Below are 269,132 nucleotides of genomic sequence, written 5' to 3' on the forward strand. Positions count from 1 at the left end.
CGGAAGGTTTATGTATATTGCCTATTAGAGCACAGATGATTTAACAACCTTATCATAGCCTAGAGGGGGGTTTATTATATAATTGATACTGTGCTATTGCTGGATATATGACCCCGCTGCGCAGCAGCCCAGGTCCCACGGCAAGACCAACAGACAGACCGCAATGGTGCAAAAATGATGGTCGCTGAGCGAGCAGCGCAATGTTCCATCTCCGATCCGTATGGGTCTGCCAGAGCCGCGGGCAGAGAGGGTATCACAGCGTCCAGCTTTGGCTCCGGGCTGGCTCTGCTAGGACCAGCACCAGGATGCAGCATCAGGGAGCTGCTCCAGACAGACAGATGGACACCCTGGCAAGGACCCCACACCATCCATGGGATCTGCACCCTACCACAGCAGCACAGCTCCCAGTGCCCCTTCACCATGCTCTCACGCCGCCCTCCTGCCACGGGCGAGGCGAAAAGGCCCTGCAAAGCCAACCCAAATCGCAGCTCAGCGGCACTCGGTGCCGAATAACCCCATGCCCTCGCCACCGCCGGCCCCCTGAACCAGCCCTTGCCTGTGTCCTGGCCGGGAAACCGGTCGGAAAATGAAAATTAAGTTGCCCTAACCAGCAAAAATACTGCAGCGAGGCTGATTATTTTAGGTGATAGCTCCAGCCAAGCAGAACCAGGACTGGGCTGTCCCCCGCCTTCAAGCAGCACCCACTGTTCTCTCACCTCTTGCTAGCGTGTTTCCTGCCGTCACCTGGCCCCAGCGATTTCTGGGATGGTTTTTGCAATTAATCCCCAGCTGGGTGGAATGAGAAAGGGGCCAATATCGTGCCCAAACGGCCCCACCAGCACCCAACATCGTGCCCCAGCTCCCCACCAGCACCCAGCAGGAAGGATACGGGGTGATCGGTACAAGGCGCTGCATGCAAGGGTAGCTAGAAAAGGGCTTTATTTTCTTACAGGCTCCATTATTTCAGTGTAAAGCTTTTTTTTCCCCCCACTGTGGCTTCTTGCATGCAAGAAGCCATAGGGAAGCCCTTCCCTGGGAAAGCCGCTGCTCTCGGGGGGATTTTGCAGGGTGGCTGGCTGGCACAGAGCTCTGCCTGTGGAGGGGGGGAATGGGGAAACGCTCCGAGATGCTGCACTAGAAAGTGGAGCTATTTTTTAATTTTTTATTTTTTCGGTTTTGCACTACCTTACGGCTTTATGAGAACTCGAGGGAGTCTTTCAGTGTGGAGCGTTTTCATTAAGGAACAAGAATCCTGTTTTCTTACAGATCTTCCTCATCACCAAAACCCAAAGGGAAGAAAGAAAATTATTACCCAGGAGACGGTGAAAACAGGTCTTCCTAAATATATGTTTCTCAGCTTGCTGCTCCTTGCAAAGGCTGCAAACAGCAGGGACAAGCCCCTGGGTCCTTTGCAGAAAAGACGGGGTGAAGGCTGTGGTGCCTGGCCAGGGTCTGCTGCCCAGAGCAGCATCTTTGGCTCTTTCTGAGCCAGAAAATGAGATTTTGTACATGGGAAAAGGCCCACAATCTCTATAAGCCATCCCTGCAACACACATCTTCACATTTCCTAATTGCCTTTTTGCAGAGGTTATTATTGAGTAATGCCTATTTTGTTGAAAAATTGCACCATAAACAGCCAACGGGGAAGGAAATAAATAATTGCTAATAAATGTCAAAGTAGATTAGCAAACCAGAAAGGCCAAGAAAGAACAGCTTTTTTTTTTTTTGGCTTGGAAAATAACTGCGGGGTTCTTGCAAAGATTGTATTTAATGAAAACTATTCCAGTACCTTGCAGGGGAGTTAATGCTTTGTCATTTCCTCAGACTGGGTTAAAATGCTGTCTGAATCCTCCACAGTCTGTAGCAAGCCTGGAAAATAACCTTTTCTTCTGTAAGACAAGGAAAAGAAGTAAAAAACTGATGGATTTCTTCTGAGCACACTGGGAGCTCAGAGTACTGGATGCAAAGGGCTCTACCAGGCTCCAGCGCTGGGAAATTTGGGAAATTTGGGGGGTTTATTAGATCTCCAGAGTCTGAAATTACATAAAATAATCTGCATCTCACTGACGTTTAGCAAAAAATATGCCTCCAGGTCCCTTCAAAGCAAAGCAAAGCTGGGGAAAATAGAATTTAAAGCCTTAAATAAACTGTAGAATCATATATAAATAAAGATCAAAATAAGAAAAAATCAAGTAATAAAGATGAAAATGCTGTTACTTCACAGGCGGTCAGTGTTTGGGAGTTTTCTGCACCTCTGACACCCCGGGCTGTGCATCCCCAGCCCGGCCCTTTCTGGAAGGAGATGCAACGTTTGATTTGGCCAACACAACCCTTCAGCTGCCCCTTTGATTTAAAGACTCATTAACATCGGCGCAAAGCTGTGCTTTCCAGAATGGCTGCTGAGAGCAATAAAAGTGACTTATGGAGAAGCGGAAAGGGGGAAAGAGAGGAGAAACCCCACTCAATTCTACTCGTGGACCTGCCAGCACAACCCCGCTCTCCTTCCCAGGGTGTTGCCCTTGCTGAGAGAGGGCTGGTGCCTCCGATTTCTGCAATGACCTCGGCTTTCAAAGTTCAGAAAGTTGCTGGGTTTTTTGACAGTACACAAAGAAATGGCTCAACATGAGCTACTTCAGCACAAATCCCGGGCAATTTTTTTTTTCCTTTTCATTTTCTCCTCTTTACTCAGCAGAAACCCATATTTCCTTGCTCTTGTATTGAAGAAATAAAAACCTCAAGAGCATAGAGGATGCAGAAATTAATAGCTAACCCTTCTCTTATTCCTCGTAGCTCCCCTAACTACTGCCAGCTCAACTTGTGGTTGAGATTACAGTGATAAATCACAAGCTGCTCTTTGAAATAACAGCTCTGATTTCACCCAGCGCAAAGAAGGAGAAGGACCGGCGGGTTGTGCAAGGTGGGGGGACGGGGCTGCGATGGGCTCCCCTGGGCTCGGTGGCAGGTCAGGGGGACCCGGACAGGACCACACACCTTCAGGCATGGCACTAGCTCGTGGTTCACGTCTAAAAACATCAGAGAGAGTTTTCCCCCTGCCCCAGCTGCCGTCCTTATAAAAGGCTGGAGGGCGTGAGCGTTGTCTCAGGGCAGGATGGGGCTCAGCCGATTTGTACGGGTGCTATCAGGCGTGCATGGAATTACAGGGGAATGCTGGGCTGGATGCAAGCCCAGACCTGCTACATGAATCGAGGGGGACGAACCCCCAGGTTTTCATCCCCAAGAGGAGATTTGTCGGTACAGCACGGGTTGAGCACCTCTGGTCCCCAAGAAGGCGGCCCCTTGCCTGGGTGGTGACCCCAAAGAGCAAACACAGGCGATGCACAGAGGTGATGGTGATGCCTCACTACATCCACACACAAGAGCTACCAGGCTCCCACATTTCTCCTGCTGAGCCTCCTCGAGCAAAAATAAGCCCTTCAAGACGCTCAGCTCTTCCGTTACCCCAGACCAAGTTTCACCTTATGCTTCGGGATCTTCTGAAACTCACACCGCACCCCTATTTTTAGCCCGTCCTCTCGGTCCCAGCTGCTCTGGCTGTGAGACCCTTGCAGGACGCCTGCGGCCAGGCAGTATTTTTAGGTATTTTTAGCCGTGTCCATCTGCGATGGGCTGGGTGAAGGCGCGTGTGGTTTGAGCATCTGCAAGCGAGACCGGCCGGGCAGGAGGAGGAGAAACGGCTCCAGGGCTTTTTGGCCGTGGCCAGGGGGGAAATGTGGAAGTGGCTCCTCGATCCTGGGGTCGGGGAGGGTTAAATAAAGAAAAGAGCCGCTATGGCCGGTGTGTCTTTTTGGGTGCAGCTGAGACCGAGCTCGCCAGTGGGATGTGGCTATGTAGGAGGGGGAGCGACAGAGCAGCCCTGTGCCCAGACCCATCCGTGCAAAGCCCTAACGGGGCAGAGCGTGAGGATAAGGGGAGGCTTCTCCTCTTTGGTATCACCCGCGTGTCTCATCCTGCACCTCCCGGCTCTGCCACAGAAACCTCAGCATCGCTGTTGCATTGCCCAAGCCCTGATGCAACCCGGGGTGCTGGGGCTCACCCCCCCATCTTTGCTCTCCCAGGAGGCACCCATGGGAGATGCACAACCCTGCAGAGCCGATGGCCCCAACGCTTCCCCTTTCTCGGAATACAGCATGATGTTTCTCCAAAAACAACAGCAACAACAACAACAAAAAAAAAAACCAAAAAAGCAATGCTGGAACTTTTACTTTTTTTGTGCCTTTTTAGGTGAGTTTTGCTACTTTTTGGGTGGGATTTGGGAAGTTGCCACAGGTTTGGTAGCTTTCGACTTCGTGTTTTCACTTTTTAAAGTCTGCTGCGGTGACTAATATCTGCCTGCCTCTATCACATTACCTTGCCCTGGAAATACCCACCAGTACACGGAAAATTAAAAAAAAAACATCTCCAAAGGAGTCTCTCATTTCCCTGAAGGTCTCACCAGAGTCCCCAGGGGCCAGTGGGGGCCAGGAGTCCACGGGGTGGGTGAGAGGCAGCCCTTGCCCTGCCTCTGGTGTTGGCGGGGACCTGAGCGGCTTCTCCAGAGGTGGTGGCCAAGGCCGGGGTGATGCCTCCAGGCATGGACCTAAGCTTTGACCACCTAACTTCGCCGATGCTTCTTTCCCTTCACCCAAACCTCCATAGGGACGTGGAGCTGCCCGGGACTTCAGCCCTCACCGGGCGATGTGGGTTGCAGCCCAGCATCACCTTCACCGACGTCAACACAGGGGATGCCCATGAGGTCTTTGGTGGAGTCTCCACTCCCAGACTGGTCACCCAGAGCTGCCCAGGCTGAGGCCTGGCGTTTGCACCGTCTCTGCCGGCCATTACCCCATGGACATCACCCCATGCCGTATCACGCGGCGTCTGAGCCTGCCGTGACCCCAGGCTTTCATACCGCTCCATGCCGCGACGGCTGCTCTTCCCCTTGCCCTCTTCTGCACACTTCCTAGCCCAACAAGAGCGTGTGCTTGTCTTCAAAGCTCAAGGCTCAGGATTTATAAATAAAAGAAATAAATAAGGTCTTTTTCTGTTCAAAATTAGCCCCTGGCAGACAATATGTACGCGCAGTGAGAGACTCGGTTTCCTGTCTGTTTGTCGAGGCTCCTAACAAGCTTCCTCTGTATAACAAACCCGGCCGGAGGGCGGAAAGGGTAAGGACCGAACTGAAACGTGTACAGTGGGATTGCACAACATCCCTGGCCACCGGCAGTCTCTGGGGTTCGTAATCCGGGAGATCTGGGAGGCTGGGGGTGCAATGTCCCTTCTGCACCCACCTACCCAGGGTACTTTACGATCCCCAGCAAGCCATCGCCTGCAAGCATCGGCATGGGACTGTGCCGGGGAGGCGCACGCTCCGTCCCGAAATAGTTCTTCGGATCCACAAATGAGTCATTTGATTTCTTGACCAAAAATATCTTCCTTCTTGACACATGGGTCTTAGTAGGAAGAGCTGGACGCCGTCTGCGCTGGGCGTCGTTCAGCGACGCTGCCTCAGGAGCTGCAGGCAGCGCCGGCAGATCCGTAGCCTGGAGGATGTTTGGGAGGATAATCCCTGCCGGGAGTGTGGGAAGAGCAAAGCCAGCGCCGAGAATGATGACGCAGCGTTGTTCTTGCGGTATTTCTGGCCCAGCCAGAAGTGGGAAGTATCAGAAATCTCATGAGACACAGCCTGGCCTTGTGAGATTTCCAGCTATTTTGCAAACACACACACACACACACCCCCCCAAGGCCTGGATTTGTCTCTGACCTGGTTTTCTCCCTCTTTTTATTGCTTACCCCTGTCAAACTCCTCCTTTCGCCCTAAGGGGATGCTTGCCTGGACGCCCAGCTCTGACTCACCACCCTGGTGCAGGTACAAGGACCGGGCAGGAGCAAAAGACTTAATGCGCCATCCCACCCTGTAACCTCCTGCACCAAAAAACGGTGAAAAAAAAAAAAGGACGAGGAGTCCAACAGCATTAATAACAGCAGCAAAAAGGAAATAGATCTCTCATTCACTGGCATACTCAATACGGCAGGAAAAACCCTCCTCCCCAGCCCTGCAGCTTGTCTGGCTCAGTATTTATTGAATAAGCAAAGTGTGGGATGCAAGGGAAGCTCCTTCATTAACTCCTAACTCTATTAAGCACATAGATGGGTGCTGCTCTCCCCAAACTCATCTCCCATACCCGTGCCTGGCAAGTTGGAGCTGCAGGAACGTGGGACGCAGCCACCCGCAGCATCCCAGGGTCGGGCCAAGGGAATCCACGCTCCCAGCAAGCAGCATCGCAGCTGGAATACTGGCTCCCCTCTATCAGAGCGTTGTTATTTCCTTCAGGCCCAAAGAGCGACATTTCAGCAAACTGCCTTTTTGAGTTTTGTTAGGGATGGGTAGAGTTTGAAAATTGCAGAATTAAGAGAAATCAGAGAAGAAAAGTTCACTTTTCGTTCTGGATTCCAAATGGGCAAAGATACATGAACCCTTTGATCGCTCGTAGCGTGCATCCAACAGGAGGGCACGTCCTGGAGGCGATACCCAGTTTCCCTTTTTAATATCTCCTTCGCCACCCATCTCACCCGTGCAAACAGGGGTGCTATTCATGCAGACGGACGGATGAGGCTGCAAACACTTGATTTCCTCCCCAGCTACATTTTTGCCACTTCTTCTGAGCAATCCAGCCCTCAACGGGGGAGAGACGATGACAAAAAAGCAGCCCTAATCCCAGCAGCATTAAGCAACCAGCCCGCTTGGGGTGCGAGGCAATTATTTTGCCAGCGTTCCCGCTGCGTGCAATGGCATGGAGCGAGCTACAGCGTTCCCTCGAAACTGGGGACATACGGAGCCACCCGCTAAGGAGTTTTGCAGCAAGCCAATGCATCGCACCCCGATGCCCAGGCTATCCTTTGCTGATCTCTCTTCTCAGAGCTTCTCTAACTCCCCTGGGAGGAGAGGGACCCGCAGCCGGGCACCGCAACGGGTGCAGCTTGGCACAGCCCATGCATTGCACCAACGCAACCAAGTGGGGACAATTTATCCAGCCGGTCCTGGAGAGGTCCCCAGAGCCCCTGGGGTCCCCGGGGTGCCCTTATCACTTGGCAATGGCCATCGGACACTTAATTGCTGTGAAATTCTTTTGAGGTTACCCCCAGGGAGAGGGTGAGCTGCTGCCGGCAGAGCCCCAAAACCAGGCAGCTTCTCAGGAGGAGGGAGATCTCCGGGCTGCAGGCAGGGCTGAGCAAGCGAGATGGGGGTCCCTTTGGTGTCCCATGCATGGAGCCCCAGGAGGGGCACAGCACGTGCGGGAGCCCAGCGCACGCCGGGGCCAAGGGACGCTGCCGGCTTCCTGAGCAGAGGGCTCGCAGGTGCTTCCTCGCCGTCACACTGCCTGCGACGCTGGGAGCCCCTCGAAGCCCACAGCAACTCAGCAGCCAGAAATAACAGCGGGACAGGTATGAGCTGCGAGCATCAGCGTCGGGCTGGGCGACAGCCTGGGGAAAGAAGGAGGAGCGGTCTCTTTGCACAGCGAGCCCTGGGCGTTTGCAGCTCTGTTTCCTAAGGCAGGGGATGCATGCGATGGCATCTGTGCATCTGCCTCCACGCCTCAGCTCTACCTGATTTCAGCAGCCTCAGAAATGCTCAATTCCTGCAAACCTCCTGGAAATAGCAAATATAACAGTAGAGGTGATGAAGAGGAGGCCGAAGCACATGCTCAACCCCATTACTAGACACCAGAGAATCCACCCATGAGGAAAAGAGGCTTGACAGCTCGCAGGGCTTTTTGCCCTCTGAGGTCTCACTGCCAGCCCTGAGAAAGACAAAGCAAATGGTGAGGGGGGGTTTGGGTCGAGCCAGGCGCTGACAGGAAAGCGGCTCACGCCCGACTTCTCGCTCGATGAGATGTAAATGAGCCCCAAGGCTGCCAGCCTGGGACCAACCCCGTCACTGTCAGTCACCAGGTCTCATCGAGTCACTTTTTCTGCCAGAATTTTCAGGAGGAAATTCTGATTTTTAAAGCAGGGGCATTTCCAGGCTCAGCATCCCACGGAAGGAAACCAAAGAGCTGAACTCTCGATAAGAGCAGCGTGATGCAGATTAAGTAATTCCCGGCAGAGGCCAAAGTCCAAATTCAGACCCAAGGCTCTGTTTGTCATCAGAGGGAATGGATCTCATCCAAGGGATGAAGCTTATTCCAGCAGGAAAAGTCCTCCCTGCCTCTTTAGGGAGCTTCGGTTGAGCAAAATAAATATTTATTTGGTGAATTTTGCTTTTCTGTGCACATGCTTTTTGTGCACCAGAGCTCGTTTGCTTCATTTTTACCTATTTGCTTTTCAAAATTTGGTCTTAAGCCAGCCTCCCTCTTTAAGTCAAGGTACAGGAGGAGACTGTAACAAAAGCACACAATAAATAGCTGCAGAAAGGGCAGGGGATGGCGAGGCATTTTCGCAGCTCGTTTCAGTGAAACTCAAGGTTTTGCCAGCGTATAAAACTGAGAGCAGCTCTCGGTATCAGGGGGAAGGGGCTGGGGATTTTTTTTTGCAGCTTTGTGGATTTTCAAAGCCGAAGCACTCGTCTTTCATAGGCAACAGGGCTATTTCAGAGCCAGCTGAAATAGCTGCACCTGCAGCCTCAGAAGCTGAACCAGGCTCCCCTGCATGTGATGGAAAGATGCTGGGTTTGGGGAGAATTGGGTCTGTCCCAAATCCACCCCGAGAAAAGCTGGTTGAACATACAGGGCAGCGGGTCTGGCCGAGAGCGGCTCTGACCCCACCAGCCTCCTCTTCTGGGCAAAAAAATAATAAAATGGCTAAAATTGATGAAAAGTAAGGAATAGGAGAGATATGATTGACTCACAAATATTTCTCGTCTCAAGAAAAAACAGAGGTGTGCTAAAGTCAGCTCAGACTGGGGTCACAGGTAGAGCAACGGGTCCACGGGCCACCATGGGCACGATTCCCGGAAAGGCAGGATTATCACGTTGTGCCCAGCTGATGGCTCAGGCTGGCTGTGAACATTTACAGCATGCCAATAAAAGAGAAAACAAACGTTACGACTCATTCCCGTCCTCCTATTTTCAGATCTGGCCCTGTCCTGAACATCACATCACCTCTCTGGCAAGATCTCAGCATCTATCAGTGATGGCCACGCAAATCAAGAGTGAATTATTAAATTCACCCAGCTCATTTCCAGCCTTACCTCTGCCGATCGTCCTCCGCGGATGATAAGGCATGTCATAACTCGAGGATCGGGTCGCAATGCATCGACTTGTGCTGAATGATTCCTGGTTGTTTGGAGATGAATGAAATCATGGTGGTTCAAGGAAATAAGCGGCACGAACGGCCCCGGATGATTCAGCCTTCGGCAAATAAACCTCCACACACAGGCAAGGCTTTTGTCGGTCCTGCACTTGAGGTTGATGCTGCTGTGCAAAAATGCTCCCTAGGCTGCAGTCACTGGTTCTAGCATTTCTAGCATTTCTCACTTTAGAAATAGGCTGCTATAAACTATATCAGTCTCATAAAAATTAGGGTGAAATCCTCTGTTTTCCACTATCATGCTTAAGTGTTTCAACTACTCGAGAGTCAAAGTTAGGAGGGAGGAAAAGAAAAGACTCGGCAGCTCATGCAGCGACGAATACAGCAACCTCCTTTCCTCCAGCAGCTCTAACATGCTGTCACTTTACTACAAATATGAAATAATTTCTGAGCAAGGCAAAACCAAGGCAAGGTTTTGCTTTCACACTCCTGCTTTCACGACAAGGGCTGCAAACCTGCAGCGTTAGACCCCTACATTGAAATACAGTTTCAGACTCACGGCAAAAAGAGCTCCAGGCTAGGATGGGCACTAGCAAACCAGCCCAGACAGAGACTTGCCTGCCTGCTACTCAAAACCCTCCTGTAATGACATCTCTTGGCTTTGTGGCTCATCCTCAGGGTGAGAAGAAGCTTCACCCAGAAAGGCTGAAAGGGGGAAAATAGAGAAGATGGGCTCCTCCATTCACAACCACCCTGGAGCACATCTTCCAGTGCTTTTCCTAAACATCCCAAACCATCGTCCTCCTTGAAAACCACTTTCCCCTGCACCATCACTACTATATATTTCATCAGAGGACAGACCCCCCAGGCAGAAAGGCTGCACAGCCAGAGAAAGGGGTTTCCAGGGGGTGGCCGATAGCTGTCCCGGAAGGCTTGCACCGATCCTGCCCTGCTCCACGCCACGGCTCAGCTGGGGCTCGATGTTTCTCCTGGGGGAGTTGCATACCGTGACTTTGACTGCCCGGCACGGCAACCTGTAAAGCCCCTTGGTTTCTCACAACCCACGGCGAGGCTATAATTATACCAGAATTTCCAGTCTCTTGTAAAGATCGAGAGTTTCCCACATCCACCCCAAGGGCAGAGCCATACAGGCTGGGCACAACAGGTTCATTTTCCCCCCCGTGCTTAGCCTGACCCTGGCCTCCTGCCTCGTCTCAGCCCCATGAAAGGAGACCCAGCCGTGGCCAGGAAAGAGGAACCGAGGCAGTGCCGTGCACCAGAGATGCTCTCGGGCTCATCAGGAGGAACCCAGGAGATTCCCCCTTTTCCAGGAGCGACCAGCACCATATCCTGCCCGATGGGGATAATCCCCTCTCTCCTCTCCCCTCTTCTCTCCATAGAGTCCACCTCTTGGCCATCACTTTGTAGGGGCTGGCCACCACAGCCATGAGCGGGTTAAGGGCATTAAAGACATCCATGGAGAAGAGCTGTGCTGGGGGCTAGGATCCACCACGTTGCAGGCACAGCCTGTGGTCCAGGCTGTCCCTCAGCCACTGGTTTTTGGGTTCAGCACAGCAAGATTCATCTGCCAGGTTTGCTCCTTCATCTCCCAGAGATCAACTGACTGATATTGGGTGTAAGACCTGGACTGGGTGGATGTTTGGTGGGCCTTGGTATGGCAGATGTTCACCCTTCTCTGTTGACTTCCTTCCACCAGCTCCTCCTTCGCTGCATCAGTAATGAATCTTTCCCTCCATCCACCCTCGTCCCTCAATTTCCCCCACCTTTTCGATCTCCTGCTTGGTGGTGAACACCACAGCCCACCTTCCCCAGCTTCCCAACCATGAGACTCCTTCTTCCAGGCTTTCCTTGCCCTTGCTGGTGACACCATGAGGAAACATTTTCCATTGCCTTTTTCTTCCTTGCATGAAGTGCAATCAAGTCATCCCTTCCCTTCTCCACCTGAAAACTCACTGCCCCAGAGACAGAGCTGCAAGGCTTTGCCCATCTCTTTGTGGAGCGGGTCTCCTCCAGAGCTCAGTGGCACCCCGGGGAAGGACGGGAGGTCGCAGTGGTGGTGAGCATTTAGGAGCAAACAGAGAAAACCCCAGAGCAGGAACTTGGGTAGAAGCAGCAAAGCAAACCGGCAAATTCTAAACATTCAGGATTTTTACAAAAGAGCTGTCCAGACCCTCCTCCAAAATAAAAACAGGCTATTTTTTCTGGGCCAGAGGTGTAGAAACATTCCCTAGACTGATCCCTCTCTCTATTTTCTAGCCATGCTCGCTGGGAAGACCAACCTGCAGACACACTGCCTTTTGCGCCCTGCGGATGTGTCCATGAGCCAGATTTATCTCAGGGAGAAGTGGTTACTTCTCAAGAGAAATACAGAACAGAAAGGTCCAGGCGAGGGAATCACTTGTTTTGAACAAACGTGCTGCTTCCACATACCTCAGTCCCCCCACCCCACGCCTCCCCCGGGGGCTGCAGCGCCCGGCTGATGGGGACCTGCTCTGCCATTGCTGTGCAAAAAATGGGGAAACGCTGATTTTGGTAGGAACCTCACCGGGAGCCTCAAGTTTCGGGTCCCAGGGTGGATTTGCACGGCGTTGTCCTAAGGTGCAAGGTCAGGCCAGGGAATGGGGCTGTTTGGTGTGGGAGGAGACCGGGGTTGAACGAGGAGAAGGGCATCCTTGGATTAACCAGTGGAGGTGACCTTGCTGGCATGGAGAGACCAAGGTGATGTTTGGTGGCCTCGACACGGCCACTGCAGCATGGCATGGATCGAGAGCTGGCTCTGGTGCACCGAGGCTTCTGATGTCAAGGAAATGTGTGTTTGCTTTATGGCCTCGGTGAGCAAAGAGGTTATTACTGAATTACAACTCCAGTTTCTGAGCTGGAGCTCAGCACCAAGCTAAGAGGTAGACGCAACCCCCGATCACAGCCAGATCCAAGCGCCACGTTCAGATCAGCTGGAGGCCGCCCGGTGACTGCTGTTTAAGGGACATCACTGACCTCACCCTCCAGCTGGGTGAGAGAAATTGCTCCACACACCTCTCCCTGGCCAAATACAACAGCCCTGCAAGCATCTGCACGGCACAGCTGCCTCTCACGGCACTCGCCTTGTGGGCAAGGGCAAACAGGAGACGTCCTGTCCACACGCTTTGCTCTCCAGTGCAATGGAGACTGTCACTGCCATCTGCTCTCCCTCAGCCTTGAGTTACAAGATACAGGCTACGTTTTTTTTCTTAAGGCAGCTGAGCTCACAGTTTGGCTCAGCAACACTCAGTCTTGCAGTAGAAAACAGCAGATAAGTGAAAGCAGTGCAGGATTCGTGGCAGCAGCTCCCACACCCGTGCACCGCCCTCCAGCACCTCTTCTTGGCTCATTGCAGTGGAGATGCAGGAGATGAACTGGGGCAAAACCCCCTTTGAAGCCCATCAGAAGAAGAACCAGGAACTGTAGCATGCTGGTGATCGATATTATTGAAATCCACAGCCTACTTGCTCCACAATTCAAAATCACGTTATCATTTGCGGTTCCCTGTCAAACATCCAGCACAAGTAAGGAAGCTTTACGAAAGCCATGTAAATTATCCTCTTAGCGAGAACTGGAGCAACGAACACCCAGCTACTCTCACACGTTGAGGGGAAAAAAGAAAGAAAAGGAATGTTTCTCCAACTGGGAGCATTTTTTTAATCGCTACATTACATCGCACATTTGTGCAACAGCCTGAAATACCCTTTTTCTTCTTCCCATTTTCATGAGCATTTTAGGGCTGAGTTGATTTCTTCCATGTTACTCTTCCGAAGAGCAGCAGAGGCCCAGGTTACCTGGTATCTGAGCGACTTGTGACTCACACAAAAAGCTATGTGACTGTATTTTATGGTTCCAGCCACTTCGATGCATCAGGGTGTCTGCGTTATCGCAAGCAAATCGCATGCACCAAAAATAGGCTCAGAGCAGGACACAACATCTAGGTGCATGCAAACTCAGGGGGAAGGGAGGGGATTTCAGCCTGGACCTTGGTTTCACAGACTTGGTCTCACAATAAACCCAAAGGTCTGACAAAACAAAACAAGTGTTGCCGTATTTCTTCTCGTCTCTGTGCATTTTTGCAGCTGTGGCTTGGGTGGAGCCTGTTTTCATGACCTTGTATCTGGTGTTACGACAAAGGCTTACAGGAGGAAGAGGTAATCTGTCAAAAATGGATTCGGAAAAATAAGTGGCTGTCATGCTTGCTGGAGTTTGGGATCTCCTTTCCTCTGCGTGAGACCTTCCTGCAGCCAAGTCTAGCTTGAGGGAGTCGGCAGGCTGGCTGCCTCTCCAGGCTCAGATCCTGCAGCTTCAGCCTCCTCGCCCTCGGCTCTTCCCACTGCCTCCTCTCCCTTCTTCTCAGACAGCCCTGACAGAGCTGAGATGCCCAGAGCTAATGAGATGCCTTCAGATCATCCCTTCCCTCCCATTCCCTGCACAGGTCTGAGTTTATGAGAAGTGTGGTCTGATGCATGACCCAAGTCCCACCAGCCACGTAGGGTGACCATCCAAAGCAAGCCTGAGTTGGACATCTCACATAACGCCAGGTTGAGCACTGAGCAGTCACACCTCAAACAACGGTGTAAGTCCTTCGAGCTCCACCAAAGACAACTCTAGGTGGGTTGTTCTGCCAGGATTCCTTCACAAGGCATCACTGAGGTGTCCTTGGTGTTGAGCCCAACCAAGGGGATGCAAACCCCTTGGAGAGGGAGATACAAGCCCCCATGCAGATCTCCTGCCTTCCTGAGAGCAGGGAGATGTCCTGCCGCTGGTGACCATGCGAAGGAGGGTGCTTCCCATATTACAACACGCTCACAGGAAGAGCCCAGAGATGCTCGTCGTGGACAGGCTGCTGTGCTGAAATGAGGCATTGAGCAATCAAACCAGTTGGAAACCCTGGTGTCTAGAAATAAAAAGTGACTGTTTGTTTTCTAACGCCTATAGGGGCCGGTGGGGGCCCACGGCAAGCAGCAGCAGGTTGGAGGAAGCAGCTGTAGCTGGTTTATGTTGTATTCCTGAGCAGTTCAACTGTGAGCTGGGACCTGCGATTGAATTGTGGTCGTCTCTCTGCACAGAGCACTTGGCCTCCAGAGCTGGATGGAGATGGCTGCAGAGCTTTTCCTGCTTCTCCAGATTGAGATGGGCTAAATCTCAGGAGCTTTAGCTGAACTGGAGCTCTGGATCCAAACCTCACCTTCCTTCTCCCCAGTCCAGCAAGCCTGTTCTCCACGCAGGAGATTTGTCACCAAGTATCTCCTCACACTGTATTTCAAGCATGTAGGAGGGATGGGTAGAACCTGGTTGTCCTCATAGACACTCGATTCTGCTCCTGAAGCCACATGCAGTGGTCCTTTTTGCATCTGTTGAAGGGCACATCATGGGAAACTACTGAAGCACATTAAGGAACAAGACTGATAACGCTGCAGGATATAACCAGGCTCATTTTCTCCCAAGGAAAATGCTTCCCCATGGCACAACTGCCTTCCAGCCATGACAAATCTCAGAGGTAAGGTTGGCTTTGAACCCAAATAACACCCCAAGTCAGTCAGTAAAACATCAGGTGGGGGCTGCAGTGTTTATCAAGTCCTTTGCAGCACCCAGAAATCAAAGCGCTCCAGTGTACACCATGGAGTAGATGTCTTTATGTTGGAAGACCTTAGAGAAGGCGTCAATAGAAAATTCCCCCACGTTGTCTGCCCTGGCCGATATGAGGATTGGGTAAGCACACTGCTGCTTCCCAAACACACTTGAGGAGAACCATCTATCTCCTGCAAGAAAAGGTCAGTCTTCCTCCATGGAAACCAAGCTACTCTCTCCTTCTCATGTGAAATTTTCACCCTGCCCTTCTGCTCCCGAAGGCAGGAGTTTAGCATGGGCATCTCCCAGAAAGTTCCTTCCCATGTCCACAGGGATTGCAGGCTTCTCTGGAGGAGCAGCAGGACCCGGTACCTGGGCTGGCCTTCCCGAGAAGCAAGGAAATATTTCCACATCAGGTGGGAGTTTGATGGCATCACTGCTCCAACTCAAACACATGCTCAAGGTGTAGGAAACCACATTTGGACAAGCAGCAAGCATTTTGGGGAGGACAGCCTTTGAGCTTCTCATTCATGCTACCCACAGTCCTGCTGCACCGGTGAGGATCATTCATTGGAGTGGATGTAGCCTGTGCCATGGATGTTGTATGTCCCTAATCCATCCCCCCAGGATCTGGGGACAGGACCCTCAGCTGAAGACATGGGCCACTGTTGGGACTTGCCAACAGATGAGCCATTGACGAAGAAGAGCCGACACCAGGCGCTGAGGTTTCACTTCAGTGAGGACATAGAGAAGAACCCAAGTGAACAGAAACCAATGAAAGTATTTGAGTCCCCAGTCACCCAAAACCGCTAAGATTTGGCGCAGCTGCACCAAGCAGCTCACTGGAGCTGCCAGGGGCCAGGCGAGGTGCAGGAGCTGCCTCCGGACACCACCAGCGCCCGCTCCCCAGCCGGGGCGGTGGGGATGGCAGTGCCCTGCCAGCCTGGCCAAGAGGTTTGCAGGAAAAGTATGAGGTGTGCAGAAATTCCTCCTGGCTTTTACAAAGGCCACTGTGAGTCTGGGCCAGAGCATCCCTTAGTGCAATCTGGCACGGTTACCTCGAAACCTGCTCCTGTCTGCTGGAGCATCTGGTCCTTTGTGAGTGACCATCAGCCTTGGAGGCCTCTCTCGTGTTGGGTTTTGGGGGCATGACAGAGCTGGGGAAGTCCAGCTTGGGCCAGGCATTAGGCACAAACCCAACTGTGAGTCCTACCTGAGCCCTGAGCCAAAAGGGGACCCCTGCCTACAGTCACGCACCCCACCGCATTATCCTTCTTGCATCCCACCTCTGCCATAAGACCCTGTCCCACAGTTTCCTTCCCAGTCCCTCCACACCCACCAGTTGTCCCCTCTTGGACATGACTTGGAAGCCTTTCAGGTCAGGAGCCATGCTGCTGGTTTTATGGAGCGAGGCGGAGCACAGTCCCAAACCAAGCTCTGGGCTCTGAGGCATGATGGTAACACTAAAAATAAACAGTGCAGCCTGGTCCAACAAAAGGTGCCTCTGCTCCCCACCGCTCTTCTGCGGTCTTGGGGTGGAAATTGAAAGAGCCCTGAATACGTAGCAGGTGGCTCCAGGCGAGCACAAGATGGTGGTTTCTGAGGAAGGACTTGCACCAGGACATCTGGGGAAACCGCAAGTGGTGTTTATGGCGTCCCAGCCTGCAGCCCATCATGTGTTTCACAAGTGGGCACGTGTTGTTCCAGCATAGACCGCAGCGGGTGCCTTGCTCCCACCTCTCCGCCACCAGCTCCCCCCACCAGGCACCTCACCCACGGGGAGGTGAGTCTTCCTCACGCTCTGAGGGAGCAGAAAGGACAGGGTTAAACCCCATGGGGAACACCGCAATGGCCCTCAGGAGGAGCAGGGAGAAGCTGGAGATGAATCCTGACGGTACACCTACAAGGTGCAATCCCCACATCTGTGACCGAGCATCCCATAAGAGCTTAGAGGAGTTGGGGACTTTATTGCGCTTAGGATCCTGGTGCATCCTCAAAAACCTTGGTCTGCAGGCCATCTCTGCTCACCAGCACCAAAGCCACACGCTGTAATGCCTGCGAGGGATGTGGACAAGGGCGCAGGCAGGACTACGAGCATCCCACCAAGACGGTTGGGGCATGGAGAACAACTTAGCCACAGAGTAGGGTGCTCATAGCATAAATAGCTTGGGATGCAGGGCCTCCCTTAACCCTAATGTATAAACACAAAGTTTCAGCTGGGTTTCCCATCTCAGAGCACTTTTTGGGTGCTCTAAGTTGTGTGTTGTCCGCTGTGCACCCACAGCTCTTTGGGACAGAGGCTGTAATTGCTTACCCTGGAGGGATGCAGGGGAGCCAGCTTCAAGTCCCACAGGAGCTGAAAGCTTAATTATTTTAGGATGGTTTCATTGGGAAGGCTGAGTTGCTCACCCCAAAATAGCTAGCAATCCTGCAGACAGAACAATCTCCTGGCAGAGGTGAGCTGTGGTCAACTCACCCCAGGTCAGGGTCCTTACATCTCAACTGTGCCCTGACCACACACTCATGCTTGGGAAGGTCCCTATCATTAACAAAGGTAGAGCAGCAAAAAAGGGCTGATCTGCTTTGATATGCAAGCAGGGAGGACAGCTTTGCATCCATCTCCTCAGCATCTCCTAAGGAGACTCAGCCTCCAGCTGCCTGGATCTCCAAGCATCCCCTTCACAAGGGCCTACATCCCCCAGTAGCTGGGGTACCAGAGTCACCCCGTGAAGGCTGGTGCTTCCCTGCCTGCACCCCTTGGCAGGGCTGACCCAGAGCACATGGCAGGGCATGCTATGGGGAAGGAGCTGGTGATGTTTGTCCTTCACAGGGGGCAAGGTGACAGATCAAACACAGTCTTCACACCCTTCCAGAACCTCTTGAGGTGCTGCCCCAAACACAGGCTTGCAGTGAAGATGCTCAGCTTCCCCTTGCTGCAAAATTGACTTCATTTGACCAAGGCAGATACTCCCTTTTTTCCCTTGGTTCTCCCCAAACACCACCCACCACCTTCACTAGACCAGGCCCCATGAGAAAGGTGGATGGAGAAGACAGTGGGGGAAGGCTCCACCAGGCAGTAAGGGGGGAAGGACAAGAGTATGCCTTTGAGCAGGACCATAAATAACTGCTCCACATCCCATGACCTTGGAGCATCCCAGCCCAGGTCAGAGAGCAAAGGACACCCAGGTCAGTGCAGTGGCAGATGGGCAGGGACCTATCTTCACGCTCCCTGGCACGAAGGCCCTACAAGTGGGGCCTTTTTCCTCCCTCCATTGCATTACAGCATTTTGGCTCGTTCCTCTCCTGCCCCTGAGATGAAACCAGGTCGTTCCAGAGCAGGAGGGAGGCAACAGCAGAGGCTTAACACACCCCACCACAGGGAAGACCGGGGCAGGAGCAAGACAGAGATACCAGGTTCTCCCCACCAGAAATATGACACACCCCACTCATTGCAAACAAAAACCACATTGCAAAAGAAATACAAAATATAGCACTTTAATTGCAGGAAGATAAAAAAACATTACAAAAAATTTAATAAACCTCAGGCATAAAATAAATAGGCAGCTTAGTAGCACGCACACATGTGCAGTCCTAGTTTGTCAGCTGCAAGGCACAAGCCCCATGCCCAAGCAGCTCCCCGGTGCTGGGTGCACGCACAAAGCATGTTAATGAGGATTTACACATGGATGCTGCTGCCTGGTCACGCTTGGGAGAGACCGACACATGCGTTTGGGAGGGTGAAGCGAACCTATTCACACTATGCTGCAATCTTTAAAATTAAAGATATTATATATTTATATAAACTCTGTCTCTAGTTAGGAAAAATTAAGATTCCTAAATTCTTATATTCAACATTTACATATATAACCTCTGCACTGGTTTCCAAGTTTCAAAATACTTTGGTAAATAGCCATATAAACCTGATAGCAAAAATAAAGAGGAATTTGAGAAGGTTCTCCTTGGAAGGCATACCCTGTCCTCCATCAGCAGGACTCTTTGGGGAAAAAAACCTGATTTCTGGGAAGAATTTCCTACATTGGAGCATTTTAAGGCTTTTCCAAGAGTCACCTCCTACCAAATGGCTCTCAGCAAGGTCCCAGTTGCAGCCTGCTGGGGCAGGTAGTTATAGCTATTGATTTTCAGTTCTGCTTGACTGGCCATGAACAAAGGCAACACAAAGCACTCCCAGCCCTCACCTTCCTGCACAGCTCAGACACTCCCTCCTCCCCCTGCCATCAGCTATAGACAACGGTACCAGGACTACCCTGCTTGGTACAAAAGTCATTTTTAATCACTAAAGTGTCTGCAGGACAGACACTGAACATCTGACCTACTTTCTCATGGCAATTTTGACTGCTGTATTTATACAGACTCTGGACTGGAAACAGCAAAGAACAAAAACCAACTTTCCAAAATGGGAATTTAAGCACTAATGGGACCAAACTGGGTCTAGATCAACCCAAACCGCCATGCTACATCTGCAGAGAAGGAGGCTCAGACAGCAATCTGTTGGTTTTCTCTGAAGAGTGGCCGCTGGTGCGTTGCACAGATGTCCTGGAAGATCCTGTACACCTGGTCATGCTGTGTCTCATCAGCTATGGGCAGCATGGGGCCACTGCTGCAGGTCTTCCCAGCCTCCTCCACCACCTGCCTCACACACAGCTGCTCCACCTACGCAAAAAGAAGAGTCATGAAGACACTGAATGAAGAGGAGCCTCTTTGGGCATCTCCTACTGCTGCCATCCACCCCCACCATCCCAGGCAGCAGGGTATGGGGTGGCAGAGACACAGCAGAGCAGCTGTGCCCAACAGACCCAGGTGGCCAGGTCCAGCCAGGCCAACAGGTCCAAATCCACAAGCCACCTTGGCAAAGCACCTGTAGGAAAAAAGGAGCAGTCAGAAGAGCTCCTCTCCCAGCAGAGCTACAGGGAGATGAGGACAGCCTGGGGGATGTCCCAGCACATGCAGAGTGATCCTCTGGTCCAGACACCCAAGGCAAGAAGAGGTGACCAGGTCAGAAAGTTGTGCAGACTCTGAACTTGTAAAATCCCCTCCAGGACCTCACAGATTTGGTGGGTCTCTGCTTGCTCAAGGGAGGATGCAACACCCTCCCTGTACCCTCCAAGCCATGTCCCTGCTGCAGCCTTGTTGGCCCAAGGGGGTCCCACACCGGGTGCAGGCTCCAGAAACACACTCTGCATTGCCCCAAGGCCTTCAGATCCCAGAACTGCTTCAGCTTCTCCAGGGAGAAGTTTCTGGCCAGAGCCATGGGGACTGCCCCTCTTATCCCATCACCTCCTTCACCCTCCCAAGGGTTTCCCAGCCCCACTGCTGTCCACCACAGTTGTTCACCACATCTGTTGGCTGCTCAGCTTAAGGGTGTCCCTTAACTCAACCATTCCAGGGATTTATTCCCTCATTCCCCACAGGGGAAGGCAGAGGTCCCAGTGCCAAGAGGCAGGAACAGGAGGAAGAGAACAGGTTTCCTAGCGGTTTAGAACAGCTTTTGCCATTTGGAAGCTTTGTTTGCAAACATGATCTACCCAGATCTAACAAGCAACAGCCCAAGCACCTCTCAGGAGACTGTGGATAAGCCAATACTCATGCCACACTTGCCACCTGACCAATGCAGGCACCCCAATGGTCTGTGGCTCCAAGGGTTGAAGCTAGAGCCCTGCTTGTGGAGGAAAAAGGGGGGAAATTCAGCAGCAGAGCTCCAAAGGGTAGCCCTCCATACCTGGACAAGGACGAGTTTACACCGCAGGGGCACGGCATCCGGGAACTCCTCTCCGAAGCACAGCATGACTCTGCTGTCCGGGAAGCGGCCCTGGTTATTGTAAAACTGCTGCAGCTCTGCAAGGAGAGGGGAACAGTTGGAAGCTGCCTGTTGCAAGCTGCTAGCCTTTGCTACACAGCTTCAGGACCAAGCACTCTGCCATGGAAGAGAGCTGTGGGCTCGAAAGAAGCCAAGTTTGCTGTGCAAAGCCTCCAACCAGGAGGAGTTTGCTAGCGACACAAAACACCAGGTTATTCCTTCCTAGAGCTAGTAGCATCAGCTACTCATCCAGAGCACTTAGGTAACCCATCAGTGATGGACAGCGATTACTCCAAAGTGCTCCAAGGCCAAGGGCTCCACCCTTTCAACCCCACCAAGTGGATGGAGAGGGAAATGCTCCTACAAACCTCTGAAGAACAAGTTGGTGTCAAATATCTTCACCACCTCATCCCGGTCCAGTTTGTTGGGCCTGTCCTTGTAGACCATGGTGTTCCCGCTCCAGAAGACCCTGCCCTGGCACAGCCTCTTGATGAAGATGCCCTGCTTGTTGCTGTGCAGCAGGACACCCCTCTCCAGGTGCCCAAAGAGCTTCCTGGTGATCTGCTTCTGGCGGTCATTCTGGATGGCATCAGCTGAGGGGAACTGCACGTGCTCCAGGGCATCTGGGGCGTACAGCTTCTCGCCGTGGCTGGAGGGCTGGCTGAGCGAGATCCGGCAGCCCTCGGTGCATGAGGTGGTGATGTGGCCCACCAGCCTCCCACCGTAGTAGAAGCTGATCACCATCTGGGAGTAACCTGGGAGGGGATGGACACATATACCAGCCATCAGGTGAAGACAAGCCCTGCCTGCTCATCACTGCAATGCCCAAACTCTGTGAGAGCAGCAAAATTTCCTGGGAGCAAGTCTCATTTGAAGGAGATGACCTCCTACTTGCTAGAGGACATCTCCTCCAGCACTCAGCCTGGTAGCAGCGCTGATCAGCAAGCGAGAGCTCCCAATACTGAACCCCTTCCTCCTGCCTTTGCTCCACACCTCCCTTGCTGCAGGCAGATCTCCCCATGCTAAAGGCACGGCTGATGCCAGCATCCCAGGGCAGCCCCCCCCACGCCAGGGCCGTGGCCACAGGACAACAGGCAGGATACGTCCCTGCTCAGCGTGCAAACCCTGTGGATACTCAGGAGGGCACGGGACCTCCCAAAGGCAGAGCAAAGCCTTCCCCAAGGTAGGGAGGGGAGTCAGAGCCACCTTCTGCCACCGCACACACAAGGCCAAGCCCCAGAGAGGCTTTTGATGGCCACAGTCCACAACCAAGCAAGGAAGCTGCCTTACCCGAATGATGCTGCTCGTAGCCCGAGTACCCGTTCATCAGGGGCAACGCTGTGGGCAGAGAAAGCAGAATTGTGCCTGCGTGCCCAGCTCCCAAACCCCAACCCCCCCCTCTCCCCTCCACCAGCCCCCCAGTTTCCTCTCCCAGGCACATCAGGCTTCCCAGCTCCCACACGGGAGATGCCAGCCAATACTCCCAGGGGGATTTATTCTTGTGCAATGCACACTCTTGAGTGCCTGCTACCAACCACAGTGCTCATAATTAGTACTTTAAACATTCTTAATAAGGAAAATACAACTGTTGTCCATTACCCATTGCTGTACAGTAAGTTTTTTCTGCCCCAGATAAAAAGCTCAGTCCTGTTAAACACCGCACACGCGGTCAGCTACTTACCAGGGCTGGGCTGCTGCACCCACCAGTCAGGTATCAGGGGGTTTCTGCAGGTCTCCTGGGGGGGTGAGGGGCTTCTCTTGATGATCCCCAGGTATTCATCTACACTGGGGGGCTGTGCGAGACCAGACAGCAAGATCAGAGCAGGTTTGATGCCTTGGGCAGCCACTGCCCTGCCCAGAGGCACTGGCAGTGCTCAGAGAAGGTCCAAGTGTCAATGCCAACAGGATGCCAATGAACTTTTTTGGTTAGAAAGAGCAAGTTTGGCATTCCCCAGGCTGTACGCTCAAATAACACCCTCAAGAGTCACTGAGCAGAAGCAGGCCAAGGTGATGCAGCCAAGAAGGGGAACAGAGCTGCAAAACAGTCTCCATCCCCCAGCAAAAGGTCTCACCCACTCGGATGAAAATCAAAAGCGCAAACCATTCATCAGCAACCGTGTCCCAGTGCTGGCTCACATCAATGAGCTGCGAAACCCAGCATCACTCGCCAGGCCCATTCCCAAAGCCTTGCAGACTGAATTTTAGGAAGGCAACACTTTATTGGGCAACTGCCCGCCATCCGTCCACCTCCAGCCAAGGCAACCTGCAGCCACGGTGAGGGCTTACCTCTTTAATGAGGTCATCGATCGCAGAGGAACTGCAGTCCATCTCTGTGACATCAGTCAGGCTGCTCCCGTTGGCAATGCCCGCTTTGCCTGGAAGGAGGGGCCAGGATGCAGTGAGTACACCCACCCCCCTGCCACAGCTCATCTCACCGCTGGGTTTTAGAAACCCTTCACCCTGTGAAAGTTATGAAACCGAGAACCACAGCACAGCCGAGCCATGTAACAGCACCTCAGGGGGGCTTACAGCCCCCTCCAGCTCCACCCAGACCTGCTTTTGAGGACCAAAAAACCAGTTTGCAACCCATTGCCCCAGTGCACAGTGACCAGCAACAAGGCAAATCAAAAATCTGGCCGGTAGCTGAGACAGAGCTAGAGCAGAGGGTTGGGTTTTTTTTCTGAGCACCCCAGAGACTGGGGCTGCTGCTGCTTCTCCTTTTTCCGCCAGCCGCCCCGAGCACAGTCGTGCTGCCGGTGGGAACCTGCAATGCCATTTGCATAGTGGCAGCGTGCCCCCCGTGTGAAAGCGGCTAGAGGAGACCGAGATGCTAAAGGCAGATTTCCTGACAACAAGATATTTTTTCCGCAAATTTTTTACTTTTTTTAAAAAAAAAGGAAAAAAGCACGCACACACCTAACCACAAATAGAGATATACTTAGCATGACCTGCACCACACCAGACATCGCAGCAGCAACTGCTCTCTGCGAAATTACTGCTACTCTAATCACTGCTGGCAAGAAAGACGGGATTTATTGCAGCTCCCTGCCATCCGCCCACAGCAGGCACTGAGAGGACAATGGGTTGGGACTCAAGTGCCCCCCCCAAATGGGGAAGGATTTTGGATTGCCCCCTACAACATCCTTATGGGATGGAAGGTCATGCAACACTGCAGTTATCCCCCATTTCCTAAGCAGCTATTTAGGGAGGTAGAAAAAAAAAAGCAGCCTGTCCTTCCTCCTCCCCGCCACCGCAGTGACACAGGGGACATCTTCTGCAAAGCAGGACAAGCAAAGCACCACAGCACAAGAGCAGCATCTGGCCAGGAAGCTCTGCTCAGATGTAGGTCAGCAGCACAAGCCGGTGGTTACTCGCAGGACCGACCCGCACCTGGGGGTCAGTCCCTTATCAGGGCACTTACATTTCTGTTCCTCCTCCGGCACGATCCTGTAGACCTTGTAGGGCTCAGAGATGTCCAGCTGGGACCTATCTGTCACCTCCTCAAAGTCGGGGCTCTTGTTCAAGGCACAGCGCAGTCGTGTCTTCCATGTGGCCGGCTCTGCTTTGTCACCTTCTTTGAACTTGCCTTTGAAAACAGCCCAGGCCTAAAACAAAGCAATAAAAAAAAAATTCCTCCATGTGAGCTCCCCAAATTTCCTCAACCCCCAGGGCAAAAGAGCTGGGGCTGCAGAGAGTATTTTGCTCTCCCCGCCCCTCTGCCCCTTGCACCCTCTCAACCATCCCACGCGTATTCGCCGTTTCGCTCCTAGACTGCAGACACGTGCACAGCCACCGCACGTGGGGACGGGCATCTGCATGCAGAGCAGCACCACCTGCTCCAGGAAGGGCTGCAGCACCCAGGTTTTAAAAAGCAGAGGTCAAGATCATAATATGTGGCTTCATCTCTGCACTGACAGGTCAGGAGCTGCTGGGGATGGGAGGAATCACTGCTGAAGCAGTGGTGTTCCTAATGACCTGGTAACACCTCAAAAAAAAATATCAAAGTAAGCCTCATTTTCCAGCTCCTGACTAATAAGTGAAAGCTAGTTTTTTTTAAGATCAGAACATCATTTCTGCTTTTGGTGGGAGAATACGTTTTTACCACTGAAGGGAGATTGCAAAATATGTATTATTTTTTACATATATTTACTTTATAGATTTTTATATATTTTCAGATGGCTGAATTCAATGCCATCCTCATAACCCAGCGCTCCCAAACCAGCCACTAACTAGCTGTTACTGCCCTGAAAGTGAACTCACTCACCGGTACAGATATTTGGAATTGGGGACAGAGGGAAGGGAATTCCTGGGGAAGAGCCTGACCTTTTTGGCTCGGGATGGAATTTTCCAGTTTTTCCCCCAAAACTGGGAATCCCCCATTCAGTGAAATTCAAAACTTCCTTCCCTTCTGCAAAGTCTTTTTTTTTTTTTTGTAAATCCAGCTTTTATCAAGAATAGCCTGATAAGTTTAGAGCAGGTCAAAAGGAACATGTCAAGCTCCTTCTCATGTCAGATCAGGATTCAAACATGCTGAAAACAAACATAAACCTGGCAGCAGCATTTGGCAGAGGGGAACAAATACCCCCCAAAAGAGCCTGTGAGACCAATCGTGGGGTGAAGCATCTCCTTCAGGGGTTAGAGATGCAAAACCCACAGACAGCATGGACATCTCCCCCCAGTGGGACTGTCAGCAAGGAAAAAACCAGCATCACTGAGCTCAGGAACCATGGAAAAAAGGCATTAACCATCTGTCCCTACCTTGAAAATAGAGGCATCCACCTCCTGGTTGTAGTCCTGCTTCCCGGCGTGTTTCCACGGGATGCGAAACATGGTTTTCTCCTCATTCTCCCAGATGAGCCCAGGGTACAGCTCGCTGTCGATCTGCTCGATAAGCCATTGCCGGAGCCGCCGCCCACCGTTGCGGTCACACATCCTGGATGGAGCGAGAGGTCCAAGCCCCGTTAGCTCCCCCAGCACAGGCCCACCATAATTGGGGTACGAGGGATTGTGCCGTGCTCTGGTTTGCCACTTGCACAGCTGGTAGCAGCACTGCCTGCAGGGACAAGCAGCTTTCGGTGGCTCTGCAAGTCCCACGTGCCAACATCTGTACATTAAAATGCCCCCCTGCTTCTTTTACAATGAAAAAAATCAAGGCAATTTCCTCTGAATTGCTACAAATTCCTCCTCCAGCTCTATCAAAGCTCTGCTCACAGAAACAGGCTGACTTGGTGCCCTGCTTACTCCTTTTTTTGCTGAGGGATAAGTCACATAGGAAGCAGACAGACAGGGATTAAAGCATCCAGTTGTGCTGTCACCTGAGCAAGTGACACTGGGACAGGCGACCTTCAGTGTCTGCAGGAAAAAGGAGCCAAGTGCTGTCCCCAGGTGGTCTCGGCACAAGGGTCTGCCCCGGAGGAGACGGCAGCCCCTCTTGGTGGGCACTGCTTATTTGGGGAACAGGCACTGGTTCCAGGAAGCACCCAGAGTCACCGCAGCGATGGGGCCACACAACTCACCCTCTCAAACAGAGGACCGATGTGTGGAAGGAGCAGGGTGAAGTCAAGCCACCCTTGCTGGGGACCTCAGGTCATTTTTAACTAAAACCGCTATGTGACTTCATGGAGGACCCAGGAGAAAGCTTCTCCCACCCAGCTGGAAGCAAAGTGCCAGGCTGAACCCTCCCGGCATCCCTTATCACCCCCATGGCCACCTCTGTGGCAAGACCTGCAGGGACTTCAGGAGTTGGTGGCCTTGCAGAAGTGACCAGCAGGTCCAGGATCAGCCCTCCTCCAAATTTTACAGGACTGCCACTGCCTCTCCCTCATTCTTTTTTTATTTACTGCCCCAGGGGAAGGTTTTGGGGAGAAGCCAAGGATGCTCCCAGCACAGCCCGAGAACTGGTGGTCCCTGCTTTGCCACTCACACCAGCTCAGTGCCACCAACTTCTGTCCCTTCTCCATTGCCCTACTGCTGCACAGTAGGACACACAGACCTCCCTGCCCATCTGCAGCACAGCCTCTGTTTTTAGGGGTGGCAACAGCTAACTCCACCAGCCAAAACAACACCAAGGGCACAGCTCTGGATCCCAGCTGCCCCTCCAGAGCTGGACACCCCAAAGCACGTGCCACAGCTCATCCCCAGAGGGACGCAGGGACACACAGCCTCTCCACGGGCTCCCGCACCAAACACCTTGCACCTGAGTTACGCCAAGATGAAGAGCTTCAGAAATGCTTTTGCAATGGGACTCTCTACATCAGCCTGTTTTCTAGAAAGCTTGTTCCCTTCACTGGCAGAGGCCAGAGCTCCGTTTCCCCTCCACAAAAGGCTGAGCAATCCCTTCAGGCTGCCACTAGCGACAGGAGCCAGCAGATACAGGACACGGCCAAGGAGCCCCTTCCCTTGCAGCGAGCTGTGCCCCGGCCCGCGCCAGGAGGGACAAGCAGCCGGAGAACTCGGCTGGCAGAGGGAGCACTGCTCCATCACCCCGCAGCCCATCACCCTCCCCACCCCAGCTCCGAGCCGCCACCACCAAGCTCTCCCCACCCCATCCATCCCGGGCTCTGCCGCGAAGCAAGGCGGGCAGCACCTCCCACCACCGCTCAGCATCAACCGGGCTCAGCCCTTACGCCCCCGCACGCACGGGGCCGTGGGTACCGGCCTGGGTTCAGCCCGTGCCCCCAAGACCCCACAACCCCCGTCCCCGCAGGCAGCGCTGGGGCCGGGGCGGCCGCTGCTGGTGCTGGTGCTGGTACCGGTACCTGCCCCGCGCTCCGCTCCGCGCCGCTGCCCGCACCGCCCACCGCGCCCGCCTTTTATAGAGGCACGGGAGGGCGGGCCCGCCAACGCCCACGGCCCCGCGCCTCCCCACCAATAGCCGGCAGCCCCCCATGCCCGCTCCGCCCAATGGGGGAGCAGTCTCTGTCTCCCGCCGCCCAATGGGGAGCCGCCCAGTGGGGCACGCGCGGCCGGCGGTGCTTTCTCTGAAGCGCGCACGCCTTTCCGAGAAATCAGCCGGCGGGGGCGTGGCCGGGGCGGGGGCGGGGGAAAAGGGCGTGGCCGAGGGCGTGGCCGGGAGGGAACCGCCCAGGCGGGTCCCTGCCGGGCCGGAGCGTCCCGGGCGCTGCCCCGTGTGCGATCGTCTGCGGCGCCGGCCGGGCCGTCCCGGGCTGAGCTCCGCCTCCCAAGATCGGTTCCCCCCCAGTCCCAGACCAGTCTCCCCAGTCCCAGATCGGTCCACCCTCAGACCCAGACCAGTCTCCCCAGTCCCAGACTGGGTCCATCACCAGTCCCTGACCAGTCTCCCCAGTCCCAGATCAGTCCATCCCCAGTCGCAGATTGGTCCAGACCCAGACCAGTCTCCCCAGTCCCAGATCAGTCCATCCCCCATCCCAGACCAGTCTCCCCAGTCCCAGATCGGTCCATCCCCAGACCCAGACCAGTCTCCCCAGTCCTAGATTAGTGTCCCCAGTCCCAGACTGGTCCATCTCTAGTCCCAGACCAGTGTCCCCAGTCCCAGATCAGTCCATCCCCAGTCCCCAACCAGTCTCCCTGGTCCCAGATCAGTCCACCCTCAATCCCAGACCAGTCTTCCCAGTCCTAGACCAGTCTTCCCAGTCCCAGATCAGTCCATCCCCAGTCCCAGACCAGTGTCCCCAGTCCCAGATTGGTCCAGCCCCAGACCAGTCCATCCCTGGGCAGTTTCCAGTTCCCTCCCAGATCAACACCTGGTGCCGGATCAGTCCCTCCCTTGCTGCCCCCAGCCGGGACCGGTGCCCCGGCTGTGCCCAGCAATCCCAGTCCAGCCCAGATGCACCCAGCCAGGGCCGCTGGCCGTAGCAGAGTGTAAGGGACCATCTGCAGCCTGACTTCAGGGGGGCTTTTGGGGATTACCAGATTACACACACATTTCTTGGAAGAAAACCATAATTACTCCCGTGTGGGTAGTACAGAGAAATGGGAAATGTATGGAGCTGCACAGATGGTATAATAAAAATAATGATCTAAGGTACACAACCTTTACTGTCATTTATAATAAATAATGGCTGTAATAGCCCTTGTTTTTAAACACCCGACTGATCCTAATCAGATCCCCCCTTGAGATTTGGGGAGAGGCAAAAACATCTTTCGCAATCAGATATCGTTAGGAGGGTTATTTCTCTTTTTTTACCAAGAAATAAGTTAAGCTTTGCAGGGGGGATTTGCATCACCGACCCCCACGGCACCCGTCCTGCCTCCCCGCGCCAGCTGGAGACCCCCTCGGTAAAAAATTGTTTCTTTTGTAAAAGTTCTGCGAAATTCCGGATATTTTAAAGGGGCTTCGTATAATCAAGCCCCTCATCCCCTCTGGAGCCCAAGGAGCTGGAGACCAATTGCGACCCTGCTGCCAGCAGGGTGATTCCAACACCTCTGGCTTCGTTTTGGCTCCACAACTTCATGGGCAGCCTGGCAAGGCAAAATCTCAATTCCCTGGGGCGAGGGGGATCCCAACAGCAGGAGGATAAAATAAAAAAACCCTTAAAATGGGTTTTTCACCCGCTCACGGTGCTGGCAGCAGCGGGCTGGAAGGGAACGAGATGCCCTGCAGCCGGGCCAGCAGCTGGCAAGGGAAAATGCAAAACACACCCTGGGGCAGGCAGCACAGCCGGGAATTTCTTGCAAACTATTTCCCTGCATGCGAGCAACATCCTGGGAAGCTCATTCGCACTTCAGCAGAGCGATTTGCCCCGCGCCAGAGGCACCGGGCTTTCGGGAGGGCTGATGTGGTGCGGGAGAGCTGAGCAGCAAAGTGTGCAGAGCTCTTAGCAATGTAGAAAGAAGTGGAAATCAGCCCAGTTTTACCCGCTTCAGGGCTTGCCTTCCAGTGCCCAGAAGTCCTAAAGCCACCACAGGTCCCACTGATGTAGGCCGGAGTGGAAAAATACATATATTTGCCTGGGACACCCCTCAAATTTGGGGGAAATTGGGCTTAGGAGATGCTATTTGGGCAGCGGTTGTTCTGTGATGCCAGGCATGGGCGATGCTGCAGCTTACGAGGAGCATCCCCAAAATCAGGGGGATTTTTCTAGGGGTGACAGCCGCTTTGGTGCCACAGTTCCTTGGGGAATGTTTGAGTCCCGGGATGCCCGGTCGTGGGACAGGAAGGGCTGGCGCAGGTGGCAGGATGGTAGCACTCCACGGAGGTTATCACACCTACTGCAAATCTAATCTCTGCTTATCACATACCTCCAATGACTTCCTATTAACACCAGAAACCAACTTTCTTCTCTTTTTTTCCTGTGCACAAGTTCCATTTTTCTGCTTCCTAAAATGATAACGGAGATATTAAATACAATATCAACCTGGTTTGCTCAACTTCCCTTCAGGCCACTCCATCAACAGCATTTATGGTCCTTGATCTCATTAATTGCTCGGGGCTCTTTCCCACACAGTGTGCGCTGCAGGTACAAACCGTGGTGTACCTCCGTGTAGAATAACAGACAGCAGAGACCCTTTTTCCAATGTAAAAAGACAGGGGAAAGCCCCCATAATTTTTCTCCCAGAATCCTATACGTTATGGCCAAACATTGAGTCTTTAAAACTTTTAATTTTGCTGGTGGTTCTCATCATGAAAATAGGAAACAGGGCACAGCGACGGAGTGGTCATGTCAGTCCATCCCTCCATTCCCACCAGGAACACCGCAAATCAAGACCAGCCATCCTCATAGTTTTAATCACTCTCCTCTTTATTAGGAGTTGAGCGAGTCACCCCCAGCGCAGTCGCACTCGGAGTACCCAGAAATTTTCATTAAGGGAATTCCTAGAAATATTTTAAGGGCTTTTTCTTTTTCTCAGAATGGGTTGCAGAACAGATATTTTTGAGAAGCCAAGCAAGGTATTTGTAGTAAAAGGCCAAGCTGGCGTGGAAGATTTGAAGGTTTAAATGTAGAAGGACTGTGTCGATGGGATGGAACCCGCCTTGTAGGATGGATGAGGGGAGTCCTGGCAAAGGAAGCCCATGCTTTGGAAACACACCGTACAAGTTGGGGATGAAAAAGGGACACAGTCACGGTCTTTCAATATTAAAAAGGCTGTTGGAGAGGGACAGCACTAAATTGGTCTGTGGGTCGACTGAGTCCAATCAAGCAATTGGCTTCTTTTGCAACCAGGGACATTCTGATCGGGCAGCAGGGGAAACCCAAAACCGCTCCGGCTCCAGGGATGGAGGCGGTGGGGACAAGCAGCCTCCGGCACCACTGGATTTTCCCCCTCCCTGGAGGGGTGGGTTAAGAAAAATGCCAGAGAGACATCTGCTAAGGCCAGGCTGGACCAGGAAAGTCCAAGCACGGCAAGGGGCATCTGCAGCCCCGGGAGCAGCTCAGCCTCCAGCCACTCTCCCCATCCCACGGGGTCACAGCCGGGCTTGGCAGCACACCCACGCCCCAGGACCCATCCCTCCCTCCTCGGGGCAGCCTCGCAGGCTGCACCAGCCCCCAGCTTCACTGCAAAGCAGAAGACAAAGTGGCCTCTCCCCATCTCATCCTGCTCTGGCTTTCCAAGGTCTGCGTTGGCATAGCCGTGCCCTGCCGGAGGACCGCAGGGTACTGTGCTGCTGGAGAGAGGGACGGGGCTTGCTGCTGCTACGGGTGATGGAAAAGTGGCTGCGACCCACTGGGGAATGGGGGAACGGGACAGAGCAAGACACTGTCATCAATTAACCGGCTTGCCCAGAGGTATACACGGAGCCGGCAGCCAAGGGGACTGTCTGCGAGTCCTGACCCCCCACCCCCCCAACCCTTGAGCCCACAGCCGAGGCCAGCACTGGCTGCTTGCTGCCCTAGACCTGAACCCTCCCGCAGGCATTTGGCAAAGGGAATACAGAGTTTTCCAAGCCCCAAGGCCAATGTCTGCCTTCGAGCAGCCAGCTGCTTATCTGTTCATCCACCTGCTTCTGCCGGTGCCACCTGCGTGGCAGGGGAGCGGGTAGGTGGGAGCTGGAGAGCGGAGCCAGGAGCTCTCCCTGCTCCCCAGCTGCTGCTCCTTCTGCCTCTGCTCCTGCTGGGCCAGCAAGCACTGCAGCTCCTCCTGGTCCTTGAACGGGTTCCTGCCATAGTCGCGGCGGATCCAGGCGCGATACTGCCAGGACAAAGCCAAAAGAGGTTGTCAGGGTCACTGGGGGCTGAGACATCCCCAGCTCGAGAGCTGGGGCTCGCAACAGCCCCGGTGGAAAGCAGCAAAGCCAAGCGGGGCCAACACCCGCTGCATCCCAGCCACAGCCTCAGATGAGGCCGGGGGATCCCCAGCCACAGCCAGCAAGCAGAAAGGTCCCAGTTTCGCAGGAGCTCGCACGCCACGTGACGTGACCGCGTCGTACGAGAGATGCAACGGTTCCTCCTGATCGAGAGCGCTCCCCGCATCCCCAGCCTGGCACAGATGGACCCGGAGAGCTGGCAGCGTCCTCAGCTTCTCACGCGGGCTGCAGCCGGGACAGCAGCTTTGTTTACTTTTCATTGCCAAAAAGCTGCTGCTGCTCCTTGTGTGCCCGAAATTCCTGTAAGAAAAGCTTCCCCACGCTTTTCTCCCCGCCGTGGCCGCGCGGGGACAAGCTGCACTCGCTGCCGCAAGCTGCACGGCCAAGTCGGCTCTTGCATGCCGAGGCAGGGTTGTTTGCAGAGCGTCTCGCTCGCCGCCGGGCTGTTGGGGGGTGCCCCTCATCCCCCCCATCGCTGCAGCCAGTTGCGAAGGCTGCTCCGGCGGCAGGAGCGTGCCGGTGGCCGGGGGCCAGCTGGCAGCAGGCTGAGGTCTGGAGGTGGCTGGGAAGCGAGAGACGGTCCGCAGAAATGCTTCCCGCTACTGCTGGGATGAGAAACAGCCAGACAGGCCCAGACTGCGGCTCCTGAGAGCGTGGGCAGGAACGGGCAGCTCTGCCAGGACCCGCCGTGGCAGCTGCCCGGTGCTCGTGGGGAGCAGGCAGGGCTCGGCCATCTTCCTAATAGCTGGGAACCAGCTGCTCCAGCAAGCAGGACTTACTGGGAAGGGTGGTAAGAGCATGCCCAGCAACACTAAACACCTTACAAAAAGGATGGAGGGCACGGAGCGGGGAATGCGAAGGCTGCAGGTGCAAAGGGTCCTGCAGGGATGCAGGGCAGCGGGACAGGCAGCTCAGCCCTGTCCTGCCAGGGCTGCCGCAGGCCTGGGGACCACAAACCACAAGAGGATTAAGTCTGAGACTGACCCTGGGGGCATCCCCCGCTCCTGCAGCCAGGGAAAGTCAGCTCGGGCAGGGGGGATTTCCACCGGGAATGTCTGGATTTCCCAAATCAACTCCCTTGACAGCGGACTCACCACGGCTGCTGTGCGCTTGCAGTCTGCAAGCAACAAGACCTCTTGGTCAGGGTGGACCCCGAGAACCAAGCCTGATTTCCTTGCTAGAAAACAACCTCTGGGAAGTGAGTCCCAAAGGATTTGGGACAGGATTTGGGACAACCATCCATGCCAGCTGCTGATGGGGGCAACATCCCTCCCATGCAAGAGGGATCCCTTCCAGAGGGATGAAGCTACGTGGGAAGACCAGCCTGGGCACCGAGGCTCGGCACCCACCAAGGCTCGGCACCCACCGCCCAGCCTCAGAGCTGGCTCCCACCATCCAGCGAAGGAGGGAAGGAGCCAGTGGGAGGCCAGGGGAAGCACCCTGCTGCTGCTGCCAGGCGTTTCCCTTTAAAGCTAGAGCAAGAAGTGGTTACAGCCTGTTTCCTCCAGTGCTGACCACTAACCCACTGCCCTCCTCCTCTCTCCTGGGGCCAGGAGCACCCATCCCATCTGGGACAGCACCTGGGGGGGGAAAGGCAGCCTGGCCACGGTGTGCCAGCACCACGGGGGGACCTTGGGGCAGGGGGGGATGGGTCCATCACCCAAACGCCCATCTGTGCCCTCTCTCACATCCATGCTGTCTTCTCCGTGCTCGCTTACTTCCTTTTCTAACCTTACCCATCATCCTGCTGCTGCTCTTGGTCCCTTCCTTCCTTCTTTATCCATCTAGCCCCCATAAACACCATTTGCCAGCTCGAAACCACAGCTGCACGCTCAAGGCGTGGTTCCTGCGGCGAGGGGCCGGCTGGGCAGGCCCAGAGAGCATCTTCCCCATTTCTACCTCCCGGGATCCCATCTGAGGTCCCTGCTCCGGATGGAGGAAACCGAGGCACGGAGGGATGCTCACCCACAGCCCTAGGGAGGAGGTCCCCAGGAGATCCCCAGAAGGACTGACCTGTTCCTCGCAGGTTTTAACCAACAAGAAACGAGGCTTTTCCTCCTGAGCAGCCTGCCCAGACCTTATCCATGTCTGCTCCCAAGCACTGGATTTCCAAATTGCTGCCTGCCGGGATGACAGCTGGGCTAAGTGGGGAAATTTAACCTCTTTTCTACCCTCAGCAAAAGCTGAAGCTCAGGTCACGATAACCTTGCTCCTGCATCGTACCTACACAGACAGAAAACCACCCCAAAGCCACAAACGGGAACAAGGTGTGACATCCCAGAGCCAAGGTAAGCAAGCCAACTGCTGCTTGCCATGAAGCAAGGCACAGGACCCACGCGGCATTGGGTCCCACGGGCTCCTGGCCACGCAGGTGAACGCCTACGGTGCCCACCACCCCACGAGACACCCAGCCATCCGCTCCGGCTAACCTGCCCGTGCTGCCTGCAAGTCCCTTCCTCTTGCAAAGGCGGAGGGCGCAGGGGTGAGCTTGGAGCAGGGCATCGCTGGTCAGGTTGGAGCATCCATTCTGTCTCTTCCCCCTCTTCAAATGCAGCTGCGGGTGAGTAATGCCAGAGCTCTCCCACTCCAGGACCCAGCCTTTGCCCCCGGGGCCGTGCTAGCAGCAGTCCACCCATGTGGGCCATCTGCAGGTTCCCTCCCCGATGCTGCGATCGTGGGGAACACAGGGCGTTCCAAGTAAAAGGCAGCTCTTGCTAAACCCTGCGGCTCAGAAAAGCACATCCAAGTGCCTCTGCCCTTGGCTCTGCCTTTGGTATTTTCAGGGAAATGCTTGCAAAGCCTCCGGCAAAACTTCGAGGTGACGAAAAAGCAGCATCTAAGGGAAAGGGAAGAAAGTCCAGCGTCTGCTGAGCCCAGCCTGGATTTTGGGGAGCAGGAGGAATAGGTCGGATGGAGCGGGGCGCACAGCAAGCCCCACCTCACTGTCTGTGCTGGGACGTGGCCAGAGCATGGGAAGGGTTAGGGAGAGCTGGCCCGGCCGGGGGAAGCCCTGCAGGGAATCTCCAGCACCGCGGGTGTTTTGTAATCCCTTGGACCATTTTCTGCCCTCCTCCGCGGATGTTTTTTGCAAGCCAGCGATAAGAGGGCAGGACTGCGTCCCTCATGTGACAGTGGCTGCCGACTCCCTCCAGCACTCAGGGAAAGGAACTCGGTGGCGGGGAAGGGGCTGACATTTGGGCCAATGTCACATGCTGTCCCTGCCTCTCTCCTGGGAGGACAGAAATCCCCTTGAACCAGTTGGTGTGGCTGGAGGGACCGCCGGGTCTGCACCGCCGTTTGCCGCGGGGCCGTCGCACGATGCCCGTGGCTACAGCGGATGCGGGGGGGCTTTGCCTCCAGGGATGGGACCAAGTTTAGGGGTGACATGGGCTGCAAGATGCCTTGTACATGTCAAGTTGCGGGTTGCTCTTTCCTTGCAGAGATCCAGCTGTGGCCCGTGTGCTCTCCTGGGGCAGGTTTGGACCCCGGTCCTTCTCCGCAGAGCCCAGTGCTGGGCAGAGGAGCAGGGTCCAGCGTGGGATGCTGGAGGACAGCCAGCGAGCCGGGTGGGAGCTGTGCTTTTAAAGGCCTTTCCCTTTCCTTTTGAAGGCTTTCCGGGTCAAAAGTGCAGCTCTGATCTCTGCAACTAGTGCTCTCCCGAGTAAACATGCCGCTGTCGCTCCCAGCTGCCAGCATCCAGCTCGGCTCAACTACAACAACATCCCTCCCTTGCATGGGACAGGAACGACCCATCCAGGGCTTCTGCTCTCCTAAAACCTGCTGCTCCACGTTATCTGGGGAGAATTTCTCCATCAACACTTGCCTCTGTCGCCTGCCTCTAAAAGCAGAGGACTTGCTGTCAGAGGAAGCCCTGCCAGATCCAAGCACGCCCAGACATCCCGACGCTGCTCACAAGAGCCTTCCTCCCTCTCCTCTCCCCCTTTCCGCCTCCGGCTGCGCTGCATTCCCAGGAACCGGCCCCGTGCCCTTCCCAGGGCTCCTGGGGGACTTGATGCTCGCCTGTCCCTCCCACTGTGTCCTAGCTGAACTCTCAAGAAAAGCACTGGGGTTTTAAAGAGCTTTTTTAAGTGCCCTCACATAATGTCTAGGCACTTCTTTTTTTTTATTCTTTTTTTTTTTTTTTCTTTTGCATGCAAAACCCAAAATCCCCAGGTAATAAATAGCATGCACAAAAGCCAGCTCAGGCAAAACAGCTGGCTCCTGCAGTGAGCTGCATGCAAAAGAGCCATGCCTGCTTGCAAACGCCACAGACACATATATAAGGGGATGTCGGCACGGGACGTACCTCCTGTAGCAAAGTCGCCTCGTACTCCTGCAGCTGCTGCTGGAAGCCAAAGTTGGGGCTGACGTAGGACCGCACGGCCTTGGTGGCGGCCAGGCAGCCCTCCCAGCCGAGCTCGGTCACCGTCATGAGGTAAGCCACCAGGATGGTGGTGCTGCGGGAGACCCCAGCCAGGCTGGCACGGCACAAGGGAGCAGCGTCAGGGAGAGGTATTCCCGCTACGGAGGCTGGTGCGGCCCCGCAGCAAGGGACACCCATGGGATGCATCTTCCCATGGGCACCCCCTCTCGCTGGGGTGCTAGCAGGTTCCCCGGCCGTGGGTTGGGTGGGGGTAAGGAGCTGCATGGGCAGGGAGCCACTGCCGGTGGCCCCGGGCAGGTGGCTTCCCCCTGTCCCCTCCTCTAGCTTGTCCCACCTCTTTGGATGCTCAGGTTTTCAGTGCAAGGACCACCCATCCCCATGGGCCTCGGCAGTGGAGACCTTCCCCTGTCACCCTCCTGCTGTTCCTTGTCTTCTCCTCTTCTTCCACCCCACCACAAGTGACATTCGACGTTGAGGACACTTCTTGGGAGCCCATCCCCACCTCCCACAGGACTGATGCGAACCGAGGACGCGAGGCGGTGACAGCAGCTCTCACCAATGGATGAGGCAGCCTCCCCCACTGAGCCGGCACTCGTGGATGAACTTGATGCACTCCTTAAAATGCTGCAGCCTGCAAGGAGAGAGTCAGGGAAGTGAGGATGGGAGGGCTGCCCACCCCTGCGAGGCACCTGGCCGCACCAGCAGCAGCAGTTGTATGTCCCCTGCCAGGACTTCCCACCACCCTGGGCCACCGGCGTGTGGAGGGAGCAGAGATCCTTCCTCTGCCAGGCAAAGGCAGAGGGGCTGATCTCCATCTGCCAGGAAGGAAATGACCTAAGAGACTTTCCGGGGTATTTCCTTCTTCCCAAGGCATCGGGATGGGAGCAAGCAATGCCATCAGCCAAACCAGCTCAGGGAGGACCCCAGGGAGACGGCCTCCAGGGCAAGGTGTCACCTTGTGCCCAAGGAACATGCACATCTCCACGTCAGAGGTTGTCCTGAGCCATCGGCTCACCCCTAATTCCCAAAGGATGCCAAAAACACACGGTTCCCTCCAAGGGAAAGATGCCGGTGGGGAAGAAGGCAGGGAGAAGGTGGCTCCCAAGGCGTTTTGCCTGCAGGTCCCAAAATGGTGCAACTCCCTTCCCTTCCTCACCCCAAGCAGCCTCTCCGGCCCCTTCCCACCCAAGGGAGGGCACAGAGAGGTGCCCGTGCCAGGGAGGTAGGGCTGCCAGCGACAAAGCAGCCTTGTCCCTGGATAGCTGCCTGCATTCCTGAAAGCATAACCGGTAACTGCTGGCAAGGCAGAGGGAGCACATTAACCCTAACCAGCAAGTTTCGCAGCAAAACGTGGCAGGTCGGGGAGCCAGGGCTTTCTGGCAGCTCAGCTGCAACGTGCTATGGTGCTTCTCTCCTTCTGAGCTGGATGCTCAGCAATATGAGCAGCACCCATCTTTTTGAAGGCATGGAGACCTAGAAAACAGGATGAATAACTCCATATGTACTGATGAGATAGAGGTAGGTGTTCGTGGGAGGGTTATACAGGCTCCGGTGAGACGCATCCCTCCTGCTCATCACCGCATGGGATGCTGGAAGCCACTGCCAATCCCTCTCAAAGACAACAGGCATCTCGCAGAGCCCACGCCGAGCCAGGTATTCAGCTCCTCAGCACGTGTTTGCTGCCCATCCCTGCTCGCCCTCACGGTCCCACCAATCCCTGGGGGAGTGTTAAGGCAGAAAACCTGGTTCTGGGTAACTTGGGCTGCTGGCGGACTCCCTGACCATACAGCCCCAGCTTTTTCGGGAGGAGGAGAAGAAGGTCCCCTTGGTGCAGCCGAGCCAGAGCCGCCCAGCAGCGAGTGCGGGAGCCAGCAGTGCCTCTGCCCCGGCGCCGGACTTCCTCTGCCTCCGCGTGATGGGGTGGGCGTGCGCCGGCACAGCCTTCCTGATTTCTCAGAAGCCAAGGCGCAAGCTACTGCAGAGTTATTCTCCCCATGCCCCTCGCCGAGGGCTCGCTCCCAGCGCATCCTCCGCCGAGACCCCTCCAGGGCTCAGAGCTGGCTTCCCTGCGGGGGCAAGGCAGAACCCTCCAAAATCTCCCCCATCCGTGCTAGCCCGTGGGAGGGGTTGCTCTTCACCCTGCCCTGGGTGGACAGGGCTCTGGTGCCTTCTAAGAAACCAGCCAAGGACGTATTCAAAAATAGCAGGGGGTTCTGGTGCCCAAGAAGAGGAGGAGAGATGGGGGAGTCTCTGAAGATGTGGTCATACTAAAAATATTGAGCCTCTCAGCCCTGAAAGGGAATGTAAGTCCATTGCTCCTCGTGGGCTGCAGATGTGCCTCCTCCTTGACCACTGTAGCAAACAGAGCATCACCCTTTGGGGGACCTTTCCCTGCCTAAAACTTATCCCGGGGGATTTCTCCTCGTCCGACTTATCTTCGCAGAGCAGACAGCATCCCCAGGGCCTGCACGTGTTGCCTACACAGGTCCAAGCTCTCCAGATCCCAGTCCTCCACTTCAGCCCCTTGGCTGGGACCAGCAGGGATGCACCTTGCTCGCAAGGACACGATGCTTTTTCCTCCAGCTCCCTTGGCACGCTTGCCGCTAGCCTCCAGCCCGCTCCACGCACACAGCATCACTCTCCCAGCCCATCCCAGAGGGAGGCAGGTGAGCGCTTCAGCCACCCCATCCATCCTCACCCAGTCCCCGGGGTTTTTTTCCCCACGTGGGCAGGCAGAGGAAAGCTCTCCCCATGCTTTTCCAGCCTCGAAGCATGGGATCGGGGCATGCAGCCTGGTAATGTTGAGAGCCACTGAGGTCCTGAGTCACAAGCATCTCCTCTGCAGGACACGAAGTTCACCAGGGTTGTGAAATCCGAGGCATAAAATGACAAGCAGAAAATAGTTCCTTGAATAAGTCTTCCTTCCGGCAGCCAGTCTTATCCCCCCCCCCCCCCCCCCCTTTTTTTTTCCCTTTTGGTAGACATGCCACAAATGCAGAGATATGAGAGAAGAGAAAAAATAACAACCAAAAAACCCTGGTCTTGCTGAGGCAGGGCTTTCTTGTAAAGCTTCTCTTTCCGCTCAGCGGGAGCGTGAGCAAGCAGAATCACACCCCCAGGCACGGCTGCTCCCAAGGGTGCTGGAAAACCAACACCTCCACAAACAGGCTTCACTCCGGTCACTGTGCATCAAGTTTCGATCCTTTTTAGGGTTTGGTTGGTGAGAAAAATCCCTCGGAGTCACCCGTTTTCTGGTTGCACAGATGGTTTATGGATGCCCGTCGCCCAAAGCAGCAGCGGGGTGCTGCGACCACCCCAGTGCCAGCAGTGCCTGTGCCCGCCGCACCCCAGCACCGCATCCCATGAAAGCCCGGGCCTTCCTTGCAGCACCTCTCGCCAACTTCATCTCGAGAACGTCACTAAAGGACTTAGGAGTATCTATGCTTTGTGGGGAAAAAAATATTAATTTTAATAAATATTTTATTTCTCTTTCCAAGGAGAATGTCTGGAAGATCGACACAAACAATTCTCTTTCTAAACCAATAAAAAATGCTCCAGTTTTCAACCCTGCCCAGTAGAATAATTCTGAAATTTGACAGAAAATTAAATTTACGGACTGCAAACACGCACAGAAACAGGTTTTAAGCCCTACAAATGCTATTTACCGCCTGAGAATGAACCACAGCTTTTGCCAAGCTCAGCAATGATACCAAGTTTTTGCAGCATGAATGAACTGAACGTTCATTCTGCAGAATCTGAACTTTTATTGACCGACAGCGACCAACACACGATGCTGGGAGGCAAAAGGATGGCAAATGACTTACAGGTTTTGACTGGATGAATCCGAGGCTGAGATACAGAGATAGGTCATGTCCTGCAATGCAAAGATGGTTGCAATAATGAGATACCTCCGAGAAACACAAAATCCCCCATTTCTCTCTTTTCCCTCTCCCCAGCTGACTCTTAGGTGAGGGGAAAGCCGCAGTCTGCTTTCGGGTACCATCGCTCCGCTCCCCATGGGTAGGGAGAAACATGAAGGGTCGCATCCATCCCACCCTGGGGTATTTCCCCCCCATTTCAGCCCAGAGGAGAGGCCAGGCTGCGGGGAACCGCTACGATGCTCAGGAGCCCCCCAAAACTGAGGCACCCCTTCACCGGGGCCCCGACCGGCGAGCCCCGTCAGGAAGACATGTGCGAACACGCACTGATGAAGTCAGTCTCATCAATGAGTTATTTCCTCCCGGTCCTTTTAATACACAACAAATCATCCTGCCGCATGTTGGCGTAGGTCAGATTACTTTCTTTGAAACATCGCTTCCTCGAACCTCCCTGTTCTGCGCTAAAATTAGATCCTTTTCATCTGAGGTTTTGGTTGTGTTGTGTTTTTTTTTCCTCCCTTTTTTCTTCTTAGTGAAATGGGTGGAAATCCTGCCAGCCAGAGCTGAAACGGCCGAACACCAGGGACTGCCCCATCTCCATCAGCTCCCTGTGGCATCGCTGCCAAAAGGACTCCCCTGGGCTGATGCAGCCCAAACCCATGGGCCACCCTCGCTTCTCTCCACTGCAGGGCAAACCGGGAGGCTGGAAAAAGCCGATCATTTAAGGAGGGAAGGGGCAGAGCGGGACAGGCACGGGGATCTTTCTGTGCTGGAAAGACCCACGTTGCAAGGATGAGCACGGGCGGGCTTTCCCGTGCATCTCCTCTCCATCCCATCCATCCTCTCCAGCCCCATCCCGTGCTCGCCCCTGCCGTCCCACGGCTTCTCGCAGGATGGGGACAAGGTGCCGCAGCAATGTGCCACTTGCCGGCTCCCCATGGCTGCCAGCTGGCTGCTCTCCACCCAGGGAGAAGCTGCCGGAGAGGCCGGGGCGGGGGGGGAGAAAACCAGAGCCAGCGGGTTCCTCATCCACGCCCCTGGCCAAACCACGGCTCCCCGGCATGCAGGGGATGGTGGGTGCAGGCAGGAGCTTGGTGGGTGGAAGGGGACCATGCATCAGGCAGGGGCACGGGGACCAGCAAGCAAACGCCGACAGGTTTGGTGAGATGAGCCACGATGGGCTGCGGCTTCCCAAAACCTGGCTGTGCCCTGCCATGCCTGGCACCAGCACGACCTCCCCGCAGCGAGGAGAGCCACCGTTGCCATCAAAGCCACCGTGCCAACCAGCGGAGCAGCCGAAACGACCCCGCTCCTCCCCAAACCCCGACCCACACCCCGATCCTGGATTAACTGCTGGGCTCGCAGCGGCTTCCCCTTCCCCACAGGGCTGGGTGCCCCCATCCCGCCTCGGAGAGCTGGGCCACGCATGGGAACGGCGCTGGGGTTTGCGGTTCCCAACCCAGGGCCGTGATTGACACATTGCTCAACCCACCATGCCTTCCCGGTTCCCCTTTCCACCAGCCCGGCGGCTTGCTCCGTGTTGTAAGCTCGCCGTGCGGTTTGCTACCCGTCTGGCCATGCTCCGAGCCCCACCAGCTGCCCCTTCTCCAGCCACGAGCCGTTTCTTTGCACCAATTTTATGTGGCCTCCTTCCTTCTCTCTCTCCCCGCTTCACGTTACTCAATGCTTTAGCGGGTGAAAAGGCTCGAGCTGGTGTTTTGCTGGGGCTCCCAGCCATCGTGGCCCCAAAGGACGAGGGGTTCTGGCAGTCCCCTTCACCTTCCGCAGCATCCCGGGATTTGGGAGCCGGCAGCGGGTCCGACACCGGGACGAAGTCGCATGTGGCCGTCCGCCACGACGTGAGCAGTGTGGCCAGAGTATCCCCACACACGGGGCTGCTCCTCCTCCTCCTCCTGCTGCTGCAGGCTCCAGCCGGCCCACGGGTCCGTGCGGGCAGGATTTGTGCACTGGAACCTCTGGCATCAACCCACCGGGCACCTCCCTCCTGCCTCAGTTTCCCCCACCCACAGCCCGAGGGGTCCGTAGCGCTCCGGGGTCCGCGGGTGGGGGATGGCGGGGGGGCGGGCAGGCAAAGCCAGGGCGGCCCGGGACCCCCTGTCCTGGGGGTTGTTGGGGTGTCCGGGTCCCGCTGTGGCCCCGCTCCCGCTCGGGGCGGGACGCGGCCCCGGCGCCGCCATCCGCGGGGATCCGCCGCCCTCTCGCGGTTCTCCCCGCGGCAGCACCGGGCGCCCCGCCGGGTCCCGGCCCCGCCAGCGCTAGGCTTTTCACCCTAAAAACCATCGAGGGGGTGGCCGTGCCCCCCAAAATACCCCTTTCCCCCTGCCCCCCTCCGAAAGCCAGCGCTGAGCCTCTTTGGGGGCAATTCAGCATCGCACGGTGCAAATTGGTGCAAATCCGGCATTGCTGCTCCCCTCTCTGCCCCACGCCGGGAGAAGAGCGTGTGTCCCGTCTGCACCTTCCCAGCCCCTGCTCCCCCGGGATGGTCCCCCAAGTCCCCCACCCGGGCACCCACCTCCAGCACCGGCGCGGCACTGCTGTGGACGGAGAGGATGTGCGTCACCCCGTTCCTCAGCAGGTTTTCCCGGTCCTCAGAGTCTGGAAGCAGGAGCGGTACGTGAGTCGCCTGCCCTCCTGGGAGATCTGCTGAATCAAGCACCCACCAGCAACCCTTATCCATCACCCCCGGCCCCTCGACCCCCGTGCCAGCCCCTGCCCGCTGCCTCTCACCCCGCACAATGCAGGGAAGGAGACCAGGCATCGCCATGCGCTTCCTTCATAGCAAAATCCCCCTCGGATGCACTGGGTATTCAAGCAGGCTCCTAAAACCACCCCCAGAATCAGAAATTATACTGCTAATTTGGAAAAGGCGGTTGTGTCTTTGCTGTTGGGTGAAAGCCAAGCTTCGCCCTACTCCTCACGGGGCCAGAGGCCCCAGCAAGAAAGCCAGGCGTTGGCCCGCTGTAAATACTGTCTCAGCAAACGTGGGGAGGTTTCCAGCCATATCAGGGGCTCCCTGGTGCTCCTGCATGGCTGGTGACCGCCACTCCCCACAGATGTCCCTTTCCCGGGCTAGAGGTGCATGGGGCCACTTGCAATTGGGATGGGGCTTCTGGGGGGCTTTGGATCTCTGGAAGATGCTGAGGTCCCCAGTCGGGAGCAGGAGAGGGGCTCCTCCAGCCCTGCCAGCTGCCCAGGGATCCCACAGCAAGACCTGCGGAGGTGGAGCAGAGAAAGGCACTCACCGCGGATGTTCCCGAGGTAGAGGCCTTTGACAACCTGGGAGGTGACAAAAAGGAGAGAGATTTCAGACGGCGCCGGGAACAACGTGCATCCGACGTGGCGGGAGCAACAAGCTGCGTGCCTGGTACCAGCAGGGCCAGGGCATCCGGCAGCAAACTCCCGAGGCAACGATAGAGCAAGCACCTAATCAGTGAATCATCTTCATTAACGAACATCAGAGGCTGAGCCCACTCAAACCACCAGCCCAAACCCCTGCAGGAGCGCAGAGCTCAGGAAAACTCAGCACATAAATGGAGGGGGCTTGCATTTGGTCCTATTGCTATGGGAAAGGCAGTGCTGGGGGCTGGATTCCCCAGACATCTCGGCCCACCCCAGCCTCCTCCTTCAAGGTGGGGCTCCAGCAGGGACCCCCCATCGCCCTGGCTCCCGGAGGCAGGCCAGCTTGCTGGGGCTCGGGCTTATTTTGCTATTCTACAGCAACCACCTCTTGCAAATAGTTTCAAAGGTTGCCTCTGCCAGCCAGGGATAGACGGGCAAAGGCATAGGCTATTTATAATACTTTTTCTGGCCAGGATGTTGCAGTAAGTGCCATCAAGTATACAAATTTGGTCTCCAACTCACTGCTGCAGGGTTATGAAGAAGAAAAAGGGGCAGCTCAGAGTATTTACAGGGTGTAAGAGCCTGCCAGAGCGGTTTCCAGGAGCACCGAAAGGAAGAGCTGGTTCCCAAATGGACTCTTTTGCACCCATCTGGCAGAAGACGCCTGGTTTGAGATGCTGTAGGAAGGGTTTTCAACAGCGCTGGGTCACATCCAGCTCACCTCTACCATTCAGCTGAACCCCAGCCCGCTTCTGGGGTGCGAACACCTGGATTCAGCAAACATCTGCCTTCAGCACAGCAAAGCTGTTACCACTAGAAGGGGGACGCCGAGACCCGCATCTTATCAAGTCAAAGCCGGATCCTGCAACACAAATGTGTCTGCACCAACCCAGCCCCCGGCAAAGGCAGCCCGGGCTCCCCAAGAGGGTTTGGTGGCACCAGGGAGGCTGTAAAAGTCACTTTGCAGGTCAGGCTGCATCTGCAGGGGGTGAAACCCTGGTGTTAAATCACACCAGAGCTGTGCAAAGAGAGTTTGCCCTGGTCTGGTCTCTCCGTTGTTGTCCCAGAGTCTAATTTTAAACTGGATAACACACATACCGAGCAGTTATTTAAGGATACAAACAGAAATCAATCCCCTCTGCCAGCCCTGGCGTTCAGCTGAGCAACAAGCAGCAGTAAAACCCCACTTCCCCCTTCGCAGCACATGGCTGCCAGGCACAGATACGTCCCGGGGGTGGCAAGGGGAGGAAATTTCCCCACAGGGACCTGAGGATTTTAATGCCATGGCCTCACCTTCCAAGGGACGAGCATCTAAAGCCAGCTGTTACTTTTCTAACACCCGCAGGCACTTAGCTGATGACCTCAGATATAAACCCAGGGATCCCTGTTTGCTTTCTTAATTCCCCTTCTCAACTGCGTGAAGTTTCAAAGGGGAATGAGAAAAGGAAGATGCAAACGGTTGTATTTAGGGCATCATGGCGGTCTGGGAACAAGCATCCCCGTGGGCTGCAGGAGAAAGGTTCTGCCCAAGGAGGACATGCTGGCCACCATCCCACTGGCCCCCCAGTACCTTGCTCATTCCACTCCCCATGGTTTTTCTCTCCCCAGGGTCAGGCTTCAGGTAGCTTCTTGTTCTCCAAGGCTATCTGCAAATAAGCACCCAAAAGTCTCAGATGGAGAGACCTGCCCCCCTCCAAAAGTGCATCCCGCTGCCACGAGCAGGAGGAAGGGGAACATGCGTCAGGAGGGGAGCGTGCAGACCCCCAGTAAATTCAGCTCGCTTACCGGCGGCAGGCTGCTCCGGCAGGTGAAGCGGACCGAGGAGAGTGGCTGGTGCCGGGCAGGGGAGGATGAAATAAGGATCCGGGGCCATGGCAAGGCTCAGGTTTCTCTCCCGGGCTCCCTGGGGCTTTCGCAGCCTTTTGGGGAGGGCGAAGAGGAGGACGCTTGGGAGGAACGACTCCCTCGTCCCAGCGATGCTCACCGGGGTTCATTCTGGGATGCTACGGGCTGGCACAAGCCCTGCACTCAGCAGGATTTCTCTCCCAGTCATGTTAATTCCTCCCAGTCACAGGAACGAGAGCAGAATTCAGAATAAGGCACTTACCTCGAAAAACAGAGCATGGCACGAGCGATGTGCAGCTAATGGAGCGTTGAGGATAAGCCCATCTCCCCCTCCCTCCAGCAAGGGAGATAAGAGGAGCTGTAAAGCAGCGCTGCAATTCCAGCACATGCTCCAAAACATCAATTTTCGAAGCAGATACACCTGGCAGCTCACCAGCCCCCTCCCCGATCAGCGCTATCAGCCTGCCAGAGGCACGAGCTATACGAAGAGCAGAGAAAAGCCAACCGCGAGCATAGCGAAAACCCCGCAGCCATCGCCAGGCTGCGATTCTGTCATCCTTGTAACATCCTTTTCAGCACCCCAGAGACAAACATTTCACCTAAGGGATCTTTCAGATGCAGGAAGGCGAGCTCATCGCTTAACTCCCACCAAATCGTCTCACCTTAAAAACCTTCCCCAAATTCCTCTGACTGGAAGGGAAAGGCTGGCCAGCCCCAGCACACAGGGCCGTCACAAGTAGCTGAGACTCCCCAAGCTTTCCACCACAGCTGCTAAATACAGACATGGATTGAAACCCGACAGTCCTGTAATCAGGAAAAGAGCAAACCAAAGTTGAAACTTGTTTTAGTAGTTTTTGTCTTCAGAGGGGTGTTTTTAAACCGAAGGCAGAAGTTTGCCTGCAGAAAGCCTGGGGGACACACCAGGAGATAGCTGCAGGGAGAAATTCAGCAGCTACAAGCAGAGCAAAGCCGAGGCACCAGCTTTTGTAGCTCAGGCCCCGAAAACGTTAAACCGCGAGCCAGAACTCATTCAGCCCACTGCATTTAAAAGCTCCAAGATGCTCCCACTACAGGCGGCATTTCTTCCCCTCCTCCAGCTGCAGCGATCCCCTCTGAACAGTCACCTCACGCAAGAGGCAAGGCATGAAACACACTTTGGGGTTTCATCTAAGCCTACTCTTGGCTGAACTAGATCTACTGATTCTCCCTCTTCCTCGCTCGAGTCTGCACGGGATACTGGAGCGAGGTCTGCAGCCTGCCCGTGCTGTTGAGAACACGTTCCCTTCACAAGGAGGACAGACAGATGGAGCAGCGTCGATCCCCGTCACACAACCTGCGCAGTTCGGTCGCGCCGCTGCCTTTTGGAGCGCCGACGTGCTATTTTTGGAGTGGTTATGGGCCGCCGAGCCTCCGCAGGAGCTGGGATCTGCTTACCTTACATGTAGCTCCGACCTCTGCACAGCGGGACTGCTGGCTGTGCCCCAGAAACATTCCCTTTAACCGATTAACACTGTCGATACACTACCCATGACAAGACTATCTGGGAAAGCCTTGCCCCTCATCCTGCACTGCAGATTACCATCACAACAAACACATGTGAAGACCAATAAAAGGAAACTTTCAAGTTAACCAGACATTTATTAGCATCTATGTAGGTGGAGAGGTTGTTCCAGTACATAAGCAACGAGGTCACACACAGGTGATGGAATCATTTCATATTCAAGCAGAGCAGGGTTCCACTGAGTTGCTTTATTTCTTCCATTCGTTCTTCTCAAAATCCCACTGGGAAGAGATGCCCTCCACGGGATTAACCCGCATGTCCAACATTCTCTTCGTCTGCATCGACAGCCACTCGTCAGAGAAGGTGTGCGGAATAGGGCCGTACACTGCAATTCAACAGCAGGCGGAATTACATGGCGATACAAAATCGGCAAGTTGTGAAACTTGTACCTTCGGTTCCCAACGAAAAGCTTCTCCCCCTCCCCGAAGCCATCAGTGCCGATCACATGCACGCCATCGTCTGTTCAAACCTACACCCCCTACATCCAATTTCTGAAGCATTCAGCTCAGACCAGATTCCCGCATTGATTCTCTAGCCGTTTCGTTCATCTGCACGAAGACAACAGCCTTCTCCTGCTTTCACCGCGAGCAGATGAAGCCTCAAGGTGGAGAGCAGCTCATTTAACTGCGTGCTCTGCCTCACGGCAGCTGGAGGGCTCCCTCGAGGTAGGATCGTCAGCTGGGAAGGAAGCCAAACATGGCAGAAACCCAAATGTTTCCTACCAAGGCTGCAATAAGCTTTTGCGATAGCGGATTTCACACGGAGGGGAAGCTCTGGGATCGTTAGTGTACGACAGCCCTTTCCCCTCCCTTTCCTCTCCTCCCACCAAAGCTCTCTCCACCACCTTCACCTTTCTACAAGTCAGCTTCCTGAACATTTAGGCCACGTACCCGCTGATCTCCACGAAGTTACAACTCCAGAATTGAGTTTTCAGAGACTAACAACCAGCAACTGCCAGGAGGTCACGGGAACGGCTGTTCGATACGCCATTCTGACCCCCCGGAGCAGTTTACAGAGAATTCTCTGATTTCCCACCAGGTATCAATTGATCTTGCTCTTCATTTAAGAGTTAACGCTGTATGGCATTTACTTACTATAATGTTTCTGCCAAATGAGGATGAGACCAGTTACACCAAGAAAGAACAGTACTCCACCGAGGACGGTCTTCCATTCGTTTGTTCCTCTGTTCATTTCTGCGTAGCTCTCGTTAAATTTGATACGATACACTGAAAAAAAAAAGTTAAAAGCATCAAATCATTTCTTTTACTTTTCCTGTGACTTGCAGGCAACACGCCGCTCTCCAGAGAGAGGTGACCCAAAGCCTAAAGCTGACCGAAAGGGAAAGGATGTTAAAAATGCTGCTGAATTAGCTGGCCTCTCCCACACCAAGACCAAGGCACTTGTGCCAAAGTAAATGAGTGGTGTTTCACCATCCCCGCATGTGTTTCACCCCCCAGCAGGTCAGCGTTAAGTCTCCATTTTATAGATTACTATAAATTTGTGCAAAAGTTGCGTTATAGGCCTGACAGAAGGAGAAATCGCCTGCCTTCCCTCCAATTCCCAGCACGGTTATTGACCGTAGAGCTTCCTAGCACAAATAACATCAACGGGAACGCTTGTATCGCAAAAGGCTTCTCTCAGCTTTGCCACTAAGGCCCACAAGATTTTGAAGTTCCAACCAGAGTGCTTATGAATATTTGAGCAGTTCCCAAAGGAGTTTTAAAGCTTCTCGCTGTGACACGGGTGGACACAGTGCCGTTCGCAGGTCAGATTCTCATTTGCGTACCATGGCGGCAGTTAGAAAAGATGATGCGGTTTTATTTGCAAGTCGAAACACCTGCTCAGTACTTTAATTGGCTGAAATTCGGTAATGCTGAGGTCATTAACATTCAAACACACAGGGTTCGTTTCACTCAGCTAGACTAACAATTGCATATTGTTATAATGAAGAGATTTTTTTCTGGCTTGTTGATGGCAGATGGGAATCAAGAAACAAATATAATTGTTATTTGTTTTCTGGAAGAGGAAGAAATTGCTGAACTTGACCTCAGGGACCTAACAGACACCAGGGCAGGTGCTTCTAACTTTTTGAAAGAGCACCAAGGATCCCAGGAACACAAACCGCTGATCTCCACTTGCATACACACAAGGAGCTCCGTCGTAATTAACAAAGCTCCTTCTGGGCTCACGGCTCTGCTGGCAGAGCCGTTAGAAAGAGCAGGGTTTAACAGCTGCCTCAACAGTCTTTCTAGTAAAAGTTGTCAATAACGAACGCGCAACAGATCAGACCGCACCGTATCTAGCTGTAGGGTTAACTTAAAGCCCCCGCTACCTACGTTCAACTTTCTCATCAACAGACAGAGCGGTCCAAGACGCCTTTTCCTTCTCTTTCAGCGCCTTCTGCTGAGCAGAGAGATCCCTTACAAAGGCCACTTCAGGCAGGGGAACGTCACGACGGTCGACATAGGCTGGGAGGCTGAAATCCTCTGCTTTGACAACACCAGCTGCACGTGGGAACAGAAGAGACACCCGTTCAAGCTTCCGACTCCTGCACAAGCCTCTCTTACGGGTTACAATACAAAAAAACCAACAGCTCAGTCAAAAAGGCGATGACAGTTAAGGAATCCTGGGGGGAAAGAGACTTCCAGATGAAGCATTCATCAGGGAGGAAGAGGGAGAAGAAAGAGTGCTTAAAGTGGGTGCTATTTTAAGAGCGTAAGAATAAAGCAGAAGAGGGATCTACATAAAAGGTAATATCCAAAATTACTTTATTAATGTCCCAGCCACCTCTTGTTTCCAGCTGTCACACTGATCGCCTCCTCTACCAAATACCTAGAAGCCCTCTACGCTTTTTCCATCCCAGTTTCTGCCTGGCCCTGGGCTCCCGCCTCCTCCCCAGCGGCAGTCAGCCCTGCCCGCACCTCCGCAATGCCGCCTGCTGGCACGGGCTGCCCAGACAGCTCTCCTGCCAGCAGGCAAGGCACCAGCCTCGCAACCCCCCTCTATCCCAATTCTTCCCTTACCCAAACCAACAGCTTTTTGTGTTCTTCCTCTAAAGCGCTTGTTTTATCGTCCTTACTAAAAAACCAAAGCAGCTGCCACCTACCATGTCCGTGCGCTCTCAGGCAGATGGAGGTGGAAATGGCTCTCTTCCCAATGAGGCTGAATGCCCTTGAAGCCAACATCCTGTTGGGACAAAACAACAGCGTCAAGCGAAGCCATCGAACGTACAAAGGTGAAATAACACCATTTTCTATTTGTCTATAAAAAAGAAAAGCCGGCCTAGAGGTTTCCTGCCCCTTCTCTGAAGGGCAGCACATCGCTGCCAAACGGCTCCGGGCTTTTCAGGGATATTCCCCGCTAGAGCTACGCGGATGAGTCTTCCTCTCCCACTTTTTCCCCGCAGCCTCCTGTATTGGAACTCAAAGACATTCCCTTGTTCGAGTCAGCTTGGGATGCTTTCACGCAGTAACAAATCGTTACTGGGCGCCAGCCAGGAGCTCCAGGCGAGCCGAGTCTAGACACATCTCACATCCACCGAAGAAACGCTCCAGCAGCGAACAACACCGACACGTCCGAGGGAAGGGCAAGCACCCAGCTAACGGTTTCTCCCACAGAGCCGTGCGCCCGCGCAAGGGCTCGCTGGCAGCGGCGCATCTGCTCCAGCACACGGGTTTCTCACAGGCCCCTGATCTCAGCTAAAAACCCTGGTCTCAGCTAAAGACCCCACGACCCCCCCGCGAGGGGAGCGCGGAGCCCGCGGCCCACGCCTGACCTCGGCGTGGGGCTCAGGGCGCAGGGCGGCGCCCCCCCCACTGTGTCACCCCCAGCGGTGACGCCTCACACCCGCCCGACGTGACGCGACACCGGCGATATGACGCCGCACCAGCAGGGAGCGGCGCCAAGACCCCTTCAAGGGGAGGGCGAGGCCGCAGCGCTCCCCCCCTCCAACCCGGGCTGCCCCGGCCGCCCGCCCGCCCGCCGCTCCCCGGGGCGGGTGGGTGTGGCGGGGAAGGGCCCGCCCTGCCAGCGGCGGGGGACGGGCAGCCCCGGTACCCCCCTCCCGGCCCCCGCTGCCCGCCGCGGCCCGACGACCTGGCGACCGTCCTCTACGCCGGGCTGCGACCGGAAGGAGCCGCCGAGCGGAAGCGCGGTGCACGCTGGGACACGGGGGCGAGCGAGAAGCCGCAAAGGAGCGGCCCCTGCCCGCGGGGCTGACGGGATGCGGGCGGACCGTCTCCTCGCTTTTTACGACAGCGCCGGCGGCGCTCGGCGGCGTTTGGCGACACTTGGCGGCGGGCGGCCTGAGGGGAGGCGGCGGGGCCGGGAGCGGGGCCGGTGCGCGGCGGCGGCGGCCGCGGGGCTGTCTGCCGTGGCAGGATGAAGCTGACCACGCAAGCCTACTGCAAGATGGTGCTGCACGGCGCCAAGTACCCGCACTGCGCCGTGAACGGGTTGCTGGTGGCCGAGCGGCCGTCGGGGGCCCCGCGCCGCGATCAGGCCGGGCCCCCCTCGCTCTTCGTCGACTGCATCCCGCTCTTCCACGGCACCCTGGCCCTGGCGCCTATGCTGGAGGTGGCCCTCACCCTGGTAAGGGCCTAGGCCTGGGAGCGCGGGGCTGGCGTGCGGGGCGGGGTGGTGGTCCCCGTGTCCTGGCTGAGCGCGGGGGGTGCGGCCGGGGCGAGGAAGGGCTGGTGCCCAGGGGACGTGGGGCGCTGGGGTCATTGCAACGTGTAGCTCTGCGCTAGCGGCAGACAAATCCGTGGGGTGAGCGGAGTGTTTCTAGAGTGGAAAACCCCCCGAGGCCCATCCGCTGTACGGCTTTCTGCTGGTGAAGCAGAAGGAAACTACAGAGCCTCGTAGTTTTGTCCAATTACTTTTTCAGTGCAGAGAAACTGCTATTTATATTGGTGTCATTATCCCCAAATAACTCCCAGAGGGAATGTCCTTATTCTACAGCAGAAAGAGCTTTTCCCAGTTTACCTTTAAGGCACTTCAAAGCGGCGTCAGCTAATTGGTAAAGGACATGCTTGCCTCCAAGTGAGAGGGTATAGATGCATATAAGTATTTATTTCTTAAGTTATTTTGGTGTGCTTTCCCCATTTATGGAAGCTATTAGCCTAAATAGGAAAAAAAATGAAGTCTCTTCATACCACAGGTCTGGCTTGGGTTTGAAATCTCACTTGGTGTATTGCAAGCTCGCTGTTGGTTAGTTAACCGTGGGATAGCCGGGGGCAGCCAAGCACTCCCCATTACGATATCCCGTACCTCGCCCGCCGCCGTGGAAGAGCAGTGAGTCATTGTGGGATAATCCGTTTTCCCCTCTCTCCTCACATAGGCAGGATGAGAACGGTGTCGGGACCGTAGGGCCGGCGCTTTCCAGTCTCAACCCCCTGGTCTTGAAAACTGGGAGCCATCCTGCATTGGGCCATGACTCCCGTCTGCCTGGTATCTGGGGAGAGTCCCTCTGTCAAAACTAGAAGACAGAGGGAGCGAAACATGGTTGGATTTTATAGCAGCAGGGAGTCAGGGTGAGCTGGCGCAAATCTGAAGGCAAAGAAGTGCTTTGGCACCTTCACGGTAGCCATAGCCTTAGTGCCTAGTGAAGTATAGAATAACATGTGTAATATATTTAAAATATACGTAGGGTTTGTCCTCAAATCAGGATGAGATGTCTTTCTACAGGGTCGGTGGCAGTGAATTTTCGTGAACTTTAGGCCTTCGGTGCAGTTTTCTGGTGTAGATCTTGCTACAGGATCAGATTATTAGGAAATAAATCCTGTTTCTTGCAACATCTGAAATATCTTGCCACGTTTGCAGTAAGCAAATCATTATGGAACCAAAGAAATGGCACGGTCTTACATATTTGCTCTTGGTTTTTGATACAAAAAGTTAAAGATCAGAAACCCCTGGGATTTCCCACATTAATTAGGACTTGCTAAGACATATTCTGGTTTGCAGTCACATTTGATGACTCCTGTGACACTTGGCAGCTTTAAAACACAGCCTTTGACAAGAGCCCGAGGCCTTTTGCTCTCTTTTTTTTTTTTGTTTGAACAAAGGCGAAGGTGTCAATAAATACTGGCACAGTAGCTATGAAAATTGGATTTTATTGTTTTAATGTTTAAAAGGAGGGCGTTCTCGCCTGTTCTGTACAATATAACGCCTGGTCACTGAATAAATCAGCAAGATTAGCGTGGTTGAAACTCGATGTTTGTAGTGAAGCGCCTCTGTTTTTAAAGGATTTTGAAGCTTGGGCAGGTTTTGATGGGATCTGTTTCTCTTCCAGTTCAATTACTGCTGATTCTTGGTCAAACCTGTGGCCTGATCACATGTGTGAGGGTTTTCTAGAACCAGCCCCATGAGTTTCACCTCCTCTTCTCTGACCTGAGTTATCCTAGAACATCAAATGGGAGCAATAGTCTCCAGATTTTACTCTGCAGAAATAGAGGGTACGCTTTCAAACGGACTTGTCCATGTGATGACTTCTAAAAATTGCGAGCGGTGCTTTAGCAGCGGCCTAGGTACAAGGAATCAACAAAATTAGATTTTTATTAAACACACAGCAGTGCGTGAAGGTTTGTAGCTCTGGAGGAGAGAGCAGAAGCGCGTGCATTTAATTTGCACTTTGGCTTGTTGATTTGAAATCCCTTTCAAAAACAGAGTCATTAAAGAAAAGTGAATTAAGTTTCACATGGGCTTTTTTTTTTTTTTAATTTCTCAGCTAATTGATGTGGTTTTGCAACCGCATCTTCTCAAAAAAAAAAAAAAAAAACCCCAACAAAAAACCAAAAACCAAGCAGCACTTCCCCCTCCGTTCGCACGGCTGGCTCCCCACCGCCCGGAGCAGCGGTCAGCTGGCAGCAGGTTACAGCCTTTCTCCTCCCTGGGCTCTTCTAAACCCCCCTGCCACCCCCCTTTGGTGGGCGCAGCTCCTCTTCTGGAAGCAGATCGGAGGGCAGGCCGCTTTGGATTTTTCAGGGGTGACACACGCCGTGTGGAAGCAAGACGCAATGTGTCCCTCGTTGGCTTGTCCTCGTCAGGGCCGGACATGACTCAAAATATCAGGGGCTAATTGATGCTAAGGCTACCTGTGGTGACAGTGCCGCGGTTAGAGAGTGTTTAGAAATTGGAGGTGGAAACAGCTTTAATTCCAAAAAGATTTTCTTTTTCCTTTTTTTTTTTTTTTATGGAAGCAGTTTTTAATTACCACTTAGGGAACTGAGAACTTAAAAATCATACTCTCTCTTTTTTTTTTTTAAGACCATTTTCGGTACACAACAAAAATTGATTTAGAACTAAGGGTTTTAATTTTTAAATTGATGGACTTTTATTATTATTATTATTAATTTTAGTGTCTGGGCTTCTGGCTTTAATGCCAAGCTTTCAAGCCACTAACAATTCAAACCCTAGTCCTAAGCCTTCAAAATGGGTTTGTAATTGAAACAGCAGTTGGCCCTCAGCTATAGCAGGGCTACACAGCTTGCTTTTTTTTTTAATCGCGTAAATCCATGTCATCCCTTGTAGAGGAGGGATTATTCACATGGCTTTTTTTGTTTGTTTGTGTATGCACTCTAATACTATAATTATTGCTAAAAATGAGATTGATTTGACTTACAAGATGTGACAGGTCAGCATCAGATGTATTTTTGGACTCCGCTTTAATATAGCTGTTGAGGTTTTTTTGATGCATGCTCTCTAGGGACTGCAAAGGAACATTCTAGCTGCTTTCTCCACTTCTGTCTTTCAGGGCTCTGTATTATGCTGACTTGATATCCTCACTTATAAAGAGAAATATCATATATATATGTATTTTCAAAGCAAGACAGACTCAGCAGGAGGAATTCAGATCCAGCACAAAGCAGAAAGAACAGCAGTGTGCGCATGCTGAAACTGCACTTATAAAAAACCAAAACTACGTCAACTTTCGTACTTGTGTGACTCAAAAGTTGTGTAAATCATATGCAAATAAATGCATATGTTTCAGTATTTACATACAGATGTTAAATAAGGAGGAGTGGCCCGGTGTGACCATGTCTATAACAGAGATGAGAGAATTTATGCCAATAGTTCTTTATCAAGCCCTTATCTTGTGGCTGAGCTGGAGAGTATTTTTAGTTCAGTTTTGATTGAAAGATTTTAAAGAGTGGAGAATCCACCCACGTTGTTTGATAAGTTGCTCCGGTGGTTAGTTACCCTTGCAGGTGAACTCTCAAAGAAAAACAATTTTATCACAAAAACCTTTTTGTAACGGAGTGGGTTGGAAAAATGGGAAGTGGGACAACCTTCTTCTGCCTCGCATTTACCTTTCACATCAAGCTTTATTTGCTAGTTCAGGTAAAAAATGCTTCCACTTTAGCCTAGAAATGTTACATTAGAAATAAAATCCACAAGCTCTTTTTGAAAAGACAGTACAGTCACACATCCACATGGTGAATGTCTTCTAACATCTCTGTCTCAAATGAACACTAACAGAAAAGAGCCAGAAATGGCAATAGGTAGGACTGAGACTCCTCTCCCAGGCAGCATTGCTGAAGCTCTTTACAAGTCCTGTCATTCGAATTTAGGCCAGGCTTTGAGTGAGGTGACTTCTTGCTCTTTTGCTCCATTTGGTTAATGATTTCCATCATTCTCCAAATGTTCAATTTGGCTTCTCTGTTCTAATGAAATTAGCCAAACTCTGTGTGTGAGTGCGCACATAAATATATATAATTATGTGCGTATTTAAAGAAACAATTGGCAAAGATATTGTAATGCTTCAGTTGCCATTTTATTTGCAGGACAGACATGAGATTTCTTTAGTTCTGTGGGGTTTTTTTCTTTTTTTTTTCCTGGGCTTAATTGTTCCAATTACTTTTTCAGATTGACTCTTGGTGCAAAGAGAATAGCTACGTGATAGCTGGATATTACCAGGCAAATGAACGCGTGAAAGATGCCAGGTGTGTTGGTGCAATATTTCCTTCTGTTTGCTCTTTTATGTTGTACTTTGTACTCTGCCAACAAAAATCATCGACATAAATCGTGCGTGTTGATTAACTTTGACAACTGTCATCTGGTTTCACATTGTCTTTGCGGTGCTGGTGGATATGGCCTTTGTTCAGGTGCAGAAACCCCAGTCTTTCCAGAATCGCTCCTCTTTAGTGGATACTATAAAAGGCCAGTATTTGAACGACTGCCAACCAGTTTAATTACGGTTGTCAGGGAAATAGCCAAAATTTGCAGGCGCGTTTGCTTGTGCAGTACGTATCTTGTAAACTCAAATGACTCCGAGTATCTTTTGGAAAGACTTTCAGAAGTGACCTAATTCTTACTGAACTACTTAATTGTCTCCGAGTTTTACTGAAGCATTTTCTTACGTGTAAAGGGACACTCATGAAATGGAAGGTGATGTTAGTCAAGCAGAGATATCTTTTTTCACTTATTTTCCCCAGGATTAGTAATTTTTTTTCCCTGCTAGCTAACTCAAATTACTCCATAACCAATAAGGGGGCCTTCCTGTGGAGCCACAATATAGTTTTAGATACATGTATCAAATATTTTCCCTGTATCTATTAGACAAATCCAGTGTCAGGACTAATGAGAGTACATCATACTTGCATTTAAAATAAGTATGAACAGCTTGTTTAAAGTATTATGCTATGTCCCAGTTCTTTTGTTAATGTATATCCTTCAGTCTCAAGTATGTTTTTCAAGTAATACTTGTGACTGCTAAGGTATCTAACAGGGATGAGGGCACTATTTGTCCTTTCTTTACAAGGGAGATAAATCTGCTGGAGACATTTTTAAGATACAGTTTGCCTGTTCTATGTGAGGTTTGAAAGAATATCACAGGCTTGGTTGTTTTTTTTTTTAAACTCCGATTTCATTTCTGAAGATAACTGGCACCATGTAGGGACTGTCATCTTTGAAACATGGTAAAGGTTTTCCTTTAAAAGATTATGTGATTTTGGTAGAGAAGCTGGGCAGTGAGTGGGTTCAAATGCAGACCGGGGAGCAAACGCGGTTTCTTTTTTAAATGCCTGCCAGGGCAAAGGTGGCTGCGGTCTTTGGTCTGGTGGAAGAAAGTAGGAGGCCGCAAAATGTTGATTCCACATAAAGTCAGCAGCGAGCATTTTGCTGTTCAAAAATCCATTGCCTAAGCATAGCTAAGATACGGATCATGGGCTGAAGAGAGGAGCTGGGGTTTTCTTGGCCTTCTGACTTCAATCAAGTGTAGCATCAGCTTGATATCTTGTTCCTGTTTGTAAGCACGCAGTGTAATTTTCACATCTCTTTAAGCATATTTCCTGCTGCTTTCAGCTGAAATGTCATGGTTCAAATAACACAGTTACTTTTACCTTCTGCTGCAGTCCAAACCAGGTTGCGGAAAAGGTGGCCTCCAGAATTGCAGAGGGCTTTAACGATACAGCACTCATAATGGTAAATTACTTCATTTCCCCTCCCCGCTTCTTTCTGTATTGTTAATGTTATGACTGTGGTGTTGGACTAGACATTTAAATGCTGTTCTCTGGATCTTTTAATAGTGAAGTAACTATTTTTCTCTTTCCTTCCAAATGCTCTGGGGAAGAGATGCAATGACCTGTAGCCAGTGAAGTTCTTAGTAAGTCTGCAGAGAGACTGCAGTTAGCTCTCTGCCATCTCAAAGGAAGTGGAGGCTGCCTCTGCTTGCGAGGCTTGAGTGAAGGCAGCGTATTCATGACTTCAGGCTCCCTTCTGTGACTTAAACTCTTGTCTCACATGAAGCAAAGGATGCTTTGCCTCCTTGCCACAGTGGCAAAGGATGTTGGCAGTTTAAACGTGTCAAATTTGGCTTATTTGAAGGTAGGACAGCGGGCGAGTTAGTGTAAGGTGCCCTGTTTGTAAAAACTGACTTTTTTTTAATTTCATCTCTTTACTTGGGATCTTGAGGAGGAGACTAAGGTAGTGTTTTTCTGTTGCACAACAGGTTGATAACACCAAGTTTACAATGGAGTGCGTAGAGCCTGCCATTCATGTGTACGAGCTTCATGAGAACAAGTGGAGGTGCAAGGACCCGCACGTGTGAGTAAACTTCAGAGTTTATTTGTGTTCGGGTAGTAAGGAAAAACAGGTTACCTCATTAAGGGCAAAACTTTGATTGTGATGAGTGATACTGTAAGGGCGGTGGGTGTAGATGACAGTGCTTTTAAAGCTGTTTTTTGCTGTTGTGAGAGAGAACAGCCGGCTTCCGCAGCCAGGCAGTGGTATGACCACCGTGACCACGTTGCAGAGAGCGTGGCTTAATTTCCAGAGTAGAAGAGGTGGTGGAGATTTTCTTTGTGATTACTTCTAATTCCTGGTTATTTTACATCCTAGTGATTTTTGTGAAGATTGGACCGAAGCCCAGAGAATCGCTGCCTCTCTCTTGGACAGCAAGTCCTACGAGACGCTTGTAGATTTTGATAATCACCTGGATGATATCCGGAACGACTGGACAAACCCAGAGATCAACAAAGCTGTCCTCCACCTGTGTTAGAGGGGTTTCTACTGACTAATTTACGGGCATTCCCACTATGTACTGAAGAGAGAAAAATGCTATTTTTGAATGTAAATAGAACAACATTCAGTACCTTGTGTGGAAACCCGACTGATTAAAAAGGAGTGGCATGTCACATTGCAAAGACTGATGTGTCCGTAAGCCGTTGAATCTTTTTTGTGAGATTCCTTGGAAGAACTGCAAACTGTCGCTTACAGCACACCTTCCCCGTTGTAGTGAATGTTGCTATTCCTTCGAAACCAGAACTACTTCTGCTTGTCCCTACTGTTCATATTACAAAGTTTTGACTAAGCTTTTCTAATCTTTAGAGAGATTACTTTTTAACGATTTATGGAAATAACTTTCAAAAAAATCAGTCTTGTCCTCAGATGAGAAATTTTAAGATCAAATACATAAAATGTAAGGTTAACGGTTTATTTTGTCCTGGTTTGGAAATGTCATTCTGTCGGCACAGTAAAATGCGAACTGCTGAGGACGATGTACCGTGCTCATGTGTCACCTGTTTTGCAGTGGTTTAGCATGACACAGCTGCAGAGAACCTGTTAAAGCAGTATTCCCAAATGCTACGTGATTCCTGCTCTCCGTGGGCATACAACCACAGTTATTGCTTGAAAATGTTAAACCCAAGGTAAAAACAAATATTCACGTCATGATTTGTAAAAAGGACTGGAAGCGCGTTAATGAGTTTGAATGACAGTTCTAAAACAGTTCGAGTCCACAAAAGAAGAGGAGAGTGAAATACCGTATTAATTTTATGCAGTCTTTTGGGGGTTTATAAACAGATCTCATTTTCAACTGGTTCATACACTGTCCATTTAAGTAGGTCTAAAATGTATCCCTCCAAGTTGAAGGCAAAGTGATGTGAGTACATCGAATCAAGGAGCCTAGAGGTAGTCTTGTTCAGCTTCTGTCTGTCTTTCTAATTAGCATTTGTTTCTAAGAATAAGTTTACTGGACGATGAAGCTTTATATGAGACTCGTACGGTTCTTCGTAAGTCTTGTTGCCTTACTCGGCATGGTTGTTTGTCAAACTGTAGTTAGACATGGCCTCAACCTGCAATGGTTTCTCTAGATTTCGTTCTCTTCCTACCCAAAAACGTTTTTACAAGGAAGATCCAAATGTCCACCAAATGATCGGTCTCTCTCCAAGTTCCTGCTTTTTCCTTAGTGTTCTTATTTTAAAACATGAGGGGTGAGATTGTCAAAACCTCTTGGTCTACTTCTGCTTCTGTTTAAATAAGTACAGGTTTTCCTCTTGGTCTTAGTGAGAGACGGGATAAGGCTAAAATCCTGTTCTGAAGTAGCGAATAGAACCAGGATGCCTCCGGTCAGGTCCAGCTGTGGAGTTCCCTGCAGTTCAGATTCCACAAAGCCACGAGGCGAGGTCTGAGGTTCAGCTCCCTGTCCGAGGAGGAGATGAAGATTTGAACGGTTCGGTTTGTCTCCCTGCTATGCAGTAGTAAGGTGTGATGGGCATTACGAAAGGGATGGGCACTTAGTCAATAGCCTTTCCTAGAGCGTGAGCCAGATATGCTTGCAGGAAAGGAAAATGTTTTAACTTGTTCGATGAAAACTTGTATCTAGCTCACAAGCAGGGAGATAAACACGTTCCAGTGGCTGTTTTACTACACATCCACGGCTGTGTGAAAAGATATCTTGGAAACGGCAATGCTCTGGCAACGTATGTTCAGAGTAGACTCTACAAATCGCACACGCTGCAGGAAGAGGACTGTTTTCTTACTTTGTACAAACGCCTCGTGAAATCTAACCTATTGTTACAGAGGCAGATGTTATCTTAGCAAGACACGTTATGTTAGTTATGCGAGATTGTCAGCCAACACTGCCGTATAAGCTGGTATGTCTCCTGAGCCACAGGAAACGTATGTCTTATTCTTTGTAACTAGATGTCATAATCAAGCTTTGATCATATATATGCTAATACACTCTAATCTCTCCTTGCAGGTACTCCCTCCCCCTCACCCTCATAAGACAAAGCAAAATGTATATCATCAGTCTGTAACCTGATGGAAAAGCTCCCCGTGACTAACGTTGAGACATGTTGCTGGAAGGGGAGCAGCTTTTAATGCTTGTCTTTCCCTTTTTTTATCATCTTCTGTTTGTTTTTAAATGAGGTCCTCTGAGTGTTTTGCCATCAGCAGAAGCCCAGGCTGGCTTTAAGCAAAGAGGACAAGCGCTTCGGTGCTCAGATCTTATCTCACCTGTCCTATTTGCATTGAAGGCTGGACAAAAGGCAGCAATTTCATAAAGGCAAGGCAGCCCGCAGCCAGGGTGGCTGTTGTGAAAGAATGAGGAAACTGCCAGGCTCAGCGAAGGCTGCGTTCCCCTTTCCTGCTGATGTACCAAGCCTACCTGCAGGAGCAAATGCTGGTTTCCTGGCTGGTGGATCAGCTGGATTCATCAGAGGAATTCAAGGTAACTCCTTTTAAAACTTCTGGGGGAGAAATCTTGGGGAAGGCATCTGCTTCTCCGTTGCTGGAGTCCTTGTGATAGCTGGGAAGACAACACTGGGCATGGGTGTCTTACTCGTTTTGTTTTGTTAGCAATTAATTACATGCAGGGTTATTTATTCCTTCCCCCTGTATTCACTGAGATTTGGAGATTTGGCGTTTGCCTGCCCAGATGTTTAACTCCCAGCTCTTTACCTCATCCGTAGGACCTCAGGCACTTGGAAATGCAACGTTATTCCCATGTGGGATTCTTTTTTCCACTCTCAACCCCAATATTTCAAAGCAGTAATAAAGAGACCGTGCAAGTATCTGAAAATACCAGTACAAAGTGCTGGGGTTTCTGAGTGGGAGGACGCAAACTACTTTTTGCTGGATCCACGTGAGCGCTCACCTTGAATCCTTTAGTCACAAGGGGGAGAACGAAGAGCCTTGAGCATGTGTTGCTTCGAGCGCCCATTCGGTTTGAAATTAAGGGTCGGAGTGACCTGAGACCCAGACAGCCACAAGGCCTGTCCCCGGGTGTGCCACCAGCTGATGGCCCAGGGCACTTCCAGCCGTGGTCAAAAACTCCACGTACAGATCCAGCTTGAGAAACCCAGAAGGGAGCAGAGAGTATGGGGGGGCCTGTAGGCATTATTTTCACCGAGAAAGGAGACTGCCTTAAAATTGCTCGAAGAATCGGTGGCTGGTTGGGGCTAGATGCCCGTCGGGAATGGCCTCTGCTCCTCCTGGCTTGTGCGGCGTCATGAGTGGGAAGAGCAGGTGGGTGGCAAGAGCCAAGGGCTGTCTTTGATCAGCTGCTTGTGCACACAAGTGAGATACCTGTTCCCAAGGAATGTACTGGTGCCGAATTGTCTCTGAGCTCATTGCTCTTTGAGGGCTTTGGGGTTGTTTTTCTTCATTCAGCAAGTGAAGCAGTCTGCCGCTGGAGTTTTTCCCCCTTCCCCCCTCCCATCTGCCGGCTGAGCTGCTCATGGGACGTTCCCTAGCCTATGTCAGCATGAAAACGAGCAAAGACCTACCACATAACCTGTTTCAGCTCATTAGAGCTGACGTGGGTGCGGGAAGCAGACGAGCGGTTCAGCTGGCAGGATGGAGGAGCCGCAACCTCTTCGCCTGGCACAGCTGGAGCCGGGGGCAGACAGATGTGCAGAGCCCAGCCCCGCTCTGCACGGCGCTGTGGAGATGCAGCGTGAGAGATGGCCCCCTGCCCCACAAGAATTTCTTATCTAAGTGGCAGAGAAGCACGCCGAGGAGGGGTGACGGTGACAGATGCAGGAAGCAAACCCGGGTCTCTCTGCTCCCTGGCTAGAGGCCTAATCGCTGCACTCTGCTGCTGCTGCTATTTGTAAAACGTCTTGAGATGCTCGGGTGGAGGGCATTACCGATACGGAAAGAGCACGCGAATGCTAATGGAGGAGGCTGTTAGCGGGCTGGACTTGCGGTTGACTGCAGCTTGGAAAATGGCCTCAAGGGGAAATGCGCTCAGCGTGCATTTGTGAGCTGCGCTTCTAGTTTGTGTTTGAATTCAGCTCCTGGAGCGGAGCTGGGTCGCCCGCCCTTGCCTGTAGGAGCTGTAGTGAGCTGGTCAGGATCAGGCACACCGGGCTGGGCAAGCTGCTTCCTTCCCGTCCTGCCCAGGCTCCGTTAATCCCGAGTCGAGTTAAACATCTCAACGCATCGTACTCCTGCACTGCAAACTCTCGTTTGCTTTACCCATCGCCCTGCAACCAGCCCTCCCGCAGCAGGCAGTGATTTCACTGTGCCAAAGTATCCGCTGAGGACTTTATTGATTTTTTTTTTTTCAGTCGCTTTTAGACCACATTTTCACCCAGCCTTCTCATCCAAAAGTACACCCTAGCTGCATATTTTCCTTTGGTTTTCAGCCGTCGCCCTGTGAAAGGCGGCAGACGCGGATTTGGAGAGGACGGAGGCAGGTTGCTGGCTGGGGTTTCCAATAACAGGACCACGCAAAAGGTGAAAGCGGTCCGTGCTCCTGCGTGGCTGTGCGGCAAGCTTGGCACTTTGCAATCTGCCAGAGCCGTGATGAGGCAGACAGGGAACTCTGCTCTTAAAAATACCGGGTAGGTGGTCTGGGTGTAACGGGTAACTCCTTGAGTGCTTCCAGGCATCGCCGCACCGGCTGCAGCGTGGCAGCACTTTAGCTGGATGCGGGCAGGACCAGTGCCAGGGATGTCCCCGGTCTGCGCAGCATCAGCCCACGAGGGCCACGAGAAACAACGCAGCCCTTCCTAGAAATGCGCTCCGGAGCTTAAAAGATGGACCTAATTGAAAAAATGTATTGAGGTTGTACCAGGAGATAAAAGGGAAAGCTGGGCCGAGATTAACCCGGAGCTCAGCGAGCCAAGAAGCGCGGCAGCCGTGGCCAGGTCCCTAAGCCAATTCCCAGCCACGGCCTCCCAGCCACCCGCTGAATCCATGCCCGGCAGGGAGGTGGTTTGCTCTGGATGCAGGTCTGGCAGGAGAGCCCAGCACGCTCTGGTTTTGTGCTTCAGGTACGTGCTCGCTTTCCGCTTTGCTTCCTACCCCCCGCCACAGCAGCTCCTGGCTCGCTCGGGAAGGCTGCTGCCACGGCCCGCTGGATTTTCTTCGGGGGTGTTTTCTGCCTGCACGGTTCCTGCCGGTTGTTCGGTCTGTTGGTCCTGCCAAGAGCCTGTGCTTGGGGAATGCTGGAGCTGCTCCAGTTTCCCCAGAGCCTGCATCTTCAGCTGCTTCCTCGTGACATCCTCCTCCTTCCCACGCCTGGCATCCCCTCTGGGTACCGCTCGCCTGCCCTGCGAGCTTCCCCCGGCCGGGGGCTCTGGGAGGGGGTTTCTGTTCCCCTCCCAGCACCTACTGCCTTGTTGCCACCTCCAGCTTCAGCAAGTCCTATGCAGTGGCCCTGCAGCCCTCTCCTAGGGCAATTTCCGAGCCAGGCTGGGACCAGCCCTTTCCCCTGCTTGGGCCAGAAGAGAGCTGGGGCAGAAGCGGGGAGCAGGCGTCCTCGTTGCTGTTTGTACGGAGCCAGGGTGACGTGTTGCCTGCGTTAGCAGACCCTGGGACTCTGTGACCCAGAAAGCTGCTTCTCATCCCTCCTTTCTAAAACAAGCCCAGCTGGTGTTTGCAGGAGCAGCTCCTTCGAAGGGAGCCAGCAGAGCAGCTCCGTGGCAGGCTCTCCGGGCTCTGCTCCGCCAGGCTCTCCAGCTGAAGCTTTTCTTGTGGCCGGTGTTTGCAAAACACATCCCTCTCCCTGTGGTTCTTCTGGCGCCTGGGAAGCCATGAGCTCACCCGGCCCTTCCCCTTCCAGTGAAGTTATGAGTTTGCCCTCCATCCTCACCCCCTCGTCGGTGCTTCAGCCCCCTCCACCCTCCTCTGCACCCAGGCAGGATGGGGCCGGTGGGTTGGGGATTGCTGAGCCCGGGGAGAGGAGCAGCCCGGCTGCCAGAGGGCCACGGCCAGAACTGGAAACAGTCACCGGCCACATCAGAGGACCACCCGGGGCAGTTGCCTGGGCTGGAGAGACAAGTCTTCACCTGGAGAGGTCAGCCAGCTCCATACCAACCCACCAGAGAAGCTTTATGAGCCCACCCTCTCCTTCCCCCTGGCCTGCTGGCTCTCGGGGGGGTTTGGCCAGTTGCCCTGATGTGATGCTTAGCGTGCCGCAGCCCCGGCCCCCCCCGTGGGCAGTGGGAGCTCCTGGGAGGGACCCGGAGCAGAGGCAGGCTGCGTGAGGGTCTCGTGGTGCCTGGGGAAAGGGGATGTCTGGCCCATGGGGCTGCTCCCGTCCTCAGGACTCAGATCTGCTTAACGCTGGTCAGCCGGGGGCTTTCTCCAGTAGTGAACAGGGCTCCACGCCGGAGGGTCTCCAGGCCATACCCAGCCACCTCGAGGTGGCCAAACCCCCCCATCAACTTGCCCAAGGGTGTCTTTGCTTCCCAGCCCGCAGGGAGAAGAGGAAGGGGTGTGCGACGCTGTGTTTGTGCCTCTCGGGTATCGCCACACCGGCTGGAGCAGTGCAGCAGCCCGCAGAGCTAACCACAGTTATTTTAGCAAGCTGATGTTTATGTTTACCTCCCTGCTGCAGCGAGCCATCGCTCTCAGCCGCTCACGGTTTTAGCAACTGTGCTGCTCCAGGCCAGGCTAATTCCAGCCCTCTTGGGTTTGGGGCTGTTTGTTCTCGCCCAGCAGCAGCAAACGGGCAGTTTTGGAGAGAGGCATCAAATGTGGAGGGGGGATTTCCACAGCTTAGCCTGGATTTGTGCTGCAGCGTCAGGGCTGCGGTGAGGGGTCCCTGGCTCTGGGGGATGCTGCACGCACCGAGGTTGGGATGGGATCCGGAAAGACCGGGCTTGCCAGGCTTTGGCTCAGAGCTTGTCCTCCAGCTCTTGGAGTCTGAAGCTGAACAGGCAAAAAAACCACATGAACCGGTTCATTTGTCTGTTTTTCTGGGGCAAAACTGGAGCCACAAGTTGGAAACATCTCTGCCCTGGCCCCAGCGTCCCGGACCGGTGCCTGCAGCCGAGGCGGCAGCCTTTCCCCTGTGCTGCCTGCCTGGCTCTTGAGTTTGAAACTTCGCAATAACTCACTTATTTGAGAAACTGCAGGAGCCAGATGGGGGAGGAGATCTGCCCTTTCCACATTTGTGATTTTCACCAAGCACGGCAGGACCAGGCCAGCAGAAACTGGAGCAAAACCACCCGTTTTGTCCCTTCCCCGCTCTCCTTTATGCCCATCCCAGCGGGGCTTGGTCTCGCGCGTGGGGCTCTGATCTCGCCGGAGACCTCCCAAGCTCCTGGGATCAGCTTGCTCCAATCTCCAGGCGCAGTTCAAAGCTTTTCCTTCGTTCCTGCCTGCAGCCGCGGGGTGTTTAATGTGCGGCCAGCATTACCCGCACGCTGGCGCCCTGGATGTGAACCACCGCTTTTCAGCTCTGTCTGAAAAGAAGCCGTCTCGGGGCCTCGCCTCCTAATTGTGGAGGAGGTGAACATGAAAAAGCCTCCGGCTGCTTTTAATGCAGGCAAAGGCGGCTGCTCCGGAGGCAGAGCCTTCGCCTGGGCATCCTCGCAGCGGGGTGGTACCCGACCCGGAGCTCTCATCCTGGGGGTGGTGAGAAATACTCTGCCTGGTGCTGTTCCTGCTGCCGGGCTGGTTTTTGGGCTGGCAGGTCGGATGGGAGGGGGGCAAAGAGCCTTTCTGGAAGCTGGGTAAGGTGAAGATGCTCCCAGAGGCTGGGAGTGTCGCTGCTCTCTGGACATCAGGACCTCGGGGTGCTGATGGGTCCTGCCAGAGCTGGGTGTGGTACCCTCGTATCAAACCAGTACTTGCCTTTCTAGGCACTTGGTAGCCCGGCTGACTGCTTGTAGGGATGCTCGGTGGTCCAGTGGCTTCAGCTGCAGGTGAGGGGCACTCCTGCTCCTCTCTCCCTCAGCACCGGGCTGGATTGTGCAGCGGGGTGAGAGTAAAGCAGCATTTCCTCATCACCCAAGGGCTTTGCTGGGCTTGGATGGTGCTGGAGGGGGGGGGATGGATGGGAGGAGCCGGGACTCCACTAACCTGATTAACCAGGTTAGAAACCAACCTTGCAAAAACCCAAGCCGTCTCGCCGCAACCTCCTCCCACCCTCCCAGGGCACGGCTGGTCCTGAGTGGGAACCCCCCACCCAGCCTCGCGTCCCCGCTCCCCTCCTGCATCCGAGAGCAGCCAGGCACGGTGGGGAGGTGGGATGCAACGGCGGGCATTGTGCCTCCGGCTCCCAGGACCGGGTAAGTGTCACCCCTTCAGAGCACCGCGGCCGGCTTCGGTCCCGCTCCCCCTCCCCGGCGCACCCCCAGCCCCGCACGCCGGCTGAGCATCCCCCTCCGCCGCAGCTCTGCCGCCTGGGCAGCACGGCCGCCGCTCTAGTGACTCTTGCGATGAGCGTCTGGGGGTTTTTGGAGCGTGAACTCGTTGGGAATGCAAATGCTTCTTGGCCTGGTGCCGGCACAGGAGCAAAGTTGAAACCCCAGCACCAACCACCAGAAATCCTGCTGAAACGCTGATGGCGGGGGGATTTCTCTGCCCGCGCATCTTTGGTGCTGGTGTTTGGCCGTGGCAGGGACACGGGACTAAGAGCTAGCGGTGGTGGGGAGGGGGCTGCTGTGTCCTGCAAGGGCTTGGCCACAGGGGTCTGGTCCCAGAGGAGACCCCCCCCTGCACCGTGAGGCTGGGTGTCCCCTGCACAGCCCTCCTCCAGCCCCGAGCGGCTGGGGTGGCTGGTAGTGTGAGCTACGGGCAGGTGCCAAAAACCAAAGAACTCGCCTCCAAACGGGTTTCTTGATATTTGGGCAGCCGCCGCGATAGCTGCAAAGTGGGGGCCCGAGGGGGGCTCCGCTCCCAGCCCACGGCTCCCCAGCCACAGGGGTGTCACAAGTCAGGGTGCCTGTGGGGAGCTGATAAAAAAATTGCAGAATTAAAACCAGCGAGGGCAAGTTCCCGCTTCCCCTTGCCGGCTGCTGCCGGCCCACCTCAGGGCTGCTTGGAAAGACGAAGTAAAGCCACGGCAGAGGTCAGGCAGGGGGAGTGGAGGGTTTGCTTGGCTCTCTGCCGGCCCCAGAGCTCGGAAGAGCCAAAATGAGTCACTGACCCTCATCCCAATAAGCTTTTCCCAGCAGCTGTGGGCAGGAGGGATGCAGATTTCCCAGTAAAGGGATTTTTGCCCAGAATAATTTTCAGCATCTTAAAAAAAAGTGATGTCCTGCAACTGGAGTCATCCACCCGAAAGCTCTCGGGGCACCAGGGGTGCCCAAACAGAGCAAAACCATCCCCGGCAGCGCATCCCCGACTGCCACCGGCTGCTCCGGCTCAGCCCCGAGGGAGGCAGCCCCGGGTGCGATGCTGCAGCTGAGCATCCCTCTATTTCCTGCGCGTGGGCTCGGGGTTTTCTCTGACAGCGCCGGTTGCCTTCCTAAATAACAACCTGATTCCTCCTGCTCACGACCTTCTCACCTGCAACTGTTTGCAGCACTGACCCCGGCAGCGCAGAAGCCGGGAGGGGACTCCTCACCCAGCCACAGGCTCCTTCGCCACCCTCCCAAAAAGTTCCTCCTGAAACTCGGCGGCCGAGATTGAGTCACTAAAGCACCGTGACATCACTAGCGGTTTTTGCTACCGAGCAGCCGTGCTTCCTGTTATGCTCAGGCACCCGGGCGCCTATATGTATATATATGTTACACGCACGCATAGGTGCGTGCTTTTAGCGAGCAATCAGTGTTCACTCTCCTTCCTCCCGCCATCGGTTCCCGCAACCCTCGCCTCTCTTTTGCAGCGCCAGTGGCGAGGACCGGCGGCGGGGCTGGAGAGCTGGGTCCCGCTAAGAGGATGAAAACATGGGGCTCAAGTTATCCTGCCTGAAAGGTAGGTTTGGGTGGGCGTTGGGGTTTCTCTTGCTCCGTGAAGGCATCTTGGGGATGGTTGAACATGGAGGAGGTTTAGGTATTTCTGCCTTGGGCAGGACTGGTGTGGTTTGGCGTCCTGGTGGCGTTTAAGCGAGTCCCACGGGGTGACCCGTTGCTCATGCATCACCCCAGAGCTGCTTTCCCCGTCCCTATGGAAATATAAGGGTCCAGTCCTGCGCTTGCTCCTGCATCCTTTGCTCCGAGCATCCTTGGGCTGATGGCATCCCTCAAGAAATTAAGTGGGGGTTTCCTCAGAGGTGGGAAAGAGCCAGCTCGGTGTACGGAAAGGTTGCTCAGGGATGCACGGGATGGGATGTTCAGGGTACCCGGCTCCCGGCCTCCGGGCTGACCCTGAGCATCCTTCATCCTTTGTTGCTCTGCTCCCCCAAGGGATATTCCAAGACAGGAGCTTTCTATCCTGCTGCTTTCTCTGAAACTTTAATTTTCTTAATGGAGTTAGGCTGGGGATGGCGGCAGCGATGTCTGCAGAGAGAGGAAAGCAGGAGCTTTTAACGCTCCTGGCCTCGCTGCGTTGGGTCAGCTGGATATCGCATCTCCCATTAGCTCTGCATCCCAGCGCTGACCCCTGAGCAGCTCGTATTAATCATCCTTGGGGTCATTAGGGATGGGAGCTAACGAGCATCCCTCTCTAAGATGCAGAGCTGCTTCTTCCCCGGCTTTTCCCAAGCACAAACCCTATGTGAGATGCTGGCTGTGATGGGCAGGGCTTTGGATGCGTCACCCAAAAATGAGCTCGGCGCCCATGTGCCCTCTTCCCGTGTCCGGGATGCTGCGGGTGGGGCTGGTGGCGTGGGGTCTGGGGGATTTGAGGGTCCCACAGACCCCCCCCAGCCCAGCATGGGGTGACTGAAGAGGGGAAACTGAGGCAGCTAGGGAGTCCACATCCTGCCCTAAATCCCCAAATCCAGGGTGGAGTCCCAAAATATCCCCCCGCACCTCCAGACCTCTCTGATGAGCTTGGAGTCTGCAATAAAAGAAAAGATGCACGCACACACCCCCCCGGCTTTTTGAGCTCCTTTACGTAAGGCAGGGCTTTATCCTTAATTAAAAAGAGATTAAAAATATCAGTGTCTGTCCCCTCCGGGCATTTTCCTGCTTGGGAAGAGCTGAAACCTCCCTGGCTGCCGCCTGCGCCGCGCAGGGCTTTTCTCCTGATTAAAAAGGCAGATTAAAGCGATCTGCTCCCCGGGGGGGCTGGCAGGCTGTCGGGGGGGCTGCGGTATCCGCCTCTATCAAACACCCCAAAATCCAGGGTGGGGAGGAGGTGGGAGGCTGCACCTGGATGCTGGGGGGGGGGGGGGTGGGGGGAAACGGCTGTGGATTCTCTGTTGGCTCGTAAGGGGTTGAGCCGGACACGGAGGAGGGCGGGGGGGGGGGATGCTGCAGCCCCACTCCTGATCTTCTCCTTCCCTTGGTGTGTCCCCCCCCCCAATTTCTGCAGGCTTGAAGACGTGCGTGAGCAGCGGGAACGGCAGCGACAGGACCGCGGCAGCGTCCCCAGGCGAGAAGCACCTGCACGTGCCCTCCATCATCGTCACGCCACCCACGCCCACGGGGACCACGCTGTCCCGCGAGGCCCGGCGGACGGGGGGACCGCCGCCGTGCAGCCAGTGCTGAGCGTGGGGACGGGACGGGGGGGGACACCGGCACGGCGGGATCTGTCCCCGCTCTACCGCGATGGAGCCACAGCCACCGGGATGCGAATTGGCCGGATCCAGCACCCCGGGAGGTCCCCGGGGACACGCGGGGCACCCACCACACGGGTGGGTTCGGACACCGGTGACTGGTTTTTCTCTCTTTTCCTAAAAATACCGGGGAGGGGGTGGCATGGCGCAGCTCCTTCCCGGTGAATAAAGCCCCCCGGGGCTCCGAACCCCCCCCCGGTTTGTCACCCGCCACCTCCCTCGGGCCGGGTCGGTGGAGCGATGGGTGGGCTGTTCCCTCAAAAACACCCCAAAGCTGACCCTGTGCCGGACTGGGGGGGGGGGCAAAAGTGGGGTACACCCCACCAGCCCCGCACCCGGATTGAAGAAGCTGGTTGCAAACAGCACGGGAAAAATGAACTCGGCGTCGTCTACAACCCACCCTCACGGCCCCACCGCGTCGGCCGCATCCCGGGGAGGGAGCCGGGGGCGATGCTTCCCGGGGAGCGGCAGCACCAGGAGCCGGCGGGAGAGGCGGGAGTGTGAAAGCAGATGGAAATTTAATTTTTTAATGACAGCAGCAGATGGCAAAAGACACGCAAGTGGAGTCGCAGCATGGCGGAGCCGTTTTGTAAAGCGACCGGCGGAGCTGCGGCGTGTGCCGGCGGCACGGCGGGGGCCGCTCGGTGAACGGGCGGAGGGGGGCGGTGGGACCCTCCTCCCGCAGCCCCCGGTGGGGGTGGGCAGGGGGGTGCCCAGGGGTCGGCCCCCCGCCCCAGCGCAGGGGTGCCCCTGGGGCAATCCTCAGCCCAAAAGTTGGGGTTGCTCCCATGGGTGGCCTGGGGCTGAGCCCCGGGCGGTTGGGGAGGGGGATTGGGGAGAGCTGGCAGCGTCTGGGGGCTTTCTGTTCCCACGGTGACCCGCAAGCCGGGCTGCAGCCCCCCGAATCGCCCGGAGCGGCGGGTACCAGCGGCTTCGGCTGCTCGGCTGGGCTGAACGTGAGCGGGTGGTGGGATGGAGAGATGGAGGGAGGGATGGAGAGATGGAGGGATGGAGAGATGGAGGGATGGATAGATGGAGGGAGGGATGGAGAGATGGAGGGATGGAGGGAGAGATTGAGGGAGAGATGGAGGGATGGAGAGATGGAGGGAGGGAGAGATGGAGGGAGGGATGGAGGGAGGGAGAGATGGAGAGATGGAGGGAGGGATGGAGGGATGGAGGGAGAGATTGAGGGAGAGATGGAGGGAGGGAGGGAGGGGGGGGGGGAGGGAGGGATGGAGGGAGAGATTGAGGGAGAGATGGAGGGATGGAGAGATGGAGGGAGGGAGGGAGGAAGGGAGGGATGGATGGAGAGATGGAGGGATGGAGGGAGAGATGGAGGGGGATGGAGAGATGGAGGGAGGAAGGGAGGGACGGATGGAGGGATGGAGGGAGGGATGATGTGGTGCATGGACAGCCAGCAAGATGAGAGCTGATTGCTGCTCTGAGGCATGGATGAGGGGGCGGAGGATGGATGGATGGAGGCCTGGCTGGGTGGGTGGGTGGGTGTGGGTATAGATGGAGCGATGGATGGGTGGATGAACGGGTGGAGCCGTGGGTGGGTGGGTGAGTGGATCGATGGGTGGGTGGATGAAGGCAGGGATGGATGGATGGATGGATGGTCTGATGAATGGAGGGAAGGGACGGGTGGGTGACGGCGGGTGCCCGAGCATGGGTGGCTGCACAGGGACAACTGCACTGACGGACGGACAGAGGGACAGACAGATGGCTGCCGCTGCTCCGTGCGCAGCAGGCAGGATGCACAGGCGGGGCCGGGCCAGGGCACCCCGCGCTCCGGGCAGGCCCTGGACACGCACCCACGGCCGCGGGGGCCCCACGCGTGTCCCGGCGGGGCGCTGCCCCTCCCGGCCGCCAGGGGGCGGCAGTGGCGGGCGCCGCGCACATGCGCAGAGCGTGAGGGCGGGGGCGCCGCGGGCCCCGCGGCGCCCGGCAACAAGTGCTGAGCGCTGATTGGCCGAGCGCCGCCGGAGGGCGCCGGGATTGGTCCCTCTGCGACCGAGCCAGACCTGGCCGCGGGGCCGGAGCAGGAGCGCGGCGCCAGTAGGACAGCCAATCAGAAAAGGGTGCGCCATGGTAACCAATGGCCGGCCAGGGCCTCCCGCGAGAAGCCAATCAGCGTGCTCCGAGCTGCGCCAGACCCCGCCCCCAAGCGGAGACCGCGAAAACGCACCCGGCGGCGGGAAGCGGGGCGCTGTGGGCGGGGCCTCGCCGCTGCGCAGCCAATGGGGAGGGCGGGCACGCGGCGGGCCCGATGCCGGTTCCGGTTCCGGTTCGGTCCCGGTGCCGGTTCGGTGCCGGCCCGGCTCCCTCATCGCCGCCGCCCCCATGGAGCCGGCCGAGGCGGAGTTCCTGGCCGAGAAGGAGCTGGTGACGATCGTGCCCAACTTCAGCCTCGACCGGATCCACCTCATCGGGGTCGGCGGGGCCGGGGGTGGGGACAGGCCCTGGGGGCTTGGGGGCTGGGGGCCAGGGCCTGGAGGGCAGGGCCTGGGGAGCTGGGGGACAGGCCCTGGGGGCTGGGGGACAGGGCCTGGGGGACTTGGGGACAGGGGCTGAAGGGCTTGGGGACAGGGCCGGGGGCCAGGGCCTGTGTGGGGACTTGGGGGGCAAGGGCTGGGGGCTTGGGGACAGGGGCTGGAGGGCAGGGTCTGGGGGGACTTGGGGGCAAGGGCTGGGGGCTTGGGGACAGGGTTTGGGGGTCAGGAGCTGGGGTGCTTGGGGGACAGAGCCTGGGGAGGTTGAGGATGGGGTCTGGGGGGTTGGGGACAGGGCTTGGGGGCAGGAGGAGGGGGTTGGGTCTGGAGGATTGGGATTGAGGGGCAGGAGTGGGGAGATTGGGGGATAGGGGCTGAGGGGACTGGGGGGCTGGGGCGTTTGGGAACAGGGAGAGGGGCTGGGGGGCATGGGGAAGGAGCTGCAGGGATTGGGGGGCTGCTGTGATGGGGGAATTAAGGGATTGGGGGACAGGGGCAGAGAGGGGGGAGCAGGTTGGGAGGGGGGCAGGGCAGCCCCCCCAGAGGTTTGGGAGGGGACAGTGCTGTCCCCCACCTCTCTGGTGCCTTCACCCCTCACACCTGAGCCTTGGCTGAGGGCTGGGGGCGGTGACCGGCTGCCCTGGGTGCTGAGCCCCCAGCTCGGTGCCAGGATCTGCTGTGCTGGTGGGGCGAGCTGTGCTGCGCTGCCACGTGCCTCTGAAAGCGCCTCGGCCTGAGCCCGGGGGGCTGCGTTTCCAGGATAGATGTAATTTCTGGCTATAACTTCTGTGAGACGCTTTGAAATAGAAAATGCACTGGAAACGTTAGTTATTACTTCTCAAGGAAGAGGAGGAAGAGTCTGAGAGCGAGAATTATGGAAGTGAGAGGAGGAAATTCAGATGCTGTTTGACTCAGGCTTTTCAAAATCCCCGGGAAGCTCATGCTCTCTAGAGATGGCCGAGGCAGACGAGTACTGCGGTGTCCTGGCCCTCGCTGCTGCCTTGCTCTCATCTTCAATTCATCTTCCAGGGAGATCTGGGTCCTTTCAATCCTGGCTTGCCAGTGGAAGTGCCTGTCTGGTTGGCCATTAATCTGAAGCAGAGGCAGAAGTGTCGGCTGATTCCTCCGGAATGGATGGACGTTGGTAAGGATGGCGGCTTCGGCCCTGGGCTTCAGTGGGTGCAGCAGAAACACGAAATAAAAAAAAAAATCTCTGGTTTTCACCATTAGTGGGAAGCTTAACTCAACAAACACAAAGTAACTCTGAGAGAAGGATCTAATCTTTCACCACTGGAATTCTTTATATTTACAGGAGATGTAATCTTCCCAGTTAAGTCAGGTATTTAACTTCTCTTCCTCTGGTGAGGAGGAAGAACAAGGGTTAGATTGAATCCCCAGCCCTGACACTCATCAGCAGCGGCCGCTGGTCTTTCCGAGCAGCACTTGCATCTCTCGCAAGGCTTGTTCAGAAAGAGCTTTGGGGACCTCGGATGACACTCTGTGAGGAGGGAGACCTTGGAGAGCATATATGTGTGTTAATCACCGGTTCATTCACTCCATGAAATCATTTTCCTCGAGGGCCTCAGAAATGGGAGGTCGTCTTGCTCTCTAAAAAGTGAGAATCGTGGCACCCTCCCTTTTGTTGTCTCAAGGGAAACTGAGAAAGAGGAGAAATAAACACTAATGGAGCTGCAGTAAGAGAGAGACCTGCACCAAGCAATCCTGCTTTATTCATTCAAGGGCATAAACACTAATTAGCGCAAGTGCTTTGTGGGTGAAGGGACCGTCTCCCGACAGGCAATCCCTTTGGGGATCAAGCTGGTGTAGATCCGGCCTCCCAGCATGGTGTGCTAAGCGCAGCTTCGATGTCCCTGTCAGCATCCTTGTGTGCTTCGTTACAGAAACTTTTTTCTGTCCGCACGTTGATTCAAGCTTGGACATAGAGTCGGTCCTACAGAAATAGTGTGTGGGTTTTCCTGGGGGGTAAAAATGTGCCAGGAGCATCGAAGGTCTGGCAGTGCCTGACCATTCCTGGTTGTATTTTAGAAAAACTGGAGGAAATCCGGGACCAGGAACGTAAAGAGGACACCTTCACTCCGATGCCCAGTCCCTATTATATGGAACTCACAAAGCTGCTGTTAAACTAGTAAGTAGGAAATGTATTGTAACAGTTTCCGCCCGAGTACATGCTTGCATAGACAATTTTTCAAGCTTTCGTTGGCAGCAACCCCAGAGGGCGGTGGGAAAGTGAGAGTTAATGGAGGTTTATTTCACAGCTTGCCAAGATCTCGTTGCAGCAGTTTTCTCATGGTAACTTTGCATTTCAGTAACTTGGGGATTGCTTGTTCTGCAGCCTGATAATTGGGGCTGTGCCGCTTTATTGAGCGGCAGCTAAGCGTAGAGGCCTTGAGGATCAGCAACACGTTCCATGGCTGCAATCTGTTCAGCAGCCTAAACCCTCCAGGCTTCTTCCTTGGCTCTCCTTCAGGAGGAAAGCTCCTCTTTCCTCGGCCTGAGAAGCAGGAGACCAGGGATATTCCAAGTCTGAACTCCTGCCTGCTGAGGCGTTTCACTTGTAAAATGTGCTGGCTGGTATTTTTCTCAGTGCGGGCTCTTCTGACTTTAAGCCCTCGATTACGGCGGGGTGGTCATTTAAGCACTGGCTTTTCCTCTGGAGATGACGCTCTTGGCGTGCGGCTCCTTCCCTCACGCTAGAATAACCCCGACAGCTCTGTCCGTGTGAATTGATCTGATCTCTCAAGGTCCTTATGGCAGCGCTGAATTGCCTTAATGGGAGGATGTGGCACAACTCGTACAGTCCTTTCAACTTAATACTCTCTGGTAGAGCCATGAGAGCACAGAGCTGGGGCTCTAATCGCAGCCGAGTCCTTCCAATTCCCTGGCTGCCTGTGACTTTGGCCAGGTTATTGGCCCTCTGTGTACCTCGTACCAGCTGGGCAATTAAAGAGCAGAAGGATTCTAGTGAGAACCAGATGCTGCATCAGAGCTGAGCATTCCTGGGTAAATAAACTATCCCAAAAATCCCAGCAGCAGAAGTACCAGGCTGGATTTTAATGTTGAGTTGCAGGTTTTTTCTCTATAGCAAACTGCTCTGCTTATGCCTCAGAGGACTGAAGAACTGCCAACATTACTTACGCCAGCGACATAACGTACGAGTCCCTCGCAGCCTGTTCTGATCTGCTCTCTCCTCCTCTAGTGCCTCAGACAACATCCCCAAAGCCGATGAGATTCGAACGCTGGTGAAGGATACCTGGGACACCCGGATAGCCAAGCTGCGGCTGTCTGCGGACAGCTTCGTCAGGCAGCAGGAGGCTCACGCCAAGGTGCGGCGGGGACGTGCGGGGAGAGGTTTGCCAGCTCTGTGCTGGGAGGATTCCAGATGCCGTGCGATTGTGTGGGCTTGTGACTGATGAGAGCTGCTCGGGAAAATGCTGGTTGGGGCATGTTTTTCCTGGGCTGTGGGTATGTCAGTTGGGAGCTAAAGCCATATGCTGAAACCTCGCTTTATGGGCGGGTTGCAGCTCCCCGTGCGTTATGGAAACAGTGTTCTCGTTGCTCGTGCGCTTCTCTTGACCTGGGGTGGCAGCTGGGCCAGTCCCTTGGGGTGTCACCGAAGGAAAGGCGTGTGCTGCAGAGCTGCTTTCCAAGTTCCTTGTCCTCTGCTGCAGCAGGGCTGTTTCCTCACATTCTGCTATTTTCTCTTTCAGCTGGATAATTTAACCTTGATGGAGATCAACACAACCGGGACTTTCCTTACTCAAGCCTTAGATCATATGTACAAGCTCCGGACTAACCTTCAGCCTGGCGAGAGTGCCCACTCCCAGGATTTCTGAGGTACTAGCCCTCAAACCTCCCAGGAGAGGGCAGTGGAAGGGAGCAGGCTCCGCTCCTCGCTCCTGGACCTTCATCCACCTCCCTGCACAGATCTCCCGAAGCCACCCAAGCCTCGTGTCCCCTCAGTTGCGTGCAACCCCTCCTCGGCAGTAGCTGCACGCAGGCAGGGCTTCCCCTTCTGCGTGCGCGCAGGCAGGGGAGAGAGCAGGCGGCCTCGCAGCCGGACAGGAATCGCTCCAGAGCTGCCGGTGGCACGGGAGCATCCCTGCACGGTAGCTCCTACGCGCTCCCTCTTCGCAGAGGTCGGCCTCTCTCGGGTTCAGAGATCTGCTTGGTGCAGGTGGTGGCTTGCCAGCGCTAGGCTGCTGTCTAATGATGTCAGGCGGATCTCTCCGCCCTGGAGAGCGTGGGTGTACTTCATAGAGGGAACTTCTGAGGGCAGCACAGGCCACACACTGGCTTGAAAGCAATAAATTTCTAGGCGGTGCTTCGCCATGAATTTTCTCAGAGCCTTGAAAAGAGGGAAGATGTGCCGGCAATGAGAGGTGTCTGCTACTCTGCTGGGGAGATCAGCTGGGAAGCAGATCCATCTGCTCTTTGGAGAAGGACAAAAGAAAATGGCTTTCCCTCTCCAAAGCCAGGCTGTCTTGTAAATCATACGTCTGCCTTTTTATTTTTTATTTTTAAATCTGAAACTGTGTGTGTATAAAAAATAATAATAAAAAATTACTGCAGCTGAGTGAACGGCATAAAATTAGTCTCTGTGTTTTGTCGCACGCCGTGCATCAAGCGTACATGGGTTAAACAATGCTTGGAAAAACCCGCAGCTCTCCTCCTTTGGCTCTGGCCCCGTTCCCCTGCGGCAGAGCGACAGGCGAGGGCAGGATCCTCGCCGGCGTCGGGCTGCGTTGATGGCAGATGTAATTATTTCGGGCGAGGGGGAAATGCCGGCTCGAACCCAAGGGCGGCAAGCCGCGAGCGGTGCCCTTCCCGGAGCATCTGGGCCAGCCTCCGCGCAGCTCCTGCCTGCCATCTGTGCCCTGCCTGCCTCGGCCGCTTCCCCCGGCGCTGCCCGCAGGCAAAGGGCTCGGACAAGGTGAGGATGGCAGGAGCTGCCCCCGGGGAGGCTGGGGGATGCTCAGAGCAGGGCTGCTTTCCCATCGCCGCTGGGGGAGAAAGAATCCTTTGCCATCGTTGTGGAAGCGTTTATTTTTTTTTTTTTGGATGTTTTCAGAAATTACAGCAATATATTCATAAATACCTAATTACTACATTCGACAAATAATATATTACATTACAATTAATTCAAACAAGTACACTTAGAACATGTTTAGGGTTTGTTTTTGTTTTTTTTTTTCTCCTTTTTGGGTTTTTTTTGTTTTGTTTTCTTTCACAGCATCTAAACGGCCCCCAGCGGGCTCTGCCTTGCCTTTCCCTCCTCGCAGCCCTCCCAGGCTCTGGTGCAGCTGCTCCAGCGATTCCGCACGGGGTACGTACAAACAGACACGACCGCTCGCCACGGCCCCGGGGGGGAATAATTCTGAGAAATCGGTCCAAAATATGTTATTACAGGCTGGTGAGGGGGGAAAGTCTCGGCACAGGAGCTGCTACGAAGCGAGGCTACGTCCCAGCCAGGCTCCTGCCCACGGCCTCACCGTGGCACGGCGGCAGCAAGGGATAAATTGCCGATGATTTTCCATCCCCAGCTTCTTCCCCCGCCCCCAGCACACGGGAAGGGAGAAAGCGAGTCGAGCAGCAAGCGTTATTTTGCCGTGTTAAAATTCATTGTGAAGCCTGGAGTTGGCAGCGGCTAGGCCAGAGGCTGGCGATGCAATTGGGGATTTAAAAAAGATTAAACTAATTTCTGTCACAAGGGCATTTTGCTTTTTAATCTTGCACGGCTTTTTTTTTTTTGGTGAAGCCAATGGGAGACTGGGGAGCGGGAGGGGTAGGGGAGGGGGTTAATGCTTTCTTTGCGAGTGCAACAAGGGAATTTAAAGCAGAAAGCAGAGGTCACCTTTTCCCGTAGATGTGAGCTTGTCTCGTGTGCGAATTAAAAAAAATGAATAAATAATTTAAAATTTTTTTTAAAAAAAAAAAGCCTCCCCGAGGAGTTGGGGCACACGATGATTAGAAAGTGGCTAAAAACGGCACCGCGTGGTGCCAAGCCAGAACCTGCCTTCGCGTTTCACCGCGGTCCTGCCGGCAGCGAGCCGCAGGCAGCTCCTGCCCGCCAGCGGGCTCGAGGTACGGGTGGGAAGAGCTCGACCCGGCTTGTCCCCGTAGTGCCACCAACCCCGTGCCAAGCCGCGGACCCCACGGGCAGACCCCGGCTCCCCCTGCCCAAACTGCCTTAGCGCCGCTCTGATTGTCTCGGTATTTTGGGGGGGACAAGGACACCCCAGTGCCACCCGTCCCCAAACCCTCCAGCCCTCTCGGCGCGATTGCTTTGTATTTCTGATTTGGCAGACGGAGCCTGCGCAAGGCTGAGAAACCGCCCGGCACCGCAACACCCACAGCTGCCCAGAGGGACCAGAAAAAGACCCAGAAACCAAAGAAAAAGGGTAAAAAAACCCAAAAACTGGAACAAAACAGGAGGTTGAGGGCGGTGGAAGGGCTCGGCTCCGGGTTCCCGAGGGACTGGTGGTGGGACAGCACCTGCCCCGCTGGAAAAGGGGATTTATTTTTCCTGTTTTTAAATTCTTTTAAAACACTTCAATATCTTTTCTGTCCTGACCAGCAGCAGTACAAACACTAAAAGCAAGTTAATCCTTTTGCTAAAAAGGAAAGAAAATAAAAAAGGGGAGGGAGAAGGGCAGGAAGGAAAAGAAAAGGAAAAAAAAAAAGCAGAAACATATTAAAAAAAAAGGCAAGCTTTTTATAACAATAATTAAAGTAATAAAAACATACAAAACTTTTTTTTTTTTAATATATATACACAGTACAAGGCTGAAGCACCTTTTTTTTTTTTTTTTGACTCTTAAATCGCAAAACCACGGTGACTGGCTCCAACAAGATAACCCCGCCGGGGCCCACCGCCAGCGCGTGTCTGTGCCCCTTCCCCGCCAAACAGGAACAAAAAGGTACCTTCAACCAGTTTATTGACTTTATTGTTTTATAGCGAAGTGCATTTCCAGTGGAAAGCCCCGGGGCTGGGGGGGGGGAGGCTCCCGGTGCCCCGGAAATCCCCGGGGAGGGGACGGGGGGGCTCGGTGGCTGCTGGCCGGCCATCCCGCACCCGGCCCCGCGGGGCTCCTCCGGCCTTAGTGTTGTCGGTGGAGTCTTTAATTGTAATTAAAAAAAAACCAAAAACAAAAAAACCCAACAAAAATTGAGCGCTATAAAGTGTGGGTGGGTGGAGGGGGGGCCGCAGCGCCCTGTCCCCCAGGAGGAGAGCCCGAGCCGGGCTGGCGGTCGCTTGCAGAAGGCCGGTGGCGCGGGAGGGGACGGGAGGGGACGGGACGGGGTCTGCTCGCCGTCGGGTGGGCTCCCGGCTCCCGTGCTCCTTTGCTTCATGCATGGCACATTCTCCGTTTATTTTTTTATTATTTTTTTTTTAATTTTATTTTTTTAGCTTCAAACCTCCCAGTGAAAAATATTAAATATTCAAGGTAATAAAATAGATTATTATTTCTAGACTATATGTTCGGCCTAGCCCAAGGAGCGTCACCTGGGATACCCCTTGAAATAACCCCTAGACCACTGCATTGCAGGCAAGGCAAGGCACTTCCGCAGGTGATCCAGCTCGGCTTGCAGGCGCTCGCGCTCCGAGACCATCTTCTGCTTCTGGGTCCTTAATTCCTGCGGGCAGCGAAAGGGGAAGAAGACGCAGTCAGGGCAGGCAGCGAGCAGCCTCCGGGCCAGCGGTGCAGGGATGGGATCTCCGTGGGGTGCTGGGCTCGCCTGGATGCCCCATGGGGGATGCGGGGTGCCTGTGCGGGGGCATAGGGTGGGGGGCACTGCAGGGGACGGGGTGTTGCAGGGGATGGGATGTTGCAGGGAATGGGATGTTGCAAGGGACGGGGTGCTGCAGGGGATGGGGTGCTGCAGGGGATGGAGTATTGCAAGGGACGGGGTGCTGCAGGGGACGGGGTGCTGCAGGGGACGGGGTGCTGCAGGGGATGGAGTATTGCAGGGGACGGGGTGCTGCAGGGGATGGGCACTGCAAGGGACGGGGTGTTGCAGGGGACAGGGTGTTGCAGGGAATGGGATGTTGCAAGGGACGGGGTGCTGCAGGGGACGGGGTGCTGCAGGGGACGGAGTATTGCAGGGGACGGGGTGCTGCAGGGGACGGGGTGTTGCAGGGGACGGGGTGCTGCAGGGGACGGGGTGCTGCAGGGGATGGGGTGTTGCAGGGGACGGGGTGCTGCAGGGGATGGGGTGTTGCAGGGGATGGGGTGCTGCAGGGGACGGCGTATTGCAGGGGACGGGGTGCTGCAGGGGACGGGGTGTTGCAGGGGACGGGGTGCTGCAGGGGATGGGGTGCTGCAGGGGACGGGGTGTTGCAGGGGATGGGCACTGCAGGGGACGGGGTGTTGCAGGGGATGGGGTGCTGCAGGGGACGGGGTGCTGCAGGGGATGGGCACTGCAAGGGACGGGGTGTTGCAGGGGACGGGGTGTTGCAGGGGATGGGTGCACTGCAGGTGGATGGGTGCGCTACGGGAGGATTGGGTGCCTGGGTGCCCCACTCACCGCCATGCTGTGCGAAAGCTGCTCTGCCGTCAGGCTCAGGCTGTAGTGCTGGGCCTCCAGCCGCCGGCACTGGGTCTGCAGCACTTGGCGCTCCAGGTTTTGTTCTGCAAGACCCAAAGGAGAGCGGGGGCGGGGGGTGAGCACCAGCTCCTCCGGCTCCGTGCACGGCGCAGGATCATGCCCAAGCACCGCGGTGCCGCTGCGGAGGATGCCAGCCCCACGCGAGGCTCGGCCCAGCCGGAGGCGATTGCCTCCAGCATTCCCAGCCCCTGCACTGCCCACGGGGAACCTTCAGGTCCCGCCGGGAGGGCGCCGGGCAGCTGTGAATACATGAATTTTTCACATATACATCAATTTTTACCGGCGCCTGTTGCTTTTATGCCACTCCTGCAGTGCTGGGGACACACCAGTGCTTCCCCAGGCTGTCCCAGCGGGAGCTGGAGATGCCTGGGCAGGGCACGGAGTGGTTTCCCCCAGGGGAAACTGAGGCATGAAGTGGGGGTTTACCCTCCCTGCCCCGACCCTCATCCCCTACCTTCTATATGTTCCTGGTAAGCTTCAAAAATTGCCTCGATCCCTTGCCACTTGGGCCTGGGGTACTCTTCCTCCTCTTCCTCCTCCTCCTCCTCCTCTTCCTCGGAGGCTGAGTCGCGGGGCAGCGGGGGCAGCGGCCGGTGGGGCAGCGGCCCCTCAGCCGTGCCGTTGTGGGGGGGGGCAGCCAGGCGGCTGGACGCCTGCAGCTCGGGGATGTTGTAGTGGATGGAGGTGTCGAGCTTGTGGTTCTGCTCCGCTGTCAGTGCCGCCGTCCCCCCTGCGGGCACCAAGCGTCAGCCCCCTGCCCGCTCCCCGCGTCCCCTGCCCGCTCCCCGCATCCCTTCCCTGAGGCTGCGTTTCCCTCAAGGAATTAATTTCCTATCCTGGAGCTCCTGGGATGCTCCAGCAACGAGGCTGCCGCTGGATTTCGTGCCCTCGGTGGTGCCAAACCCCGGTGGGGGGGATGAGGGGGGTCTCCGACCCCACAGGGATGCTACCCCGCTGGTACCCAGCCTGCTCCCCGCCTCCCAGCCATTACCTTTGTGCTTCTGCAACGCCTTCTGGGTGGACTGCAGCACCGACTCGTGGAACTGGTGGGCAAACTCCTCGGCGATGAAGGGCTCCCAGGGCTTGCTCTTGCCGTTCATGCTGTGGGACAGCGGCACCGGGATGTCCTTGGGTAGGGGACCCCTGACGTAGCTGAGGATGCTCAGTGCCTTCTTCCCGGGATGCCCGTCGCTCAGCCGGGGCTTCTCTGCCGGCGTGGTGGCCGACTCCTTAGCCCTCGGTACCTCCGGGGGTCTTAGCTGGTCTAACCTGCCGGGTTCCACTGTCTTCTGCGCCTCCGGCACGGAGACGGCGATGCCCACGGGTTTATCCGGATCCAGCAGCAGTGGCGGCACCGGCGGCTCTTTGGGCAGAGGAGGAGCAGAGTCGGCTGCAGTCGGGGCTCCGTGACCCCCGCAAGGCAAAGCTGTGCCCCCGTCCCGCCGGGCAGGGGATGCTCCCGGCCAGCCGAGAGCCAGGGAAGGACCGGGGACGCTTACCGGCGGCGAGGCCGCTGGGGCTGTCCCGCGGGGAGCTCTTCACCACCACGGCAGCCGGCGTGGTCTTCTGCTTCATGGCCTGGAGCATCTCCACCAGCTTCTCCTTGTCTGCGGTATGGGAAGCTGAGGTTTAGTGTAGCCTCTGCTCAGCAGAGCAAGCTCATGGCCCCAGGCGGGACCCCTCCATGGTACCCCCCAAACCCGGGAGCGGGGACCCCCCGGCCAGGTCCGGCCCCGAGCCTGCGCGGGGCATGGCTGTTACCTTTCCTCTTCTCGGCACTGATGTGCGTGAGGTTGAAGATGGTGAGGAAGCGCTTCTTCTCCTCGAAGTTGGGGCTGTTGTTCATCTCGTCGGGGCTGTAGCGGGTGGAGAGCGGGAGGCGCGGCGAGGGCGTGCGGCGCTTGTTCTGCACCGTCGGCGGCGAGGGGCTCCTCTCCCGCAGCATCCGCCGGCGCTTGCGACGCTTCTGGCTCAGCAATTCCTCCTTCTGCTGCTGCGTGGTGAGGCCGAAGAGCTGCAGGAACTCCAGCTTCTGGGGCACCAAGGGGGAGAGCAGAGCAGGGTCACCCCCAGACCAGTCCCTGTCCCCATCCCCATCCCCATCCTCATCCTCATCCTCATCTCCAACTCCATCCCCGTTCCCATCCACATCCCCATCCTTATCCTCATCCCCATCCTCATTCTCATCCCCATCCCCATCTCCATCCCCATCCTCATCTCCAACCCCATCCTCATCCCCATCCCCATCCTCATTCTCATCTCCAACTCCATCCCCATCTCCATCCCCATCCTCATCCTCATCCCCATCCCCATCCCCATCTCCATCCCCATCCCCATCCCCATCCCCATCCTCATTCTCATCTCCAACTCCATCCCCATCTCCATTCCCATCCCCATCCCCATCCTCATCCCCATCCCCATCCCCATCCCCATCCCCATCCTCATCCTCATCCCCATCCTCATCCCCATCTCCATTCCCATCCCCATCCTCATCCCCATCTCCATCCCCATCTCCATCCCCATTTCCATCCCCATCCCTATCCTCATCCCTGTCCCCATCCCCATCCCCATTTCCATCCCCATCCCCATCTCCATCCCCATCCCCATCCCCATCCCCATTTCCATCCCCATCCTCATCCCCATCCCCATCCCCATCCCCATCCCCATTTCCATCCCTATCCCCATTTCCATCCCCATCCCCATCCCCATCTCCATCCCTATCCCCATTTCCATCCCCATCCCCATCCCCATCCCTGTCTCCATCCCCATCCCCATCCCCACCCCTGGTGCCTCTGCAGCCGGCTGGGGACAGTGGCTGCACCGCAGCACCAGGAGCTGGTGCCCGAGGAGGGGCTGCTCCCCCGGGGGACGGGGGGGACAGGGGACAGCGAGTGCCAGCTGTACCTCGGAGGACGTGTCCAGCTTCAGCGGGGGCTGCTCGGCCACGCAGCGGAGATGGGCCCGCACCTCCTCCTCATCGCTGTCGTCGCAGGAGTCGTCCAGGTCGTAGTAGTAACCTGGGGATGGGGAGAGGCTGGCGTGAGACTGGGGAGAGCATGGGAACCCTGTGGGGACACCGGGGACCTGCTGGGACCCTGGGGAACCCGCTGGGACCCCGCTGGGCACAGGGGTGCAGCAAGGTGCTGGTGCAGCGAGGCGGGATGCCGGCGGGGGGGAGCGATGGGTGTCCAACGTGGGTCCCAGCAGGGCGGGGGGTATAACCCAAGAGAGCCCTGTCCCCCCTCCGCCAGCTGCGGGACTCTGGAGGGCATCGCCCACCCCTGCGTCCCCGCTCAGCGTGGCTTTGGGATGGGTGGCGGGGCTCAACAGGCGGGTTAATGGGGCACGGCGGGAGGGAGGCTGTGGCTGAGCCCCCCATCCCTGCTAGAGGGGGGACGGCAACGCCTGTTCCCCCCCCCAAGCGCTCCGTCTCCTCCTCACCGCTGTTCTTATCCCCGCTCGCACAGTCCCATTAATATTTAAAGCCCGCTTATTAGCCTCAGTTCATCATTTATTAATTGGGCATGTCTAGAACGGAGGATTTACCGAGCCACTCGGCTTGCGGGAGCGTTTCCATCGTGGGCTGCCGGCATTCCCGGGAGACCCGCCGGCCGCCCCCACCACCGCCAGGTCCCGGTGCCGGTGGGGGGGTCCCCGGCGCGGTGCAAACCCGGCACCTCACCTTTCTCGCGGGCCTCCCGCCGCCGGCGCTCCTCCAGGTCGAGTTTGCTGACCAGCCTGCGGTGCTGCTGCACGAACTCATCGTAGATGTACATGGGGTCCTGGGCGTGGGGCGGGGGGGGCCGGTAGGGCGAGCTGGGCTTGGTGGCCTCGGCGAAGGGGGCGGCTGGGGGTCTTTGCTGGCTCAGGATGCTCTGCGTGGACTTCTCCAGCTCGGCTAGGAAGGGGGCGTGGGTGAAGCCCCCATGCTCCGGGGCGCCGGGCTCCCGTCCCGGGGGGTATTTCTCCAGAGCATCCCTCTTCCTTGCCCCCTCCTCCAGCTTCTCGGGGCAGAAGACCCTCTCCACCTTCACCAGTGGGATGCCCTGACGGCTGGGCTCGAAGGGGGCCGGGTGGCCGTGGAGGGCGTGGGGCTCGGGGAGGCGCCGGGGGCTCGGGGGGGCTCTCCATCAGCGAGACCGGGTTCCAGAGGGACGTGGTGACGGGGTGGTGCTGGGGCTTGGGGGAGATGAGCGGTGGGGGCCCGCCGAAGTGCTGCGTCGGCTCCCGGGTGCTCGGTTCGTGGCGGCTCGATCCCGACCTGCGGGGAGAGGAGAGGACCGGAGAGATGAAGGGCCGGCACCGCCGCCGGAGAGCCGGCTGCACCCTGGCACCGGGCTGCTTTTGGGGGAGAAATGTGCCGGTTAGGGCCACCCGGAGGGGTTTGTGCATGTGGGGCTCCCGTGCTCGTCCCCTCCTGTGCCACCACGCCGAGGGACGGGGGGGCAGAGTTGAGGCTGCTCCCCAGAGGGTTAAGCAGGGATGTGGCTGCATCCCCAGGGCACCGGGCAGCGAACCCCCGGCTCGACCCGCCCGGCTGCCCACCATGGGGACAAGAGAGCCACCGGTCCTGGCACAGCCCTGCTTTCCCCACAGCAAGGGCAGCGCCTCGGTGCAACCCTCCTCCAACAGCCGGGGATGGAGCCAGCCCGTTAGCGGGATAAATATTTCATGCGCCCAAGCTGTGCATTTAACGCTTTTCCGCTCCGGTGCCCCGGACCTCCGTGCACGGAGCAGCGAGTTCAGCTCAGCGCTGCTATCCGCTGCCCCGGCACCATGTCACTGCCGGTGGGAAGCATCGCCCGCCCTGCCGGGGATCGGGCCCGCTCCCTCCCCGCTGGATGTGGGCAGCCCCGGGATGGGGATGAGGATGGGGATGGGGATGAGGATGGGGATGGGGATGAGGATGGGGATGGGGATGAGGATGGGGATGGGGATGGGGATGGAGGATCCCCCGGCTGCAGGTGTTTCAGGGTGACCTTGCTCTCTCCTCTCCTGTCTGGGGTGGGAGAAGCAGACAGGGAAGGGAGCCTGCAGCGGGCACTCGCTTTTGTGCCGCCCCGCGATCTGCTCCTTATTATCCTTGATGAGCCACGCTAATCCCCTGGATACCCAAAAATAACAAAGGGAGCTGGCAGCAGAGCCGGCTGGATGAGCTCGCACTGCTTAAGCACTCAGCAATAGGGGTGAGCAAGCCCCTGTCAATCAGGGGGTGCAGGCACGCTCCTCTGCCCCCCCCAAACCGCCCGGGTTTGGGGCGGGTGCCCCCCCCAAAACAGAGCATCCCTCCGCCTGGGTCCGCTGCACAGCGGGGAGCTGCAATTAGCGGTGCCGGGTGCCTGGGCAGCACCTGGCCACTCGCCGCTGGCCCCCGGCCACCTCCCAGGCTCATCGCCTGCCGCCGCGCAGATGTCGGGCACCGGCGACGCCCGACGCTGCCAGCGCAGCCGGCCTGGCTGGCACCGCGTGACAGGGACCTGCTGGCGCCGGCCGAGCGCAGCGGCTTCTGCTCATGGGGATGTGCAAGGAGCGAGGGACACAGCTATGGGATGCTGGCTACCTAACGGGGGGCTGGAGCCAGCTAACGGGGTGCAAAGCCGTGGGGCATCAGGGGAAAATCCTATAGATATTACAGCAGGGATGGCTGCAACGCGGGAAAATGCAACTAGGTTTTAGGGGGAAGCTCCATCCCTGGAGCAGGGCTGGCAGTATCCGTACCTGGGGTGCTCGGGCCGATGCTCGGGCTCGGGCTGGCTCGGGGTGCGCCCCATGTCGAGGTGCTGCTCCAGCACTTGTTGCCGAAACTCCGAGACTTGGGATTGCCGATCTTCCTTCTCCTGGCGCAGCCGGCGCTGCCGGGCCAGCCACTTCTCCTCCTCGTTGGTGCGGTGGATGAGCAGCGCCGTGGCCGCGCTGCTCCCCGGCAGCGGGAACACGTTGTGGTTGGGGATGAGGCTGGGCACGGGGTGGTGGGAAGCCGGCGGCGGGTGCAGCGGGTGCTGGATGGGCTTCGGCATCGGCAGCACCGAGTCCTTGAGTTTCTCTGGGTTGGAAAGAGGGTGCTGGAGAATCAGGGTACGGAAAGGGGGGGGGCTACCCGTGGCCGTCTGTTGGCTATCAGGGTATTTTGGGGTGCGCAGGGCCCCCCCCCCCGAGCATCCCTGCAGGCAGGAGGCACCCAGAGCCATGGGGCAGCCGCCAGCCAGAGCCCAGCGCTGCCTGCTCGCTGCCAGCCCAGCTGCCAGGCGTGCCGTGGCACCGGGCACGTTGCCGCCCTGGACCGAGTCAGATGGCACAGGCACCGCGCTGCCTCTCTGAGAGCCGCGGCAGCTGGGCTTTTGGCAAAGCGAGCTGGCAGCCGGGAGAGCCCGGCTCGGTTGCGAGCCACCTCCCGGGGCCACCGACCCCCTTGGCTTCGCCATCTGGAGGGGAAAGGGGACCGTGGCAAGCTGCGCCGAAGGCGGCAGCCCCCCCAGCGTCACCCGTGGGGACGTTACCTGGTCTGCTGGGCGCCAGCGGCTCCGCCGGCTTGCCCCGCTCCTCAGCTGGGTGCCCCCGCAGCCCGTGCAACTCGGCCACGGGGAGGAAGGGCCCCTCCATGGCTTTCACCATGCTCAGCTCCTTCTCCCGGGCGCGCTCCCGCTGCCTCTCCAGCTCCCGTTCGCGCTCCTTCTCCCGCTCCCGCTCCAGCTCTTTCTCGCGTTCCCGCTCCCGTTCGCGCTCCTTCTCCCGCTCCCGGTCGGCTTCTCGCTCCCGCTCCTTCTCCCGCTCCCGCTCGCGCTCCCGCTCCCTCTGCCGCAGCTCCTCGTCCATTTGCAGCCTACAAAGAAAACCCAAAAAAACAACAAAACCCCAAACAACCCCCAGACGCCTGTTAGCATCTCCTGGGGTGGCCTGTCCGTCCCCCGCCCCCGGCCATCGTCCCCCCCGTACCTCTCAGCGGCGAGGCTGGAGATGCGCTCGGACTGCAGGGCGGAGAGGGAGGAGTGCGAGAGCTCGGGGGGGTACCGTACCCCCGAGAGGTGCAGGTGCATGGCTGAGGGGTGCAGGGGCGGCAGCGAGCCCGGCGCCGGCAGCGGGTAGAAGGGGGACCGCAGTGCCGACAGGCAGTACGACTCGTCCATCCTGGGGAGACGGGGATGCTCAGCGGGATGTGCCGCTCGGGGCGGGAGGGGGAAGAAACCCCCAATTTCCCCCCCCTCGGGAGCGGTCCCAGGCTGGATGGGGGCTTCCTTCCGCTGGGAGAGGGGTTTGGAGAGCCCCAAAATGCCCCCAGCACAGCCCAACCGTCCTCCCCGGATCAGGCTCCCACCTCCCCAGCCTCCGAGGCTCATCCTGCGGCCACCGGCATCCCCCGGGGACCCCCAAGCCCAATCTCGGCGATGCCCACCTGAAGGCGGGGTGCGGGAAGGGGTGATGCGTCAGGTAGCTGGGGTGGTAGTAAGCGGCGGCGGCGGCCGGATCGAGGCCGAGGGGCGGCAGGGAGGACATGCGGAGGTCCTCGGCGGTGTGGTAGGGACGGAAGCTGCGCAGGTAATCCTCGGTGACGGCGCTGGGAGGCACCACGTGGTGGACCGGCCGCTGCAGGCTGGGGAAGCAGGGAGATGGTCCCCATCCCACCCTGTCCCCAGGGGTCTCCCCCCAGGATGCTCGGCGGGAGCAGATCTCGCAGGGGACGCCCGCGTCCTGCAACCCCCCGCCCCATCCATTGCCGCCGGACTCACTTGAGAGGTGGGAAGCGGGAGTCCTGGACCACGGAGCTGTGGGGCAGCCCGAAGGAGTAGGGTGTCCCCAGGAGGTGGGAGGGGACGGCGGGGCCCCCCGCTTTCTCCTGTGCAAGGGGGGGCTCCGAGATGAGGCGCTCGCGGCCACCGCTGCTGCTGCTGCCTCGTGACCCTGCTTCTTGCTGGAAGGCAAAGAGGCAGAAATGCCGAGCCGGGCGTTAGGGGACGGCAGGGACCCCACAAGGGACGGGGGGGATCCCTGCTGGCTCCCCACCCCAAGACCCTCAGCGGGTCCGCAGCGTGCCCGCAGGGTCCCCAGCTGGCACCAGTACCGGGGGGAGGACGCATCCGCCGGAGCATCCTCCCGCACCCAGGCTGCGGAAGGGCGGCTGGAGGGGTGTCAGGGTCCGAGGGGGGCTATGCCGGGGGGCATCGGCAGGAGAGGGGGTGCTGAAGCCGGGGCAGCGCTGATGGCAGGACACATTACCTGCCTGGAGGTTTACGGTCCGCTTTGTTCTCCAGGGCTATTAATCATCCAGGGAGGATACAGACACAGCCGGTGGAAATCCAGCCGGCCTTTGATAACGGCCATAAACCGGGGGTCAGCCCGGCATCCCCCCGGCCCCGCGGACAGGCCGGCATCAGCACCCCCGCCCCGCCATGGGGCCTCACCCATCTTCCACCAACTCCCCATCCTCGGCGCCGGGATGAAGGTCGCTCCCTCCTCGCGCCCGCGCTGGCTGGGCAGGGACCCCCTGGCAAGGGGGGACCCGTTGAGGTGACCAGGGACCCCGCAGGGGCCGGTAATTAGGGGGGTGACCTCCGGCAAGCCAAGATTGTGTTTAAAAATGATTATTTTTCATCGCTTCTTCCCCATTCAGCGGCTATAGGAGGAGGATAGCGGCAGCCCCAGCATCCCCTCCCCATCCAGTCCTGGCCCCCAGACCCTCCGGGGCAGGTCACAGGTCCCCGGCCACTGGGAACGGTCCCAAGGTCACCGTGGCCGGCACAAAGGGGCCCCCCCCGCCACCTCCGCCGCCTGCATTAAGGCTTATTGTGCGTGCCAGGCCCTGCTCTAATTACCTCCCCGTCTCGGGGCATCACGCTGCGAGCACGGCTCTGCCAGACAATAACCCACGCTCGGTTAACCCCCGTGCTGCGGGGGTCACTGGGGAGGAGGCGACACGGGGGGGGACACAGGGGGGACACGGGGGTGGGGAGAGCACCCGGACACCCCACGCACCTCTCCGAGCACCCAGGGATCGCGGTTCAATTTGTTTTTCTCCCCCCGCCCTCGGCGTTTCTCATCCCCTCCCATCGCCTCTCCGCTTTGTGGTTTAATTAGTCTTTCCAAGTGGCATAATCCCCCCGGGAATCTGCTTGTAGCATGCAGAGGAGAGGAGAACCACTAACGATGCTTCTTAATTAGCCGTCGTGTCCCCCCCCCACTTTCTTCCTCGCACTCCCCTCCGGATGGCAGCCCAGGGACGATGGCAGCCCAGGGATGATGGCAGCCCGGGGACGATGGCAGTCCGGGGACGATGGCAGTCCAGGGATGATGGCAGCCCAGGGACGATGGCAGCCCGGGGACGATGGCAGTCCAGGGATGATGGCAGCCCAGGGGTGATGGCAGCCCGGGGACACGGCAGGGAGGAGAAGGGACAAAATGGGGGGCAGCCCCGTGGTCCCTCGGGAGCAGCGTGGCAGTACGGCTCGGACCACGGTTGGCGCAATCAGTGCCGTGCACGGCATCCCACACCCTCCGTCCTTTGCGGGGGGCTGGACACCCCCCAAACACGGCCGTACCTGTCTGCCCTCGCTCCTCCAGACCCCGTTGACCGTCTTCGTGGGGGCGATGGTGACGACGGGCGGCGTGCTGGGCACGCTGTGCCCCCCCGGGGGCACGATGATGGGGCCCATGGGGCCGCGCTTGGGCGTGCTGGCAGGGGAGCTGTGGTTGGTGGCCGGCGAGGAGACCGGGGACGACTCGCTGCTTATCGAGGACCCTGAAAAAAATGAAAATAAGCAGGGAAAAAGGTTAACCAGTTGAAACCGCCCTCTGAACAAGGTGAAGCCATCCCATGCCATCCCCGGTGCAGGGACCAGGGATGGGGCACGGGGATGCACGCAGGGCGGTCGGCATCCCTCCAGACCCCCAGGCTGGACCCCCATCCTCCCATCCCAGGGGGTCCCAGGGAGCCCTGTCCCAAGGGAGGTTCCCCCCAGTGCTAAAAGGCTTTGCCCCATGCAGTGGGGCAGGCACCCTCTTGCTCCTATCTAACAGGGGCTGCCAACCCCCCTGCCTCCCAAAAAGCCCTTTATGGGCACAGCAAACCCTGCCCACACCCCGGCACAAGCGACACTGATGCGATGCCAGCCCCGGGCGGCCGTGTCTTCCCAAGCTGAACCCGCAGACTGCTTAATCCGGCTGCAAAAAGTCGCTGCGCAGGAGCCAGGGCACTCGGAGACGTTGGGATGAAGGAGTCACTCCCCGCAACCCTTGGGGAAGGCTTTGGCTTTATTTGCATAATACATCTGTATTTTAAATTATACCCACCCCGGGGATGCTGGCGATATTTGCAAGGGAAAAATAAAAATGGAATTAAAGCGGAGAGTGCGATGTGGGTAGAAAAGCAGAGCTGGAGCAGAAATACAAATTCAACATTAACTAGGGCACACGGCGCCTGGTGTTTGCTCCCGCGGCACATCGCCCACTCCTAAAACCCACCCAGGCAGTGTGGGGGGGTCCTACCCCCCAAAACCCCACTCCCACCAGCCCGGAGTCCGGGCTGAGGGAAGGTTTATGACATGCCGGCAGGGACCGGCTGCTGGCCACCGAGGGGTGGCCCACGGCCACCGCAGGATGCCAGCTGAGAGGTGACGATGCTCCCCATCCCGGAACCGAGCCTGGCACCGAGAGAGGCCTTGTCTCCCACGAGTGTGCAAGCCAGCTCCCCTGAGCGTGCAAGCTGGCTCCTTGCCCTGCAAGAGTGCAAGCTGGCTTCCATGAGTGTGCAAGCCAGCTCCTCTGAGCGTGCAAGCCGGCTCCTTGCCCTGCAAGTGGGCAACTTGGCTCCCCTGTGTGTTCAAGCCAGCCCCTTGCCCTGCAAATGTACAGCCTGGCTCCCCTGAGTGTGTAAGACGGCTCCTCACCCTACAAGTGTGCAAGCCAGCTCCCCTGAGTGTGCAAGCCGGCTCCTTGCCCTGCAAGCGTGCAAGCCGGCTCCCATGCAGCTCCTCGCCCTGCAAGCGTGCCAGCCAGCTCCATGAGCGTGCAAGGCAGCTCCTCGCCCTGCAAGTGTGCAAGCCGGCTCCCATGAGCGTGCAAGGCAGCTCCTTGCCCTGCAAGCGTGCAAGCCGGCTCCCATGAGCGTGCAAGCCAGCTCCTCGCCCTGCAAGCGTGCAACCCACCTCCATCCCCCTCCAAACGCCCCACGCGCTCCTCGCCACGCTTACCCCCAGTGCCGGGGTAGCACCGGGGGGGACGGGGACGGCGCAGGGAGGGACGAGCATCCCCAGGCCCGGGGAAGGACGCTCCGCGGAGCAGAGAGGCCAAGCGGAGCAGCCCGCTGCCTTATTAACTATTCCTGAGTCGCTCCGAATCGCTTTCATTTCAAGAGCGGCAAGACTCGGGGAAAGAGAAAGGCTGCCCGCGACAAAGGAAGCCGCCGATACGGATTTGACACCCACTGAAGTCTATCTTGTCAGCGCAAGGCCAACAACAATTAGCAGCCTAATCCCCTCTGAGCTGGGAAGCCATTACTCACCACGCGATAGCGTTAACAATCAATACCATCACAATGAGCCCAGCAATTAATGAAGCTAAAGTCTTACTTCAGAACCTTAATTCTCGCTGTGTGGCTTTAAACGGGAGGGTTTGTGATCGTTATAATTAACTGGTGGTATTCAGCCAGGAGTTAGTCAATGAAACTAATCTGGATTGGAGATGACAAGAGGCACAATGTGATGGTGTCACCTTTGTTTTCTGACCTCCCGCTTTCCGCTCGGCGATAGCAGATTAGCAGCCCAGGCTGACAGGCAAATGTAATTAACAGCTGAGACCCTGAAGGAGGAGGGGGGAGGAAAGAAAGGAAGGCGGGGGGGGAATAAAACCCACCCTGCAGACAGCCCTGGTAGGACAGGAGGCAGGAGCCCCCGGCCGGGCGATGTCTTCGGTGGCTTCTTGGGGTTTTGCTGGGATGGAGTCGGTTGGGATGAGCCCCTGCAGCCGGGGATGCTGCGGGGGAGCGCAACGTCCCTACGGACGCCCCGGCACAACCGCCGGTCCATAAAGCCGGTAAAAAAGTTGCCAATCCTGGGTGGACCCGGTCAGCATCACCCCACCGGCTGCATCCGCCACGGCGGAGCATCGCCCGTTGTGGGAAGGGAAGTGGGGTGAGGATTTGGGGGCAAAGCAATTCATTTCCCAGGGGTAAAAACCATGGTGTGGAAAGAAACCCCCTTCCTGACACGCACCCAAACTCACACCTATTAAAAACCTCTGGGATAAGCCACTTTGGGCACCCAGATGGGCGAGGACAAGGGGTCTTTTTGCAAACAAACTATGCAGTAATTAAGGGGAAATCCAAAGGGAATGTGACTTCTTCTCTCCAGCGCCACAAAATCCATGTCAAAACCCACTGATGTCCCTTCAGATGGGCTGAGCAGTGCGGTGGGCGCACGAGCCGTGGGATGTGGGGGGAAGAAAAGGCAAAATAATTCCCCCAAACCCAACTGACCGCCCCAAAGGAAGCCGATGGGGTCCGGAGCAGGCAGCTGGGGAGAGCCTGGAGCTCGCGGCGAGGCTGAAGCGTCACCCAGACCTCGTCCCCTCGGCATCACGGGGACCCGGCGTCCCCACGTCCTTCCTCGGGAGCAGCCGATGCCGGGTCATGGCTGTGCCGGGGCATTTTGCGGCTGGCGGGGGGCTGCGAGGAGGGTCTCGCAGATGGCGTTTGCAAAAAGGGTCTTCCAAAAAGGATCTTGCAAAAAAGGGTCTTCCAAAAAGACCTTGCAAACAGGGCCTTGTAAAAAACACCTTGCAAAGGGTCGGGCGTCCTCCCCAGGGACCAAAGTGCCCGGGCAGTGGGCAACAACGCAACGGGGAGCACCCACCCATGGAAATACCAAGAATAAATACTATTTCGTTGCAAACTGATGATGCCAGCAGTCTCCTGGTGAAACTTCGCAGCCTGGGGACAGGCTGGTTCCCCCTGCTCATGTGGGACAGCTCCAATGATTCCCACGGGCAGTGACGGGGACCTCGGGGTGCTCCAGCACAGCGGCAGCACTCACACCCCCCATCACGAGCTGCACCCCGCACCGGAGCAGAGAGGGTGGGTGCAATGGAGGATGCGGCAGCCAGGCCATCGCAGGGTGACGAGGGACGGGGACATCCCGGGGGCATGCAAATTTGCTTTTTAGCCGGGCAATTTGGCTGGGGAAGGAACAGATTTGAGGAGCCGCTGGGAAAAAAACAGCTTTTCAGTGAAGCATGGTGGGAGGGAGCAGGGCTGGGGGGGCAGGGAGGGAGGGACAGGTCTCCCCACGCTGCGCTCTCCCAGACTTTCTCCCGGGGTACAGCGAGTGATACGGCATTTGGATTACTCCGGCTGAATTGAATTTCTAAACTGCCCCCTCGAGACACGACGCCAGGGAAAGACATTAGCTCAGGAAATGGCGAGAAAACACCATCCGCCGGCTCCCGGGTGGCGGCGGGGAGAGGCGCGGATGCTCAGCATCCCCCCGGTCCTTGTCCCCGTCCCCATCCCCATCCCCGTCCCCATCCCCTACCTCTCGGCTCCTCAGCCTGCTTGGCGAGCTTGCGGAGAGCGGCGGCGAAGCTGGAGGAAGGTGCTGCCTGGACGGACAAAGTGCTGCTGGCGGCCGGGCTGCCATTGGGGACGATGGAGCCGTTGAGCGGCGAGGGGGTGAGGGGGCTGACGGTGGCGGTGGTGCGGGTGGCGGTGGAAAGCATTCCTAGGGACGGCGACTTCGGCTCATGGCTCATGCCTGCGAACAAGAGCAGCCTGCGTTAGACGTGACATGGGGATGGGAGCGGGGATCCCCAAATCCCCCCGGGAGCAGGAACAACCAGCAGGACAAGCACGACCCTCCCTCTGGTTCAGCCCCCCACCCCAAAATACACCCTGAGCTCACGCAGTGGTGGGGAAGCGAGCGGGCAGGCGTGCGCCCCGGGCGGTTGCGGGGCGGCAGCTTATCTAAGAAAGCAAGCGCGCCCGGGCTGCTCGCCCACGGAAAACAAGGCGACACAGGGGCCAGCAGCTGCCGCCCGCGTCCCACAGCCCCGCTGAGCCCGCAGGCTGGGCTGCTCCCAGATAATGGCACGGGGGGCCCGGCGGAGCCCCACAGGGAGGGAGAGGGTGTTTTGGGGGGACACAGGGACTTCAGCATCCTGATGGAGGTGATGGGGAGGGAGGCAGCCCCCTAACTCGTGTGGTGCTGCCAAAACTCAAAGCACCACCGCTGCAGCCCTAATTGCCACCACTGCACCCCCAAATCCCCAATATTACAGCCCTGGAGTCCCCAGCATTGCACCCCCAAATCCCCAACACTGCACCCTCAAATCCCCAATATTGCAGCCCTGGGTCCCCAGCATTGCACCCCCAAATCCCCAGCATTGCACCCCCAAGTCCCCACCATTGCACCCCTGAATCTCCACCGTTGCACCCCCAGCTCCCCACCATTGCACCCCTAAATCCCCACCATTGCACCCCCAAGTCCCCACCATTGCACCCCAAATCCCCACCATTGCACCCCTGAATCTCCACCATTGCACCTCCAGCTCCCCACCACTGCACCCCCAAATCCCCCACCATTGCACCCCCAAGTCCCCCATTGCACCCCGAATCTCCACCACAGCATCCCCAGCTCCCCACCACTGCACCTTCAAATCCTCACCATGGCACCCCAAGTCCCCATTGTGGCACCCCAAAGCAGAGAGCTGCTATAGGGCACAGTGGCCCCTAAGGGTGGGGGTGCGGGTGCTGCTGAGCGGGAGGGTGCAGCCCACCCCGTGCCCCCCCCCGCCTCTCAGGGCTGGCCCCTCTAGGGCTCTCCACCTCCCAAAACAGCAACTGCTGATGTCAGGGCCCTTAAAATAGACTTCCAAAGGAGCAGCTTCATTAACACCAGCCTAAAATTAGCCCCGCTCCAGGGTGGGCAGGCGGGTGGGGGGCCAAGGGGTAGCCCCCCCCCAGATCCCAGCAGGGCTGGAGGCAGCCGGAGGCACCGGCGATGCCGGACACCCCAGAGCACCCCATACCAGAGGGCGGCCGGGCGTCGTGGGAGCCGGGACGGGGGGGCTGCGAGTGCCACTCAGCGTTGATTAATCTTTGCCCCCCGGCCCCAGGAGAGGCGGCCGGCGCGGCGGCGTGCGCTCCCCTCTGCCCTCATTATACAAGCATTTATTAACTCCGGTGCTCTCAGCCATTGACTGCCGCCTTGTCGACACACTCGCCTCATGTAAATTCATTACCAGAACAGCTGGGAAGCCAACCCGCCGCACCAGCCAGGCCCAGGCACCCCCGGGCTTTGCACCGGCCCGGGGACCCCCAGATAAGTCATTGTCCCCCCGCCCCGAGAGCGGGGCACCCAGCTCTGCCTGCAGCACCGTGCGCCCACGCACCGTCCCGAGGGGCTGCAGCACCCCGGGCGCAGCCTGGCATCCCCTGGGCGCTGCTCTGCAGCCCCGGGCGTCGTCCCACGCACCCCGGGCGCTGCCCTGCGTCCCCCAGGCGCTGCCCCACATCCCCCCGGGCAGAGCCTTGCATTACCTGGGCACAGCTTCATGCCCCCTGGGCACAGCCCCACACCCCCCAGGCCCTTGCCCCACATCCCCAAGACACAAGCCCGCATCACCTAGGCACAGCCCTGCATCCCCGGGGCACTGCCTGGCATCCCCTTGGCACAGCTCTGCACCCCCCCGGGCACAGCCCTGCACCCCGCGGGCACTTCCCCATGCCCCCCAGCTTCTCCCCAGCTATTCACCCCAGCATAAACCACCCCTGCCCCCCAGCCCCAACCCAAGGCAGGAGACCATTTGCTAACCAGCTGGCAGGGATTAGCACGCTCGCGCACGCTCGCCGGGGCGCAGGGCTGGCGGCGAAGCATCACCCGTGTGATGCTCAGCTGATCTCGGTGGCCCCAAACGCCTCCCAACAAACTCATGATCCCGCTGGGATTTGCCGGGCGAGCGTGGAGCAGCTCCGAGCCAGCAGCTCGCCGGGAAGCGCGCGGGGAGCTTGCGTTCCCCCCCCCCCGGGCCGGCTCGCTAACGCGAGCTGTGCCATTGCCCCAGCCGGGCTCCAAACCAGTTTTGCCGCTCCTGCCCGGTGATAAAATCGGCGCCTCCGCCCCAGTTGGGGCCGAGGCAGCGCCGCTCACCCGCCTTGCCCGGACGGAGGTGGCGTCCGTCTGTCCGGGAGTCCCCAGGCTGCTCCGCGGGACAGCTGCCAGCTGGGGAAACTGAGGCACGCCGCAGCAGAGAGCTGGCCGGGCAGTTGGTGGGGCCGGGGATGCGGGACTGCGCTGCATCCCCCCCCGGCATCCCGTCACCTCTGCGGGTGCCACTGTCCCTGTGGTGGCTGGGGACGCTGTGCCGCCCCACGGCGAGGTGGGGCCTCCCCCCAGCTCTCGCCCTCCTCCCGCCCCTCCCCGGCTGCTTTTCCCGGCAGGCAGATCCATGTGGAAAAACAGGTCAAGTTCGGAGCCTGGCAGCAGCCTGGGGTCACGCCAGCGGTTGCCTCACCAGGGCGGGGAGCCGAACCCCGAAACGGGGCAGGCTACCCCTCCGCGGCCCCCAGCCCTACAGGGGTGCAGGGAGAGGGGCTGGCACCCCACCATGTCCCTGCCCTCGGGCACCGCTTGCTGCCTTCACCCCTGCGGGCAGGCAGCCGCTGCCGAGCCGAGGCAGGGTGGGGGCTGCGGGGATCGCAGGACGCCTGGGTCCCCTGCCGAGGCCACAGGGGAGGTCGGGGACTGGGGACCAGGCGACGTGCCACCCCGTCCCCATCCCCGTCCCTCCGCAGCACGTGCCCGGGCGCAGCGGCGCAGGGAGCGTCTGGCATTCCCGGTGCCTGCTGGCTGCCCGCCCGCGGGAGCAGGCAGGTCCCTGCCCGGACAGGAGGAGAAGGAGGGGACGGCAGGGCCATCGCCGTGTCCCCCTCACCCTTCCCTGTGCCACCCCGCGTCCTGGCACCCCTTCCCGCGGTGCCGCACGTGGGATTGGCATCCCTGACGGCGCAGCACCCCGAGCCCCTGGCTCCTGGGGGAGGGGGGGGTGTCCCTGCATGCAAGCCCCCCTCGCCCCCCTTGCCCCCCGCATCCCCGGCGCAGGGCTGGGAGCTGGGAGCGTGCCATCTTCTCTCCATCTGCTCCTGATGACGCTGGCGGGTTTTTTGGCAGCGGGAGCCTCCTCCGGCAGCGAGAGCAGAACCAGTCTGGCTGCCTGGTGGGGTTGGAGACAAATAAACACGCCGGCAGCCGCCGCGGGCAGGCAGGAGCGGGCAACGCTGGGGTAGGGATGGGCTCCCAGCACCCCGAAACCCCAGGGTCCTTCCTGGAGGAGCGAAGGCGTGCGGGCAGGGGGGCTCAGTACCGCTGCTGGCCGCCCTCCCCTGCCTCCTCGTCCCCGCTGCAGGCAGCTGCCAGGAAATGCGGCGCAGGCAGGTTTAGCACCTTGGTTTCAGCCCCCCCCCCTCCCCAGCACCTTGAAAGGCCCCTAATGAGCATGAAGTGCCCTTCAGAGCAGATTGCCATTGAACTCAACCTGCACCAGCCGCCCGCTTTAAAAGCAGCTATTTTGAGCTCCCGGGCTCCCGAGCGCTGGAACTAATAATTTATTACCAAATACGATCAGGCAGCAGCTCCAGCCCCTGGCAAATGGAGCGGAAAAAAACCCAGCGCGGCGGGAGGCCGAGGGAGCAGGGAGAGATGAGCATCCTGCATCCTCCCCCGGGACGGATCCGCACCCACCACGCAGGACCTCGCCTCGGGTGGAACCCACGTGGCCAAGCCCTTTGGCAAGGCTCCTCCACGCTCGCTCTGAATGGGTCCCCGAGGGATTTGGGGGGATGCTCCACGGTCCCCCAGCTTCTCGGCGCCTCGGCTCCCGCTCTGGAGCCGCATCCAGCTGCACGCTCCGAGCGGGAACAGCTGCTTTGCATGGATTTTCCATGCTAATGGCCTCGCATTGTCAAGCCCCCCCTGCGCTGCCTGAATGCAGCAGGCAGGGCCCCGGCGGCTGCCTGTGCGGGCAGGAGGGAGGGCAGGCAGCCACAGGCAGCGCGTGCCTGTCGTCCCCCCCGCCACGCACCCCGTCACCCCCTTGAGAGCCAGCAGGCAGGGGACAGGCAGGGGACAGGCAGCGGGGACAACCTCCTCTCCCGGTGATGTCCCGCCGAGCCGCCGCACATCTTCCACCCCTCATTACAACAGCTCTGCCGCCGCGCTTACAACACGCTCCATTAATTAATTAATTGATTGATCGGAGCCCGCGCCCCTGCCCTCCCTCCCCACCTCCCGGCACGCAGGGAGGTGGCCGGGCTTGGCGTCCCCGAGTGTCCCTAGGGATGGACAGACGCAGACGCAGCCTTTGCTCATTTTTGGGGTCCTCAGGGCAGAGCCTAGGACCCGTCGCGGGAGCATCCCGCCCCTTAGCCGGCTCCCCAGCACCCAGCTTGCCGCCAGCACCCTTGGAGGGGTCCGGATGGGTCCCCCGGGGCGAGGAGCACCTTGCCAGCTGGCGATGGGATCTGGGGCTCCCCGGGGAGCCTGGCATGGCCCCGAGCGTCCAAGCGCACCTCGCTATTAGCCGGCTGGGTCTCCATCGATCACTCCTCCATGGACCATTGATCTGGCAAACAACAACAAGCAAACTAATAAGAGAAGGAGGCGGGGCCGGCACGATGCGGGATTATTTTTCTCCCTTCCTTGCCTTCCCGTGCCCAGCCCAACCAGCCCCGGGTGTGTTTTAAGCCCGTAGGAAATCATGCCGGTGAAAGATTCACTTCAAAGCAACTTTCTTCCTCATTTCTGCCGCGGCAGAGTGAGCTGGGGGCTTCGAAAATAAAGTGCCTGTGCCCAAAGGATGCTGCTGGCCCCCAAGCCCCTCTCTGCAGCATCCAGGTTGGGATGGAGGCTCCTCTTGGCTCCCGCTACCTGGATCCGGGTGCCGGCCGCCTCTCAAAGACCCCCCCTGCTTTGGGAGAAGCGGGGTACAGCCCTCCCCCCTCCTCTTTGCATGAGCTGCTGCTGGGGGCTCAATGGCTACGTGGGGCAGGCGGGCGGGTGCCAGGCATCACGCAGCACTGCCGGGCGCCGCACGGGGCTGCCGGGCATCGCAGGGCGGAGAGCTAGGCATTGCACGGGGCTGCCGGGCATCGCGTGGGCTGGGGCCAGGCATCACATGGGAGGGAGCTGCCGGGCACCGCACGGTGCTGCTGGGCTTTGCACGGTGCTGCCGGGCACCGCACGGCGCTCCTGGGCACCGCACGGCGCTGCCAGGCATCGCACCGTGCCGCTGGGCATGACACGGTGCTGCGGGGCATCACACGGTGCCGCCAGGCATTGAACGGTGCCGCCGGGCATCGTGTGGGACAGGGCTAGGCACCGCACGGTGCTGCCGGGCATTGCCCGGTGCCGTTGGGCAACGTGTGGGTCAGGGCCAGGCGTTGCACGGTGCTGTCGAACCTCGCACGACGCTACCGGGCGTTGCGCAGGCCAGGAGCGGGCAATGTCCGGTGCAGCCAGGCTGCCCTCCCATCCACGTCCCCTGTCCCCATCCCCGTCCCCGTCCCCGTGCCGGCAGCTCGGCGCAGCCCTGCCGCGGGCAGCGCAGGCTTTGCCGTCAGCGGCGCATTGTTCTCGGCGCGAGAAGCCCTTGCCCAGCAGATGGCAGGTATAACAAAGCAGCTTGCTGCGGCCAAGCCAATTATTTATCTAATTATGATTTACCACTTAACCACATGATCTTTCTGCAGAGTTGTGGGCAATTAAAACCGGGGTGATTATGTGGATTATGCAAATCGGCTGGAGCCGAGCGAATAAAATTGAAGATTAGAGTTTCACGCAGGCTGGATCTTGCACGGGGCAGGTCCTGGCGGGGCAGGGGGAGGTAGGGGCAGGGCAGGGGGCTGCAGGCAGGGGCGGGGGGCCAGGACCCAGCTGAGCCGGGGGCTACGGGGCAGAGTTAGGAGGTGCCAGGACAAGGCGAGGGGATGCCTCCTGCCATCCTGCTGCCTTTGAAGCGCTCCCGTCCCCCCCCCGGCAGAGCCAAAGGGGTCCACAGCCAAAAACTGCCCCCCATCATGGGGGTGGGTGCCCACAGGGGACCCCCCGCCGCCAGCAGAAAGCAACCAGGGATTTCCCAGCGCCCGCCCCGGCTGCACCCCAAAAAGGTGGGGAGGGGTTGACATGGCACAGCCCCCATCCCTCGCCCCATCCGCGAGCAGCTAACGAAGGGCTCCGGTGCCGGGGGGCGGCAGGTATTAATAACGGGTATTAATAACGGGTATTAATAATGCCGCCTGGCAGATTACTCTGCCCGCCCAGCTTGATATGAGATTTATGCATGGCACGAACTCCGGAAATACAGAAGTATTAATGGTAATACCTCGTGTCCTAGCAAAGGTCACAGGCAATCTCCATCAATCCCACTGTGCCGCCAGCAAAGCCGGGGGGCCGGGCTGGATGGGGGGTCCCCCCCGTGCTCCCGGGGTCCCCCCGCACGCACCGCAGTGCTGCGGTTTATGACCGTGCAGATGGCCCGGCACGGGCCAGAGGGAAGGTTTTACCTTGGGATAAGAAATTAACGCTGGCAAACGGCAAATTTACTGCATGTATTTTCATTTTCCTAATACCGGCGCCATCTGCTAGCAATTGGTGCCCCACGTCACCGGCTTTTTATTTACAAGATGCTGCGGAGGTCTTGGTGAGACCTTGGCTTGCTCCTCACCCAGGAGCCCCGGGTCCCCATGCAACGTCCCATGGGGTCCCCAGGGGAAAGCCCAGGCTCCCACCACCACCCTGATGGGTCTCACCCTTTCCATGAAGCCCCTCAAGAAATGGGCACCAGCGAGGAGGGTCTGAAGCAGCAGCGATGCCCATGGAGCCAGACTGTGCCGGGGACGGGCACAACACGCTGCCAGCACCGCTGGGACAGCGCGGGCACATTCTTCGTCACAGGGGAAGATCAACCAAAACCCAGGGCCAGGGGTTCGGCGCCAAGGGGAGCAGAGCCCCCTTCCCAAACCGGGATTTAGGGTGATTAGTGCCGGCGATCCCACACGCCGGTGCCGAGAAGGCTGGCCAGTGCCCCCGTGCGCGCAGCATCTTCCCTTTTCGCCTACAGTAATCCTCAGCCTTTCGAGCAAATTATTAAAATTCACTTATATTTAATCTGCCTGCTGGAATTAATTGAATTTTTACGCTTGGCAAATGTCACTGGGTGCGCGCTGCCGCCCAACGGGGACCCGGCTGCAGGTGCAGCAGGCGCAGCCCCGGGGCTTTACCCCTCTCCAGGGGCAAAACCCACCCTGGGGCGTGGGACAGGGTGTCCACGGCACCCACAGCCCCCGTCGGCAATGGGTGGTGGGATGCACGGGTGTCAGCACCCTCCCGGCTCCACGGGGGATGCTTGGTGGCACTGGGCATGCGTCCCCCAAACCTGCCTCCCTCCATAGGGCGTGCATTAAATGCTCCCCAAATCCCACGGGATTCCTGTGGCAGCTCCCGGCGCTGCCTCGATGACTTTGGAGGGGAGATGGGGAGCCCCTCGCTTCCCACCACTCACCCTTGCCGGAGAGGGCCAGCACGCTGCCTGGCGCTGGGGTCCTCTGCCGAGCGATGACAGCCTTCCTCCCCTCCCCATCATCCTCCTCGAAAATTGCCAAAGCGTCTAATTTGCCCGCCTGGAAGGCCGAGGGAAAAGAGCCTCTATTTTGCCGGTAATAAGCCCTCCAGACAAAGGCAGGATGAGCCATTCAGCGGTGGGAAGGGGGAAGGGTCCAGCCCCACGCCGGAGGGGTGCTGGGGGCTTGCAGGAAGGCAGAGGTTCCCTCCTGCTTGGGGGAGCCAGCACCGGGACACGCACGGCATCCCGGCATCATCCCGGCATCATCCCGGGATGACCCAAGCCCATGGGGTCCTGAGCTCCTGGATGCGTGGTAGGATGGGCAGCATCACCGGCCACCGCGCTGGGGACGCTCCTGCTCTGCAAACTGGGACTGATACCCAACTCCCACGTGGCCTCGCTCCCCGTTCCCCCGGGGACGGCCCCGGTCCCCTCTCGGGGACGCCCTCCCCATCCGCTGGCTTTGCACCGAGATGGAGAAGTTCACGGTCGGCATGAGCCACAGGGGACCCCAGGCCCCGGCAGGCAACTTCCAAACTTGACTGGCGCTTGCCCCCCTCCACCGCCCGCCCGGGATTATCATAAATTAAGACGTAATTACTCCATGGAAATTTACAGCACAAAGCTGCGGCGCTAACAAGTGTGTTTGGCGGCACCGGGGGGGAGATACAAAGCGCTATTGTCTGGCGGGTGCCAAAAAATCTGCTCTGCCCCCAAAATGCCGCATCCCGAGAATGGGAATGGGGACGGGGATGGGGATGGACCAACTCCATCTCAGCCGCCCGAGCACTGCAGAGAGCCACGTGTGTGCCCCATGGGCTGTGGGGACGGAGAGGGGCACGGTGGCCCAAGAGGAGGGTCCCAGCCTGCAGGGATGGGCGAGGGCGGGTGAAGGCTCGCCGGCTCGATGGGTGCCCTCCTGCCCCGCGCCGAGCGGTGCCGTGGCTCTGCTCCCCGCTGGCAGCTGATGGCACGGAGCTGCTAACAAAGACACCTCCTTTATTCCCTCGAATAACTCTGCACCCGCTTAGCTCCCACCCATGGGTGCCCCCACCCATGGGTGCTTCACCCAGCAAAACCCCACTTCCCCACCAACCCCACCTCCGAGACCCCTCAACTTCAGCATGCGTGGGGTTAAAAATATATCCCCTGGGGACCTGGGGGACACACACACACAGGGGGACCAGTGCCAGCGCCAGCATGTCTGTGTGTCCCCCCCCCTTCCCCGCCACCGCCGGTGCTGCCACGCTCCCCCAGCTGCCACACGCATTAAAAAATAATAATCAACGTGGAAAAAAACAACAACACAGCGCGAAAAAATTCAGGCGGCTAAAACAAATCCAGCAATAAAGGAGCCGGGGATCCTCGCAAAGCTGGCTGTGCAATTAAGCAGTTTTCTGCTGTACGCCGATAATCACCTAATTATACTATTAATGACAGTTCAACCTGCTCGGAAATAAAAGGACATTCTTCCATAACAGGATGCCAGCTGTTTGTTACAGATGTCAAACATCTTTAAAGCGTTATTATTAAAAGAAGGGGGGAAGGAGAGAGCTCGGTGATGCAGAAATGCAGCATCTTTCGCCTGCAAAGACCCTTGGGGGGGGGGGGGGATGTTTGGGGTGTCACCCCCCCTTTTAATGCTGGTGAAATAATCCGTCGGAGGGGTGTTGCGGCGGGGGAGCATCCTTCCCATCAAGGTTTGCAGTAATAAATACCCCGCGTCGGCTCACAGCAAGAGGCGACGGCGTTTAATTAAGCGCAGCGTTTGGGAAATAAAGTTAAAAATTAATAATAAAATGGGGGGGGGGGGAGATATGTACCCCACTGCCAGGCTTGGGGCAGGGTTGGCCCCGCTCCCCCCCCCCGGCTGCCGGCGGTGCCTCGAGCGCGGCTGCTGCCGGCAGTGCCCGCACACGTGCCGCGGTGCCGTGCCAAGGAGGAGCGCCCCGGCAGGTGCCGCCAGCCGGTGCCAAGGAAAGGGAAAGGGGGGGACACGCCGTAAAGAAAGGAAGCACCTGCTCCCCCAAAAAACCCGGCGTGGGTTTGGAGGTGAGCGATGCCCGCAGCACCCCGGGGACCCCCGGGAATCGACGTCCAGCAGCAGCAGGAAGGGGGATGCCGGGGGACACGAGTGCACGGCGGCGGGAGCGGTACCCCGCTTTCATTGCGGGCCAAACTCCTGCTGGGGTAATTACACCTCGCCTGCTCTCCCCTGGTGGCACCGTGGCTCCGCGCCGGCGCAGCCAGCCCCGGGGGGCAGCCGGGCACCCACCCACCGCGGGGCGATGCCGGCGCTGGCGTTACACACCCACCCGCACAGTCGCCCGGCTTTACACCCTGTCCTATATAGCTACAGGCAAATCTGCCTTTAAAACCACTGGGAACCAGGCTTAGCCCAGGAATAAAGAGATTACGGAGGGGGGGGTGGGAAGAAAAGCGGGAGAAAGGGGGTGTCTGGGAATAATTCACCCCCCTCCAAGCCGTGCGGCTACTGACATCCCAGGTACCAGCGGGGCCCTGGCATCAGCAGGATGGCTGCAGACAGGCACCCAATTTTGGGGGTGCCCACCCGGTGCCTGCTCGGAGCTGGGGGGGGCCGCGATCGAGCCCCCTCCCCGGCACAGGACCCCCAGCCCCGACCCTTTGGCACGCACCGGGCTGGCACCGGCCCCCGCTCGCCAGACGGGACCCAGCGGGGAAAAACCATCTGGGAAGCGTCACCCTGAGCCCCGATCCGGGACGATGGCCCCGGTCCCCCCCACCGGCGTGCGGCCCTCGCCCGCTGCCCCCCTTCCCCTGGCTCCCCTCTCCCCTCCCCTCCCCTCCTGAAACCATCACGGGGAAGCTGGAAAAGTGGTTGACATGGTTGCCATGGCGACCAAATTTAGGACTGGCGAGAGGAGGAGGAGGAGGAGGAGGAGGAGGAGGAGGAGGATGGTGGGGTGGGCAAAGGAGGAAGGCGGGAGGGCTTCCCGGCACCCCAACACAGCCCAGACCCCCTGGCATCACCCGGCCCCCCTCAGCACCCCACGAGCATCATCCTTGAGCACCCCTCGACCACACACCCAGCGAGGATGAGAAAAGGCAACCCCCAACCCCAGCACCCAGCCGGGGGCTGCCAAGAGGGGGGCTCAGCCCCGAGCACCCCAAACCCAGCCCCGGGGTGGCCGTCCCCACCCGGTGCTGCTGAAAGCCGCCGGTGACTCACGCCTCATGCCAGCGGCACCCGCCGAGCGGGTGTTTACACGGCATCACCCAGCTCCCTCCATCTGCTTTGATCCACGGGCTAAATATTACCGGCCCTGGTGTAAAAATAGGAACCATTTGGGAAGGTCCTGAGTCAGCAGCATCCGCCACCGGCACCCGCCGCCATCCCCCCCGGCACGCCGAGGCACCGAGGGCCCCGTCCCGCCTCGCCAGGGGATGCGCCGGGAGCCCCGGGGTCCCTCCAGCGCCTGGGGGGCTGCCATCAATTTGGGGACACCCATAAGGAGAGGGGGGACCCCAAAAGGCTGAGCGCATTCGGGTCCACCCTCGCGCCTGCTGGAGCAGACAGCCAGGCCCTCTGGGGATGCTGTGTCCCCAAAGAGCGCTGCTGTCCCCAAAGAGCGCTGCTGTCCCCAAAGAGCGCTGGCACCGGCCATAGGGTGACAACTGCACCCACGTATCTCAAGGCAAGCCAGCCTGAGCATGGTTCCCATAGGTAGCAGCAGAGAATGGGGTCCCCTCCCTGGCCCCCCGTTCTCAGCTATGCTTGATGTCGGGTCCCCACCATGCCCGGTGTCCCCTTGCAGCCGGCTGAGCCCCGTCGCACATCTCCAGCCCCACGACCAGAGGGATGGAGGGAACAGAAGCATCGGTGACCAGAGGGATGCAGGGGACACAGAGGAGCCGGCCGGATCCCATGCCAGCCGAGCTGGAAGAGCAAGCCACCGAGGAGCGTGTGACACAGGCTACGGCCAGGCAGTCCCCGAGGCGATGACAGTCCCCAGCAGGACTCGGGCCGCTGAGTCACCGCCACCAGCCCAGCACTCGTGAAACCCCTGCGAGCCCACGGGGGAAGGTTCACATCTCCATCTGCTCCCACTCGACCTGGCCCACCAGCATCTCCCAACGCCCCGGCAGCTGCCGCCGGCGATTTCTCTGCTTGCCAGCGCCTCGAACATAATTTCCCCTAATTGCTTTAAATCTCACAGCCTGACACTTCCATGCTCCTCTCTGTCTTGCTTTTCTCCTCTAATTTTTTTATTTCTTCTCCGAGGTGGCTGGAAAGCAAAGAGCTGGCCGGAGCAGGGTTTTCCAGGGCGCAGGAATTAGTGCATTAGCAGCAACGGCAAAGCCAGAAGTTTCACGCAACAGGAGCCGCCGCTGGGAACCCCCGCTCGACCGGAGCGTGCTAAATATGGAATTTAAGGAGAAAAAAAAAAAAAAACAAAAAACAAACCAACCCCCAACCTGTCTCCCTGCACCTGCAGCCTTCGGAGGAGTCCCTGCCGCGGGGGACAGCACCGAGGCCAGGCAGGCATTGCCTGCGGCCACTGCGGGCAGCCGAGAACCAGCAAGGAGCGGGCAAGGGGATGGTGCCACGGGGGGGGACGGGGAGCGGGACCCCCGCGGCTGGCAGGGAGGAGGGCGCAGGGTCGGAGCGTGCTGGGTGCCACGGGCAAGCGGGTCACCCGTGTCCCTGCCGTGGCACAGCCCTGGGGGAGGATGTCACCCCGCAACCCCTCCCGGGGAGGGGGCCCCCCCAAGTTCAACCCCGACACCTCTCCGCCACCCTTCCCGGCTCGCCTTCGCGCGCTCTGGCGCAGGCGCGCTTGGGCAGAGCTGCTCGTTCCTGTAACAACTGCCACATGCAAAAGCCATTTCCTGAAACAAACAACCTTCCGCGGGGAAACCGCCGCGTGGGGGTACGGCCCCCCAGGAGAGAGGCCCTGCCGCCACCCCCCGCCTCTCAGAGCGCACCCCTGAGCGCGCCCAAGCTCGCAGCCTGAGCGTGCACCCCAAGACTGCACCCCCAGAGCACCTTGAGCTCAGAGCCTGAGCTCACAGCCCAAGGCTCGCATCCGGAGCGTGCACCTCGAGTGTGTACCCCGAACATGCACCTCTGAGCCTGCACCCCAAGAGCACCTCAAGCTCACAGCCTGAGTTCACAGCCTGAGCGCACACCCTGAGTGCGCAACCCCGAGCCTGCACCCCAAGAGCACCTCAAGTTCACAGCCTGAGCTCACAGCCCAAGGCTGCATCCAGAGGGTGCACCCCAAGCACGAACCCCAAGTGCGCACCCCAAGAACACCTCGAGCTCCCACCCTGAGTACCCTGAATGTACACCCCAAGCGTGCACCCCAAGTGTGCACCCCAAACGTGCACCCTGAGCCTGCGCCCCAAGAGCACCTCGAGCTCCCACCCTGAGCTCACAGCCCGAGCTCGTACCCTGAGCACACACCCCAAGCGTGCACCCCGAGCGTGCACCCCAAACATGCACCCTGAGTGCGCCCTCCAAGAGAGCGCCCGAGCTTGCACCCCAGCCCCCCTCACCACCAATGCTCTCAAAACACCCCAAAACCCCCGGGAGGGGGCGGTCCCCCTCCCTCGCCGGCTGCCGCGGGGGTGGGTGCTGCCGGCTGGGGCAGCACAAGCAAACTTTGGTGCCCCAAGTCCCCGCACCCAGGCGGCAGCGGGGCGGCGAGCAGGGACCCCCACCCCAAAACACAGCGCACCCGGCATTTCTCCCCATCCCTCCTCGGCCAGAAACCCTCTCGGATCCTCAGGGAGGGGAGAAACCACCCCCAGGGCAGGAGAGCGGCAGCAGGAGAAGAGGGGGGGATCCAAGCACCCCAAAACGCTGCAGAGCCTTGCAGTGCTGCGCCGGGGCTGCCTGCTTCTCCCCCCCCCCTCCCCGAAAGCTCGGCAGACCCCAAAACCCCTATGAGGTGCTGGGAGAAAGTAACTTCACCCCCAAATCCCCCTCGGCTGCCGCTGGCCGGGGCGGACAAAGGGGGTGTCCCCAGGCTGGGGGGGACCCCGGGCGGGAAAGGGGCTGGGGGGGGGCGGCAGCAGCATCGCACGGTGCCTTACCTGGTAAGTAATAGAGAGGTGGTTTCAACCCAAACATGATTTATGTTACAGTTCCATTGCGGCCAGGAAAAAAAATAAAAATCAAAATAAAAGACCCAAGGTGAAGAGGATGTGTCAGGAAGCAAGAGGAAAAAAAAAAAAAAAAACCCACACACAAAAAAATTAGCACCAAGCCACACGGAGGGGGTTGGAAAAATAAACCAGAGGCGAAAAAATACGGTGGAGCGGGGAGGAGGAGGAGGAGGAGGAGGAGGAGGAGGAGGAGGAGGAGGAGGAGGAGGAGGAGCGGGGGGAATCAAGTGCGTGGGGGAGGAGGAAAAATAAAAATTGAAATAGCAGCGAGCCCAGGGCGCTGGCGGAGGGGTGGCGGTGGCGGTGGCGGTGGCTGTCACCGGCGGGGCCAGGGCAGGAGCCCGGCTGCCATGGCGTGACGCCTTCCCGGGGGTTTTCCTGCTGCTTGAGCCCCAAGCTGTGAATCGCAGGCACACAAAAAGCCAGCGAGGAGGAGGAGGAGGAGGAGGAGAAGGAGGAGGAGGAGGAGGCGGCGGTGGGACCCTCGGCGTGGGGGGGACGCACCCCCGGAGCTGGATGCTGCAGCGGGGGGGGCTGTGTGTGTCCCCCGGAGAAGGGTGCTGGCGGCGTGGGGTGGGTGACCCACACAGGGCTGCGAGCCGGCGTCCGTCCGTCCGTCCGTCCGTCCGAGCAGCGCGTCCCGAGGCGAGCAGAAAGCCCAGGCTCCCCAGGGCTGCGCCAAGGCGGGCGGGCGAGAGGCGGCAGACTTGCCCCTCGATCAATTTTCATGCAAGAATCATTATCGGTAAATTGGAAATCTGGCTACTTGACAGCAGATTTGTCTCCCCTAATGAAGGGGAGCGGGCAGGAGAGCGGCAGGCAGCTGCTCGCCCCGGCACCCTCCTCCCCGCCTCAAGCCGCCCCGCTTCCCCCGGGCTTCAGCCTTCGTCCCCGGCGTTTTCGGGGAGGCGAGCCCCGGGGCACCCCGCCAGCCAGGGACGGGAGGGCAGGAGAAGCCTCCTTCCCCCTCAAACCCCGCTCCTCCTCCTCGCCTAGAGACAGAATAATTTTTTTTTTTTTTTTTTGCTCTTTTCCGGGATGCTGTTTTCAAACAGCTGCCAATGGAGGCGGGGGGGGGGGGATAAAATAAAAATAGCAAAATCACACCCCCCCCAACCCCCCCAAGTCGCTTAAGGAGGAAAATTAGGAAATAAAACAATAAATAACCCAACTTTCCTGCTGCCTGCTGCTTCACAAAAGGCAGGCGAAGGAAAGCTGCCTGCCCCAGCCCCTGCACGGGGGGCTGGGGGTGAGGTCCCAGCACCCCCCCCCCGCGCTCCCCCAAATCCCCCCTGCCCTGCCCAGCCCCGCTCGCCCGGCGGGGGCTGCAATCAGCCGCCCGAGAGGATCTCCCCCGTTCCCTCTCCACCGATGCATTAGCAGATCCGGGAAGACATGCTTGCAGGCAAATAGGGCTAATAAATGCTATTACGGGGAGAGCGAGGGAGGCTGGAGATCCTGGCTGCACCATAGTAACGAGGGCCCGGCTTAATTTGCTTTAAGCAAACGATCAGCCAAGGCGGGGTGGAAAAGGGGGGGGGACGACGCGTTGCGCGCTCCAGGCACGCATGGGCGCGCTTGCATGGGAGCGTGCTTGCATGGGTGCGCGCTTATGGGCTCGTGCACGTCTGTGTGCGTGTGCCCGCTTCCCCTCCTCCACCCCCCCACCCCCAGCTCCGGCCCTCTCTTCCCAAACTGCCGGCTGCTTTTAACACCAAAGTTCACGAAGGCGATGTGTGATATCTCGCCCCTGCAAGAGAAGCCACATCCTGTATGATAATGACCAGCCCTTCAAACAGCTTAAAGATACAGGCCATTCCCAGGGCCCCTGCTGCCTGCCCCTGCCTGCCCCTGCCTGCTCCTGATCACGGGGCTGGGGGGGGTCCCGGGGGTCCCGGTACTCCCCCGGGCCCATCCGGCCCCATGGTGGGGAGGCTGGGCCTGGTGCGCAGTGTAAGCGAGCAGGAGGGCCTTTGCAAAAGGTGTTCTGGCTGCAAATGCACGCATGTGCGTGCTTATGCACGCTTGCACGCACACGTGCATGCACACGCATGCACGCGCTCACACGTACGCATGCACGCGCTCACACGTCTGCACGCACTCGCATGCATGCACACACGCACACGCGGACACAGATGCACGCACTCGTGCACACACGCGTGCGAACACACATGTGCGCGCACACACGCGCGTGCAAACACACGCACACACGCACCCTTTCAGCCGAGCTCCCCAGGAACCCCCTTGGCAAAGACGGAGCTGGTGAAAAACTGCACCCTCCTCCTCCTCCCCCTGCCCCCCACGTTAAATATTGCTTTTCTAATTCCAGGTCGGGGGATTATTATTATGTATTTTCTTCCTTCCTAACCTACATCTGTCAAGATCGGCGCTGGGAGTATTTCTGGCCCGTCCCCTGAGTCATCGCCCGAGTCCCGCTCCCTCCGAGGCAGCTCCCCTGTGCTGCCGTGCTCCCAGCCGCGGGGTGCTGGGTGCTGCTGCTCTGCCACCGCTTCCCCCCCCCCCCGGTCAACCCCCCCCCCAACACCTCACCTGTGCGTTAGGAAATGTCACTTATGGGGTAACACAGCTCTGGGTACTCCAAACCCAATGCCGCCCCATAGCGTGGGTGCAAGGGGGATCCCCCCCACCCTGGGCCCAAAGGCTGCGAGGTCACCATGTCACCCAATTCCCCCCGGGCCCCCCGTCACTACCCCGCTCACAGCCCCCACAATTTTATAGAGGTTTCATTTGCTGGGTTCACACAAGCACCGGGGGGGACCCCTCCTCTGCCCCCCCATTCACACACACACCCTCCCCCCCCCCCACCCCCCCCATGGCATGAGCCGTAAAAATTAATTTGCAAACATGTCATTACACAATAGCTGTACAGGCAATAAACCTGTAATTACAGGCGGCTGGGGGAGCGGGCAGGCAGGCAGGGAGGGCAGGCAGGCAGGGAGGGCAGGCAGGGAGGGCAGGCCTGCCTGCCAGCTCGGGCTTTGGGGTTTCGCCTCCCCCCTGCTCCCTTTGTTCATTATGCAAAGGAGAATTGCTTCACTCTTGGAAGTTGGGCTGCACTTCAAAGGGGCGAGCTGCCTGCTCTGCCTGCGCTGCCTGTGCTCCCCACCCTGCCAAGAAAGCCCTAACCCCGCCAGCACCCAGCACCCCAAGCCGGGAGGTCCCCGTTGCTTCGCTGGGATGGGGAAACCGAGGCACGGCGGCTGGGCAGCCCCGTTGGGAAACCAACCCGGCCCTTTGCGACATCGGCCCAACCGAATTACCCGCCACCCTCCTCCTCCTCCTCGGTTGTCCCCGCTCTGCGGGCGATTGCATGCACGCACCAGTGGCGAGCATGGCCCTGCCTCAGTTTACCCACTTACCACCCCGAGGAAGACAGGACACAGGGCACCGGCGCGACACACCCGCCCAGGCACCCAGCAGCCAGCTCTGCCGCACCTCGCCTCACCCCTCGTTAGCGGGAGAGCTTGACGAGCCTGACCCACTTCCCCAAGCGCTGGGAGGATTAATTGGTTCCTTGCTCGCACGAAGCCGCCGGGAGCTGGGGCAGGTGCCAGGCGGGATTAGCAAAGCATGAGAGCGCAGCTCGCGGGGCCGGCCGGGCAAGCACGCTGCCGGCCCTGCCCACGCCACGCAAGCGAGCCGGGGCGATGGCGGATGGGCATGGGTTGCTACCGGCTCGCTCGGCCGCACGGTACCCTCGCCACGGGGATGCCGCGTGCCAGGGATGCCCGACCTCCTCGGGGATGCTCGACCTCCCCATGGGTGTCCCCAAGGAAGGGGATGCAGCTGCGCTGGGGACGTCCAGGCTGCGGTCCCCAGCGGGATGCCCACCCCCAAGCAGCCCACCCTAGGGAAACTGAGGCACAGCCGGTCTCCGCCAGCCGGCACTGGCTTCCACCACGCTCCCCGTGACCCAGCACCCCGAAAGCATCTGCCAACGGGGATGCATGAGCAAGAAGAGGAGCGAGCGGCCGCCTCTCGCCGTAAATAAGCGGCTCAGCGATGATTTCCTGCTCTTGTTGACCTTTGACTATGCAGAATAAAGACATAAATCCATATTTTAAACCCATCTGAGCGCCAGCCAGGCCCACAAAGCCATTTACAGCCTGCGATTTGGACGGGGCAGTGAGCAGGAAAGCGATGGTTTCTCGAGGTGACATTCCCCAGGAGGGAAATGAAGTGTTTTATTTGCAGATATATAGGGCACGGTCGTTCCTCCGCTTCCCCTTCCCTCCGCCCTCGGCTCATAAATAAAACATACGGCCGCGTAACCGGCTAATTACGGGAGGATGGCAAAACCCCGCCAGTCGCTGGGAAAAGAAATCAGCTTTTTAATCAGCCCACTTTCCTCCCCATCTAACTTAAGGAGAAACGGGCATTTCGGGTGCCGGGATGGATCCGAGACTCTCCAGCGGCTCGTAGGCTCCCACCGGGGTTGTGTACCCCGATCCCTCGAGGCGGGTTTGGGTTGGGATGGGGGGGTTCAAGCTGCTGCTTTTTTTTTTTTTTTTTTTCCCCTGGCTGGGAAAAGGATGTCTTTGAAAAGTCTAATTGTTCCTTACACATTAGATACATTAATGAGGTCTCTGATCAAGCGGCTGGCTCTCCGGCAAGGAGGCTTCAAGTAGCAATTTTCCATTTGTGTTTCAAATTTTAATGAATGTTCCTGTCTCTGGCTGCGATGCACGGTGATAATCCGCACGGCTCGGGTCAGCACCGGAGCAGGGGCTGCTGCGCAGGAGGGCTTGTACAAGGGTTTGATTTCTTTGGGGAATAGTTCATACAAAAAATGGTAATGGCAGAAGACAGTCTTCCTTCCCCCTCGGCTGCCAGAGCCCGAGAGCTACAAATCAGAGGGTTATTATTTCTTTCCGATGTCCCTAAAGTATCCTATATCTTTAACAGGAGAGTAAAGTTCAGCCCTGATAAGATTGCGGCGCTGGGTGAGACACGCTTTTCCTTTCCTCCTGCCTTTTTTTTTTTTCCTCCATCTCCTTCTCCCTCTCCCTCCGCCCCTGCGGTGGCCAGGGGTGTCCCCAGGGCCACCAGCCAGCAGCCCCCAGCCCACCCGCGGCCAGGGCAGAGCCCCCGGCCCCCCTCATCCAAGGGCCGGATCCGGAACCCACCCCGCCAGGACAAGATTTTTATAACCTTGTTTTGGCATGCCTGCCATTAACTTAATTTAACATCCATATTGCCGCTATTTAATTAAATAGATGAACTCATTTTACATTTGCAAGTCTTAATTCATCCTGAACAAAATTGGCCGTGTTTCGTTCTTTCTACGCTACCAGCTCCCCGGAACAAATGACTGCCTTTTGTAGTTAACTGCTAGTACAGGTTAGAAGCTAATTAGCAGCCCGGGTTGGGTGTTAACTTCCTTATTTATCACCCGGCGCCACTCGATTAGCGAGGGGGCGCGGGCTGGCATTTTCTTGTCCATGCGTGGGCCCCGTTTTTGCAGGCGTGGGGCCCTCGCTCCTCGAGCAACGGTGCTGGACGCGTGCATGACGCAGGGCGCTCGGTGCACGGTGCCTGACGCACGGTGCCCGATGCACGGCGCTCGGCGCGTGGCGCTCGGCGCGTGGTGCCCGATGCGTGGCGCTCGGCGCGCGATGCACGGTGCTCAGTGCATCGCCTTCCCGCAGCACCCAGCAGCGTGGCAGGGCAAGGTTGGCAGCGCTCAACCGTCACGCAAGCGCCCAACCATTGCCCAAGCGCCCAACCATCACCTGAACACCCAACCATCACCCGAACACCCAACCGTCGCCCAAGCGCCCAACCATCGCCCAAGCACGCCGGGAGAGCACCCTCCCAACCCCGCCGTCCTGCCAAGCCATCACGGGCTCTGCCGTGCCCAGCGCAACCTCCCCGTAGATATTCGGGCAGAGGCCCCGAAAGCAAGTGCCACCCCGGTTTTTCAAGCACGGCTCCGGTGCTCCCACCCGGCCGGCTCACAGGGTGCCCACGCCAACCGGCAACACCCGGAAGCTGCCGGGGGGGAAACCTCACCGAGGCTCCCCGCATCCCACCCGCGCAGGCTCCGGCACGGCACGGCGCTGGCTGCGGCGGGGGGCACGGCAGAGCTGGGGGACGCAGGGGGACCCGCTGGCAGGGCGGCCGGGCGATGCTGAGCCTGGCAGGAAGCCGCTCCAGGAAGGCTCATCTGGTTTGACTAACAAATCGCTAACTGCTTCCCCTGAGGCAGGTGGAAGGAAACAAGCTCCGTGGCTGTAAACAACCCCCCTGGCCCCCCGCTTCCCACCCACAGCCCCCCACAGCCCCCCCCAGGCGCTGGCCAGGGGCAGGCTGAGACAGGAAAGCGCTTGTGAAACACCACAACCCCCCCCCCCCCCCGTGCTCTGACGCAAGCCCCGGTGGGGGGACGGGGCCTCCCCAGCCCCTGCCCGGCCCCCGGGGACGCTGGCACCCCGGGCAGGGCGTGGGGTGACGCAGAGCTTGCACCAGCCCCAGCCGGCCCCGCGGGACAACACCTCGCCGGCACCCGCCACGCCGCCCTGGCTGCCAGCATGACTCAAGGGGACGAGCCGGCGCGGTGCCCGCCGGTGGCACGGGGCGGCCGAGAGCAAAGCCTGCCACGCCGGGTGACACTGCGGTCCCTCTGCCAGCATGAGCCGGCGGCGGGGACGGGTGCACCCCAGAGGGCAGCGTGCCCGGGCGAGGAGACCTGAGCACCGGCGGCAATCGCCATCGCCGGTGATGTCCAGCCCCGGTAACGCGGCCACTGCGGCGGCGGCCGTGTGGCGGTGGCACAGGGACGATGCGGCAGGAGGGGACCGATAGGCATCTGCCTGGCCCGGTAAACCGATCTGCCCCCGCCTGCTGAAATAACAGCGAGGGGAGGCAGCTCTGATTACCGGCAGTGCCGGGGGCCGGCTGGGTGCCAGGACCCTTGGCCGAGGGCCAGGCGGCTCCACGGGTGCCGAGCAGGGACCCCCGTCCTCCCCCCCTTCCTGCTGGCACAGCGCGGAGCTGCTCGTCCCGCTCCCTGGCGTCACCACCCCACCGAGCTCCCCACCCGGTATTTCAGGTCTGGCACCCAAGCCGGCGCCTTCGGGAGCCAGCGGTCCCGCGGGGACATCACCCCCGCCTGGGGCCACCGCCATGGGGACGGCACTGGCCGCGCCGCGTAGGAGCAAGAATAATTCCCTCCCCATGGGCACCCTGCGTTATCCCGAGCGGTTTTGGCCGCATTCCCCCCCCCAGCACGGAGGGGTCAGAGCCCAGCAGCACCGGGCTGAGGAACCACTGCGGCCAAAAGCAAAGCCCGAAGGCCGGATCTGGCCCCTTTGGGAGAAGGGATAAGCGCCACCAGGTCCCCTCTCTCCCCCCCAGACCCCACCAGGACCCCATCCCAAATCCCCGCCATCAGCAGAAGCAAAGGAGCGGGGCCATAAGGAGCGAGGGTGATAACAGCCCTCTGCACCGGCGAGATAAATAGCCCCAGCAGCGCCAAGCTGTACTCGGCCAGAAGCTAATAGGGGCTGTCAGGGCGGTTTAGAGGAGCAGAGCATCGTTTCGGGGCCTGGCTCGGAGGACGCCGAGGGGAAGTGACAAGGAAGCTGAGCAGAAAGCGACAGGCAGTACACAAAGAGCATGTCCTCTGTAAGTGGCGATAAACCTTGGAAAAAAAGAAAAGCTAAATCAGTTGTTTAGCCGATGTACCACATGCTGACAGGGCAAATGTGAAGGCTTTTATGGCCACATGGGTTTTCATTTGCAGTTATTCATAGCGGAGCCGGGCGCTTTATCTCACTTTACATTATGTGCAACCACAATGCAGACACTTGCACCGCAACGCGTTGCCTCCCTTGGAAAATATTAATATGTAAATGTCAGGCTCGGGAGGGCAGCAAGGGAACGGCGGGCTGCGGGAGCCGTGCAGGGGAGATAAAACCTGCCCTGAAAGGGAGGGGGGGGAACGGGACCCCCACCCCGCACCCGTGGGTGTGCAGGAGCGGGGGGAGGCAGGGGCACACACGTGTGCCCGCATACGCTCACCTGGGACCGAGCTGCTGCAGCGGGGAGCGTGGTGTGCACATGGTCTCCGCAGGGCGGGACGCACGTGTGCGCACGCACACACACGTGTGCGCAACGTACGCCCTCCGCAGAGGGGGATACAGGCGTGTGCGTGCACACAAACACACCAGCTCTGCGGAGCGGGACGCGCGCACGCATCGCCAGCGCCTCTGCAGAAGGACAGACCGCCTCAGCGGACTGACGTCCGTGCCCACGCATCCACGCGCTACCCCTACGCCAAGGAGCGCGTGCGCGCCCACGCGCACCCACCGGCCCTCGCAGCGCGGGGACCCCCCGCGCACCCCACCGCAGCCCCCGCTCTCGCTCCCTGCCCGCCGGCCGGGGCCGTGCCCGTCCCGGGGGACGCGTGGCGAGGCCGCGGGCCGTGGCTGGGCGCTGCTGGTTTGGGAGGAAGCCCCGTCTGGGCGAAGCGCGCCGACGCGGCGTGCCAGCGCCTGCAAAGCCCCGTCGGGCAGCGCTCCAGCCATGCCTGCTGTTCCCGGGCTCCGTTCCTCTCCGAGAGCCTCCAGCCCCGGGGGTAGTGCCAGACTGACAGCCTGGAGGCTATTTATTCGCAGGCAGAGGCAGCGGGAGCTGCTGGCGGATGCAGGCGCCTTTGTCCTGCAGGGAAGTTTGCTCGTCGCCTCTCGGGCTGCCCCCCCCGTCTCCCCCCGGCCCCTCTTTCCGCCTCCGCGCCCCGATGCACCGTCTGAACCCCAGGAAGGCACCGGGGATGTTCCCGGCTGGGGGGGGTCCCAGCCCCGATGCTCACCGTGCCACGGCAGGACTTGTCACAAGGCCCCGACACGCGGGGATGCCAGGCAGCTGCCACGCTCCCCCCACCCCTGGCACCCCTCGGCATCACCCACCGCACGGCCAGGGGGCTGGAGGCGGCACCCCAAAGGTGGCTGGGGGCCAGGAGGAGGGTGGGTACCCAGCCCTGGGCTTTGCCGCTCGGCACCGTCAGCCAGGGTGGGGTGGCATCTCCGAAACGTGGCCCCCTCGGCCGTTACCAGGAGAAGCGCTGGCAGCCGGCGCTGGCACGGGGACAAGCCCGGGAGGGAGGCTGCCCCCAGCACCTCGGGGAAGGGAACAATCCCTGGGCATTTCTTTTTTGGCAGGCCCCGGGTGCCCCCCCGCCCCCCCCCCCCCCCGCGCCCCCCGTCCTCCTCCCGCGCTTGGGCGCAGGGACACAATTAAATCAGTGTTCTGCTAACAATCTGCCGGCTAATAAGACATTTTCCTCCCTCTCCCTCCTCCCCCCCACTCCACCCCAATCCGTGTGTGATGGGAGCGCTTTGATATGAGAGTGGACTCTAATGGGTTCGGTGTAAGGGAGCCTTAATTTATTACGTGCCTGTAATTGATGTTTGTATAAAGTAGCTCTTACAGCTCCTCAGAGCGGGAGATGAAAAGCAATCAGTCAGCCATTTGCCTCGAAAGGAAGGAGAGAGGAGAAGACAGACAGCGAGAGAGAACCAGACGTACTCATCAAGCCTGGAGAAAAACACAGAAAGCGAGGGAACAAAACAAAATCCCCTCCGCGCAGCCCCGCCAGCAGCTCCAGCACCTCCAGCACCACTGGGTACCCCCGCCAGCATCCCTGGGTACCGCTGCCAGCATCCCTGGGTACCACCACCAGCATCCCTGGGTATCACTGCCAGCATCCCTGGGTACCGCCGCCAGCATCCCTGGGTACCCCCGCCAGCATCCTCGGGTACCCCCGCCAGCATCCCTGGGTACCACCGCCGCTCCTGGGTACCCCCAGGGCCGGATCCTGCTGGGGATGCTGGGGGTGGGCAGCCTCATGGAGCTGCACCAGGGCAGGATGCGGCCCCCTTCCCGCGCCGGCGGCACACGCGGGGCTGATTAGGCAAGGCGGGCTGCGGCAGCCGGCGCTGAGCTGCTCTAATGACGGCGGGCGCTGGGGAGTCACGTGCTGCCCAGCGCTGGCTGGGGAGCCGTACGTCACCAGCCCTGGCAAAAAATCGGTGCTAAATTGAATCAATCCATCTTGGAAATGGCTCTTGTCAGCCGGTGTCAGGGAGAGCGTCTGCGGGAGAGGGATCAGGCGGGGGCAGGCCGGCAAGGGCCAGGCAGCCGGCACCGCTGCCGCGGCACTGCCAGGTCTCTCCTGGCCCCCCACGGCGCTGGCCAGCCCCGTACGGTGGGTACGGGGGTCCTCCCGCTGCCACGGGGCCCAGAGCAGGATGGGATCCCCGTCCAGCCGGCGGGGAAAGCAGAGCCCAGAGCAGACTGCATTGCGCCGTGCCTCAGTTTCCCCACACAGGGCATCCCGTGCCCCCCTACGACCTCCCCTGGGGAAGGAGGGCAGCTCCCCACCAGGAAAAAGTCCCAAGAGGGACGGAGACCCCCCCCAGTGCCCATCTGCACCCCAACACCGTGCCCAGGGCAGAGCGTGCCAGGCGGGGAAGGACGATGCTGCGCCAGGGAGACAAAGACGCCGGCGCTTGACACAAATATAGATGGATCCTCGATGTACGAACCCCGCAGCCTGGCAAATTAAAACGTAGCACGAAAGGGGGAGACGGAAACAGCCCCAGTGATTGATTTTCCATCCAGACATTCAAACCGACCGAATATGTCACCCAGACAAGCCCTCGGAAAGCCGCAGCAAGCCCAGATTTATCCTCCGCTTGGACCAGAGACCATCAATCCCTATCCATCCCTGGTAAATCGCTTAACGTCCCTGTCTTCCCACCACGGTGCCCATCCCACCCGCTGTCCCGGCATTGCCGTGGCAATGCCGGGACAGCGGGTGGGATGGGCACCGTGGTGGGAAGACGGGCCGCGGGAGCCGTCACCATGCCGGGAAAGGGGATACAGGCATGGGGACACATACCCATGGCTCCTAACGAAGGCAATTAGAGGGGAAAGCATCCCCCGCGCCACTTCTCCTAATTAAGAACCAACCAATTCCCCAACCCGCCTGTTCCCCAGCTCCGGTACAGCCTGTTATTTACCTGCAGCTAATAGGTTGGGCGCAGCTAATGATAGTCTTGTATCAAATGGCTGGATCTTGGCTTCTGACAGCTTTAAAGACCCGTCTCGGGGACACGAGGGTTTCTAATTACGGGGTTCGTCACGGGAAGGCTGGGTTCAATGCCAGTCACTCTCCCTGGGTGACATTTCTGCCCGGATTGGAAATCTAAACACAGCCCAGCCGGTTAAGGTTAAAAATACGGCGCTCGACAAGACAAGGGATCATAATTTGGGTCACCGCCGGGTTTAATTAATTGGAATGGAGCAATCAAAGCACCGCACGCGGTAATTACAGCCCGGGTTGGAGCGGGGCTGGGGGAGGTGGCGGTGCCTGGGTGAAGGGATGCGGGGGGATGCTCCCCACCGCGGGGATGGGCAGGGAGGCATCGCTCTCGCCCCGAGGTGCAGGCAGGCATCGCCTGCAAGGAGCCGGCGGGGCAGGGAGGGAGATGCTAAGGAAGCGAGCCGGGAGCTCGCAAGCACACCATCCCCGGTGGATCGCGTGCCAGCCTCACGTGAATGCCGGCAGGTGAAAGCGGGGTCCGATCCCGGTATCCCCATCCCCACGGTGCCCCACGGACACAGCCCAGGCTCCCAACCACTGCCGCAGCTCTGCTGGGGCCACGACGAGTGATTTATTTTCACCAATTACCGGGGCACTTTTCCCTTCGCCGGGACCGCACTTAATTGATTGGAACCTATTGAAAACAAATTAACCGGCACCGGGGTGCAGGGACCTGTTTACGGCTGCTCCGCGGGGTGGTGGGGAGGACACGTGAGCGGCTCCGGCATCCTGGCGATGACGGTGAGGACCGGCACGGCCCCGTGGGATTGGGAGGAGAAAGGTGGGACAGCCCAAATGTGCCCCCACGCTGCTCCCTGGCTCCTCTGCAATGGTTATGGCTGATGCAAGGGGAAACTGAGGCACGGAGCAGCATGGAGCCCAAGTCCCGGTGCTTCCTCGCCGGAAAAACCCTCCACGGTACGGTCAGAACCGAAACGTTCATCCCCCCACCGCCGCCCCCGAGGAGGGATGCTTGCGAGAAGCTAGCGACAGTGACCCCATTAAGCGAACCCAGCTAGCATTAATTTGACCCCATCCGCCGCGCGCTAATCAGCTGTAACCGTGGCACCCAGCTCAATCCAAATTGATTTACCGAGGCTGGAAATGGATACAAATGTGATTAAAGGCTTTTTATTTTCCATAGGTCCTCTCTAAAATGATTTAAATCAATTGCTACGTGCAGGGTCCTCCCCTTCCCCGGCCGACCCCGCGGCGCCGCGGAGGGGCAAAGCCCCTCCGCGACGCCGCAGGGCCGGCCGGGGAGGGAAGAGCACCCCAATTTCCACCACCGACCCCACAGCACCCACCCAGGGGGGGAGCAGCACCCCAGTTTACACCACCGACCCACCCATGCCCCTCGCCGGACCCCGAGCATCCTTCACCGGCAGGATGCCGGCGCGCCGGGCGGCCCTGGCGAGCGATCAAAGCCCATTAGGCTGAGCGCCGATGCGCGCCCGTTGTTCGTCAATTATTCAAACAATAATTGCACCCTTATTTAAAGTCTAGTCTTGCGTGCGCGGCACTGCAGGCTGCCAAGGCCCACGTTAGATTTACACCCCCAGCGCGCTCCCGCCGCCAATTAATTAAGCAAACACATTCCTCGGCACGCTCTCAGGTGTGCAACCTGCCCGGTCGTGGTTCATCCCGGCACGGTGAGGATGCCCGCACGGCATCCCTGCCTGGCCAAGGGGTCCCGGCCCCTGGGTGGGGGGGTTACGGGGCTGTTATTAGGGCTCTTCGTTATTAGGACCAGAGCTCTCCCCAGGGATGGGGACGGCTGCTCTCGCCCTGTACTCCAAAACTGATTAAAGATTAAGCAATCCCCTCGTCTACACTTTCCTACAAATTTCCCCTTTGGAGAAAAAAAAAAAAAAAAAAAAGGAGAAAAAGAGAGAAAAAAGGAGGTGGGGAGGAGGGGGCTGACACCGGCATCCGTTATTAGGGGCCCGCTCGTTCCCACCGGCACCTAACGAGGGGGGAGGCTGGGAGTGACAGTCACCAAGAGGTCAATTCATTCATCTGGCCATGTTATTACAAGTCCAAATTTATTGTCACCGGGCCACATTAGCGCTGGCACCGAGGACGCGAGGTTGCACCCCTACTGAATAAGTAGATAAATGAAAGACATCTGGAGAGCAGAATGAAGGGGCAGATTATTAATGCTGAAATTTAGAAGCCAAGGTCTAAGCCACGAATCCATCAGCGCAACCAGTTATGTCCAATAAATTAGGAGAGATAAGGATTGAAGGATGGTATATTAAAGGCAACATTCATTTCTGAACTGGCACGAGGGCTCACAGGCATCCTCCCCGCCGGTGTTAACCCTTGTCGGCCGGGATGTGCCGGAGCCGGGGAGGCAGCGGCTGGGGGGACGAAGCCCGTGCCCCGGCGACGGGCATGGGTCCCCGTGCAGAGCCCACCCTGCCACCGGCTGCCCAATTTGGGGTTGTCCTCGGTGGCCACAGATGGGTGCGATGAAGGAGCGTGCACAACGATGGAGCGTGCACGACGATGGAGCATGCACGACAGAGCACGCGCGAAGATAGAGCGTGCGAGACGCTGGAGCACGCGTGATGCAGCATACGTGAGAGAGCGTGCACAGCGATAGAGCTGGCACGACGGTGTGCACAGTGACGGAGTGTGCACAGCGATGGAGCGTGCACAGCGATGGAGCTTGCACAACGATGAAGCGCGTGCAAAGATGGAGCGCACATGAAGATGGAGCGTGCAAGACGCCGGAGCGTGCACGACGATGGAGCATGCGCAAAGATGGAGCGTGCAAGATGACGGACAACAGACGGAGCACGCACAACGATGGAGCTTGCACGACGGCACGTGCGCTACGACGGAGCGTGCGCACATGTGGGAGAGGCTGGCATGGGAGAGCAGGGGACCCCACGGCTGCTGGCCGGGGAGGGCAGCAGGTCCCCAGCCCCTCCTGCAGCCCAGCCATCCTCCCCAGTTAAGGGGCTGAACCACGCAGCCACAGCATCCGTGACCTTCGCCTCGGCCTCGCCCTGGGCTGGGGTTCAGCTGGCCCGGCCGGTTGTTTGGGGACTCGTTACCAAAGGGGACCGGTAAGAACCGAGGGGGCAGAGCCTGTCCGGGCAGCCCAGCCCCGCGCAGGACGGCTGTCACCAGGAATTGCCCTCCCTGTTCCTCCTGCCCTCGGCACCCGGCTGCCTCCCACTCACAGGCCCCATCCCAGCCATCCCACCCCACGCTGCAGGTCCCGCCACACCAGCACCTCCCGGTTGCACCTGCCTCAGTTTCCCTAATGCCAACGCAACGGGAATGGCAGGGTCTGACTCCCCGGGGACAGCTTGGTCCCCATCCTGCTGGCCCCGGGGGTGATGCTGCAGCCCAGCACCCCCCGGCACCCCCACACCCACGAGCCAGCCGCGTCGGGTGCATCCCCCGGGGAGGCGAGGGGACGTGGCGAGACGGGAGCTCGTGACCTGCTCTGTGGCATGGCAGCGGCACGGCCCCGGGGGACAGCGAGCATCTCTGCGGCATGACGCCTGGAAGGAAAAAAATCAAGATTTTTTGCTCCCAAGCAAGCAGGTTGAGGGGGTGACTGCTCAGCAGTGGGGACACCCACGTGTGTCTCCCCTTGGCACCCCAAAACTGGCATTTGGGAGGAGAGGTGTGGGCTAAAATGGGGAGATGATGGTGAAATTGGGGGTTCCCTGACGCTGGTCCCTCCTGGCCCAGCAGCAAAGGGGTGTAGGGGAGGAAGGCACGCAGGGACCCCCAAACGCTGACCTGGCCCCCATAACATCAACCGAGCACCCTGCCCAGCCCCAAGCCCTCCCAGCACCCACGCAGCTCCAGCCTTCCCAGTGCTCCCAGTCCAGCGGCCCCACTACATCCCACAGGGCTGGCAGCACGGCTCCCAGGGGTTTCGGCATCTCTCCCCCTCCCCGCGGCAGCTCCCGAGCAAATTTCGAAGCCTCATCTGGCCGCTGAGGGATTTGGGATTTGTTTAAGCTCTTTTCACCCGTCGGACTTTAATCGGTGCATTTGCCTGACCTCCACCCTGGTGAAACCACGTCCGTGCCAGCGGTGACGCCGGAGGGTCCCGGCTCGGGGTGATTCCCGGTGCCAAAGCCCAGGGCTGCCCCCGGCCCTGGGACAGGATTAGCTATCAAATAACTTTGCATTTAAACCCTTTTTAACAGGGCTGGAGGTCAGGAGGGAAAGGGCAGAGGTTAAGCCTGGCCGCGGTCGGGCGCTGACCCCAAGGAGGGGGACGCCGGGGAGGGGACGGGGCGGCACGCAGGGCCGGGGGGTGCAGGACCCTCGCCCCGGCCATGCCACCCACCCGCTTCCCCTTGCACGGTGGGACCGGGGAGGGGGCGGCCGGCGGGGACCCCGCTGGGGGGTTGCCCCCACAGCCCCCGGCCTCGCAGCCCCCATCACTTACTGAGGCTCTGCAGCAAAGACGACCAGCTCTTCATCTCCAGCATCGCGGGGGTCCCAGGGCCCCCTCCCCGCCCCGGCACTCAGGCTACCGGAGGGGCCCGGGCCCGGCCGCACGCTCGGGCAGTGGGATGCACGGCACCAGCGATGAGCCGCCGGTGGGAGATAGCGACCATTTTATTCCCTTTTAACTCTGCCTGCGTGTCTCCGGCGCGCTCGTCCTCCCCCTCCCCGTCGCCCAGGGCTGGTCCTGAGTTCGGGGAGCTTTGCTTTTCCCTCCCTTCCCTCCTCCTCCCTCCTTGCACTTGATAGCAGCCTTGTCAAGACTGCTGAGTTGCTGCTGACCCCTGCCCCGCCGCTGCTAATTAAGGCTGCACAGTGACAGTTCAAGTGCCTCGCCGCCAGTTTGCAGCGCTGCCGCTTCTAATTGGAGACGTTTTTTTATTTCTCAATAGCCGCCGTCTCGGGGTTCGGGGGGGTCTGGGGTTTGCACCCACCCCGGGTGGTGTTGGTGATGCAGCACCCTGCCCGCACCCATCGGCACCCTGGAGCCGGGCTCCCACGTGCGGGCAGGAATTATTGCAAAGGTGATGCGCAATGGGATGAAAAGGCCCCGAAGTCAGGAGGAAAGCGGGGAGGAGGAGGAAGGAGGTAAGCGATTCCCCCCCGGGGAGCGTCCCCAAGCTGGGAAGGGTGGGGGGCACCTCGCGCTGGTGCCTCCCAATGTATTTTTGGATGGTGAGGAGGAGCGAGGGCAGCAGGCATGGCGGGGAGCCAAGACACGCAGCCGTATCTCCCTGCGGCAGAGCAGGGGCTGGCGCAGGCATGGGTGCAGGGTATCGGCCGGGACACCTGGGTCCTGTCCCTGTCCCTGCCCACGGCGCTGGCCACCCCCCTGCTGAGACCTTGCAAAAACCGTGACGCTTGTGTGCACCCCGGAGAGCCACAGCCCGGCCACGCTGGGATTGCAGGAGCACCCCCAGCACCCGCCAGCATGTCCCCCCCGGCCGTGCTCCCCCCGGCCGTGCCAGCAGCCTGACGGATCCATTGTGTCGTGACAGACGAGCCGTTTTATCGCGGCGAGGGAGCCAGCGCCAGCCGTCATCCCGACCCCGCCGGCGGCGGGCTGAGGAGAAACAGAAGAGGGCTTGTATCATCCCGGCGGGTCAGAGGGCAGGGGAGGCAGCCGGCCCCCCCGTGCTGCCAAATTCCTGGGATGCACGCCCGGGCAGGCAGCTGCATGCGGCCCCTGCCCCACAGGTGGGGGGCTGGCAGGGTGTGGGGACGGCACCCCGAGTCCCCACACTGCCCACCCAGCCTCCCCTCGTCACCCCCTGCCATGGGGACTGCTCCTTGAAATGGTGTCCCCGACCTGCCCCATCCCGCAGCACCCCTGCACCAATGTCCCCAACCTGTCCCGTCCCACAGCACCCCTGAAGCGGTGTCCCCAACCTGTCCCGTCCCACAGCACTCCTGAACCGGTGTCCCCAACCTGCCCCATCCCACAGCACCCCTGAATCGATGTCCCCAACCTGCCCCATCCCACAGCACCCCTGAATCGATGTCCCCAACCTGCCCCATCCCACAGCACCTCTGAAGCGGTGTCCCCAACCTGTCTTGTCCTGCAGCACTCCTGAACTGGTGTCCCCAACCTGCCCCATCCCACAGCACCCCTGAAGCGGTGTCCCCAACCTGCCCCATCCCACAGCACCCCTGAAGCGGTGTCCCCAACCTGTCCTGTCCTGCAGCACTCCTGAACTGGTGTCCCCAACCTGCCCCATCCCACAGCACCCCTGAAGCGGTGTCCCCAACCTGTCCTGTCCTGCAGCACCCCTGAACCAATGTCCCCAACCTGTCCCATGACGCAGCACCCCTGAATCAATGTCCCCAACCTGTCCCATGCTGCAGCAGCCCTGAACCGATGTCCCCAGCCTGCCCCATCCCGCAGCACCCCTGAACCGTGCCCTGTGCCGGGCACAAGCTGCCACCGCAGGGGGACACAGACAGGGACAGGGATGCTCACAACCACCCCAACGCTCACCCACAAGAGCCACCCACCCACTCACCCCGATGCCTCCCCACCCAAACCAGCGAGCAGGGGGACCACCGTCCTTCCCACGCCACCCCGAAAGCCGGTGTCACCTCGGTGCCGGGACTCCGGCGGGACAGGCGGGGGTGGGACGGCGAGCGCGGCCGTGACTCATGCGGAAACTCGCTGGAAAACGTGGCCCCGAGGCTGGAGCGGTGTCCCGGTGCGGTGAGGCGGGGATGCTCGCCCCGGCTCTCCGCCCGGCCAGAAACCGCCCCGGCAGCTCCCCACCGCTCGCCGCCGAGGCGACGGCCGGCTGAACCCCGCTCCCCAGCAGCAGCGGCAGGCATTTTGGGCAGGCGTCGGGCGATGCTGCCCGACCCAAAGCTGTCCCCAAAACGCACGTCCCTCTGGGACCCATCCCACTGGGCTGACGGCCCTGGCACCGGGCACGGCCAAGCTGCGGGAGCGTGACAGTGCCAGCCGCGGGGGTCCGAGCCCGTCTCTGCCCCCTTGCCCTGGCACCGGGGGTCTCCCTGGGGCAGGGGGGGAGCAAAGCCCCCGCCGAGCCTCCCCAAAGCCCCCCGCCCCTTCCTCTCTTCCCGGCAGCCTTTGTGCTGCCTCCGAGCCGGCACCTCCGGGGTGGACGCATTAAGGCAACACAAAGCAGAGCCGAGAGGCGTTTCGGCTGCAATTTTCTCTGCTCCATTATTGACAAACAAGCTGCTTCGCGCAGGTGACGGCGAGGCCAGCGCAGCAGCTGGGCCACTGCCGCGCAACGCCGGCCCTGTGCCGTGCCAGCTGGCCTGCCCCGCTCGGCCCCTCCGGCCCCCCGGCAACGATGCCCTCCCGTCCGCTGCACCCCGAATCTCTTCGGCTTTGAGCCCGCTCTGGGTCGCACGGATCCAGAGACATCGCCCCTAAAAAATGAGGGGCAAAGAGGCAGCCGGGAGCGCTCCGGGACGCAGCCGAGGTGCCCGGGCGGGTGCCGGCTTTGCCGCCGGGCAGCCCCTTTCCCCCGGCCGGGGCGGCTGGGCGCAGCGTGCGGCGAGTCTGTCGTTAGCGCCGTGCCAAACCCAAAGTGGCTGCTTCGAAACGGCAATCCAATAAAAGTGCTACTTGTCTATTTATCATCCTCAGGGCTTTTTATCACAGTGCAGATGGCTGCTACCTTCGCAAGGCACAGCAGTGTGCTGGCACGCACCCGCCGCACAGAAGCTCGAGCGCCGCAGAGTCTGTGCTTACACCTGCGAGGAGCCGCCGGGCCGCCTGCTCCAGCTCTGCCGGCCGGTGAGCCGGGCAGTGCCGCCTGCCAGTGCCACGACACCCCTTTACAAGCCGAATCCCTGTCTGGACGGTGTTTGCGGCAGGAATTTGCACCACGCACATTCACCGGGCGTTTGCACGGGGCGTTTGCACGGGGCGTTCGCACCACGCATCAGCACGGGGTGTTTGCATGGGGCATTTGCTCCAGGCATTTGCACCAGGCACCGGGCATTTGCATGGGGCGTTTGCACCGGGCATCCGCACAGGGTGTTCACACCATACCATCTGCACCGGGTATTTGCACAGGGCGTTTGCGCCAGGCGTTAGCACTGGGCGTTCGCACGGGGCATCTGCAGTCTGTAATTACTCCAGCCGCGCGGTTTGTGGGCAGCAGCAGCAGCGCAGCGGCGCGGGCGCAGGGCAATGGGTGGGAGCTGCCGGAGCAGGTGATTAAAGCCGTAGTAAGTGTCTGTCTGCACGCGGGAGAAAACACACCTAATTATCCAGCCGGAGTCGGACGGGAGGGAGGAGCAGCCCCGATCGCAATCGCGTAATGAAGTGTAACGCGGGGCCAGGCCTGGCGCGGGCGGTAATTAAAAGACGGCAAAGCCAGGATTGCAACGGCCGCGGGCAGGGGCGGGCAGCGGGCAGGGGCCCCCACGTTGCCCGTGGGTAACCCAAACGTGGGCCCGGAGACCCCGGCTCCCCTGGGAACCCCTCCTTGGTGAGCCCGCAAGACGGGGCGGTTGCATCCCCGCGCCGGGACGTTGGCCCACGCGCCGCGGCCCCAAGACCCACCTGGCTCGCGGCAAACCCCTTTGCAACCCCCTCGCTGCCGGCACGGCGCCGGCGCGCTCCAGTAAAGCCTGGGGCCGAACCGGGTGCTTGGGTGCGATGCCGGCCCACCCCGCCCTGGCCGCGGGCGCTGGGGAGGCACCGTTGCATGGGCGTCGAAAGAGGTCCGCTGAGCGGCGGGAAGCGATGCCTGGACGCGGAGGGCAGGCGCCGCTGGAAAAGGCGTCTGCGGGGCGGCGGGGGTGGCCGGCCCCACCTCTTGCACTGGAGCCAAAGCCGCCAACCCACGCTGCCGCTCCCCGAGCGGGTCCGGCGGGTCAGGACACCCCGGGGAGCCGCCGAGTGCCGCGTCGCCCCGCCTGCACCCGCCGCCCGGCGTCCACAGCACCGCTGCAGGGACCCCACGCCCGTGCCTCCCCCCCCGTCCGGCCGCCCCAGCCGGTTGGGAAGCAGCCGGGCTTGCCCGGGAACGCCGCTTGCATCAGCCCTGGCCCAGCTGGCACCGCTCGCAGGCAGGTACGTGCCGTGCCGGCAGGCAGGAGGCAGGCAGCACGCCGGGTCGGACCCTGGGAGAGAGACAGCGGGGATAAGGGACCGCGCCGCAGGGACCCCCACGTCCCCCGGGGACGGCGGCACGAGGCAGCACGGGTGGGGGACGCTCAGGGCAGGCGGCGACCGCGCGCGAGGAGCCACCAGGACCCATCCCCGCTCCCCGTCGTTTCAACCCCGGCACACCGCAGGTGCCGGCATCCACAGCCCCGTCCCTGGCGCGGTGACAGTCCCCAGCTCCCCGCTACAAAGTGCGGCACGGTGGCAGGCGGGCGGGGGGGCAGGACAGGAGGACGTCCCCTCCCTCTCCTCTCCCTCTCTTTTTCTCCTTCTATTTTTTTTTTTTTTTTTTTTTTAATCAAAGCTCTCCAGAACAAAGTACACACTCTACCTCTTCAAACCCACCACCATCTGTCCGTCCGTCTGAGCGCCGCCGCCAGAGCCGCAGCCCCACCGCTCGGAGCGGCCGCCTCCGAGCAGATGGTGCCAGGGGAAGGACAAGCCACCGCCACGCAGGGCCTCGCCGGCGGCGGGTCACGGTGGCTCCGCCAGCCCTGACCCCCCCGTCCTCCCCGGCACGGTAATTACCCACCGCGCCGAGCAAACAGCCTGCGCCGGGTCATTGTGCCGGACACCAACAAAGGGCGGCCGATGGCGGGACCTCCTGACCCCTGCCGACCCCTGCCAGCCCCTGCTGACCCCTGCCAGCCCCTGCCCTCCGCCGGCCCCTTTGCCAAAAGAGCAATAAATCAAAGGGACGGGACAGGGACGGGCTGGCAGGCGGGGACGGGGACGGGGACTTCCTCCGCCACCAACACGTGGGGGCACCCCCCGCACCCAGGCGATGAACCCCGGTTGCTCTGCAGCCCCCCGCTAATTGGCAAGGCCGTGCAAAGCATGGGGGGGCATCCCCCTCCCCGGCCGAGAGGACCTGTCCCTGCTGCCCTTGGGGACAGGCGCGCAGCCCGCGCACGCTCCCAGGCTGAGCACGGCAAGGCAGGGGGGTGAAGGATGCTTGTCCCCCCGCACCCTCCGGTCACAGCCCCTTAATGGGGAATTTCATGGGTGCGGTACCGCGGAGCCTGGCCGGGGAGCGTGCCGGAGCCATCTGCTCGCGGGACCCGGGGCTGTCAAGCCACCCTGACCTCAGCATGGCAAACAGTCTGCAGGAGCAGATGTCGCACCCTCCCTCCTCCCGGGGCCGTGGCTGTGTCACCCCCCCCCCCGGGCTCGGCACCACCGCGAGTCCCCGGCACCTCGGCGTGGACCCTTGCACCGAGCTGGGGGCAAAACCAGGCCGAGAGCAAAGAGACATTGCAGAGACCTGGGAAACTCACTGCAGGAGTGACACCCGCCAAGACGGGGCTCCCTGGGGAATTTGGGCACGGGGCAGCAGCGCAGAGGATCCCTGGCCGGATCCAGCCAGGTTTCCCGCAGGTCCCCGGGAGTGGCTAGCACCTGTGTCTTTCGGACTGATTAAAATTCATTCTGCATGATTTAGGACCTAATCTTGGTGAAACTCCACAGCGCTTTATTAATAGCGCATTAGCGGATAATTCATGCATTCGGATGAAAAATCAGCCTGTGTTATTCTCTGGGAGGGGGAGACACGGTGGAGGGGGGGGGACACGGGCACGGGGAGGGGGGTACCCCGCTCGCCCAGCCTCCTGCACCTCCCCGCCGCCGCCGCATCCCGGCGAGGCAGCAGCCCTTCTGACAACTGCCACCACTCATTAATCTTGACGAGTTTTCTGCTGAATATTCTTCCACGGGCTTTCAAACCGTTCACTAATTGCAATTAATCACTTACCGAAACAGATGTCAGGAACAATGGAATTGGGAAGTCTGGAGGCTTGATAAAGCTGTCAGAGGAGCGCGCTCGTGTGGCGGCGGGTGCCAAAAGGCGCCGGCAACACCGTCCCCCAGCCATGTGCTGGGGGGACCCCGTGACCCCCCGCTGCCCGTGCGGCATCTGTCCGCCCCGACGAGGGAAAACGTGCGGTGACGGGACACGGGGGGCTCTGTGTCCCCGGTGGATGGGATGGGGACGTGGGTGCCTGGTTTTGGTGATGGGAGGTGATGGGAGCGGCTTTGCCGGGGCTGCCACGCTGGCACCCGTGCCCGCCGGGGATACAGCGGACCCCAGCCGGATGGCTTCGCCCCACTGCCAGCGCCGGGGCGGCTCAGTCTCCCCTCTCCATGGGGAAAGACGCAAGGAGCCCCAGCGGGGCGTCACGTCCGCCGTGCCTCGCACAGGCGACGGCACGTTCCCCGTCCCTGCCAGACGCCGCTTTAGCACCAGCAGGGATCCAACAGCCTTCCCCGGCGGGCGTGCCGTGCTGTTTACCCATCACACATGAAAGGTGCCGAGCTGACAGCTCCGGAGACGGGAGAGAGCTCCTGGAGACGCTGATGGGGCCAAGGCTCCCCAGCGCCTTTGCCTCCTGCCCTTGGAGACCCCAAAGGCCACCCAATAGGTGACCCCAGCAAGGGGCAGCCCCTGGGCTTCTGCTCCCCAAGGAAGGAGCCTGCAGCTTCACCAGCTGGGGCTCCGCACACCCCCGCATCTCAGCCACCCCCCCTGCTTGGGGACATCCTTTGGGAACAAGGCTGGGGACAGGGAGGGCTTTCCCGGTCCCCCACGAGGCAGAGGATGCTGCACAGCCCGAGGCCACCGGGCGCAATTAGCCCCGAGTCCCCCGGCCACGACGGGGACACCGCCGCGGTGACGCCACCGCGGGGACACGCGCACGTCCCCGGCAGGCAGAGCCCGGGGGACCAGAGCATCCTTCCGGGGCTGGCGCGGTGTGAGCCGAGCCCGGGGCTTGTGACCGGCATGGCCCCGACACATGTTACAATAAATATTCCGCACAGACACCGTTCCATATGTATGATCCGGTGGGGTGATGATTTTTCTACTGATCACTGGAAGTGACAGCTGTGCGGAGAGCAGGAGAAACAAAGGCACCGACTGCTCTCCCCGTTACACTCCGCTAGTGACATGATGGTGTGACACGGAGCGGCAGCATCTGGTGGCGCGGGGACCGGCAACCAGGACGGGATGCCTGTTAGCGCCAGGCACAAAGGGGGGGCAATGGGGATGGGGTGGCAATGGGGACAGGGTGGAAATAAGGATGGGGTGGCAATGGGGATGGGGTGGCAATGGGGACAGGGTGGAAATAAGGATGGGGTGGCAATGGGGTGGCAATGGGGACAGGGTGGAAATAAGGACGGGGTGGCAATGGGGTGGCAATGGGGACAGGGTGGAAATAAGGATGGGGTGGCAACGGGGTGGCAATGGGGACAGGGTGGCAAGGGGGACAGGGTGGAAATAAGGATGGGGTGGCAATGGGGATGGGGTGGCAATGGGGACGGGGTGGAAATAAGGATGGGGTGGCAATGGGGATGGGGTGGCAATGGGGACGGGGTGGCCATGGGGACGGGGTGGAAATAAGGATGAGGTGGCAATGGGGATGGGGTGGCGACGGGGTGGCAATGGGGATGGGATGGCAATAGGGACGGGGTGGCCATGGGGTGGAAATAAGGATGGGGTGGCAATGGGGACGGGATGGCAATGGTGATGAGGTGGCAATAGGGACAGGGTAGCCATGGGGATGGGGTGGCCATGGGGTGGAAATAAGGACAGGGTGGCAATGGGGACAGGGTGGCAATGGGGACGGGGTGGCCATGGGGACGGGGTGGCCATGGGGACGGCTCCCATCAGCCCTCTCGTGCCGCACACAAGCACCCAGCCCCTCCATCCTGCCCCCCGTCCCCCAAAGCAGCTGCGGGACGGGGTACCGGGGAGCACCCGGCCATCGCAGCGCGCCTGGCCCAGGCATGGTCAATATTTGCATTTGATTTGCAAGCGTTTCCTCCCCCCAGATAACGGCAGGGCCGTGGCACGTACAGCAGGGAGAAGCGCTGGGTTCAGTTAATTATTAGTGAACATGCAAATTCCCCCTACATGAGATAACAATAAACACCACGATTTCAGCGAGATAAACAGGGCTTTAAATTTCCAGCAGCCTTTACTGGTGTAAAAATAAGCGTCCCTTATTTATTTAGCTCCTTTGAGAAACCACATCAGTCCCCACACACAGTCTTTTACTGTCAAGCTACAGTAGAAGCCTTTATAGGCGGCGAGGATCCTGACAGCTACCCCTAGCACAACCATCTTTTATTCATGCTCATAATATAAACTGTATTGCCTCAGAAACAAAAGGATTTAACTCGCTGCTGGCCGGGTGGCAGCGGCCGAGCGGAGGTCTCCGGTGGGGGCACGTGGCTGGGGTGGCTTTGCTCCGAATGGGGACATCCCGCAGGGCCACCGCCTCCTCCTGGGGACAGCCCCGGGACAGACCCCTGCCCCGCTGTATCGGCACATCCAGGGCTAAAATAAAGCCAAAATAAAAATCCCCCACCCAACCCCGAGCCATTAGGCAAAGCCTCCGTGCTCTGCGGCTCTGAATCCCGCCCTGCCTGCACAGAAGCAGGCAGAGCAGTGGTTACAAGAGTGGTTCGTATTTAATAATGCAATTTATATTCCACTCTCAACATAAACTATTGTAAAGGCACACTAATGTAAAAATACATCTGGCTTGTCAATAGTTTATCTTCTGGATCTGCATCTAAATCCCTGGGCATTCTTGACTTATGGCTGCACCAGTGTCTAATGAATAAAAAGGTGCAAATTATAGGCCTTGCTTTAATGCTCATCATAAAATTAGATGATAGTTGCAAAAGCTGCATTCTCCTGCCCACAGTGCAGCAATGGTAAGCTATAAATAAAGTGTATTTAATGTATCCCAGCGCTGCGCAGAGCCAGGAAACAGTATGTTACTGCACAGCCTTCAATGGATCCGCCACAAGTTCAATGAAGTGATAACTGATCCATCATGTGAATTTATGTTAACTGTCTGCTCGCAAAGTCACGGCCCCAGCACTGTAAATAGCCGACAATCCTTCCAGCCCGGCCTGCCTGCCAATAAACCTGTCACCGGCAGGCTGGGAGCAGCCACCTTAGGACACCGCAGACAAACCATTACGCTCTTGGGTTTCCTCTTGGTTTTTCCATCCGTTTGTCCGTACGGCGCATCGCTGCCATGCCTCGCTTTACCCGCAGCCGAGCCCCACTCCCCGGGGCTTTCCAACCCCGTGCGATGCTTTTCCACCTCCCCGGAGCTGTCACATCGGGGATGCAGGAAGCCCAGATGGGATCCGGGGGGCTGGCGGGCGCGTGGGTGGGATGGCTCCTGCTCGGGTGACAGGCAAAGGCTGGTGTGGGGGGGACAGGCTGGAAGCAGAGCCCCCCGCTCCTGCGCTGTGCCAGGACGCAGAGCCAGGAGGGCACAAGCATGGGGGGGTCGCTTCACTGGGGGGGTAGGAAGGCAAATTGCACCGTGCCTGGAAAGCATCCCCCTCCAGCAGAGACGTGTGTCCCAGGGCTGGCACCTGGGAAGGAGATGTCCCCAGGCAGGAGACATCCCTGGGAAGAAGATGTCCCTGGGAAGATGTGGTCCCAAGGAAGGAGACGTGCCTGAGAAGGAGACGTCCCCAGGAAGATGTGGTCCCCGGGAAGGAGATATTCCCACAAAGATGTTCCCAGGAAGCAGATGTCTTTGGGAAGGAGATGTCCCCGGGAAGGAGACATCCCTGGGAAGGTGTCATCCCCACGAAGGAGATGTCCCCAGAAAGGAGACGTCCCTGGGAAGGTGTCATCCGCAGGGAGGTGTCCCTGGGAAGATGTCCCTGGGAAGGAGACATCCCTGGGAAGGAGACGTCCCCGCTTCAAGCAGCCCAAAGCCGGGGAGACCCTCATCTCTCCATGTCGGCCTGCAGCTGAGGACGCATGAACGGGCCCCAGCCAAGGGAGCCGGCAGCGGTGACGGTCACAGGGACGCAGCCACCCTTGGGGAGCAAGGTGGCAGCCCGGGAGGGCGCAGGGGACGCCGAGCCAGCGGGAAGCAGCGTTTGCCATCACCCAGCTCTCATTAACGCGGTGCTGAGCAGCCCCTAATAATAGCAACAGTAAATTCTCCTAACCAATTCGGGTCCATTTCTATAAATAATGTAGAATCTTTTTATTTACTGACAGGTTGTAAAAGTATCAGTGAGAATAATGTGAAATCAGGCGCTGCTGAATAATTCATGGCAGCAGCTCCGCTCTCCCTGTCCCCGCGCTCCCCTGGCCCCAGCGTTTACACGACAGCACCTTGCGCCCAGGTTTATCTCATAAAAACCAGGACTAAGGCCTGGCACAAATTCTTTATCAACCGGGACTTTTACGGCGAGGGGAGGAGGGAGGAAACAGAAAGAAATAAAAATAACCCTGCATGCACCCTATAAAAAATGCACGGGCCCATGTGCTCGCCCCCGCACAGAGCCGGTGATCCCTGGCACGCTCGGTACCTCCCATCGGCAATTCCCTCCAGCCCCCAGAGCCTCTCCAAAAATTAGTATTAATTAGCAGCGCCCGCAGCTCCGCTCTGGCACCCCGAGGCAGCGAGCGCAGGAAGGGCGGCACGACTCTGCTGGGACATGGGGACATCGGCAGGACCCATGGGGACGATGGCAGGATGCTCGCTGTCCCCATGTCACCCCCAGGGATGCTGGCTCGGGGCAGCAGACCCCCCTCGCAGGCAGATGGGTTAAATTTGGACAGAAAAACCAGATCCACAGGGCTGCTAATCCCTGTAACAACCTGATCCGGTGTCCCTCATCCCTCCTGCCACCGCCGAGGGCGATGGGGACGGCGGGGACCCCCCCTGCAGCCCCCCCAGTCCCCTCCCCAGAACAATACCTATCCACCGCTGTTTTGATGTGCGGCACAAAGCCGGGAGAGCTTTCCATGTAACATGATAAAAGCAAGTCCCCAGCCAGCACAATTATTTGATAATTCTCCCTTAACACCCATCAAATTAAAGCAATGTCCAAGGGCTGCCTGAAGTGGCACTGATAGGTATTAAACTTTAATGAGATTTAATGGCACTGCCCTACTTTTTAAGCGCTCGGGCCTACGTTTATGAACATTTAATTTCCCGGGCCCTGACCTCTTTTTTTTTTTTTTTTTTCCCCTTCCCCGGCGGCCCCCCCTGCCCGCCTGCCGGCACAGCTGGTTTCTGTTAGCGCTGGCGGCCGGCCCCGACCCGGGATGCTCGGGATGCTCGGCCGGCCCCGAGCCGATAGAAATCTCCAGGCGCTGCGGGGTGAGATGTTGACTCTAGCAGGGAGCCGAGACGGAGCGGGGAGGGGGAGCCCAGGGAAGGAAGGGGGGGGGGGGTAGATGTGATTCACTGGCAGCAAACACGGCCAAATTTATGGAATGACTTAATTAATTTGCTCCCGGAATGACATGACACTGCGGGTCAGACTGGTTGGACAGCCCTCGTCCTGCTGCTCGAATGAATTCGGTTTGCAAAGGGGTTTGTTTAAGCGCCCCTTAAAAATAAGCAGCTCCCCTGCTGCAAACCCACCCTGCCGGGGAAAATTTGGGGGGTTAGACCCCTCCACGCCCCCAGGGACCGAGCGCAGCCCGCTGATCCAGTTTGTTGCTGCCCTCTAGTGTGTACAGGCCAGGCCAGACCCGCTGTCACTTGTCCCCCTCCCCACATGTCCCCCAGGCCACTCGGCCACACAGGATGCTGCGTCTCAAGTGAGGCTGGCTGCTGAGATGCTCAGAGCCCAGACAGCCGGGGTACCGGGGAGCATCGCTCCGGCACCCCAGCCTGGAGCCCCGCCGGCTCCCCAAAACCCTGCTAATGAGGCCGCAAGGTCGGGGCACAGACCGGCACATCACCTCCTGCCCTGCGGCACAGCCCCGGTGGGATGCGGGGTGCCGCGCTTCCCTCCACGCCAGGATGCAGGAAGGGTCGGGGTACCCATCAGCATCCTCCAACAAGAGGACGTGCTGGCACGGGTGCCACCATCACCCTCCCACGCAGGGGTCTGCCCACCCTGGCATGCCCCATGGCACGCGGGATGAGCCCAGGGTTAGGGAAACTGAGGCACGGACCAGCGTGGCCAGCTTCTGCGCAGGGAACGTCCCTCTCCCACCTCCTAAAACCCTCCCCAGCACCCACACCAACTGCAGGGAGACCAGCTGCAGGAATGCAAAGGCAGGGCAATAAAAGGGAGCCTTATCAAGCCCCAGCAGAGCCAACAGCCCGCGCCGAGGCGGGGAGGAGAGCAGGAGGGAGGAAAAGGAGAAGGGAAAAAAAAAAAAACAACCCACCCTTAACCCCGAGATCACTTATCATTCAGGCTGCATCACGCATCTTGAAAGTGCAGACACAAAAATGTAATGTCATAACATTCGCAGTTCAATAACCTTTGCTTCACGAGACGGCTTGAACTGTCAGAGGAGCTGGAAGGTAAATATTTCAGCGCACAGGCACTGAATGCAAAGGCGTGGGGAAGGGGGGTCGGCCTCGGCTTCCCCAGCTTGCCTCGACACGTTCAAATATCCCCCGCCGTAAATCCCGGCCGGCACTGGGGAAAGGCCGTGGCGCGGATAAAATACGAGCAGATATAAAGCCAGACACCTTTATTGTTCGGCAAAGTCTTCCAACAAGTTATGAACCCGCAGCTTGACCCTAACCCATCATCTTGTTATACGGCGGAAACAAAGCCAGTGCCGGGAGCCGGGGCTGGACCGGGGCAGGATGCGGGTGGGAAGGAGCAAAACCCGTCCTGCCTCCTCCACGGGGGATATTCGGGTGCAATTCACCCCCAGCCCTCCCTGCACCCCACATCTACCATGCTCCAGCCTGCGAGCGGCTGGGGAGAGGCACCGGCTGTCCTTCGGGAGCAGACCCGACGTTAGCACCTTCCAATGAGCCTCCCTGCCAGATTACGGCGGTGCCAATTCCCTGCAGCCAGGGTTAACGGGAGCAGGACCCCGGCAAACGCGGCGCCTCGCCGCAGGATTAATGGGGACGGAGGTGTCACCGCGCTGTGCCGGGTGGGAGGAAGGAGATTGCGCAGCCGGGGCCTCGGCGGGAGCGGGCAGGGAGCAACGGCTGCAGGCGAGGGTGGCAAACCGGCTGGGGAGTCAGAGGGCATTGGGGCGAGCAGAGATTAACCCCCCAGGGGGAAAATCCCCCCAACAGGGCTGGAAAGCCTGGGAAGATGCTGGCACCAGGGCTGTGTGTCCAAGGGGGTGGCACGGCACGGCGTGGCACGGCGAGCAGCAGTGTCCTGTGTATCCAAGGGGGTTGCATGGCACGGCACGGCACGGCACGGCACGGCACGGCGAGCAGCAGTGCCCTGTGTGTCCAAGGGGGTTGCATGGCACGGCACGGCACGGCACGGCAAGCAGCAGTGCCCTGTGTGTCCAAGGGGGTTGCATGGCACGGCACGGCGCGGCACGGCGAGCAGCAGTGCCCTGTATATCCAAGGGGGTTGCATGGCACAGCACGGCACGGCATGGCACGGCGAGCAGCAGTGCCCTGTGTGTCCAAGGGGGTTGCATGGCACGGCACGGCGCGGCACGGCGAGCAGCAGTGCCCTGTATATCCAAGGGGGTTGCATGGCACAGCACGGCACGGCATGGCACGGCGAGCAGCAGTGCCCTGTGTGTCCAAGGGGGTTGCATGGCACGGCACGGCGCGGCACGGCGCGGCACGGCGAGCAGCAGTGCCCTGTATATCCAAGGGGGTTGCATGGCACAGCACGGCATGGCACGGCACGGCGAGCAGCAGTGCCCTGTGTGTCCAAGGGGGTTGCATGGCACGGCACGGCACGGCACGGCGAGCAGCAGCGGTGCCAAGCAGCTTGCACAGGCCGTGCATGGCACGTATTGCATTGACCCCCCCACGATCCAACTGTGTGGCACAGCATGGCACAGCCGGGGACAACCGGAGACCCCTGCCTGCAGCTGGGCTGGCTCTGCCAAGGGGCTTTGCCAACCTCCCGTGGGGCTCAGCACCCCAAATGCTGGGGAACAGCAGGGCCATGGAGCAAGGGTGCTGTGGGGAGGACCCAGCACCCCGGTGGCAGGCCCCAGGGGAGAGGGGCGGCGCGGGGCCCCGGGTGCCAGCACCCGGGTGCCGATCCCCGGCATCGCCGCTACGCCCGGGGGGAGGCGGGGAGGGCGGCGAAGGGGCCGCAGCCACGGCGAGGAACAGTTAAACGGCCCCCGCCCGCATGGGGCATGCGGCAACAGGCACCGTCGCACCCTCCCCGAAACACCTGCTAATGCCGCGCTGGCACAGGGCGAGTGCCCGGGGCGGGCGGGAGGAGCAGCGGCGGCGGGGAGCACGCCAGGGCCCGCAGCAAGAAGCGGCATGTCTGCCGCTTGGCAGCACAACAGAGAGCAGGTGACAAGCGCGCCGGCGGTCGCTTTATTACAGGAAGCGAGCACGCAAGCATCTGACGCCGCTCTGCCCAAAGAAACCCCCCCCTTGCCATTAACCCTCCCGCCCCAGGCGTGGGAGAGGGGCCCCTGGATGCTGGGGGTGCCCCATTGCAAACCCCACTGCAAAATGGGGGGAGGGGGGGGAATCCGGCCACCCTGGTGGCATCACAGCCCGCCCCCCCCCCCACCGCCGCACGTCGCTGCCAGGGCCAAGCAAATCCCAAGGGAGTAAAAATCCACATGTATGCGTGCACAAACATTTCTCCTCGGCAAACACTCCCCGAGACAACAAAATTAGCCGGTACTGCCGCCCCTGCGCCCGCTCCCATGCCGACCCCCTCCTCTGAGACAGCAATTAGAGGCAGGCATTAATATTTAAATATTGCCAGCTCTGGAGAAGGGAAATCAAATAAAAACACCGGCGTGCCGGCAGCACATCAAGCTCCCGCTCCATCAGCCTCAAACCCCACCGGGTGCACGGCGGCGGGGGGGTGCAGGCTCCCATGCCATGCCACACGGTGGGGGACACCGGGGCATCAATGCCACGAGGAGAACCCCCTTTCTGGACCAAATCAGTGTGAGCAAGGAAGTGGTGAGCAAGTGGCGAGCAAGTGGTGAGCAAGCAGCAAACAAGTGGCGAGCAAGCAGCGAGCAAGCAGCAAGCAAGCAGCGAGCAAGCACCAAGCAAGCAGCAGCGATGCTCCTGCCAGCTCAGCAAGGCTGGGGGGCTTCAAAAGGACCCTGACCCCACGCTGGCCATGCTTTAGAGGGGGCACGCGGGGCTCCCCGCTCTCTCCCAGCCGTAAAAGCACCCGCAGCGCCCGCCTGCAGGGTGCCAGGGCTCGGGGAGGGGGACATGCAGCCTGGCCCCCCCAGGAGTCACCCCCGGTCCCGCGGGTGCTAAGAGGCGGCGTCAGCGCGGCAAAGAGGATTTACTGCTCAACGCAAGGGGCTTTAGAGGCAATAACTTTCCCTCCTCTTGACTTAAATGGATTTTAAACTTCAAAAAGGATAGAGGGGGCAGGCTGCCAAGCGGCCGCCCCCGAAGGGCCGACCCTGCGGGCACTACGCCGGGTGCTGGGGGGGGGGTCAAGGAGGGGCTGCGAGCCCAACCGGGGCCAACGGCCGAGGCAGATAAGGGCCGGGGGAACCAAGCCACCCGCCCTTGCAGAAGGCCCCGCGATAAGGCGGCTGCCGTTATCGGCGCGGGAGTGCCGGGGCGCACTTCCTCCCGCGCCGCGTTGCAACCGCCGGCAGGCAGTGGGGTGCCGGGGGGGGGACACACACACGACACGACACGGGACATGGGGTGGCCCCACGGCCGAGCAGCCAGGGCAGCCAAAGCACGAGGCGAGGCAAGGCAAGGGCTATTTCAAGGGCAATCCCCCTGGCAGCTTGCCCGGGCGGCTGCGGTGTGCCAAGCTCCGTCCCAGCTGCCCCTTCCCAGACGGGAGCTGGGGCTTGGCGGTGCTGCCCTGCGGCCCCCCGGGCACGTGGACCCCCCGGGGACACCCACCACCCTCCAGGCGGGTGCTGCACCCGAGCAACGCCGGCACACGGGGACCTAGGTCGGGTCTCCCCATGGGGACTCGAAGGCAAAGGCAGGCAAAGGCCATTTCCCCCTGCCCACGCTGTGACGCCAAACCTTGCACCCGGGGCTGGCATCAGTGCCGGGGCTCGGGGACAGAGGTGTCACCCATGGCGCTGTGCCCCCCCCGACGTGGGGTGGGAGCACCACCGCCTTGCACCCAGCTGGAGCACGGCCAGTGCAGGCAGAAACCCCCAGGCACAGCCCACCCAGACCCCCCCCCAGACCCCGACCTCCCACGGGCTGCTGCCAGACGCCAGGGTGAGGGGCAGCGCCTGGGGGAGAGGGCTGGGGGGCCGGAGAAAGGAGCAGGAGAGTGGAGATTAAAAATAAAGCCTCCTCCTTGAGCTGCTCCCCAACCTGCAGCCCCGTCCCGGCCGCTGGCACGTCAGGAAGTGATAAACTGTCCTGTGTCCTGCGGCACCCCCCGCACCCCCCCTGCAGCGTGGCCCCCCGCCAAAGCCACTGTCTCCGCTGTAATGCTCCCTGCCCTGCAGCCAACACACACACACACACACACACTCGCACCCAAACCCCACCACCACCCAAAAAAGGCCCCGGGCGTGCACACTCGTGCGTGCACACACGAGCGCAGGCTCACAGGGGCGTGCACGCAAACGCCCATGTGAGTGCATGCACGCACACCCCGGTGTGCACCCAACAAGGCGGGGGGGGGGGGTGAGCACGCTCAGCACGCACCGCTTGCACCAGCAGCTGCCAGCACACCCTTGGGTCACGCAACGCTTGCACACGCGTGTGCACAGGCAGCCTTCCCCATGCACACCCCACACCCCCCCGCCCCAGCCCCACAGGAGTCGCCGGCCTTGGCCGGCCAGCCCTGCCGCACCGCCGCTCGCCGTCATCACACCCAACACCTCCCCACCGGGTTACACAAACAGGCTGCCAAGCGCACACGCAGCCTGGCGCACGCTCACCTTGCCCACGCGCGGCCCCGCGGGGGCACACCCACAAACCACACGGGCTCACCCCGGTGCTCGCATGGCCCGGCGCGCACGCGCACGCTTGCAGGAAGAGGAGCTGGCTTCCCGCTGCCTTTTCCCTCCATTAACTCCCTCCGTGGCTCCCGCTCGTGGCCCAACGGGCACCCACACGGCACCCCGGCACCCACCCCAGCTCCGTGCCCCCTGCCTGGCTCAGCACTGGAGGAGGAGGAGGAGGAGGAAGAGAGCCGGGCACTTGCCCTTCTGCTCCAAAGGCTGGCAGCGAGCACTTGCCCGGGGTTCAGGGACAGCAGTTGGGTGCTGGCACCGGCTGCACCGTGCAAAGTAGTCACCGGAACGCAGCACAACATAGGGCGCGAGCGCGGCTGCGAGCACGGCACGGCGAACCGCCGGGCCCCGGGGCGAAGGGCAAGGCAGGCGGCGCAGGCAGGGGTGGAAGGGCAAGGATGGAGCAGAGCAATAAACACGGCGGTAGACGATGAGAGAGGCGAGACGCCGGGGCCATGGCATCACCCCGCTGCAGCACGCGGTGCCCCGGCTCGCCGCGTCAGGCTGCACGGTTTGTTTGGCAACACGCTCCCTCCCTGGCCCCGGCGGTCCCGCGTGTCCAGAAACACGGATAATACAAAAGCTGCCCGCTCAGGTGAAGCAGTGCGTGGGTAAACTGAGGCACGGCCCCACGGCAGCGCCCCGTGCACTTGGCTCGGGAAACATACAGACAGCAAGGCAAGGAGACGTGCCAAGGTCGGTGCCGCCGGCCGAGCGCCCAGCACAGCCCGGTGCGCTCCCGTGCCTGCCGGCCCGCGGGCCGGGCTCCCCCCGTGGGAAACAACCCGAAGGGTCTCTGCGGCAAAGTGGGACACGGGGTCCGAGCACCTCGGCCCACATCGGACCCTGAGCCTGCAGCACCCAGCGGGTCTCATCTCCTCCCAACAGCCCCCAGCTGGAACCCCAGCTCCGGGGCAACCTCCACCCCTCACGCCATGGGGTTCCCTAACCCCTACACAATGGGGGCCCTGAAGCCCCCGGAGACCTCTGTCCCCCACATGACAGGGTCCCCCAAGCCCAGGGCAACCTCCGTTCCCCACACCTCAGGGACCCCCAACCCCAGGGCGACCTGCAGCCCTCACACCATGGGGTCCCCCAAGCCAAAGGTGACCTCCATCCCCCACACCATGGGGTCTCCCAACCTCAAGGTGACCTCCATCCCCAAAATGACCATGTCCCTCAAGCCCACGGTGACCTCCACCCCCTATGCCATGGGGTCCCCCAACTCTAAGGTGACCTCAGTCCCCCACATGATGGGGTTCCCCCCACCCCAGGGTGAGCTCCATCCCCCACATCACAGGTTCCCCCAACCCCAGGGTGACCTCTGTCCTCCACACCATGGGGTCTCTCAACCCCTGGCTGACCTTCGTCCCCCACACCATGGGTTCCCCCAGGCCCAGGGTGACTTCTGTCCCCCACACAATGGGGTCCCCCAACTCCAGGGTGACCTCCATCCCCCACACCATGGGTTTGCCCAGCCCCAGGGTGACCACCAGCCCCACACCATGGGTTCCCCCAGGCCCAGGGTGACCTCAGTCCCCCACACCATGGGGTCTTGCAAATCCAGGGTAACCTCCATCCCCCAAACAACAGTGTCCCCTAAGCCCAGGCGACCTCTGCCCCCTATGCCACGGGGTCCCCCAACTCCAGGGTGACCTCCATCCTCCACATCACGGGGTCCCCCAACCTCAAGGTGACCTCCATCCTCCAAATGACCGTGTCCCTCAAGCCCAGGGCGGCCTCCGCCCCCTATGCCATGGGGTCCCCCAACTCTAGGGTGACCTCAGTCTCCTACATGATGGGGTTCCCCCAACTCCAGGGTGACCTCCATCCCCCACACCACGGGGTCTCTCAACCCCAGGGTGACCTCAGTCCCCCACACCATGGGGTCTCGCAACTCCAGGGCAATCTCCATCCCCCAAACAACAGTGTCCCCTAAGCCCAGGCGACCTCCGCTCCCTGCGCCACGGGGTCCCCCAACTCCAGGGTGACCCCAGTCCCCCACATGATGGGGTTCCCCCAACTCCAAGGCGACCTCCGTCCCCCACACCACGGGGTCTCTCAACCCCAGGGCGACCTCAGTCCCCCACGCCACAAGGTCCCCCAAGCCCAGCGCGACCTCCAACCCCCAGCCTTAGGGTGACCTCCGTCCCCCGTGCCGGAGCCCCCCATCCCAACCAGCAGCGGGAGTCGGCGGGGGCACAGGGGATCCATCCCACCCCTCCAGCGCAGCCCATCACCGCAGCCCCCAGCCTGGAGGGGGGGGGGGGGGGGTGTACCCGGAGTGGGGACGGGGGGGTAACACTCACCCATCGGCCGCGCTGTCCAGCGGGGGCTGCGCTCCTCCATGGGCAGAGCGGTGGAAGGAGCCGAGCCGAGCCGAGCCGAGCCTTCCCCCCCGCCGCTTCCTGCTTCCCTCGGCGCCCGCCCGCCGCCCCGGGAGCCGCACGGCTGGAGCGTGACTCACCGGGGGCCGGGCCGGGCAGGGCAGGGCCCCGACGGAGGGGGGGGGGACGGGCGGCTGGCACCTTCCCCGGGGAGGGAGGTACCGAAGGGGGTTTCTCTAAAAGGGATGCTGGGGAAGGAGGGGGGACCCCCCAAGAATTAGGGTTATGGGGGGTGACAGCTCTGACCCCAATGCACAGGCGTGTGTCCCCCACCCCCCCTTTTGGGGCGACGGAGGGAGGGCGAGGGGCGCGGTGCGCCCCTCGCCCTCCCTCCGTCGCCCCCAAATGCAGCGCTGAGGGCGTGCCTGTGCCAGGCACCGATAGGGTGGCATCCGGCCCTTCGACCCCCACCCCAAAACTGCTTCGCCCTCCAAACAGGCTCTGCGACACCCCAAAGCTCGGAGGTGCCAGCCCGACCCATCACGGCGAGCACCCAGTCCTGAGTCCGGACCCTGCAGAGATAAGGGGTGTTCCCACGACGGCCCCCTCTGTGCACCCCCTGCACTGGGTGCAGGATTGGGGACAGCACCGTCCCCAGCAGCCAGGGACAGTGGTGGTCACCGCTGTGCCATCTCACCGTCACCCTGAGGGCTCTGCCCGCACCCCAGTTTGGAGACACCAGTGAAACAACCGGGGTGGGGCTCAGCCCACTCGCAAGCGGAGGAAGTGGCCAGCCATTTACCAGCCATTACAAGCCATGCCAGTCGGCTCCGCACGCCGGACAGGCTCAGCAGGCTCCAACAGGCAGGACCCCGACCGACCTTCCCCGGGCAGAAAGGAGGCTCCAGCGAGGAATTCGGTCCTGGTGCTGCTGCTGCCGGCCATGAACTTGCATCTCTGCGGGAGGCGATGTGGGCCACGGCAGGGGCACCCAGCTGTCCCCAGGCAAGCTGCCACACCACCACACACACACACCCACCCACCCGAGCCCCTTCCCGGCTCACCCTGGCCTCGGCTTCCCCTCCATCCTCCTCCTCTTCCTCCAACAGGCCCCGCTGCCCACCACGCCGGTGCTGCCCGCGGCGCCGGTGCTGCCCGCCGCCTCCCCCAGCCCTCCTTGTCGGCAGCGCCAGCGCTTTCTCCCCCCCATCTCCCTTTTCCCGTTCTATTTTAAATTTTTATTGCATTCTTTTTAAAGAATACAGAGGAACAAATGCCCTTATCAGCAATTCTCACAAGGTATAAAGAGCCGCTTTTATCTCCCTGCCTTTACTAATCTAGAGCGAGCCAATGCCTGTTAATTTTTTAATTTTCCTAGTGAATGCATTTGTGGCTTTGTCAGCATCCATCCGCACACGCACGCTCTCCTCCACGTCGCACCCCGGCAACCCCGGCACGGGATTGCTGCGGTGCCGGCAGAGCAGTGGCAAACACAGCTCATGGTTTTGCAACCACGAAGGAGTTTCGTGCGACAGAAAGTCCTGTGTGTCACACGAGGCTCACCGGGACATCCTGGGATGTGCCACCGGCTGGGAAGCCCCAAGGTACGGCGGCACCCCCAGGGATGCCAGCCCGGCTCTGCCTGGCCACGGCCGCGGGGATGCTGCCGGAGCAGGTCCCCATCCTCCGCACGGGGACGGATTCCCGTGCCAAGCCGGCCAGCCGTCACCGTCACCCGCTCTGGCTGAGGTCCCCACGGGGGCACCGGGGGGTTCGCCCCCGTCCCCCCCCAGGGAAGGGAGGGCGGGCGCAGGCTGCCCGCACACCGGGGCTGGGAGCTCCAGCAGCCGGCTGCGGTGCGCAGATGAGATGTGGCAGGCGTGTAACAAGCCATTAGTCACTGTCACCTTTGCCCGGCAGCCACTGGCAGGGTAATAAATCCCGAGCTGACTCCGGCGGGTCCGTTCCAGGCCACGGCTCCCAGCTTGCCTCCGCGCCGCTGCCGGCTGGGCTGTGAGCAGCTTGCAAATGCCTCCCGGCCCCCCCGGGGGACACAGAGCCTTGCGGGGTCCCAAACCGGGGCCGAATCCCCGCAGGGCTGATTGACAGCCGACGCGGGCCACCGTGTCCCCGGGAAGCGCCCTTCCTCGGGGACCTGGGGGGGGTCACACACACCCCCCCCCACCCCGCCAAGCAGCCCCCTCGCCCCATGGAGGCAGTGCTGCCTGCCCCAGCTCCCTGCCTGCCCCAGCTCCCTGCCTGCCCCAGCTCCCTGCCCGCTGCACCTTGCGGTTCCCGGCTCGCCCCAGCCCAGAGCCAGGAACCGGCACCATCAGTTGCTGCCAGATCAAAGCAGCCTGGCATGGCACGGCACGGCGCGGCACAACACGGCACGGCGCGCCCGCCGGGAAGGGCTGGCAAACAAGCCGGTCCAGGGAGGCGGCAGGCGGGAAGCACGCGTGATACCTCTCCCAAAAATGCTGCTGCTCCTGACAGACGGGGCGGCTGAGTCCCGGGAGCCGCGGGCCGGCCCAGCCCCGGGGGCCCCCCCAGCTCTCCGGCGCAGCCAGCCCAACGCCGCGGCTCTCCCCAGCGCCCACGGCCTGACTCACGGCCCCGGGGACGGCGGGCAGGCACCAAGGTGCTGTCAGGGTCACCTCCCCAGCGGTGCTGCGGGTTTCGGAGCCCCAACCCCAAACGACCGGGCGCGAGCCTTCGCTGGGAGACCCAAACTGTGGCGGCACACCGGGCTGGCGGTACACCCCGCGGCGGGACAGGGGACAGCCCTCGGGGACGGCATCCCCACACCCCCCGGCATCCCCCGGCATCACCTACTTGTGGCTCCAGCGTCCGCACCCTCCGCATCCAAAGCCGTCCGCTGGCCGATGTCCGGGGCAGCACTGCCGCCCGTCCCCAGGCTCTCCCCGGTGCTGGCCACCCGGTGCCGGGGCTCACCGGCGGCAGGCTTGGCGGCAGCTGTCTCGAGGGACGAAGAGGACGCCTGGAAGAGAAGCAGGAGAGAAACTCAGTGCCTTTCCCTTCCCCAGCCCGAGCGCGGCAGGGCCGGAGCACCGCCGGCACGGGTGGGGGGCACGGGGGGGACCGGGGCACACAGACACAGGATGCTTTTGTTTTCCTGCCGGCCAGTGCACGTGGCCAGCGCAGGGAGCCGCACGCCAGCCTACAGCTGGATCCGGCCGATGGCTCCCAGCACGGCCAGACAAGAAAGGCTGGAGGGGGGGGAGAGGACATGAATCAAAGCGGCGTCCCCTTGCTCGCCGGCGGCAGCTGGCCGGTTAGGCAGCTCCCGATTACTCAACCGGGCAGTGTTTACTCGAGATCAACAACCCCCCCATCGCCATCCCTGCCAGGCAGGCGAGGCGAACGTGCCGCAGGGACGGGGACAGCGTTGCCGCTGCTTCTCACTCGGTTTGGGGACAGTCCCCCTCCCTGACCCCCGGCGTCCCCGGGTGCTGCTGTGGCCCCGTGTTTGTTGTAGCTGTCACCCTCCCGCGTCAGGTGCGTCCAGGCACCCAGCTCGGGCTGTCGCTGCTTCTGTTTATCTGTAATAAAGCGACAGCCAGCGACACCGCACGCACCCCAGCTCTGGGACAGACGCACAGACAACCCAGCCCCACGTCCGAGCGGGTCCCTGGGATGCTGTGCCCACCCCGGGATGCGGGCAACCTCCCCTCCTGCTATAGGGGACACCCATAGGGGACATCCATAGGGGACACCCCGCTCCCCATTTGGGGACTTTAGGGTCAGGGTTGCAGCACGGCAAGGATTTTATGTTGATCCCGTTTTTCTTGGGACTAATCCTATAAAAGTGGAGAGCCGAAGCGAGATGAATGGTAGGTAAATTTTTTGCTGGGAAGCCCTTAGACGCAATGAGCCACGCACGCGAGCGGACGTATAAATTTACCGTTCGCTTCCTGGAAAGGTTTAATTTATGGAATCCATATGGCAGCGCCGCACAACCGCGAGCACTCGGCACATCCCGCGAGTCCTCGAGTGCCACCACGTACTGGCTCCAACTGGCGGGGTGCCACCAGCTGCCCCAGCAATGGCGAGATGCTCTTCTCTTTCCCAATGATTAACAGAAGGCAACTTTCACAGCGGGCAAGGGACAAGCCCGGGGACCAGTCCCCATCCCCGAAAGCTTGGCATGGGATTCCTGGAGATGGCAGGGACATCTCCCCAGGATCCCAGGGGGGATGCTGTGCCACCGCTCCTCCTCCCGGGGCGATGCCACCGGCAGCAGCAGGCAGCAATCCCCTACCTGTGGGCACGGGAAAGGGCTGGGGCGCACTTTGATACCCTGAGCAACTAATCATTAATTAGCATTAATCATCCCCCGTCATGCGTCACAGCAGCATTGGGCGAGACGTAGTCAGGGAATGGCGAGCCAGGCCAGGGTCACGGCGGGGAAAGCGGATTTTGGCAGCGGTTGCCAAGCCAAGGCTGGCATCCTCCTGCTCCCCGGGGACCCCCGGCAGCACCCCAGATGCCAACCCACCCATCAGCCCCACACCGGTGCCAGCCCGCAGCCGCCACCCCTTCTAGTTTGCTGCCAAGGTGCAAAAGCACCAGAGACGGGTCCTGCCTGCCCAAGGGACAGCCAGGATGCGTCCCCCCTCGACGCCTGTGCCCCCTGGGACCCCCCAGGCAGCAGCCAGAGCCGGCGTGGAGCACCGGCCGCCTCCTTGCTTTAACTTCACCCCGCGCTATCTGTCAGCAAATCATCCCCGGTTACACAGATAAGGAATAATTGATGCAAAGGAGCCATCTGTTTGCGAACACGGAATATCTGCTCAATTAGGAGGGATCTGTCCACCCAGATAAAGCATCGCGGCAGCCCCTCGGAGGGGGGGTCTTCCTCCCCAACCACGTCCTCAAAGACTCACCCCCAATTAGAGGCAAGCGGATTGATTTGGGCGCTAATTTGCTAAGCAGCACCCCGAGGTGCTCAGGCAGAGGCCAGGAGAGAAGGGTGCTCTGCCACCAAGCACCGAAATTCGAGGGGAGGGCTGGCAGCCTCCCCACGTCCCACTGTGGCGATGCTCAGCCCGGCCCGGGGCTCGGGGAGATGCCCGTGCCCACGGGTGGAGAGGGGACCAGCCGGCTGTGCCTGCCGAACGGTGCTGAGCTGAGGCCGGCCCGCTCATCGCACGGGTGGCTCTCTGCAGAAACGCAGCGAGGGAGCACGCACATGGACAGAGGGACTCGGGGACGAGCCTGCAACAGCTCTGCAGCACACACCAGCCGTGCATAGCCCCAGCGGGGACCAGGGCCACAGGGCACGGCCCCAGGCAGCGTCCAGGGCCGGGGTAGGTGTGCAGCGAGGTGACATCCATGTGACGTCGTTATGTGATGTTACTAACACCAGAAAAATTGAGCTGGCGTGCAGGTGAGGGCTGCAAGCCAGGGGAGATGGGCAGGGACAGCAGGGCAGCTCCACAGGTGACAAAACCTGGGGACAAAAGGCTCCAACAGGAGCTGGCACGGACGGCCCCACAGCATGGTGGTCCCTCGAACCCCCCTGTGTGGCATCTGCCTCCATCTCCCCCGGCGGGTCCTCGGTATGAAGGACATGGAGAGCTCGAGCCGGCTCAAAACACAGCCGGTGGCCTCAAGGGACAGGCACAGAGAGGCACTGCCGGTCCCTGGGTCACCTGTGCCCCCCACCACCGGCACGGCAGCACCACGGTGCCCGCGGCTCGGTGCCCACGGCTCGGTGCCCGCGGCAGGCAGCTTCACAGCCAGGGGACACGATGGCAGCAAGGGCAGGGAACGGTGTCCCTGCGTCCGTCCCTCCCCGCCAAGGGCACATTCCTTCTGCTCCCGTCACGGGGATAAATACCTGCCACGGCACTCGGCTCTCCCCCCGGCCCCGGCTTCGGGACGGCGGTGACGGAGCGGGAAAGCAAAGGGCCGCGGCGGCTCTCCGGTGAGGGATCCAGCATGCAGGCGGCCATGTCGGCACGTTTCCCATGCCTTCGGGACACCAGAAAACGCAGCTTCCCCGTTCCACCTCCCCTGCATCTCGCCTGCCGCCGGAGCGGGCTGTGGCGTGCGCAGCGGCGATGCCGCCCACGGGGATGCCGCCCACGGGGTGCCGCGGGCACGGCAAAGCCCCCCCCTGCCCCGGCAGCATCGCGCCCGCACAGCCCCAACCTCCACCGTCCCGGGTGGCAGCACCCCGGAAAACCCCTGCGCTCCCGGCAGCCAGGGCACCGGGGGTGGATGCGGTCGCGGCGCTTCGCCTCTTGGCTGGCATCACCCCGGCGGGGCGGTGGGCACAGAGCCCGGCAAGCACCGGCACAGCTGCACCAGCGATGATTTTTGGCACGGCTTGCGCGCAAGCTCCCATGAGCGAGCAAGGGCCGAGGCGGGGAGGATGCTCGGCACCGAGGGGCCGCATCCTGCCCCTCCCAGGGGATGCGGCGAGCCGGCTGCAGAAGGAGAAGCCTCAGCACGGGGGGAGCAGCGCACCCCAGCACCTGGCTGCAAGGTTGGGGGGACGCGAACCCCCGCCACCCCCCGTCCCCTTGCCTCCCCCCCGGGCCTGCGAGGCAGCGCTCAGAATAAAAGGTGTTTTTGGAGTGTTTAGGGCTGCGGCGAGCAGGCTCCCGCCAGCTCCCTTTGTCGGTGAGGCCACCGAGCCCGCCGGCTCACGCTGGGGCTTTATCGCCGCTGCCACGGGCACAGCCCCTGCTGTGTGTTTGCCCAGGCGGTTTCAGCTGCTCTTCCCTCCAGGAAGCCTTCGCCCTCGTCTTCCTCCTCCTCCCGGCAGCCTAAAACCAGAGGGTTTTCCCCCAAAAGCAGGCCGTGCCCGGAGACCTGGTGCAGCGGGGGTCCCCGCCGGTGGCACGGCTTGGCACCCCGTGGGTCTCTGCCACCCCGGTGGGTGCCCACAGGAGGGGCGGAAGCCGGATCCACGCATCCCCACCGCCGCCGCCGTGTTTAAAGTTTCTCAGCCGTGTTTGCTGGCGGAAAGTTGGAACCTGCAATTACAGCTGTGCTAACCCCTCATTAAAAAGGGGAAGGGGGGGAGAAAAAAATGGGAAAGAAACAAAAGGCTCCAGACACACGGTGCCGTTAACCCTTCCCAAGCCAGGGATGCACCCAACCCAGGTGGCCCCCCCGGCAAATTAATATGGCCGTGGGGACGCGTCGCAGCGGTGGCGGGGAGCCGGCGGTGACACCGTGTACCGGGGTCAGCCCATCCCCGCAGCCATGGGCATCACTGCCCACCCGGATCCCCCCTCCGGGTCCCGGCGCAGCGGCGAAGCCGGCCGTGCCGCGGCATGGCCCAGCCCGCCAGCGGCGCCCGCGTGGGCATGGCTGCGGCTGTGCTGGAGCCGTTTGTCACGGCGGGGCTGTGGTTCCTGCTCGCTCTCCAGCAGCGACACCGTGACGCCTGCTGCAGGAGCCCACACAATATGTTCGCACTCATCTCGCAGCTGCCCCCAGACAGCCCGAGGTGCCGCGCTCCTCCCCGGTGCGGGGGCCGGTGTGTGCCGGCAGAGCCACGGCATGCCGGCGAGCCCGGGCGGGGACCGGCAGCGGGGCAGGCAGGGATGGAGGGGGCTGGACGGGCAGCGCCGGAGACTGCGGTCAGGCTGGACGCCACACGGGGAGACGATGCTGGAAACGTCGATGGCACCGGGAAGGGATGTGCCCGTGACCCACCGTGCCCGAGCACCCTGACCCCGGGGCCCGGCCGTGCCGCGAGCCCGGGGAACGCCAGGCAGGGCGAAAGGCCTGACCCTGACCCCCGTGTCACCGCAGCCCTCCCTGCACCGCGCCAGCAAAGCAGGTTTGCAACCACCCGCCGCCGGCATGGCGGAGGAAGCGCCGGGCGGAAGCGGGTGCAGCGCTGCCCCGCTCGCTGCTGCTTTGGGGTGGAGCACGGCGGTCCCCAGAAGCCCGTCCCCAGCAAGAGCCTGACCCTGAGCCCACCCCAGCGTGGCCGCATCCCCCGCCTCGTGTCCCCATCCCGGGGGAGCAGCAGGTCCCCGCTTCACCCTTCCACCACCCCCCCCTCCGGCGACACCATCTCACCCGCCGCGGCCGCAGCGGCTCTGACAGCCAGCTAACGAGCTGCAAGCAGCAATTTGGGTTATATATAGCCCCAAAGTGACTGCATCTAATTGCTCCAGCGCGCGCTGGCCCCGCCACGGGGTCTGGGTGCTGGGCGCAGAGGGACGGGACGGGCAGCACGTGCTCTGTTCCCCCCCCCACCCCGGCCATCACCCTACATGACCCGCCGGGCCCCCCGAGGCTGGCGGGGTGCGAGCATCGCCCCATCCCACGCCGGCCCCGGGAAGCAGGGCTGTTCTCGCCGGCTTTGTGCCGGGCCATAAGCGGCTTTGGCTAAAGCTGCCGTCCCAGCCCGTCCCAGCCAGGGGCCCTAAGGAGCTTTTGTCCCCTCTCATTAAGGGGTTTCGGCCGGGGGGCCGTGGGGTGCAGCACCCGGCATCCCCTCGCTGCAGCCCGCGGGCTCCAGGCAGCTGCTCCGGCATCCCCGGGAGGGAGGGATGGAGGGAGGGAGGGAGGTGGTCCTGCCACCCCCTTCCCTTTGTGGCAGCCCCCGTCCCCTCGCAGCAGCTGCCAGGCGAGGCGGCGGGCGCGCAGATGCGGCCGGGGGGGTACGGAGGGGGTGTCCCCTGCGGCGGCTCCCCACGCCGGTGGGGCGAGAGGCGGCCCCCGCGCCCAGCCGCCGGTGGGGAGGGGAGCCAGAGCCGAAATTGTTTGCCAGCTTCCTCGAGACGGCACAATGGAGGGCGCGCAGGCGGATCCAGGGTCAGGGGTGAGAGCAGCAATAAGTGGTTTATGCCTTTTGTGAAGAGGCTGAACTGACAGCTCGCTGGATTAACAAAGACGTCCTCTGTTCCCGGGCAGGTCATGTGGAAAGCGCTGCGCCGACCCCTGTCACTTCTTTTTTTTTCCAAGAACAGACATTTGTTCGCCAGCGAGCGGGGAGGTGACGGAGGGGGAAGCGGGGGGCGCGCAGCCGCTCGCTCCCGGCTTTCCTCAAGCTCCTCCGGGGCTCTGGGTGTGGGGAGCAGCGGCCGCTCGCTGCTTCGGCAGCCCCGGCCACGCCGCACCCCCTTCCGTGCCTCAGTTTCCCCAGGTTGTGGGATGATGCAGGAGGCCCCGGGGGATGCCAGCACCTCCACCCCACTGCCCAGGCGGTGCCGGGTCCCGTGCCACCCCGCTTCCACACTGAGAGCCCCCCGTGCTTGCCACCCTGTCACCCCAGAGCCAGGCTGGCTGGGCGGGATGGGACCCGCGCCCTGCTCGGTGCCGGAGCAGCCCCCCTCCCACCGTGGGGACACACAGCCCTTGCTTACAGGCCAGTCCCTGCCAGGGTGGAAAATGTTCCCTCCACCTTGCTTTCAAGGCAGGGAAACTGAGGCAGGGAAGGATGTGAGCATCCCATCCATGCACGGAGAGCAGGGCTGGCAGCAGCAGCTCCGCTCCTCGCGCTGAAAGGGGAGCTGGCCCTGCAGAGAACAACCAGCCCTCTCAAACCCACAAGGATTTCCCCAAGGCTGTGCAGCACAGTGGCCACACCGTCATCATTAGACTCCAGAGTAAACAGCTGAAATAGTGCCATTCCACACTGAGACAAACCACCCCGGCCGGACCAATGACCCCCCCTGGCCTCGGCTGTCCCTGCAACTCCCATCCCTCTCTGCCACCACGCCACAGCTCTGGCTCCGGGCCATGCTGCCTGTGTCTCCCCGGGGCCATGGGGCCTCAGGCCAGGAGGGGAAGGATGCAGCTCGCTGCAGGGCAGGGCCTCCCACCCGAATCCTGCAGAGACTGCACAGGACACGCTGCTGCTCAGCCCCGGGACCCTGCTCCATCCCCCACACTCCCCATCCCCATCTCAGGGACACCACGACCCTGCGAGCCATCACAGCGCCCAGCTCACCCACCTCCAGCGCCGGAGCTGCCGGGCAGTCTGCGGCCACCGTCCCCTCCCCGCCACCCTAAATACCTGCCGTGGGGAGAGGCGGCTGCCTCAAGGGGCTTTTCACTCCGGAAAATCCCACCCGCCCCACGGCGGCTCATGTTTTCGGGGCATTCCCACATGTGCAAAGCCCCACGGCACGCTTGGGGGTAAACTGAGGCAGGGAGGAGCAGCCAGGTCGGTGCAAGGCTCTGCCGGGGAGCAGAGGGACGGCACCACGCAAGGGGACCCGGCTGGGGGACCTCATCCAACTCAAGGGGGGGCACGTTACGGCAATCACACGCGCAGCAAAAGCCCTCGCCTGCTCGGCACGGGTCCCGGCGAGGGCCACACGCCGGCCGGGCAATCAGCTTGCGACGTGGTGGCATTAAAGCCTCAATCCCCTCCGTGTCCCTCTTCTTCATCCAGCCGGGCAGCTTAGCGCGCCGGTTCTCAGCTCCCGCCTGCCATCTAAAGACGGACTTACCGCCAGGTCTGGCGCTTCGTTAAGCTGCAGATTAATACGCGCACCATCTGCAAGGGGAAACTTTAATGCAGGATAATACCTGCAGCACACACTCTGCCGTGTCACCGCGTGCCCTGGGCGGGTGGGCACAAAGCCCCTCGGTGGCATGAAGTCCCTTAGCAGTGCCATGTGCCTCAGCAGGGATTTCAAGGGCTTTGCACATGCGAGTGGTACCCAGGCTGGATGTCCCCATCCTCCCCGCTGTCCCCTCCCACCGCAGCCCCGCAAGGACCCACGTCTGGCTGGGGTGGGAGCTGCACCCCTAGCCAGCCCCGTCCCCACCGGTCCCTGTGTCCCCCCTGGGGCAGCCACCCCCAGGCAGGGGACACGCAGGCCCTCGGGGTGGTCCAGCCACCACCCCACCTGGTTTAAGCGATTACGAGTCTCTTCTTCAGGACAGCAGATTAGACCCTGCAGCCGGGAGCCGTCTTCCCCCACAGCCCTCCTCCCCCAGGGGACAACATGGCGGGGGGGATCCTGCCCTGTCCCCATTTTAAGGAGCAAATCCCACCTCTCCAACCCCACAAAGGGGGCCCAGGTGCCCTCTGCACCCTCAGCACGGCCAAGCCCCCAGAGATGCCCAGGCCAGCAGCATCACCCGAGGCACAGCAGGGACACGGGGTCACCCAGGCTGTCCCTAGTGATGGGGGGACAGTTAGGCTGAGTGTCACACAGAGGTGGGAGGGATGCCAGTACCGCTCAGCAGGGAGGAGGGATGCTGGCGGGGGACAGTGCACCCCAAAGGCGGGTGGGGGAGGACGGGGCAGCCGCCTGCCGACTCAGCGCTCCGATGAATTACGCCGGATTACAGGTCCCTGCTCAGGTCAGCGGGGAAAGGAGCCAAGGAGGCTTTCCGCCTCCCGGCCTGCTCCTGACGGAGAATTTACAGCCAGGACTCCGCGACGGGCTGAGTAATTAGTGCCGGGAGGGAAACGGCTGAATCAGCACCCAGCAATCGGCACCGATGGGAGGGAGCTGGAGGAGGGGGGATACGCAGCCCGGAGCTGGGCGAGCTGCGGGACTGACGGTGGCCCCATTAAGACTGATGGTCCCGCAGCTGGGGATACAGGGGGCAATGGGTAGACCCAGCAGTGCCTGCTGGCAGGGGGGTCACCCCTCCGGCCGTGAGCACTGGGGGAAAGCTGGCTAGCCCAGCATCCCATCCCCAACACGCTCCTCCGGGACCGGCTCTGGCCCAGCATCTCTCAGTCGGTCCCTCAAGGTGTCACTTTGGGAACGCTCCAGAAAACAGCCCCGGGATGCAGTTGTGGCACGCAAAAGCCCCCCATCCCGCTCACTTAAATGCAAGCATCGCTCTGGACCTCCCTTCACGGCCTGGAGAGCGATGCTGCATCCCCAGGATGCTCGAGCCCCGGGATGCCCGAGCATCCACCCAGCCGAGCCCGGGCAGCCCTCGGGCCTTCACGGCTGCCATCGATTTACCGGGGTTGGGAACGGCAGGGCTGGCTCGCCGGCAGAGCCAGCCCCTGCTCCGCGGCTGATTACAGCCATTTCCCTGCCCGTTCCCCCTCCCCGCTGTCTGCCTCCTGCCTCCGTCTGCTGCCTGGTTTTACGAGGGCCATTTCCAAGAGGTCGCTGGAAATAGATTTTTATCACCTCGTGATAAATATCGTTTACGGTGACATTACTGCTCGGAGCAGCCTTGCGGAGGAGGGAGAGGCGGGCAGGCGGACGCCCGCTCGTAGCCCCGAGCTCCGCGGGGCACTGGCTGGACCCCTTCTCGTCCCTGTTCCCATCCCCGCAGGTTCGGGCAGCACCAAGCCCCGACACCATCCATCTACCCGGGCGGCACGAACAGAGGGAGCCGCATCATTAGCCCCGCGCGCCATTAAGCACTTAAAAAGCCATAGGAATAAGCCGCGCCATTAGCTGACAAGCGGGCTGGGAGGGGAGGGATGCGTGGCGGCAGCGGGGGGAGCCGAGCATGGACGGGGGGATCTCACCACACTACATGCCGCAGGGTGCCCACAAACCCCCTGGGAGAGATGCTCTGGTCCCCCGAGAGCTCCAGTGCGCCCAGGAAGGGGGGGCAGAACAGGCCCCTCCCGCACACGGCTCCGGGATGGAAAACCAGGGGCTTTCAGAGCTGACACGTCACTTCTGCAGGGGCGAAGCCAGCAGGCACCTCTCCAGAGGGACTTTTCGGTCGGGCAGGGAGAACCGGCTCCCCGCTCATCCCCTCTGAGCCTGCCCCGGCCAGGCTCTGCTTTAAGGGACGGAGCTGGTGCGGAGAAAAGCCACCGCTGGGCTGAGAACTGCAAACTCGTGACAGCTGTGGCACCGGCCCTGGGTGTTGCAACCCCGCACAGAGGCGATCCGGCGGGCCACGGGAGCACGGGTCCTGCCCCAGCCGAGCCTGCAGGCAGGACGGCTGCCAAGCCGTGCCCACAGGCAGCTGCCTCTGGAAAAGGGCATGGCGGCGGGCAGGGGGCCAAGGCCAACCCGCTGCCCACGCCGGCCCTGCCACACACAGCGCCAGGGACCGGCCACCCCCGGGGAGAACAATCGCCCCTTTCACCAGCGCTGGGGAGGGGGGGTGTCACCTGTGGGGACGGAGCCACGGTCCCCAGGGTGCCCCCCGTGCAGGGCAGCCCTGCAAAAGCAAGGGCTCAGAGCAGCGGCGAGCCTCGCCGCGGCGCCGGCAGGGAGAGCTAGCCTGCAACACCCAGCAAAGAGCAACCCTCGCCTGCGGGCAGAGAGCGCGGCAACGCCGGCCCGTGCCAAGAATCCTGTTTTCTCTTCCCAGCCCTGGCACCGGCTCCCTCGGGCAAGCCGCCTCCCGCCTCGCTGCCTCAGTTTCCCCCAGCACCAGGAGCTGGCAGGGATGCCGGGGGCACGGGCAGGGGGTGGGCAGCCATGGGGGGAGCCCAGCCCCGCGTCCCGGCTGCTTCTTGCAACACGCGGTGCAAACCCGCCTTGGCCTCTCGCTTGGCAAGCGGCCCTGCGGCATGGGGCCGGGAGGGAGGGAGGGAGCGGGGCTTTGTATGGGGATGGGCCCCGGCAAGGCAGCGGCAGCGGCCACCTGCCATGAGCCGCCGCAGCGGCACAACCCCTCCTCTGCTCCCCCCACCCGGCGGACAGAAAACAACCCCGAAAAAGGACAGCCCGGCCACCCCAGCGGCACAGTGGTCTGCACGGGGACAGCCAGCCCCACACGCAAGGACATGGGGTGCTGGTGGAGTGGTGTCCACCCTGTCCCCCCCTCCACAGCAGGGATGTCACCTCACTGCCAGGACACGTGCGTGGGTCAGCCGGCACTGCCCCCACGCCATTGCCCCCGCCGAGGCTGCGCCAGCAGCTGGCACTGTCCCCTGGTGCCACGTCCCACCCCAGGTCATGGGCTTCCTGCATCTCCTCGCAGCCCCCCAGGGATGAGGGGTCCCTTGTCCGTCCCCGGAGACACCCCACGGCAGGCAGTGCACCTCGGCAGTGCACGCGTGCCGAGCCAGCTGCCTCCGGCGAGCATGAAAGGGGGTTTGTTCACCTGGCGAGCGGCTTGGTGGCCCCCGGGGCCGGCCCTGACACCATCTCGTGGCTCCCAGCACGCAGGAGCCGCTGCTGGAGCCAGCACGCCCTGGCAGGGCCACCTCCCCGGCGGTCGCGGTGACCTTACGTGTCGCTGCAGGGAGAGCCTGTGCGCTGCCGCCAGCCCAGCGCTTGGCCCGGCACACGGCTCCTGCGGCCAAGGCAGGCCCGCGGCTTGGCACCCACCCTGCCTGCCGCCTGCCCGCAGCTCCCACCGCGCATCCGCCCTCCTCTCCCCCGGGCTGGCAGCGAGGCGGGCAGGAGCCGCAGGAGGTGCAGACAGACAGACAGACAGCAAGACCACAGACCCCTGCCGGCGCTGCCCCAAGCCCTGGGGTGGAGGTTTGGGCATCCATCCCCTGCCCACGCCGGGAGCCGGCAAAGCCCAGGTGCAGGACGCAAGGGCTGCCTGGCCCTGCCCGCTGCCGGGGCCACCCAGCCGCGAGCATCCCTTGGGGACAGATGGCTCCGACCTCAGCACACCCAGCTGAGCACCCGAGGGTCGGGGGGGGGGAAGCTTTGTCCCCCATCATGCACAAACGGAGCCTCGCGCTGCCGGGGAGGCAGCGGCCACGTGGACCGAACCCCTTCGTCCCCCTCCCAAGCACCGCTGCCCCTCAAAGAAGCCAGACCCGAGCCCCCCGAGGATGAGCGCATGTGCTGCAGCCCCTCGGTTGGGGTGCCCCCCCCCGCCGTGCACCCCCAGAGAGCTGTGTACGGGCCTGCTGGGGTGCAGAAAGACCGTTTTACCACTTTTTAAAAAAAATATTAAAAACTCCATCAGCGGAGGGAGCCTGGCCCGCCAGCCTGGCAGCACTGCGCAAAGTTTGCTGCAAGTTGCTCAGAGCCCCCCCCCCGGTGCCCATGGCAGGTCAGGGTGCTGCGGGGGTCCCACCGCGAAGCCCCCCCCCCCCCCCCATGTGCTCACACCCACCCGCAGCAGGGGCAACCCCCGCCCTCCCCCTTCACCCCCCCAGCTCGGGACCCCCCACCTCACAGCTGGAGTGGGGGGCACGCAACAAGTCCAGGGAGGGGTTACATCCTCCCACACCACCCCACTTCCCACCCACCCACCCACCCAGCAAGGACCCCCACCCACCCAGGGCTGCCGGCGCGGTGCCCCCTCCCCCCGGCAGGGCTGGGGGGGGGTGGGGGGGTACAGGCAGCTGCCTGCCCTGCACCTACCTGTGCGGCAGCGGCGGGCGCGGTGCCGGGGTGCGGGCAGGAGCGGTGACCCCGGCGGCAGCGAGCGGGAGGAGGCAGCGCCGCGCACACGCACACGCACGATCAAATCCCGAGCCGCCGGCGAGAGGCGGGGGGTGGGGGACACACGGTGAGGCGGGGGGGGGGGGGGTCAGGGAAATTAATAACCGAGAAAAAGGCACTTACCCTCCCCGGGGCTCGCCACCGTGCCGCGGGGGGTGGAGGGTGGCGCTGGGGTGGATGGGGGGGATCAAAGGCTGGCGAGGGGGGGGGGGGTCTCGCCAGCCCCCGCTGCCTGCCACAACAAAGAGCCAGACACAACAAAAGCAGCATATGGCCAGAGCCGCGCGGGGCTGTAAATTAAACATAAAGGGAAGATTAGATAATTAATGAGCGCTCCCGGGCCGGCCGCGGGGGGAGGGGGGGCTGCCTGCTGCGGGGAGCCCTTCGTCCCCCGCCCAGCCCCGAAGGGGGGGGGGGGAGCGACGGGGCCCGGGGGGACCCGGGGGGGCCCGGGGGGGCACCTGTTGGAGGGGAGGATGGGCAGCGGCCGGATCCAGCCTCACCAGCTGCTCCGGGCCGCAGCCCAGCCGGACTGGGAGCGCCTAAGAGGATTAGCGGGGCGCACCCCCCCGGGAAACAGGCCTGAAGCTGCAGGGCTGGATGGGGGTGTCCCCCGTGTCCCGTGTGTGTCCCCCCCCGTGGGGTCCCACCTCTGCCCCAGCCCCGGGCAGGGGGCACCCAGCATCCCCGGGGGGGGGTGGGCAGGCATCCCTGCTTCCCACCGCCTCGAGGACCGGGGCCCCACGGCCACGCACGGACCCGGTGCACGGAGGCACGGCTCAGCGTGGCCCCCCTCCCGTGGGTGTCCCCCCCTCCCACGCAGGCAAAGCGGCTCCTGCGCTGCCAGGAATGCAGAGCCCTTTGCAATGCCCCAAAAGCACCCTGCTTGCTAGGAGGGGAAACTGAGGCAGGCGGGGAAACTGAGGCAGGCGGGCAGTAAATCCATGCCGGCGGCTCAGATCTGCAGGGGGGCAGATTGGGGCTGTCCCCAGCGAGCCCTGCGACCCCCGGGACATCACCGCCGGCATCTCCCCTGGGCAGGCGGGGGGGGGGGGGAGTACCCCGGGAAGGGGGTGCCAGAAACGCCGTCAGGCTCGGCCCCAGCCAGGGGAAAGAGTTAATCCCATTATTGGCAGGCTCACAGATGGCGACTGCAGCGATTCCCCTGCTTAGCAGATTTAACAGATAAAGCAGGAGGGAGGGAAGGAGGCGGGGGATCCTCCCCCCCCCCAAACACACACATAGCAGGGGCATGGGGGGCAATAAACACCCACCCCCCCAAGCCACGAGAGCTTGCGAGCACCCGGGGATGCTGCCCCGCTCCCCACGGGCACCGCACACCCGCGATGCCGGAGGGTGCGGAGCGTGCAGGATGCGGCCAGAGTGCACCAAACCCTTTGCAAACATTAAATTCATCCGTCCTTGCCCTGGACAAAGGGTGGCAGACAAGGCAGGGGACTTGGGGACACCCAGGCTGCATGCTGTCCCCATGCCAAACCCAGCACCCCGGCAGAGCACCCGCCGCTCCCCCCCCCCCCCCCCAGTTTCTCCGGGAGGTCAGGGGCCAGGTCCCGCTTCCCGGCTTGGGGATATTTAAGCAGCTGCTCCCAGCACTTGGGAGGTGGCATCGGCAGCCCCAGGCCGGAGCCCGGGATTAGGGAGTGTGGGAAAAGGCTGGCGGGAGGCCAGGGACGGAGAGGCTTGGAGCATCCCGGACCAGGAGCGGAGAGGACAACCGAAAAGGGATGGAGAGCTGGCTGGCTGGCGGGATGGATGAAGAGGATGGACAGGAGCCAACAGCTCCTCATCGCTGCGACACTGGCGTGTACCCACGAGACTCTCCACCCGAGCGCCTCCATCCCTGCCACGAGTTCGGCCGGGCTCAGCGACCTTCACCTTGCAGCCGTTTCCCACCACGGCCCTCCTGGAGCCCCCGGATAACCCCAGCCGCAGCTGCCAGGTCCCAGCGGCACCCAGCCCGGCCCCAGCGGGCAGGATGAGGCCAGCAGCCTCCAAAGCAAACCTGCCCGCTCTCCTTTTAAGCTCTTGCAAAACACTGCGCCTTTGATTCTGTGGGCGGCTCAGGGCAAACAGCGATGCTCAGCCTGGCATCCTGCAAATTAACCCACTCCACCCTCCCCCGGCCACCCGCAGCAGCCCCCCATGCCCCCCTCGTCCCCCCGGGGGGGGTCCCCAGGGATGGGGAGGGCACATGTGAGACATCCCCTTGCAGAAGGCTCCGCGTTGCCATGCAGGAGGTTGCCACGGCAATGGAAAAGCGGGAATCTGGGTGGAAAAGGGGGGGGATGTGATCCCACAGGGCTGCGGGGCCACAGCACAGTGCTGGGCCCCCCCCTCCAGAGCCTCAGTGTGCAACGGGAGGTGGGTCGGGGTGCCATAGCACCCCCCCATCTTCTGCCCCAGGCAGGGAATAAGGATGCACCCACCTCCGCACCCAGCCTGGCCCCTCCGCTTCGTGGCTGGGTGCCTCCATGCCACCCCCCTCTCGCTGGCATCTCTCCCTCGGGGTCGCTGGCAGGTTTGGGGGTGCAGGAGCGAGCGCAGTCCTGGCATCCCGGGACAGCTTGTCTCAGTGGCAGTGACACCGAGGCAAACCCCGCCAGTGTCTGAGCCCCGGCAAGAGGGGACAGTCCCAAAGCCTTGGGGACACACTGCATTCAGGGGTAGGGGTACCGGGGTAAGCAGGAAAGCCCCAGTGGGGACCCTGTCAGTGCTATAGTGCAGGATGGGGCCCAGGGCAAGACCCCAGCAGGATCAGGGTTGCTGGGAGGGAGGGCAGGCTGCTCCCCCGCACCGCCGTGCCTCAGTTTCCCCTGTCATTAAGGCCTTACCAGCCGCAGGCAGGAATGCTACAGGCAGTTTTACCGGCAGCCGCCCAGCCCCACGGCTCACCTGGCCAGCTGGGAGCAAGACGCCAGCGCTGCCTTCGAACCTGCCCATCCGGGAGCTCCGGCACAGCTCCCAGCGGACCTGGCTGAGCCACCCCACCCGTTGGCACAGGGGAGAGGGCGCTTGGCAGCCAGACTGCAAGCACCCCTCTCCAGCTCCCGCTCCTCACTCCAGGCACCGGCCGGCTAGCTTGGGAGCCCGTTCGAGCCTCATGAGCCTGGCCAAAGCCCTCATAAACCCACCCTGGGGAGCCCTGACCCAGGCAGGGGATGGCTCCTGCCTCCATCCCACACCGGCACAGGGCTCCCCGCACCAGAGCATCCTCCCTCCGCCCTCTGGAAGCAGCTCAGCCAAACCCTGCTGCTCCCGCAAGCCAGCTGGGTACCAACCAAGCCGCAGGGATGCTCGGCTGTCCCTGAGCTCTCGGGGGGGGTCCCCCATGCCCAGCCAGCAGCATGGCACAGGGACCCCCCCGCCGCCCTCCCCGCTGCCGCACAGCAATTTCCATACATTAGAGATCTGACAATCCATCAGCCGGGAGCAGACAGGTTGAGGCTGGGAGCTGCCTTCCCCGTGCCAGCCCAGACAGTGCTCCCAGGGGACTAATACCGGCATGTAAATATTAGATACTTTTGTCTCCTCTGAGACCAATTACACAAATCGTGGCAGCTCCCGCAGGACTCTCCGCTTCTACTTACTGTATCATCATTAACAGCTTATTAGAGAACAGCTGCTCAAAGACGGGGGGGGGGGGGGAACAGGAGGAGAGACGGCAAGGAGACGTGCACGTAGGAGGACAGGCTGGGAAGGGTGACCTCCACCCTGCCCCGGCACCTGGGGACACCCGCACCCATCCCTGCAGTGCCACTGGTGTGCCCAGCCCTCTCTGCAACCCCAGTGGTTGGACCAGTCTGAAAACCGTGCTGGGATCCGCTGCGGGCTTCCTGGGAGGTGCTGGGAAGGGGACAGAGGGATGGTCCCTGGGGTGGGGGGGACAGACCGTACAGTGGCTGGGGACAGGAGCGAGGTGGCTGCAGGACCTCCAGGGAAAGCGGGAGCTGGAGTGAAGCCATCAAAGCAGCCTGGCACCCTCCGACTGGGGGCATATTGGGGCTGGAAGGTCCCTTGGTGCCTGGGAGGGAGGTTATTCCTCAGCCTTTGGGTGCCTGTCACCTCCCCAAGGGCAGCAAGTCCTCCCCGGGTGAGCGGAGTGGACAGGTCTCACATGGGGGGCAGGTGGGGGATGCTGGGGAGGGGGCTGGAGGCTGTGGGATCAACCCCTGCCTGGGGCAATGCCGTCCAGCAGATGCTCCTCCATCCCCCCTACTCTGGGATGGGGGGACACGAGCTTTGGGATGAGCTCCCCAGCACAGCCCAGCCCCCCTGGGGGGGATGCACTCCCTAAGCCAACTGCAGCAGCATTAAAAGGTGCAGCAAACTGGGAGCCGGACACTCCTCATCCTCCTCCTGGCCCCCTGCGGGTGATGCTGGCCGGGCCAGGAGGGCAGGGGTGTTTTTCGGGGTTCCACATAGCAATTAGCCCCAGGCGCAATTAGACAGCATCAATCACAGCCCTGGCATCCGCTAACGATGTCCCCTGCGGCCACCGAGGGCAGCCAGGGTCCCCGGCAGGGCAGCAGCGGGTGCCTCCAGGGCCACCCCGGGGTGCCCGTGGGCAGGTGGCCGGGGCAGGTGGCCTTGCCGGGTGCCGTGTCCCCAGGAGGATGCCACAGCATGCTTCTGGTGCGCTCTAGCGTCAACCAGCATTAATGCATTGCCGGCGCTGCGCAGCAGCACGGCTGGACACGCACACGTGCGGGGACGCCTGGCACGGCCACCGGACCCCCTTGGAGGGGGACACGGCCACCAGCTGCACCTCGCCCCTGCACGGGTGGCTTTGCAGGGCGGATGTCCCGTGCCAGAGGGGGCAAAAGCAATGCAACCGCCCTGCATGGGGGCAGCCGCTTTGCAAAGTGGGGCCCGCAAGGCAGGAGGGGGAGTGGGGCTCCCCGGGGCTTTCGGGGGACGGCGCGCGAGCGGGGAGGTAGCAGCTTCCCGTCTGATTGCTAATTATCCTCGTTACTCCGTGTCAGACACTTTATGAAGCACCGGAGTGATTTGCTCTTTCCCTGTAATTAGGCACGTCGCAATTACCATCTAATTCAAGTTCAAGCTCCGCGTCCTCACGACCTTCCCGGCCTCAACACGATGTCCCTGGTCGTCTCTCCAGGGGCCCCCTCGATGTCCCCCCCCCCGTGCCTGGCTCTCCTGCTTGCCGGAGGGGAGAGGGGTACCGCATCCTCACCTGGCGGGAGGAGAGGGCACGGAGCAGCTCCACGGCCCCCCCAAAAACAACCCCCAGCTAAATGGGATGCCAAAAGCCCCAAGCCAGGTCTGGTGTCCCATTCCCAGGGACAGGAATGTGACAGTCCCCAGCACAACGCTCCTGAGCATCCTTGAGCCCTTCGGATTTCAGACTGGCCGCAGCAGAATCGGGGCCAGGGCTGAGCCCCAGCACGTGGCCGGACCCTGCCCATGCACACCTCCAGGCCAGCTGCCACCTCGTCCCCATTACGGTCATTTTAGACCCCACAGGACATATTAAGCGCTTCTGCCATGTCCACATCCCACCCTCAGTGCCTGCTCCCAGGGAACAACGGCACAGGAACAACCATGGAGAAAAAAAAAACAAACCCTGCACAGCTTTTTTTTTTTTTAGAAAAAGAGGGCAGAAGCCCGGGCGAGCGGCAGCTCTCACGGCTTCCCAGCGCTGGCTCGCTCAGGGATTTCCTCTCCTCGCTTGTCCCACGGCGTTTGCTCTGGGAAGAACCACGGCTCCTTTCGGAGCATCCCCCCAGCAGCCCCTGGCCCCGAAGCAAAAGCACTGCTGGTGCCACAGCACCGGGCACCGTGCCATGCCGGGCTCTGCCGCTGCACCCAGCGGCACCAGAGTCACCGAAGCAGGATGCCCTCCTCCTCCCAGCAGCTAATTAATCCTTCTGCTCAGGCAGAGCTCATTAGCACTGGTGCAGCACAGGGCTGCTCCGGCTGGCCAGCACGGCCGCCCTTCCCGGCGGAGAGCAAGGTCAGCGCGAGGGGCCGTCCAGCACCGGCATCGCTGCCGCACTCGCCCCGGGCTCTGTCTCCCGTCCCCCTCGATGGCCTTTCCTGCAGGCTGGTGGTGTTTTTTCAAGCTTATACTATAGGAAAAAAATAAAAGAAAAAAGAAAAAAAAGGGGAGGGGGTGGAGAAAAGCCCCCCCCCCCCGAGCCTGAAGGCGAGGGAGATGCGGCCAAGGAAAGCAGAGGAGTCAGCCAAGTGCCTCGCTCCGTGGCAGGCAGGGCGCGAGTGGGCCGCCCTGTAAATGTTTTGAATTTCCAAAACAGGAGGGAGAAGCCAAGAGCTGCCGAGTTCCCCCACACGCCAAGAAGGACAAAGGGCATCCCTGCACGGCGGAGGCGCGGGCAGGCACCCAGCACCCCGGCTCCCCCCCATCCCGGCTCGCCCTCGGTCCCCCGGGACGCGTGGCACCGGGGCGAGGCGGCGTGAGGGCCCCTCGGCTCGGCTCTAATTATAGCCGGGGAGAGGAAGCGCGGCGGTGCCGGGCGAGGGCAGGCGCCGGGCGTGGGGCTGGCGGTGGCCCTACAGACAGGTCCCACATGGGGATGAAAGGCGGCTGCGAGTGGGATGTGAACCCACCGGGACAGCCCAGAGCAGAGCCCGGGGCGATTCGGCGCGTGGCAAAGCCCCTACCTCTCTGTCCTGGCAGAGCGGGAGCCTCCCGGCTCGCACCCCCCCAGGAACCTGCCCCCTTCAAGGGCCAAATCTGCTGGAAGAGCCCCAAAACCAGCGCGCTGGAGGCTCTCCTTGCTGCAGGATGCTCCGACCCTGATCCCTGCCACGCGCCGGAGGGAAATCCCAGTGCCCACCCCGGCTGCTGGCAGGGATTTGAGGATGCTGCATGGGTGGTACAGCCCCTTGGAGTAATCCCATCTCAAGGGGCAATGCCGCGCCCCAAAAAGCAGAGCCTGCCCCATAGGAAAGAAGAAAGGGCCATGGGAGACGGGGCGGCATCCATGGGAACGCCAGCAGCACAGCCCCTATGCTGGGGGGGGGCCCCTAACCCCCCCCCCCCCAGATTATACCCTTGCACAGATGATAATCTTAAATTATAATCTTCAACAGACCCAAAACCCCATCTGCCTAATCCCACCCCCCCCCCAGTATAAACCCCCCAGGTTTATGCCCTGGATGGGGGAAGTGGGGCCGCCCGGGTGCCAGCCCTGCTACTGGGGGGGGTGGGAGAAGCCACGGGGCGAGCCCCCCCAGCAATGTACCGCCGGGTTAGGAGCAGGCAGGGAGACAATATAGGGACTATGCGGCCTCCTCGCCGCCAGATGTGTGTTAATAAGGCAGCTGCCCCCTAAGCTAATAAGGTCACTTACTGGCTCCAGCAAGACGAGAAAACAAGCAGGGGCTTGGCTGCGGTACAGCCTGACTTGGCACTCGCCGCACGCCGGCTTCCTGAATTCTTGCCGCTTCCAGAGCGGCGCAACAGGGTGGAAAAAAGCAGATCTAAACCCCCCCCCCAAAAAAAAAAAAAAGGCCCAGGCCACCCGCCTCCGGCATCCCCAGCATTGCCCTTCATTATGGGGGGCTGGGGTGGGGGCCGGCTCCTGCACCCCACTGCAAGAAGGGCTGTGCAGCCCAGAGGGGATGGTGGGGCGAGGACACCCCCACCACGTCGTTTTATTCCCAGGGGAAAACCTCCCGGGAAGGGCTGGGGGGGGGATTCCTGCAGACTTTCCCAGCACGGCAAGCAGAGCAGCGGCCCCCTCCCTCCTTCCCTCCCTCCTTCCCTCGCCTGCCCCCGATCATGGCGCCTACAACTCCCTTTGTTTTAATATTATAAAGCGAGCCAGATGCCGGCTTTAATCCCCTCAGCTGGTGAGGATTTGCAAACACATTAGGAGGCAGAGCCGCTGCGCGCCGGCCCCGCCGCCGCTGCTCCCCAGCCCCACGGCGCGTCGCCGCACCCCATCTGCTGCCTCGGAAAGGGGATCCCGGCCCCTAATTGCCTTCTCATGTCCGGATTAGAAGCCGACAAGGTGTCCGACAAGGGGGACGCGGGCATCCCCTGCCACTTGCGGTTGGGGAGCACCGGGAGGGCCTTTTGCTTCCCTTGGAAAGCCCCCAGCGGGGAGTTCGGAGGATTTGCCTCGGGTGATGTGATGCCAGGGTGATGGGCGCAGCGGGGATGAACCCCGCAGGGCGGCGTGGATGCATGTGGGGTATGGGCAGAGGGTGGCCAGGCAGCCCTCCTGGTGCAAGGATGACGACAGTGTCTGTCCCAGTGGAGTAACATCATGGCTGCCAGACCGGAGCACGAGCCGGCTCTCCCGCATCCCCTGCGGACGCGGGATGTTTCGGGCAAAGCTCAAGCTCTGCGAGTCCTTCCTGCAGCGTTAACAGGGAAGGGATGTTCCTCCCGACCTCCATCGCTGCCAGCTCCTGCTCTGCAACACCCGAAGGTCGCTGCTGCGTCCGTTCCCCCGGGTTTCAGCACGCAAGGCTGAGATTAAACAGGTACCAGCAGCAGGAGCGAGACGAGTCACTCCCAAGTGTCACATCCCACAGGAGCAGCTCCGGGGCAGACCAGGAGCCAGGTGTGCATTTGCCTTCCCTCCCATCAGGGGACCGTGTTTATCCGGTGCGGCTGACAGCATCCAGGCCAGCTCCCCTGCACCTCAACCCCGGCTCCCCCAGCACACACGGACCCTCACCGCAGACGGGAGGGGGGAAACGACCTCTGCAAAGCGGGGAGAGGCGGCTGTAGAGCCCCAGGAGCCGGCGGGCAAGGTGGATGCGATGCCAGAGCAATGTCCCAACCCTGCAGCATCCGGAAGAAACGGCTGCCAGCCAAGATGCCCGGTAAACCCCCTCCTCGCCCGAGGGCCGGCTCGCAGCACGACCCTCATGCCTTCCCTAAAGGCTGGGGGTTTCCCTCCAGGCACCCCAATCCAGGCTGGACTTTGTGGGGGGGGACCAAACAGGGACCACAGGGACCAAGTCGTCCCCCCCCAGTTGCTGCTCCCAGGGGACCTCCGCATCCTCCCCTGCCACCAGCTCCTTGGCAGCGCCGTCACTCCCCACCGGCCCGGTGCTGCTCGGTCCCCCCGGGAAGCACCGTGCTCCATCCCAGCGCTGCCCGGGAGGGATGTGCTGCGCCGGGGACCCTGCGGGAGGTTGCTTCTCTGGCTCCCCCGAGGAAACAGCTCCAGGAACACACACAAAATCTTCCCGAGCTGCCCCAGACCCCATATTTGCACTGCAAAGGCAGCGGGGCTTTTCTGAGGGTGTGTTTTTTGGTTTTTTTTAAGACCAGGATCTCCTACATACCACTTAGCAGCCAGGAGTTCAGAGGGAGCAGAGCTCAGTGCTTTAAAACGACGCCTCGTTTGCCAAGAAATAATCCCAAGGAACAAAAAAAAACGCGACCAAAAACCCAGACTCAGAAGATAATTAACTCCACAAAGCAGCAACCCCGAGTAGCTCAAATCTTTGCTGTAACTATCAAGCCTCTTCTCCAAGGGCTTATTTCTTGCTGTCTGCAACACAACGGCACCAGTGCTCGGAGGCCTGGGGATTTTATTAGCATCCCCCCCCAAACCCCGCTGGCAGATTTGCCCCCCCCCCAGCACACTTGGTTCACTGCCTCGGCCAGGCACAGTGGGGGGCCCAGCTCCACATGGGACCCCCCCCAGTCTCCGAGCCTCCGCTCAGAGTTGCAACGGGGTCCCTCTCCATCCCTATGCGTGGCTGCACTAGGGACAGCGAGGATGCGGGGCTCCATCCCCGGCTGCCACGAGAAAGGGGGTACAGGAGCTGGAGGGAGGGCAAAGGGATGCTGCCACCCCCCAACACCCTTCAGCCCCCCCTGGAAGGGAAGGAGCCACCTTTCAGGGTCCCTCCTGCAGACAAACAGCAAGAGAAGGGAGGGCAGCCCGAGCCTGGGGGTGCATTCCAGCCCCCCCATTCCCTCTCCCACCTTTGGGGCTTGGCGGAAGGGATGCTCCACCAGGAGCTGGCACGAGTGACCCTGGCAGCATCATCCCCCGGCAGCATCACCCCCTGCCCCTTCCTGCCGCTCGACAGGGAGGGGAATAAAAGAGAGAAGAGCCGAGAAGGAGCGGTGCAGAGCCAGCCCTTCCCACTGCCGCTCCCTCCGGCATCCCCTTTCCCCTCCCAACCGCGAAAAGCCAACGTCTCCCCGCGCCCCTCCAGCCAGGGGATGGGAATGTGGAAGCAATTGCACTTGGCAAGGCAGCAACAGTGAGTCAAAAACAGTTGTTTGGCTTGTCAGCCACCCAGGCCCTGCAGCACTCTTGTTTTCCTTCGCCTGCCTTAACCCCTTCCAGCCCCGGCCCCTCTCCCCAGCGGGACCCGCAGCCCCCAGCCCCACCGTGGAGAGGGACTGGGTGCTGGGGAAAAGCCTCATCCCACCGCCTGCCCGCCCTGCTCCTAGAAACGGGGTGATGGGCAATTGCCCGGCATGAAAACCCGCAGCAAGAGGGTGCACCGGCTGCGCACCGAACCTGCCGCGGTGCTGGGAGGTGACGGGGCTGGCACAGGGCAAAGGGACATTCTGAGGCCACCAAGGAGCAGGATGCCCGGTGCTCCGGGACCATCCCACTTGCTCGCCCCAGGAGATGCAGAGAGGTCCTTGCCCCTGCGACAGAGAGCATCCAAGATGCCCCTTGGCAGAGTGAGGGGACACGGCCACATGTGCTGGGGACACTGTGTCGCCCCAGGGTGGCCGGACCCCCCGCGCAGGGCCAGCCTGGTGGCACGGAGCCATTTAAAGCCCTGAGCACAGCCTCCCCCGTCCCGTTTATGACAGCTTAGCACATCCCAGGCTGCTTCCCACCGGCTCCTCCAGCCCCGTCCCTGCCGGCCATGTAGTGGCGAGGCCAGAAACACGTCCAGAGCCACCACGTACTGCACTGGGGTCTCTTCTCCATCCCCAGGTCACCCCTCGCACCCCAGGATGGGGGACACAGGCCAAGCACTCAACGTCCCCCACTCTGGCAGCATCACACGCTGCTGGGACCCCGTCTCCATTCAGGCCACCACCAATTCCGGGCAGGGTGGGAGGACACCAGGACCCATCCACCCCCTCCCCACCATGGAGGGACGGCCACGTGGGTCAGGACATCCCCTCTGGGCACCCAGCCGAGACCCCCACCCCTCCATTCCCCCCAGCACTGCACCCCAAGTCGTACCCAGAGAAGAAGGAGAGGAGGAGGGAGCGCAGGGAAGGGGCTGCTCCCTCTCTCCATTGGGGGGGCCCTCCCTGCACCCCCACGGTACAAAAGGGCCAAGGCAAGGGGATGGATGGATGGGGAAGAGTTAAACCCTCCCGAGCAAGTCGACGGGGAGGAAAAGTGGAGGGCAAGCGTGTGCTCCCGCCCCGGGAGAGACAAAGCGAGATGCTAGAGCCAAGAGATGAAGGCGAGGATGCGATAAGAGGGGGAGCCGGGGTGTGTGCGCTGGAGCGAGGGAGAGGGGAGGAGGAGGAGGAGAGGTGGGTGATGACCAAAGTCATTGAACATTTTTTGGCACGCCTACCCCCGAGTATCCTGGCCGTTGGCCCAGCTCGGAGCTGAACTTAAACAAACTCCTGTTGCAGCCATCTGCTTGATTTTAAAATAAATCAAACAATCTGTTGAGCCGTGGGTGATCAAATTTCCATCTGTGCGGACGCCTGCTCGCCTCCTCGGAGCCTCCGCTTGCCTCTACCAGCCAAACACTCCTGGCAGCATGTGGCCTCCCTAATTCCTCCAGGAAAGGGAGAAACCGGACCTCCCCCCCGCACCCCGGCCCCCTCCCAGCCCTTCCCCGCCACCCTCCTAACTCAAACCAAGTGCTATTTTTACAGCCACCCACCAAACAGAGACCTATGCTGGGTTTAAACGGGAGGAAAACAGGGCTGGGGGGAGGAGATCCCAAGAGGTCTCGAGCTTCTCCATCGCTGCCCGTGCTGGGGTGGGGGGATTCCTCATCCCATCCCCATCCGTCCCACACGTCCGAGGGAATGCAAAGGAAAAGGACAGCAGCTGCCAGCAGCAGGACCCTGCCTGTCCCGGCACCGGTGACCACGGCACAGAGGCCGTGGGCTAGCCAGAAATAGCAGCTGCGAAGCCAGTGCCGCACGGCTGTCCCCAGGATGGGGACAGCAGGCGCATGTCACCTCCAGCTGTCCAGGGGTGCCCAGGGGTGCTTAGAGGTGCCCAGCTCCCAGCCACCCTGCCTAGCCATCTCATCCAGACAGCATGCTGGCCCTCAAGCCCACCCAAAACCACCCCGTCCTGAGGGTTCCCCCCCTCGTCCAGGAGCAGGAAACCCAAGGGGAAGCAGCACCACTTGCATATTTAGGCACAAGGTCCCCAAAGTGCCAAAAGAGGGGTGGCATCACCCTCCTCCACTGTCTCTTTGGGTGCTGCAAGACCCCAGCTCACCCTGGGCTGCCCTGGCTGCAACCCAGCCACCAGCTCCGCACGTGGGGACCCGTGAGGGAGACGGCACCCACCATACCCATGGCCCCAAACGCCCTCTGATAAGTTGGTCCTTTCTTCAAGCCGGGGTCAACCCTCTGCTGGCATCACCCAGGCTTTGCCCTCCTTTGCCTGGAGCCCTTCCTTCCGCTCCGAGCAGAGGGCACCGGGCATGGGGCCAGCACAGCCAGAAATAGGGCAGCGAGGCAGGGGGAACACAGCAAAGGGACAAAGGGGCGAGCAAAGAGGGAGGAAAACATTGTGCATGAAGGAGAAGGGGGTACAATAAAGGATGGAGCGAGGTTAGGGCTTGCCAGACCCCAGCAGCTTGCATGCAGGAAGGTCAGGTTGCTGAGAGCAAGGGTTGCCCGTGCACGGGGAGGGGAGGAAGGAGGCGAGATGCAGCAGGACTCGCTCCTCCTCAAGGGCTGCAAATACCGGGGTAACGCGCTGCTGAGGGTCCCCATGGCACGGTATTGTGGAAGCAGCAGCGAGGAAGAGGAGGTGCCCGGGGTGCCCAGCACCCAAGCACAGCCCTGCCAGGAGCCCGAGCCAGCGGCAGGGCTGCAGAAGAAACCTCACCCGCGCGGGACTCTGCCAAGCCGAGAGCTGTCCTGGCCAGCCCGGGGCCAGGCTCGCCAAGCCGCTCACTGCTGGAAATAATGGGGAGCCGGGGGGGGGGGGGGGTTTGGGACCAGGGTGGCCCCCACCCTGCCGCAGCCTTGCATGCTTCCCAGTGCACGCTCCTGGGAGGGAGCCACAGGCAGCAAAGGGGTTATACAGCCCCAAGCACCCTGCAAGCAGTGCCCGGGCTCTGGGGATGCAGGATCAGGCCTGAGAGCACGGAGGAGGGGGGGATCAGCAAGGGAAAACCGGCTGGAATAAATAAGTGATGTAGCAGCTTGTGTAACCCCAGTGCATCCCTGTGCCACCAGCCACCCACCCTGGGGACAGCCCCGTGGGAAAACCTGCTCCAGGGGGAGTCCGCATCCCCAACCGGCTGCTCGGGGGGTGGCTGAGACAGGGGGTCCCCCAAAAGCCCCCCCTGCTTTGCAGCAGCTGCACGGAATAAAATCCAGGCACAGCCCCAACAGGATACACGGCATGGAGCAGGTTACACAGCACAAGCAACAGAGGGAAAGGGGAAAAAAAAAAAAAAAACACCCCCACACAACCACCAAACCCCTTTTTGGAAGAGGAAAGGACTGACAGGACCTGGCCGAGAAGCAGGAGAAAGCCCAGATTTCCCAGTTACTGTGCAGATGTTCTGGACTGAAAACAGAAGACGGCAGGAGCGAATTCATCTCCCCCTCCAGAGACGCCGCAGCCAGGGCATCTGGACTCTGTCTGCAGGCAGGAGAGGCGGCTTCCCCCCGCTCCCCGGGGAGCCCTCCGCACCGGGGACAGCTGGGGCACGCCGAGCCCCCCGGGGTGCCACCCAGACCCGAGAGCCGGGGCGGCAGCGGCAGCCAGGGCCCCGTCCCCGCGCTGGGTTGACCTTGGCACGGTTACCTCCCGGGAAAACTGAAGGGCCTTGTCTTCGCCGTGTTTTCACTTCGGGATAACTCATGCTGCCTGCTCCGAGGAGGGGGGAGAAGAGATGGAGAGAAGAAAATGCAGCTGTTTTAGCAGTGAAGACAAGGAGGGAGGGCGGGAGACATATATATATATATATATATATTTATTCCTGGCCAGGGTAATAACTGAAATCACTAGCACTTGATCATCACTCGATGAAAAGCTTCACAGCCGACTGAAGTCAGCCCGCTTCCAGAAACATGCTGCAGGCAGATGGGAGGTGACGGTGGCAATTTGCTGCTCACCCCACACCCTGCACATGGCCCCTGAGATGCCTTGCACAGCTGTCTGTCTGTCCGTCCGTCCCTCCCTGGGTCTGTCCGCCCCGCTGCTGCAAACCACCGAGCGAGAGGCTGACGCCTTGGCTGTCACCAAAATGTTCCCGGCTCCAAGGTCCCTGCCAACAACTGCAGCGTCCTCGTGTTTGGCTCCCTGGGGACCGAGGTGGCTGCCGGTGGCCCCCCCGTAGCCATCAGCTGATGCGCTCCCCCCTTCCAAGGGGGACAAAGCCGGCGGGGACGATCAAAACCATTTTGGAGGGTGAACGGGGGAAACCACCCCCTGCATGGGGCTGCAGCGGAGCCCAGGCTGTGCCATGGGGGTCCCACAGGGACAGGCACCCAGCCCCGGCTGGGGCTCGAAGGGGCAAGATGCCCCCACGATGGAAGTCCCCAGCCCCAAAAGCAGCAGATGCCGGGGACACGCTGGGTGCCAGCCTCGAGGGGGGTCACAGAGGGGCAGGCAGCCCTGGGAACAGACCAGGCTCTGGGCTAAGTCAGCCCCGGCATCGTCCCCGGCTGGAAGCCACCACCGCGCTCCTGCTGTCCGGCCACACCAGGCAGCTGCCTGTCCCCGTGGCGAAGGGGAGATGCTCCTGGCTGCAGGGTCACCACCACCCATCTCCCCTAATGACCTTCCCTTGCATCCCCGCTGCGTCTCAGCCTCGTTTGAGCTCTAAACTGTAAGTCAAAAATTCACTGGGAGGAGCTGGGAGAGAGCATGGGGGGAAAACCAGCCCCTGCAAGCCTGCCTGCCCCCCTCCGCATCCCTCATGGGTGGTGCCAGGACCCTCCCCACGCACCCCCAGCTGAAGCCAGCCCCAAGACCCGGCACCCCACCGCTCACCCCTGCCAGCCACGGCAGCACCGGGCTCTCCCCGGCTACCAGGGCGGGCGACGCCGTGGCTGGCCCTGCCGGAAGCCAGCGGGAAGAGGCAGCACCGGGCCAAACGGTGATTTCCTGAGCTTGTGTGCAAGGGCTTGAATAGCCCCCGGTAAATCCTGCGGCAGGTCCCCGCTGCAACCGGGAATGGCCCCTCCAGCACCGCACCAAAACGCAGCATCTCGACAGCTCTCCGGCTGGTGGGAGCTCCTACACCTGCGGCACGATGGCGCGGACGTCCCCAGCCCCATTTTCCACGTGCCACCGGCGTGCAATGCAAAGCAACCTGGGGCAGCCACGGTGCTCGCCCTGCCCCGGCATGGGTCGCGGCACGCTCGGCACAGGCACCTCGCCGCGGGCCGGCAGGTTACAGAAGGAAAGCCGGGGCAGCTGCTGCTCCGAGTATGCCAGCTCCATGGGTAAACAGATTACTTCAGTCTCCCGAGAGCTACTAAAGCCCGGCAGCACTTGCACTAACATGGAAGGGGGGAGGAAAATAAGGAAAATAAAGAGGGAGAAGCAGTGTCGTATTCATGCCAGGCTGCAAAGTGCACCCAGGTAATGTCCTCCTCCTCCTCCCAGGCCAGCCAAAACTCCCTCCCGCAGCCGTCCCCTTCCTCCCTGCTCTGCTACTGAAGATCCAGGAGGGGAAAAAGTCACGCCGAGGCCAGGCCAGCTGCACAAGGCTGTTTATCCAGCCATGCCGCAGCAAGGCTCGCGTGCGCCGGGGTGGCTGGGGAGGGGGAGAGGCCAGCGGGGCCGCCAGCACCGCGCCGGAGCAGCTGCTCGCCCAGCAGCGGGAGCAAACTGGTTGGCACCGGGGCTCCAGCATCCTCTCCGCAGCACAAGGAGGGGAACGGGGCTCTGCTGGCCGGGAGCGACGCCTTTTGCAAACAGGGGTGCAAGTAAGGAGCACCACTGCATGCCCAAAAACCGGCTGGCACCTGCCGACACACGGTGCTGGCTCTGCAAGGAGCCAAGACACGCTCGAGGCACCGCTGGCACCCACCTTGGCGGTGGGGGGACCCGGAGCTGTCAGAGCCCTGGGCCGGGGCCCAGGAGGATTGCGCTGCTGGAAGGTCTCCCGTTGCCAGCTGCTCACGGCAGAGGAAAGCCCGGCATGGCTGGGAGCCTGCCACCACCGGCCGAGCTCCGGTGGTTCCTCCTCAAGCTCCCACCCTGCTCCCCACGCACCGGGATCCTCCTGCCCCACCACCCTCCTGGTTTTGCCCTTGCAAGATCCCCCCCAGGCCCCCAGCCTGGCAGTCCCCAAGGAGGGCAGTGTCCTTCAACACACCGGAGGGACATTTCCATGCCATCCCTTCAAGCCCAGGACACCGGCGTGCGGCACAGCCCTTTTGCTGCAGGGAGGAAGGGCAACATCTGGCCAGATGCTGTCCAGCAGCACGGGACCAGCGGGAGCTGTTTGGCCAACGGCCCTTTCCCGGGAGCCAGGGACCCTCACGAGCACCCCGCTCTGAGCAACATGTGCCGGCAGGGAGCAAACACAGCCCTCCCCACCCAAAAACAGCATGGGCACCCATCAGGGTGCAAACAGGCTCCTGGCAAACCAGCTGTGCTCTGCGCCCAGGCGCTCCCCAAAACCTCACAGGTCCCCAAAACCTGCTCAGGAGATGGAGACATCTCCTTGGCCCCAGCTCAGCCCCCGAGGACGACGGCAGCGAGGGCGTTGGCACAGGACCTAGCTGGTGCACCGGGGCGCAGAGGACAGTGAAAAGCCGGCTCCTGCCATCACCAACATGGTTGCAAAACCAGGCACCCGCTCTGCTACTGCGGGGAGGTTCCTCCTCGCTGGGAAGCAGCCGAAGAGTATCCCGGGCTGCCCTCTGCGACCGTGCTTCGCAGATGGCTGACATAGGCCAAGTATCTGGACAAAACATCTGTCCGCCCGCAACAGCCAGAGCTCTCCATCCCTCTACCCCATCTCCTGACTTGGCCGCAGCTTCCCACGAGGCGCACAGGGAGGCTGCTGCAAGATGCTCCAGCGGTTGCGAAAGCGTTTTCACTGCAGGGGACCAGAGCGCGGCCGGTCCCTCTCCCCATGGGTGCTGCGGGGGGTATTGCAGGGGGGTGCAGGCAGGGTTTCCTGGGCAGCACACATTTCAGGCCAGCGTTTTTGGCAGGTGCCTGCAGAAGAGAGACAGCGCTCGAGCTGCCAGTCCTCCGCTGCTGCTTTTGGGAAAGGCAGAGAGAAGGCAAGGGGCGGGGGGGAGCGGGTAAAAAATAAATATATAGCAGCCAGCTGGTGAGCTGTGGAGTCAGCACAAGGTCTGGAGGACACGGCGGCTGGCAGCAGTGCGGGAGCCCTGGTATTTTGGACAGCTGGTACAGCAAGGTCAGCCTGGCCAAAGCAAAAGGCCCCTTTGCCGTTCCCCCCCGCTGTGATTGAAGGACACGCACCCCCGGCCGGAGACCCCGGGGGGACAAGCCACCAGCCCATGGGGTGACCACCAGCCCATGGGGTGACTCTGAAACAACCTAAGCGGCGGGTGAGGATGAGGAGGGATGGAGGGAGAGAGGGGCGCGGGTTTCCAGCCTGGCTGGGTACATACCAAACCCGCCCTGACCTGACCTCATCGGCAGGAAAAAGCAAGCGGCACATTTTCCTCGTGTTGTTGCTTTGTTTGCCATCTGGGAACACGATCCTGCGGGAGGCCGTGCCCCAAGACATGAAGTCATATCATGATTATATTGCCACCTCCGTGCCGGGATTGAGATCTCATCTGAAAATGCCAGACCCGGTCGGTGTTAGCCGCAGCAGGCGCTGCGGAGGAAGCTGCTTTGCTGAAAGGCAACGCGAGCCTCGCTAAAAACATCTTTACATAGACATATGCTGCAAACAAACCAGGTTTATCCCAATAAAGTTGGCTTAAAATACCTCGGCCTGATTTTGCTCTGTGGCTGCTAGAATTAATGATGGCAAAAACTGGCACAAGCACAGATATAATCGCCAAAACCAAGCCGAGCTGGAAGCCAAAAAATTGAGATGAGTGAGACCGGCTCTGCTCCTCCTCTACATTTAAGGGACCAGCAGAAGCCTGACGCAGCCCATGCCACCCTTCTGGAGCCCACACATGAAGCTCGGGCTGGGGACGCGCAGAGGAGCCATCAGCTTGGCAGAGAAAGTGCAACCACCCGAAACACCGCCAGTCGCCAGAAGGTTTTTGGTTTGCTTCAAAATTAATAAAAGATGCAAACAAGCCAGAGGTCCTGCCTGCCCGGCCATGACCTGGGACCCTTCCTACGCAGGCTTCTTATTTCTCATGCTGCGATACAGCTGAATATCTGTACCCTCACCGGGAACACGGCCCGGTGCAATGCATGAAGGTCAGGCGTCACCCTCCACCTCCTGGGTTTGCTTTCGTGGCATCCAGGAGTTTCTGCTGCTGCTCAGCATCAATGGGACAAGGTTTCATTGAGAACACAAGAGCTCTTTGATGTTTGCCCAAAACCTTTTCCAAAAGGCAAAAAGAAAATGCTCACCAACAGCTGTAAGCTCAACATAGCGTTTTGGAAATGCAGCATGACCTTTGGAGCTTGTAACCTGAAAAAAGGGGCCAAATCCCCAGGTGAGCCAACACCACCGCTGCCGAGCAATAAATGCAGCGGACTCGGCCTCATGAGTCTGACTGTGCCCTGTCAGGCACGGCCCCACGCAATGAGATCCAAGCGACCCCCACAAAGCAGGAACAGGACACCGAAAACCCTGGGCGACGCTCAGAAACCAGCCTGAGGACAGGGTTGGAGACGCAGCAGCAAGTTCTGGGTCCTCCCAAGGAGTGGGATGGCACCAGCTGCAGATTTTGCACGGTGCCTTGCAGCACCCAAAGGAAACTTGAACAGCTTTGCTCGAGTTATGGTGGGATTCGAGAGCTTTCCCGAAACCTGAACGTATCTGCAGAAAGTTGCATGCAGGGGAAAAAAGCCAAACCAATGGAGCTCACTTTTACAGGTACGTAACTGCAGCGAGGGTGGTGACAGGCAAAGATGGGAAAAGTCAGAAAGGCAGGGGAAGCTTTTTCCAGTGCTGGCAGAGAAAAAGGATCGGAGCAGGCACAGAAAACCCCAGCCAGGTCGAGCACAAGCAGCCCTTGACCTGGGACCACCAGCGATGCAGCACTTTGCCCCTTTAGAGAGGGCAGGAGGGCTCGAGGGACGGCTTCAGAGGCCTCTTCAGCAGGTACAGCCGGCCGGGGACGCGGGTCAGCATCACCTCTGGACACCGGCCAAGCCTGGGCGTTTTATGGCTTATTCAAAGCAATCGGCCTCAACACCTGCTCCGCTCGCAGCGGCTGCCTGTCCCTCGGCTCCTCCCGGCCGGGCTCGACGGTGGGATGCACAGGCAGTTTCTCCGGATCAGGAGGACGAGCCATCATACCTGGTGGCAGCAGCCACCCCAAAGCCAGGAGCCCTGCACCGATGGGTGCATAGACCTACACAGGTCCCCCTTTGCAAGGGGCACAGCTGGAAAGAAGATGCATTCTCTCCGCACACATCTGCACACCTTGGAGGGGACCAAGGGTGACAAGCCAAAGGACACCCATGCTGGGGCACCCTTACCAAAGCTCAGCATTGCCATTTTTTCTTTGGTGGGAGGACCCAAACCCATCCCACACAAGCCAACACAAGCAGAGGGGCTGCCACAGAAACCCTGCTAGGCAGAGCTTACCTCCAGGAGAGCCTCCTGCAGCAGGCAGGCCCACAGGCACCTGCATGGAGCATCACCCACCCCACTGCAGAAGCCCCACTCCACCCAAAATACCACAGCCTCCACCCTCCCAATGAGCCTCAGATGTGGGGTTCCCTCGTTAGCACCTCCAAGCTGTTATAGAGAGGACCCGAGCCCCATCTTGCTCTTGCTGCCCTGCTAAGAGAGGGGGATATGGGGGTGTCTGGTGGCATTTCGTGCATTTACCCAGTGCCTCAAACTTGGAGCCATCCAGGTCAACCACCTGCAAGCAGGACAGTAGCAAACCACCAGCTCTGCGTGCAGGGGTTGTCAATCCCCGGCGTGTGAAAAAGCATGTGCATTCAAAAAATGAAGTTGCAGAGCTGCAGGGAGGAACGGGGAGATGGTTTTAACCCCTCGGGCTCATTCCTCCCTGCCTGGTCCCACTTGAACAGGGACCCGGGTGTCAGACAAGAGTGAAAGGCTCATCCGGGGTGACTTTCAGCAGCAAGCGTGCCTGAACGAGGGTACAGTTAAATTAGCCAAGCACCCTACCCAAGCATTAAGCCGTGTTTTAAATAACCTTCACATCTGTGAGGTCTCAGCCTGATGGGAAGCATCAGGAGACGGAAGGGACCTTCTGGCCAGCCAGAGTGACAACCAGGACACAGCAGAGCCCAGCAAAGTGAAACGGGCCGTGCCCCCCCCAGGCAGCTCCCCATGGAAGAGCTCTGCCTTGCCTCCTGCCACCCTGCCCGTTGTAGCAGCCCCTTAATTTGCTCATTAGCAAACCCAGGAACAAGAGGGAGGAACTGAATAGCATCCCTTCCCCAGGACACCCTCTGCGTCCTCCTCCTCCTCCTCCCCCTCCGTCTTTCATAGCCCCACACAAAAGCTTTTCAGAGCCGCTCGGTCGGAGACGGGGCTGCAGGCAGGAGCCCAAGTGGGAGTTTGGGGCTGGGGCCAGCGAGGATGAGGACTGGTGCCCGGGCTCCGAGGGGACGCTAACGAACCCTGCAGGAAGCAACCCTGAGCACCCAACGCTGGCATCTGAGCTGCGACAGAATTGCTGTCCATAACGTCCCCATGACATGGCCTGGGGACGCTAATGGGGCAGAGGCATGAAACACCGGCTGGGGACATGCGGATGCTGTCCCCTTCATCAGCTGCGCCCACCCGGGCTCTGCTGGAGCATCACCCCCCAGGTTAGCACCGCGGGATGCTCGACTGACTCCCGAGCCCTCCACGGCCACCAGTCAGCAAGGGCTCCGGCACCCCACAAATGCCAACAGACCAGGGGACGGACAGACGGGCAGCGTGGCCGTGACCACATGGGCATCGCAACCCACGCAGCCCCGCACCAGCTCCGACATCCAGAAAGTCTCCACCATCTCAGACCCCTCCGCACACCGCAAGTCGTGTTTGCTGGAAGCAGACTCCCACGCGGGCGAGCCTGAAAATAAATCATCTGCATCCACAAATGACCTGCAATGACGTCGGGGCCGTCTGGCTCGGGCCGATGAAGCCTGGGGGAAACCGCCCGAAAGCAATGGCTTCTGGAGAATTCCCATCACCGGTGCCAACCTAACCTCCCATGCCATCCTGGCACTCTCCGCACCGGCACCACGCACCGACCCTCCAGTGCGTGCAGCTCCTGCCCGGTGGCTTTCCAAGCAGTGTCCCCCCAGCCTGGGAACCAGCACGGCTGAACGGAAAATTATATTTGTAACCAGCCAAGGAAGAGTGACCGGAGAGAAAAGGAGCGCTGTCTTGGAAGGGCTGGTTTATATTTCTAAAAAAAATGCCAGCACTTCGGAGAGCCGCAGGGTTCTGGCTAGGAACAGAGCTGAAAGGCTTTGAAAACAAACTCGGGGATTTAGGATACTGGCATTTTACGGAGTCCAGCCTGGGGCCTGGTTTGCAGGTACAGAGCAGCAGCTCTGCAGCACACTCCTGCAAGCTGGAAATTTGGGGGTAAAAGCAGTTATTTCCCTATCCCACAAGAAAGGCAAGCCTGCGACTAGTAAACCTTTGCTCTGCCGTGCTGCTTTCTAGGTGATGCCCCCGAAGCACCCTGCGTAACCCCGGCAGGAGGAGCAGACAAGAGCAACCGTGGAAACTGGCAGCACCTGGGCGATGGCACCCACGACACCCTTCAGGGCTGCAGGGCTTGGCGCAGGGGGCTGGAGGCATGGGGGGATGCTGCCTGGGGGTCCCTCGCTGCCGGATAACCAGAGCAGCACAGGTGGGGGGCACCCAGCCCCGAGCCTGCACATCTGCTCCCCGGCTGCACGACGGGCTGGGGTTTCTCCAAGGGGAAACCCTTCGATTAAGGCACCTTATAAAACCGGAGATAACTTGGGAAGTTTCCTACGGCGGCGGAGGCCACGCGCTCCTTCGAGCTTCCCGAGGATGCTGCGGCGGTGGGCAGGCCAGGCAGCCCTCCCTCCCCTCCGGCACCTCTGATCACCCTTGACGGCGAGCGGTACGGGATCAGGGTTTCCTCCGTGCTGGCCCCCACCTCCCTCACGCAGGGCTGCGAGCAAGCAGGCGCCAGTAACACAGATACACGCTTCTGCAACAGGACAGGTCTTGGCTCTCCCCACCTCTTGGAAGGATTTTTATCCGTTCCTTTGCAGCTTGACAGCTCCAAAAGTTCATTGCTAAAGGCACCCCATCCATTAGCGTTCGCCCCCAGGGACCAGACCCAAAAGGAGAGCATCCATCTATGTCACCGCTCTACCTCCTCCTCGATGCCAGAAGTGGAAAACGCCGGGAGGGGAGGGATGGGGTCCGGGCCAACCGCCTTACCTTGGGGAGGAGAGCCGGGGGTGCCGCCGCCAGCAGCTCCGGCGGAGTCATGCTCTTGCCGGCCAGGACCACGGCACCACACTCGGCACAGGCGCCGATGGTCAGCTGCTTCCCATCATCCACCAGCAAGCTGTTGGCCACGCGGAGGGTGTAGAGGAAGACGGGGAGCCTGGCCACTTGAACCGCTTTTAATCCAAGGCATCGCTTCTTCTCCTGCCGGCAGAAGAAGCAGACGAAGGTCTCCACTTTGTATTGCCGGGACCAGGCGCTGCTGGGGTGGTGGGAGTTCCTGCCCTCGTGCTGCAGCCACTGCCCCAGCAGGTCATGGTAGCAGAGGACACAGGTGGCCACCAGCCCGGTTGAGTCGGCCGGTCTGGCCCGCGGGGCGGGTGGGTAGACCGTCAGGAAGGGGAAAAAGGGCTCCTTCTCTCCGAATCGCCCCGGCGGGTTGACGTTGAGCTGGAACTCTTTGCCGGCTCCCAGCTCGGCCCCGCAGATGTAGCAGACGGAGGTGGGACCGGGCTTGACAGCGGGGTGGCCGGCCAGGCCGCCGGGGTCACCGGCAGAGAAGACCTGGTGGTACCTCCCCAGGAAGCTCTGCACCGAGGTGATGAGCTCCTCGTTGTGGCAGGCCCTGTACATGGCCCACAGGTCCTGCAAGACCCCGAAGCACTTGCGGCAGCTGCTCACCTCCCAGTGCTTGTTCAGCCCCTTGGCGCTGGGCGGGCAAGGCAGGAGGCTGAGGAAGGGGAAATGCATGGTGCTCTTCGCATTGCCGTTGGTGATCTTGGCCGCCACCGGCCTCGCCTCCTTGCCGCACTCCTCCCCGCAGAGGTAGCAAGCCTCGGGTGCCGGCGGGGCGCCCGCCCCATCCTCCTTCAGCCCTCGCCGGCCCTTGGCGGGCATGGCCCCGGCGTTGAGGGGCACCACGTAGAGCCGCTGCAGCACGGGCACGTTGGCCAACTCGAAGCTTTGCCACTGCTGCATGAGAGAGGCGAAGCAGCAGGGACACACCAGGGTGCTGCCGGCGGGCGAGAGGGGCTGGGCACCCGGCGGGGGGCTGTGCAGCCAGAGGAAGGGGAAGAAGGGTGCCGGCGAGGTCTTCTCCTGCTTCTGCACGTGGACGCGGTGCTGGGCGGTGGGTGACAAGGGGCTGCCGCAGATGTAGCAGGCGGTGCCCGATGCCCAAGCGGGCCGCTCGCTGCCTTCCTCCTCCTCCTCCTCCTCCTCCTCCTCCTCGCTGGTGATGTTGATCTCGCTGTCCTCCGAGGAGCAGCAGGGCGGCCCCCGCTTGCCCGCCGCCGCCGGGGGGGTCCGCGCCGCGCCGCCCGCCCCCTCGGGCTCCGAGAGGGGCTCGGCGTCGGAGAGCTCGGAGAGGTCGGAGCCGGCTGCCGGCCCTTCCTCCTCCTCCTCTTCCTCCTCCTCCTCCTCCTCCTCCTCCTCCTGGCCGGCGGGGCGGCGCGGCGGCGCGGCGGGGTCCCAGCCCGTCGCCCCCCGCCGCAGCCCGGCTCCCCCCGCCGCCGCCGCCGCCGCCGCCGCCTCGCACTGATGGGGCCGCTTGAGCCAGTACATGCGCTTCTCCACCGGCGTGCGGCTGCGCTCGAAGGAGTCCCACTGCTCGCCCAGGAAGCAGCGGCAGACGGCGCAGACCAAGGCGCAGCCCTCCGCCGAGACGGCGCGGGCGCCGGGCGCCGGCTCCTGGTGCTGGAGGAAGGGGAAGAAGGGTCGGTGGTCGCGGGGGGGCCGCACTTGAAGCTTTAGCTCTTTGCCGCGGCTGATGCCGCCGCCGCAGATGAAGCAGCAGAGCGGAGGCGCCGGGGGTTGCGGAGCCCCGGGGCCGCCCGCCACCGCCGCTTCGCCGGCCGCCAGCGCGGCCATCAGCCGCTGCTTGCGGGAGAGCGGCGCCGCCGCCGCCGCCGCCCCCGGCCCCGCCGCGCTCATCGCCGCCCCCGGCTCATCCCGCGGCTCCGCCGGACACGCAGGCTCGGGGGGCGGGTTTGCGGAGCGCTCCCCCCCCCCCCCCACCCCGCCCGCTGCCGCCCGCCTCCTCCCGCCGCGGAGAAGGCACCGAGAAAGCAAAAAAAAAAAAAAAACCAAAACCAACCCAACCCAACAACAAAAAATATCCCCAACCAACCACCACCACCACAAAAACGGAATAAAAGTTCGGTGCGAAAGTTTGGGTCCCGCCGGCGGCGCGGAGGAAGGGCGGCTGCCCGCCGCCTCCCGGCCCCGGCGCCCCCGGCCCGGCTCCTCCCCGGCCCCCCCGCCGCCGCCGCCGCCACCGGCCCGGGAGGGGGGAGCCGGGGGGAGGAACGAGTGGCTGCTGCCGCCCCCCCCTGCCCGCCCGGGCGGCTGGGGGCTGCGGCAGCCGCCGCGGGGGGTGCAGAGGGAGCCCACGGCGCGCGGGGGGGGGGGGTATTTACAAACCCACCCCACCGAGGGGGGTTTATAACCGGCCCCACGCGGGGATTCGCGCACCAGCCCCCCCGGCGGGGCGGCCCGCGCGCGTGGTTCCCTCCCTCTCCATCACGGCTGTTTCACCCCCTCCCCACGCCACGGCCCTTTGTGCGGCTCCCCCTCCCCAAAGCAGCGTGGAAAGGCACCGTGTGCGGGTTCACGCCGGCAGGACGGATCCCAGGGCGCTTTGCCGAAAGCACCGGCCACGTCCCTGCCCTTTACAGCGCTGCCCACCAGCCACTAACTCAAGTGTCCCGACCAACGATCGGCCCCGGTAATTTATTTCACATTTTAAAAGTCCTGCTGCTGTTCCAGTTCAATACCAGATTCTATTTCCCGCTCGGTCCTAAAACGCTGCATCGCTTTGCCACTCACTGGTAAATAGCTGATGTGTTCCCAGCCGGAGTTGGCCACGTTTCAGCGACGCATGCAATAATCCCGGTATATCCTTACCTGCCTTGCAGCCTGCGATAAGATTTAATGCTTGTAAAGCATTTTGCTGTCCTTGGACAATAGGCACCGCGGAAGTGCAAACTGTACCGAGGTCCAGCCACAATTAAACCTGACTTATTAACCGCCCGAGCATCTAGTCAGCATAACCACCGGCTCGGCACGGCTCTCCCGATAAAAAAAATATATTAGCAGCTGTAAGGATATTTTTCAAGCGGTCATTTTAGGAAGAAGCCTGCTCCCGGCAGTACTGTTGAGTTTGAGTTCATGGCAAGCCACTGCAACATCCCCGGTCCCGTCCTTGCAAAGCCCTGAGCCTGTCCTGCCGAAGGAGGGTGCTGTGCAGGATCAGACCCAAAGAGGCAAGGTCGGTAACTGCAGGAGGACACAGGGACAGAGGGACAGGCGGGACCGCGGGCTGAACGCCCGAGCCACGCGTCGGGACGCCCGGCTGATGCGGAGAAGCCACATCGTCCCCGCTCCCCATCACCCCCGCTGCGAGCACGGTCCTCGCCCTCGGGGCACCCCGGCTGCGTCCCCCTTGGGTTGACCGGCCCTTGATGTCATCTCCCACCCAGACCGCGGGTGACAGCGTCCGGCGCTCCCCGGCAACTGGCCGTGAGATCAAACAGATTGTGTGACATCAGCTGGAGCGCGGGCAGGGGGCAGGAGGGCTCTTCGGGGACCCGGATCCAGTTTCCACGCAGATGGCTCCGGCAATAAAGAAGCAAGGGGGGGTGGGAGGCGACACACAAAGCGGGGAACACGATACCTTGGGAGAACTGGCTCTACGGGGCTTTTTTCAGGGGTTTCCAGAAGGCAGCAGGGCCTCGTTATATTTTATTTATTTATAGGCCTGATGTGGCGGCTGCTCTATGCACCGAGGAGGTTGGGAACGCTGCGCGCTTCGGGGTGGGCATGACTCCGATGTTCTTTAAAGGTGCACAGGGTCTCTCAGCGTCACCCCTTTTCCCGGGTGGGATGGGGCCAGCCGGGTGGGATAGGATCCCTGACCCTGGGCAGCGGCACCGGATCGGGGAATTCTTTACCCCATCCGTACGTCCTCTACCGCTGCTGCCTCCGGGTTTTACCTGGGGAGCAGGGTCTCGGGCCACCCCGGATTGCCCAGCCTGAGCTCCCCGGGGAGACACAGCCGCCGACTCAGCCCACCCTTCGAGCGCGGCCGACAGATGCTCTCCCGCCTGCTCCGCAGATGGGCGAGAAAACAACGCGCTGCATTCAAGGACCAGAGCTCAGCAGGGCCAGACACCCCTCCCCACCCTGCCCCAAAACACCAACCCCCCGCACCGCTCTCCGGTGGCACCGCGAGCCCCCCATCTCCCCCCGTGTCCCGCCGGGATGCAGCCTGCCTTGGAGCAGCTTCCCGGGCCTTGGCTGCGCAGGGACAGAGCAGCTCATTTATCATCCTGTGCCGCCCCGGCCCTGCGGTTGCTGTTTGCAACAGAGAAGCTGGGAGGGAGAGAAAATTTCTCAAGTCGGCCTCGGCAAGAACTGAAAACATATGCCCTGGCGGCAAATGCGTCCCCCGGGGCGCGTGGGGATCGAGGCGAGCCTAGCACAGGATTTTCCACCGCGGCTCCTGCAGGCGTGCAGCCCTCCTGCCGGAGCCGGCATTTTACAGCGACCCAAGGGCTGGGGATGGTGACAGCCAGGTGCGCTCCTCCAAGCTCAGTGCCGTGGGGATAGCAGGATGCAATGCAGACGGAGCGGGATGCGGTGCAGGATGGCTCCTCTCTCGAGCTGGACGGCTGCAGCCCAGGTTCAGGAGGCGAACATCCCCACTGCGCCCATCTTAGACCTCCTTGCTGGCTTGCAGTGCAGAATCGTCCCCTTGCACAAAGGCAAGCCCCAGGGACAGATGTCCCTCACAAGGCAGGGGCCGGACAGCCGCTGCGTGACCGTATTGCATCAGGACTCGGCGCCGGTTGTGCAAGGTGCTGTACAAACAGCCCCCAGCAGCCTCATGGTGCGGCGCTCCCCCGGCTTGCACCGGGCAGGGGCTCGGGATGGATATGCGAGCAGCCTGCCCAGTGCTCGGGCCATCGCCATCCCTGTCCCTGTCCCCATCCCCATCCCTCTCCCCATCCCTGTCCACATCCCTGCGGCCCCTCGGGCACTGCAGGATGGTGCCCAGCAGCACCCACTTCGCAGCACGCCGGCGAGGTGCCGCTGCACCCTCACGAGTGGGCACGTGCTGCAGATTCCCCCCGTCCCCAGGACCGGGAGGTTAATATGGAAATTACCAACTGCTTATTCCTTCCAGCTGTTGCTGTGAGTCATCAAGTGCCTTAAAGAGCATTTCAAACAACACAGAGCCTTCGAGACAGCGTGACTGTTCCCCCAGCCACCCCCTCCGGATAATCCTCCACGGGGTCTGGTGTTTGAAAAGGGAATATTTCTCCAAGGAGGCAATTCCCAGCCGTGCACGGCCGGGGAGGCAGAACAGCCGCTGCCTCGCCACAGCGCATGACCAGGCTCCCACCTCCGCCCGTGGGCTCCCAGCGTCCTGCCAGAGAGCAAACCCAGGCGGAAAGGGCACCGTGCCGGGCAGCCCAGCCCCACCACCATCCCTGTTCAAAATCCAACGGGGACATATAAATGCCACCACACGCAGGCACAGGTGACGATCCCTGCTATGCCACCTGGGGAAACTGAGGCACGGGGCAGCCAGCCTGAGCACCATGGTGTCACCTGCCCGGGGTGAGGCTGGCAGCACACAGCCGCAGCTCACCGGGGCACTGGCCTGGTGTTCGATGACCTTGAACTCTGCGCTCAACAGCTGTATTTTTCTCTGCAAGCTTATTTTTTTCTTTTTTTTTTTTTAAAAAAAGGCTGATCTCTGCACTCGGTTAGTGCTGCTTTTTCAGATGGAAAAGATAGGGCTGGTTCATGGAAATAGTCAGGATATATCTTTTATCTGCTGCTTTAACCTTTCTTTTACTTTTTTTACTTTCATAATTTTTTCTTCATTTTTTTTCTTCTATTCCTTTTGCTGGAAAAGCCCAGCCAGGTTTTCTCCCACTTGTAAACTATTTCCCCCGGTCCTTCGCATGGCCATGCAGGTGAGTCAAGGATGCTCTCAGCCAAGATCGCGGCTGGTGTGAGCAGGAACATCTGCTTCTGCGTGGCTTGGAACCAGAAATTAAAAAAAAAAAAAGAGATGACCCAAGAAAAGCTGCGTGCAGGCGTCGGGGAGCTGTGGGGCGAGCGGAGGGGATGGAGAGGCAGCCGTCCTGTGCTGAAACCGCAGCCGTGGACTGGAGCACGGGGTCTGCAGTGCGGGAGGATGCTGGGTGGTCCATGCCTGGGAGGGAGGGATGCTGCAGGGACGAGGCAGGATGGAGAAAGGTGACTCCTGGGAGAGGAGGGGGCCACCGACAGCCACCGCAGCTCCGCGAGGACACGCTGCGGCTGAGCTGGAGCCGCTCTGCTCCGTCAAGCACTTTCGGAGATGCTGCGGCAAAGAAATCGCTGCTCCTGCGACAGCCAGAGGACAAAGCCATCACGGGGACGCGTTCGGCGCCTGGTCCGGCGGTCGCTGGTGGTTGGGTCCGACTGGGAGCCCCAGGGCCAGCCTGGAGGTGGCCAGGAGCGTGCACACGCCCGTGTGAGTGCATGAACATACATGGAAGCAAAGTGAAGGCCCAGCACCCTCAGTCCCTGCTCCGAGTCCCTGTGTGGGCATCCGGCGGCATTAACCTCGTACCACACCTCCCGGCTCACCCTCGCCGGGGCCGGGCGCTGATTCACCCCGTGGCACCGTGCCCTGCGAGGCAGGAGGGAGCCACGTCCCCTGCAAGGCACAAGGGCCGGGTTGCTTTTTTTTAAAAAAAAGGGTTTTTTTTTTTCTTTTCCTTTCCAGAACGAGCTGCTCTGCAAATGCCAAGTGCTGATGCCAAAGGGCCGTGTCAACAAAGAAGAATGAGTGTGGCTGTTAGAGGCTGCTATTAAAAAAGGGTGGAGAGGAGAGGGGAAGGGGGGGAGAAAAAAAAGGAAGAAAAGGTTTGTCAGTGCAAATAGTAACAGTTTGCACAGCAGTAAAAATTTGGGAGCAGCAGCCGGGCCCGCACGGTGCCCTCGGGGGCTTGTGCCAAGCAGGGACTCTGCACCCTGTGTCCTCCCCGGCGTCCAGCGGCCCAGGGCACAAACCCATCCCAGCAACTTGGCATCCCCCCCGTGGGCAGCACAAAGCGTTTTCCAAGCTCAAAGTGTTTTCCAAGCCCGTTCCGCTCCTGCTCGGCCACTGAGCCCCGATGCAGGGAGCCGCGGTGGGGCCGTGCGTGGCATCGGCTCCCCGGCACGCGGCGGGGCAGGTCGAGGTCCTGCCGCGTGAGTGCCAGGAGCTATTTCTAGGCAAGCCCTGGCCTCTGCCGAGCGGGATGGGAGGGAAGGAGCCTCTCACATGACGCTGAAGATGCAATGGGAAGACACGGTCTCTGGTTTCAGCTTTCTATTCCCGGCCCGTTATTCACCGGCCGAAGATGCCATCTGCCCTGCCGGGCAGCCGCGGGGAGCTGGGGCCGGATCCGCAGCTGGTGGAGCTCCAAAAGAGCCCAAGGGAGTTAGGTGCCCTCGTCCCCCCGGGAAGCAGGCGGAGGTTACGGCTTCTGCCCAGCCGAAAATCCCTCTCGGCATTGCCTCTCCCCCCCGCCAACATCTGGTACCCGGGATGTCAAACCCAAGCGGATGCAGCGGTGCCTGGGATGCCCAAGTAGCACGGCATGGGAAAAAGCAAAACGAGCTGTATAAATACAGAGGGAGAGATAAAAAAGGCTGAATCTTTCTCCAAAATCCAGATTGAAAGTCTTTCTGAGGTTAATAAGCCACTTTATTTGGACTTAAAAAATATTCTAGCTTACTAGTTTTGAAGGGCATCTGGGGCTTTCCTTAGCCCTGATATTACTCCCACATCAGCACGCACCCTGCGCGCTCCACAACCCACCCTTTTGTGCTCGTCTCAAAAGCAATGTTAGGAGGAAGGCAAACCTCCTTGAAAGGCCTGGTTTTAACTATTCCCCCCCCCCCCAAAAAAGAAAAATTTGGTCAAAATTGAGATGTTCCCACAGAAATTGGTATTTCCCGATGGAAAAACATTCCATCAGCAAAACGCTGACCCGCTCCGGTTACAGCCTGGTCATGGCGATGAGGCAACGCAGCTGGGAAAGGAATTAAAAGGGAGCTGGAGAGCTGCATGGCTTCACCACATCCAGCGGCCCCGGCTGCGAGCCGGCAGCAAGGAACCCACTCCTCCCCGGTGCTTCCCGGTGGAGGGATGCGGATCGGCTGGGGGGATCGAGCTGTCAGCACAGCACCCAGCCAGCGGCACCCTGGGATCCCGGCACCCATGGCCGTCACCCCGACCCCACGGTCACGCCAACCCTGCGACGTCTCACCGGGGTGTGAACACCAGCCGTCCCTGCTCCCCCAAAGCCAACTGCTGCTTATCTGAAGCTCAGGGAAGCCAAGGGTACCAGATGTCCCCAAGGATGAAGCTCTGCAAGGCCCGTGCTCGTTATTGGGAACATCTTGCAGGATTTAGCGAGCTGCGGGAGGAGATTAGCAGACCGAGGGCCGGGAGCTCAGCAGGTTCGCCACTGGGGCTGCAGATCAAGGGCTGCCGCCGGTGTCTTCGCTCTAAGAATTGGTGGAAGTGCTTGTTTGGGAGGTTCTCCTGTGCCGTCGGGTGGCCAAGCGATGGATGGGGTTTATTTTCTTTCTTTTTTGAAGGCAGGTTGGTAAACGCAGGCTGGAGTGGATCAGGAATCAGTTGTCCCTTCTGCAGCCAAAGGGTGAGAAGAGAAACTTCTGTATTGGAAAGATTTTTGTTGGCAATAATGGGGCAGAAGCCCGCAGCCCCGCAGTGGCAAGCGCAGCCCGTGCGGGGTCTGGCCCCGCTGTGGCAAGCACTGATGCACGGGAAAGGTGCCGGCCGTGCAGGAGAAGCCGGCACTCATCCCTGCCGCTGCGGGCTCACCTTCCCCGCATGGCACTGGATCCCATCAGCCGCGACGGACGCATCCCTTTGGACACATTACGCCTGGGGAAACTGAGGCAAAGGGGCTAATCTGCAGGAACGTGAGCCCAGACCCCCCAAACTCCCATAACCACCAGCTCATCCCTTCCCTCTACCGAGCCCTTCTCCTCCCGTGCCCGTCAAGAGGCATCACCAGCCCCCAGAGCCCCCTCCCCAGTTTGGCAGGTACCTCTGCGGCCGCGAAGCCCTCCATCCTCCTGCAGCTTCCACGTGGGCCGGGCACCTCCTCCTTTGCCAGCTCCTGTCCGGTCTGTCTGGTTAAAGTGTGTCCCTGTGTCCTGTTAATCACTTTCCCAACCAAAGGTGGGTTTTCCAGCAGCGATTTGCCTCCTCCAGCCACGCAGATGCTCTCAGCGCCCAGCAGTCCCTGGGAACCTTCCCACGCCTCCAGCCATGGGGTCTTTAACGGGCAGCACGGTCGGACTCAGGAACACCGGTTATGATGGGGACGCTGAACCTCTTGACCTGTGCCCAGGTTGTCTCCCGGGCAAGCAACGTCCCCTTCCGGGGAGGAATTGTGCCCGTGTGTCTCCATCTGACTTCTGCTAAATGCATCCATCCCAAGGGATGTGCTCGCCCTGCCAGCGGAGATGAAGCCTGCACCCACCGGGGAAATGGACCATCATCCGGGGGGTCTCCATGCACGCCCAGCCCCAAATCAGGGTGCACCAGGGATGGGGTCCCCATCCCGACCTCTCCTCATTCCTCCCCACTCCCACCCTCGCAGTACATCAACGCCAGCAACATGAAAAAAGCAAGTTTATCCTAAAGGCTTTTAAAAATACATATTAAAAAAATACAGCTTCATCGGAAAGGCTTTTTTTTCTTTCTTTTTTTTTGGGGGGGGAAAGGTTTATGCCTCCCTGGGGACCTCTTCAATAAAACGCGTTCTGGCTCTTCGAGCGTCTGACTGCAAATCAGGTTCCAGCCGTTCCCTTCCTGTGCCGACCTGCTGGAGTCGGCTGTTATTCTTGGCAGGGTGCCCCGAAGGAAGAAAAAAAATCCCCCCCCCAGCTCCCAGCGGCTGGGAAATGCTGATGACATGACACCTTCCAGCATTCTTCAAGGTCAAGAGGGGAGGGAGGGAAATGAAAGGGGAGAGGGGTTTTTTTTTGTTGTTAGCGTGGGTTATTGCTTCGCTCAGGCATTTCCCTTTGATGCTTGCTCCTTGTTACACAAGATGTTGCAGGCTCACCGTGCCGCCCGGCGAAGCACCGGGGCTGCGAGCTCGCCCCCTTCCCCACTCCCCGCCGGCGAGGGGCTGCACTCCCAAAGGCATTTTAGCACCAGCACCGCGTGGGCTCGGCTTAAACCCAAGCTGGTTTTAACCTCCTGCACGTCCCAAGGAGCGATGCATTTGATCCGTCTCATGCTGCCCTGCAGAGCTCCATCCTCCAGGACTGCAGGCACATGGACACCCCCATGGCCCCGGCCACGCCAGTGAGGAGCCCGTGGTACCTATTCAAAACCACGCAAGCCAAAAGCTGCCTCTGTGGCATCTCCCTGCAGCGCTAACCCATGGGCTCCCCCATGCAGAAAGCCCCGGTCCCCCCCCAGCAGGCCCCGAGTGCTGCAGCGAGCTGATAGGGACACGCAGCATCCTTTGGGGTCCCCTGCCGCGGGGCTTCTACTCCAGCAAATAAAACTTGGCACCTCTCTCCTTGACATCCAACAAATCTCTGCTAATCCCCCTGCTCCCGGCTGCCAAATCCTCCTCCTCCCCCCAGCCTAGGTGCCGAGCTCTTCAAGGCAAGTTGCACGCAACCATTAATCCTCGCAACGAGGAATCGCCCTTCTCGGTGCAGCCAGTACGGAGGGAACGGGCGCAGAGGACAAGCGGCACTGCCCATGTCGTGCACAGCCCACGCCGGTGGCAGGGGAGGATGCTGCACCCCTCAGATAGGTTTCGGTTGATGCCCCCGCTCTGGGCTGGGGCATCAGGGATGGATGTGTCCCCACGGATGGATGCTTTTGCTCTCCTGCTTTCTCAGACCACATTGGAAGGAAGATCAGAAACGGTCCAAGCACAGCGACGAGGGGAAGCAAGGCAGATGCCAGCAGCGGTGGCCAGGGACAAGGAAAGAAGCCAGGGACAGTGATGGGGTGCACCCCATGTTTGCACGCAGGTTTGGGATGGGGTGATGTCCCCGGTCCCCTGGGAGCCCCGGTGCATTGCTCACATCCTCACAAGCTGCATCGCGGTGCCTGCGGTGCGGGAGCTACCCCAGGGGCACCGCGCTCCTCCTGCTCCGTGTCCAGCCAAGCTCTCGCTGGCACGCCGGTCCCTGAGACTGCCAAGGATGCTCAAGGATCACCTTTAGGAGCAGACACGAGCTAAACTGCCTGCACTGGGGACCCCGTTGCCTCCTTTACACAACACTCTTGGGCCAGGGTGGTGAATGAGCCTGTTGGCTGTGCTGGATCAGGCCAGGGCTGATGGGGTTCCCACCTCTTTGCCGGCTCTCGGCCCTCCCTCTTGCCATGGGAACTGGCCCACGCTTTGCAGAGTCCCCTTGGGATGACCAGGACCACAAGCACCCAGGCTGGCTTGGAAAGGAGAGGTGGAGGGTCCCCAGGCCACCCCAGCATCCATGCAGGCTGCAGGTTCCCCTGGAAGCCGGTGCACGGCCGCATCCTGCTCCGAGAGCTGCCGGAGGAAATCCTGGAAGGCCGTCTTACAATGCAGCCCTTCCTGTCCCCGAAGGACCGCCGAGCACGGAAAAGGCACCGCGGGCTGACGGCACCGGCCGGCCCCGGGGGGACGTGGTCCTACCCCACAGCACCTCGCTGTCCAGCCCACCTGGGGCCCGCTTCCCCCCGGGCTCCCGGCCAGCACTGCCGCTTTGCACTGAAAATACAGAACTGCAATAGGAGCAGCGGGTCGATTGCCCAGGACCCCACCGGAGGCAGAGACACGGGCGCAGCCAGTGCAAGGCGGGGGGAGATGCTGTCGCAGGGTTGTTCCTCTGCACGCCCTGGACCCCCAATGCTGGTGCCTCTGTTCTCCCTCCCGGTGACATCCCACCTGCACGGCAAAGGGAAACCTGTCATTAATGTCACCGAGTTGCCCCCCCCCCCCGCCACACAGCCCTTCTGCTCCTGCCAGCCCCGTGATGCCCCCAGGGACCCACAGCCCCACGTTTGGGCAGGACACCGTGCAGGGAGGCAGGGTGGCAGCGGGTCACGTCCCAGCGCTGCCTGTGCCGTGGTGACAGGCTCGGCGCGGGGCTCCCGTGTTATTGTTCCCGGTTGTTTTCCAGCGGGGAGGCCATGGGGCCAGCTGGCTGCCGCCGGGCTGGAACAGCGTGGCCTATTTTAAACCGCTTGCACAAGGAGTCAGCAGCTCCAGCTCGGATTTTTTCCGAACTTTATTTGTCCAAACGCTCCGCGGGGAGAGAGGGAGGGAGGGAGGGAGAGCAAGAGTGGGGAGCAGCTCCCGGCTTGCTCTGCCGCCAGCAGCTCACCTGCGCCAGCGGTGGTCCGGGCTGCTGGCAGCAGCGGTGAGGATGCTGCGTGCAACGCCTGCCAGCCAGAGCCCCCGGACATGGAGGGGTCCCCAAACCCCACAGGCTCAGCACCCACAGAGAAGCTGCAGGAGAGAGGGACAGAGCATCGAAGCCAATATTCTGCCTTGAAAGGGCAGCAAATACCTGTCTAGGGGCAAAGCTATGGCTCTCACAAGCATCCCGAGGGCGGGTGGCTTCACTACGCGCAGGGGCTTATGCCAAGCAGCCACACATATGGAAAGGCACACTGGGGAGCCAGGATAAAATCCCAGCTGGAAACACCAGCGGGGTTCAGAGACACCCAGAAAAGGGGGCTGGAAAACCCTCCTGCTCCCATGGTGGTCCCAGCCCCATCACGTGCCCTGTGCCCCTGGCCATCCTGCTGAGGCTGCTGTGACCTGTGGATGAAAACAGCAACTTTGCAGTGATTAAACATTGACAAGTTTAAATTAAAATCCCCAATTTACTCTTTTCCACATCGGACCAAATCTGCTGCAAACTTTTCAGAAGGGCAACCCTTCCCCGAAGGTCCTGAAGGACCCAGTGGCCCCAAAACACAGAGCAGCAACGCTTGCAGGGAAGCACCTTCTCCCCAGCAGAAGACTTCATATTCCACAACATGACCAGGGCATCCATCGCCCAGGAATTTTTTCCATGCCATTTTCTTTAGACCAACCTGCTTATTAAACCTCTTTATGAAACCACTCCTCCTGCCCCGGGCTGAGGTGAGCTCAGAAGACCCCTTCCAGCTCTTTTGTCTGAAATCCAGCATCTCTCGCAAGGGTCGGCAGCCAAAGTGATGTAAAACACGATTTCCTAACCCTGCTGGTGGGAAAACACTGTGAAGAACAGAGGGGGATGACTACAGTTTTAAAAAATTTAATTGTGCTCAAAGATCTCTTTTTTTTTTTTTTTTTTTTTTTTACCTTTTCCCCCAGAGAAGTGGGAGTTGTTGTGGCCAGTAGAAATAAATTGCCTTTTCCAGAGTTACCAGACCCTTTGCTCGCTGGGGAGGGATCGTGCTCCTGCCCGGGGGGGACCTGGCCCATGATGGGGGTCCCGGAGCAACCTGAACACCAACGCATGTGTTTTGTAATGGCTAAACCACCCAGCTCACAAAACCTACATCTTGGGTTTTAAGCTGTTGGCTGGAGGCCCTTTCGAGCTTTTTAGTTCGAAGAACAGCTCAACTCTTGGAAGAAAAGGGGGGTGGAAAAAAAAAAAAGTAGTTATCAGCTGTTGAGTGCTAGCTGGATGCGAGAGAGCCGTTGAGCTGCACGCCGGCCGGGTGGACAGCCGGGGAGCTCCATGGATGTCATATTGGCCGAAGGCAATATGTTTATGGCCCTGGCTGGAAGCCTTTCTGAGAAATCCATCGCAGTGATTTACGGTGCTTCCGATGTATACGAAGCCATTCCTCTTCCACTGACCAGCCCGAAAAGAAAACATCTGCAATACGTCAAAGTCAGCAAGAGGGACGAAGGCATAAATAGGCGTGTGTGCCGGAGGGCAGGGTGACACGAGCCCCAGCACGTCCCCGCGCCCGGCGCCGGCTGAGCCACTGGTAGCAGAGCAGCCGGTCCCACTCGAGGATGCCCGGATCCTGCCCACTGCCCTTCCCGGGGCTTTCCCCTCCATCGGTGGAGCCGAGAGGTACTAAAACATGCTTTAAATAAACAGGCTGCCTTTCCCACCAGAGCCAGTTAGGGGGGATGGAGCCCAGCTCTGTTTAAGGCTGGATTTACCCTGGCAAGCTGGGAGCATGGGTGGGACAACCCCCCCACTCGCAGCCCCGGCTCCGCCGAGCCCTCCCACCCCAGCCAAATCCAACACTCACAGCAGCATCCCAGATGTTGAGAGCAGGTCGGAAATGTCTCAGCTGCACCCGCGCCCTCCTGGCGCTGGCCCCGGGCAGGTGCCGCCAGCGGAGAGGTCTGACCCACGTGCAGCCCCCCGGGGCCGGCTGGGGTCCCCCACCTTGGTTGCACGGCTTTGCCATCCATCACGGTCCCGGGGGACTGGGGTGCGGGAGGTGAGCGGGATCGCTTCACACCACCGATGGAGCTGCGGCATGGACGGACCACTGGCTTCAGGGCAGCAAGCAGCAAATCCCACCATGGAAATGGGATTTGTGTGTGCAAGCAGGTCCCGGCTATTGCTAGAAGCAACGCATCAGGACAAAGGTGCTGGTGTCTCAAGCTGGGGACAGCCCTTTGGGCCTGACCGCCAGCTGTGCAAATGCACCAGCATCTCCATTGCTAACGGTGCGTGCAAGCACCTTGTACAAGGCATGGCTATAACCTGAGCGTGCACCCAGCCGGGCCCCATCACACTGGGGGCAGAGCTAAGGACAAGTCTGGCCCCAGGGGACTGGAGGATGTCCTGTCCAGACCTGCAGTCGGCTCCCATCACACCCACTCGAGCCCAGAAGGACTGCGAGCTTCATCCCTCCTACACATCCTCAACAAAATGGCTTGGACCCAACTGCCTCCTAAGCAGCAGCCTGCCAGGCTACAAGGTTTCTCCCTGCAGCATCGGTGCAGCCCTGCCAGGACCACTCCTGATCTGCGAGATGGTATCTTCAACGTCTGCGGTGCCATTAACACCTTGGTCCCATTCGGGGACCCCTTGGCAGAGCCAGCATTTCTCCTCTTGGCACCCGGAGGGAAAGGTGACCCTGCGGTGTCCTACAGGAGACCCGGAGCTCCCCCGGTGCCTGTGAGCACGGGGCTGTTCAGGCTGCAAAAGCCAAAAGAGACCCCGGAGGGGGCAATCTGCTCCCACTCAGACCTGCTGCCCGAGCGGGCAGGTCCTTCACCCCGGGATGAAGGAGGGAGCAAAGCCCGTCTCTGCCCCAGTATTGAGATGCTGAAGGCTGGGCGTGCATCCAGAGCAAAATCCCCGTGGGGGGGGGTTCGAGGTGTATTCCCCTGCTCCAGCATCCCGCCCTGCATCCCCATTGCTCGCCCTGTGCCAGGAGGGCAGCTGTGATGGGGGTGGGCTCGGGGGACGGAGGGTCTCGGCAGCAGCCCCCAGCGCTGGGCCACAGATGTGGCCATGATGGCTGATTTCCTCTGGGTTTCACTTCAGCTTTTTGGGAGGGCAGCGAGGGGAAGGATTCAAGTCTATTTCTGGGCACCATAAGTGAAACACACTGGGACCACAGTCCCTCCTGCACGCTGCACTGCGCCTGCCAAGCCAGCCTCCCAGCCTCAAAAGGAGAAGCGGGGGTGATGCTGCTGCCCATGGGACCCCCAAAAACCACGCTCACACCCACCCCCGGGCCAGCAGAGCAGCCAGGCAGCTTCACACCAAAGCCGCATCCCAAGGCTGCCGACCCTCACTGTGGGTCAGGGGGATGTGGCAGCCGCCGGGTGCGATTGCAGCTCAGCATAACTCTGCCCTGGCTGCTGCCAAGTTTTTTTTTTTGTTTTTTTGTTTTTTTTCTTTTATGAGCCTAATTTCATAGGAAGGAAAGAGCCTTTAATGCAAGTGGGTGATTGGCAGCCGGCTTCTGGGAACCCTGGGCTGGGGGCTGCCAAGGAGGAGCCCCCCCAGCACAGCGTAGCTGGGGGGGGGGGGGGGGGGGCTCCTCTTTGGCAGCCCCCAGCCCCTTTCTCTGCTTCAGCTCCCCATCCAGCCACTGCCGGCTCGGCCAGGTTGCAAATCCTGCACGGTGGAGGTTGAGAAATGCAAGTGGGGAGACTGCCCAGCCAAACAGTTCCTCCTCCAAGCCCTTTGGAAAAATAAAAAAACAAAACCCCACACATGGAAAAAGCTGGATCCCACAGGAATGGCAGGCAAATCACATCCCCGCGCCCTCCCAGACACGGAGGAGGAGTGGGCAGTTGATGTCTGCTTGAGCTCGTGCCAGGAACCTGCCCAGCTTGCTTGGTTTGGTGCTCGGGAGCTCGAAGACGCTGCAAGATGCGTGGTGGGGGACAGCAGCGTCGCCCTCGGCTCTGCCCTCGCCGGTGAACCCAGCACCTTCCCACGCAGCATCGGCTGCGGCCGGCCAGTGCCCTGCAAGGCAAACGTGCCCACTCGACCTGGCTTTCCAAGCCGGTGCACGGGTGCAGATGACCCGGGTGGCTTCACCTTCGCGCCAGGGCAGAGAGATTTGGAGATGGGTGGGAGGTGGATGCTCCCGGCCCCGTGACCCCCTGCTAGACACAGCCACCAACCTGTCCCCCATCCCGGCTGGGTCCCAGCACAGGATGCATTAAGCCCCCACTGCAAATACAAAGATCCCCTGGGTGATGCACGCCAGCGAGAAAACAGGGCTCATCGCCCGCTCCCGGAGACCGACCGGCAGCAATCCCGGCCCCGCAGCCCCCAGGTTGGGTGCAGGCAGGCCGGTCTGCCTCCCAACAAAGACCATATGGTTACAGTCATACGACCAGCTCGTACGCCATCAAATGACTAACTGTGAGAAGGCAGGAAGACTCCCAGGGGCCGTAAGGCAGGCCCCGGCGCGGCCTTTGAGCAGTAAATGGCTATATTCTCTTCCCAGCACTCAGACCATTAAACATGCATGCGTTTCCGCCACCGCTTTAAGAAAGTGATAAGTTAGATTTGGGAGGGCGAGGGACGGGGAAATAAAAAGCACCCCCAGGCAAGAAATGCCAGCGAGCCCCTGCTCCCCCGGCCCCCCCTGGGATTTATGAATGAAAACACGCTTTGCCTTGGCACTGCAAATTTCCTCGATGCATGCGGGCAAGGAGGGGGGGAAATCCTGGAATTATGAGGCTCCAGCACCAATTAGGGCTGTTTACATTGACGTAAAGTCTGGGTGAAGTCCCCACCCCTGCTCCCAGCATATTTATGAAATTACTCCTGCTGACACTGACAAATGCAGGAGGGAAAGTCCCGGAGAACACGGATCCAGCCTGGCGCTACGTGGGGTTTTTCAAACCAGCGCTGAGACAACCGGTTCCTATAAATATCAGCCCAGGCCTCCCCAGCCACCCTCACCCCAACCGGGGCAGAGGGGACCCCCAGACCTCAAGCCACCCCTCCCCGATGGGAACCACCAGCATCCCCCCAGGGCCAGGACTCCCAGAGAGGGAGGAGAAGGCGGCAGCACACCCCGGGGCAGGAGGCTGGGATGCGTAGGCAAACCCTCCCCGTTTCAGAAACGCCTGGATAAACGTGGTCCAGGCTCCCCCTCCCCAGTTTAGGGACCTCAGGCCACCGTCGCCAGCCGGGAGAGGGTGCTTGGGCGGCTGCAGAAAGGGGGATGCTCTGGGGGCCCCACTCTCCCCCATCACTCTCTGCTGCTGTACCGGAGGAGGATGTCCCAGGCTCTGTCAGCGCTGGAGAATTCATGGAAAAGAACTAGCAGCTTTATGGCTGAAAAATCCCCAGGAAAGCCTTTCCCCCCCGCCCCCCATAAAGGGAAACTATCTGAACCTGCTCCCCACCACCCACGCAGCAGCCCAGACGCAGCGCTGGGCGCCAAGACGGGCATGTTGGATGCGAACCTTCGAATTAGGGAGGTTGGCCAAGCCAAGATATTCCCACTAACGGCTTCTGGCACGGGAGCTCGCCAGGGGCTGAGCAGGATGCGTGCAGGGAGGGAGACGCCGCAGCCGGTGCATGGCGGGGGGCAAGGGGGGTGGGAGGCTGCAAGGCGGGTGGGGGGGAAAGGATGCAGAGCTCTGCCAGATGCTGCCGCAGCCTCCGCAGAGGTCAGGGACGTCAGGAGGGCTGCAAATAGCTCCGGAGGGAAGGAATTGAGGCCTGATCCAGCCAAGCACGCAGGAGCGTGCCGGAGGGGGCCGTAGCGGGGCCGGCGCCGAGCACGTTTGGGGGGTTTTGGGGAAGGGCCTTGGGCAAGCCAGCAGCAGATGAGTTTTGGCACCGAGGAAGACACATGAAAGATGGAGTGAGCGATTCCTGCACGCTGCCGGGCTCGAAACGAGGCGAAATCCCTCGGAAAGGAGATCTAAGCGTGGCGGCAGACGGATCAATGCAAACCGCTCGGCTCGCTGCACGCCAGCGGGGAGAGGCACAACCAGAAAGGAAGCGAAGGCGATGGAGGAGGAGGAGGAGGGGCTGGAGCAGGCAGAGCAGGCAGAGCAGGCAGCTCTGCCGCCCAACGCTGCCGGCTGCGCCTTCCTGCAGCGCAGCCGAGTGCAGAAATGCAAGAGCAGGGAGGAAAAGGAGGAGAAACCCTTGGGCGATGGGGTTAAGAGGGACCAGAAGAGCTGCAGAGGAAATATTAAGCAAGCGGAGCCAGCCCACGGAAAGAAAATTATTTCCCTTTTGTCTCCCAAACAGAGCTCAGCGCTAACCTGGGGAACTCCTCACTGCTGTACAGCAGCAACACTACAAGCTCAATGGGATTAAAGTCGTGGACTAATTCCTTTTTCAACAAATAAATATCTATTAGGCAGTTACATGGACAGCAAGAGCACCTGCGGGTACATTTATTGTGATAAAAAGCATGGATGTAAGAGGAAATCTCAGGCTGTAGAACCATAATCCAGTCAGATCTGCAGCTAAATTTTCCCTGCTGCCATCCTCATACCCAACCACTGGAAAAAGAGCGGGTTTGCTCAATTTGATGAGAAGCGAGGAGCCCCAGAGCAGGTTTTTGCAGCCCGCGGGCACGCTGCGATGCACGAGCGATGCTCAGCAGAGCAGCACCCGGGCGGTTCCTGACACGACACCCGGAGCATCGCCTTACCCTGTACCACAGAGCTTTTATTTGTTAACAGATTATAGATTAGAAATTATTTAACACAGGCTGCAAAATGACACGTTTCCCATCTGGCAAAACCGCTCTCTTTTGCTAAGGCGGCTCCACACGCACGATGCCTACACCACGCCGAAGCCAACAGCCCGCGCCTGGGCGAATAATGGGGACTGCCCCCCCTTGCAACACCCTGACGACATGCCAAAAAGCAGAACTTCCAGCAGTTAAACTAAAAATGGCAAATCCCCTTTCATCTCCCCAGCTTTATTTTTACCCGGTGTCCCAGCGCAGGGACAGTGCTGCCATTTCAAAGCTTAGACTTGAGCTTAAAAAGCTGGGAAAAGCTCAGCAGTGCCTGTGAGCCGTCTCGGGGTGAAAACAGAGCAGAGATGAGTCGCTTTAATTTTATCATGAAATAACTCCCCGCGCAGGGCCACGGGCACCCTCCCAGGGCTGGACCTGCCGGGTTTGGTGCAGCCGGCGTTTTTTGCTGCAGGAAAGCTCTCAGGTGTTACTTACCCCGGGTAAAATAATGCAGCTTTTTCAGCAGCAAAACAAGCCTCTAGCAGGGAAAGGAACCCTCCCCATCACCGCTTCCCCAGCTTATCCACGGAGATTTCCTCTGGTGTCTGCTCCGATTCAGGCTACTGAGGACCAGCAGCTGCCGGGGATGGGTGCAGGGGGAAGGAGCCGCATTCTCGTCCTGCCAACCCGGGGCAAACCTCCATCGTGGGGAGAGGAAGGGAAGCCTAAGGAAGCCTGGGAGCAAGAGGGATGGGATTTCAGGAGCCAGGACCTAGGCAGGCCCACGACATCTGCCTGACAGGGCTTTGAGCCGGGGCGCTGGGTGTTCCCACAACAATAAAGCCATGGGGGGGAAAAAATCCCTTTTGTTTCCCAGGCCAGCGGCTGGAGGAGTTCCTGTTCCAGCAATGATATTAGCGGTTTTGCTGTAACACTAATTACGCAGCGGTGGTGATGGGGGAGGGCTCGGCCCTTGTTTTACTTCTTTTTCCCCCCAGATAACTCAAAGTATATAAGGAAGGTGCAGCAATGGAGCAGGGAAGTCGTGGCACACGTGCCCCATTAGCTCCTGGTAATGATCTTATTTGTATTAAAGCCCGCCCTGGGATGAACACAGCCCTGGGATGAACACAGCCCAGGCAGACCTCGGCTTTGATCTGGAGGGGAGGCAGGGGAAGAGGCTCCTCGCCGGCTGGGAGGATGCTGGAAGCTGCGTCTGTGCAAGGGCGGCGGGGAAGGGGAGAAGTGCATACCCTCTCTTTCACATTCCCCTGTAAGCACTGGAAAATGGGCATTTTTCTCCCCAGAGGGGGATATAATCTCACTCCCTCCTCCCTGAATGTAATAGCCAGGTCTCCCCCACGCCAGGAGCTCTGTCTCACTCTGCAAAGCTGCACTCAGACCCGACCACGATGCTGAACGCCTGCCGTGGTCCCTCCCGGAGCCCTTGGGACAGGAAGGGGACCAAAGTGCCTTTTGGGGGCTGCCACCCAGACCCAAAAGCTCTGAGCAGCACCTCTGCTCCCTAAGCACCCACGGGAGCAAGGGGCTGCCTTATTTCACCAGCATTGCTCCCCGTATCCAGGCTGTGAGCAAAACACTGGAGCATAAAGCAGAAAATACTTGCTATTTTTTTCTGCAAAACCCACATCACGAAGGGAAGCGTCCCCAGGCTTCTCTGCCTCAACAGCAGGGTTGTGCCATCCCGCGGGCTGCTGCCCATCATCACACAAATAAAGCATGGATAATTTGGCTGCCGACCCTGGATTTTGCCTCTAACCCTGCTGGGGAGGGGATGCCGGGCAGCCTGGAGGTGCAGCAGCAAATAAACCCCGTTGCTTTAACACTGTTCCCATTAAGTGGCCGCAGGTGCAAGATTTGCTGTTACAAACACCATGGAAAAAATCAAGGAAGCTTCTTGTCCTGTCTCGCAGATGAAGGGAAGGGAAATGAACCATGAAAAGGAGAAATCAGGGAGTTGAAATAAGTGGCAGCAGCCCAGACCGGCTCTGGGCAGGTCGGCACCACCCGGGATGCCCTGGGTGATTTTATATGTACTGGGAGAGGAACGGGCTGGGGAGGACTGGCTCTGCCTCCAGCTATGGGGCTGACCTCGCTCCAGCCCTGTATGGAAAACAAAACCCAAAAGCTCCCACGTCTCTGTCAAGGCAGCCCCAGCTCTGGTTTTCATGCCTGGCTGGAGTTTGCAATAGCAAAGAGCCAATAACCGGGTCAGAGCATCCATCTGTGCAGGCAGAGCCAGCCAGGCTGGGGCAGGAGGCTCGGACCTGCCCAAGCCCCAGTCCACCAGTCCATGGGCATCCTCCCCAGCTCCAACCCGGGAGAGCAGATCAGAGCCGCTTCCAGAAAAACAAACGGTGTCTCCGGCTGAGCCGCCCGCCACGGCTCTGGGCTGCCAGTGGCAGACAGGGACTCCTTGTTCTGCCAGGGGCCGGGAGATAAATCCCCTGCCCCGCACTTCGCACAGCTCCAACAGCCCCCTTCTCCCCCTGACCCACGTCTGCTGACGCTGCTGGGGCCGGGGAGACCCCCAGATACTCCAGCACGGAGCCGGGACACGCGTGGCTCCCACCAAGCATCCTCGGGGCAGCGCTGGCACAGGCGCGCCGGTGCGCACGTGGTGTGCTGGGGGCATCTGTCCTCTTTCGGTCCCCAAACCCCTGCAAAGGCTCCAGACGGGTTTCCCAGCGCAGAGCAGATGGCGTGGCGCGGGGAGGCAGCACAGGCGGTACCAGCTCCGTCTCAAGCCTACCTGCCGGAGGCATTTTGTCCCCCGAGCAGGCATGCATTTTGCCCCATCACTGCAAGCACGGCAGCGAGGGGACAGAGTGCTTCCACCCCCTTTTGTGGGTGTTTTCCCCATCTATAGGGGGTTTGACGGCTCTTTCCCTCCTCCCATCTTCCATGACCTCGGATGGTTTTGTGAATGGGCTATTGTAACCGGATGGGGGAGAGGGAAGGGAGCAGATGGGGAGCGGGCTCGTCCTCATCGCAGGCTGGTGGCCCGAGCCCTGAGCGATGCAGCCAGGTGCTAAAGGCCAGCCTTGCTTGAAGGTTACCCAGATCGAAGAAACCTGAGATGCAAAAGACCTTGCAAAAAGGGCAGACCCATCCTTACGGCCCCTCGCCACCACCAAAGGAGCAGACCTCCCCTCTGGTTTGCACTCCTTTGCCACCCACTTTGCCAGTGCGGGTGCCCCAGGAGCCCGGTGGGGTGCAGCCTGGGCAGCAGCCCCTGCTCTCTCTGCTTTCCAGGGCAGAGGCAGCCTGGACCATCCTCCTCGGGCAGTCGTTCAATTTTGCTTGCTCTTTGCAGAAACCCTGGGCCAAGCTTCGAGCCCAAATATGGAGGTGCTTTGGCCCCCGTCCCTTCCCTGCAAGCGCCTCTGAGCCTGCCCTCGCCCAGGCAGCACGGCAGCGGGTCCCGGTTCAGCACCGAAAGCAGCCGGGGGGGGCGAGGGCAGGGGCAGGCTTGCACCCCGGCGGTCCCAGCCCCGACGCAGCTGCGTGGGTGCATACGCAGCCTTGGGCATCACCACCTCCATCCCTCCTGCCTCTTGCTGCTCCCCCGGGGCAGCCCCCTGCTCTTGCAGAGGGGATGTGGGGGAGACCCCAGGGGGGCAGAGCAGACCCCCCCCCCCCCCCCCCGCCCCGACACACACACACATTCCAGCGGCTTTACCCTTCGGAGTCGCAGCGGCTGGAGAATTCCAGCTATTCCAGCATCTTTATCTTTTTTGGCTATAATTTCTCTTTCGGCCACGTTATAAATTAAAAGCTGCTTTGCTTTCAACCTCATCCAAGCTGCACCTTTTAACCTCCCTCCCCGGGCCGCTGGCAGGAAGGGGGCTGCTCCTCGCCGGGGCCGATGCTCTCGCCTCAGAGGTCTGCCGCAAGCCAGCGAGCCCATTTTTTTCCCCCCTCCCCAGCTCGGCACGGGGTGCCAACAAAGCCTCCTTGCAAAAGGAGCTTGTCATCGCTGATGGATGACGTGGCCGCACAGCGGCTGGAGCCAGGGAGCCGGGATGTGTCTGCACGGGGGCTCAGCCAGCCACCTGGATGGCACTAACAGGCTCCCCGCCAGCGACGCAGCGGCTGCCGGGGCTCCGCGGTGCTTCCCGGGCAGGGGGACAACCCGGGGTCCCTGGAGGGGGTTTGCACCGGGAAGGGAAGGGCCACCCTTGCTCGGAGCAGAGAGCCGGATCGGGGTCCCGTGGGGACACGTCACCCGGGATGAAGGTGGCACGCAGCCGCCCCAAGCCCCATCCTGGTCTCGCTGGTGACCGGCAGGTTCAGAGGGGCCGGCCAGCGGCTGGGGGATGACAGACAGGCAGCTCTGCTCACTGAGCTCTGAGAAATAATTCTCTCCATCCTATGTGGCTTCCTACATAAGGTATCAGTGCTGCTCTTGATTAGAGAAAAGCTTCCCATATTACAGGCTTTTGGCTCCGGGGAGGAACGAGTTGGCCAATTGCAATTATTAAGACATTTAAAGTGCGTTTAACCCAGGAGCCCTTATTTTCCCCTTTCAATGTAACCACTAATTCCTCCTAAATGGTCTGCTCCGCGCTCCCAACCAGACAAAGGCTTTAATGTTCGCCTGAAAAGGCTTATGGCACAGGCACCGAGCACAGCGAAGGAGAGCGAAATGAAAGGCTGGTACAGCCTCCAAGGGGAAATCAAAGGCGGCGACGGGAGCTGAGCACGGCTCGGAGCCCATGGAGGGGTGCAGGGTCTGGGCAGGACCAGCCTGGAGCCGACCAGGCTGGAGGCGCAGGGTAAAGCTCAGCAGGACAAGGAGAGGCACGGGGAAAGGTTTGCATTGCTTGAAGCATCGCGGCCGCAGGAGAGCCCGGCCAAAGCCAGCCCTGGCTTAATGCAGCGGCAAAGGGTCACCCTGGGGAGCCAAGGCAGCCAGAGGGGACATCACCCACTGTCCCCAATGGCTGGTGTCCCCAGACATCACGGGGACGCTCAGCTCTCCCACCTTGACCACGTCTTGTTCAGGTGAGCAACCGGCTGCGGAGCCGAGGGAGCTCATCCTGCTGCCTTGGGGGTCCTGGTCCACAGCCAGCAAGCCCCCGGGACACCAGCCCCTGCCACCGCAGCTCAGGGACAGCCCCCGGCCACCCCGCCAGTGATACAAACCCAGGACTTGCCTGGAAGCTTTGTGCTTTAATCCAGGGCCAGGGGTTTATTTGCCTTTTTGCTAACTGCTGTTGGATCCCCCTCAGGCAAGAGCCGCGGCGGAGGCAGAGCCCAGGCCTGGAAGCGATGGATTTGTACCAGGGATGAACCTGGGGCCACAGTCTGCAATAACATCACCGCGTCCTCGCGAGCCAAGCAGCCCGGCAGCCTCACCGAGTGCTCCCCATCCAAAAAAACTGATGCTCTGGAAGGAGCCTGGCTTGGTGCGACCGGCATCCTCATCCCCTCCTCAATGCCTAAAATCCCAGCTTGGATTTATCACCTCCAAAGGGGTCCGAGCTCGCAGCGGGACACCCAGCCGCTCACATACGCCCACGTTTCTTCGCACTTAATTCCTCCCTGAGCGAGGGACTCTGGGGGGAAGTTTGTTTTCTCCCAGCCATGGCTCGCCTGCGGGCTCCCATTCCCAGCTGAAGTTATCGCCGCGCTTAGACCCGATAGGTAAAACAGATGCGGCAGCAGATGCAAAAGTCATCGGCTCCTGCGGGGCGGGGGAGAGACGGGCCAAAAAAAAAGCAGAGCGGGATGGGCAAAGGGAAAGCAGATTTTTTTTTGGCGCTGGGGTAACCAGGAGGCGGCACGGCAGAGCCGGTGCGAGCCCGGCTGCGCCGGATCCAGACCTTTTCCCTGGGGTTTATTTCCCAAACAACAACAACAAATTGGTTGCAGATTCCAAGCCGGGTGGGGAAATAAAAGGAAATCAAACCAAAATCCTTTGACTGCAGAGATTAAAGGGGATCAGAGGCCAAACACACAGTCAGCACCCAGCTCCTACCACTCACATGATGGAGGCTGCTTTGCATTCAGGCTGTAATTAAACAGCTGTGTTTTCTTTAAAGTACAATTTAGAGTTTGTTCAAACACCATTTTTGCAGAGTATCACGGGATTTCGAATGAATAGACTTTTAAAAACATATTTTGCAGGGTGGCCTTGAATTTGTGACCGGGGAAGGAGGCAGGAGAATATCTGGAGGGGGAAAAAAAAAGAAAAGATGAAAATTGCCTGCAGAGCAAACGCGCCTCAGCAGCAAGGATGTGCAAACTGGGGCCAGGACTGCCATCCCCGCGAGAGGAGAGGCAGACGATCAGCGACTGCCGGCAAGCACAGGGTTAAGGCTCCAACCAGCCCCTCTATTAAGAGCTGAGCACATTTAATGGTTTAATATTAACCGAAGCGTGACGGTAGGATTTCAGCCCAACTGTCTCGCCTTGGAGCGCGCAGCCTCGCCGAGGGCTCCGACTCCCCGGCGAGCGGGTCCAGCGGGCAGGGTAAAACCTGATACCAAGCTGATACCTGCTCCAGCATCCCTTTGAGCCACGAGATGAGATGCCAGCGGCCCCTTGGCACGGCCAGGGTGGTCCAGCCGCCCCACGCACACACACGCGCGCGCGCGCCCGCGTGCACGGCAATGGGAAGCACGACTTGGTTTACAGCAGGTAGCACTGCCCGGCTCGGCAGATAGTCAATACCTAATTTGAGGTTTAGCCTTTCAACCGTTTCCCATTCATTTCAGCAAATGGATTGGACTCCCACATCTGCGGGAAGATCGAAGGGGCCCCCCCTGCCCTCCCCTCCAGCTGGCCAGGGTGGCAAGGCAGCGGCTGCCAGACTCTCCCTCCAGCAGCTCAGGGGCGTTAATGGGAAGTCAATGCGACGGCTAACGACCGCTCTGGGTTTGACCTTCGTGCGGGCCAAGGTACTGAGCTATTTCGTTAGGAAAACTGCAACTTCAGCCTGCTGACCGGTTCCGGAGGCTAATTGCAGAGGGGTTGGTAAGTGAGAATTGGGGTTGCTGGCTCACAGCCACTCTGGGTTTCAGGTTCCTCAGCACTCATCCGGCTCCAGCCCCCAAAATGCAGCTGAGCTGGGTCTGGCTGTGACCATCTCCCACGTCCCAACCCTCCTCCAGCACCTCTGCAAGCGCTGCTCCACCACCCACCACATCCACATCCCACTGCCCATCCCCACACACACGTGGGCACCCACAAAGCTCCCAAGGCAGCATCCAAACTTCTTTCAGGAGTATTATAGTGGTGCTTACCTGAAATCACGTCCATCTGGAGGATGCACGGAGTGACCCTGCTACCAGTAACACCATCACCCGCCAAGGCAGTGCCAGGAGCAGAGCCAGCCCTGCTCAGGCCCAAGGTTTGGGCATAGAGCAGCTCTCTCTGCTGAACAGCCCACCTTGGAGCCCAGCGATGGGGTGACGATTCCCACCTTGGAGCCCAGCGATGGGGTGACGATTCCCACCTTGGAGCCCAGCGATGGGGTGATGATTCCCACCTTGGAGCCCATCGAGGGGGTGATGATTCCCACCTTGGAGCCCATCGAGGGGGTGACGATTCCCACCTTGGAGCCCATCGAGGGGGTGATGATTCCCACCTTGGAGCCCATCGAGGGGGTGATGATTCCCACCTTGGAGCCCATCGAGGGGGTGACGATTCCCACCTTGGAGCCCAGCGATGGGGTAATGATTCCCAACTTGGAAGCCATCGATGGGGTGACAATTCCCACCTTGCAGCCCATCGAAGGGGTGACAATTCCTACCGTGGAGCCCATCGATGGGGTGACGATTCCCACCTTGCAGCCCATCGATGGGTTAACAATTCCCGCGGCTCCAAGGTGGGAATTGTCACCCCATCAATGGGGTTACCATGCCAGGTCAAGCATGAACCCCACCACTTTGCACAGCAGAAGATGAGGAAAGCCCGTGTTTCGCTGGGAAGGACCAGCGCACCCACCCGCTGCCATGGGACCCCCCGGGACCCCGCTGTCCCCTGCAGCCAGGATGCACCGGCCAAGCAGCCCCTGTGCAGGGAGGGTGATTTTTTGGGGACAGCCAGTTGCAAAGGTCACTGTTGCCCTCTGCTGGTCCAGGGACAGGGAGAGCGGGGACAGCCCGGCTCCCACCCCAGGGCCTGACACCCCTGCTGGCGGGGACCCTGCTGTCCCTTGCTGTCACACGTGCGCTGAATGCGCCCGTGCTCAGCCAGGCTGCCACCGCCTCGGCAAGCCTGTGTTGTTCGATCCGCCTTGCCGGCAAAGAGCCTTTCGGGTCCCAGGTCTGTGTTGTCTCTCACGTAAGGCTTTTTCTTACGGGCTGAGCCGGCAGAGACACTCAGCCGAGCTGGGGGACAGGTCTTATGCGGGAAATAAATCAAATCTCCGGGAAATAAATCAAATCTCTATCCCCAGGGGATTGCAACCTACTTTCTTTGCTGCAGGGCCCCCAGGACCACCCTGCCTCCCACCCCTCCATCTCCATCCACCCCCCCAGCAGTAGCTCTCCATCTCAACAGGTAACTCTCTCCTCCTTCCCTTGCTCCATGCTCAATATTTTTTCCTTCTCACAAACAAATCAATAGGAGGTACTCAGAGGCTGGCGACCAGAAGGCAAAGTCCGCAGCTTGCTAAATTCAAAGCTGTCGTTGCAGTCACAGTGCTGGCAGAGGGCCCGGCCGAATCTGCCCTGCCTGCGGGTCCCCAGGCTCGGCACCGCGGATGCTGAGCCAGACCCTGCCTGGCAATTCCTGGCTCCTGGCCATGCGACAGCCTCGAAATCTCCAAAGCACACGGGGAGGAGGGATGCTTTGGGAGCAGTGGGGATGGGACATGCCTCAGGACCCCCAGGGAAGGGGAATCTCGTGGGACCCTGGTTATGTGGCAGCATCACTGGCAGCAGCATCAGCTGTAGGGGCTGGGGCTGGGCACACCCTGGGTCTCAGTTAGGCGAGCTGAGGGTCTTGCGTGTGCACGGGACCTCCCACCACCGGTCCCCCGGGCACAGGGCTGTGCTGAGCCCCAGGAACCCCCCAGGCCCAACCCTATAGGGAGATGCCCCAAATAGCTTTCCCTTCCCCGAGACAGGAGCAAGGACCCAGGTTCCTGCGTGTCCTACATCCAGGTCCTATATAATGCTTGCAAAACCCTGTCAATAAGCATTAAGAAAGCATCCAGCTTGCTAGGGAAGGAAAAAATCTGTAGGGTTAAGATAAAGACATGATGACAGAGCAAGACAGGGTGTTATCTTGGGCATGGTGGAAGGAAACAAGAGCTTTGAGGGAGGGAGGCGGAGAGCGGGGCTGTTTTCCCCTGCAAAACAGCAGTCTGCCAGGCTGAAGGTCGGGAGAGGTCTGTAGCAAATCAGCTTTTAATTGGAAACGAGCGGAGCAATCACGCCCGTCCGCGGCTACCTGTGCAGCGATGCTGCGAGTCGGCTGCCACGACGGCTGTCCTACAGCTTTGCTTCCCAAATCCACGAGCTTTTTTTTTTTTTCCCTCCCACCGGCATAAGTGGCAGCACACCCTCCCGAGGAAAGCCATGGGTTTGGAAACGCAGCCCCTCCCGCATCTCTTTCAAGGGAGGAAAGCAGAGAGAGAAGCAGCCTGCTGCCCTGCTACCTCCCAGCAAGAGCGAGAGGTGGAGGAGAAAGACCCTGTTTGGATTCGGCATTTAAAGACACATGCAGAAACCACAATTTCCTAGAAACTTTGCATCTGCTGGAGCTAGGAGGCTGCTCTGACAAACACGGCTTGTGCTATATTGGATCCATACGTTACGCCGTGCAACTGGAGCCAAGATCTTGCTGTGGGATTTGTGGGGCCTCATCAGGAAAAAGCACCAGAGCCCAAGAGGTTCCCAGGCAGCTACAACCAGGCTGCAGCCTCCTTCCTCCCCCAGGTCTTCCTCCCGGCAGAGAGGCCCTTTTCATCCCCACCACCCTGCTACCTGGCAGGCAGCTGTGGTGGGGAGAGCTGCTAGGTCTGGCTGTGGTGGTGTTCCCGAGAGATCGCGCCTTCAAGCAGTGCCTCCCATCAGCATCCAAGCCGCGCAGCATCTTCTTGCTATTGCAAGAACATCCCTCGTCTCTGGGGACAAGAGCATCTACCAGACCTGCTCTCAGCCCCGCCAGCTTTCCCTCACCCATCACTTGCATTTCAGCTCTTCCCACCTCTCCCTTATTGGTCCCAGTTCCCTCCTCTCGCTGGTCCCCAGCTCATCCAAGCGAATGGGCATGACCCCCGCATTGCTTAGGGCACTACAGCCCACCGGAGCACCAGCGCGGCTTGCAAATGCTTTATTTTTGGCAGAGGGTCACTGAAAGCAGGGAGGGGGGGAGCAGCAGTTCACTGGAGCTCCAGAACTTGAGAAATTTAAGGTCCTGCTAGTCATCAACGCTGCAGCCCACCAGCACCACCAGCACCATGCACTGGGGAAGGGCGGGAGCAATGGGGAGCCTGGAGAAGCGAGCACGGCTCCTGTCAGCCTTCGCCAGGCGTGGGTCTGCTGGACTCTTGGCTTTACAGCTTCAGCAGTCCATCAGCAGGACGTCGCTGCTTGGGAAGTGCGCGGTCAGGGAGGATGGTAGCCCAGCCATTGAGGATCTGCAAAAGAGGGTTCCTTGCCTGCGTTGAGGAACATCATGGCTCAAATTCCCAGCCCAGCCCAGTGTTGCTAGCAATCCCAGCCACCCCCCGTGTGTGTGTCCCCCAGGACAGCCGGCTGAAGTTCATGGAGAGGACAGTGGCCAACGCAGAGAGGTCCTTGGCCAGTTCTGCACCCTGATGGCTTCCTACACACAGAAGGTGGCCAACCTCCACAATGACGTGGACCTCCTGGTGAAGCAGCTTGCAGACTACGCCAGCGCCCCGTGCCATGAAGGGCTTTGCCGGGGAGTTAGCCAAAGTGCAGGATTACAGGCAGGCCGAGGTAAAGAGCGGTCGAGACCACAACCCCCTAACAAGGTCCTAAGCAAATAGGTCCCAGATGTGGGCCTTCCCATCAGGAAGCAATAAACACACACCCGCAATAAAGCGAGCTGCAAGTACTCTGCAGCGCGGTAGCGACTGCCTTCGCCGGGGAGGGATGTGCTCCCTCCTGCCCCACCATCCGTGGGCAGAAACGCCCGTTCGTGTGATGCCCAGCTGGGTCCTTCAGCCCATTGGGGAGAAATCAAGCCAAAGGCTGGACCTTGCCTGAGATGATGACCCATCTCTGCTTCTCAGAGCGTTTTGCGGTGGAAAGGGGGGAAATCACATCTTCTCCTCTGTACCGCCTTGTGGTACATGGTACCTAGAGGTGAGCGGGTCTTTTAGATGCTCTGGTTGGCATCACCAGCTGGGAGACCTCCAGGACTGGATCTGGTCCAACCGTGCTGGCTGTTGGCCTGCTCCTGTTCATGCTCGCTCTGCCTTTCTACCTGGCAGACAAACATCCCCATTCCTTGTAGATGGAGAGGCTGGACGTGAAGGTTGTTGAACCCCTGAAGCTCTACAGCACCCATCTGAAGCACCCATCTAAGCCCCGGCGAGGCTGCTCTGCCCAGCCCTGGCCAGGACAGAGCTCCACACGGTGGAAAGCTGGTCTGGGAAGGGCACGGGTGAGAGCAGGACAGAGGCGACAAGCCCGAAATGAGCTTTGTCCCTCAGCATCCTCATGGTCCAGGATGCAGCCGGAAGGAAAACCACCGCTCCCGCTTTGAGCTGAACGGCTCCCGTACCTTGTTGGTGGTTACAGAGATGAGTCCCTGCCTGAAAACTCTTCCCCTGAATTAATAACCATTTTTATCCATTAGCGCTTTTGGCGAGACAGATCTGCTGCCCGCAGGCATTTCAGAAACCAAAGTGAAGACCAAAAGCCAGGAAGCGGGGGGGTTGCCCCTCTCCCCCAAGTTCAATATGGTTAAACAAAACCGGATTATTCCTATCAGCCCTGCTTTCCCACATGGTCCCGCATTGGAGCATTCATGTGTCACAGCGTTGGGAGATGCTAACGCACTGCCGCTGCCTTTAAGGAAGTTATTCCTGATTTACACCAGGGCCAAGGAGCAGCTCTGAGTGTCCCCAGCAAGCAGCAGAATGCTCAGGGATTAAGACTGACATGCATCGCCCTTGAGGGACAAGCAGAAGCTGTCCCTGCAGTTTCCCATGGGAAGGGGGGAGAAGGGGGGGAGAGTCATTAAGCAGCTCCTTACCCTGGGAATAATTAATCTGCAAAGCCCTCGAGGAGGGAACGGCTGCGTTGCCCTCTCCACGCTCCCATTTCCAAGGCGAAGCTTTGAAAGCAAGCCCCCTTCTCGTGGCAGGGGGCTTCCCGCTTGCTGGCGAGGATGAGCACGGGGTCGCACAGCCAAGGCCATGGGGAGGACCACCTTGGCTCCCCAGAAGCATCACCCGGAGGCAAGCTGAGCCCCGTGTCGGCCATCTCGGCGGGCAGCCGGAGCGTGCCGTGCCTCGGGAAGGCTGAGCTCCCCCCCAGCCTCCGGGCAGCCTTTGCAAGCTGGTGCGTTTTTAATCTGGCGCTGTAGAAATTTGGGCAGCTCTCCAGCCCTCTGAGCTGTTTTGCATTTAGGCTCGGTTGGCTTTTAGCTACTGCATCCAGGGCAGAGGCAGGAGCAAGGCTGGCTGTCCCCACCGGCTCTGCCCCATGCAAGGGGTTCTGTGCCAGCACTTCTAATCTTTCTGCTTTTCCTAGGGCTTTTGAGCAAAGATCGGTGCAGCATCAGGAGACTACGACCCACGGCCGCTCCGCTCCACCAGCCCATTGTCCACCCCGTCGCGGTCCATGGGCAGCCCCGCATTGCACAGCATCCCCGGGGTCATATTTTGGTCTTGGAGGAAAACTCCGCTCCCATCCTTATTGCTCAGGCAAAGCCCAGGAGGCAGCTCCCAGGACAGGAGGCGGCATCCCAGCTCAGCGGGATGGAGGACGATGGATGGGGAGGGAACCTGCATCCTCCGGGAAACCTTCCTGGGGACAAAGCCACTTTTAGCACCGGTCCAGAAAGACGCTAGTGAGTGCAACAGCTTTGCAAGACACTGGCCTGGAGCTCTGTAAAAACAGGAGGGCTCGGCGTAACGGTGCCTTTGAGATGTGCTCGGTGATGCCTTTGAGACGCGCTCGCCCTGCTGGCTCCTGCCACCTGCGGCAGCCCCTTCCCAGCCCCGGCCTTTGATCCGCCTCCAGCTCCTGGCTCTCCTCGGCGTTTGCTGCCTGGGTTTCTCTCTGTAGGGATTTTCCAGACCACCTGGGTAGAAGCATTTCTGCATTCCCCTGTGCAGCCCGATGCCGGCGTGGGAACATGCGGCAGCTCCTGAAGTCAGCCTTGTCTCTGCCTCCATCGCTGACTTGCTCTCCCGTGCCAAACCAGGCCCCTAAAATAATCTGAATTTCCAGAGCAATCGCTTTTCCCCAGCTCTTCCGAGCTGCTGGCTCCAGTGGGGCCCACAGTCAGGGTTTGCAAACGCTTTTTATTCAGATGTGCAAACACCAGCAGGTCTAAAGGTCCCACCTTTAGCTGGGACCGGCAGGGCTTAATCAACCCAGGGACTCAGAAAGCTTCACCAGCTTGACCTGCCTTGTTTACCAGGAATACATTTCTCTCCCGTGCATGCACCAGACTGAGCCGTATGACGGCATCTCCAGCCCCGGCAAACTCCCCCCGTCACTCCAAAGCTCGAGGGGTTTTGCCGCGGCGAGCCCGCTGGCCAGCATGCCCCGGCTCGCTGCTGGGCGTCAATCCGGTCAGAACGGAGAGCGGCTTCACCGACGTCTGCAGGATTGCAGGCTGCTCCGAGTCGGATGGGGCCATCGGGTCTGTGCTGGCACTGCTCCCTGCGGTCCCCGCGACCCCACTCCAGCATCCCCTATAGCATGACCCCCCCCTGCCCCAGCATCAAAGCCAACCCTCGGGGGTGTCCCTGGTCCCCTGAGCCCTGCCACCCCATCACCTGCTGGTGACAGACGGCTGAGCAGCTCCTCACCCTGCCGCAGGGAAGACCCAGCCTGCAGGATACGGCCCCCGCTCCCCCACCCCGTGTCCAAGGAGAAACAGCCCCCGGTGGTTTCACCCCCCTCCTCCTTCCCTTGCAGGCTGTTTTTCTCCCCCTCTCCTCCTTCCATCAAGCAGCAAATATGCTTTCAGAGCAATAAGACGGCTGTTCAGCCTTTGGAACGAATGTTCTCTGCCAGGCTTCGAGCACAGGGGCGGAGGGGGGACTCACACTGATTTAATGACAGTGATTTAAGCAATTTGATCCATTTTTATGGCACATTTACAGTTAGGGGAAAGAGAGGAAAAAAAAAAAAAAGAGGAGAGAGAGAGAAACACAGGAGTGGAACGGAGGCAGGAAAGGTTAGGGAACGCACCCCAGCAGGCGCTCGGAGGGGGAGAGAGGCTGCCGCAAGCTGTTCCCCTCGCCGCTCTGCCAAGGCGAGCCCTCGCCAGCCTCCTGTGCCGTGCTCCGAAATCTGGCTCGTGTCAGCACCGGCTCCCCGGGGGCTGCGGCTCGCCAGAGAGGTGCTGCAAAGCTTGCGGGGCCAGGCATGGCTCCAGGGCCGGGGAGACCCGAGGAAGGGCTGACCCTGCAGCGAAGGCTGGGGTGCAGGCGTGCACCATGCAAAAGCCTCCAGCCCCTCAGCAGCTCCCTGTGCTGGATGCAGGCAGCGGCTGGGGGGGTCAGGACAGGGCTGCACCCTTCTTTCATGGGGGAAAGGCAGCGAGGGCTCATCCGAGCCCCAGCTCTCATCCTCCTGCCTTCATGGGGGGGTCCCAGTTTGCTGTCGCTCTGAGATCTCATCCCCTTGGGCAGCTATAGGGGCTGCACATAGACCTTTGGGGTGCCAAGGGATGAGCTGTCAAGATAAATGCACCATATCCACTTGCAGCAGAGGTGAAAACAGAGCTCCGAGCACAGCCAGCTCAGCAAAACACCGGCCCCGGCGAGCCTTTCCCATCGCTGCGCTGAGACCTGGCCTCCTCGTTGCACGTGCTCTGCACAGCTTCAGCCCGGCCCCGTTCCCAGCGCGGGGAGCACAGCTGCTCGCTGGGGCCGGGAGCGCTCCGCATCTCCCAGCTGGCTTTCAGCGCTCGCAATGCCGGCCAGATAAGGGTCGTGCAGATGCATCCTGCCGCGTACAGCACCTCGTGCCCCGCAGGGCTCTCGGCAGGGAGGTGCTACCCCTGCGGAAACGCTGCCGACCCCGGCTGCCCCGTCCTGCTCCATCACGGCCAGTCCTTCACCTCCAACCAGGACTGACCCCTATTAACTCAAGGATGCACCAGCTCAACATCCCTACCATTCGGCACAACCCCGGAGCAGGCGAATCGATGGGCAAACGCCGCTCCTCCGTCAGGAAGAGACCCCGGAGATGCCCGTGCTCAGCGTAACAACAGCCAGCCGGCAAGCTTGGCTCCTGTGGGAAAAGAAAGAAATCCCATGTAAAATCCTAAGGGATCCCTCCTGCGGACCCCCTCTGCTGCAGGTGGTGGCTTTGTGGAACCGGAGCTGGCTGCAGCATCCTACCCTGCCCAAAAACTCGTTGCCCCATGGCACGGCTGCCCCCGAACCGCATTTACGCTGCTCCTGGTTGTGCAAACGTGGGTTTAAAACCTTGCAGGGGTGCAAGGTTTCCCAGGGAGCCGGCCGGGACCGCTTTGAAGTCATTTGCTGCTAATATTCAAGCAGTAAAGCTATAGGCTGCAATTAAAGAGGCCGTTCGTTTTGCGGGCTTTCCCCAGTGCCTTTGGCCCGTCCCTGCCTGGCTGTGACCACCCTGATGCTCGTGCAGCGAGAATCTGTCCTTGGGAGCACCTCGAGGGCTTGGTATAAGGTAAAACACAGCTGGACCTTATCCCGCTCCCCGGGCTGGAGAGCAAACCGTGTAGTGCCGCAGGAAAACTGACGGGAACCATTAGCTGGGGGGAAAAAAGTCGTTCCAAGAGAGTAAACCTAGCTTTAACATCAATAAACAGAGGGGAGCAGCCTCTGCCAAATCCCCTCCGTGACAAGCTGCGAACCACATCCTCCCACTCCGGCTGCGAGCAGAGCCCTGCGCAAGGAGCTGCCCCAGTCCCACGGGCTTGGGATGCCGGTGGTCCCTCGCCTGCTGCACCGTGGGTCTCAAATGTGGGTCTCAACTCCTAATAACTCACCCCTGCTGCTCCAGCCTGCTGCAAGCACGGGGACTGGGATGCTGCGGGTCCCTTGCACCACCGGAGCCATCACCTCACCGAGATGCTGCACACCCACCCGTCGCTTATGCCTGATTTCTCCGGCTTGACGCCCTTTGCATCCCACGGGAATGAGATGCGGCAGCTGGGGGGGGTTCTGCAGGATGGGGAAAGGGGCACCCAGGGACAGCGCAGCAACGTGGGGACTCCCAAACTGGGTTTCGGCAGCCCACACCTCCCTGGGGAAAGCGGGGAAGGAAAGGGCTGCACGGAAAATCCACCTTCCCACCCCATAGTTGGTCCCACAGCCAAGAAAACTCTTCCTGGAGGCCTGTGGGGGCTTTTTCTGCTTGTTTTTTGTTTGGTTGGTTTTTTTTAATTTTTTTTTTTTTTTAATATCAAGGCTCATCTGGAGGGTACAAATGCCCTGCAGGTCTGTAAGGCGTGGGCTTTGAATTTGCCCCAAAAGGCTCTACTTCAAGTGCCACAGGTGGCACGGACACCTCCATGGACCCAGAGACACACAGGAGAGCAGAGACCCCAGCCTGGGCTCGGGGGGGTTCGTTGTCTTTAAATGCCCCCAAGAAAGAGAAAAAAAAAAAGAGGGGAAAAAAATTCCAAGCGGTAAACAAAATAAATCTTCCTCTCTGAGCCAAAACAGAGAGAAAATAGCCAGGGCCCTTGGCCGGGAAGCTGTTTATTATAGTCATGGGATTCGCTGCCAATTTCGGCAGTTGGACAATTTTCCTTTTTCAGCCCATAAATAGCCACCCCTTTGCTGGGCGGCCCCTGGCGCTGCGGGGTGGGCTGCTTTCCTTGGCTTGGCGGCTGCTCCCAAAAACATCCCTGCTCCGGCAAACGCCCTGACCCTCCTGGAAACCCCCCGGCCAGCGAGAGGGTTTGCTTTGGCAAAGGGATGGGGCAGGAATCACCTGCGAAGCCGAGATCCGGCGTGTGAGCGAAGCCCCAGCCCTGCCCGGGCGGCCGCAGGCTGCTGCGGGATGCTCTGCCGGGTGCAGCTGCCCTTTTTTCCTTTGTTTCGAGGGGATTAAAAAAAAAAAGAAAAGAAAGAAATAAAGCTCAGGAGAGCACAAGTGATAGGCACACCTGCCTGCGGCATAACCCCGCAGCTGCTCCCCCTTCGCCCCCGTCCCAGGCCGGTTCCCCAGGAAAGGGGCAGCTGGTGCTCGGTGGGGTCTGGTCCTCCCGTGGGAATGGAGACGCTGGCCCCAGGGATGGGTGGTGATCGGTAGCCCGGGAATTGCCCTGCTCCCTTCACATCTTTCTCCTCTTCCCATGAAGACGTAAGACAAAGCCGCCCTGGGAAAGGCAGGCTCCCTCCAGCACGCGGCCTTTTGTCTTTCAATTAAAAACAAACACAAAATAATATACAAGAGGAACCCGCCTGCTGCGGCCGTGCGGCTCCTTCGCGCAGGCGGCTCCACGGGCTTTGCTCAGCGGAAAGGAATCCGTGGGCTGCAAAATCAAACCCTTGTGGGATACAAGAAAATGCTCCTGTGGGGCCATGCACCCCCCAAAAGCCCTGGCCCCTCCGGGGGGAAGACTCCTCCTTCGCACAGCCGGCAGCGGCACAGCTCTAGCTCAGATAGCATCTCTCCACCAGTGGTTTCACAGCCAGGTTTCTTCTCCTCGCTTCCTTCCACGCCTGCCATTCCTCCGTGCTGCCAGCGCTGCCCTGCCAAGGGGTCCCCGAGCAAGGGCAGGGGGACAGGGAGCTCCTGCCCCACGCCCTCGGTGGGGAACCAGCCCTTTGCAGCCCCGGGGAGCCTTCGGGTGCCCAAAAGGAGCAAATGCTCACGGCAGTGTTTTACGTTCTGCATGACGCCAGTGTCATCGTTACCTTCTGCAGGTGACAATGGCAGCCAGCATGAAGTCCTGGGCCACCAGGTTGATGGCAGTGAAGAGCAGCGCGCTGAAGAGGACCAAGGGCAGCTCGATGCTGCAGAAAAGCACCTGGCTGAAATACACCTGGACATCTGGAAGCACCAAGACCTCGCTGAGCATGGAGCACCACTCAACACCATCAACAGGCTCACGCCTTGCCCCGAGGCTGCTGAGCCTCCTTGCAGGAGGGGACCGAGCCTCGCTGGAGATGCTCAAAGCCTGGGCGATGCTCAGTCCTCTCTCCACAACCCAGAAACCCATCAGGAAATCGCATTGCCATTACATAGCATCTGAAACTCCACGGCCAAGACGTGCTCCAGAAAGACCTTCTCCTTCACCGCATCGCCCATATCTCTGCATACCTGGAGCAGAGCCGGGGCTTGCTCCCATGGCATCGCAGCCCCAGCAAGGCAAGGTCATTGCAGGCTTTCAGCCAGTGCCCCAGGAACCCGGTTCCCTGCTTTGTGGAGGAAAAATTAAATTTTCATTCAAATTTTCACTTTGGCAGCAGAGATATCGGTTCAATTTCCACCTGCTGCTTTGAAGCCTTCGCTTTGCATGGGAGAAGCGCACAACTGAGAGTTTTCAATTATAAAGCACATACATATAAATGCAGCAAGAGCTAGGCATATGGATTTTAAGCCTAAAAAAATTAAAAAAAAAAAAAAAAGAGGGGCACTCAGAAGCACGCACCATCTCAAGAGAGACCGTCTGGTGCTTGGCTGGGTGGAGCGGGGCCAGCCATGTCCCCGCCGGACCATGCAGGACCACGAGGACCACGCGCGTGCTTGGTCCGACTTCAATGCCAACAGCTTGCGACATGGAGCTCGGCCCTTCCCTCCCTCAAAATCAGCCCTGTAGGTCTGGCTGGGGAGGTCCCAAGGCTGAACTCGAGGCTAAGTTTTAAGCTGGAACGTGGGGCCGGTTTGGACCCTTCCCTTGAAGGATGCCCAGGGAGGATGCGTGGAGCAGGACTGCGGTCCCCAGGCTACTGCTGTACCCTCTTCCAGAGGGATAAAAGAGGATTTATCCTCCTTGCAGAGCTGGGGATTCCCACTCCGGGGCTGCAGTTAGACTGGAAACTACTCCAAGTTTCATCAGCAGACTTGGAAAGGTGGCTGGGAGAAGAGGGGAGCTCAGCACTGCTGAGTTCGAATGCAGCGCCCAGCGAACGCCCCGGGAGGGATGCTTGCTCGCTCTGCAGCCCCAAGAGCAGCCCATCCTTGCGCCGTTTAAGAGTAATTTCAACCTACATCTATCAGGGACGGCTCTTTGAAATTCAACCAGGTCGCTGGTTGGAACCTGGGTTGGAACCCAGGTTGCTGGGTTGGAGCAGAGGCCCACGAACAGCTGAATCCTGTCCCCCACCAACCCCTGGTAGATGCCAACAAAACCCACCACCTGCGGAAAGACCAGCGTCAGCTCCCAAAACCACCCCAGGGAGCATGAAAACACAGCCTGGCCTTCGTCCCTCCGGCATCTCACCGCTCAGCATCCTCGCCGAGCCCACTCTCCCCAGCAGCCTGGCACCGTGGCGGGTTTATTCCCAGTTTCTCCCTCCCATCCTCCCCGTTGTGCATCTCCAACCCCGGGGCCAGGGCTCACCTGCACCAAATTTTCATCCAGCTTTCACACCAGAGCCCAGCGCCGCACGGCGAGCGCAGCGTGGGAGCACGACGCTCTGGAGGAGGCAAGCGCAAAGAAAAACCTTCCAGCTGGCCACGGGAGATATTTATTGAATAACCGCGACAGCCGCAGCTCCCCATCGTCTCCAGGAGCAGTCTCCGGTGAGGCTGGTCCTGCTCGCTGGCATTCAGGATGGTTCTCTCGGCGCTGCCGGAGGAAGGTCTCCCAGGGGGGAAATGCCACGCTGGGTTCAATTTGCTCCATCCTCGAGCATCGCGCCGGCCATCGGCAGAGCGTGAAGCTGAAGTTAATCTATCGGCCTCAGGATGAAGCGCCGAACTGGCGCTGATTTCCCAGATCTACCCCAGGGCCGAGACTCGTCTCCGAGCGGTAATTAGCTCTGGCAGCCGTGACACGACCTCGAGCAGAGGGTGCAATCCTGTCCTCTGCGGGGAAACGGCTCCTGCACCGTGTCTTTGTAGGAGCATGGCGTTAGTGTGCTGGGGGGCTCTCCCGAAGCACCCAGAAGCCGACAGGATCACCTGCCCACATCATTTGGGCTTCTCCCAGTCCATCAGGAAGACGGAGGCTGTCAACTGGAGTGATCGTGACACGCAGCAGGTCCTGAGCCTGAAATCAAAGCAGGCAGAGGGGTTTTGCCCATCACCGCACGGGAGGGCAGCACCACCGCGGTACCCAGCCGGAGCCAGGCTGGGGGGGACACCCATGTGCTTCATGGCGGGGGCAGATTTGGGTTCATCCTCTGCTTTTCTCCATCTCCTCCTGCTCCCGGGGAAGAGCCAGGGAGATGGAGAGCTGGAGGCTTGGAGCCAGCTCGCCCTGGGGCTGCAGAACAAAGAGCCTGGGCTCCTCTCCAGCTGCTCCAGGGGTGCAAAACCACCTCCTCCGCTGGCTCCCGTGGGGCCCGACCCTGCCAGAGGCTCGGCCCCAGCCTTGCCTGCGACAAGGCATCCCAGGACAGAGCCAGCCACTGCCTCAGCGGGCGGTGAGGGGGACGCACACATCCTCGCCAAAGAGGATGCCAGCCCATAGTTAGGGACGGACCTCCCAGCAGCTCATCGCAGCCCAGGACGCAGCACACGCTATCCCCTGGGATTTCACATGTGAAACAACCCCAAATATCCCCCCAGGCTGCCAAACCAGGGAGCCCCTGCGGTGACGGGGACAGAGTTTGCAGCCTGGTTTGCGGCCAACCCCCCCTTCCCAAGGGACCTTCGCAAGAGCAGACGCCTGCCCTTCCTCCAGGCTCCCATATTGCATTTTAGGGGCTGACCATCAGCATCTCTCAAAGCCATCCCGCGGCCGATGCTCCCCCCCTCTCTGGCCTTTCCCTTGCCGGTGGGGAGGACTACCGGCGGGTGCCCCCCCGCCAAGGCCAGCTGCGCGGCACACCGAGGGGCCGCTGCCGGCCCGGCAACAGCTGCCTTGGCCCGGGTTCAAGCACAGAGCTGGTCGAGAGCAGCTTGTTATTTCGGTCCTGTGCCGGGGTTATTTTTAGAAAGCGCTGAACACCCCTTCTCTGAAATCGCTCCTCGAGGTATGACCTTGCAGTGCTGCAGCCGCTCGGCTCCCGGTCCCACCACCCCTCTCCTTGGGGACCGGAGCAAAATCGTCACCCACCCATCTCCCCCGGTGTCCCCTGCAAAGCCCCGGTGACAGCAGCTTCATTGCACCGCGGTGGCGGGGGGGATGAAGTCTGAACTACATCTCAACCCCTGACGCCATCCAGGTTTGCTCCCGGTTTCAATTATCACCTGCTGGAGCAGCAGCTGCCGAGCGCTGGGGAACTCAAAGGCAAGTCAACAAGGTCTTGTTGTTTCAGCTGCTCGGGGGCACGGAGCTCCGTGCGCCTTGCCCCCGGCACCGTGGGGATGCCACGGCCCCCCGCTCGCCCGTGTGTGTGCAGGGCTGCCGTGCTTCGCACACGTCCCTCGTCCCGCTCTCCCGGGCAGGTAAATGCTGCAGGAGCTGCCGAGGGGAGAGCAGAGAGAAACCTCAATAACAACAAGGGGGGGAGAAAAGAGAAAGAAAAGAAAAAGCCCCAACAACCCAGCCGCTGCACAGAGGTTATCCGGGGGACAGAGCAAATAATTGGCGAGGCGAACAATGCATTTTAATTAAACCTCTGCAGGAAACGGGGGGAGGGAATCAAGTTAATTGCACGGAGCGGGAGCAGGAGATTAAAAATGCTCTTTGCTCGGAAGATGGTGGCTCCCATCCGCCTTTGCCGAGCAAAACACGGCCACCTGGGGCGGCGATGCTGGCAGGGCAGCCCCCCGGGGCCGCTGCGGGCCCTGCGTGGGGACACGCCGCTCAGCCCGCTGCCTGCTGCCGGGGCTCGGAGGCAGCGAGTGCCAGCGGGCTCTGGAAGGGCATCGTGCTGCTCCCCCGTGCCGGGGGCTGCGGGTCCCCGGGGGTGGGTGCTGCCATGGAGGGTGCAGGGTGAGCCTGGCCGTGGGAGCAGCTCCTGGGAAGTCCCACGGGGATGGGGTCATTGCTTGCGGCTGTGGGAGCGGGAGCGGGGGACGCGTCCCGCCACAGCTCTGTCCCTTCCCCAGGTCTGTGCTGCTTTGTGCCCTCTGCTCAGCTCAGGGCTCAGCCCAGGCTGTGCCTGGTGCTCTCCCCATGCCCCAGGCAAAACCATCGGCCTTTAGTTTTTCCTGCCCTGGATGCTTCAGGTTTCAGACTCTTCCAAGCAGAGAGAGGTGTTTTCCTCAACTATTCCCTTTTCTGATCTTGCACCTTTCGCTCAAGCCCTTGTCTTCACCCACTCCCTCCATCCCGGACATGGTGCAAATGGAGAGGCCCCAACTTGCTGCCAGTGAGACCGATAACAGCAGCACAGCCGGGCTCCCCTTCCTACCCAAGAGAGGAAAAAGCATCACCGGCTCCAGGATGCTGGAAGAGCGGGGCAGGAGCCGAACGCGAGCCCTGACCGAGCGCCCCACGCCTGGCATCCAGCCCAGCGCCAGCCCCCCGGGCACCCACCACCCCGGCGTCCAGGGCAGGAGGCATCAACCTCTGCTCCGAGGCAATTTGTGAGCTATCGCACTCTGCCCTCCATCCAGCCGCCTGCTAATTAGCACCAGCCCAGCCCTCCGCCTGCGATGAGAACAGCAATCAGCCCCGCTGTTCGCCTGCTAGGAACAATCTTCCTCCTTCCCTCCTCTGCATAAATTTCCCAGGCTGTGGTTTTTAGACTTTGATCCCACATAGCTTTATTCACAAGAGAAGTCCCACTTGGGGCAAGCAAATTACTCCAGCGAGCAAAATTACCCTTGCACGGGATGCATATACAGGGCACAACACAAGGAGTTTGGGGTTTGTTTTTTTGCACAGCATCAACACCAAAATAAATCCACCAAGGGAGCTCAAAGCCAAGCCTTGCTCCCGACCATGGGTAAGAGCTGGACAAATTATAGCAATTAAAAAGAAGAAAGAGACATGTGGACTTTCATAGCCACGAACCTCAGGATGCAGTTGGCGGGGGAGAACAATTCACAGTCACACACGCGCTGCGAAACCAAAGCACATCGCAAAATACTTTCTGTCCTCAGAGGCACAAGCTGTCCCTCCAGGCAGGCAGTGCCACCAGCGTGAGCACGAGGCTGGGACAGCCTGTCCCTGCCACCGCCACCTGGGATGGCTCGTCTGCAGCAGGACACAGGCAGTATTGTACCCAAAGCGGAGGTTTTCGTGCCGGAGATTGAATTGCAGGTCGTCGTCTCCCGCCGTGCACAAATGCTGCCCTGATGGGAGACGAGAGCGCGGCTGAGATCTTCCGCTTTTCCCCTGCAGCTGCAATCGGATGGGCAGAAAAACCACAGTGCTCTGCTTAAACGCTCGCTCTCGCTGCACGAACGAGCTTTCCACCTGAGCAACCGCGAGTAACTGGCCAGAAAAACGCTGCTGCTTTAGCACAAGCTTAAAATGCATATTGGGAGGAAGGCGAATTGTCCAATATTTTCACCCGAAAGCTGATTCAGAGCCAGGAGGTGAAGCCCGCCACACAGACAGTGAGATGGCTGCAGCATCTCCGGGCTGTTTGTTCAATAAGAGCATCCTAAGTGTGAATAAGGCTGGGAGACGACTGGATCAGAGCTCAGCATCCCTAGGAAATGGAGGGGAGGTGGAGGCTAAACCTGCAGGTGCAACCCAGGAGCCCCCTCCCTGACACCCCCCTTGCTGCTGCCTCTCCATCACCCATGAGGCTGCCCCAGCCCACTGCCCCAGCCCCCCCGGGGGTATTAATTGCACTCCCGGAGCTGTGCGAGGATCCCCGGCTGGGAGCGCAGGTGTGGGCACGCTCGCCTCTGCGTGCCACGCTCCGGGGACGGGGACATTTGGCAGCTGCCTGCAGGGAAGGTGTCTGAAGTGTTGCTTGCTGTGGGAACATGAGTCAGAGCTCCCTGGTGCAAGAGCCTGACGTCTCCCTCCTGCTCATTTATTCAGCACGTCAAATATTTGCCCTGTGCAGTTGCACCAGACACATGTTATTCTGGAGGTTTGTTGGTTTTTTTTTTCCCCTTTCTGCTGGCTGTGACAGCTTATAAAAAAACACCACAGTGCCATCTTGGGAAACTTGGCCTCCCAGCTAAGCGTGTTCGAGCATCTTTTTTCTTGCCTGCTTTGGGGACCGGCTCCTCTCTGAGCATCCCCTCTGCGGGGACCGGCAAGCCCCTGCGGGGACCAGGAGGGGCTGGATGCTAAAACCCACAGGCAAAAGCAACCACCCCACGGGGCTGCAACGGGGAAAGATCTTTTCAGACCTATTTCCAGCACTGCTCAAGTGAGAGCAAAGCCAGGAGCCTGCAGGCAGTGAGCAGTGGCCCTGCCTGTCCCTCCTGTCCCCTGCCCTGGCACCCTGCCTGGAAGCGGCACATGCAGCGGCAGAAGAGGCCAGCCAAGGAAAACCTGCTCAATTTTGCCTCCCTTTGGCGAGGAAGCGGCTTTGCTAGCTGCCAGCCCCACAGTAATCCCGTGGGGACCTCAATTTTTTCTTTTTTTTGTGCCACATCTCTGGATTTCTTATTTGTAGGGCTTCTCACACCCTGAATGCCCGGTCCCCAGGGAGGAGGAGGAGGTGTTTGTGTCTGATTAATTGCTAAAGACTGGAGAAGGTGCCCTTGTGCAGAGGTGACATGAGAGGCCCCACGTCCCACCTGGCCCCCCAGGATTTCTGTCCCCCCAGGATTTCTGTCCCATGGTTGCAGCCGAAAATGTCCTGTTTCATCGGGGAACTGCAGGAACGGCTCATAAAACACAAACTTCAGGATGCAGCTGATCGGATCGGCCACCCATATGGTGCACTGCCGGATAAACACAGCATGCTGCAGGGAAAAAACACGTGCCTCCACCCTATTTGTAAGAGGAAAATCACCCTTCAGTCTCCACTTGCATTCCCAGCCGGGACACACGCTCAGCTGCTTTGGGCCTTTGAAATGTTTCCCAGGATCAGGGCTGGGATTTCTTGCTGGTGGGGGCTCTGGAGCCTGCTCCCCCCCGAGGCATGCATCCTCCTGCCCGGGGCTTGCAGGCAGCCACAACGCATGGAAAAGCCCCAGGGCTGGAATGAATAAACATGCAAACAGCTTTCGCAGCGCTATCAGAAATAGCACCAGGAGCAGCAATGCCATAGCCGATGCTCTGCTTTGCCCAAGAGGACATGCATCGCCAATGCTCAGCAGCCGTCCGATGCCGTCCTTACGCTTGGTGGCTCCTGCGGACCCACAGAAGAGCCCCGGCAGGACCCACACCCGCTGGGCTAATGCTTTGCACAGCAAATCCATGGTGCATGGCTCAGGGGGAGAGAGGGGAACTGTCTCGTGGGCTCGGCCCCTGTTAGCACTGCATCCCCTCCACCAAGAAGGCATCCTCGAGCATCGTACTCAACCAGCTCCAGAGGGATCTGCTGGGAAAGAAAGCATGCTGGCAGGAAAGGACTGGGATTTTCCAGCTTATCCAGCCTTTACAGAGCTGCACATCCCACTCTGCTCACGGAGGGGCAAGTTAGGCTGAGCCTATGGCAAAGACCTCTCACAGCTGAGCTCGATGCCCTTTGAGGAACCAGCAGTGAAAAAAAAATCGGTGCTGGGGTGAAAGCCTGGTGAGAATAATTCAGCCAAGACACCACCACGCACCGCCCTGGGTTGCCAAGAAGCTGCAGTGACCTTGCCCGAACACAGTGTCTCGGGTTGAAAGTGCAGAGCGAGAGGATGTGACTCACACCTGGGACGTGGCCGCAAAGGGCAGATGTGTTTCGTTACTGTCCAGGGCCCTATCTACAGCTCTGTCTGTGCACGCAGTGACTCAGCCTTGCCTTCGAGCCCTTCCAAAAGAGGAGCCCCAGCACATCTCTTCCCAGCAGCATCCCTGTGCTGCCGTAAAATGGATTTGGGAAGTTCAGGCTCCTGCAAGGGAAAAAAAATAAAATAAAATAAATCAAAGTCATGTTTCTCCATGGGAATCTTCCAATTGCAATTGTAAATCATTCAGAGAAGGATAAAATCAAATGCTTTAGTGGTAGGATCCATCTCTCTAAGCTTAGAGACTTAAAAGCTAAACATCCCGCCCATTCCAATGGAAGGACACCAATGAGTCCCGTGGGTTTTCTTAGACACTCACCATAGGACAAGAGGAAACATCTCCTGGAGATGCTCCGTGTCTGGAGGGAGGAATAAGGGGATTTCAACAGCTCTCCTTCCTACAATGCCTAGGAAATTCAGCAGCATTTAGTGGAGAGAGCCCCAAAGCACTGAGGTAAGGCTGAGACACCCCATATTAGACACCAGAGAATCTAAAGGGGGGAGCGCTACAGCCAGCTAAGCATGGCACATTATTTCTGTGGGTCTCCCGCAAAACCCAGCCCCAGACCCCAGCCCCCCCACCTTGAGCAGTGTCGTCCCCCCGCTTACCCCCACAAGCCGCCTTTTTCACACTCACCTTCGCTATTTATCCGCCACTGCCCACGTGCCCTGCCGCAGCGCGGCCGGGTACCGAGGGACACCGCAGGGCGACGGCCGGGGTCCCCCGGCAGCGAGTCAACCCCTGCTCCGCACGGCACAGACCCCCCCCTTCACACCAGTGGTTGTTCCAATGGGAGAGAGGATGGGGCCACATCTGCCGGGAGTTTTTCCCGGGCACAGCCTGGCTTTGAAGGCACCAACACCCGCATATTTTGCTTAAACGCCCGTGTGCGATATGGGGCCAAGCGCTGCCTGACCCGGGGGCCAGAAAGCTGGGAGCCAGCAATGCAGTTCACTTGGCAGACACTTGATGGGGCTACGAAACCGATTACCGGCGCACCTGGCAGAAACGGGGGGCAAAACAGCCTCTGCCAGATGTTTTGGGGTCCCACCTTGCGGGTACCGGGCTGGCGTCGCGATAGCTGCCAGCACCCATGCAGGATGCTGGCCCCGGCGCGGCGGCACCCGGTGCCTGGCAGCTTCGCTTTGGCCTTCGGTCGCATCCTGGACGCTCTCCGGCTGAGTGAGGATTGCCAGCACCTGGACAAGGCTTTAGCCCCAAAAGATTTTCCGTGGTCTGTTTTGAGAAGCACTGCGGTGATGGAAAGGGAGAGCGGGCAGCTCCGGCAGCGAAGCAGCAGGCATCTCCAGCAGCGCTGCCTTGCAAGGCACTGGTTAAGTTTTACGCTGCTGATGCAAGACGAGGCGACCTTGCTACCTCCCGACTCCCCAAACCCAGGCTCTTTGCAGGTTCCTGCTGCGGACTTTGGTGGGATTTTCCCATGTTTCAGCCCAAAGCAAGGGGAGGACGGGGAGATGCAGTCCCAAAGCAGAGCCCGAGCATGGCGAGAGGCGCAGCCCCGCATTGCAGAGCCCACTGCGGGCGAGGGCCAGCCCTGAATTCCCCGAACGCTGCTGTCAAACTTTCCAGCACGGCTCTAAATCCACCAGCCCTTGCCTGGCTCCAGCTGGCCGAGCAAGCTGGCAGCAGCGTGCGGACGAGAGCAGCTAGCAAGAGTCAAAGCATATCCTGCTCGAGAAAAAAAAGAATAAGAGCCGATCCCCATAAATCATGAGCTAGTTACTGACGGAGAGCATTCCCCTCCCTCTTGCTCTGCACACTGCGGCACAAATTATGGCCCCAACTTCGCTGTTGTTCAGTGATGAACATCTGAAAAAGCTGTGACAGATGAGAAAAGGGATGATTTAACAGCCATAAATCCAGCCAGCTTAGAGGTGTTTTTACAACCAAACCCATCTTGAATCCCCTCTGTTATGAATACTTATCACTCCCAGACGCTACTACAATGGAAAGATTTTTAACAGCTTTAATAGAGACGCAATAAAACCCCCAGAGCCCAGCAAGCAAATGTCCTTTTTATCCCTCGAGGGAGCGAGAGGGGGCTGAGAGCCACTTGCTGCGCTCAGGCTTGAAGAATCAGAGCCGGAGCAGCCGCCGGGCCACTGCTAAGCCCTGGGTTTAATGGATGGCTGTCACCACCCGAGGACTGTCCCGGCTTTCCTAAAGCCACTGCGTGAAGGGTGTCATTAGCAGGGAGGGACGGGGACACAGCCTGTGCCCATGGTGTACAGCACCTTCCTCCTCCGGTGCTGCTCTTACCTTTGCCGGTTTGCTCTTACCTCTCCTCCAGCAGTTACCCAAATCACAGCGGGTCTAACCCACCCTTCGGTGTTTAAAATGAGGGTGGTCTCAGCTCAGCCGAAGACCTGGGCAGGGTGCCATCCCTCAGCTGCCCCTCGCCTCGTTTCTCGTGCATTCAAGGCTAAACGGGCTCAACGACCACCACCCAACGAGCAGGGCAGGGACACTGCTCCCTGGCACTTCAGGGAGGCCGGGAGACCTCCCAGTTGGGGGTTAAATGGCCAAGGATCTCACTCCCTCCTGCTAGGCATGCTGCCCCTACAGCCTCTCTATACCATTCTGCATACCATTCTGCACCCAGCCAGCAAAATCAGCGGCCGGGAGGTGCTGGGGGTGCACCCACTGCAAAGGGCACCAGCGCTGAGGAAATACCTAAGGAATAATCACCTCCTTTCTTATACACACAAGCTTATCAGGCAAGGCGATAAGTAAATCATCGGACAGAGGGAAAAAAAGCTGTCCCGGGGCACGTGGCTTCTGGTTTTGCATAGCTGGTCAGCCCGTACCCGTGTAAAAACCCAGGTAGGACGTCTGAGCACAGGCTGCAGGGCCGATGGGTTTCCCTCCTGCGATGGTGAATCTGTGGAGTGCTCCGAGGAGGGTAATTAAAAAAAATAAGGAGCAGGGCAAGCTCCTTCCTAAGAGAAACGTGGCTGTGAAGCCCTGCCCTGGGCTATCGGGAGAGAACCCAGCACTGCAGGGCAGGGAACAGGCTCAGCTTGGCCGTATGGAGACCCGAGGGGATGTGGTCTCCGAAGCCTGGGTGGAGGATGACGCTCCCACCCCATTAATCTAAGGGAACATCTTTTTTTAATAAGATAATACTGAGTAATTGATTTTTAAATACACTGAAATCAAATGTCCCGAGGCCAGAGCAGGATCCCAGCTCCATCGTCAGATCAGTGGCAACTGGCAGAGATTGAGTGCACGGGGGAAAAGAAAATAAAAATTAAATCTCCTTCGTGTGCCTAGCTGGCTCCGGGGCAAACGCTAACATTTCTTTAAAAGGTGCATCAATTTTTCCCTATTAAAAAAGTAGGTCATCAAAAGGGATAAGCTGGCGAAGGCTGAGCTGGGGAAGGCACCAGGGACCATTGAGGCCGAGCAGGTAGCGTGGAGAAGATCCATCTAATTAAAACACATGACAACGGCTGAGCGAGAAAGTCATTTTTAAGACAATTTATTCCAAATTCTCTCTTTCACCCCATCCTTCACGCAGTCCCAGTCGGGAAGGGTTTATATATATATTTTTTTTAATTTTATTTTAATTTTTTTTTTAGAAAAATACACATGCAAATAATATATATTTCACCGCTGAACTTTTTGTCATGTTGGAAAAAAAAAATAAAGAAATAAAGTAGGATTTGGGAAAGACCCGAGTGGAGACAGAACTGGGGGTGCCGTGGGGATGGGATGCTCCAGGGTGCAGGTCTTGGTGCTCCAGCGTATCCATCAGGAAGGTGTTCGTCGGGGCGAGGGGCTGCCGGAGGGGACTAACGTGCACTTCGTGCACGTTAGTCCCCTCCGGCAGCCCCTCGCCCCGACAAAAACCTTTCTGCCCAGGTTTAGGAACGAGCAAGGGAAAGGCAGTGCTGGAGCCGATCCTTCCTACGACACCCAGCATGGAGCAAAGTCCCAGCCCAGCACTGGCAGGAGCCAGAGCTCCCCAAATCCAAGCAGCAAGGGAAGCCCAGCTTAGGGAAAAGCGTAATTTTGATGCTAGGAACTGACACCAGAAACTAAGAGCTACATGGAAAAAAAAAACCCCACCAACCTGTTGTGCTTTTTATGTTACGGGGTATAGCTGACAATGTGGGGAAAAATGGACTGATGGTCCCTTGAAACCTGGATTTATGTTTCAGGACAATGGTTTTTTGGGGGAAACTAAGTGCTGGACCCTTGAAACCTGGATTTATATTTCAGGGCAATGGTTTTTTGGGGGAGACTGAGTGCTGGACCCTTGAAACCTGGATTTATGTTTCAGGACAATGGTTTTTTGGGGGAGACTGAGTGCTGGACGCTTGAAACCTGGATTTATGTTTCAGGACAATGTTTTTTTGGGGAAACTAAGTGCTGAACCCTTGAAACCTGGATTTATGTTTCAGGACAATGGTTTTTTGGGGGAGACTGAGTGCTGGACCCTTGAAACCTGGATTTATGTTTCAGGACAATGTTTTTTGGGGGGAAACTAAGTGTTGAACCCTTGAAACCTAGATTTATATTTCAGGACAATGTTTTTTTGGGGGAAAACTAAGTGCTGAACCCTTGAAACCTGGATTTATGTTTCGGGACAACGTTTTTTGGGGGGAGACTGAGTGCTGGACCCTTGAAACCTGGATTTATGTTTCAGGACAATGGTTTTTTGGGGGAGACAGTGCTGGGCCCTTGGCTGCATGGGGCCGGGGTTTCCTCTTGCTCGAGGAGTAGCTTTTCCCATCAGAGCAGGAATGCGCCCTGCGGAGGGGAGCAGCGATGTCCCCATGTCCCCAGCCTCTCTGCAAATGCCACGCCAAGGTCCGGGGGGGAAAACCAGATACGTTGCATACCGGGTAGCTGCCATCACTCGAGCAGAATAGGAGATGTACTTAAGAGAGGGCTATTTCAGGTTTGATTGATGATCAGCTGGAGCGAAGAGGCTGGGGAAGGAGAGGGCAGCGAGGTGCAGCCTGGGGAAGGAGGGCAACTGATCTGATAGCACGGCCACTGCGGGAAGCCAGGACGCTTCGGAAAACGCCGCAAGCCCACGGCAGCCCTGACGCTGACGATGCAGCAGAGAGTGGGCACAGGGGGAATTTGCCTCCCTGCTGCTTTGCTACCTCCTCCCAAGCTGCTTTCATGCCGTGCTTCTCTGCCTCCTCTCCCGGCAATCCCACCCAAGGCCATGGCTTTTTTCCTGCTGATCCAAGCTAATGATACGGAGCAAACTGTGTTTTCTCTCTACCCAGAGGTACAAAACCACACAGGCAGTGCAGGGAAGGTTTCTCAAGGGAAGGATTTCCCTCCAGCTCCCAAGGAGCCTTATACCGAGGAAGGCAGCAGCACTTTGCCAGTCCCATCTCTTCTCCCAGCAAGCCCCCGCACTGCCCATGTCCCCGACCGGCGATGACATCCCTGAATACACAACACAACACAACACAACCTGTTGCCAGCCTGACCCAGAGCCTCCCGTCAGCTGCTGCATCCCATCGCCGTCTTCAGCAGCCGGCTCCTGCATCCCATCACCGTCCTCAGCAGCCGGCTCCTGCGTTGCCAGGACAAACCCACATGCTGCATACGCCCGGTGCCTCACTACAGAGGGAGATGGGTCAAACCGGAGGCAGAGTCGGCTGCTCTCCCCCAGCAGTGGCTTCCTTCGGTGGCTGGATGCGGCCCCAGCAGCTGGATGCGGTCCCTGCCATCTCCTCCCGCATCCCTGGTCCAGCTCCAGCCTCCGTTGTGCTCGCCCAGCGGATGCCAGCAGGGAAAGGCAGCAGGAGACTCGCAGCACTGGATTCCTCCGGATTTACCACCGTCCACGGCAGCCTCGGAAAGGCATTGAGCAGCAAACGCATTTGGCAGCTCCGCACCCGCCGCTGTCGTGCTATGAAACACCGAAGACGACAGGCAGCGTTTCACGGCGGGGCTGCAGACACAGCGATCCAGCTCCCATAAACACACCTGGGGGCTGCAGCAGTCGCTCTCTTTTTGCTTTTCTCTCATAGTTTTGTGGTTTGGTTTTTTTTTTTTGTAACTGACAAAATACGCTTTTGGGACTGTCTACTCTGAAAATAGATGCGGGAGGGTCTGGCGAGGGCGAGGGGGCTGTTTGGCTTCTATTTCTACAGGCTGCCCTGGTGCAGCTCTAAAGTTTGGTGGACGATCATGCAGGTTTTATTGCAGCTTGTGTGTGTGATTTTTTTTTTTAAGTAGCCCAGCTTCAGTTTCAGGTAGCCCCGGAGGTGGGTTTCTCTCCCCTCCCCACCCGCTCCGGCCACCGTCTCTCTGCTGCCATGCCAGCCAGGTGGCTATTCGGTGGCCATCTGCTCGATGTGGTCACTCAGCAGCTTGTATTGCTCTGCGGAGGAGAGAGAAAAGGGTGCTGGGAGGGTGCTGAAGCATCCCGGCCAGGCAGGAGGGCTCCGTCCCTCCGGCACCCCGCGGAGAGGGTGAGCATCCCCCGGGCTCGCCCCTACCTTCATCCAAATTGCCGATGGTCGCCTGCTTCTTCAGGAAGTCGCTGCAGAGCTTCTTGTTCAGGCCGAACGCCAGCATGTTGTGAATGAAGGTGCTGAGGAAGGACAGAGATGCTCTTGGTGAGGGAAGGGCTAGGCTGCCCTTTCTTCCCCCCACCTTCCTCTTCCTCTCCGCAGCCCCTGGTACCAGGCGCTGGGATGATGCGCAGCTGTGGGAGAGCGTGCTAGGTCCCTGCGGTGCTCAGATTTGCAACGTAAGGGGCAGGAGCGGCTCCCGGGGAGAAGCATCAAGCATCCTCTGCACCACAAGGGATGTCCCCGGTGGGGGAACGCCTGTCAGGCGTCCCACCCACAGCTGGTGAGGACACGCCGCCGAGCCCGGCTGCAGGAGGGACGGTCCCCGTGCCCTGCTCACCCCAGCTGCCCGAAGGTGATGTTCTCGTTGAAGCGGAGGCTGTCGTCACGCTCCTCCTGCGTCATGTGGCACCACTTCTCCCTGCAAGGCACAAGCCCGTCTGGCACCGCTGTCACCCGGGGACCCTCTGCCTGCATCTCCCCGGTCCCCGGGCCACGCTGCCTGAGGACAGGAGGGCACCGAGAGCCCCTCAGCTGCCCACGCACGTGCGGTGCTGGATGAGCTCGCGCACCTGCATCCATCCGCAGATCTCTCGCCCGGGGACGAAGCAAGAGACGCCCCAGGAAAAAAGTGTTCTTCAACCTTGGCTTTCTCCTGAAGGCCCTGATTAAGAGCTAGGAAATAGCACCGGCCTCTCCAGCACAGAGCTCGCGTCTCTCACCTTGGGTGCCATTGCTTTGGACGAGCGAGGAAGCAGGGAGGGTCGCAGCTCTTGGGGATGGCCGTCGCAGCAGGGCTCTGCTGAAGCCCCCCACCTACCAAGCACCTCTCCCCCGTCTGCAGCAGAGCCCCAACTCCCCGAGCCCCACGCAAGCCGCTCCCCAAACATACCACCCCCCTTCAACAGCACGGGGGGCTCCCGTACCCCCCCCACAGCCCCGCTCGGGGGCTGAAGTCTGGAATCACAGCACTGCCCTGAGGATGCTCCGGCTCCACTCCAGCTCCCTGGCAAATGCAACCACAGCATTGCCTTAAAGGAAGGGGTTTTCGGCTCTAGATGTTTGCAACCAACTCTAAGCAGTGGCAGGAGTCCCCATCCAAGTGTCCCACTTGGAGGTCTTTGGGAATGAAGCTTGTGTCACAGAAATGTCATTACGGTGGTGCAACACTCGGGGGGGGCTCAGTGCATGCACGCCAGGGAAACTACAGCTCCAGGGTGAAGCCAGCCCCCTTCCAAGAAGAAGTCAGGTGAGGTTACAGCCAAGGACAAGAGGAGGAAAAGCAAGGAAAACCAGGGATAGGTAGAAGAAAAATAGCTCTATGGAGGAGAAGGAGGAGGAGAAGGAAGAGGAGAACACCGGGAGCGGACCGCACGCCTGCAGCTCGCGCTCGCTCGCCGGCACGCCAAGCAGGACGGGAGGAGCTGTGTCGGGTGAAAACGGTGGCCGGGAAGAAGGGTGTCTCGCAGTAAATTCAGTGAGGTTAGCTCAGCCCCAGCGCATGTTTGCGTTGCTGAAACTGGAAAAGGATGAGTGCTCAGTCAGGCCGACCCCACGACGGGGAGCCTGGCCTCACTCGAGTCAGCCCAGCCCGGGCGTGCGAAAGTTGCTGAGCTGAGCCTTCGGTCTCCAGGGGTGAGCTGCTTATATTTACAGGGCTCTGGAAACTTATATGATATGTTTAAAGGGATTAAAAAAAAAAAAAGGTGTAATTTCTCCCAGATAATGCTTATGATAGCAAATAAAAACCACATACAAATCTGGAGGCTGAAAAGAAAGAAGAAGAATCAAATTAAGAGGCTTTGAAATCTGGAAGCAAAACTTCACAGATCTCACTGGCCCACTTACAGAAGCAGCATGTTTGTAACTATTTTTTTCCTGCCTTTTTATGTTTTTGAGGGAGGAAGGGGAGAAAAAAAAAATTATCAAAGTGCCCAAGAATAATTCACCGTGCTTCTGGCTTGTTACTCGGGAGTAACATGCCTGGGAAGGGGGAAAGCCCACATGTGGCTCTACTCAAACCCTTTGATCTTTACACCGGCACGACGGGGCAGGCGCAGGGGTGCGTAACCCCACAAGCTGTCCCAACACCTTGCCTGTATTCAGGGTACCCAGGAAAGCCTTGCCGCGGCCAGGCGAGAACCGCACCGGTGACACGTGGCTTCGGCCGCTCGGCATCGCTCGTCTTTCAGCAGCAGCATTTCACCCCGCACAGCTAACTTGAGCAATGCTCTAGCTGAGCAACATTTAAGTTATCCAGTTGCCGGCGCATGCCTTAGCCACGTGGAAGATTTACTGCCAAGCTTCAAAGAGCCCTCATCCTCTTGCTAATGCCATCACTTCGAGTGATTTGCTCCAAGATTGAACATCCCATGCTCCAGCAAGAGAGCAATGACTCTCCCCGCTTCCCGATCCCAGCTCGGAGCACGGATGCATGCGGCTGCTTTTGAGCTTTGCAACCCGGAGGACACACTCACGATCGCGACATGCAGCCCCGTTTGCATTTTTCTTGTTGTCTAGGGATGGCAGCACAAGAGTGCATTAAAAAAAAATAGAAGGACCACCTTTTCCAGCTGGCAAAGGATCCTCGGCACATCTACGCGGCAGCAGAAGCCGGGAGCAAGCGGGAAGGACAGGAGAGGGGGATGCTTTCTCCATGAAGAGACTCAGTTCATGTCCAAAACCTGCCCAGGGAACCGTTCCTGGCACAAGCCCTTGGCTTCCCCGGCAGCTGGACACCCGATTCCCACAGTAAAATATCACAGCTTGAAACCGGTCAGGTTTCTTTTTAAAAAGCCGCATTAAAGAGGAACCAATCTCAACTTTTCTGGCTCTTTTGAGAGGGTGATGCACATGAAGCCAAACCTCCAGCTGCCGTTCCTCCCCGGTGGAGAAAGGCCTTTCAGAGCCCCCCCGAAACGCGTTACCCCCCTCCCCAGGGCAGGATTTGGACCTGAAGTGAGCGTCAGCCTCTGGACACTAATGCACCGAAGTACGGGGACAGACACACCTCTTCTCTTCCTCCCCAGCGTTCCCTCTGGAGCGGCAGCAGAAACGGGGCCGACAAAAGTGGTACGTGAAAGATCATGCAAGACAGAGGGATGGAGGGGGAAGAAGAGACGGAAGAAGGTTGTTAGAGGCAGAGAGAGGAAAGAGAGAGAAAAAGAGGAGTTTAGTTCTGGTTCCTTCCCCCCGTCCCCTGCCCTCCCCACCGAGAGGAGAACAAACCTCCCCAGCTCTCACCGCAGCCCCGGGAGGACGCAGCCCAGCCGCCCCAGCGATGCCCTGGCCACCCCACAGAGATGGGCACTGTCACAAACCAGTCACCACGGACCCTGCAGACGCCTGCCACGGTCAAGCACCGTCCCTGATGTTTCAAACCCGGCCCGTGGAATGCCAGCCCTCACCAACCAACTCCTCCTGCCAGGGATTTTAATCCTCAGTCCAGCAAGCGGCATCCCAGTTCACCCAGTGGCTTCCGTTATCCTCTCCAGGGGACTAAGGGGGGGTCACCACCACCTTCAAACCCCCTGAGATACTCGCAGTAGTCCAGGCTGCAGCTCCTGAAGCTCATTCGTTACTCGGGCTTGTTTCTGCAGCGGAGGCAGACTCAGCCATCAGATTAATTGAGAAAGGCACTCGGAGCAGAGAGCAGCTGCCGGTGGCGTATGTCCTTGCGAGACATTTGCTGCTGCTAATTTGGGGCTTAATCAAAGCAAATGCAGTTACGGTTACATTACTGTTCAATAGGTTCTTTCAGTGGCTTGCTTGGAAAAAAAGCAAAGCAATAAAGGAGAAAGCAGAGATTGATCGGTGCGCTGAGCCTGGCAGAGCATCCCGTGGTGTGGGCCAGGGCTGCCTTGGCTTAGCTCAGGTTTTGGGGAGGATGCAGGAGGGCTGGCTGCTTCAAGAAGTGCTGGCGCTGCTCAGAAAAGGGGCTGCTCAAATGCTCCGAGCTCAACGACTCTGAGCCCAGGAGCCCAAAGCCTCAAAGCAGCACACGGACACGCAGCAGGACGGTCAAGCTTTGGAGGGGTGAAACTGCGGTCAAGAGAGGAGGGAATTGCTCGAGCCCTCGCGGCAGGTCCGTGGGGGAGCAGGAGATGGGCCCGAGCCTGGTGAGCGTCTCGCCCACCCTTGCACCCCGTGGTGTCCCCACGGCCGGGCACCCAGACGTTCTCTGCACACAGGCACCCTCCAAAACGAGCAGCCCCTTCCCTTTGCAGGGTTGATCCTGATCTTCCAAGCCCTTGGGGGCAACCGCGCTGCCGTCTCCAGCTCTCATCCTTGCTGGCTGCCCAGGGTCAGTCCCCACGCTGCGCTGGCAGCACTTCCACGGCCCTCCCCCGGGACAGCCGGGGCATCCCCTCCCCACCCACTGCACCTCCCTGAAGGGCTGCACCAAGCATCTTGTCCCAGGTCTGCTTACAAACTAAGCACCAACAGCCTGAACCCCGGCCGGGTTTTCTGGACACACCTCTAGGGCTTGCAAAAATGATGCCAAAATGAGTAAGAAAACCTTCGTGCTCCCAAATCGCTAAGAGGATGCACATTGCCTTCCTGCTCCCAAATCCTTGAGAGGATGCACATCTACCTGGCCGAGGAAAGGGATTATTTCCCTTGCTCTCCTGCCCACCCCCACAGCCCAGAGGCGCCGGCAGCTTTGCAATCAGGGGTGGAAAGCAGAGCTTCTCCCCACGGTTGGTAACGCTTAGGGCCGTTAGGAGCAGAGGGGAATGCCGGGGGCTGGAGGGGACATGGCGTCTCCTTTTCCCGCGGGGACGTGTCCTACCTGGTGGTGGGGGACCGCTTCCTGCGCTCACAGTGCACGGCGTCGAAGAAGGCGGCATTCCAAAACCGCAGGTTGTGCCTGCAAGGAGGGAGGGAGATGCTGGGGACGGCCACCCCCCATCTCCCCCAGACTTGCCCCCGAGCTCACCCACTTCCCAGGGGCCAGGAGCTGATGCCAGGAGGGGCTAAGCAAGTCTGGCAGGTTTGGTCCATTTTTAGACCAGCTCCTCATGTGTCTGCAAACACACTCTCACTAGCACAAGGGATGCGCAAAAGCCATGGCCACCTTTTTTAGGGGCGGCAGCAGCTTAAAAGTCTGGGGAATGTGTGGGTAAGGAGGACAAATCCCCTCCCTGGGGAGGCCAATGCCGAGCAGGAGCCAGCTCGCCCCGGGCAGGCTTTACCAGATCGGCTGCTGCTTGAGGTGCATGTACAGGTAAATCTTCTCTCCTTTCTTCTCCTCCTCTGGGCTCTGCACGGAAACTGTGGGGACACAGTTACATGCCGAGGTCTGGACGACTCCCACCTTCCCACCCATGCACAGACTTTGTGCCACCCACCCTCCAAGCTCGGTGTCCAAGCAGCCGTGATGGCAAGGTCTGCAAACCAAATACTCATCCCCAGCACGTCCCCAGCAATGTGAAGAGGAGCTTTGGCTGCCCTTCGTGGGCAGATATTAGCTCTGATCAAGGCATGGATGTCCCAGGAGGATGCTCGAGGGACCAGACCTCTGGTTCGGTAGCACATGTGGCTACCAGAGTGGCAACTGGAGCAGCACAAAAGCTCAGTGGCAGTGGATGCCCAAACCTCTGCAACCTGGTGCGACTGAGGACAAGATGCCACAAGATGTCCTTGCAGGACAAGAGCTGTGATTGCTCCAAAGCAAGCACCTTTGAAGCACTTCTCTAGGAGCTCAGAGGAGACAGCATCAGTCCCTCTTGCCCTTCTCCCCACCCCACACCTCCCGCAATGCCGGGCATCTCGTACCACTTCCAACCCTCGCTCCTTCCCCAGAGATGCCTTGACCATGCCTAATTCAGCAACGCTGGCTCCACTTACCCATCTTCTTCAGCTTCTCCTTTGGTTTGTCCTCACCTTCGCTGTGGCACAGAAATCAGCGTCAGCTCCCGAAAAGCCTGTCCCCCTGACAGCCCATGCGGCAGAGCTCTGGCCGCCCTGGCAAGGGGAGCACCTTCATTTGAAAGACCCCCCTGCTCCCATGTCACTGTCCCCGGGGCCAGAAAAGTGGCTAAGAGACTGTGATGTCCATCCCAGCGGGACCCAGTACAGAGATGATGCAGAAGACCACAAAGCAACAGCACCGTCTCTTGGAACCACATATCTCCATGCCCAAGGGACACGGGACTCCCAGACCATGAGATGTCCAGTGACCAAAGTATGAAGCATGGGACCAGGCTAGAGACCATCTTTCCATGGCCATGATAACCCCTACCTCCAGGAGGTTTCTGGCTTGGTCATGTTACAAGTGTCTGCCTCTAGCCCACCCTGCCCACCCAACGGAGCAGTACCCACTCGCTCTTTTTGGTGGTAGGACCCTTCAGTTTGGTCTCCAGGCCCCCAAAGAAGCCCTTGACGTTCTCCGTCTTGGCCGATGTGTTTTTCAGCAGCCGCTCCGCGATGTCCTTCTTCTCCGCCAGCCAGCTGTTCGCCGACTTCAGGTACGAGTCGATGCTGCCCATGGGCTTCTCCTTGGCCTCCAAGGGCAGCGTGTGGGTCTTGCCTGTGGGCAACACGGCAGGAGCTCAGCTGGCCCCATGGTCCTGGCTGCCGCCAGCTCCTGGGGGACCTGCTCCCAGCTACAAGAGGCACCGTGGAGACCAGGAGCCAGATGAAAACAGCCCAGACCCCATCCCATCCCAATTCCTGCAGGTCTTTATTCTCCCCCCATTTTGGATAGAAAGTCCAGCCCCCCATGGAGGAGTGACCATCACACACCAAGCAACGAGCCAAGGGGCTTCTGGGCGGGGGGGCTTCACATCATATCCCCAGGGTTGGGGAACACCTGGGGATCACCACGTACAAACACCCCTGGCTAGAAGCAATGACAAACCAGCATCAGTGTGAGGTACCACCCCAGTGAGGGTCTCGGGCAGGTTTGCACAGCTTCTGGGCCATGGGGGCTCTTTTCTGCTCAATATCGGAGTCAGCCAGAGTAAGCTTGGGTTCCACCCTTCCACCCTGGGTTCCATCCATCACCCTTCCCACGCACAGGGCGCGGCTCACCACCAGTCTCCAGCACAAGCAAAGCCCGAGGGTGCGGGCACCTCTTACCCACGTAGTAGTAGGTGAAACACATGGTCATGAGGTTCTTGGCAGGGCTGAAGTCATCCATCTGGTGACACCTGACACGGAGGGACGATACGGTGAAGACACCCAGTGATGGCAACCCAAGCAGCCTCATGGCTGCTGCCCCTCCTCGAGCCTTGCTCTGATCTCAGGGGCTTTCGGTGGTTGCAACGAAGCCCCAACCCCAACCGACTTACTCGAACAGCACAAGGGCGAACGACTGCATCAGGCGGTAGAAGGTCTGCTCCGAGACGCACTTGGAGTTGCAGCGCTGCAAGCACAAAGCCCGGGGTTTAGCACAGCCCTGCGAGGCAGCTGCCCGCCGCGAGCAGCACGGGCAACCTCAGCCCACACCCCGGGACCCTCCGCCACAGGGAGGTGGGCAGAGAGCACAGGCGGTCGGGCCTCCCTCTCGGAGACAGCGGTTTGCCTCTCTGGATGGGTTTTCTAGGGAATAGGACGTTTCTGAGCGCTGATGGGATTTCATTTTAAATAAAACAGATGACCTCTCTCCCACGTTGCAACAAGCACGTATTTAACTGCCTCGAGATGCATTTATTCACTTCTGTATCTCCCTGTACTGAAGTTCCTCCCTTTCCCCAAGTTCTTGCCCTCCAAAAATATTGCTTTGGGCCGTTGCTAAATTCCTCCTGCCCAGGCTGCTCCAAAGCCCCGGTACAGGATCGCCGCTCCTTCGCCCATCTCTCCCCTTACCTGGGCACTCACGTATCTCGCGAACCACTCCCTGCCCTTCCCATTCTCGCCGCTGCAGAGCTCCCCAAACCTGGCCTTCTCTTCTTGGTCCAAATCCTCTCTGCAATGGGGAAAAAGAAAAAAAACACCATTCAAGTTGAGGATGTGGCCGGCATCCCCTACCCAGCCAGCACATCTCAGCTCCCGCACATCATCCCTCTTGGCGGCAGCATCCTGGGGCTGCGACACTGGGAGGAGGGCAGAGGAAGAGGGGAAGGGGAGCATCCATTTTGTCATCCTCCGGCTCGCACTGCTCTTTTGTTCCTCCCTGGCAGGGGGGAAACCAAAGGCAGAGGGAGAAGGGAAGAGCCAAGAACAGCCCGAGCAGAAGCTGAGCTCCAGAGACAGGCACTCTGCCCCAGAGCCAAAACAACCCTGTTGCTGCTCATCATGCTCCGTTTGCTCAATTCTGCTTGACTCGCTGAGCCGCAGCGTTACGGAGACCACAGCGACGGGAGCTGGGAGGGATGCAGGGCTGGGGGGGAAGCCAGGGGCTGACGTGGGGCCCCAGGGCATGCACAAGCTGCTGACATTTATACAAGCAGCAGCAGAGATGCCCAGAGGGGGAGAGGAGCTGGAGACCCCCGCCACGGCAAGACCCCAGCATGGGAAAGGGGAGAAAGAAGAGGGGAGGGAAGTTGGGGGTGAAAGATGGGCTGGAACGTGCCTGAGAGAGGGGTGCAAGTCAGAGCCCGCGTCCCCCACTTAGCTCCAACGCCGCGTTATGGTGGGGAGCGACAAGCTGCGTTAGCCAAGCATGGGGAAGGACACGAACCGATGCTCCCGGAGTGGGAAAGCAGCCAGATCCCATCCCGGGGGATGTCCCCTGGCAGCAGGCTCGGCAGCGCTGGCCAGCCCCGCTCACTCACCCCCCGGTGAAGATCTTCTCCACGTAGTGCCGCATGAACTCCCGGCGCTCGGCCGTCGCCTCGTCCCGGGCCGACTCGGTGCTCTGGCTGGAGGAGAAGGACTCGTTGGAGGAGGAGCGGCGGTAGCCACCCCAGCGCCTGGGAGAGTCGCCCATGTCGTTCTCGCTGTCCGCCGACTCGGTGGCATCGCTCTCCTCCCCGGCCGCGTCCCCCACATCCCCCAGGTGCCCGTTGCCGCTGGGGACAGCGGGAGGAGAGGGCTCCGAGGGGACGCAGGTGGGCGTTTCGGCTTCAAAATCAATGAGGTTCCCTACGGGCACGTCCAGGGGGGCCTCCATGGCTCTTCCAGGGGACGTGGTGGTGTTGGGGGGACTCGGTCCTCGTCCTTTTGCCGCTCACTGGGGCATCGAGGCCATTGCCGGCAGGATGCCTGGGACGATGGGCTGGCTAAGGCAGGCAGGTCCTTCTGCGGGGTGCCGGGTTACCGCAGGACATCTGAAAGACAGGGGGAGGACAAGAGTGAGGAGAGGACCCCGAGGAACCTTGGGCGAGGAGACCACAGGCCACCACCTGCGATGTCCCCAGGATGCCCATCAGCAGTGGGGAGGGACAGGACACGGGCGCACCGGGCAGACAGAGCCGGCCGCTCTCCATCAGCCACGTGAATAAGCAAACCCATGCAGCGCTCCTGTGCTTTCTGCGCCGTTCAAGTGGGTTTTTCATGCTTTAGGCCAGAAAAGAGACAATTTGAGCCCAAGCTCCATATGCCACCTTTGGGATGTGACATCTCGCAGCCTGACGGGCAAAACTGGGCCGGCATGAGCCAGCAGCTGGCAAACACACTGGTGATTTTCCAAGTCAGCCGCAGAGAAGCATCCTTCTCTCTCCTCACAGGTCTGCCTGACCCCGTTTGGAAATGGGACCATCTCCAGGGCGGAGCATCCCAGTGTTAAACGTGCACTGACTTGGTTAAACTGGGAATGGAAAGGGGATGCTGAATGCAACAGCAACTGTAATGGGATGTGGACATAGGGCTCTGGACTGCAATTAGGTTAATTAGTTTTGGTGTCCAACCCAGATTGCAAAGGCCCTGCAAAGCAGGTACGGCAGCCACAGGCAGCTCTGATCTCCGGAGAGCGTGGGGAGCACTGGCCGGCGATGGACCACGATGCTCGGGCACACGCACATCCCGGGGGGGTCCGCAGCAGCTGCTGTGCAGCCAAAGGGGCAAAGAAAGGGCTGCCCTGAAGCTGCTTCTTCATCAGAGTCACTCATGTCCTCGGCGAGCGTGTTTCTGCCCCAGGAGATGGCAAGCGACGCCTTCTGAGAAGCGAGCCCGGTACGAGTGGCCATGCTGTAGCAGCCGGGAGCAGGGCCAGTGCAGGGCAAGGCAGCACGGCACAGGAGCAGGGACAGCAGTGACAATGCCAGGGCAGCACTGCCACAGCCCCGCTGCCTTGAAGGGAACTGGTCCCAGGACACAGGCAACCACCCCCAGAGAAAAAAAAAAAACAAAAACCAAACAGATTTCTTTCACCTCAAAGACTAGCGTACCCCAAAGGACCAATGTCAAGTTCATCAGACAAAAAGGAGTTCAAAATGAAACCAAATCTGAAGTGTTTCACCAAGCAGAGCACCCTGTCGCCGCCCAGGACATATGGAAAACAACGCATTGGCTGCAGGAGGAGCAGCTCTCCCAGCATTGCCCTCCTCCTCCCCAGAGCCCCTTTGGGTCAGTAGGGTGCTGGAGGTGCTGGGACCCACAGGACGGAGAGGGAGGCACAACACAGCACCCTCCCTGAGCATCAGACAGCTCATCACCCTGGCTGGGAAAAGCCCCTGTCACCCGGGTCCCTGGGGCTGAGATGGCAGGGACAGAAAGGAAAGTCGCCTGGGGTGGCAGAAACTCGTGCACCCACATACACCCAACACCGAGCGGTCACCTTCTTGCTCATCTGGCACCCCGCTCTCCCACCCTCCCTCGCACCCAGCCCCGCTCTCCCCCCGCACGCACCTGCGCCCGCGTCCCGGGAGAGCCGCGAGGACACTGCTGCAGTCAGCGAGCCACCGAGAGCATCGGCCGATGGGCAGAGAGGAGCAGCCGAGCGGCTGCGGCACAGGAGGGACTGGCGGCGTGCCGTGGGGAGCCCAGCTCAGCCCCCCCAAACCAGCCCCTCCAGCTGCAGGGCCCACGCTGGGCTTCATCCATCCGCCCCCAAAGCAGCTGCAAAGTCCCTCTTTGCGGAGAACTCCTCCGCCAGCCCCTCCAGCACCTGCAGGTTAGGGCTCAGAGCTGCCTCCTCACAACGCTGGCAGTGCAAGCACGTTTCTGACCCCCCCAGGCTGTATTTTAACAGGAGGCAGGCCAGGATGCACACAAGGGACCTCCACACGGCCGTGCTTTGCAGCATGTGCCTCCCTCCCTAAGCTGTACCTTGCTTTTACCCCGTGCACCGCTTTCGGGAGCACGCCTGGAAGCAGAAGGCGGCAGATCTGCAAAGGGAGCTGTCAGAGCTTTTTGAGAATATTTTCTCAGTTCTACACTTAATGGAAGGGAATTGGTGGGGACAATAAATCCGCCTGCCCAGATAACAGCCACCGCATGCATGTGACACCCAACAATGTCCCATGCAAAAGACTTTGTGCAGGTAACCTTTGAGCTGGGCATTCCTTGGCATGTGACAGTCCCACATGTCCCCTTTCACGTGCAGCCTGTAAAGAAACTGCAGAAATTCCTCTACCAGGCGTGCATCCTTATAAGTATCCATCCAAATCAGAATTGTTCCCACTAAGTGACTCGGAGACGGCAGCATTTCTGCACTGGTACTTTGCAAATGGGGAGGGGGCACAGCCCATCCCAGCGCCGCGGATCGGCCCCTTCCCACGCCCAGCCTGCCCTTGGACTGCCACCCGCCCTGCGCACGGCCGGGCGGAGAGCTTTGCAGAAGCTGCCCCGAGCAACACGCTGCTTAGGAGCAAGATATACCCGAGATGAGGGAGTTCCAGCTCTAGAAAACAAATATAAATGAAGATGCATTGCTCAGACATCAGCTCTGGCTCGGGCAGGTCTGTCCTGCCCCAGAAACCCAGCGCCGGCACACCAGCGGCACGGGGAAGAGACAGCCTCATCCAGGAGAATGTATCTCTCCAGGCATCACCAGAAAGAAAACGGGACTGTGCTGGGGCAACGGTGGCCCCTGGCTCTGCTTCAGGCCATGCCTGTGCCCAGGAGGGACAGAGCGGCATCCCCAAGCCCTCTGCCAGATGTGCACAGCTGGCAGCAGGCAGATGGCATCGCTGCCCAGCCAGCCTCTGCCCATCCCTGTCCCCTCCTGGCAGCGGGGCAGGGGCTGCTCGGCACACAGCAGTTTGCAGGAGCACACTCCACTGCCCAAACAACTGCTCTAAAACACATTGACCCCTGTTTTCCTGGCATCCCTCGTGCCCTTCTCCGTGTACGCACGTCCCATGACTCTCTGGGAGAGAGGACTTGGGGTGCAGGACACACGGTGGGTATAAGGAGCGTTGCGGGCTCAGCAGAAACCTGGCGAGGGCTGCAGGCAGCCTTAGTAAGCGCATTCTGCTCGCAGAGGGCCAGAAAGGGTTTAACCACTGGCTGACCAGCTCACGATAAAGCCCTGCCCTCGAATGAAGGCCACAAAATGTGTTTCAAGGTGCTGGCAGCTGCTGTGGGTGCCCAGGCTTCCCAGGCGTCTCCACAGCCTCCAAGGTTGTTGGGTTCTCAGCACAGAGCCCAGAAGAGCTTCAAAAAGAAAACGAGCCTCAAACTCAGCCCTGTACCCACTCCACAACCCAGTCGTTGCTCCAGTGGAACAAATCCAGGAAAGGAATAGCAAAAATACAAACCAAGAGCCCCAGCTCCCGCAGCCCGAGCACTCGGCTCCACCCGCACGTGGAGATCAGCCCGGCTGCACGTCCCACCACCGCTCAGGCACAGCCTGCGGGATCCCGCTCCTGGCTTGCCACTGCTGGGTCGAGTTTGAGAGCGAACGAGAGCTCTGGAATAAAAAGGGGCTTTTTGGCTGCTCGGGAGCCTTACTACAATGTCACGAGCTTCAGCATCTTCCAGGTCCTGCAGTTCCTGGGCTGCCTTTAACCACGAAAATCAACCAGACAGACAAGGTAGCACGTACCTGACTATGGCCTTTCTTGCAAAGCAAGCATCTTCCAGCACATCTGTATTCCCCATGGGCAGCCGGCATACAACAAATCTGTGTCTTCCCACTGGGGACACCATCCCGGGAATGTCAGCAACCACAAAAGAGTTGGCTGGAGCCATGGATGGACAGACAGGCAGCTCTGAGAGCCGCCCCTCTTCTGCAGGTTTCATCAGAGCATATTTGGGTGGCAGGAGACATCCCAAGGCAGGGATCTCGGCTTTAAAATGGTTAAAATCTCGTACTTCCCCTGGCCTGGGCTGTTTTCCTTTCACCTCTCCCTGCCCGGCAAGCAGCCATTTACCCACCAGACGGCTGCACTTGGCACCCCAACCTCCCAGCATCCTGCAAATGCCACAGGAAACCTGTGGTGCCCTGAAAGTTTGGAAAAGGCCTGTTTTTACTAAAAAGAAATGCCGAGGTAGATCTGAACGATGCACCTATAGATGCACATACACATGCAAGCAGCTTTCATCCATGATCTGCCTTTGAATCCAGCATTTCTGGCCCATCACAACCAGGGAACTGCCCAGTTTTGCTGCTTCCTCCACCTGCATCAACCCCTGCAATGTCTCAGATACCTAAGAAGGGGGCAAAACCTGCCGACCCCCCAGCACATGGGCACTGCGAGAACTGTGGGCAGTGTAGGACCCACCGTGGCCGGGTACCCAGGGGTAACGATGCTGCCGGCACAGGGAGATGAACAAAACCAAGTTGGTTTGTGCAGCTCCGAGCCCTGGGGCTGCTGGTGGGGCAGTGCCCCAAGGAATTAGGCAGGGAGGGACGGGAGATGTCGCGTGGCTCTGCCCTGAGACAGGCGTGTGCAAGCCCAGAAGGGACCCGCGGGGTCTTTAAACCCGGTGCCGGGAGAGGAAGGGAGGAGCGAGGAGCTGGAATGGAAAGCAATGGAGCTGGGGATGAGGACGGACCTTTTTTCTGCCCTGTTTCAGAGGAATGTCACAGTTTTGGTGTCCTCCTCCCACCCTGGTCCCAGCACATCCTTTCCAGGGGACAGGACCACCCAGTCTAGGTTTGCAACTGAATTCCTTCTTCTCCTCGCAAAGCCCGGGGAAATGACACACAGGGGCAAAAAAATAAAATAAATAAATCACCCCCAAAGCCTCACTGAGCAATGCTGAACTGGGACCTACGGGACCGAGAGCGGAGAACAGCGATGATAAAGGGCACGACACAGCCTGGCTTTGAGCACAGCCTTCGGGGACCCTCCGTGCCACTGCCAGCACTGGTGCAAGCAACGCCCCGAGGGCGTGATGCTCACCCCAGGGACTGTTATTACCTTGCGAGATGTGTGGCCTGGCCAAGGTGACATGGGAAACTCAAAAATCCCCCTCTCACCAGCACTACAGACCCCATCACCCACCCAAACCCAGCAGCCACCCGGACCGCCACAGCAGCAGCTCTCTCACCGTGCCAGCAGCACGTGTCCCCATGCCATGGGGTGTCCTGGTACATCCTGCCAGGCAAGCCTGCGTTTTCCAGGGATTTCGGGATGGGATGCTTTCTCCCAGCATCCCTAAACCCCGCATGGATTTTTCCCTTGGGGCTTTTTACAGGTGTGCTGGGTGCTGAGGTCGGATATGCTGCAGGACCTCAGCAATTCATGCCTGGGAAGCGGGACCCAATCCCAGTTTGCTGCGATGGAAATCCCAGCAGGGAGCAGGATTCAGCCAGTCTGTGCCCCAGCTCTCCTCGCTCCCTGGCCGCGGGGCTTGGTCCCCGGTGAGCCCCTGCCTACCCCATCCCCAGAGCTGGATGACAAACTCAGCTAACCCTCATTATCAGCTCAGGCCGTGGGCGGCATCCTGCATAACGACAGCGCTCGAACCCACACTCGCATCTGCGTCCTACGTGGAGACCGTGCTCCAGCCTGGAGCCGTCAGGGGCGATTAAAAACTGTAATTACAACGAAGAAACCTCTAGCTGTCTTCTCGTAGCTACAAGAGTACATCCCTCCCGTCCCTCTGCTCCCTGCGTGCTGGGATGGCACCCAGACACGTAGTGCAAGGGCTCTGAAAGCCCCTGGGGACATTCGGCCCATTTGCATCCCCCACTAAAGATGCTGCTCCGGGGAAGGGGAAAAGACACAATTAAATATTCTTGCAGGACTCATCTTGGCAGCTCAGAGGGGACAGCTCTGCTCCTTCGGCCACCATGCACCGACACAGCCACGAGCTCTGCCGAGATCTCCAGCAGTGTATCCATGCCATGCCAAGGGCTACGTTCATCCCCGCTGCTGCTCAGACCCAGAGGAGCTGTGCCGGGGCGAGAGCGATGCTCCCGCAGTACGTAGGCAGCATCTTGCCCTGGCCACGACAGGGCTTGGTCTTGCTCTGCAGCAGAGGCGGTTTAAACACATCCCACGTCTCCGTTTCCCGGCCGCATCGGGGGACATGTCCTCCCTAACCTGCAGGAAGGGGGACGGTGCGTTGCTACCTCCTCCCACCAAATCTCCTGCCCTGGAGAGGACGCAGCCCCGAGGCAGGGGGGACACGAGGAGTCGTAGCTGCCGGAGGGACAGGGCAAAGTGCCATTTCTCAGTGCTGGCACTTTTCCACGCTGCAGCCCGCCACGGAGATCCACGCTTGTCTCATCCACCCCGTACAAGAGCGCATCCGGATCCCTGCAATCGCCCACCGCGCAGCCGGACCGTGTGGTCCCACACGGGCACGCCGCTTGCACCGCGGCCGCTGCAGCAGCTCCAGGTACCAGCACTCCCCGAGGAGACCGTGTGGTCTCCCACCTCCACCCACCTCCAACGCACCCATGGGTCCCTCCAGGCAAAGCACCTCTGCACCCGTGAGAAGTGCCCCGGTGGGTGCTGAGCCAGCCCAGCAGGGCTCTGCAAAGGCACCGTGGGCAAAGCTTTGTTTCTGCCAAGGAAAACTCCCCGTGCCATAAGGGAACGGCCTGTTTCCTCCGGAGGAACTGGTCAGTCTTGTTCCCCCGTGTCTCTCCCACAGTGCGAACGCCCCGGCAGCGGGGTCATGGCTGAGGGACGCAGACCCATCGAGTGCCGGTTCCCTCAAACCACCCTAAATCCAGAAGTACCGCACCTACCCCTCCTCCCAAAGTGCCCCACGAGCATGTAAACGCACAAACCTTCTTGGTTAAACAAGCCCCGGGACTTAGGGAAGCTGAAACTCCCCCACGCTGAGTTTGCCTGTCCCCGCTGCAGATCTGCTCTGCTCCCTGCGCTGGCAGCAAGGACACGCTCCCCGTTTTATCAGGGCTTAAGCTATGGCCTCGCCAAGGCACAGCCGGGCTACCCCGACTGCAGACACTGCCCAGCCACTTCGCAGGCGGAGAAGTTACAGCCTCTGCAACTTAATAAAAAATAATTCCCCGAATACCAGGGAGGCTGTGAGCCGAGACCTGCGCTCAGCTGTGTTTGCACAGGCAGAGCAGAGACCACACGCACTCGGTGCATGCCAGAATCAGCACCCAGCGCTGCACCGAGGCAGGGAGAGCCGGAGAGCGGGGTGAGAGCCTGCGGCCAGGTCCCATCCGCTGGCAGCCCCTGATGTGGGATTTTTGGCAGGTGACATGAACACCGTTTGTCCCCTGGGTCTCCTCCCCAGCCGCGACTCTTCCCCTGGCCCCAGCGTCTCTCTGCAGGGCTCTGCTGCCTGCCGGGGCAGGCAGCCGCAGGCAGGACCCTTCCCCTTCTCAAAGCCAGCATTAACCCACACGGGTCACTTCACAAAGCCAGCTCGCTCAGCCTCAATAACGGAGCCGTTTCAAGACAATCTGAAACCCAGCAAGCTCCCCGCTTGCCCCCGCTTTGCAAAGAGCCCTTTCTTCCTGCTGCCATCAGACACCAGATGGCAGCTCCCCGTTCGCCTGGACTTTAGAAGAGAATTAAATGTCTCTTGCATAGACCTGCGCCGCGTAAGACCGGCTTTTGTGCCGAGCGGCGGCTTCTCCTTTAACGTTCGCCAGCGGCCCAGCTTTCACCCCCTTGCCACGCACACACATCCCCAGGGAGCCCCGAAACGGAGCTATTTATTCGTTAATTCCTATTTTCACCCGGCACAATTTCACCCAGGGACCCCCGGGGGCCAGGCTGTATTTTGGAAATGATCTCCCCAAAAGGCACGGGAGGGTTTCCCCTGCCTCGAACGCACGCAGCCCCCCACTTCCACGGGAGATGCTGCCTCCAGCCTCCGCTGCTGGGGTCACGGTTCCAGATGCAGACGGCACGGCAGCGCGGCTGAAGCCTTTTGCTGATGGAGCCCGGGGAACCGCGGGGTGCCCGGGGACCCTCCATCCTACCCGGGGAGGATGAACGCATCCGACTGACGGGCTGAGTTGAAAGAGAAGACGGCGATGCCTCGGCGGCTGGGCCACAAGAAAACAGGTTATCACCTCCCAGCGTGAGACGGGGAAAGAAGACGGATTAAACCTCAGCGGGGGGGACCGCGCTGCCGTGCCGAGGCCTGTCCTCGCGTGGGGTCACAGCAGAGCTGGCGTCCCCCGGTCGCTGCCCTCCCTCCCCTTCCTTTTACCTGCACCCAGGAGCCTCGGCGCACCTTCGCTCGCCAGTGGGTCAGCGGCATCCGGCGAGGCTGGGTCCAGCGTGGCCGGCACGCCGGGGAGCAGCCGAGGCTGGCGACGTGGGGACGATGCGATCCCTCCCTCCGGAGCTCAGGCGCATCGCGTCCCCCCCGGGTGCCCACGCAGGCACGCACGGCTGCGCGCAGAGCCCGGCTGGCTGCAGCGCCGGCTCGGAGGAAGGGGAAGGAAAAAGCTCATTGTGTAATTTCGCCACGGTTTTCACGGCCGGCCGAACATGGACGTCTCTGGAGAGCCACGCCAGCCCCTTTCCTGCGGCACAGCGTGCGGGGCGAGCGTGCAGCCCCTGCAAGAGCACTTGCCTTGCCGTGGGATTCCCACACCGAGCTCATCACCCCCCCCCCCCCCCCAAAAAACAGCCTGTGCAAGCCCCTGCGCACACAGACATCCTAAATATTAAGCAAAATAAGGGGGGTCCCCATCAAAGGGGAGTTCTCCAGCCCTTTCCATCACCTTTAGCTGTTTTTAAGCCTGCCCATCACTCAGACCCCTGAGGATTGTGAGTTACCTGCTCTGCTCCTCCCCAGATGAGCCACTTGGGGGGGGGGGGACGGGACAATTGAGACGAGAGTGAGAAAAGCCCCAGTGGGGAGGAGAAACGGGGTGAGAGCAGCCGGTGCAGCGTGCGGCGGGACGAGGGCAGCACTCGGGGGCAAAACCCCTGGGAGGGATGTCCCAGAGGGGGTGTTACATGCCTGGGTGGCAATTTTGGGGTGCTTGTGACATGGAGTCTCTGATACAAAGAGAAGCAAACGACCATGTAGAGGAGGCCACCGACCTCTCCACCCTCACCCCTGCCAGCCTCTGCCAGGGCATCTCAGCCCTCCCAAAAGGACCCCGTCACTTGGCCAGCCGCTGCCCACATCAACCCAATGGGCTGTCTCCAAAGGGGGGTGCTTTGGGGGAGCAACGGCCCCCCCAGCTCTGCGGCACAGCCCAAGCAGTGGCACGTACCCTGTGAGAGCAACAGGAGGCTGGAAACCCCCCCGTGTCAGCATGGCATCCCCGGTCCTGCTTACTCGCCCTGCTCCAGCATCACCCCAACCCAGAGCAGAGCCCCTCGTCGTACTCCTGGACCAGAGCTTCCCCCCACGGGCAGGGGGACGGCGATCGTCGACCCAGCATACCCCGCAGGCCCAGCAGCAATAGCCAGTCCTGCTCTGCTGCCCACGGGGAGTGAAAATCAGCCTTGGCTGTAACACCAGCATCTTCCCCCCCCACCTCAAGAGATGCTGTGGAGGGATGGCCCGCGAGCAGCACATCGTATCACAGAATCACAGAATCGTATAGGTTGGAAAAGACCTTTAAGACCATCGAAGCCAACTGTAATCCTAACACTGCCCAGCCCACCTCGACACCGTGTCCCTAAGCACCTCATCCAAACGTCTTTTAAATACCTCCAGGGATGGGGACTCAGCCACTTCCCTGGGCAGCCTGTTCCAATGCTTGATAACCCTTTCGGTGAAGTAAAATTTCCTAATATCCAGTCTAAACCTCCCCTGGCGCAACTTGAGGCCATTTCCTCTCGTCCTATCGCTTGTTACCTGGGAGAAGAGACCGACCTCACCTCTCTACACCCTCCTGTCAGGCAGTTGTAGAGAGCGATGAGGTCTCCCCTCAGCCTCCTTTTCTCCAGGCTGAACAACCCCATTTCCCCAGCCGCTCCCCATCAGCCTTGTGCTCCAGACCCTTCCCCAGCTCCGTTGCCCTTCTCTGGACACGCTCCAGCCCCTCCATGTCTCTCTTGTGGTGGGGGGCCCAACACTGAACACAGCATTCGAGGTGCGGCCTCACCAGTGCCGAGTACAGGGCACGATCACTGTCCTAGTCCTGCTGGCCACGCTATTTTTGATACAAGCCAGGATGCCATTGGCTTTCTTGGCCACCTGGGCACACTGCTGGCTCACATTCAGGCGGCCGTCAACCAACAGCCCCAGGTCCTTCTCTGCCAGGCAGCTTTCCAGCCCCTCTTCCCCAAGCCTGTAGCGTTGCATGGGGTTGTTGTGGCCCAAGTGCAGGACCTTGCACTTGGCCTCGTTAAACCTCATACAATTGACCTCGGCCCATCGATCCAGCCTGTCCAGGTCCCTCTGCAGAGCCTTCCTACCCTCCAGCAGATCAACACTCCCGCACAACTTGGTGTCATCTGCAAACTGATTGAGGGGGCACTCGATCCCCTCGTCCAGATCATTGATAAAGATATTAAACAGGACTGACCCCAACACAGAGCCCTGGGGAACACCACTTGTGACCGGCCACCAACTGGAGTAAACTCCATTCCCCACCACTCTTTGGGCCCGGCCATCCAGCCAGTTCTTTACCCAGCGAAGAGTACACCCGTCCAAGCCATGAGCAGCCAGTTTCTCCAGGAGAATGCTGTGGTGAACCATGTCAAAGGCTTTACTGAAGTCTAGATAGACAACATCCACAGCCTTCCCCTCATCCATTAGGCGGGTCACCTTGTCGTAGAAGGAGATCAGGTTGGTCAGGGAGGTATGAACCCAGGGAAATATTGCTGGGACCGGTGCTGAGGGACTGCAGCATCCCCGGCGGAGCCTGGCCAAACCCAGATGCTGCTGCACAAGGGCACTCTTGGAAAAGAGTTAAAAGCCTTTCAGTCCTTTCGAGCCACGCAGGAGCGAGAGATGGGTGAGTCACTCCTGCCATGGAGCATCCTCGTAGGGAGAGCTCAGATGGTGCCAATCAAGGCGGAACTGCTCAATGCCCCGTCCGTCCCCGCGCGCAGGGACGCTGCCTGCCCCCCGCACACATCAGTGGCAGCCCACGGAGGAAACAACGCGTTTGTGACACAAAGTTTGAGCTCAGCAGAAATCCAAGAGCATTACTAATTGACTGTCTGCTGAGGGTGATTATTATAATTAAGTCAGACTTCAGAAATTGCAAGCGACATGTAAAAACACATCCCAGATCCCCAATTTTTATATAACACAATGATGAGGGTTTTACTGCCTTCCCTTCGCCGGCTCTTGCTGGTTGGGTTTTCACATGGACGCCCGATCTTTAAAGCACGACTTGCAGGTCGTGGTTTTTATCTGTCACTTCTACTGTTGACCTTGGGTTTGCACCGGAGCGCGGGAGACGGAAACCCCGGAGATGTGCCGGCACGCACGCTCCTGGCGCCGAACCAAACCCAGCCTCCGGCACCGGCATGGGAGACGGGCAGTTTTGTGCCTGCTCCACCTGCTTCAGTAACTCACAGCCCTCCCCAGGAATGATTCACCTGAATGAGGAAAGGAGAGGCCCCGGGCCGCTCACGGCGTGCCGGGAGAGCATCCGCCCCGTGACTCTGCTGTGGCACCACCGCCTGGGCTGGAAGCGGCCGAGGACCAGGGCAGCCCGTCTCCACCAAGGTTCAGGTTGGGTTATTAACCCACCTGCACCCATATGAGATGTTCGAGACTTTCCAAGCAGCTTGTGGAAACCTCTCCGTGGTGGCACCCCCCCAAAAACGCCCTCCTGGGAGAGCGGCTGCTCGGCGAGATGGAGGGACCCCGCTCCCCAGCTCCATCCCCAGCCGAGACCCATCTCCCACCCCCCCCCATGCTTGCAGCCGCATCCACCCTCCAGCACCCACCTCCCTCCTCGGTGCATTTGCAGGGAGCCCGTGGGCACCCACAGACCCAGTGGCCCTGAGGCCCCAGCTGCAGCTCTGCCCCCGGATTGACGTGGATATTCATCACTTCATTCCCCTTTTTTGCAGACAAAGGCTTCGGGGGTGGCTGTGTCTGTCGCACGCGATAAGTGGCCTATTTTCCTTCCCCGAACACAACACGGCACGACTCCAGCAGTAGGCGGGTGCCACGAGACTGCCAAGCTCATATCTGCCGGGGCTGGTTCTCCAGCACCAGGAGGGAAGCAGAGAGGAGGAATCGGTGCTGAGCAGAGGGTGACGTCCCCACCTACTCGGCAGCTACAAGGGGAAGCACCTCTTTTGTGGAAGTTACTAAAGTATTGGGCAATTTTTTTGCTTCACGCTCTTGAGCAAAAAGCAGCCCAGGAGAGCAGGGCTGGGCACAAGGCAGAGGGGAAGGCACTGGCAGCTCCGGAAAGGAGCCAGGGTTTCGAAGAGAGAAGGATGTGATGCAAAATCCCACCGTAAGGAAGGGGGGCAGAGCAAGAGCAGGGAGAAACGAGATAAAAGCTCTGACAAAAGCCCCAGAGTGGGCTGCAGGCAAACTCCATAGGGCCAGGCTGACCCCACGGGGCGAGCCGAGCTCCGTAAAAGAGGGGCAGCTCCTCTGCTGCGGCTGGACGTGCCTGCGGCTGCAGCCGGGGCAGGGCTGAGCACACCCGGAGCGCAGCAAAAGCACGCGAGGTGGGACAGGGACACCAAGCCACTTCGACACCACGGAATCGCTTGCACAACAAGAAATTGATTTGCATTAAAAAGACCCACAAGGGTATGAAACCATCCGAGCCCCAAAGGATAGTCACCTTCGACCATCTCATGGGCTAAGGGATTTGGTTCAGACTCACAAGACAAGGAAGATGTCGGGTCCCTGGTGCATACCTAGCTCTGTCCTCCCATGGCCTCTCACAGCCCAGACCACCCGTCCGTGCCCACCCCGCACCGTCTCCCCTGCACCCAGCGCAGGAGCTCCCGGCTGCTCACTGAGCCTTTCCAACCCAACACCCCGACGCGAACGTACAACGCGACAGCGTGTTGCAACACCGCATATGGTTGTGACACGGCTGCTAAAAACCTAAATAAGCCGCTCTTCCAGACGGGCCCTCTGCAAATCCTTCCTAATCCAATCTGGTTTATGGCATTAAGTTGGACCCTTCCGTACTGAACGCCCCTATTTGCACAACGGTTGGGAAAATCCTCTCGTTTCCTTATTCCTGGTTGAATCTCTGATGCAGAGGTCATCAGAGCTTCCTTCGTCTCACTTATGGAAGTATCTAAGGATGACAATCCGCCTGCACTCACAGCTTCACAGCCCGCTGGCACATCCCATGCGTGGCACCGCACCGGTCCGGGCATGGGAAACATCTCCCCTGCGCCGACTGTAACCGAGCCGAACGCAGCTGAACGCAGCCAGGCACTGCCGAGCAGCTTCTCCTTTGCCGGGTGTTTATGTGGTTTAAAACACGGGGTTTTCTCCACCTTACCCAGACGCAGTGGAAGAGCTAGAGGGGACGAGCCCCGTGCTGAGCTCCAGCTTGCCCCAGTAAATCACAGCTGGGATCCAGGTTACCTAATCCCACAGCTGGGATCCAGGTTAAACAAGTCCGAAAACACAGCATTTTGGTGCATTATTCACGCAGAACAGAAGACGCCAGAGCACACGCACCCCACCGCAGCTTGGTTCGGATGATGCTCTGCCCTTCCCGGGGCCACCCCACGGCTGGATCCCGCATCGGTGGGACACAACTGCATTACCAGCTGCCGCTTGCACCTCCGCTGAGCAAAGCAGAGCTTGCCACGGGCTGTCAAAGACACGCTCCTCCTTGACGCTAACTTCTTTAGGAAGGAAAAAGCCTCCTCGTGTCTCCCCGGGGTCCTCTCGGTTAGCAAACATCTGCCACAGCACGTGCATTAGAAGAGCTCAGCGAGGGAGGCAGGCGTCAGCAAGTTCGGACGAAGGCGTTATAATTACCTGCAGCCTCCCTGTAATCTGCAGAGTGCCGAAAAGTTATGCCACGGAAAAGGAAAGCAGCTGAACCTATTTATATTGCCTTCCCAGGGAGACGCAGATGGCCAGGCTGACACCAGCAAATGCGAGTGGGGCTCCTCTCCCTGTGCTTTCCCTGCAAATACACCCGAATCGTGTTTGGCTCCATCAAACGCTTAATCCAGAAATAGCTGGGGCCCGCGCGGGCGTTGCGTACACACCATTGCTGGCTGCGTGGCGAGATGGCCCTGGGGAAGAGCTCCTGCTGCACCTGCAATTGAAATAATTCCCCCGAGCGCTGCTCTTCATCCTCTCCCTTCCCAGTAAACCAGCCCGTGGGAGCACGGCAAACCACCCAGGGAGTGCCGGCAGCGGCGGATGTGGGGGAAATGGAGGTGGTTTTGATCCCTCCCACCCATGCGAGGCAGCCGGGATGGGCGAGGAGCAAACGTGGGGCTGCCGGCAGTGCAAAGGTTGCATCGGCGAGCGACAGCTCAGCTTTCTGCTCCGGCAGCGTTGCAGGGCCAGGGTGGTGGCAGGGACCTCGCCGGCATCACGGGGCGGCTCCCAAAGCAGCGGAAGGGGCCTCAGCATGGCAGGATACACCTCAGCTTGTGCAAACCGCCGCGTTTCCCAGGGAAAGGTGGTGTGGGCAGCCCGGCACTGCAGCTCGCTGCTGGGCAAAACCCCGCGGTGCCTCCACCAGCCTCCCCGAAACATGCTGCTCCAAAACATGCTCCCCAAAACATGCTGCAGCGCTTGCCCAGCACAGCTCTCACGTTTTAGGTCCCCTCTCCCTTTTCTGGCTCAGTTGCTAGAAAGGGTGACAAGCCACGGTTAAGTATCACCTCCAACTGTGCCATCTTACCCAGGCAGAGCGCGGTCCTCCACCGCCACCCCACGCGCGGGAGAGAGGAGCCCGTGGCAGCCCCACGGTCCCCGTTGGACATGAGCCGCTCTGGACGAGTGCAGTGGATGCTCAGGAGATGCCGGCAGCCGCAGCACCAAAGGGAAGGTCACCGGCAAGATGGTGCAGATGACCCGAGCCCAGCAACGCAGATGCTAAGGGCACGACACGTTGGCAGAGGACCAAATGCTATTTTTCTACTTTTATTTCCAAATCCTGACAAAGACGTGGATTCCTGAGCAGGCCACCTCACCCATCCTCTCCTGAGCACTCTGCTTGGGTGTAAGCTCCCCGCAGACCTTCCTGCTCTCCCAGTCGTCCTTCCCAAGGGTCAGCTGATTTAACTTTAACATCGCCAGCATCCTCTGCAATCCTCAATGTGCAGCCTGGCACATCGGGCATCACCATCGACCTTCCCGATCAGCAGCACACGGTGCCCAGCAGCGAGTGGGCAGAGACAGGGAGGACAAAAGACCCGCTGCATTTCCAGACGGGAAATTGCTCCATCCCCAGGGAACCGTGTCCCTAATTGTTTTGCATTAAAAGCTTCCAAATTCATGAGCACGATAACCAGGAAAAGGAGAAAAGCAATTAAATGAACTCCAGGAGCCATGAAAGGCAGCTTTGCCTTGCGGTCCTGCAGCCCTCCGTGCTCCTTTGGATGGGATGGGATGGGAGGGGAGGGGAGGGGAGGGGAGGGGAGGGGAGGGGAGGGGAGGGGAGGGGATGCCAGCCAACCAGTGCCAGTCACCCCCAGGTGACTATTTCTTAACATGCGCCAAATCTACGCAAACCAAACTCATTTTGCACGCACCCACCGAAGCCACTTCCCTGGCAAAACCCATCACGCTCTCCTAAAGTACTTTGTGTGATATAATTTCCTTTCCAGTTACAACAGCCAGCAGTGACTCTCGGCTCTCTGTTTGTGTAAAACTCTATCACATGCCGGATAGCAGCCCAACAAGGAATTTATAAATATAGTCTTTTGAGGCAGTAATTGTCACTCCAGCCATCTGTTAAAATGGAGAGCTAGGCAGCAGCGTGGCGGAGGTAAAAACACAGGGGAAAGCGTCACAGCGGTGCCGTGGATGAGTCTCCAAGGGGGAGCAGGGGAGACGCCGTGAGTTGGGATCTCACGGGAGCTGCACTTTGATCATTGGCCATTGATCCTAGGGCTCATCCTGCTCATCGTCCGAAAAAACCGCCCGATTTCCAAGCTGCATCAAATTTGCCAACTTTTGCCATTCCACACCTTCTTCTTGCCATGTGGGGTGCAGGCCAGCACCCAATATTTTCTCCCAGCAGACTCCAGCAGCTTTGCCAGGCGGGATCAGCCGTGCCGCCGGCGGATGCCCACCCTCCGGGAGCCCCGAGGGGCTGCTCCGGCCCCAGCACGCTCCCCAGGGAGCCCCACAGCACCGATTTCCTTTTTACCTTCAACCCGTGGGCGCTGGCTCCCTGGGGCTGCTCCTTCCAGCGGGCGAGAAGCGTCTGGCAGAAGGTGATGCCCTGCGTGCCCCGGCGAGCTCGGTCCCGGGGCGGACACAGCCTGGCGTTACAGGGACAGTTTTGCAAGCATTTACCTGTGCACGATGATTAATTAAAGCTAAGGCTGTCAAAATAAAAGATAAAAAAGGCGAGCTGGTAACGCACCCGGTGCTTTTCCCTCTCCCCAGGTGCCGCTCTGCTGCTGACGTGCCCTGAGAGCCATGATGGGAGCTCCCGAAGGGCTTCGTGCCAAAACGCAGCCCCGGGCGGTGCCGGGGCGGGACTGGAAAGACCTGTTGCTGCTCACGCTGCCAGAGCCACGAGGGCACCGGGCCGGGAGGAGAGGTGTGGCGGAGGCCAGCGAAGCCGGCGTCACCACCTCCCGTGCCATCACCGACACCCCTGCGCTTGGCAAAGGGTCGGAGCAACGTTAGGAGCCGGCGGCGGAGGCGGCCGGCTGCGTCCCGCAGCCCGGAGCAGGAGCCCAAATCCATGCAACCCCCTGCGAGGCTGTGCCCGCAAAGGGAATGCACCCATTTAATTCTGCCCTTGCGTAAGGCTGGGTTTGCAGGTCCCTGACCTGTGGCCAGGATCCCCAAGTGCTCAAGGAGTAGCCCAAATCCAGAGTAACCCCCATGCCAAATCCAGAGTCGACGGGATGCCCCGAGGCAGCCGCTCCCGTGCCCCGCTCCCCATCTCCCACTGCTGCAGCACAAAGTGCCTGCAAACCAGTTCAGCCAGGGGGAGGAAAAAAAAACAAACCCAAGAAAAAAGCAAAAAAAGGCAGCTTTATTTCTCCCTGACATTTAATAACCTTTATTGTCCTCCGAGCAGCGGTTTCCCATCCCAAGAGCCAGCAGCATGGCTGATCTTTCTCCAGGCTGGAAACGCTTTAAAGCCCAGCAGCCGCCCTGTCTCCCCGCCCTCAACCAACAGCGAGAAACCCCGAAAGGTTCAAAAGGCACAAAACCAGAAGGAAACGCCACGGGAAGCGGCAGCCCTGGGTGCCGGGGCCAGGCTGACTCCTCCGGAGCTCGCTGCAAGCCCGGCATCCCTGCCACCTCCCGTGGCTCCTGGCTTCGCCCTGCGGCATTTCCCGGGCTGCTCCCGTTATTTTTCAGCCTCGCTGCGTGGACTGAGCTCGTACAAAAGGTGCCAGGGCCGCAGCAGAGCATCCGACCCGCTGGATGCAGTAGTTATTAGGCGGAGGGGAGAGCCGCTGACAACTCGCAGGAGGCAAAAGGAGAAATTAATGGCGCTGCAATTCCCACTGCCTCCGTCATTAGGAAAAGAAAACGCATTCGAGCGTTCTCACTCGAATGCACACTGTAATTTGTTTCAAGTTTAATATCATCCTCCTTCCCGGAGATGGGCTGAAGCTGGGAAAAGTCTCTGGTTTTATCAGCTGCGCTTCAGGGCAGATGCAAGGCAAAGGAGGGGATTTGCAGAGAGTTTTATAGAGGGAAAAAAAATCCATCTAAACCCACGCTGTGTTGGTGCTGCAAGAGGCAACCGGCCACTAAACTGTTATAGGCATTACCACTCAGAGCTGCTTGCTAACAAAATAGCTAAAATCAGCTCAATATTTAACTCAAAATTAGCTCAGTATTTAATATTTAGCTCAATATTAAGTCTTTTATGGAGGGTATCAGGAAGGTTTTCTCCTACCCGCCAAACCCTGCACCACTAAAACTGCCTGGCATCGCTGTGCTCCTGCACGAGACAGTGGCATCACCTCGCCTAAAGCACGAGTTTTGGGGCAGGGCAGGAGAGGGCCGGGGGAATCCCAGTTTTATCTGGGATTTAATCCTCTCCTCGAGGCCCGGGCTTTGCACAAGGAGGTTGGGATTTTCCCCAGCCCGGCTCATGGCGTTTCCTCCTCGAGGCCTCTTGTTTGCGCAGGCGGCTGCAAACGTTTCCTCCTCCCGGAGCCACGGAACGGCTGCGCTCGCCCCTCGACATGGCTCCGGGGGACCAGCCCGGCCAGGCACTGGCACCCATGACTCCCCAAACCCCCAAAACAGCACTAATTAAGGCGTCAGATCTGTTCAGCCCATCCCCTCAAAAGCTGCCGAGCTCCCCTGCACCTTCTGCTTCTGGTTTTTAATCTGAGAGCACGGCCGGGCCGTCAGCCGTGTCATGCTACGTAATTCAAGTCAGGTCTCCAGGCGCTGCCAGAATAGAGAAATAATAAAATACAGACCTGGTGGTCCCACGGCAGCGAAATCGTTGGGCTTTTTCCTCCAGGGCTGGAACAAAGAAGAGATAAAACACGCTTGCTCCAGAGCACAGGCAAACAACAGCTTATCACCACGTTAGCAGCCTCAAGGCTATTGCACGGCTTCAGGAAAAGTATTATTCCTCTCCGCTCATGGTAAAGTTTCTATTTTTGCCCCCTCCGTCACACCGAGCCACTGCCTTCACCCGCACTGGGCTGGGAAAGCAGCCAGCCCCGCAGCCCCGAGGGATCCCTGCAAAGCCCATTTCCTCTGCAGCTGCCAAACTCACCGGGAAACGGCTAAACTTTCAGTAAAACGGAGCTAGTTTTTGTTAAAGCTGCAGATTCCTTCCCTTCATCTTGGTTTGATTTGTTTGTTTGTTTGTTTCCCTTGCAATGGCGTATTCCCTGGGAGATCTCCCTGGCAGACACCCAACACATCAGCCCACAGCAGGCACTGGGTGGCATTGCCCAAATTCGCAGAGGGAGTTAAATCCGGGCGGCTGAAATGCATCTGACTGCAGAAGCCGAAGGGCATCGGCCAGGGGAGATGCTGCGAGCCTGGGCTGGCTGCGGCAGGGAGGCTGCTGTGCCCTCGGCGTGCTGCTGGGGAGGCTGTCCCGGGAGAGCGGGCACCAGTTTGGGGATGTTTTGATACTGGGGAGGGTCCAGCCGGGGCTACCAGAGGGTTTGGGGCTGGCATTGGCATCCCAGGGGATGCTTGCCTGGCTCGGGGAGGGGAGATACCCGAAGGGCGGCTGCAAAAGGGCAGAGCCAGACTTTGCGCTGGACTTCCCAATGACGCTTCGTGGGATTCAGGGTGGAAAACGGTGGATTCTCTGTCCTCGGGGGGACAGAAAAAGCTGCAGCTGATCCGACCCGGTGCTGGTGACAGCCCTGCATGGAGGGTGAGAGACCGCCAGGTCCTTCTGCCAACACATCTGTGATGCTCTTCTTCCTGCACCATGTTTTCCTTGGCCAGAGAGAACAGATACATTCATTTTATCTCTCCGCTGGTTCCACTTTCCAGATCTCATCAGCTAGCCTTGGGTGCAGAGCTGCCACCACGCCGCTGCAATGCCCAAATCCCAACACTAAAGACATTGAAAAAGAACATTTTTGATAATTACGTTCTGTAGAACTGTGGGATCTGTAATTGAGGGTGAAATTACGTCCAGGGTGCATTTCAGTACTGAAAATAGCATGGTAAATTAGCTCAGCTTTTTCCTGGTTGACTCAGCTAATCCTTCAGACGCCAACAGACAGATTTGATTGTATCGTCTCTCCTTGGGCTCAGTAAATACCAAGGCCAAGTCGTGGCAGCTGCAGAAGATATATACAGAGCTGCTGCCTGCAATATATAATCTGCCCTTATTTCTGAATGCACCACAGCTCGGCAGCAGAGCTGAACAGAGGTCGCTCACGCTCCTGTTTTGATTTATGAATATGGATTTTGTTGGTTAAGCCATTAGGAGCGGTGATGAAGCAATTCAGCGTACATCCTGAACTGCAGCTTGCCTCATTTGAAGCCCGCTCTGCAGAACATTCTCCGTGTCTTCCCCCTGCAACGCCGTTCATGCAGGGAAGATTATATTAAGGCTTTATCTGTAACGCTGTAATTCCACCTTGCTGCCCTGAGCCCTCTCCTATGCGAAGCAACCCAGCCGCAGGCAAGGAAACGGTTGCAAAAGGGAATTGCAGAGGACTCGCACCCATGCCCAGCAGGAGAAGCTGATATCCCACCCAAGAGGCTTAAAGAAAAGCGTTAAATCCGCTGAGACCCCACGGGGACCCTGCTCTGGCCGTGTGCGGTGCTGCCCCAACACCTCCATCCACCCCGGGGCACGCGGGGATGTCCCCGGCCAGGGTAGCTGGGGTGGGGGTGACCCATCCCGCTCTGCTCCGTGGGCAGCGTTCCCCTGGGAGCAGCACTTACGCATCCCTCCGGGGCAAAGCACTGGAGAGGAGAGTTACCATCACGGCCACGGCTCGCTGAGCGACCGAGCATTGCTCCTCAGGGAAGTCCAAACCGGTTAGATCCCTCTTCCAAGGTCGTATTCCCCGTTCCCGGGTCAGCACGTCCCAGCCCCGTTCCACGGGGCTTTGTACCAGCGCGAGGTAAGAAACAGGCTGTGCCCGGGAGGCCTCGCTGTGCAATTAGAGGAAACAAAGAGGGAGATGGGAATTGCACGTACGGCGTGGCGAGGGCTGGGGTACGGCCTCTGCCGCCCGGTTCCCAGCTGGCTGCCGGCTCTAAGCCGTATTCTTCCCCATCGCTGCTGTATCTGCTCGTTTTGGAGAGGAGAAGGCTCTCCCCGGCTGGTGATTGCCTCCAGCTGCCCTCGTGTCAGGCACTGCGCCGTAGAGGGCCAATTTGGCACCTTCTCCTTAACGAACCAGCACGAGCCAAGACGCGGTCGTGGATGAAACGAATGCGTTATCCATGCGGGAGCCTTTGGGAAGGGTCCCCGGGAGGGCAGGTTTCCCCTGTACAGCAGGCAAGATGCTCAGAAAGGAGCACAAATAATATCCGAGATCTCTCCCTTCCAGAGTGGCAGAAAATTAAATTTCCACATTATTTATTCGAGCAACTCACAGAACTCCTAAGCGGAGCGGATCGGTCGCAGCCATCTAATGCATCACTTGCCAGCCGTCCCCTCCTCATTTGTTTTTAATTAGCAGCAACATGCAGGGGGCTGAGCCAGGCAGCCCTGGCACCGCTGATACAGGGACAGGTAACGGAGCTCGCCACCCCCAGCCAGGATGGCGGGACATCGGGCCGTTGGCTGCAAATCGCCCCCTAATATGCCGGGAGCAAGGGTGGGATAAACGCGCTGGAGCAGGTAACAAGGTCACTGCCAAAAGGACGCTTGCTCTGTGTCTCGGGCATGGTGGCAACGAGGGTTGAGGGAGACGGGGTGAAACGAGGCTCCGAGGGAAGAGCGGTGACGGCACGAACCAGGGTGAGCTGCGAGACCTGCCCCAGCCCCTGACTAATTTGGGTTCCCGGAGGTGAGGTGAGGGGTGGGAAGGTGAGAAAAAGCCCCGGGGAGAAGCCAGTCACGGAGGAAAACTCTGCGAAGAGAGGTGAGACACGAAGGCTGAAAGGGAGAGGGAGGGGAGTGAATTTAAATAGAAATTTAAACCAGTTGCATCCTCCCTGGCTCAGGGGCGGCACAAAATGTTCACAGTGGCTGAGGTGGGTTTGGGTTGTCCCCTGGGCACCGGCGCAACGGCCTGAGCTAAGGTGACGGTAACCGGTTTGCTTGGGGCCGGGTGGCCAAGGGTGGGTGGTGCGACCGCACGTCGGTGGGTGAGCAGGGAAGCTGCTCCAAGCTTGCGCTTCTCCCAGCCCGGCCCCAGAGCAGCCCACGAGCCCCCATGGGAGACCCAGCCCCAGCAGGAACGAGCGTTGTCCCCCCGGCCAGGACCCTGCCTGCGCCAGGGGGATGCCGGGGCCACCAACAGCCTGGACTGACGGACAGCGGGACAGAGCCTACGGTGACGGAGCGGGGAAGGAAGCGCGTCAGGGCGGCTGACGAGCTGCTTATTGAATAATTATTCATATTATTCAATATGAATAATAATTCATATTATTCAATTATTCGGGGGGAGCTGATGGCTGGTGGCCGCGGGCTCCCATCGCCCGCCCTGCCCTTCGCCTCAGCATTTCGTTTCACCTCGCGCCATGTTCCCGGAGAGGTCAGCGCTGCGTCACCTGCCTCAGCCCTTCCCGCTCGTTTTTGGTGGGAGAAAGCGCCGTCCCCACGTCTCCCTGGGGCCGGAGTCCTCCAGGCGCGGCCGCTGGCAAACCCACGCGCCGGGGTCCCCCTGCTAGCCCCCCACGCGCCGTGGCACTGCCGCGGGGAGCGTGCCCAAGGCTGCCCGTCGGCAGGCCGCTGCAGAAACGGAGGGCAGCGGTCGAGCACCCCGGGGGGGTCTGGATCCCGGGGGTGCTGCCACCCAGTCCCCTGGGGAGCCCAGGTCCCGTGGGTGCCCCCGAGGGTTCCCACGTGGGAGCTGCCCCAGGGGTCCCGAGTCCCACAGGTGCCCGGTCCCAAGAGTCTCGGGGTGCTGGGGTGCCTGGTCCCATGAGTGTCTGTGTCTGCGGGGGTGCCTGACCCACGAGTGTCCGTGTGGGTGCGTGGCCCACAAATGTCCGTGTCTGCGGGGGTGCGTGGTCCCATGAGTGTCTGTGGGGGTGCCTGGCCCACGAGTGTCTGCGGGGGTGCGTGATCCCACGAGTGTCTGTGGGGGTGCCTGGCCCACAAGTGTCCATGTCCGCAGGGGTGCCTGGCCCACAAGTGTCCGTGGGGGTTGCAGGGCCCATGAGTGTCCGTGTCCGTGAGGGTGAGTGGTCCCACAAGTGTCTGCGGGGTGCCTGGCCCACGAGTGTCTGTGTCCACAGGGGTGCATGGCCCATGAGTGTCCGTTTCTGTGGGGGGCCTGGACCACGAGTGTCCACGTCTGCGGGGGTGCCTGGCCCACAAGCATCTGTGGGGGTTGCAGGGCCCATGAGTGTCCGTGTCTGTGAAGGTGCGTGGTCCCACGAGTGCCCGTGGGGGTGCCTGGCCCACGAGTGTCTGTGTCCGTGGGGGTGCGTGGTCCCACGAGTGTCCATGTGGGTGCGTGGCCCACAAATGTCTGTGTCTGCGGGGGTGTGTGGTCCCACAAGTGTCCGCGGGGGTGCCTGACCCACGAGTGTCTGTGGGGGGTGCGTGGCCCATGAGCGTCTGTCTCCGCGGGGGTGCCTGACCCACGAGTGTCTGTCTCCGTGGGGTGCCTGACCCACGAGCGTCTGTCTGCGTGGGGGTGCCTGACCCACGAGTGTCTGTCTCCGTGGGGGTGCCTGACCCACGAGGGTCTGTGGGGAGTGCGTGGCCCATGAGCGTCTGTCTCCGCGGGGGTGCCTGACCCACGAGTGTCTGTGAGGGGTGCGTGGCCCATGAGCGTCTGTCTCCGTGGGGGTGCCTGACCCACGAGTGTCTGTGGGGGGTGCGTGGCCCATGAGTGTCTGTCTCCGCGGGGGTGCCTGGCCCCACAAATACCCGTGTCCACAGGGGTGTGTGGTCCCACGAGTGTCTGTGGGGGTGCCTGACCCACGAGTGTCTGTGGGGGTGCCTGACCCACAAGTGTCTGTCTCCGTGGGGGTGCCTGACCCACGAGTGTCTGTGGGGGGTGCATGGCCCATGAGCGTCTGTCTCCGCGGGGGTGCCTGGCCCCACAAATACCCGTGTCCACAGGGGTGTGTGGTCCCACGAGTGTCCGCGGGGGTGCCTGACCCACGAGTGTCCGCGCTCGGTCTCTGGGCGCCCCCTGGCGGACGCGCCGCGCCACAGCACCGCCCCGCAGCCACCCCGCCCGGCAGCGGCTGCCGCGGCCCCCGGGGAGGGGGGGCCCGGGCCCTGGCCCCGGCGATGGTGACTCCCAAGGGACGTTGTGACATTAAATCCCGGGTCCCAAAGGCACGGGCACACGCGTGGGGGAGCCAGCAACGGAGAGCGTCACGCAGGCCTGGCACCCGCGTTAATGACCGCAAGAACACGTCAGGGTGGGACGGCAGCGTGCAAGCAAAAGGCTGACGCGGCCCAGGAACCGCAGAAAGAGCTCGTGCGTCTGTAATGAGCCACGTAGAGCTTGCCACTAATTAACCTCCTGCACTGGGACGAGGAGGAAGGAACAGAGCCCCGCGGGGCAGCGGGGCGAGCAAAGCCCGCGCCAGATTGCTCATCCGCTTCCCGGCCTCCGCGCCGGCGAGAGGTGCAAAGAGGAGAGGGCAGAGCCGAGTCTGGACAGCCAAGCGTTCCCCCACGTAGGTGCCTCCAAAGGCTCGGGAACTGGGAGACACCGGCCCTTGGCCCGAGGAGTGAGGTGGGCCAGGTTCCTCCCTCTGCCCCTGGTCCCCGGACTCAACACGGGGACTCCCAGGCTCTAACGCAGCCCCTGGGAGCGATTGTGCGGGTCTGTCCCCCTCCATCCCCTCCGGCAGCAGGAGGGAAGGCAGATGATGCTCCCCTCTCACGGGAGGGAAAGAGCTCGGGGTAAAATAGACGGCCGATAAGCAGAGAACAGTGAAAAATCCCAACCCTCCCAAGCAGCACTGAATAAAAGCTTCTGTTCCAGCTCATTCCCAAGAGGGAGATCAGGACCGAGGCAGAGCGCAAGGTGATGTTCCACACTGCTCAAGGGTGCTGACGCTCCGGATAAGCTTCCACAAGGCCTGGGCCAAACTCGGCTTGGCTTGCCAGGCCGCTCAGTCAGCAGGCGGCTGCAGCCCTGCCCAGCAGCACGCGTCTCCCAGCAGCCAAAAATAAAAGAAGCATTAGGCAGAGAGGCCGAAGTATTGGGTTGAGAGGGAAGGGCAAAGCCTGATGTTGCTTTCACACCCCATCCTTACCCCAGGGTCAGGTCTCCAGCTGCTGCCAGGAGTTGGGCTCACACAGGGGACTCATTTTCGGGCACGTACCTGCAGCGTTAAGAAGGGAGACCCACCTTCCTTCCTGGCTGGAACCAACAGACCTCCGACTCCACGTTAAGGCACCAAAGCCTTGCGGTTTTTAGGAACAAGCCAAGTAGGAAGAAGCAGCATCACCACAAACGGCAGCGGTGGCCTCGTCGGTGGAGCAGAGACGCAGCCCTGAGAGGAGACTAAGGCTCAGCTACAAACACGGTCCCCAAGCCAGTGTGGGATGTGCCTGTTCGCAGCAACCGTCTTCCCAGAGAGGGAGAAATTCACCCTCGCGTGGCCTTAGTTTCTAAGCTAACAACTACAGGGACAACCCTCTGCCTGTTCCACAGTTTAACAGCCCGGAGCTGGCCGTGACACTCCAGACTTTACCCCTAGCAGATGGAAAAAGCAGTTCATCCATCACCGAGCCGGGAGGAGGAACCCACCTGCTGAAGAACATCTCTGCCAGGTCCCGGACACCTCCTCACTCCTGGGCCAGGGGCTGTGGCAAAGGAGGTGAGCGAGGCTTAGCCCTGCGCTGCCCTACTCCTCTCCAGGAGGTGTTAAGCTGCCCAGCACCGAACCTCCACATCTCAGAGTTTCTTTGGAAGGAGAGGAAGGGTTCCAAGCCAGCATTTGGGAGGTGCATGTGGTTAGTATTCAGAAATGCTGCCGCTTGAGAAACTACATTTGCGGTCCTCGAAGGCCAAACATATGGTAGGAGTTATTGCATGCTTAT

The 269,132-nt window shown here is 59.7% G+C and overlaps 7 protein-coding genes and 1 long non-coding RNA gene across 12 annotated transcripts; 3 read left to right on the forward strand and 5 right to left on the reverse strand.

Annotated features, from left to right (window-relative positions):
* Positions 1–18,355: 18,355 nt before the first annotated feature.
* On the reverse strand, positions 18,356–27,448 carry IRF8 (interferon regulatory factor 8). Of its 2 annotated transcripts, XM_072872366.1 has the most exons (10): positions 26,191–26,314; positions 25,990–26,026; positions 25,433–25,607; positions 24,096–24,279; positions 22,961–23,049; positions 22,356–22,467; positions 21,965–22,012; positions 21,043–21,429; positions 20,597–20,712; positions 18,356–19,530 (listed from the first exon to the last, which is right to left on the reverse strand). In XM_072872366.1, the coding sequence occupies exons 3-10, from the start codon at positions 25,604–25,606 to the stop codon at positions 19,354–19,356; spliced, it is 1,287 nt and encodes a 428-aa protein (XP_072728467.1). In that variant the 5' UTR covers position 25,607; positions 25,990–26,026; positions 26,191–26,314; the 3' UTR covers positions 18,356–19,353. The 2 variants fall into 2 exon arrangements, with proteins under 2 accessions (XP_072728467.1, XP_072728466.1); XM_072872365.1 differs by lacking the exons at positions 25,990–26,026; positions 26,191–26,314 and adding an exon at positions 27,433–27,448.
* A 3,650-nt stretch (positions 27,449–31,098) lies between these two features.
* LOC140656622 (dual specificity protein phosphatase 22-A-like) lies at positions 31,099–45,114 on the reverse strand. Its single transcript, XM_072872565.1, has 7 exons — positions 45,094–45,114; positions 43,427–43,460; positions 42,697–42,779; positions 40,110–40,159; positions 36,842–36,916; positions 36,208–36,379; positions 31,099–31,786 (listed from the first exon to the last, which is right to left on the reverse strand). Exons 1-7 carry the CDS (start codon positions 45,112–45,114, stop codon positions 31,580–31,582), a joined length of 642 nt encoding a protein of 213 aa, XP_072728666.1. The 3' UTR covers positions 31,099–31,579.
* A 1,872-nt stretch (positions 45,115–46,986) lies between these two features.
* On the reverse strand, positions 46,987–51,164 carry COX4I1 (cytochrome c oxidase subunit 4I1). The gene is made up of 5 exons (XM_072872568.1): positions 51,025–51,164; positions 50,036–50,115; positions 49,266–49,433; positions 48,024–48,155; positions 46,987–47,254 (listed from the first exon to the last, which is right to left on the reverse strand). The coding sequence occupies exons 2-5, from the start codon at positions 50,112–50,114 to the stop codon at positions 47,118–47,120; spliced, it is 516 nt and encodes a 171-aa protein (XP_072728669.1). The 5' UTR covers position 50,115; positions 51,025–51,164; the 3' UTR covers positions 46,987–47,117.
* A 14-nt stretch (positions 51,165–51,178) lies between these two features.
* On the forward strand, positions 51,179–58,924 carry EMC8 (ER membrane protein complex subunit 8). Its single transcript, XM_072872567.1, has 5 exons — positions 51,179–51,519; positions 55,792–55,868; positions 57,279–57,348; positions 57,875–57,969; positions 58,264–58,924. The coding sequence occupies exons 1-5, from the start codon at positions 51,310–51,312 to the stop codon at positions 58,421–58,423; spliced, it is 612 nt and encodes a 203-aa protein (XP_072728668.1). The 5' UTR covers positions 51,179–51,309; the 3' UTR covers positions 58,424–58,924.
* Positions 58,925–60,434: 1,510 nt separating this feature from the next.
* Positions 60,435–70,594, forward strand: LOC140656625 (uncharacterized). Its single transcript, XR_012044125.1, has 3 exons — positions 60,435–60,877; positions 68,216–68,304; positions 69,808–70,594. It is a non-coding gene; the product is annotated as an uncharacterized lncRNA (long non-coding RNA).
* Positions 70,595–72,246: 1,652 nt separating this feature from the next.
* GINS2 (GINS complex subunit 2) lies at positions 72,247–77,152 on the forward strand. Its single transcript, XM_072873507.1, has 5 exons — positions 72,247–72,484; positions 73,573–73,687; positions 74,590–74,689; positions 75,761–75,887; positions 76,272–77,152. The coding sequence occupies exons 1-5, from the start codon at positions 72,395–72,397 to the stop codon at positions 76,395–76,397; spliced, it is 558 nt and encodes a 185-aa protein (XP_072729608.1). The 5' UTR covers positions 72,247–72,394; the 3' UTR covers positions 76,398–77,152.
* A 2,147-nt stretch (positions 77,153–79,299) lies between these two features.
* GSE1 (Gse1 coiled-coil protein) lies at positions 79,300–184,360 on the reverse strand. Its single transcript, XM_072872149.1, is given in 18 exon segments — positions 79,300–80,199; positions 81,091–81,194; positions 81,626–81,901; positions 82,163–82,534; positions 82,671–82,778; positions 82,933–83,203; positions 84,076–84,188; positions 84,854–85,280; positions 85,282–85,432; positions 86,890–87,214; positions 87,669–87,991; positions 88,105–88,296; positions 88,562–88,759; positions 88,896–89,077; positions 90,702–90,901; positions 94,689–94,907; positions 147,228–147,393; positions 182,399–184,360. Coding segments are annotated over 18 exon segments (5,703 nt in total). The 5' UTR covers positions 184,340–184,360; the 3' UTR covers positions 79,300–80,064.
* A 47,145-nt stretch (positions 184,361–231,505) lies between these two features.
* On the reverse strand, positions 231,506–262,057 carry KIAA0513 (KIAA0513 ortholog). Of its 4 annotated transcripts, XM_072873259.1 has the most exons (13): positions 261,931–261,965; positions 259,674–259,822; positions 242,926–243,420; positions 242,018–242,117; positions 241,501–241,574; positions 241,289–241,359; positions 240,530–240,737; positions 240,056–240,096; positions 239,401–239,479; positions 238,998–239,075; positions 234,546–234,626; positions 234,131–234,225; positions 231,506–234,012 (listed from the first exon to the last, which is right to left on the reverse strand). In XM_072873259.1, exons 3-13 carry the CDS (start codon positions 243,261–243,263, stop codon positions 233,963–233,965), a joined length of 1,215 nt encoding a protein of 404 aa, XP_072729360.1. In that variant the 5' UTR covers positions 243,264–243,420; positions 259,674–259,822; positions 261,931–261,965; the 3' UTR covers positions 231,506–233,962. The 4 variants fall into 4 exon arrangements, with proteins under 4 accessions (XP_072729360.1, XP_072729358.1, XP_072729357.1 ...); XM_072873257.1 differs by lacking the exon at positions 259,674–259,822 and having other exon boundaries at positions 261,931–262,057; XM_072873256.1 differs by lacking the exons at positions 259,674–259,822; positions 261,931–261,965 and adding an exon at positions 251,630–251,776.
* Between the last annotated feature and the right edge of the window lie 7,075 nt (positions 262,058–269,132).

Source organism: Ciconia boyciana, chromosome 9 (genome assembly GCF_034638445.1).
Source record: "Ciconia boyciana chromosome 9, ASM3463844v1, whole genome shotgun sequence".
NCBI classification, from domain to species: Eukaryota; Metazoa; Chordata; class Aves; order Ciconiiformes; family Ciconiidae; genus Ciconia; species Ciconia boyciana.

Excerpts from the sequence above, each read along its gene's own strand:
- LOC140656622 (XM_072872565.1), bottom strand. The coding sequence starts at position 45,114 with ATGGGGAGTGGAATGAGCAAG. Across the intron at positions 43,461-45,093 it reads TGGGGAGTGGAATGAGCAAG|GTTGTCAAAGGCCTCTACCT; the intron begins GTACTGGGGGGC and ends GTCACCTCCCAG. Across the intron at positions 36,917-40,109 it reads GATTCATCCAGTCAAAACCT|GCTGCAGCATTTTAAGGAGT; the intron begins GTAAGTCATTTG and ends CTCTCCTTGCAG.
- GINS2 (XM_072873507.1), top strand. The coding sequence starts at position 72,395 with ATGGAGCCGGCCGAGGCGGAGTTCCTGGCCGAGAAGGAGCTGGTGACG. Across the intron at positions 72,485-73,572 it reads ACCGGATCCACCTCATCGGG|GGAGATCTGGGTCCTTTCAA; the intron begins GTCGGCGGGGCC and ends TTCATCTTCCAG. Across the intron at positions 73,688-74,589 it reads TCCGGAATGGATGGACGTTG|AAAAACTGGAGGAAATCCGG; the intron begins GTAAGGATGGCG and ends GTTGTATTTTAG.
- KIAA0513 (XM_072873257.1), bottom strand. The coding sequence starts at position 243,263 with ATGGAGGCCCCCCTGGACGTGCCCGTAGGGAACCTCATTGATTTTGAA. Across the intron at positions 240,738-241,288 it reads TTTCACCTACTACTACGTGG|GCAAGACCCACACGCTGCCC; the intron begins GTAAGAGGTGCC and ends TGTTGCCCACAG. Across the intron at positions 239,076-239,400 it reads CTCAAGCAGCAGCCGATCTG|GCACAACCTGCGGTTTTGGA; the intron begins GTAAAGCCTGCC and ends CCCTCCTTGCAG.
- IRF8 (XM_072872365.1), bottom strand. The coding sequence starts at position 25,606 with ATGTGTGACCGCAACGGTGGGCGGCGGCTCCGGCAATGGCTTATCGAG. Across the intron at positions 23,050-24,095 it reads GCCGGAGGAGGAACAGAAAT|GCAAAGCGGGCATTGCCAAC; the intron begins GTAAGTGCCCTG and ends CCCTCCTTCCAG. Across the intron at positions 22,013-22,355 it reads GGTGCAGCAGCCCAGCCCTG|CGTTGCCCCTGATGAACGGG; the intron begins GTAAGTAGCTGA and ends CTCTGCCCACAG.
- EMC8 (XM_072872567.1), top strand. The coding sequence starts at position 51,310 with ATGAAGCTGACCACGCAAGCCTACTGCAAGATGGTGCTGCACGGCGCC. Across the intron at positions 57,349-57,874 it reads ACGATACAGCACTCATAATG|GTTGATAACACCAAGTTTAC; the intron begins GTAAATTACTTC and ends GTTGCACAACAG. Across the intron at positions 57,970-58,263 it reads AGGTGCAAGGACCCGCACGT|TGATTTTTGTGAAGATTGGA; the intron begins GTGAGTAAACTT and ends TTTACATCCTAG.
- COX4I1 (XM_072872568.1), bottom strand. The coding sequence starts at position 50,114 with ATGTTGGCTTCAAGGGCATTCAGCCTCATTGGGAAGAGAGCCATTTCC. Across the intron at positions 49,434-50,035 it reads CCTGAGAGCGCACGGACATG|CTGGTGTTGTCAAAGCAGAG; the intron begins GTAGGTGGCAGC and ends TCCCACGTGCAG. Across the intron at positions 48,156-49,265 it reads TGTTGATGAGAAAGTTGAAC|TGTATCGTATCAAATTTAAC; the intron begins GTAGGTAGCGGG and ends TTTTTTTTTCAG.